Genomic DNA, 232,750 nt, shown 5'->3' on the forward strand with positions numbered 1-232,750 from the left:
TTCTCAATAAGCAGCATAATGCGTTGACAGTAGTTTACTAAAATAATAAAAGAGGAAATTGTCTTCCCCATATCTTTATTCAAGTAAAATATTTCCCTTGGAAGAAAAACTAATTAGAACTTTTTTTTTTTAATGGGTCATTTGGTGGTACAATCAGTGTCCTCAAGCCAGAGTGAGGACGCTGGGGCAGCCAGACCCGCGGAGCGGGCGGAGCCTCGCGGCGCTGCCTGGCCGTGCCCGGGCTCCCGTGCAGCACAGGTCTCGCCCTTCGCGAGGTCCCAGGGTGCGCTCACTGTTCGTTGCTTTGGAAGCCTGTGCTCCCACACTTGTTATGTAATCTTGACATAATTAGCCTTTTTGCTAAATTCTTTGGAAAATGGAAATCTAGTTTCTCACATTAATGGTATTTCCCTATTTCCTCACTATAGAGAGACCCTGATTCCTTAGCATTAACACTCCCATTTATGCTACTTAAAACCATCACCTCATTGTCACGTACGCTCAATTCAGCAGAATCACAAACCTAAACCAGAATAACCATTCTTTCTGAATTCTGCGCTTATCGCTCATTTACCAAGGTCATTTCCAGCCTTGGACTCGCACGGGCTGCAGAGCGCTCGTGTCCGTTCCGTGTCTAACCCCCGGACTGCCCTTGGCCCGGGCGCGCGTTCCCCGCGGGCTCGGCGGGCGGACGCCGCGCCTGCAGGCGGCGCTGTTCGCGCTCTCCCGCGTGCCCTGCGCACGGGCTCAGCCAAGCCCCGCCTCCTGCTCCCGCCCTCGGGAACGGCGTCGCCAGCCGGTTGGTGGAGCGCGCCTTCAATCAGAGGGAAACTCCGTCCTCCTCCCGCCGTCCGAAGCACGGCGTTCTCGCGCCCGCAGCCTCCGCTTGCCCTAGCTGGCCCTGTGCGGAGTGACTGGCTGATCTAGCTGTCAATCACGGATTAGCCCCGTCCCAGCCAGTGGTCCCCCCTCCTGAGCGTGAGGCGCGGGTTGATTGGCGCATCAGGCTGTCGATCAACAGCGCGCTCCACCCCCTCCCGGTCAGGTAGCCCGGAAGATGGCGGCGGCGGCGTCCGCAGGGGCTGGCGGGGTCCTGTGAGGGGAGCGGGGCCGATGCCGCGGGCGGCCGCGCCGCGCAGGCGGGGGGCAGCGGCTGCCGCGGGGGCTCACCGGAGACGCTGAGAACCTCGGGCCCCTCGTTCGGCGCCGAGCCGCGGGCCGGCAGCGGAGGGCATGCAGCAGCGCGGGGGGCTCGGCGGGGCTGCCGGGCGGCGGGGGGGCGGCCCGCTGCCCCTCGGGCCCCTGCGCCCGCTCGGGCTCGTCCTCCTGCTGTCGCTTCTCTCGGGGAGCGGCGGGGCGGCTCCGCTTCCGCGAGCAGGTGCAGGTGAGGCGCGGGCGGGGGCGGCTCCGCGGCGGGGCCTGCGGGGGAAGCGCGGGAGCGGGGCGGCCGCGGCCCGCGGGGCCGGTGGGGCGGGCCCGGGGCGCGCTGGTGGCGGAGCGGGGGGACTGCGGGTGTCGCGGTCCCCGTCCCTCCCCCGTGCTGCCGCAGGGCTCCGCGCCGGAGCGCCGGGAGGGGCTCGGCGGCGGACGGGGCTCCGCGGCTCGGCGGCGGACGGGGCTCCGCGGCTCGGCGGCGGACGGGGCTCCGCGGCTCGGCGGCGGACGGGGCTCCGCGGCTCGGCGGCGGACGGGGCTCCGCGGCTCGGCGGCGGACGGGGCTCCGCGGCTCGGCGGCGGACGGGGCTCCGCGGCTCGGCGCGCTGCGGCTCCCGCCTGCCGGGCACGGCCGGTGCCTGTGGGGGAGCGATAGCCCGCTCTGCGTATCTCGGTTTCCTTCGGTTGAACTGCGTGCTTGTGCTCCCTCCGTGTTTACCCGCATACGTTATTTCTATAGTGGCTTCCGCTCGAACCTGTACAGACCGCGGCGTGATTTTTCGTATTTTGACAGTGAATCACTGGGACTCCCGTTCCTGGGTGGAGGCTCCTCAGGGCACACGGTGCTTCCCCGCTTTCCGGTCAGATTAGTCGGATTCCACCCGCCCCTCTCTCCCAGTCTCTCTAAATAGTCATGTAGTTCACATTTATTTGTCTCTTATGTTAGGTAACGCCAACTTCCTTCTATTTTCTTGCTTGTTTTCCTGTTTATCTTCAAAGCACAAGCTAAAAAATACGTCCTCTCAATTGTATGAGTTACTGATCAGAGGTTTATTAGTACTGATAGTTAACAACCATAAAAAGAGTTCTTTTTGATATTTCGCTGGGGCTTGCAAGCACAACATGGCACTGGGACTGGGTTTTGTTAGGTTTGGTCTGAATGTGTACTGGGATTCAGTTCTGGCCGTGAGGAGCAGAAGTAGACAGTATGTCCAGGAGGAGGAGGAGGTGCACTGAGAGATCTGAAGCGCAGAGATTAGGCAATTTGGCTGCTGTTCCACAGAAAGTATCAAAACTGGGAGCGGAACCCTTGCTGCCTTTATTTTTGGACCTATGCCTCTCTCCCAATTATTTTTGTTCCCAAGAACAATTCTGAATTGTTTAAGAGTTCCTCCCTCTGTCAGCCTTCTCTTAGGTCGTTCTTAGTTTCTGTAAAAGTGCTCTGAAAAAAGAGAAAACTATCAGTTAAATCTGTATTTCCTTTGAGATGAAATGATAATTTTCTCATATATTTGTATTTACTTAAAGTTTTTTGAAATAATATTAACTTGTCATCAAATTGCAAGTAGCACAGCAGAATCACTTCTGTGTAGACGTCTTTTCCACCTTTTCTGTGTCTTACTTTTCCTGAAATGTGGTTAATTTTTCTGTTTACAGGCTGATGTCAGAGTATCTGCATCAAATAGTCTCTTTTAAATCTTTTTTAAATAAAAACTCCTCTTTGCTGCGAGAATGATGCTATATCACACAGTATGTTTGGGATTGGAAGGGACCTCAAAAGCTCATCCAGTGCAATCCCCCCATGGAGCAGGAACGCCCAGGTGAGGTCGCACAGGAACATGTCCAGCAGGGTTTTGAATGTCTCCAGAGAAGGAGACTCCACAACGTCCCTGGGCAGCCTGTTCCAGGCTCTGTCACCCTTACTGAGAAGAAGTTTCTTCCCAAATATACCTTCTCAAATATACCTTACAAAGCTGGGAGATTAAAGCATAACATCCATGACACTGGTAAAAACTGAGTTCTCAGAATGAAAAGTTGATTGGACAAAAATACAAGAGGTAGAATTAAAGTGTTGTGGGTTTTTTTCATTTATTTTTTTAGAGACCGAATCAGGTATGTTAAGTGCAGTACTGCTAGGAGAAGTACCTATGATGTTGTAATACTGGACCAGTACAAAATTAATGAGGTATTGTAATTTTATGTGTTGTCTTGGGTTATAACTTCAGTCCAAAGTATGTATACAGGGGATGTTATCTGAAGTTTAGCAAACTGTGCCAGATCCTGTAATTGGAAACCCAGTGAACTCTGGGAAATGGAACTGCCACTTTCTACTGTATCAGTGCCCAAATAGTAAAAAACTACGTATTTGGATTATTTTATTTACAGATATTTAGAATTTAAACCTTGAAGACCTCAAGAACTTTGGCAGCTTCTACAGTTCACCACAGTGCACAGTTTGATAGGACTTGTAAACTTATGAATAGTTGAATGGGCTTTTTGCAAAATAATTACTAACTGGTTTCAGAATTACTTCAGTGTCCCGCAGTTCTTTACCTAGCAAGAAAGATTGCTTCTTGACCATGGAAAACCAGCTCATTGCCCTGAGCTGGTTACAAGAAAGGTGGGAATCCACAGAGAAAGAGGAAGATGGCTGTAGTTGTTGTAGTGAACTTTGCAGAATGGTTCATGGAATGTACCAATAATAAATTAACTTCTCTTTTGAGGAGGAAGCTGGAAAGCAGGAAGCGTTGGTGGGCAGGTTGCAGCAAGGCTGGACTGGATTCTGAGTTCAGAACGGCTCCGTCTCGTGGGGCTGCTGTGGGAGGATGCCGGGTGGATGGCCGGGGAGCTCCCGGGGCCTTGATCGACATGAACGGTGCTGCTCCTTTTAGACGTGGCTTTGTGGTGCTTGCAGGTGAAGGTGTGCATTGATGATGTGTTCTGTACTCGTCTTGCATTTTCGAGATTGTATTTCTAAACTCATTTAAGGTTTTTTTTTTACTTTCCAACAATAAGGAGAGGAGGTAAAGGAAATAAGGCTTTAACTGTTCCCCTGGTAGGGTTCATAGCAATTATGTAGAAAATAAGAAAAACAAGATGCTGAAGATGCTAGGAGCTAAAAATAGTTTGACCAACTTAGATTTAATTTATTCTGTGAATGGAAAAGGGGGGCACTGCTATGTACTGTGATAGTTCTGAATTCAAGGTTTCACTTTATGCGGGAGGTGGGAGCTGAGGGCAAGTCTACTGGGACGTGGTGCGTAGAATGAAGTGCAGTTATTTTGAGCCTGTGGAGCATTAGTGATTTTCACCTGAATGCACCAGGCTGAGGTGACTTCCACTTTCGGAACTGCGTGGCTGAAGGAGGCCATTGGGAGCCCCTCTTCAGCCAAACGTAGTGCATTATAATCTGTCATGTCTGCTTTACTGTGCTAAAGCTTTGCGTTTACATTCAGACTCTTGTTCTGTTCTTCTGACTTGGATTTCCATGCTTGACCTTAGTTCAGTTGCCTCTCTCAGAAAGCTGAAAATATTAATCAAAGGTGTGTGATGTCAGCCAAAGTATTTCCATCATTTCTGTGCTATATGAAGTTTTTGCAAATACAGAGTAACAGGGACTCAAAAGTCCTCGTTTTCCTGTAAAGCGTGAATGGGTGGTAGCATTTTTAGCAAGCATGGTCACTTTTACGTTGGTGGTGAACTCCATCGTCCATTCGCTGAAGTTGAGGCAGCTGGACTGGTGCCTTTGCGCTTTCTTGGTTTGTGCTGAGGACCTCAGGTCTGGGACTTCTCTCCTGGACCAGTTGAGTGTCGTGGCAGAGAGTCCTTGGAGCTTGGTCATGTACGATCCAGGAAAAGACGCTTATAAATTGGTACATAGTATCTGGAGGCATCCATCTAGAGCATCTAGATGTTCATGCAGCTGTATCTAGCATAGTCAGCTGGCCATAGATGTCAAGTTAAAACACTGAGATTAAGTAATCGCTTCCTTTTATTTGTTAAGGTGAGTTCTGTAGCGTATATATACTCTTGGGGATATTGCTGCTTTTGAGTTGCTTTGGCTTGATGTTTCAGTTGGAGTTCTGTCAGACTGGGGCCCTGTTGTGGTTGTGGCCTGTGGCTTGGAACAATGTAAATAAACGTCTGTGACACTTGCACATAATGAGAAAAGCAATTTTCTAAGCATATGCAAGTTAGGGACTCGGGCCACTTGAAGTTAAGAAAAATCTTGCCTGTAAAGTTGGGATTTTAATTAGTGATTTGTACTTTTCGTGGGAGTGGTCTGTTGTTCCTCGCCCTTTCAAACGTGAAACTTGTTTACTTCGCACTGTATTTCTTTTTCTAAGTTTCCATCCCAGACGCCTAAGAATTGCAGAGCTGGAGCTGCTGGGTCGCCTTTTGCCTTTGGTGCTGTCGGTGGGTCTGTGCCGGCTGGAGGCCGCCGCGGCGCCCTGGCCTGCGGGGACGCTCCGCGCGAGGCTTCGTTCGCCTCCTCTGGCTGTGAAGCGTCTGGGCTTTGCTACAGCCAAACAGCATTATAGGAGGAGGTCATTTTCTGAGGTGGTTTCTCACATCTCGAGTGCTTGGGTGTATTGGATCGTTCCGGAGGTGTCACTGCAGCACAGTAAGGTAGCGCCGAGCAGAGACGTCCAGAGCTGTGGTGCTGTAGCACCAAGTGCAGGTCATTAGTTTGGAAGGGCCCATTAGTTAGTGCTGATTTTGCCCAGGATCCTGTATAAAAAAGGAGCGTGTATTACACGGTGAGATCCAGCCTTCTATTTGAAGAGCACAGAAGGTAAATTTGTACTTTTGGGGGCTGCTGAACCGCTGTCAGGCAAGCAGGAGTGGCGGTGGTTCTCTGGTTTGGTCTCGGTCACGGTCCAGGTGTGGTTGACGGGCGGGATGAAGGGCCCTGCAGCCAGCGTGGTGCCAGCGCTGCACAAGCTGTCGTTCTCTGCTTCACTCCCAGTGCTCCGGTTCTGCCGCAGGACAGCACGTGGCGTACTGGAGTCTTCCGTAGACTTTATTTTGAGTCTGTCTTTGTTCAGTGTGTGTATCTCGTATTGGGAGAGTGATATGGTTCTGGATACAATTTGCAATATCTTCAATGCTTTTATTGCTCTGTATAAACTCTTTGTTTTCATTATACTGGTGTTATGAAAAATCTTGAGCAAAGTCAGTGATAGTAGAAACATTTTGAGACACTTTTACAATGGGAAGTGTCCAAAGTGTGTCAGGATAGCTGTTGCCATCTACATGCATAGTTTAAGCACGACCTGTATATGTCGAGGTGTTGTGCCACATATAGCTCAGGCACGGTGATGGTGAGAAGCAACTTATGTCAGTGAATTGTCTTCTGAGGGGTTTTCAGTATGAAATGCCGGTACAAAGCAACACCTTGTCCAACACTACTAGACTTACAAAATCTTCCTTAGTGGAAAGGAAACATCACGGAAGTGACGTAATAGTGACGTGGCTTTTTTTAGGACTATCTTTGCAACCGGAGACTTTTTTGGTATGAAAGAACTGTAGAAAATGAAACAGTAGACTTTTGATTCCTGACTTTTAAGCTTTCAGCCTGTAGACTAGATCCAGCTCTCCAAAATCAGTCATTCATCCTGGGGTCCATTCTTCTTCCCAGGGATCCTTCAGCTATGAATAGGGATGAGAAATAGAGCTCAATGAGCTCATTTGGCAAAATGCTGCTGCTTGCTTTCTCACATTTCTCAACCTGATCATCCATCAGTTGTAAATGCATCTACTGTAAAACCAGGATTCTAGAAAATCCCATCATATGAAGGTTACATGTATGGATTCCTTTCACATGAACAGAAATAAATTAGTCTCTTCAAAACCAATGTATCTTAATAGGTTGTGTTCCTGCCAAAGGGTGGGGGAAGGAGATACTGATGGTTTGCTTTCCCTACTGCAGGTACTCCCTATGGCTGGAGATACCATGACGTGTAATCTCCTCACGTTTCTTTAACTGGTGTAAAGAACGCGCAGCTCCCGTGGCTCACTGTGGGAGCAATGCTGTAGCGGCTGCGAGCGTGCTGTGCTGGAGCAGGAGCTGCCAAAGCCAGCATCGAGCAGTGCAGGGTGCTCTGCAGGACTGGGCTGTGTGTCTGTGTGTATATATATATGTATATATACACAGGCACACTTAAGAATCAGATCATACCTTTGCAAGATGATAATGCTACCCAGATTTTCCAGAAACACTGCCATGAAGGCATAGGATACATAATTATTTAGCACGTGTATTTTTTACCTTTTCTTAAGATGCCTTTGTGCAAACTTGAGACTCTGACACTGAAACTTCAAACAGATCTCACTCTGTAAACACTTGAAGTACCAGCCTATATTTAGTCCTTATTAAAATTGAGCAGCATGCTGTTGTGTGAGTAATTCTTTGACATTAGTGGGAAGGCTGGTAGCATAATAGGACAGAAATGCAGAACTAACCCCAGCTCCCAGTGTTACTCGCTGCTAACTGTGCAGCCAGCACTCGGGCCAGGACGGGCGCTCAGAGCGGCCGAGGACCGGAGCTGTGTTGTTCCGGGGTGCCGTACGACGTGAGGATCCACGTTGCCCCGGTATTCTCGCCGTAGGATACGGAACCTGTGCCGCCCTGGCATGCCAAGTGGACTCCAGCAGCTGTACAAGCTCATTTGAAGCACACTGCAAATTTAGGGGAGCAGGGGGTGAAACAGTTTGAAAAAGCGTTGGCTTAGATTGCAGGACAGGCTTCTTGCATTCTTCATGAGGACTGAGATTGTTTGCCACGAATTGTTGGCTTACAGAGTTACACATCAGGTTGTGATATGAAGTATCTAATGTTTCTTCTTGACAGAATCGTAACTGACTGCATCAGGACAGTAATGATTTCAGGGTCTCTTGTCCACAAAACACATTAACTACGAAACTGGCTTTTGTCACTTTAGAAACATACGCAGAACACAAGGGGGGTTGAAGGAGTGTGCCAGGGCGGGTTCCTTATTGCTTCATGGGGAAGATCTGCAGGAAATTGCCGCTTGCTGTCCTCATTACCTTTCCCATTGAAGATTAACTGCCTAAAGAAGAAAAGCTGGTGTTTTTTTCACAAGAACTGTCTGTGCACACGTTGACCTTTCATCCTACCCACCTTCCTGGTGAGGGACCTAGGGGATAAGGTAGGGATTGCAATGGGCATGTCGAGTAAAGGGGTGACGTTTCACAGTAACAGAGTAACCTGTATGTGATTTTTGATTTGATTTGATTCTTTTGTGTTGCTGCATGACCTCTGAAACTCTTGTCATCTTACCAGTGTCTTTCTAAGCATTTGGTTTAGGCCATGTAACACAATTCAGATTTAGGCAGGAAATAGTTTTATTGACTGTTAACTACTACTTCTTGTATTCAGAAAGATTAAATAGCGGTGTGCACAAGTAACTTGGCCAGCTGTAGTTTTAAGTACTTGAGACTGTATCTGGTAATTAGGATTTTCCATAGCTGTAAGGAAGAAGGAAAGATAAAAATAAAATTTTGCATACAGATACATTTGTAATATCCATACTGAAGGTTACTTCTCTTAGTTACGCAATCTTTGCATTATCCAGTAGAAAGATAATGATGTCATGAGATTATAGGCTTTTGAAATAACTTTCTGCAATAAATAAAATTATCAATAGCTTATTCTGGATTTTTATTTTTTTCCAACTTTATAAACACTTCTGTTTTCTTCGAATGGAAGTAAGTGTTATACCAAAAATGTGAACCCTGAAGCGTTTGGGAATGAGCTGAGGACCCCATTGAAGCTCCTTCGGAGGGCTGGATGTGTCTGTCCTCAGGGCTGTGCTGGCTGACAGAGCACGTCCAGTCTGCTTGAAGTGCTTCGGGCGTTTGGAAAGTTCGTTTTCATTAAGGTGCTGCTATTATGTTAAGGACGTCAAGTCAACGAAAGTCGTCTGGGGTCTTGGCAGTGTTTTGTCGCCCCGTGCGGGTAGCGGTCGTTCCGATCACAGGGCCGACTGGGGTTTGGAGCGCCCCATCCGAAATTCTCTTTTTGTTTTCCGAAGAGTGTCTGGAGTGCAAACAACACTACTCAAAACTTGTGTTAGTTTTTGTTTGCTTGTGCTGTGTCGTAGCTGAGAGTTGATGGTGATTTGAATGCAGTTGTAATATAGCATTTTAAAGCCTATCGTAATATAGCATTGCACAACTAAATGATGGTACTGCACACTTCTCTGCTGAAACTTATTCTCAAAACTGAGTCTGGTTTCGGCTCAGTTGTTAAATGAAGCATAGCAGGAAAAAATTGAGATGATGGAATGAGGTAACTAATGGAATGTGTTCTTCAGGGCTTTTTTTGTGGAATACAGGAGCTACAGTGCATGTTGTGCTTTACTGTGTCACACGAGTCAGCCATTACCCGACAGATGTGCCTGAAATTGCTTTAGTATTCTCCTGTTACCTGTTGGCTTTCAGAATTTACAGACCTGCTTGTATCTCTGTTGGGTTTGTGCCTATTAGCAGCAAATCTCTGCAGATTTCAGGAGTAAATAAATGCAGGAGAAATGCTTTGTGGAGAAAAGATAATGATCTGAACCTGGCTGGTGAAGAACCGGGTAGGAGTGGAGAACGCTTTCCCACTTAATTGCTAGCACAGGAGAGAATGACAGCATGATGTAGGGAAGTCAGGATGGCTTCTAAAACCATCCTAATAAGGGTGATATTACACTTCTTAATTTGGTTACGTTAGTATCTGCTGAACGCAGAGTAAGCGATGAAGCTTATGAAAGATACTGCAGAAGTGGCAAGGGAGCAGAGTTAGATTTGGTCATTCCTTATTATTTTAAAGGCAGCTCTGTTCTGCCTTGGTGTTGTGAGCTAACGTCTCAGTTCACGATCATATAATTTGCGGGTGTCCAAGAGCCAGTTAAAGTGATTGCTGTCACCCTGGGTTTGTGCTGGAAGCAGTTCCAGCTGTCCGTGCAGAAATGCCATCTAGAGAGCTGCTCTGGAGAGAAAGAGGCTCTTGTGCAGCGGGGCTGTTGTCGCATAGCAACTACTGTGCTCAGAGCTTCACGTCAGATGCTCCCTTCAAGTTCACTGTTCCCTAATCATGCTTAATTTATCTGGGCCTTGCGCTGCCTTTATCGCAGCAGTGAATGTCTTTTGGTGGTGTACTCAGTAATGTCACTCACGTACATTTACTTTTCTTTTTCCCCAAGCTTAGAACTGTATGTATTTAGCCCTATTTCCTGAAGGTTGAGACCTCAATGACATGATTAATCACACTGAGCCAAATTCGAGAGGGTCAGCGTTGAACCGTTGTTGTAGAAGAAAGGCAGAGCTGCGGCCCCTCGCGCGGGCAGGTGGCTTCACGGCCCCGGGGCGCCGAGTGGGGCTGTTGCTGGGCAGGAGCCGCGGATGGAGCTGCGGCCGTGGATGGAGCTGTGGACGCGGGGCCGTGCTGAGCAGCCCTGGATGGAGCTGCGGGGCCGTGCCGAGTGGCCGTGGATGGAGCTGTGGACGCGGGGCCGTGCCGAGCGGCCCTGGATGGAGCTGTGGATGCGGGGCCGTGCCGAGCGGCCCTGGATGGAGCTGTGGACGCGGGGCCGTGCCGAACGGCCCTGGATGGAGCTGTGGACGCGGGGCCGTGCCGAACGGCCCTGGATGGAGCTGTGGACGCGGGGCCGTGCCGAACGGCCCTGGATGGAGCTGTGGATGCGGGGCCGTGCCGAACGGCCCTGGATGGAGCTGTGGATGCGGGGCCGTGCCGAACGGCCCTGGATGGAGCTGTGGACGCGGGGCCGTGCCGAGCGGCCCTGGATGGAGCTGTGGACGCGGGGCCGTGCCGAGCGGCCCTGGATGGAGCCGCGGGCGCGGGGCCGTGCCGAGCGGCCCTGGATGGAGCTGTGGACGCGGGGCCGTGCCGAGCAGCCCTGGATGGAGCTGTGGATGCGGGGCCGTGCCGAGCGGCCGTGGATGGAGCTGTGGACGCGGGGCCGTGCCGAGCGGCCCTGGATGGAGCTGTGGACGCGGGGCCGTGCCGAGCGGCCGTGGATGGAGCTGTGGATGCGGGGCCGTGCCGAGCGGCCGTGGATGGAGCTGTGGATGCGGGGCCGTGCCGAGCGGCCCTGGATGGAGCTGTGGATGCGGGGCCGTGCCGAGCGGCCCTGGATGGAGCTGTGGATGCGGGGCCGTGCCGAGCGGCCCTGGATGGAGCTGTTGATGCGGGGCCGTGCCAAGCGGCCCTGGATGGAGCTGTTGATGCGGGGCCGTGCCGAGCGGCCCTGGATGGAGCCGCGGGGCCGTGCCGAGCGGCCCTGGATGGAGCTGTGGACGCGGGGCCGTGCCGAGCGGCCCTGGATGGAGCCGCGGGGCCGTGCCGAACGGCCCTGGATGGAGCTGTGGATGCGGGGCCGTGCCGAGCGGCCCTGGATGGAGCTGTGGATGCGGGGCCGTGCCGAGCGGCCCTGGATGGAGCCGTGGATGCGGGGCCGTGCCGAGCGGCCCTGGATGGAGCCGTGGATGCGGGGCCGTGCCGAGCGGCCCTGGATGGAGCTGTGGACGCGGGGCCGTGCCGAGCGGCCCTGGATGGAGCTGTGGATGCGGGGCCGTGCCGAGCGGCCGTGGATGGAGCCGCGGGGCCGTGCCGAGCGGCCCTGGATGGAGCCGCGGGGCCGTGCCGAGTGGCCGTGGATGGAGCAGAGGACACCATGGCCGTCTGCTGGTGTCATGGGCACGCTGGGAAACTCGACAGAGAACAAAACCGGTTCTAGTGAGAATTGTTTGGTAGTTATTGCGCTTTGGAGTCAGTGAACTACCTTATGATGGAAGTAGACTTGAAAGACACTTAGGGAGACATGGAGAATTCTGACCTATACAAATTGCTTTGAAATGTGGTTTGCATGAAAAGAACATTTTTCCACTCCTTGAAACATGCTAATACATACTGAAGTGTATGTTCTCGTGTCTATACTTGATCTGAGAATGCCAGCATAATTTGTTGTCATTGCTCCTCAGTGAGCATGTGCGTGTACTCGCCTGTGAACAGGGTTTGACTGCCGATGGGCTGTGCTCAAATGTAGATGTTAGCGCAAAACTTGCTTATCAAGTGGCAGTTTTGAGCGGTGCTGAAGAACCTGCTTCAGCAGCTGTTAATGCAGTGCCTACCTCAGCCAGGGCTTCGCCTTGTTCATCATAGCAGGCGCTTCTAAGGAGTAAAAGTCTGGACAAAACCACCACGGAATCGGTACTCCATACTGGGAGGCTTTGGGAAGAAAAAGACAGACCTTATTTTCCGTGTTGATAATTTAGGATCATCTAGATGCCATTTCAAGATGAAACATTTGCTAGCTCAGAGTTCTTTGTAGAGCATTATGTTGTGTTAATCTTGCAGTAACACATGTAGTAACACAGACACTCTGCTTCTCCTGCTTATTTTAATGTTGTAGTGATATAATCCAGGCCACCTCCTCCTGCTTAAGTAGTTTAGATATACCAGACCAAAGTAGTCTAGACTGTTTGTATTAACTGCAGGAAGCCTTATATCATTGGCGTTTTATATATACTATGTTTTGGATCTGTTCTGCAGGTTCTTTCCTAAACAACAGCTTCTGACTTCTGGATAGATATTAAGGTGTAGTGGGTTGTTACTGTGTGGGGTTACGTTAAACATGATGGGTTTTTAAATGGAGATTATATGCAGAGTAAATTTATTAAGTTCTCTACTTCTAGAATCTGTTGTGTTAAGATTCTTAACTTCTGCATTCATTATGAAATTCTAAGTGATACTCACTCGATATTTTCTAGGTTTAAATGAAAATAAAATTTACACTATATTCTAAGTTAATTAATTTCTTTCTGGTTGCTTTTTTTGGTCAGTATCTTATAATAAAGAACTGTCATTCCTTCATACTTTCACAATTTAAAACTAAAAGGCATTAAACATCTCCTACCTCTTCAGCTCCCAGTCACTTTACTAAGCTCCAGTGAATTAGTCATTGCATGGAAACAGCTGAAAAATGCAGCGAAGGTTATACTGCAGCAGATTTTTAACACTTCGTCAAACACCCGCTCCGATACTTTATCAGTGACTTCTATCACTGAATATGTATTTATGCAAGCTATTAAAATAACTTCACTTATACTAATTTTTAGCCCAATTACAGGTTGCCATCATTTCATACTTCTTTTTGAAAAAATGAATGTAAAATTAAGTGCACATTAAAAAATATCACTTATTAATGGCTGTGTGAGAGACTTCAAAGTTTCTCCAAATAGCAGTGGATTCTGTAACTCTTAGTCAGGAGCTCTTACCTGCGCGACTCATCCCAAGCGCTGTTCTGTAAGTGGTGCAGAAACTTGCCCGTGATAATCGGCATTTTTCTTGTATTAGAGCATCATTTATAACTTTGTTTGTGACATTTTGCTTTTAGAAGTTTAGATGGCTTCCATTTTACTGAACTGTTAATGGTTAGCTGCCTCTTCAAAGGTGAGCTCTGCTTCCCTTTTTCTTTAAACTTCATTACTTTATCCAATTAATTGCTGTCAGTTCACACACTTCTCTTGGCAATTACAAAAGGACTGTGAGGTGACTTAATGACCAGCAGCAATAGAAGGATGTGCTCCCTTATGGGGAAGAGTGGGATTTCCATAAACCACTTAGATTTTAGGTTTGGTAAATGTGCAATTCCATTACGGAAGGAATTCCAACTGAAATAGGTTATCTTTTTGATATGAAATAGCTGAATACATGTGCAGTGGATCTAACGTGTACGATAAATGCAGCTTATGATTGTTAGTCCTCATTATGTCTCATTTTGAGTTCAATAAACCAGCAAACAGGCATAAGACAGCAGGAGCTGGGATGCTCCTGGTTGTATGTGCCGTGAGCACGTGGAACTGGGGGGTCAGAGGGGCCTCCTGGCCGGGCAGCGCCGGTGCCGGTGCCGGTGGCGTCCCCAGCGCCAGGGCGGGAGCCACCCTTCGCAGGCACGCGGGACACCTTGCGCTGGAGCAGCTAGTGCCATTGCAGTAACGGACTGCGGGGGAGTGAGCCCTGGCCAGGCCTTGAGAAGAGGCACTAAGCTTGAAAGTGGTGAAGGAGATGTTGAGAAATGGCTCCAAGTTTCGGTAGAGGCTGGTCAGACAGACCATCCAGAAGATCCGGTGTTTGGGGCAGGGGAGAAGCTGATGAGCAGCGATAGTGCTCATCTCCTGTGGTGAACACGGAGACACTAACACTCACATTGGCCGTGCGGGCATCGGAAAGGAGACAGTGTGCCAGAAACCCAGAGTGAGAGCTTGAGAGCTTCTGTGGTGGGTTGACCCGTGGCAGCTGAGGGGCTTCCCTCGTAAGGACCTGCTCTGGAGTTGGTTTGCCAACAGCAGTCCTTGAAGACACACTAGCGATGTATCCTGTGAATAACGAAGCATGCTGTTGGTACAGTTGGTGCAGTGATCTGCTGTTGCTGACTTTCCCCGGTGCGTCTGTACGCGGGGTGGAGCGTTCGAGGGGCGCGGGGGCCTCGCTGCCGCTGGGTTGGCACGTGTTGTGGTTGTGCGGTGCGCTCACGCGTGTGTGTTCAGTGCACGGCCTGTGGTGCCTTCTCCTTTTCGTGGAGCTGGTGGTGAAGGTGAGGAAGCTGTTTGGAAATTATGTGGAGTGGTTTTGGAAAAAAAGCCTTTAAAATAATAATTTTAATTAGTAAAATCTGGTAACATATGTTTCCTCTTTTTTTTTTTCTTTGTAGTAAAGCAACCTTTTATTATTTGGTTTCAGTTAGAGCTTCAAAGGAATCTCTTACATTTTATCTAAAGCTATATTACCTGTGTGTCTGTTACAGTAATTTAGCTAATGATGCACAAAATGCTTATGTTTGTGGCCCAGGCAATTTTCAGTCTCCATAGTGAGGTTCTTCACCGTCTGAGGGAAGTGAACGTCAGTCAGCCGTTACCCTCCCCGTTTCTCGTGTTGATGGTGGCAAATGGCAACGTGCATGCACGTTATCCAGAAGACTTGCTGTAGATGAATATCAAACGTTGCGTTGAGAGCCCTCTTCAGAGGGCCTTCTCAGAGTTTTGACTGGAGCTAATGAAGCACAGACGTAGTTCAGCAGCACGTCTGTTCTGTTCAGTGTCCTCTTATTTTTGATCATATCTACAGAGTTTAATTCTCAAACTCCATCTTTGAAAGAAGTGCAGATGGGTAATATGTTTTGAAGGAACTTCTTATAATGATAAATATTTATCTAATGCTACCTACGTGTTTGTTTCTAGGAGGAGCTACAGCTGAAGTTTCCTCCTCTTTCGTGGTTCTGTCCCTGTGCGCTCTGGTAGTACTGGTAATACTGCTGGCAAACTGTGTCTCCTGCTGTAAAGACCCTGAGATAGATTTCAAGGTAAGCATCGAAGTCACACCTGTACTACGAGCGGTGTTGTTGGCTGCATTCTCATGTCCAGAACTCTTGCTTGATTCTTCGTCCCAATGCTCCGCACTTGCTGACGCTTCAGCACCACCGTACGTTCTCTCTTCTGAAACAGCCAACAACCGCATTTCTACACGCTGTGAAATCTCGCCGCAACCATTTGCTTTAAGTATTTGGTCCGTGGTGCAGTAAAGATCTTTAATGTCTTTTCAAAATCATTACTAGGTATCAGGATCAGTAATTAAACTATACCCTTGAGACAATTTTGTTGTAAAGAACCTTTTTGTTGTTTTTCTTAGTCTGCTGACGGGGTTTAAGGCACTTTTGTGGCATAAGAATACTGAACATACATACCCACTGTAGCAAAACTCCTGAGGAGAAGTTGTTACCATCAGAGAACAGTTACTTTTGGAACACAAGTTATCTGTGTTCCTAAAACTGAATTTGCTCTCACTGCTGAATATTTGACCTCGGCAGGTCATGGTAATTCATTCAAAGCTGGGGCAGCATTTAAAGTAAAAACCAAACCAGCCAACCAAGCCCCCCCCTTTTTTGTTAAAAGCAATACTTGATATTTTAATCTCTTTAAATCAGTAACAAAGTGAAAGTAAGCAGTAGAAAACTAAATATCTGTCGCTGTCCTTGGAAAAAGCTACGCCTCCTTAACATTGCTCATTCAAACGAAAATCAATGTATTGGAGCTAATTTAAGACAAAGATCAGCTTGTTTACTAAGCTGTGTTTTGCAGGAGTTTGAAGATAACTTTGACGATGAAATCGATTTCACCCCTCCGGCAGAAGACACGCCGTCGGTGCAGTCTCCGGCAGAGGTGTTCACGCTGTCCGTGCCCAGCGTTGCTCTGCCAGCTCCCGCCCAGTTTCCATCTCACGCAGGTGAGATCCCGGTTTTCAGTGAGAAACCAGAAGCAGGCAGTCGCAGTGTCAGAAATGGAGTGTAGCTCATTAGGTTCAACTTGACTGTAACAAGTTAATTGTTACAAACTTACACAAACTGAGTAAATATATTTTGTGGAGTATAGGATAAAATGTGAAATATTACTTCAAAAACGTGAACTTCCAGCAGCATGCCATGTAAGGTAGCTGAAGAGAATCCAAGTCGCTTAAAGAAACCTCTCCAGAGTGCTGTCTTTGTGGCTCTGTGTACATGAGGGCTTTGAAGGACTCTGGGGCGTTAGCGCTCCTGCTCTTCAGTGGTCACCAGCCCTCAGCCGTTAGCCCTAAAGGGAGGCACGAGGCAGTCTGAGCAGCGCTGCTGCTCCAGCTGCATCGCCTCCTTAAGGTCAGTGTAGACGTTTCGTGCTCCAAGTGTGGTGTTGCTAAGACAGCATTAGATTTCCCCGTGCGGAAGGTTTTTTGGAATGTGTTCTTTAAAAGACAGCTTTTGTCAAAGGAAACTTCAGTATCTTAGATATTTCAAGTATGGTTTAGCATAAAGGAGTTCCTATATTATACTACTTCACATATACTTTTTATGTGTATTGCTCGTGTTTCTTAATAATTAGATGTTCAGGGAAGCCTCTAGTGAAGTTTCTGTACCTACAAACTTGAAGAAACTGTCAGTGTGCCTTTGATACAAAAGAGATGTTACTTAGTGTTTTAATAAGTGAGGGGAAATTATCTGGGAATAATTTATGTCAGCTCTTCTTCGTTGCCTTAATTGTTACACCTATACTTTCAGTCACTAGAAGTTATTTTGGCAGAAGCGAGGCAGTGTGCTTGTAAGGTACACTGGCAGAGATGTGGTTGTACTGATACAACGTTGTCCCTGCTTAGGAGCGCGTTGGCGGTATATTGTGCAGCTCCAGCTGTTGTGGTGAAATGGTACTGGTATAGCTGTGGTTTGTGGAACTCAGGCTGCGGTTGGAGCGCTCAGCCAGGCGTGCTGCCGGTACCCGATGGGAGGTGCTTGCGGCTGCTCTCGGGAGCCCTGGCGGCTGGGAAGTGTCCTCCCTCCAGACAGCAGCGGGAAGTGGGGCTGAGGAGTAGAGCGGTTGGACCTTTTACCTTGAAATGGCAACTATATAACTGTAAATGTTAAAATGTACATGCAATGAGTGTTGTCTTGGGTTTTCTACTTTTGTTTCCATAGGAAGCCTTTGTAAGTAGGTTATTTACTTGACCAAACTACAGGATATGATACACTTTCATCTTGGAGCTAGAACTCAGCCTTTTTGCTTTCTTACGAAGTGTGTTAGAAAAAATCAGAAGTTTACATTTTGTGAGGAGAATGAGTGTGTTTTGTAGGGAGCGTATTCTAGTGTGATGTAGAAGCGGGGACTGAGAAAAATGTCACTTGGGTGCTGTTGTCACCGTGTTACCTTCTTACGTGATATGTGCCGAACCAGGTTTGGTGCTTCGTCTGAACGTATGCGCGTAATTGGGAGTAAATATTGCAGGAGCTTGCAGTATTTCCTCAACAGGTAGATAACTTGGGCTGTCTGAGTGGTTTAATATGTATTACGTTTATTTCTTTGTGTGTGGCAGATGGATCAAAGTCTCACGTTGCACGTCAGAGTCTAAACTACATCCAGGAAATAGGCAATGGCTGGTTCGGGAAGGTAAGGAGTTCTCTCTGTGGTGTTCTGCAGTGTGACTGATTCCCAGCAGACGAGGCTGCCGCGGTTCCTTTAAAACAGCGCTCTAAAAAACCCCACATTTAGTAGCATAGGAAAAAACTGAAGTTGAAACGAGATGTTTCATTGTATGTGTTTTTTGGCTAGTCAGTGCTGCTCTAATTTAAGTGTAGTTTCTTACCAGAGCTACTTACTAGGTAGACATTCCGCTTCCATGGATTTGAATTAATACGTTCCTGTTATTACCAATTCTTTCTAGTTAAAAAAAAATAAAATCTTAAGTGGTCTTCACTAGAAAAGACATTTTCTGAAAGTTGATGTGTAGATGGGTTGTCAAGTATGGGCGTTTAATTATCAAAGCTCCGTGCGTTGACGAAAAAGCCAGAAGATCCTTCTGACAGCGTGTTTGTGGCTCCTGCTCTTCTTTGCAGCAGCTCCCTTTCCCCAGGTTGAGGACACAGTGGTTGTCTTTCAGGTTCTGCTTGGAGAGATCTACACAGGCAGCAGCGTCGCAAGGGTCGTAGTGAAGGAGCTGAAGGCAAGCGCAGGTCCCAAGGAGCAAGAACAGTTTTTAAGAAATGGAGAACCATATTAGTAAGTAATGTTTCACAGCGCGGTTAATTATACACTTCATAAGACTGCATACGAATTGTGGACATTTCTTTTGTTCAGTGTTATTGTCTCTACTTGTCCTCCCTTGTAACTGATGTGCTTGTCTTTAGACAATGAGAATACAGTCAATCCAAAGGGAGCAAAGTTGAGTTTGTTTAGAAAAAAAAAGCAGCTCTTTAGCGAAGTGTTCGGTAGTTATTGTTCGTGATGGAAAACACGCTCGGTTCGGTTTAGCAGATTCTCTTCTACAGCTGTTTGGAACAAACTCATCATCTTGCAGACTAACCTTATGCCTAATTACCTGCCTCTGAGAACTGAGGTTTAAGGCCTGTACTTGGCTTTACTGTTAGAAGCAGGGGATCTGGCAACGCTTTGTCTGCTATCAGGCACACCTTAGTTTATTTAAAGTTTCCTTTTTCAAAAATTAAATGTAACATAGTGATAAAACTGTTTTTGTTCAGGTAGTTTGCAAGGAGGCCCATGCATACGAAAAAACGCAGGGTTACTCTAACTTTAGTCCAATAGTACTGTAGAACTGAGAAATCCTCAATCTGACTGGAAATGCCAGTGAACCAGGATTGTTTGGTGTTCTTTTCCTCTCGTGTTATGCTTGGAGGATACTTGCTTTAGGGGATCGAGCCTTTGCATATTGGAAAGGAATTTGGTATGTTAAAGGGAGTATAATTTCTCCCCCCATGTTTTGGGAATAGTGAGAATTCTCTGAAGAGCCAGCTGCCACAAATTGGTGGCTTTTGTGGATGAGTGGGAGAGGGGCACGTTGGAGCTCCCTGGACACATCTCGGTGTGTTTTACCTGAGTGTGCTCACAGGGAGCTTTCTGTTCTTCCTGCTTTCTAATGTCCTAGTTAGATTTGCATCGAGGCTTAAATTGTTGCCAGTAGTCAGAAGAAAAAAGCTCAGGCCTTCTGCTGCATTGGCACAAGCGTTTTTGAAGCAATTTAGGCAAAATAACTGAGCCGGCTGGGAGCTAACCTGGCTAAAACAAGGTTTAGACTTAGCCAGGTCAGCTCCTCAGGGCAGTTTGTGAACCAGTTGCATGCTCTGCTTTTTGGTGCCAGGGTGGCGGGAGGCTGAGTGGGACTTTTTCGTGGCAGCGCTGGATTTGTGGTTTTGAGACCTGAGTTTCAGCTGCTCTCAGTGGTAGCTGCAGCAACACAAAGAGGGTTCAAAGGTGCAAACGGAGTCGGTGGCTTTTGGATACTTGCGCGGTCTGTTCACGCTGCCCCCGCCAGTGCCATGTGCTGAAACTTCTGGTGGGGATTTCACTGTGGTGTTACGCTGCAAATCGCGTATACTGAGATCTTCCTGGATTTAACTGTGTTTTTTCCCTACAGCGTTCTTCAGCACCCGAATGTTCTCCAGTGCATCGGGCAGTGTGTGGAAGCCATTCCTTATCTCCTAGTCTTTGAGTTCTGTGACTTGGTAAGTGCGCTTATACAAAAGGCTGCAGTTGCTTTTCCACCGGTGTAAATTGTATCAGGTGTACTCACTGCCCTTCGCTCATCGAGGGATTTGCTTTGTTTTTGGGAAACTTTCTGAATACGCAGAATTTCAGCAGACAGACAGCAAGTGTCACGTTTTGTTTATAACTCTTTTCGCTGTGTAAGTTCTAGGTGATAGTGGAATGTTCCGAAGAGGAAAATAGCTGTTATGTCTTTGGTGATGGAATTATTAGTCTCTTCTGGTCTGCCTACGTCATGTAACGTGGAGCTTGGAGGGGAAGGGAGGTCAGAGAAGGAAACTTACTATTGCAGCCCAAGTATCACGTGCACATGCTCACGATCACATCCTAAATTCTGTTTGCTGTCTGTGCAGCCTTAGTGTGCTTTTATTACCATTTCTATGAAAATGTTAATTGAGGAAACAGAAGGAATTTCCTTCCTTCTGCCTCCACCCCCTGCAGAGTGCCTAAATTTTACCCATGCTGTACAGCTTTGGGCTGAAATGCGCTGGTGGGCTCTCTTCCAGAATCGGCGGTGAGTGCATTCTCCTAGCTGGGATTTTCAGTATCACCGTATTCTCCTCCGATCCGTTCTGTGGCTGTGCTCTCCTTCCCTCTTCTCCCTTTCCTCCCCCGCCCCGTCCCGCAGCTGCCGTGCGGTGCTCCCCGCGGGCCGGGCGGGGCGCCCGCCGCTCCGTGGCTCAGCGCCGCGGGCGCTCGGCACCGCGGAGCCACGGCCTGTTAGCGGCCGGAAGGACGTTCACAGAGCCTTCCCCAGCCCCCGTGTTCTGGGCACGTCTGGGAGTTTGCGTGAGTGTTGGGAGAACAGGCTGGTGTGTTCGTCTGGAGACCTCGAACCAGGCCCGGTGTACAGAGTCTTCAGAGACTGAAATTTGGATGTGGCGATGGAGCCGTGGTCTGGAAACACTTGAATTGCGTTATTGTAGCATAACACGTTATTAGAAACCAAACCAAGCCGGAACTCAGGTGGCTATCCAAACACTGTCTGCTTGGAAATTTTGTGGTCTAGATATCATTTAAAGCAGAGTTTCCTGAAAAATGGCAAGATGGAAATGAACTGGGAAGTGCATACATATGTTATTAAGAACTAAGTATTTTCAGAAGTAAGATAGTTTGCATTGATGAAATTCGGCAAGATCCCTTTTTGTCAGCTCCACTACTGTAGAATTTGCCTGTAAACTTGGGTGCACAAATACGGTTCTAGTTGCATCCGTTGCCTCAAGCAATTTAAATAGAGTTAACATGAACTGTTGAGTTTTCTTGAAAAACATCAGTTAATCTGTGACCTTAAATAACTGTATTTTTCATTACTGCTCTTTTGCTCAAATTTATTAGCTATGGTAAATTAATGAGGCAAAAGTGCTTCTATATGGAAGAAACGCCTGAACTTCTTAAGTGACTGATCAAAGTGAAATGTTCCGGTTTTGCCAAGAATTAAAAAGTAGGTGCCAAAGGTTATCCAGATAATGGTTTTTATAGTTTTTCATTATGTAGAAATTGAATACTTCTTACAGGTGTCTAAACCTGCTACCCGAGTTGGAAGTTCTTTAAAAGGACCCTTGAAAGAGAATTGCATTTTATAGAGGCTAACAGAGACACATCCACATGTTTAATCAGATTTAATTGCTGTCATGTTGTTAAATACTTGTGCTATTTAATCCAACTTTGAATTTGAAGACAGAGTAACTTTTAGAAATTGCCCTACTTTAAGTATCCAGCAGAAAAAAGTATCCTTGTGTGATGCCTTATGATTAATGCCAGAAATTGTCATGATCCTGCGGAGTCATCTGGAAAGGATTTTACTTAAGGGGATAAAATAGTTTTCACTTTAGCTGGGGGCAATAAGCTTGACAGCCAAAATGATAGTTTTATAAATTCAAATGTATTTAGGTAATTTCTTCAAAATGGAAAATAAATGTCTGTGCTGATTTCTATTCCCAGTGAAGTGATTTTAGAAAATTATATATCACAGTGAGTTAAACATGCCTTCCATACTGAAAGTCTGGCTTGTGTGAAGAGCTCCTGCCCGGTAGAGCTGAGTGTCCGTAGACGCTGCGGCGTTTGCTGCCGCGCGGGCCGGGCGGAGGACAGCGGCCCCTGGGCGTGGGGCGGAGGACAGCGGCCCCTGGGCGTGGGGCGGAGGACAGCGGCCCCTGGGCGCTGAGGGCCCCGGGCGGAGGACAGCGGGAGCTGGGCGTGGGGCGGAGGACAGCGGGAGCTGGGCGTGGGGCGGAGGACAGCGGGAGCTGGGCGCTGAGGGCCCCGGGCGGAGGACAGCGGCCCCTGGGCGTGGGGCGGAGGACAGCGGCCCCTGGGCGTGGGGCGGAGGACAGCGGCCCCTGGGCGTGGGGCGGAGGACAGCGGTCCCTGGGCGTGGGGCGGAGGACAGCGGTCCCTGGGCGTGGGGCGGAGGACAGCGGTCCCTGGGCATGGGGCGGAGGACAGCGGGAGCTGGGGCGGAGGACAGCGGTCCCTAGGCGTGGGGCGGAGGCAGGAGGGCCCCGGGCGCACTGTGTCTGCTGGTGGTGGTGCCGGCGCCAGCGAGGGGCGGGCAGGGACCTGGAGACCGGAGCGACTGACGGCAGGCGTGCGGTGCATTCGCGGTAGAAGATGAGGCTGGGTCGCTTTTCATGGGAGACAGGTTTTCAGTGGAGCATCAGGAGGCCGGTATTCTAGAAGCTGCTTTTTATCGCTGTGCCTGGGCTGGCGGTGGCTTGGATTTTTCAGGCTTTTAATAAGTGATCTCAAAAGCTGGTAGCTTCTCTTGTACTGTTTTTCTGAAACTGGGAAGACTGGGGGCTGCGGATGTGCCTGCAGAACACACCAGGGTCTGCCTGTTGAGCAGAGCGACGGGGCAGCCGCGGCGCTGGGCTGCAGGTCCTGCTGTCTGAGGTGACCGTGTGCTGTGCACGTGGAAGGACGTCAGACGTGCTCCTGTTCTGCTAGCGGTGCTATAATGCTATGTCAAAGCTCTTTACCTGCTGTTATTGGTGCTGGATGTGTATCCACAGAAAGGAATAAACTTGGTTTAATCCCTTGTACTTACGCGATTAAGAATTTGGTGGCTAAGGAAAAAAAGTGACAAATATGTCAACTGTGTAAACATCTTCAGATGACAAGTTCTTTTGGGGTTCATTTGGTGATGTAGCTTTCACTTTGCAAGTCTGGCATATTAAGCAATGAGAAATGTGGCTATTGTGCTGACCAACACAGTCTAGAGCAGGGTGCCCAACTCGCTTCCACGGGGGCCGCGTCAGCCTCGCGGCTGCCGTCAAGGACCAAATGTAGTTTTAGGACTGGATAAATATACCTGCTGCTCCATTACCCAGTGAAACGAGTTGGGCACCCCTGGCGCCCCCCTGCTCTAGAGGGTACCGTGCTTGTCTTCACATTCCTTCGCATTCGTAGCCTGTCACAGCAGGTCTCCCTTTTGCGACTTTTCTTGCTGGGATTCGTAGCCTTTAGGGGCCACTTGACCTTGTCTTGGCTGCCCGGGCAGCCCCGTTGGGTTGCTGGTGCCCGGGCTCCTGGCGCGGGAAGCTCTCGGTGCTGCAGACGGCAGCGCAGATGCCAGAGCTGGCTGGCGTGGCAGCAGCCTTGAGCGCCGGACAGGTTCACTTGTTTTCTTGGCTGTATCAATGGCTTATACGCTTCTGCCACTTCCGTTACTTGAGATGGTTTGGTTGTATATGCAGTCACTCTATTTGCTACCATTTAGCATATTTTGTAATGTAATCCAGGTTGCTCTGTGACCCTTGGTTAGCAGAGCTGGGCAAGGAGCAAGAGGTCAGTTGCACATAAATGATTTAAGGCTTTTAAATCCTTATTTTCCTTTGCCTGTGTTAAAATTGCTTTTAAAATGGTAAATATAAAAAGAAATGCTCAATAAGTTCTTAAACCAACCCCCCACCCCCCCAGTATTGGTTTGCTTAGTACATTGGTGCAGTCTTCTACGAATAGTTAACTGTTCACTGTCAAACATTGTAGAATGATGCCAGGTTAAAAATAGTGGTTGCTGCCTTATTAACTTTAATATATTACTGAGCCATGTGTGGCAGCATTTTGTCAGCACAGCAAATCCTCTGATGGATTGACATAATTAATGAGTAGAGGAAAGCTGTTCACGTGTGGAAGTAGCGTGTGTACTGTGAGGCTGATTTACCTGTCACCTTCATTAAGGAATTCGTCAAGTCCTCGGTGTCTGAGCAGCTGCGAGGGGCCGGGCGGCCGCGCCGGGTGCGCCCGTGGCCGTGCCGGTGCCCGTGGCCGTGCCGGTGCCCGCGCTGGGTGCGCCCGTGGCCGTGCCGGTGCCCGTGGCCGTGCCGGTGCCCGCGCCGGGTGCGCCTGTGGCCGTGCCGGTGCCCGCGCCGGGTGCGCCTGTGGCCGTGCCGGTGCCCGTGGCCGTGCCGGTGCCCGCGCCGGGTGCGCCCGTGGCCGTGCCGGTGCCCGTGCCGGTGCCCGCGCCGGGTGCGCCCGTGGCCGTGCCGGTGCCCGTGCCGGTGCCCGTGGCCGCGCCGGGTGCGCCCGTGCCGGTGCCTGCGCCGGGGACGCTGCTGCAGTGCTTGGGTCGTTCTTCGTTTGGGCTTTTTCTGATCACTGCCGCTTGAAAACATCATTTTAAATAAAAAAAGAATTCTTAATCAAAGAGTTCAACAAATTTATTTAATAGTCATAGTCAATATCAATATGAGGCAAATAGTAGAAATGTCAGTGGTGTGTGGTTTAAAAAAACGGGGGTTTTGCCAGTGGATGGCATCTTCAGAAATCATGTCTGTTGGGTTCAAAGACTCTTTGTGCTTTCAGAACTGTTCAGTGTTTCATAAACTTACACATGCCTAAACAAATTTCTGGTGGCCTAGGTGCTCTATTCCATACGTTGCTTTCAGGCACTCTAGTGCTAGTGACTGCAAGTACTTAAACTGCAGAGCAATGTCGAGGGGCAGGATTTGGGGTTGTCTGAGAACTTAAGAGCAGGAGTGGTGTGGTGGTGTGTGGCTCGGTGGGAAGTGTCCAGCAGACAGAATTTGGTAACCTGCTCACACCTTTAAAACCCTGTGGTCAGGACCTACTGGTTCAGAAAGTCAGGTCTGCTGTTTGCTCGGGGCGTCGCAGGAACCAAATGTGGATTTGTGCAAACAAGAAAACTGCTGGAGAGTATTGTCTGTAGATGCGCCCCCGGCTTCTGGCTCTTACAGAGATGTTACACTATGTTTCAAGGCGCCGGATTTAATACAAGTTGTATTTCCTACAGAAGTGTGTACCTACATCAGTTATTTAGTAAATAAGGGATGCCACATAGCACTGCTGTTCTAATGCATTTAAAAATCAAAAAGTAATTCCTTGGTGCATTTCAGACGTCCCAGGAACTTAATCCACCGGGGACAAACCCGAGTAACCAGTCGCTGTGTTCCGAGTGACAGTTCCGGACCTGGTTGGGGCGTTTGCTGCGCCCGGAGCCGGCCGGGCTGGGCGTCCCGCTGCTCGGGCGCCGCGCTCGGGGCTCCTGGGGGCTCGGCTCACTCTGCTCCGGCGAGGAGGAAGGGGGGTGCACCTTTGTATACAGTGTCTGTACTTATATACCTGGGCCAGTGTGATATTAAAGCTGTAATTGTAAGGCAGAAATATCTCCTGGGAAACATTTTAAAAAATACGATTCTGTTGAATACAAATACATAAATGTTACCTAATTAGTAGCTAAAAACAGGATAAAGAGAATGTAATGAAAGCTTCTACAACATTAAGCAGGGTTGGAAGTTGTGTATGCTTTCCCCGAGGTTGTATAGCTACTTGGAGCATAAGCAGGACATACAAAGCAGATGAAAATAGAATAGCTACTTGTGTGTTCTGTGGAATCTATTTGTGTTTTAAAAAATTAAAATGAAGTTTTACGTCAAGTAATGTCTGCTTTCAAGTAGACTGTCCCATTTTGATTTTATTAAGAGTAACCCAGGTCGGTCCAGCCGGTCACCTGGGCTGTCACCGCACTGCTGGGTTTCAGTGCACCACACAGACCTCTGCTGCTGAACTAACAGAGTTCTGGGTTGGCGTCATCAATTGACCACACTGAGGAGAAGTCAGATGCTTCGGGTGCAGCTCCATGAGGTACAGGAGCGGCGGGCAGGACGCCGGGCGGCGCTCGGCGCCGGGCGCGGGTGCGCGTGGTGCTGTAACGCCTTGTGCAACTCGGTACCAATCACGCTCTGAAATCACTCGCTAATCTTACAGGAAGTCCGTATTTTAAATAAAATGTAGGAGTTCTAGGTTAAAAGTTCAGTTGTGGAAGTAGGGATGGTAAAGCATGAGAAACTTGTTCTTTTCATTTGCTTGGATTCACTGACTTTAGTCCTACTTTTCCTGAACACTTGACATCTTGCAGTTATTTCCCTCTGTTTCGAGGCCGTTCTCTTTTGGTGGTGTCTGGAGCTCTCTGGCCTGGCTGCTGGGGTGGCTGCTGCCCAGCGTTGCCTGGTCCGGCGGAGCCGCCGCCGGCCTCTGGACTCTGGCTGTGCTCCGTGTGGCTGAAGCTCTGGGAGCCCTTTCCCTGGTCCGGCGGAGCCGCCGCCGGCCTCTGGGCTCTGGCTGTGCTCCGTGTGGCTGAAGCTCTGGGAGCCCTTTCCCCGGCCCCCTCCCTCCTCCCGCGTTCCAGCCAGCCGTGCTGCTTTGGAGAACTTGAAGACTCATCTCGTTTAAAAGCAGAAGCTCGTCCAAGTCTGCTTTTTAATGGAAAGTGTTATTGTCTGGGAGTTTCGTTTTATGTGGCTGTCTGATCTGTGATGTTAATTACTCAATGATTTGACCTAAAACCCTTAAAAGGACAATACCATAATCCTTAAATAACTTATTTAAGAATCCTTATGGAGACTGGAAACCTGCAAAGAATCTTTTTATGAAGCACAAATGTGTTTAGTTGGTTCTTCAGTAAATATTTTTCAGATTCAACCAACATACAAGGCTGATAAGTATTTTCAACTTCTTTTACAGGGTGACCTAAAAACTTATATCTGCAATGAGCAAGAACACGTGAAAGGAGATTCTCAAGTAATGCTGCTCCAGAGAATGGCGTGCGAGATTGCTGCTGGCCTTGCTGTAATGCATAAACATAACTTTGTGCATAGGTATGATCTCCAGATCAATCGGTTTTAGTTATGATGCACTGTATAATTCGCGTAGATATCCATTCAAATCCTGGCGTGTTGGGGTTGTGTGTGAACCAGCTGCCACCCAGCGCGGATCCGGTCAGGGGCGCGGGTGCTGGCGCGGGTGCTGGCGCGGGCGGCGCTGCGGCTCCGCCGGGCTGCAGGGGATGGTAGGATGCATCTTGCCTGCTGCGTGGTTTTTAAAGCTGTTCAGAACTCGGTTTGATAATGTTATCTTAGTTACTAAACATGGAAAACCCCCTGGAAATGCTGCCTTTCTAATGCGGTAAGGGAGCAGCTGACTTCAGATGGGGACTCTGCCCCAAGCAGCTGTTCTGTCACTGAACCGTCGTTCGTGTAACGTTGTAGGCCTCGTAATGGAGGTACACAGATTTAGAGGAAATTACAGTGGGAGAAAAGATCGGTTTTGATCGGGGGAAAAAATGTTGGATTTATTTATTTTTTGTTAAAGTTAATGCAGTCGACAGTGAAAGGATGGCCGTGGTAGTAGTAAAAGGCAGGGGAAAAATGTATTCATGAAACTAATTGCTGAGAAACATGCCAAGATTTTTTTTCTTTTGCTTTAAATGCAAAGGTGTTAAGGATCTGGAAGACATCAACCTTAGACTTGGAATGACCAAAATATTAAATAGTACCTGATAGAACCTCGGGTAGAGCTTATCAGTGCACATCCTGCTGCTCAGAGGAAGCAGAGACCTTTCGTTCAGGGAGAAGCCGAACTGTTAAACTAAGTCTGACAGGCGCGAGTGTAAAGCAAGAGCAAAGCCCTGAGAGCCCGAAGCCTGGAGGCGCTGGGGGGCAGAGCTGCTCCGGTAACGGCTGGGACAGTTCCACGTGCCCTGAGTCGAGCCTCCCAAACCGAGCGATCGCTGTGTCCTGCAGTGCAGCAGCAGAGCTCTGTAGTATTAGATTTAACAGTGAGTTTCAGTGAAATACACTTAACCTGGATAAATAATTACTCTGCGCATCTGCAGGATTCTCGTTGTAAATGTTTACTTCTAGCAACACTATCCTGATGCTGTCAGAGTAAGTGATAAAGCTCCAGCATCAGTGATTTTGTTGTTAGTGGTAAATTCAAGCAGCCAAAAATGTATTTTTTTTTCTTCCAGGATATTTATTTTAAAAGCATAAAAGAAGTTGGGAAGCTTTTGAGGGTTACAAATGTGTTTCTGACCTGTATAGTTCAATGATTCTGGAAAGGGAAACATTTTCCCCTCTCTTTGAAGCAGGGAAACTGTGGCTTTCAGGTCCTTTGTACTTCAGAGACTCTTTTTAAAGCCCCACAGAAGCAATGGCAGAATTCTGCCGGGGCACTGGGTTGCCTGGGCCTCCTGTGGAGCGGGGAAGCGAGATACTGGAGCAGTTGGTGCGCGCAGTGACGGTGCTGGGAGAGAGGAGCCTGCGGCCCTCCTGATGCGCCGCCTGCTGATCTGCATCGCGGGGCATTAGTACAGTGAAATAATTGCACACAATTCTGGGTGTAATTGCGATACTCACTGAACACAGTTTGAACTGTTTTTGAAGGGCAGCATCATAGTCCAGGGGCTTTGTATGGAATCTTCAAGTGTGATTGCCTTGTCACTATGTGGAGTTCTCTGGATTGCAGAACACAGATTCTGCTTCATTGTGTGGCTCAAAATTGATTCTCTTTTGCAAACATTTTATTTTAGAACTCTGGTGGCTTTTCAGTTGATAGTTTAAGCTGTGGGCTGAGTGTTGTAGGAGCTGTCACTGCTGTTACCGCTCGTCTTCCTTTGCGTCGAAGGTTTCTTGGTTTGGTCTCATTATCTGTTTGTTTGCTTTTTCAGTGACTTGGCCTTACGGAATTGCTTTCTCACGTCCGATTTGAATGTCAAAGTAGGAGATTATGGTATAGGATTCAGTAGATATAAGGTGAGTTAATCTAGTCATATACCGCTTTTCTTAAAAGATTTGGGGCCTAAAGGTTATAACAAGCATACCCTAAAGTTATAAACTGATACAAGATTGTCCTTTATCTGAATAATGGACTTTCAGAGTGTAACTGGCAAATAACCGTGGCAGGCTCATGTAACAGAACAGATGAGCTTTCAAGAGATGGGTGGAATTTATGCTTGTAGAAGGAAGCTTCTGGTTAAATCTGCCTTTTTTTAGGGCCTATTTACAATAGTCCTACAACATGTACAAATTTGGTTTTCATGTTTTAAGAAAGAAAATTTAAATTGAATTTCTTAATGAAAATGTTCAAAGTACTAAATGTATCAAGAAAGTGAAAAAATCAAGTCATTAATTAAAACTGTTTTGGGAGCAGCAGCCGAGCAGCAGGTGGCATTGGCTCCGCTGCTGGGCAGCGGCTCCGCTCCTGCAGCGTTCTGTGCTGCCTGCGCAAAACGGGCTGCGCTGCAGTGCTCGCTTTTTGCGTAAGGATCACATAAAGCCGTATGAAGGACCGTCACCTTCTGGAAGTCAATCGATGTTTATTCAGGCTTTTTCAGTCATTTTGTGTGTTTAATCATTTAGGAAGACTATATTGAAACAGATGAGAAGAAACTTGTTCCTCTGCGATGGACTGCACCCGAGTTAATCACAAGTTTTCAAGACAGACTGTTAGCAGCAGAGCAAAATAAATACAGTAACATATGGTATGTAGTAGCCTTTAGAATAACTTCAATGAGAGATTCTCGAACATATTTTCAAATGTTACACAATGGAGTAAAAAATATTTACAGTTAAGTTGAATGTAGGCCTGATGCACTGCTCTTCTGTTTCAGAGGGCGTGCAGTAGATGCTAGTGTTGGACTAGCCATGGGGGTTATTCGTCTTGCTTCTCTAAACAGGCGTGTTCTGCTTTCTTAATGTGGGGGGGGGTTCTTCCATAGGTGAATCGTTTGAGGCCTCTTGTATTTTGTTGCCTTCACTGGTGTTGCCTCCTTCATTGCCTTCAAGCAACTTCATTCTGGAGGCTTCTAGTGTTCTATAAAACGAAACGAGTTAACAGGTTCTGAAGTTATCGAGCCAGTAGGAGAGCGATCTTTTCTTCTTGCAAGTCGTGCTTTGCACAGTTGCGACGCGCGCGGCCCCGCCGTGCAGCGGCGCGGGGCTGAGCGCTGCGCTGCCGTTCCGCAGGTCGCTGGGGGTGACGCTGTGGGAGCTGCTGGAGGCGGCGCGGCCCTACGCGGAGCTGTCTGACGGGGCGGTCCTGGCCCGCGTCGTCAGGGACAGGCAGGTTAAACTCCTCAAGCCGCGCCTGGAGCAGCCGTACGCTGACAGATGGTAAGCGTTAAATGCTTTTATTTATTCTTAAAGCTGCTAAATAAGTTTGAAATTGCTGTATGGAATCTGAATTGCTATATGGCAAAGAAAGCCTAGATAAAAAGGAGTTGCTACAGATAGAAATTCCTTCCAGTGATGTTGTTACTCCTTAGCCTGTTAGATATCTGAATTTTATAAATTCCTTTTCAGTGTGAAACCTACTCAAACGTGTTTCTTATTTCCGTAGGTATGAAGTTCTGCAGTTCTGCTGGCTGCCTCCAGAAAAGAGACCGACGGCAGAAGAAGTGCACAGACTTCTAACTTACCTCCGCATGCAAAGCCAAAGGGACTCGGAGATAGATTTTGAACAGCAGTGGAATGCTCTTAAACCAAACACCTCAAACAGAGAAACAAGTAATTCTGCGTTTCCAATCCTGGATCACTTCACAGGAGACAGACTCGGCCAGGAGATGGAGGAAGTCCTTACTGTAACAGAAACAAGCCAGGGTCTCAGCTTCGAGTATATCTGGGAGGCAGCTAAACATGATCATTTTGACGAATGTGGCCACGTGAACCCTGATGAAGCAATGACTTACACGAGTATTTTCTTCCCAGTGGAGGTTTTTGAGAGGTCCCTTTCGGAGCAGGGGCCGGGAGCGCAGGACGGGAGCGGTCAGGAGGCGTCGCTGGCTGTCCCGGGGGTGCTGCCTGTGTTTGACGCGCACAAGCTGTCTGTGGGAAACGACTACTACATCCAGTTAGAGGAAAAAGGAAGCGGCTGCAGCGTGAACTTTGATAACCAGTCAGTTGTACTGACTACCGAAGTTGATCATCACGACGCTGTACAAGAAAAAAGTTCTCATTTCACGGTTCTCAGGGATCTTGATGTTGAAGAATCCAGCACTGATGGGGACTTCTTCCACTACAATACAGATCCTAAAGAGGATTTTCTGCCTGCCGCTGGTAGTCCAGAAAGTCCTTTCCAGAATATCTTTAATGACATTGACAGATCAGAAGAACTGACAAACAGAAAAATACTTGGTTTTGCTGAAGCAAGTGATGTTCCTAAAGACTTTCAACCAGCTGCTGTAAACTCAAACACAGATGCTAGGAAGGCCGCAGACCTTTCTGAGAAGGAGCATTCTAGTCATGCTTCTGAGAATGAGAGAGTTTCTGCGTGTGAAAATCTCTCTAACCAGTCTGACTTGGTAACCTTAGAAGAACTTTCTGATAACTTCTTATTTCTTCAAGAGAAAAACTTGTTAACAGGGTTATTGTCTAACAAAACCAGTGGTGATTTTGGGAAAAAAACAGATGATGTTCTAAAAAGTATATTAGAAACCTCAAACAGAAGTTCTGTGGAGCCCGAGCCTGTGTTCGCTGGAAACGCACAGGTCTTGTCTTTGATCCATGGAAGTCTTGGAAGAATGAAGGATGAGAATTCTAACGCGGTGGCAGTGACTAAAGGCCTGAGCTGGCAGAGCGCCGCGGGGACGCAGGCGTTCCCCCGCCCCTCTGCAGCGCCCGAGTCCTCCGGGGAGCGCGCACGTCTGCCTCGTCCGGAGGACGACGGAGAGCTTGTGAATGTGGAAGTCAACAAGGTCGTGTCCTCTAACGCTGGTCTCCTCTGTCAAGAAGAGCTATCCAATAATGCCCAGAACAATAACGTTGGAAACAATCCGTATTACAGTGTTGCTGTCGAAACAGATGAGTGTGATGCACAGCTGAAGCAGGGAATGCTTGTCAGGCCTGATGAGGAAGCTTTCAGTAGAGAAAAATGTACTGAGCAGGAAGATACAAAAAGAAACTCGCAAGAGAAGTCTCCCATATTAAAAAATGGTGAATGTTTATTGGAGGAAAACCAAGAAATATCAGATAATTTTGAGAACTGTAAGGATGTTCCTGAAGAGGTGACCTTAATTTCTGTTACTGCTTCAGACTGTACCAGTCAGGATAGTCTTCTGGAAGACAGCCCGCCTCCTGCGCAAACCGTGGAACAGGCCCTAGAGACGCCAGATTCCTTGGATTCTTTAGATGTAAATGAGGTTTTAGAATCTTTACAGGCTCAGAGTCCTCAGAAGCTTTTGCCACCTGATAAACCTGCTGACAGCGGCTATGAGACCGAGAACCTGGAGTCTCCAGAGTGGACTTCCCACCTGGCTGCGGAGGACGCCGCTGGCGCGGACGCTGCTCTCTGTGCGGTCGGCGAGAGCAGCCGCAGCGCTTTGCCTTCCCATCCAGTCATCATCGTCTCAGAAGCAGCAGCTTGTTTGGATGCTGTGAACAGCAATTTTGAAATAACCCCGAAGGTTTTTCTAGGTGGAAATCAGAACTCGTATAGAGACTCTGCCTATTTCTCTGATAACGATTCTGAGCCAGATAAAAAACCAGAAGAGACTGTGAATCTGTCAAGAGAGCCTGTGTGTGTTGTCCCTTCAAACAGAGGAGAGGATAATCCTGAGGAGGATTGCAGTTCTGAAGACAGACAGCGAAAGTGTGATGTAAGGAGTCACCAGGAGATCAATAATCCCACTGCAGAACCAGAACTAAATCACAACTCGGAGCTGCAGGAGGTGGGTGTGGGGCTGCGGGGCTGTCCTGGTCAGTGGGCCGAGGCGGCTCTGAATTCCCTGGAAGTGTCAATGGAACATAACCTAAGGGATGAAATAAAAGTATCTGAGACTTCCCATAAAACCGTCTCTTGTGTTGGCACTAACACTTCAGAGCTGCTTTCACACGGAGACTTAAAGGCTGTGCATAACTTACAGAGTCCTCTAGACCTGAGTAACAGTGAGAAGTCCTTCTATCACATCGAGGGACAGAAACTGAAAGAGCCAGATATTGAAGGAAAGTACCTCGGCAAACTCGATGTTTCTGGAATGCTTGATCTAGAAGATGGGGATGATGCGGATGAGGAAGATGAGAACAGCGACTCTGAGGATGACATGAGGACTTTCCATGTGCATAGTCTGAGTTCTGACAGTGAAGATGAGGCTGTTCATCAAGTACCCGAGATACTTAGCGACAAGGATGATGGGAAACATCTGAGAAGCTTGTTGAAACTTCCAAAACCTCTTAATGAAAGGCAACGTGAGCACTGGAAAAATGAGAAAAAGGCTGTGACGTTCTTTGATGATGTGACAGTCTATTTGTTTGATCAGGTATCTTTTATTTTAATTACAAAGTAAAGTTTGTATTGGTTTGGACTTCTGCAACAAGATGTGGTAGAATAGCTTCCTGTTTGTGGTGCACTGTTACAAGGCCTGTGTTCGCAGGCTCAGCCCCTGTTTGGCGTGGGCGTTTCCGGGGCCGGGGCACTGGTGCGTGTCGGCGCTGATCCGGGTGAAGGGCTTTGCTTGGGCAGGGCTGGTGGCCAAGTCCTTTTGGAGCCCTGACGGCATGTGCCGAATGCAACGTGGTGTTTATACGCTGTATGTGATTAGTGTGTGAGACAGCAGCATTATGGACTGGATTTGATTAATTTATTTTACCAGAATGTTGATGTAACTTTACTGAAGCAGTTTCTGTTTAATGAGTTAGAGAACTTTGGGTTTGATTTCAAATGCCTTTACAAAAGAAAAGGGCGGGTGGGGGCGTGCAGAAAACCCAATGTTAGTTGACATTAAGGTAAATTTACCTTAAACCTTTATCAAAGATGAGAACAGTATTTAGATGGTAATGCTGCTTTTTACTAATCCAGTGTGACTGAGGTTCGATGGAACACTGGTCTGCGTATGAATTCAAGGTTACCTTTGTTTCTCTATCTGCTTTATCAATTTGTAACTTGTGTAACGTGATACAGAGGGGATTTCTATTTTAACATTATGGCACCTAAACTAGTATAGTGAGTTTGAAAGAACAGTCGCATTGTCAAGCTTTGGAAGTGTTGCTTATGGTGACGCACATAAATATTGGAGATAAGTGTGCCTTGGAATAGAAAACGGGTGTTATACTTGTGTGTAGGCAGTCTATAGAATAGTGATCCTTTTGTCAGAGGGGAAGGAAAAATAGCTGTGTTTGAACTGCTCTTGGTTGTTGAACCCTTATCATCAGTCCCTGATAAAAGGGCTGCTTCAAACAGTACCGCTCATACGCAGTCTGCCTCTTCATCCTGAAGCGTGATTAAGGAGCAAAAACACCTTAGGAAATGCTGGGAGATGGGATAAGGCTTCATTAAGTACAAAAACCTGCCTGTGTCAGACTGATAAGGAAACTGTTCTCAATTGGAAGATGTTTTAGCTTTGTTCCTAGAAATATGAAACTTCTTCTATTGTAAATAATGTTTAAATAGTCGTTTCCTGCATGGATTTTAGCAGTGATTTGATACCACTTTCTTTAGTAGTAGAAGTTAGTGCATACGGTTCATCTAGAACTCAGAGTTTTGTTGTGTGGTAATAACTCAAGCGTTTACAGACCATGTAACTCCATCCGGTGGGGAGTGTGTCCCGTGATTGCATCCATAGGCACAGGTACGGTGTGTGTGCCAGAGGTAACCGGGTTGGTTGTTTGCCGTAGGAAATGCCGACTAAGGAGCTGGGGCACCGCGCCGCGGACGTGACCGGCGAAGGCTCTCGCAGCGCTCCTGTCCCCGCCTCCAGCTTCAGTTACTTAAACAGATTCACCAACTCGGAAAGCTCCACAGATGAAGAAGGTACTTGAATGCATTTACACACAGCAGGGGCCGAGACTGCTCTCTGCATAGTTCTGAATTGCCATTTAAATGATACAGGATTTGTCATCCCGAGCACGCGCGCGGGCTGGCGCTGAGGCCCCGGCGTGTGGAGTCGCGCTGGGCGAGGTGTTGGCGCCACGAGTATCTTCAGAGTGACAAATCTGGGTGGACCCCAGGGCCAGAGCAGAAAAGCTACACGTTTCATTTTGGGTTAATTCAGTCTTCCAGGGCCTTGCTATTAAAACTCACAGCGTAAAAAGTCACGTAGACTTTACATTTCTGTAATTTGTTGGGTTTTTTTCTTTTTCTCTTCCAAAGGTGGGGGGTTCGAATGGGATGATGACTTCTCTTCTCCAGAGCCGTCCTTCCTGTCGAAGGCAGCTAATAATCTTATCAGCTCTAAACCACCTCTTCAGTCATCGAAGTACTTCTCTCCACCGCCCTCGCGGACGCTGGAGCAGAACTGGTCGCACCCGTCCCCGTACTCCAGGTTCTCCATCTCTCCTGCAAACATGGCAAGCTTCTCTCTTACGCATCTCACAGATTCAGATATGGAACAGGGAGGTAAGTGACTTAGAACTAATAATAATAATTTTTAAACTACAAATTAAAAACTTTATGCAGATATATAAGCAATAAATATGGCAAATATTGTTCTATATTAAATACTTTAGGAATGTATTTTCAGTGCTATCAAACTTGCAGTTGAGTATTCAACAGAACACTTAGGGGAGCAGCTCACGATTTCCCTCTTCAAAAAGACCTAGCACTACATTTCTATAAATGAGATCTGTGCAGTCCGTAGGCACTTGTTTGGCTGCCACACTGTGGCAGTTGAATAACTGTCATTATTGCGCTCTTGTAAGCCGCAATTTTCTTCTCGTTGCACAGGGTGAGGTTACTGGGATCATGAGCTGATTTTCCAGTTCAGTTTCCTTTCGTATTGCCTTCCAGAAAGCACAGTCCCGACGTTCTCTTAAGAACTGCAGCGTGTTTTCTAGAGCCGTGAGCTGACAGTTTCTTTTAGGAGAGTTCATAGCATATTGAGTCCTAGCATTGCTTATTAACAGAAACCTGCTTTGATACATTTTGAGGGTTAAGAAAAGCAAAAATAAGCAAACTTGAATCAGTTCAATATATTTTTAATCTTGATTAAATGTTGCATTATTGAAAATTTTACTGATCACTGAGCCTTGCTAATGGTGAATGTCTATAAAAACATAATCAGTGTTTATTTATAGGGTTGCATTGTTCTCGTGTTGTGCCTATTGATTAGATAATGTTTGCTGCTTGGAAACTTAGAGATAAGAGAGGTGGTGCTGGAGATGCCGCGTCGCCTCAGGCGCCCCGCGGAGTGACATTGAGGTGTGGGCTCCGCAGGTGTCCGTGCGCAGGTGCCAGGTGTTTGCAGTAGGTGGAAGCGCTGGGGACCCATTAACCAGAGCGGGCAGAGCGCCAGGGGCAGGAGGAGCCTTACGAGAAGGGGGTTGTGCAGCAGCATCTCACTGTGCCTTGTGACCTTTCCTCTACCAACAGGAAGCAGTGAAGATGGAGAAAAAGATTAAATTAATTAAAACTTCTCGGACTGCATACATAAAACACACAGATGTTGTGTCTGAAACCTCTCTATCTAAACTCTGGATCCTGCTGGAGTAACACAGGTAATCAAGAAGTACCAAGGGGTGCAAGTAAACACTGAAAGCAATGTTAAATCAGGACATTAATTTGAATGTGTATTTAACTTTGTAATGTATTTTTAAATCAGTGCAATTTTGCTTTTCATTGAAAGATGATTCGCCGCTGTTTTCAAGTACTTGAAGTATTTTTCATATAACTTAAGAAACAAGTAAAGCAATTACACTACAGTCTGGTTTGTGTATGAGATTGTATGATATTCTTTTTATATTTTTCCATGTAGTTCGTTACTTTGAACGTCCACCTGCTGTAGAATTGTGTACAACTGTCCTGTGCAACAGGTGGCTGTGTTGCTGGAACTGTACGGATGATAGTTGATCAGTAGTGAGCCATATTTATTCAAAAAGATATCACTACATATTACTTTGCTTATTACAATTGCACTATGGATTATTCTTCCTTTATTTCCTGATGATGTACAGAATGAAGATCTTAAATCTTTCAAAGAAAATAAGACAAGTTGGATTGGCCCAGGTATCCAGTTCAGTTTGTCCTTTTTGTAGCCTTTGCTATGCACGGTACTTGTAAAATGTACATAACTTCTGAGTGTTACACTAGACTTGCTGAAATCTTCTATTCAGTACCATTTCTATATGATAATGATTATAGATTGATTGTTAGTGTTCATGTTTTATAGGAAACTGGAAAAGAATATATGATATACTCTGGAATTTTTAGATGAAAGAGATAATTCCTCTTAATTCCCGAATATGATCCTACTGACTGCTTAACCTGTAGTAGCATCTGACTATATCATAATTAAGGGCCTTCCAGTTTTTATTACAATTTCTGCCTTGAAGAGAGAAGAGGAAAAACGGGCTGTACAAAACGGTGGAGTTGATGAATCCTGTGTAGGACTGACTCCAGCAGGCTGGTCTGGCACGCTCGGCCCCGCTCTGCGCGTTCGGTGGATGTCGGGGCTCCCTGCTCTGCAGCTGGGGCTGCCCGCAGAGGCCTGTGGTGAACCTACCTCTCGCTGTGTCGTGACCATTAAGAATTAGATCAACGGTTAATGCCCAATTGTGCACCCTTTGTAAGGCCCTGCCTGTTTTGAGATGTCTGCACGGCTCCATGGTGCATCTGGAAATGCACGCTGACCCAAAGGTGCGATGGTACAGTTAGCTCTGTCTGTAGGGAAGAGAACACGACGTGCTTGGCTTTGTCCTTCCCAGTCCACCATGCGTTTAGCTACTTTAATCCTTTAAACCACGTGGGGAAAAATCTTCATTATTGAGAAGCAAAGCCCTGGCCTCTTGGGATGCTTATGCAGCTGCGGGTCTGCGGGAAACGCGGGCAGGAGCAGGCTCCCTGGCTCTAGTGTACTAAAATACAAAATGATTTGTAATTTAGTGGCTATTTGGCGGGGCTTCAGTGTAATAGTGGTCCAAGTGCTCTGTGTTCAGATTCAGTCAGAGAATTTTCATCCTGTCAAGCATGGCAGGACTAGATATTTTCAGATGTGTAAAGTTTGTTCCTGTGCCACTCTAAATGCGTTTGGATTTTTTAACGTATGTTTTAAAATGACAGGAATATGTTAATTGCTTTCTTCCCATTGTTCTTTAGCCGTTAACCAGACTGGTTTATATACCGATCAAAAGGGAATGATTTAGTGATAATGTTATTTGAAGTTGCCAGTGTATCGTTGAGAACTGTTGGTGAGGCACTCGGTTCGTAGTCAGAACCGTTTTCACTGTGAAGTGAGGAACTGGAGTTTCATGGACCTTCTCAGAACGGGGTTGAGGAGGCGGAGCCGCGTAGTTCTGCGCGGGGTTACAGCGGGTGCTGGAGAGGGTCTAAGGAAGCCGGTTTAAAATATGGGCACTTTGTACACAAGCTGTTGCTCAGAAGTTCTGTCATTCCCACGTTAGACTCCCCGATACAGCGAGATCAAGAGATCGCATCTGTCTTCTGTAATTCTCACCATGGTAAGAATCAAACTCCATAATAGTCTGCGAAGGATGTGTGGTGAGAAATTACTGGGTCAGGCCTGGAGTTCAGCCTTAGTTTTGAATCAGTTGATTTAAAATATCGTCCAAGGTCAAAAGCAGAATTTTACAATTTGGTCCTACATCTTGTTTCTTATAATTCTGTAAAATTGGATGTTTATCTTGTACATCAGGAGTTTCCTCTGCTTGATGGAAAGCTAAGATGTTTGTTCTTTACCGGGGTTTAAGGAAAATCCCACATGGGAAGTGAGAGTTTGGTGCTTTGTCCGGGTGGACCCGCTGCTCGGGAGCTGCCGGAGCAGCGTTTCCACACCGGTCGGTGCGTGCGGTACTGAGCGAGGCAGCGTCCTTTTCGGCTGCACGATTAGGAGAAAGGGATATTTAAAGCTGGCTCACCTCACTTCAGCGGTGAATTTTAATTCTAGTAATCCACTAGGCTGGATTGCAATAATATAACGCGTCTTTTGGAAAAAATTCTAGTTAAAAATCTGATTAACTACTAACAATGTTTAAATACCTGCCTAGCAGTCAGTGGCACAATGAAGATGAATCAGTAATTCCAACATGTTACATGATAATTAGGGGATTTGTTACAAATCATTCATTAACCTAGATGTAATTTCTTGCACTAGCTACTGAAGCATGGTTTCTGTTCTAGAAGTACATGTATCTATTTTCAATGGTTTATTATGAGGGCTGGTTGCATTGCAGTTCCTTCTCTAGTAGAGTGCACCCTGCCCATTTGAGTAACGAAGGCGCTGTCTCACCTGGCTGCTGCAGCGGCTCCCAGCCGGGGCAGCCGGTGCCGTTGGGGGCAGCCGGTGCCGTTGGGGGCAGCCGGTGCCGTTGGGGGCAGCCGGTGCTGTTTGGAGCAGCCAGTGCCGTTGGGGGCAGCCGGTGCTGTTTGGAGCAGCCGGTGCTGTTTGGAGCAGCCGTGCTCCCCAGATGAGCCGCAGATGTGGTGCCTGTGTAACTCAGTGCATGGAAGCCGCGTCCTCATGGGAACGGGCGCATTAAACGTTTTTTCATATCCATGTTGATGCACTAACAAAAACCATTTAAGCCTCATTCTTTTTATCAGTATTTTTAGCAGATTTTTGTGTCGTACTCCATGTTTTTCACGAGGAAGCTGGTTGGTAGAGAGACTTCTATGTTTTCCTTCGTTGGTTAAGCACTATGCCCGAGCGTCAGCGTTGTCAGGGGTCAGTGACGCGGCTGCTCCAGCTGGAGCTGGTGACAGGTGGGATCCAAGTCTATTAGCCTTATAAAAATAGCCTTAAATAAGAATGGAGTATACAAAATCACTTCAGCTTTAAGTCATACAGAAATATCCTTGTATGTTAATGATTTTGGTACAAGACTGGAAAAAATCTAGAGGGGAGTCAAACATCATATAAACTTATTGAAAATAAGTATTTGTAATACCAGCAGCCTGTTTTTCAGAAACTTGAATATCTGACTTACGGTTAGTTTTGTTTATGAAATTGTTTGAACTTGCACAGATGTAGGTGTAACTTAACTGATAAATGGTACTGATGTGTGTGTATATATACTGTTTAATTCTATTTGTAAATGAGAAACTATGTAACAAAATCATAGGTATGAGGTTTTCCTATTGTAATTTAATACAGGTATGAGGTTTATGGCAATATATCATAGTTAATGAAATTTCAGGTCAAAATGTCTTTAAATTGTGTACATTTTTAAATTGTAATTTCTACTGTATATTGATTATCATGCATAGTGTGATTCAAGAAACTGCTTGTAATTTAAAAATATTTAATATTAAAAATAAAATACAATTATATATTTATAATCTCTTTGTCTGTCTGCTCGTTCTCAAGCAGATGCAGCAGTGGACAGGTCCATGTAGTTCTGCTAAAGGCGCGTTAGTGTCCCGGGAGCCCAGAGCGCTGTCCCAGCAGGAGCCTGCGCTGGGTACTGTAGTCGCCTTTCGTTTCCTCTGATATCACCTGGTGGGGACGGCAGGTAACGTGTACGTGCAGTCGGTAGAGCAGCAATACTTGAAATACACACAGTGTCATTCTAAAAAACCTGAATATTGCTTTTAGTCTTAGAATTAAGCATCTGTAGGAAGAATGAATGTTTCAGAATTCCTAAGTACCCTTCAGAAGACAGGTTAATTCTGTGTTTTCTCCGTATTCATTGAATTTATTTCTAGAAGATGATTTTATTGTGCGGTGTTTTGTTTTTTAAATCTAAGTGTGTGCACTGGATGGACCTAAGATTGCCGGGCGTGTATTCCCGCGGGACGGAGGCTGCTCAGCCTCGCTCTGCGGGGCACGAGGGGCCCGCTGGGCTTTCCTCTTCACCTGGCGCTGCCAGGGTTGTGGTGCCGCGGGGCCAGCGGGGGGGTTGTGGTGCCGCGGGGCCAGCGGGGGGGTTGTGGTGACACGGGGCTGTGGTGCCAGCGGTGGGGGTTGTGGTACCGCGGTGCCAGCGGTGGGGGCTGTGGTACCGCGGTGCCAGCGGGGGTGGTTGTGGTGACGCGGGGCCGCGGTGCCAGCGGGGGGGCGTTGTGGTGACACGGTGCCAGCGGTGGGGGTTGTGGTGCCGCGGTGCCAGCGGGGGTGGTTGTGGTGACGCGGGGCCGCGGTGCCAGCGGGGGGGGTTGTGGTGACACGGTGCCAGCGGGGGTGGTTGTGGTGACGCGGGGCCGCGGTGCCAGCGGGGGGGGTTGTGGTGACACGGTGCCAGCGGTCGGAGGAGACTGTTGTGGAAGCCCCCGTGTGATATCACAGCTGTTTGAGTCCTGGCAGCCGTTGAGTTCTGGGAATGAGAAACTGATACCCATATGACTTCGTTAGGTAAAATGTAACTGCTGGGCTGAAATGTCACCAAGCTGGTGGTCATTGTTGAGAACAGATGTAAAAGATCCCATGGCACTAAACTGGTCATCTTACATAGAACCTGTTATCAAAGAATTTGAGCTCTTGCCATGTGTATCGTGAGCAGCCTCCTTGCAAGGGCTGGAAGGGTTTGTCCGGGGCTTTTCACAGAGGGGCTGGGACAGACGCGTTCCTCCTGCACTGAGGCCACCCCGGCTGCGGCGGCCAGCGCGGGCCGGGCGCTCCGCCGGTGCCATCGCTGCTCTGGTGCCCGCACCGCCGCACCCGGGCTCCTGCGCCGCGGCACCGCCCGCGCTCCCGTGGGACGAGAGACCGGCCCTGGGCTGCGGGACCGGGGGCCGCGGGTCCCCGCCCGCACGGCGCCGGGCCCGCCCCCAGCGCCACGGACACGTGTCGCGGCGGCGCAGACACCTGCGGGCGCGGGGCCGGCCCTGCGGGGACCGTCCGGGGTGCGGGGACCGTCCGGGGTGCGGGCACGGCGGCAGCGCCGCCCGGGGCTCCCGGCAGCGCCCCCGGCCCGGCGGCTCTTCACGGTCCCGGGCGGGTCCGCTGCGCGCTGACCGCGGCGCCACAGCCCCTCCCGCTGCTCCCGGCGCTCACACGGGGCTCTGCCCGGCGCCCCCTCCACAGCTGGTGGCTGCGGTAAGTCAGAGGAGGGATGGCACTCCTGGTGGGTGGGTGCAAAGGATGGAAAAATTGTTAGGTTTTGGCTGCTCTCTCACTTCGGTTTCTCTTGACCACCCCAGTCTGTTGCTCCTGATCCCCGCTCCATCTCCTCCTTGCACACCCACGGGGGTCCCAGCAGTCTGGTTGTGGCTCCATGAGCCTGTTTCTCAGGGCGCAGCAGTCCGAAAGCAAACCTCTGCCAGCCAAGCACCCTCTCATCTCGCGTCATCCCATTTGCCTTCCCCCAGCCTGCAGCTTTAAAGACTTTGCTCACACAGTTGGCTGAAGCTCCTTTTTCGTGGACTTTTCGTCCAGCTTGCTCTGCTGGCTGCCCCCATGAACCCCTTCTTCACCAAGTCCTGCAGGCTGTTTCTCTTTCAAACAGCAGCAGCTCATTTCCCTGCTGTCCCCAACAGCACTTTTTACGCTGGAGCAGGGAAGCTGACTGGTCTCCCTTGTGCCCACCTTTACTTTTCTGTCCTGCAGTTGTGCCTTTTCTGCTCAGTGAGTTAAACTCAAGAGTCCAAAACAAACCCAGTGCTTGGCTTCAGTCCTGTTTTCTTGTTTAAGACACTTGTGTGTCTCCAGCATTTCTAGGCTGCCACAACACAAGCTATCCGGTGCTGTCTTTCGGCATCCCCAGCCGGTGCTGTCCTAACCAGACTGCTTGGTGAGCCCCTGTCCCTGGGGCACGGTGTCCTCCCCGAGCGGAGCCTGGGGTGGCCCGGGCGCCCTCCCGGGCAGAGCCGGAGTCACCGAGTCACCGAGCAGCTGGAGGCGTCTCTGCAGAGCGGAGAGAGGAAGGCGCTGCAGCGCTCCCGGAGCTGCTCACCTGCTCCGCTGCGGCCCCTGTTCTGTACTGGCACTGCCAACACCTGTGGCTACTTACTTTTTCCATTGGCTCACCAACTCTAACCACTCCTACATCATTGCATCAGCATAAATATATATATATATTTTTAAGACCGAACCTTTCTATGAATAGATGACTGGAAGAAAGTGGAAGGAAGCATTTTGGAAATAAAGCCTCAGTACATTGATCGTTGGTGTCAGAGGCAGGGTTGCTGTGAGGCTGCTGTCAGATGTTGCATTGGCACCGAATCAGGGCTGGGGAAGGGTAAAAATCCAGTGCTGTCTTCTGCCTTGCTGACACGGGAGGAAGATACATGGCTGTCTCTGGATAACCTGGAGAATAACCACAGCCCTCCTGCTGCTGAGCGGGGGCAGAAGCTGCAGTTAAGCGCCACCAGTGATTGTTGTTGGAAGAGGGAAATGCTTTTGTGGTGTGCGGTGGGGAGTAGCCCAAAGCGCAGATGTGCTGTGGAAATGGGTTGCTGAGGTTCTGAGCCCCTGCATGAGTTAGCGTGTTGTGTTTCCCTCTAGTGGACTGCTCATAAATACAGTGAAACCAGCTCCTGCAAAACGCAATTGCCAGGAGTTCAAGGAGGAATTACTTCTTGAGTAAGAGCTTGGGGGTTCTGTCTAATACCCTGCACATAAGCCTGCATATGCACAACGAGATGGTGTATGGATTTAACTCATGTTAACTAAAATGGGGAGAAAACAGAAGGCTGTGAGATCAGAAAAACAGGCAGCGTGTTACCAAACCTAAACGACCATTGTCCTCCTGATATTTTTTGAGTTGTGGCTCACTCTTCCCATAGGAAGACTGGATCAGTTTTGAGACCCCTTTCTGAGGGTAAATCTCTCCAGTTTGAGGCCTGCTGATACGAAGCAGGAGGCGTCTGTGTGTCACCCGCCTCGCCGGAGGGGAGGACGCCGGCAGGTGATTCGCTGTCTTGCTGTCAGTGCCCCCTGCGCTTGGCCGCTGCTCCTCCGTAACCTCTTCCTTCTGCCGAAGGTTCTGCTGTTCTCCAAAGGACTTTTCCTCTGCTCACCTGCACAGATCATCTTGACTAATGACGTTCACGACTTCTAAAAGGAACACCACTAAATTGAGAGGCCATTATGGTTTTCTAGTAGTAAACAAAAATATCAAACCTGCATCAGATCATTTGTTCAGCAGTGAATTGTGCAATGGTTAAAGATATTGCTGTCATGTTTTTACAGCATGTTGGTGCTTAATACCAGTGCATCTGCCAAAACATGAAGACTAAAGCCAAAGGAAAGAAGCAAACGCGTACTGGTGACAAAGACGCGTTTTCTGAGGAGTCAGCACTGAGGAGAAAAGAACTGGTGCAATGTTTGCAGCACAGAGAAAGGAGGAACGGGGGAAGTAAGAGCAGCAGGGTGGCCGCAGCCAGGGCCCAGCGTCCCTGGAGCAACACGGACAGGCGGCTGCGGCGCCTGGAGAGCAACGAGCGGGAGAGGCAGAGGATGCACAAGCTCAACAACGCGTTCCAGGCTTTGCGGGAGGTGATCCCGCACGTGCGAGCTGAGAATAAGCTTTCCAAAATAGAGACTCTCACACTGGCCAAAAACTACATTAAATCCTTGACCTCCATTATACTCAATATGTCCAATGGACACTTTCCAGCAGCAGAAGGGATGGGGGGAGCCTGGGGGTCCAAACTGTACCAGCATTATCCACAGCAGCGTGGGGATGATGAGCCTGAGGAACATCTACAAAAATATTCCGCATAGGTTCATAGCTTCAGCACAAACACCTACAGTTAGTTACTACCGTCATTCTTTTTCCTTCCTGCACAGTAATGTGTGTCAGTGAATGGAGGTTTGAGAGATTGTTTTTGCCTCCAGCTATCCACTGTTTTCTCTTAAAAAGAACAACAGGTAACACTCGTGGCTATAGCTTATACAGCACATTAAAAAATTACCTTAAATTCTAATAATTTTTCAGCTCTTAGTGGTTATATTTGTGTGGTGTGTCAGGACCTGGAAACCCACCCTGTAACACTGCAGTTGATTTGAAGGTGAAGGTTTAGTGACTCGGGAAAGCCACCGTCCCGAAGGGCTGTGGGCTGGGCGGCGAGGCCCCGAGGCTGCTGGAGCGGAGGGTCCCGGCTGTAGCGCTGCCCAGCCGCTCAGTCCATCGCTTCCCATCTGTCCTGCTACGGAGGAAATTAAAATCGGTGAGACGACGTTTGTCTAACTTGGTGACTGAAGAGGCACATATGGGAAATTTGCCACCAAGTGGGAATATTTATTTTGAATATTTTGCATATTTTGCATTATCACTACTGTGATAATTCTGAACCTTACAAAGCACAAAAGCTTTTAAAGTACTTGTAAACACCTACAAAACTTCCGTAGATTGTAAGCTCTCTGGAGTACGGACGCTTTCTGGTCTATGGTTCCGGTGTGTCCAGCCTCAGGGAGCTTTTCTTCAGTGGGTCTCTGGGTGCCATTGTAAATACAAATAATGAATGAGGGACAAATGGCTTATTTTTGGCAAAACTATGATCAAAATGCTGTAGTATAGTCATGTTAGACTACAACCTATCGAATTACAAATTATTTGCTAATGAAGCCTGTAATGTGATCAGGATTCTTTCTGGGTTAGTGCTAGATTCTGGTATTATAAAACATAATAAATGAAGCAGGAGCTCTTCAAAAAAGGAAAATAAGCTCCTCTTTTTTTTTTCCTTTCTTTGTTTCTACTCTCACTGTCAAAAGCTGTATGTCTCTGAACTCCCGTTTCCTCGTACCCTCACACCTGAGGAGCAAGCCGAGGGTGCCCGCGCGGCCCCGGCCCCGCTGCCGGGCCGGTGGCTGCTCTGGCTGTGGACGCAGAGGCGGAACCCGGCACCGGGAGCGTGGTAACCAGGTGTGCCGCGCAGGGCAGAGCGGCGGCCGCGGGCTTCACGGGCCGTGGCCATCGCGGAAACCGCGCTGCGCTGCAGTTTGTCACCAGCTCTTTGTTTTGCTCCAGCGGGGCTGGCGGGGTGACAGTTCCATAAGGCCCCCAGACGGGCTGGTAAGGGATGTGAACTGTTGTTCTTCACCACAGCAAATCCACAGGTGTGATGTAGAACTATGTGATGTTTCATATGTGGTTGCCTTGCTGGAGAAATTATTTGAATCCTGCCTTGATTTTGGATTTTCTGAGTTTTCAAGCTGTTTTCACACTGAATGAGTTGTGGTTAGCCCTCCTAGTGCCCAAGTGTTAAAGTTTTCCCTGGTCTCCTGCAGACTGGACGTGCTGGGTAGCCGTGCTGTATCGTCATTCAACAGAGGCCCTTACTGGAAAAGTCCTTCATGTGTTTGTAAGTTGTCTGCTCACAGTGGGAGCAGCCGGTCAGACTCGGCGTTGCCGCTCCTCGCTGCACGGCCGCTGTTGGGCCCCGGAGCAGCCGGTCAGACTCGGCGTTGCCGCTCCTCGCTCCTCGGCCGCTGTTGGGCCCCGGAGCAGCCGGTCAGACTCGGCGTTGCCGCTGTTGGGCCCCGGAGCAGCCGGTCAGACTCGGCGTTGCCGCTGTTGGGCCCCGGAGCAGCCGGTCAGACTCGGCGTTGCCGCTGTTGGGCCCCGGAGCAGCCGGTCAGACTCGGCGTTGCCGCTGTTGGGCCCCGGAGCAGCCGGTCAGACTCGGCGTGGCCGCTGCTGGGCCCCGGAGCAGCCGGTCAGACTCGGCGTTGCCGCTGTTGGGCCCCGGAGCAGCCGGTCAGACTCGGCGTGGCCGCTGTTGGGCCCCGGAGCAGCCGGTCAGACTCGGCGTTGCCGCTCCTCGCTCCTCGGCCGCTGTTGGGCCCCGGAGCAGCCGGTCAGACTCGGCGTTGCCGCTGTTGGGCCCCGGAGCAGCCGGTCAGACTCGGCGTGGCCGCTGCTGGGCCCCGGAGCAGCCGGTCAGACTCGGCGTGGCCGCTGCTGGGCCCCGGAGCAGCCGGTCAGACTCGGCGTTGCCGCTGTTGGGCCCCGGAGCAGCCGGTCAGACTCGGCGTGGCCGCTGTTGGGCCCCGGAGCAGCCGGTCAGACTCGGCGTTGCCGCTCCTCGCTGCACGGCCGCTGCTGGGCCCCGGAGCAGCCGCTGCCGCGGCAGCCGCGCTGCAGGTGGCGGAGCGGCGCGTGCGGGGCGCGCGGGGCGTCCCCGCGGAGCCGGGGCCGGGTCTGTGTCGGGAGGGCCTGAGCTCGCGGCTGCGGGCAGCTCGCGCACAGGGGCGTGGCCAGAGCCCGCGAGCCGCGGGCGGGCCGGGCTGTGAGGGCGGCGGGGCGGCCGCGGCGCCCCCGTTCTCCAGCGGGGCGAGCAGGTACCCGGGCGGGGCACGGCGGGAGGGGGCGCGTCCGCACCGGCGGGCGCTGCGGTGCGGCCCCGCCCCGCCGCGAGGGTGCGACCCTGGGGCGGCGGCGCTGAGGGGCCGCGGCCGTGAGGCGCTTTGGCGGGCTCGTCCTCTCGCGAGAGCGGCCGTGAGGCGCTTTGGCGGGCTCGTCCTCTCGCGAGAGCGGCCGTGAGGCGCTTTGGCGGGCTCGTCCTCTCGCGAGAGCGGCCGTGGGGCGGCTCCGGGCGGGGCTCGGAGCGTTGGGAGGCGGAGCGGCCGTGGCTGGAGTGACGGGGGGTGAGCCCCGGGGCGGCCGTGGCCGGAGGGACGGGGGGTGAGCCCCGGGGCGGCCGTGGCCGGAGGGACGGGGGGTGAGCCCCGGGGCGGCTGGGCTTCCTGAGCTCGCTTCCAGACTAAATCCTGAGGTCTGCGTTATTGTGGTTCACCATTCACAGCGAATGGTGACTAAGCACTTGTAGATTATGTCTTTTTTTTGGTGGGATTATTTAAAGGTCATTAGTCCACTAGACCAGTGCAGTATAAGGGAGATCTGAGAGCTGCCAGGCACTGAACGGCACCGCTGGGATGTTTTTGTGCGATAGCTGTGTTCAAATTGCTACTTGATTACTTTGGCAGAGGAAGGAAACCAAAGAATTCAGAAAAAAAATGCCATTGATGAAGAACTGCACATCGCTTTAGGAACCAGTTACTGACAGTGCTGTTATAAATACAGACTTGAAATGCTGGTGGCAGTGTATTTCTGACAGGACTCCTGCAAACAAAGCGGTGTTATTTCAGATACTAAGCCCCACATGGCACGTAGTATCTACGTGTACATAGAGCGGCAGAGGTGCCGGCCCCCCTTCCCCGCCGCGGCCGCACCTGGGGAACAGCCACACCTGGGGAACAGCCGCCCCTGGGGAACAGCCGCCCCTGGGGAGCAGCCCCTGGGGAACAGCCGCCCCTGGGGAACAGCCGCCCCTGGGGAACAGCCCCTGGGGAACAGCCGCCCCTGGGGAGCAGCCGCACCTGGGGAACAGCCGCCCCTGGGGAGCAGCCGCACCTGGGGAACAGCCGCCCCTGGGGAACAGCCGCCCCTGGGGAGCAGCCGCACCTGGGGAACAGCCGCCCCTGGGGAGCAGCCGCACCTGGGGAGCAGCCGCCCCTGGGGAGCAGCCACGCGCAGGACGTGTTGTAACGAACAACAACTGCTTTGCTACAAAGTGCTGCTTTATTGGACGTGTCAAAAGGGATAAATTGCTTTTATTTTTCAAAATTGTTTCAATTTAAAGTAACTTATTCCTTATTTTAACTAGCCATAACAATGCCGTTGTATTTTTGAATTACATAATTTTCTAAATAAGAGTTTCAGAAGGCAAATATTTAGTACTCAAACAACTTATAAATTATCTCTTGTTCACTTAAACCCAGCTTTTTACAAGTAACTGAAACTTGGCAATGCAGGGAAAAATGCAAAGGTACATTATAAAGCTTATTGTAGGAAATCTGATTGTTGGACATGTAAACATGGACATGTAATAAAGTTATTTATTTGGGCAAGATACTGTGCAAGTTATGCAAAATCTATTATAGTAATTAATGCAAACGTGTTATTTATGGTACTCCCACAATGTATGTATAAACCAGAAATCTCTAATCACATACTGTAACGATCAACAGGAGTTTTTTAAACAGTAAAGCATCTCCTGAATCCTCATTCACATTTGGAAACAGTGCTTTCCTTGGCATTAAAATACCAAACATATTCTTTAAATACGTGCAAACAGAAGTTTTACTTCTACAGATACAGTACTAAGACGACACCACACTGCACATCATATAAAAATAACTTCATATACAGTCACACACAGCGAGGATAAATGATTGTAAACTGCTGCTAGGGGAAAATGTGGTGCCTTCCTGAAGCCATTTGGAGCAGGCTTTTCAGCGCTTCCCAAGGACTGCATTTTAAATGATCATTTCACATCACAGTCAAATTATGTTAAGACAGGATAAAAAGCTTATTTGGAGCATAAAAAGTGGTTTCCTATTGGAAGGAGGGATGAATCAGTCACTGAAAACAAAGAGCTAAGCTTCATTCCGAACCCACGTTACCATAGGTTGGCGAGCTCCAGTGGTATCAGTAAAGTTGTTTCGCGTTCCTACCACTGTGAAATCAGGATCTTATTTAAAACCTCCTCCTGTCTCTCACACTACGGAAGCAGAACGTGCACGGATCTGGAACACAGCCTGACTCCTCGGGGCGGCTGCGTCCGCGCGCCTCCCTTCTCGTGGTTCCCGGTACGACGCGGACAGAACATGATTTACCACCAGTTGGACTGACAGTTGAGATTGAGACTGTCACTCTCAGTCGAGCTGACCAGGACCATGCTCTGTACATAGACCCGCCCTAACTAGTCGTTCCACGTGTTGATTAAGGTATTACTCACTGTGAGCAAAGACAGCAGAAATCGGCCCTTACTGGTGCCTGCACCCTAAGCTGAGTTCTACAGAATTTAGTCTCACTGACGGGAGCAAGAGTAGTGTGAACAACCTACATGCTCAGACAAACAGGGCTCAGGAGCCGAGTTCTGTGCATGTATAAATGCTTGTACAGTCAGACCCAGCTGTGTTTGCAGTGCAAATCACTGGGACTGTTGGTAATTCATTTAAATTGGTTATGAAATCTTCATCTCTGCTCAAATATGATTCTAAAGAATAGTGGGCAAGGTGCGTGAATCTGAGAGAAATGTAGGGAACTGTCATATTCATTAAAAAAAGAAGGTAGTGATCATCGCAAAGATATTCACATTCGTATGGTTGTGTAGCAGCTGCGGTAAAGGGTCGGAAATTCATTGTGGCCAAAAAGCTTGCCTGCTTTGACAAAACCATTAGCTCTATCAAGTCACATTTTACACATGATGTAGTAGAAGAAACGAGTATTTAAAATACCCCATTGCAAACTCCAGTTCAGTAAAATGTATTAGTAGCACAAAAAGGCCAGGTTTTTCTCTCAAGCCAATAGACATTTAGTTTCTTTTAAAATTATACTGACTACTGCTTGTTTGCAACATGTAGATGGCAACAACTTAACAATTAACAGCATTTCTGTCCAATTCTTGACTTTCACTGACCATCAGAGGGGTTCTAGAGTGTTCTGTTCTCTCCTTACTCGCCTCATCTTCCAGCTCCTTTGGTTCCACCGGGTTTTCCTCAGCAGTGTCGTGCACGGCGACCCTGGATGCTTCGGTTGCATTTCCTCTGACCGTAATGTGCTCCCATCCACCCTGTAAAATATCGATAGAGAAATATAAAAGGAGAAACATCGCTCTACATTTATAACATCTGATGTGGTGCTTTATGTACGCTAGTTTTGTACTCTTTTTTTCGAGAGGAAAGTAATCCTGCTCTGGGCTGAATCAGAAAAAAGGCTCCAACACAACACACTTCTGAGAAGGAGGTATATAGCTGGCAAGCTTGAGGATCATTTTTATTAAAGGGAATTGAGCTCAGTAGGGTCAGGTATACAGAACAGAGCCACTGCAGGTTTCCCATCAACTTAAAATGGGCCAAAACCTTGAAATAGGCTTTCTTAAAACAGCCAGTAATAAAATTAACACGGAGGAACAATCATCTGTAGACTCGGAAGGAATCCATTTTTTTAAAATGGTACTTACTTTACTAATTTTTCCATTACAACTTTTAAATTACCTATTTAAAATTAATACTTATCAAATGCAAATAAATTACGTTCCAGCTATAACTGCATAATGCAGTATATTAACTTAAAAAAGGAACCTAAAGCTGTAGAACAGAGGCCAGTTCCCTGCGGGTATACGTGAGCTCTACAGAGCTGGCCAGCGGGAGCAGGATGGCGCTTTCCTTTCCACGCATGCCCGTGAGCATTTGGATATACGACTTCTGGGCAGTACTGTGTCCCCACACTCACCCCAATACCATAATCCCATGAGAGGCCTTTGGGTTCCAGGGGCTGAACGCCGGTGCGATGGCAGACGGTCCCACAGCTCAGGCTGTGGCTTCCTTGCACTTTGTCAGCGATCACCCAGACCTGCAGAAAGCAGAGGAGCAATCAAACGTGCGCTTTGCGCGGCTCTTCCAGGCAGGAAAGCTCTAAGTCTGTTGGACCGCTTTCAGAAATTCGGCTTCATCTGGCATAGGCCAAAACTGCTCTAATTTAGTCAGAAACACACCCACACAAACAGCTAGGTAACAACATTATAATTAAAACGTTGTCAGACAGTGAGACTCTGCAGGAAAGAGATTTTATAAAATAGTCTTGTTTAAAAAACAAAAAAGGAGAAAATGAAAGAGGATTTTCAGAGTGCAGGGCAGTACGTATCACCGTTCCATCGGCACGGCTTTCGTCGTGCTGTCGGGATTCCAGCATTTAGGCAATCACCTTGTGGAATAAATAAAGGTGAACAAAAATAATTCACCAGAACATTTAATTTAGTTACAAGAGTATGTTAAGCACAATTTTTAATAAAGTAATGAGATACAAGGAAGCTTAATACACACCTGGTCCAGGGGCCCTACAGACATTTTACGGACATTATTTGAAACATGATCCCAAGTAGATCCTTGTGGGTAACTTGGTGTGATTCCTTGCCGGTACCAGAGATTGCCTGTGGAATAAACGGTCCTGGTTACAACTCGGGGTGTTCGCTTTGTAGAGAGTGCCAGTAAACAAGGTAAACCAGCAGTCAGCAATCCTGTGTGCTTTGGAAATGCATTATGGTTTTGACTAGTATGTCACATTGAGGGACAATGAAATCCTCCTTTGAATTCGTATTTCTATAGTTACTCTTTAAAACTTTTCTGGAAAACAGCAAATACTCTGTTTTGTAAAATTTGTTGGGGAAAAATGTTCATATAAGGAACTACGCACTAGAGAAGGAAAGCAAATGAGATTATGGTGTCTGAAGGAGACTGGTGTTAAAGGCTTGTCTCCTTCACTGAGGATGCTTTGTAATTTATTGTGCATGATGATGCTATTCTCGGGTTTTGGAAGGTGTACATTCCAGGGTTTCAGACCAAACCTCCGCAGTTCTCTTTGACACGGATCTGGCTCCTCCTCCCAGAACAGCACAGATGCTGGATTGTGCTGCCCGGGGCACTGTCAGCTTCACAGGAACAGTCTTCAAAAGCAGCAGTTACAAGGGCTGCCTTCTCCATCTCTTTCCATAGGAAATCTCTCTGCTCTTGGAGCAACAGCAGTCAGCTGTCCTAGCAGAAGCTCTAACTTGGCCTCTCCTTTTCAAATCAGTCTGATGTATACAGATTTGTTTTTTGTAGCATTGATAAATAATTTTAAAATCCTTACCATTTTTATCCAACACGAACACAGACGTTCGTCCTACTGAGACTTGTTTTAACTTCTGTTTTTGAGGCGAGGGAATATGGTACCAGCAGTCACCTGGAGGCCAGAAATATTTGAGTAAAACACTGAGAAAACACAATTATGTATGAGAAGCCTTGGAAATGCCTGCAGTTGAAACAGATAGCTGTGCAAGAAAGGTGTGAATGACACTGCACTTCATATATTTTTACTAGCTTGCTTTTAGAAACAAACACTTTAAATCATGCATGTTATTCGTGTCCTGGTTTGCCTCTGCTACACAGATTTGTCTGTTTCAGACATGGCAGTGTAGTAGACCTTACACAATGTATAGATGAAGACTGTACTAAAAAAGTACAAGTACTTACTTACCCGCAGGGTTTTTTGGAGACACTGAACCCCGATAGAAGGCAGAACCATCTCTAGCAATAGCCCACACTTGGTAAAATGCTCCAATGGAGACGGAAATGAAGGGCTGGTCTGTTCCCACGTGCAGCCAGGATGTTCCCTAACAAAACATGGAAGATGAATTGAATTGTAAAGCGGGGGTTAAAGACTCCAAGACAAAATACTGTTGATGACCAAATAGGAGAATCTCTACATAGTGAAAAAATGTGAAGAATAATTCTTACATAACTTTACAACTGAAGAGAAACAAGGTCCCTGATCCTCCACGGTATTTGGATATATAACTCTTTGAAAATAGCCATGTTGGACTGTAACAGGGTAATTTCTGTTGAAGTCACTGGAATTTAGGCACCTCTATGTCTCTGAATAGCTGGGCTAGAGCCTTTTTTTTTTTTTACTAATCCCTTGGTTTTGATTACCTAGAACAATAGTCTCAAAAAATCAAATTGTATGGGACTTCACATTCCAGACACAGTGTTCCAGGTTTTGCTGTTGCACTGCCCTACCGATCTGTGCTATTGCGACTACTTGAACAGGAAGGAAGAGAAAAAGAATTCTTATAAATTTTCACCTTCTTGCAGTTTTTCTCCAAATTCTGCTCAAGTATATTGTTAGATTTATTTTTTCGCTGTTGTAAATATGGCTTAAAATCAGTGCGTATCAATCCTGATTTGGTGCTTCAGCATGTGTCTATTAGTAGGAAAGAAGCGTTCCTATTGAAGTTCCTGCAGCTCTTTGCTCTCCTCTGCGTGCTTTGCTGAACATTCACTCATTGTTTCTGTCTGGTCCATAAAAAGTCAAATCCGCAGGTCAGTCCAGGCCCACTTGTCTTAAATAACCACGTCAGTTCCAGGCTCCGAAAAGTCAACGGTTAAACTCCTGCTGGTATGAGCAGGCATCAGACCGTACTGCAGAGACGTTCTGTTCCTCGGTTCATTTAGATGGGATACACACATCATCAACAACTGAACAAATCTAAAGAGGAGCTAAGCTATCAGTGCAGCCAGTGGAAATACAATGCTTCACGAGATACACGGAGCTGAGAGACGCTGCTGCGAGTGACGGCACAAGCTAAGGCAGACTACGCAAGAGAAGCGCTGCTGTAAGAAATGCGGGCAGCAAAACTGTGTTACAGCTGCTGGACAAGGACCTTCATAGCTGGGACATGCAAGGTGCTTTGAGAGAGGGCACTGCATGATGGTGTGTACGTACTCGTATAACTACATTAAAGACATCAATAGGCAGTAAAAAGAAGCAGGGAGCCTTACAGCTGGGTTGTGCTGTGTCACTCCGAGCCTGCAGAGCACGTCTCCTTTGTCACTGATTGCCCACAGTGCTACTGCTGCTTCATCGGCCGCGTCTGAACTGGGGATCACGGAGATGTCCCGCAGGGTGACAGGAGGCACTTCCAGCCATGGCCCGTTGGTGACTATCTTACATTTTCTGAAGCAGAAAAAACCCAAACCCGTCAGAAATAGGTACTTTCTGAAAGGGAATTTGTTTCCTGGTCCATTGTTGACTTCAGTGCAAACATCTGAAGCCTTTCCATTAAGTAGGTACATACAGCAAGGATTAGTATTTTTAATTTGAAAGAGGCTTATGACAATCAGTCACGTGTTTCATCGGGTTTTGAATTTTGATGTATTACTGATTTCTCAAAGCTGGACGTGTAAAAATGTGACTTGTAAAGCCCAGATGGCCCCAGCAGCTCGTGCTGCCCTGCTCCCTGGCTCTCGAGAACTCACTGCGCAGCGGCTGGGGAACGAATATTTGACCCAGCCGAGAATCCCACTGCAGAGACAATTCCACACCCGGTTCGTTCCTCCCTCTGTCTTGATTAAGGGAATCATTTTACAATTAGTTTTTTGGTGAGGCCTGTTAAAAAGTTACATCAGCAGAGATAAGGCAGCTCTGAACTCAAGAGTTGGAGGTAGGTCATTCTGGGAATTGTTGCAGTTCCCATAGAAAAAAATACACCAAAGTACTGCTGGCTATAAGTAAATTGTGTTAGATTCTATCATCACAACAGTAATTTCTGTGTATGAGGAATGTTCTAAAAAACCTCAGGACATTCCTCCATTTCCCAGTTCTGAAAACTGGATCCACCCTGAGCTGCTCCCTGTTTGTTTTCAGTTCTCAATTGACAGTAAAAACAAGAGGAAACGTTTAAACTTGAGAGTATTCCTCAAGTTGCTCCTTTTGTTTTAAGTCACCATTTTTATTGATTGGATGTCCTTTGTTTTGTTGCATATCCTGGAATAACAGAAGTTTGATGCTTCAGGACTTCAAAGACTTTGGTACAGGGGCCAAATACCAGCTTTGTAGCATCACTAACAAACAGAACAATGCATAAGTTCACAGCAATTTATTAGCATAGCTGTTAGATACTCTAGTATAGAAAGCACAGAAAAGCTGGAAAAACAGTGAACGCACAGACTTTTTCTGCTTAATAGAATATAATATAGTGGCAGTTTGCTGTTTTCCAGGTTTCACCTGAATCTGGTGTCCTGTGACCTCACTGGGGCTGGGATTATCTAGCCTAGCATGCAGTGTGTGCAACTCACATCTTAAAACTATTAATGGCCTGTTACCAGTTGTTACAAGTGACCTAACAGGCCCTAATAAGCCTAGACTCTACCATCCTTAATCATTTATCATACGGAAAATCGGAGACAGAGAATAACTACCTGACTCCTATCTACAGATGCCACAAAATCAAACAGGGATCTACCTGTAAAGGTTTCAAGTTAAAGCCATAATGCTAAAGATCATCAGCTTCTCTATGGGAGATGGGGTATTTATTGCAGGTTTCTTTACTATTGCTTTTGTTGATGGAGTGACCAGACTCTTCCCCTCATAAGTAAAGGAGACTTCTAGGGAACAGTTAGCATTTAAGTTCCAAACTTCTATTCATATGTTAGCTCCTCACCTTGCCCAGCGCCGCCGTCGGACAAAGTCTTTCATTGTCTTGTGACCATGGTAGGACCTACCAAAATAGATTTAAATGGGTCTTCGTGAGGATGTCAGAGCATCTCCAGTGTCAGTGGCAGCCCGAGAGCACCGTCTGTGTGTCTGCCCCAGGCACGGCTGCTGACAAACACGGCACTACAGCTTGCTGAGCGCACCTCCCCGCCCGCCCTCCCGGCAACGCTGTCAGTGCCCCGGAACAAGCAGAAATCAAGGCACACTTGTCCCTGTTAAGCACAGTTAATGTGCAAAACAGCAAACAAGTCCTCATTTCTTCTTAAGTATGGCATTGGCCTGCTAGTATTTTAGGTAGAAGAAGGGATCTCCTTACGCCGGAAAGTCTGCTGCATACTGCCAGCCTTCCCGATCAGTTCCGCCTGAAGCGTTGAAATCAATATACCAGTCGGAAACCTGTTGTCAAAAGGAGACAATAACAAGCACAATCAACACCTAAGGGATAATAAAAATAACCTCTTCCACCATTTCCCTCCACCTTTTTGAGAGCAGTGACTTGCTAGAAACCTTCTAATACTTGCATGCTTCCTACAGCGGTTCCCACGTCTTTTTAATTCAGTTGAAAGGGATCAGAGCAGCCGTCTAAGTCCCACTAAACAAAAAATCCCACCCCGTGCTCAACATTCTTTTGACTATGGAAAGTTATTGCTATTGCATAGATGGGGAAACAGAGGTTAAATATTACAACGCACAAAATAAGAAAATCTGGGTCACTATAGCCCAAGTCTTGTATCCTACTTGCTAAGCCTTGTCTTCTCAGTACAAATACTTTAAAAACAAAACGTACCCAAGCCCATTGTGGAGAGGGAGGCTTGGTGTTGAGCTTTGTGCACTCCTGCAGGCCAGACGCGTCGCTCCACATGTACCTGTCGGTGGGCAGACCTCTGCGGGGCAACGAGAGCGCACGGTCATTCACAGCAGAGAATGTAAAAGGCAAGGGAAGAAAAGCCTATTTGTAGCACCTCCTGCTTTCATATGTCAAACAGTCTGCTCTCATTAATCTCTATATTTAGAAATACCATGTGAGTGATGAGGACAGTGGGGAAGAATCTGTACAATTGCTTCCAATTACACCAAACCTGAGGACTGTGTAAACTCTTCTCTGTGGAATTATACTTCTCACCAATATTTAAACTTGGAAGGTGAATCCTGAGTCTCTCAGGCATAGACACCCATATATGCGAAAGCTTTTTCCATATTTTCAAATATACTATTCAAGGACCCAATGTATTTAGCATACATAATGTGTATGAATAGATAGATCCTACTAAGAATTTTACTATATGGCCTTAATAATGAAAGGTATTGCAAGTGGACACGCTTCCTGCACTCATAAAGCACACATCCGTAATGGTTTGCTACAAATGCATTTTGAAAGGATAATTACAAACCTAAACAATGGAGAAACACTGCTGCTTCCATCTCAGGTTCACAGTAAATGTTGGAGGAGACCCAAGATACTGTAATAATTACTCGGAAAAGCTAGAACAACCCCGTTTCATTTCACAGTAAACAGAGTGAATAACCTGCTGCTGTATCCGGTGACTGGGTTCCACCGCTGGTTCTCATAGATGTAAACACATTTCACATCTGACTGCGTGTAAATGTTATCAGCACTGCTGGCCAGTCCTGTGAGAAATAATTCATTTGGATTATAGTAAAGCTAAACCTTGAAGACATTACGTTTTAAGTTCCAATATCCACAGTAATATTGTTAATTATTCTATTTCTCACTCTGAAGCTTAAAATATATATATAAAACTGCAATACCAGTTCCTTCCTGATGCGTGGCCTGTTCACTGTATAACCCTACGTGTCACTTAGGCTTAGGAAGGACAGCTGAAGCAGCTCGAACACCGACCCTGTCAGGAGGAGATGCGCACGCTGCGGTCATCCATACCTGAAATGAAGCCACCTCCGTATCCACCAGTATAAACCCAAGCTGTGTGATCGTACCCTATGCCCCACACTATGCCTCGGTTATTGCACTCTATCAGGCGAAGATGGCCTCCAACTTGACGCCAAAACCTGCCAGAAAAAGGACATTTTACATTCAGTCTACACCACAACCATGAGGAACGTGTGCTTCCCCTCCTGCAGCTCAGCAGTCGTAAGGACAGGTGGTTTAACACGCTTGTTCAGCCTCTGTCCAATCTGGAAGTGAAGGTGGTTGCCAGCTGAAATAATTTCCCTCTGAACAACTACTGAAAAGTAGATGGAAGGAACCCGTCTGCCTCTACGTGGAGCTTTCAGGCTTTGAAGTATTTTACTTTCCTTTTATTTAATGGCTTGTTTTATATGTATACAAATAATAATCACAGTGATGAGGTTTACTTTTAGTTTAGGCCATCTCCAGCTGCTGAGCCCCACATCTGCTCACAGGGCAGCGGGGATGCTCCCGCCTCCAGCTGCTGAGCCCCACATCTGCTCACGGGGCAGCTGCTGAGCCCCACATCTGCTCACAGGGCAGCTGCTGAGCCCCGCATCTGCTCACAGGGCAGCTGCTGAGCCCCACATCTGCTCACAGGGCAGCTGCTGAGCCCCGCATCTGCTCACAGGGCAGCTGCTGAGCCCCACATCTGCTCACAGGGCAGCTGCTGAGCCCCACATCTGCTCACAGGGCAGCTGCTGAGCCCCGCATCTGCTCACAGGGCAGCTGCTGGATCCTTACATCTGGTCACAGGGCAGCGGGGACGCTCCCGCCTCCAGCTCGGGGCTCGGCTCGCTGACAAACACGTCTCCTTTACAGGTCACCGACCAAATGGCGTGCTGAGAAGGAGGGCCTTGAATCCGTCTGCTTTCACAACACGACATGGTCAGCAGAGACAGCTACAAAACGAGAAGCAGAGAAATAAAAGCTTCCATTTACAGTGAGAACAAAAATCTCCATATAGATGCTTCAGTATTACAGAAAGAAATTCTACCTTTGCATGTTCTTGCAAATCAGCAAAGTGAATTTGCAGCTTTTTCTCAAAAGGCACTGGAATTCAGTGTTTTAGAAATGATTAACACGAGCACTGACACCAGTGTGGTTTGCAGTACCTGATCACTATGATCTTTCAGGTTTTCCATTGGTTCAGTGTGTATGTGCCTGCCTGCCTACACACAAGGCTCTACAACAGTGACAACAGGTGACAGTTCTTCCACCAATGCAGACAAACAGACTAACTGAATTAAACTCTTAACTCATTTGTAGCCTAATCTAAATCCAGAGATAGGAAGGAAAGGAAAAACAATATTGGTTTTCCTGCGTCTAACTGCAGCATCAGAAAGCGTGCAACTCCAGGGGAGATAGGAAGCCTCAGGTGCCCCTAGAGAGGCAGACTTAAATCACTGAATTGTGAATAGATAAGTAGCTTATATACTCTAAATACAATGCTGAGATTTCAGAGACCAGCTTTTATGTCTCATTTCAGATATTGCCAGCTGGAAATGAAAAGTTCACAGAATTACCCAGTCATGCATTTCTTGCTCTGTTGCGGCTGCCAGGCGGATTGGCCATCGCTGCTTCGTCCTCTCGGGTGTATACAGTGCAAAGGAGTGTTTGGCTTCACTCAGAACTTCAACTATAATAGTGACTTCATTCAGGAACACATGGATATACTAAGACAAGAAAAAAAAGGTGACTAAGCCAAGCTCAGATATACCCTCCTCAGAGGCAGCAGTTTGGCCCCTCGGGACTCTGAGTGAGGCATTCTTGCCAAGCACAGCACAGGATCGGTTCTTGGTTCGGAAGGAATGAGGCTCAGCTTCCAGTCCTGCACTGCCTCTGATTCCTCCTGCCCATATGCATTAACCCTATGTATGAAGACCCTGCCCAGCCAAGCTTGGCTCTCTCTTCATAATCAAGAACACGGCACATCCAAAAGAATTGCTATCAGTGCGAAGCTGGCGGTTTAAGCAATGTGGCTGGTTGCTGCCTGGGTATTTCTGACATAGCACTAACACAGCTGCAGCTTAGAAAAGGGTGCAGTTTGCTAGTACCCTGGGCTACATTTGAATTGGTTCCCAAAACTTAGAATAGCATACTATGGTTTGCGTCTTTCCCTTCAAAGGTTTTCCTTTACCAAAGGCAACTCTCTCAAGGGTCTCAAGCAGAACACACCTTTTTCTCCTCGTGATACATGTAGTAGATGAACAGGATGCTGTCACGCATTCCATCGCTCCCGGTGAACTGCTCGAGTGCAACTCGAACATCCATCCACTTGTGAGGCTTCCAGTTCCTCCACCATTGCAAGGTTCCAGTTTTAACCCAAACCGACTGCAATGCAAACACGTGTTTACAGGAGGAAGGACACTGCATGGCTCACGCTGTTTCTCCCAAACAGTATTTTATGTGACCACAAGAAATCTCTGCTGCAGGTCAGTCTGTATCGTATCACTTAATGCTGACACAAAGGGTACCAGAGTGTTCAGGAAGATGAAGACAAAATGAAACCGACAAAACTGGATGGGAAGGCGCTGAAATACCACGTGTACAAGTGTTCACGTTTTACCTCTGCAAGAACGCAGCACACAGATAGTCATTGACTCTAGTGTGCTCCTGTTACAACACAACTTCTGTTTGGACCTTAAAGGCTTTTAACATAATCTTTTTACACTTGATTAAGCCCCTGGACTCCAAGTGTTTTTAATCAAATGAATTCCAGATCTCATTTGGCAATTAGTAATGAAGGGACCAAAAAAGTGAATGAATCTGAAAAGAGCCAAGGAGTCACAATAAAGGGAACATCAAACAAAAGTGCTGCTATCTAAGTGCTGCTATGGACATTCCCATCATTGTTTTATTTATGTAAGTTACATTAATCCCTTAATGGTCACAGAAAGGGAAAGTTCATCTACTTGAGTCACTGTTTCAATTAAGTCTCATCTTGCGGTGGAATAGTTCATACAATATTCCACTGTTACAAACACTTCTCTGTGGAATTGAGGTTTCAGTGTCTCAGATAATGCTGACCAACACTTCGTTTGCTCCTATACAGAACTATCAGTGACTGCTATTGGATAAAGACTGCTGCTCCCCGTTGATAAGATCCTGGTTTCCCACAGGGATCTCAGACAGTGATAATCCAGGGAAGCTGTCACAGACAGACATAGGGACAAGAATATAAAGGTGTTACTGATGCCCAGTATCAATAGATGTGTTTAGCAGACAAGAGGTAAGTGTCCTCACTGCTCACCTGCTCAATAGCCTGTTCGTAGTGCCTGAAATTCTCCAGCTCGCGCTTTGTCCTGTCACTGAGCTGCTGGAAGATCTGCTTTCGCCACGCCGCTGTCTGCGCCGGAGAGACGGACAGGGACAGCGACTGCGCCGAGGACGACAACCCTGCAACACAGCAGAATCACCGAGCCAGTGAGCTTCAGTACCCTTCTGTGAAGGGTAAAACAGACGCTGCTTTGAGCACTCGACTGAGTCAACCCAGTCTAAGACATTTTTTCTCATTATTTTACTTTGGAGTCAATGTATTACAGCCAAACTTTGCAAATGGTGCACAGAAATGGGATCACTAGATGTTTATATAGAATCTTTCAAGGCCAGTACCTTGTAAAATTGGGAGATTTGTCACTGAACTGCAAAATAATTAGGTAATACAATGTATTAAGAGTTACCCTGTTGTTAAATACTGGGATGTCACAGTTCATGGTTTAGGTTTATTCTGAAAATCTGGTTCTATCCCACTGTCTTTCAATAATGCAAATTCTAATGCCACCCCGCTGTCAGCTGGGCTCGCGCTCACAATGGCTCTGGGCAGTTTCTGTATCGTGCGTTTGTCCCAGTGAGCACGGCAGGAGCGAGGCAGTTCTTGTGGCGCCTGCACCCCCAGGAGAGCCCTCCTCCCTGCCCAGCTACTGCGCACTGGTATTATGGGTTTTGCCTGAAGTTGCAGCTTCAGTCCAATTAAAAATGAGATGCAGAACCAACAGGTGATTTTACAAATTCTTACAGAAACTCAGAGAAAAAATCACCTTTACATTTATGTATCTGAATCCCAAAGTGCTGTACAGTTAAATACATCCAACACTGTCCTCAGACATGGAGCGCATTAACAAGCTGCAATAACAGTAAATGGGTTATCAGAAGTTTTTTGCCATTGTTTTGTGAAAGGAGAAAACAAATCAACATTTTTCTTAAAGAGCACTGGGAAGAAGGGTCTGTGGTACCGGGCAGTACCTGGCGGGCCGGTGAACCACTTCAGCGGGCTGTGCAGATCCACCAGGCAGCCTCCCCCGGACACCCAGCCCCACAGCGGGTGCTCGTCGGCTCCGTACTGCTCCTCAGCTCCCGCCGAGAACATGCCGAGGGAACACAGGCTGGAAGTTTCTGCAAAGCTGCTGACGGAGAGCACCGCGTGCTTCTGGGCCTCCTTCAGGTCAATGTTTGTCCACTGCAGTTCTGCAGAAGGATCTGGGTTTGTAGAGGTTTTATGCATTTCGAGATCGTCTTTCTCGTTAGTCAAAGCACCAGTGGCTTCTCCTTGGCCAGAGCCCGGAGGATGCGCGGTCACATCCGCGCGCGGTGCTGCTGCCCGGCTGCTGCTGGCGGCGGCGCCCGTCGGGGCAGCGCTGGCGGGGCGCGCGGCTGCGCCGGGCAGCTCCGTGTCAGACGACGTGTCTGCATCGCCATGATCCACTGTGGTTGGTTGGTTCTGAATATCGTCAGTAAAGAAACAGCCAGCACTGAAGGACAAAGAGATCGTTATCATTCAAAGCATCATAAATTAGTACAGGCCTGAGACCGCAGACATACGGAAATCAGCTGAGACTTTCAGGTTTAGAACAGAAACAGCAGACTTCTTTTCTGAAGGTCAAACTCTGTATCATCCAGAGCAAAGAGTCTAATGCAAATCTGGCAGACCAGTCTACTAAATCTGAACACAGGACGATATTTCATTGATCTTTTCAAACAATCAGTGGTGTTGGCTGCCTACAACTCTTAGGAAAACACTGAAGCCACATCACATTTTCTGGATATGAAATAATGAATAGGTTTTTTAAAAGCCCGTGATTAACTTCCCGATTCCTGCCCTGGCTGGAGAGGCGTCCGCGCAGAGCAGAGCAGAGAGCAGAGCAGAGAGGAGAGCAGAGCAGAGAGCAGAGCAGAGCAGAGAGCAGAGCAGAGAGCAGAGCAGAGCAGAGAGCAGAGCAGAGAGCAGAGCAGAGAGCAGAGCAGAGAGCAGAGAGCAGAGCAGAGCAGAGCAGAGAGTAGAGCAGAGAGCAGAGCAGAGCAGAGCAGAGAGCAGAGCAGAGAGGAGAGCAGAGCAGAGAGCAGAGCAGAGCAGAGAGCAGAGCAGAGAGCAGAGCAGAGAGCAGAGCAGAGCAGAGAGCAGAGCAGAGAGCAGAGCAGAGCAGAGAGCAGAGCAGAGCAGAGAGCAGAGCAGAGCAGAGCAGAGAGCAGAGCAGAGAGCAGAGCAGAGCAGAGCAGAGCAGAGAGCAGAGCAGAGCAGAGCAGAGCAGAGAGCAGAGCAGAGCAGAGAGCAGAGCAGAGAGCAGAGCAGAGAGCAGAGCGGAGCAGAGCAGAGAGCAGAGCAGAGCAGAGAGCAGAGCAGAGAGCAGAGCAGAGCAGAGCAGAGCAGAGAGCAGAGCAGAGAGCAGAGAGCAGAGCAGAGCAGAGCAGAGCAGAGAGCAGAGCAGAGCAGAGCAGAGAGCAGAGCAGAGAGCAGAGCAGAGCAGAGCAGAGCAGAGAGCAGAGCAGAGAGCAGAGCAGAGAGCAGAGCGGAGCAGAGAGCAGAGCAGAGCAGAGAGCAGAGCAGAGCAGAGAGCAGAGCAGAGAGCAGAGCGGAGCAGAGAGCAGAGCAGAGCAGAGAGCAGAGCAGAGCAGAGCAGAGTGAGCAGAGCAGAGCAGAGAGCAGAGCAGAGCAGAGCAGAGTGAGCAGAGCAGAGCAGAGAGCAGAGCAGAGCAGAGAGCAGAGCAGAGAGCAGAGCAGAGCAGAGAGCAGAGCAGAGAGCAGAGAGCAGAGCAGAGAGCAGAGCAGAGCAGAGAGCAGAGCAGAGCAGAGTGAGCAGAGCAGAGCAGAGAGCAGAGCAGAGCAGAGAGCAGAGCAGAGAGCAGAGCAGAGCAGAGAGCAGAGCGGAGCAGAGAGCAGAGCAGAGCAGAGAGCAGAGCAGAGCAGAGCAGAGTGAGCAGAGCAGAGCAGAGAGCAGAGCAGAGCAGAGCAGAGTGAGCAGAGCAGAGCAGAGCGGAGCAGAGCAGAGAGCAGAGCAGAGAGCAGAGCAGAGCAGAGCAGAGAGCAGAGCAGAGAGCAGAGCAGAGCAGAGAGCAGAGCGGAGCAGAGAGCAGAGCAGAGCAGAGAGCAGAGCAGAGCAGAGTGAGCAGAGCAGAGCAGAGAGCAGAGCAGAGCAGAGCAGAGTGAGCAGAGCAGAGCAGAGAGCAGAGCAGAGAGCAGAGAGCAGAGCAGAGAGCAGAGAGCAGAGCAGAGAGCAGAGCAGAGCGGAGCAGAGCAGAGCAGAGCAGAGAGCAGAGCAGAGAGCAGAGCAGAGCAGAGAGCAGAGCAGAGCGGAGCAGAGCAGAGAGCAGAGAGCAGAGCAGAGAGCAGAGCAGAGCAGAGAGCAGAGCAGAGCAGAGAGCAGAGCAGAGCAGAGCAGAGAGCAGAGCAGAGAGCAGAGCAGAGCAGAGAGCAGAGCAGAGCGGAGCAGAGCGCTCCGACTCAATGCGCCACGGGCGCCGCTCTGGCCCAGCCGAGCCAGCGGTCAGCACAGCCCGGCGGAGCCTGTGCGAAGGAAACCTGCCCTGGCACCCCGGAGAGGACCATGCCTGAGGAGCGCTGACACTCCCTCGTGCTGTTTCCCACGTAATAGCTTCTCTTACTAGAGACTAGTTCCAGATAGTGGTAGTACAGCCCACGGAAGCACACTTTACTGCAAGCATGCAGTTCATTCCAAAGTGGCTTCAGTTTCTGTTCCAAGTGCCACAACTGCTGCTTACTGTTGATTTTAATGGCAAAAAAAATGCAAATGCTTTTTGGCATACAAAATGATTAGAGATGCTTTTCCGCCCTGACTGTACCATATCAATGTGAAGGAATATGTCCTAGCACTGACACTCTTGAGCAGGTATTCCCGAGTACCTGAGCAGGCTTGTTGAGCTCCCGGTCTGAGATCTGTCGCTCTCTCGGCCACATACAATTGCCTTCCATGTCTTCCCGCTGAGCTCGCTGGGTGTGACACCTTGGCGAAAATAAATTGCTCTGTCATCGCAGCCAATTCCCCAGACCTAGGGAAGGAAAGGGCTTGGTGAAGGAAATGGCATGAAATGCAGGTAGATACCAGCTACAAAAGAAGGTGGAGCTGTGGAAAATACAGCACCAAAATCTGCTGGACACAGCGTTTTCCTTCTGTGTTCTTCCCTAATGCTGATACTATAGATGCAGTATGAAATTCTGTACCAGCAGGAGAAAGTGTTTGCACCTGAATGTGCCACACAGCACATGTGTGACTGTTCACGTGCTGGGGAAGGACTCAGCCCCACGTTCCTTCCCCACACCTGAAGCACAGGGGCCCGTGTAACTGGAGCACAGGGGCCTCTCGTTCAGCGGTGCACGGTGACCCTGCTCAGTCCCGGCCGCGCGAACGGGCCTGCACGAGGGGACCGTGAACACCCGTGTAACTGGAGCACAGGGGCCTCTCGTTCAGCGGTGCACGGTGACCCCGCTCAGTCCCGGCCGCATGAACGAGCCTGCACGAGGGGACCGTGAACACCCGTGTAACTGGAGCACAGGGGCCTCTCGTTCAGCGGTGCACGGTGACCCCGCTCAGTCCCGGCCGCACGAACAGGCCTGCACGAGGGGACCGTGAACACCCACATAACTGGAGCACAGGGGCCTCTCGTTCAGCGGTGCACGGTGACCCCGCTCAGTCCCGGCCGTGCGAACGGGCCTGCACGAGGGGACCATGAACACCCGCTAACTGGAGCTCAGCTGTCTTACCTGGTTATTTAAGCCTACAGTTACCATCATCATTTCTCCAACCATTTCAATCCAGCTTGTTCCACAAGGATTATGTGAGTTCACTCCTCTTCTAAACCACACCTACAACAGCAAGAGCAAACACTCTACATCTTGCTCCTTCTGCATTAGTGAGCAGACAGCTGGAATTTGCTGTCCTTAGATCAGTCTTAATCTCTCATACTGACTGGCTGCATTGAGTTAAGAAGTCTCTTACCTCCTTAGTTCTCTATCAGGTGAATATGCAACAATTATCTTAACAGTACCCAGACTGTGTCCTTGTGACCAACTACAGCTGGAACAGCCGAGGGCGAGACTTTTTGTTATGACGTTTTGTGACAGTTAATTTGTCTGCCATTGGAAAAAATACCTTCTGTTACATGTCAACTGTAGGCTACTTTTGGCCACTCTGAATGGACTTCTGAATAGTGTTCCCGTGTTCAAACCCGAGAAGCAGGGCAGGTAGGAGTCCCTGCAATGTCCATACTTACTACCCCTTGGAAGCAGGTTCTTATTACATCCTCACCCACCTACCACATCCGTCTGACTCGGGTTTGGAAAATGCATTCCAAGAGCAGAGCAGAAAGTCCTCCTTAATTAAATGCCACTACGTGTATCACAAACCACAGAGTATTCCTGTGACAGCAAGGGGAACTACAGCTCCCCAAACCTTGAGGACGGGGACTCCAAATCACTGGTATTTCCTATGGAAGTTACACGCCTGTTTGAGAAAAGGAGACAGAAAAGGGAAGAAAACCGCAGAACCAGAGCGTGACTCTCTGACCTTCCTGTCCTTTGTAACACACCACACCACATCGACACCCACGGAGACGTGCATGATCCCGTTTTCTGAGCTTGGAGACTCCACGGTACTCCAGGAGACTCCTGCAAGAGGCAAAAGCCAGCAGGCTGTAGGTTAGTTTCTTATTCAACACCACACCAGTCGAAAGGGTTGCCAGCTAAATTCAACAAACTTTACCTTGAGGGTTGTTTCTGTCAATTCCTTCTCTCACAATAGCTTGCCCTTCCCAAAGAGTTGCCCAAAGGAGGTCGTATGGTCCACAGCTGATCTGTACAACTTCACCAGGGGTGGTGATTAAGGACCACATGGAACCTTCTGGATTGTCATGGCAGACGTTTTCTCTGTACCATACCTAGACAAGTTACGAAAACCCCAAACACGTGAAACTTAGAAAAATATCAGTGCAACAATGAAACCATTGAGAAAAGCATAGAGACAATCTGGAAAGAACGGTCCTCCTTTAACAACGGGGCTTTTTTATGCAGTGTATGCGCTCCGACCTTTAAAGGTGGTTTTGAAGACTTTTTCCTTATGTACCAAGGGAGGCGGCTTTTCTACAGACGAGCTTTCATCAGGGAGGCAAATCCAGACTGGGCACAGTAACCTGCTGCTACAAGTGCCGTGTGTATTTCAACACTAAAACCACTCCAGAGTATTTCAGGGCATGTTATATAAACCAAGAATGAACAAATATAGAACACAAAAATGTTACTGTTAGATGGCAGCCCCACCTCGCTTTCGGTGAACAAGGCTTGCCGTGCTGCGGGTCAGACATGCCGTTCCCTGCGCAGCCTGCAGGACGCGCAGCCCGCTGCAGGACGTGCAGCCCCCTGCAGGACGTGCAGCCCGCTGCAGGACACGCAGCCCGCTGCAGGACGCGCAGCCCCCTGCGGGACGTGCAGCCCCCTGCGGGACGTGCAGCTTGCAGGACGTGCAGCCCCCTGCGGGACGTGCAGCCCCCTGCAGGACGTGCAGCCTGCAGGACGTGCAGCCCCCTGCAGGACGCGCAGCCCCCTGCAGGACGCGCAGCCCCCTGCGGGACGTGCAGCCCCCTGCAGGACGTGCAGCCCCCTGCAGGATGCGCAGCCCCCTGCGGGACGTGCAGCCCCCTGCGGGACGTGCAGCCCCCTGCAGGACGTGCAGCCCCCTGCAGGACGCGCAGCCCCCTGCAGATCGCGCAGCCCCCTGCGGGACGTGCAGCCCCCTGCAGGACGTGCAGCCCCCTGCAGGACATGCAGCCCCCTGCAGGACGCGCAGCCCCCTGCAGGACATGCAGCCCCCTGCAGGACGTGCACGTGCTGGGAACATGGCCCAAGCAGGACGGGCAGCAAACAGCACCTGCGGCAGCTGGATGAGTGCTCCAAAACATGGCTGCTCCGTGCTAAATCCTCTTCATTTCTTTATTTGCTATATTTCTTTGGGGACTTTTACTAGGGAAACAACAGCATTTTACAGTGTCAGTCAAGTAAGCCTGTAGAATGGGGATGCTTGTCACTTATTACTGGCAAGCATGAAGCACAGGGAATTTTATTTTAAGCAATTCAAGCAACACTGCTTGCCTCTCCAGGCGGTGCCAAGCGTGACTGAAATCTCGGGCTATCTGTTCAAAGTCGCACATTGCGAGACCATGAGTTAGAAACTGTCTGTAGACAAAGGAACGTCAGATACATGGTGTGAGGATGAAGGGTGGAAAGCAAGAATCAAGTCTTTACAGCACTGGCCACAAGAGGAGAGACCTTATTGCCTAAAAACAACAACAAGAAGATGGATGTATAGTTTCAATAGAAAATAAGTTTAAAGCATTCCAGAGCTGGATTCTACATGGCCAAGTCAGGAAGTTACCACTTTCCGATCAATAAGTCTTAGACCATTTGTAAACTCTCTTGAATCAGACCTGACTCTCCACCACAGGCACAACACTTTGCCATAATCTTTGTCAGGCTTTAAGGACCCTTCTCTTTGTTACCAGTGCCGCAGTCTGCATTCTGGGCATTTTTCAGGTTGTAAGACACCACGCAGCCCAACTTTTTAAGGTTCACCTGTTTACATAGGTTTAAGGCTTCCATAAAACAGCAACCCTATGAGATACCAAGCCTTTCCATTTACAACACAACGAAGCAGCTTTTGCATCCTCTGCCACATGCGCAAACAGCCTTTTTATCAGCATAAGACAACAACAAACCTGCCTTGCTTTAGCAGCATTGAACACTTTTCAGTAGTACTTTACGTTAGAAAACGTAGGGAACATGCACATACCCTTCCTTGTAACGAAACCGCCCAGACTGATAAACGGCCCGGAGGCTCATCGGTGACCTCCCATCCTCCGATGGAGATGTCACTGAAGGGGTCTGGCAGCTGATCCGGGTCATCGTGGGACACGATCTGAAGCGAAGAGGAGGAGGGTTGAGGAGACAAGGCAGTGACCGGGCTGGTGGCCTAACGGGGTTCCTGCAGATCGGCTCAGGTATCGCTTACTGAGGTGGCTGAGCCTGCAGGTTCCTCCTCCCGCCGAAGGCCGCGATGTGCAGAGAGAGGGGAAACAAGTCTGGGTTTCATCCCCTAACTAAAGGAAGTTTTTACTCACAGAACAGTGCATAGAGACATTATTTGAACTGGAAAGCTGGAACATCACAAATTACAATTCTTGTACATTCTCAGAGTGGAACAACAGTTATTCAACACCAGTTATTCATAGAGCTAAAGGACTGAGCTGGTGAGTGATGCTAGACAGGTGCCACCTCGAGAGTGCTTTACCAGACAGCCAGAGGAAGGTAAAAGGTTGGTTTGAAATTTGCAGAGGAGCTGAGCATCTATTTCCAACTGCATTACCATAGATTGGGCACCTTCTTATGGCAGGTTTCTATGAAAATTCCCAGCCTTCCATTGCAAGAATTACAAGTTGGAAGTCAAGGAATCCAGGTTGAGGCTACAGAGTAGTGATACAGAATGTGTTTCCCTGCACTGATAATTTATTAATTCAGAAAATCAGTTTATTTCATATGTAAAAGACATCCAGAACCTTTGCCCAGACGTCCCGTGATTTGTATCTCCTGTATCTGATCCACCTCCTGCGTCTGACACAAGAATTCCATCTCTTCTCCTTTGTGTAGGTGCTGGGGAAGTCTATGGCGTAGGTCCAGCCCTGCAAACAGAGGTTTTCTTGTGTGAAAATCAGGACCAAGGGAAAGCTTGAAATCATAACTTAGAGCAATTCTGCACAAGTCATTACAATACAGTACAAGTTACTGTGCGTGTCTCAACGGATCAGCTAATTCCATGAACGATATATGAATCACGTCCAAATTCCTTAGCGGGATAGACACAGAACAAACAAGACACAGTAAAGCATTTTACTTTCTTCATAGTAAAGATCTTAAATAACAATGGCATCCAGTTGCCAGCGTTTCGTGGCCCAATCAAAAGAAATAAGCCTTCAAACAAGATCCTTCCTTGTGTTGCATTAGAGTCGAGCCATTTCCCAGAAACACGTAGCTATGGGAAGTGAAGTGCCTTTTATTTTCACAGAACAGCTCTTTTGGTGTTGTTCACCTACCCCTTTCTCTGTTGGTTCCCCTCCAATATTTTCATCCACGTACCAGTCAGACTCCCACTCCCAGTGCGCGGAGGGCAGTGTGAAGCTATCGAGCTGCTGGCGCCGGAGCCCGCTCACATCGCTCCACTGCCAGCGGTCACTGGGCAGCAATTGCTCACAAAAGCCGCCAACCGGATTCCAGCGCTGCCAAAATAACAAAACGTTTCATCTGAGATCACACCACCTCACTGGACATCTACAGGGAGCCATAAGTGACGCATTTCCTATTTTCTGCAGCGGAAGAGGAATAAATTCCTGGGGCGAATGAGAAAGTGTTCACACTGTAAGCCCCACCTAAAGTAGTCTTTGGAGGGAGCTTTTTTGAGTACTAGAGAAGGGCTGACTGCAGAGCTGGGCCCAACAGTGGCATCTTCAGCTACGTGAACAGGAACATGTGGTGGTGCGTGTTTCCTGTGGTGGTGTGTGTTTCCTGTGGCAGTGTGTGTTTCCTGGGGTGGTGCGTGTTTCCTGGGGTGGTGTGTGTTTCCTGGGGTGGTGTGTGTTTCCTGGGGTGGTGCGTGTTTCCTGTGGTGGTGTGTGTTTCCTGGGGTGGTGTGTGTTTCCTGGGGTGGTGTGTGTTTCCTGGGGTGGTGCGTGTTTCCTGGGGTGGTGCGTGTTTCCTGTGGTGGTGTGTGTTTCCTGGGGTGGTGTGTGTTTCCTGTGGCAGTGTGTGTTTCCTGGGGTGGTGCGTGTTTCCTGTGGTGGTGCGTGTTTCCTGTGGTGGTGTGTGTTTCCTGGGGCGGTGTGTGTTTCCTGGGGTGGTGCGTGTTTCCTGGGGTGGTGTGTGTTTCCTGTGGTGGTGTGTGTTTCCTGGGGTGGTGTGTGTTTCCTGTGGTGGTGTGTGTTTCCTGGGGCGGTGTGTGTTTCCTGTGGCGGTGTGTGTTTCCTGTGGTGGTGTGTGTTTCCTGTGGCGGTGTGTGTTTCCTGGGGTGGTGTGTGTTTCCTGGGGTGGTGCGTGTTTCCTGGGGTGGTGTGTGTTTCCTGGGGTGGTGTGTGTTTCCTGTGGTGGTGTGTGTTTCCTGTGGTGGTGTGTGTTTCCTGGGGTGGTGCGTGTTTCCTGGGGTGGTGCGTGTTTCCTGGGGTGGTGCGTGTTTCCTGGGGTGGTGCGTGTTTCCTGGGGTGGTGCGTGTTTCCTGGGGTGGTGCGTGTTTCCTGGGGTGGTGTGTGTTTCCTGGGGTGGTGTGTGTTTCCTGTGGTGGTGCGTGTTTCCTGTGGTGGTGTGTGTTTCCTGTGGCGGTGTGTGTTTCCTGTGGCGGTGTGTATTTCCTGGGGCGGTGCGTGTTTCCTGGGGTGGTGTGTGTTTCCTGGGGTGGTGTGTGTTTCCTGGGGTGGTGCGTGTTTCCTGTGGTGGTGCGTGTTTCCTGGGGTGGTGTGTGTTTCCTGTGGCGGTGTGTGTTTCCTGTGGTGGTGTGTGTTTCCTGTGGTGGTGTGTGTTTCCTGTGGTGGTGTGTGTTTCCTGTGGCGATGTGCGGCACCGCCACCCTGCAGCACCGGGATGCAGCTGTACAGACAGACTTGGATCTCAAATCTGCTCCACAAGGAAGGTTATGAGTGTCCTGCCTGCCCCAGGAAAATAACACAGCTTCTGTGCCAAAGCTGTCCAGACAACTGCATCAGTAAATCTTCCCTCAATCTGATACCAGGAGGGGTTTCTGCAGATTTGGCTTCAGTCAGTTACAGAACAGTAACTTGCTGGGGTTCATGCCAGTGCAGCTGCGCTTTGTCTTTTTTCGCCCACACTCTTACCTACTACCAAAACTGCCTAAATGAGTGGTGCACAAGCCTTCTATCACTTCAGTGCAAGATCTTATTCACTTTTACTAGGAATCTGGCTAAATTGCTTTGCACATTATCTGCAAACTGAGTGTGATTTTGTCATTATCTCTTCCAGAATATTTCCTTTTGTGCTTTCTAGTATTTTGTTTTCCATTTTTTCGTAGCCTAGAACAAAGAAAACAAAGTTTTGCATTTTTAAAGAACATGTTTATATAACAAAAGGAACATTCTTTAGTGGCTGGAAAGTTGTGTCAATATTAAATAATGTATAAATACTACTTTAAAGGAGTTATTTTTGAAGTACGTCATGTAGGAATGATCAACTTAACTCTTCCGTGCAAAAACCAGCTGGGAACGTTGTACCTTAACAGAGAGTTTTGCCTTTAGTGGACAAGTCTTTGAAATACTAAAAAAAAAGGCATTTTCGTTAGAATAATATATTTCTGATGAAGTATCTTTGTTGCATGGAAGTGACACTGGACATTCTCTTAAGGGGATTGTGTATTTGTCACTGAGGAAAGGAAGACACCGGGTGAAAAGGGTGGGTGTTCCAGCCTGAACTGGCTTGTGTAGAACAGGCTGAGTACACACCGGTGTGGCTTTTGGCCAGGGCGGTGAAATATAACCTGCCTCTGCGAATTAAACTATTAAAAGAATAACCTGCTGTTAGGCACATGTGTGCTCTTCAGAAACATCACACGAAAATGGAAACAAGGAGACCCAAGCAATCTTCTGTGGGAAAGACCCGCAGAGACAGCCGGTGCGCGGGTGCGCCAGCGCTCTCTCCGACGAACGCGTGCGGCGGGACGGAGGCACCGTCGGGCGCCATACCTGGTTCTCGTAGGTTTCTTCCCGGTACCTGATGGGAACGTCACCCGAGAACACGTAGGTGTATACTTGATGATCACAGGCTATTCCCCAGCAGCACTGTCTGCCAGCAGAGACCCGTTTGAACTCCAGCTGCGTGTCCTTACAGAGCTCCCAGTACTGGCCAACGGTGGACAGGGTGTAAGCGCGCCCAAAGATGTCCACGGCCCACAGCAGGGAGCTGGCCATGGCCATGGCTGAAAGGCAAAAAGGAGGTATTACTGGCAGAAGATCAGCCCTGCTCTGAGCCATCATCAGGCAAATCAAGAATGATCTTTCGAAGCGTCTGTGCCAAGCTGGCAGCCAGATCTGTCAGAGCTCTGCAGCTACAGCTCTCGGATGGCTCTGAAAAGCCACGTGAAGGACCTTTCTACCAGCTCACTGTTGTCCGTCCCGCAAGGGCTGACAGCAGGAACAGGACAGCTCCGGCAGGACAGGCGCCAGCGCTGATCTGAGATGAAGCAGCCCAGCCCGGTTCACAGCAGAAGGTTCACTGTGAAGAGCTGGCAGCGCTGCTGGTGCCCCACGCTCCGCTCATCTCAGCCCACAAAGCCGCGGTGTCTCACGGCACCTCCGTCTCAGCCTCCCCGGCGTGTGCCAACACAGCTGCACAGGTGCAACGGACACTAGCGAAAAGGAGCTTCTCTGCAAGCACACATCTGCTTCTAATCCACGGGCATATTTACCTACTGCTGCCAGGAAACCTCTGTCCGGAGCATTCTGGTGACCGCTTTGGGACCTGGTCTTTATTTAACACACATAGGTGTGATATTGAAGTATACATAGAGTGTGGTTTGACAGCAGAGACCTGGTGATACATTAAAGGTGAGCAAATATATAAATGAAGGCCTGTACATCAAACGACAGTGCAGGCAGGCAGGAAAGTACCTGGAACAGTTCAGAAAAAGGTAGTGAAAGTTCCAAAGATCATGAAGTTAGGAAAAATATAGACAGGACAGAATTAAGATAATCCAGGCAGATGCAACTGTATTAAAATACTGAAGGCAGCCAAGATAAGTGAGAGTTTCTGCATATTCTTTCTTCTGAACTTTTGAGACTGAGTGGAGAATCATGGAAAAATCCCAAATGCATTTGGGATTATAAACTACTTTTAAGCCTTCAGTTTAGGCCCCTTTGCGCTGGTTGTGCTGCGGAAGATGAAGACAAACGTTGCCAGAGGATGCTCAGTGCTTGGAGTTCATGTGCCATTCAGCACAAGTTGCCTGGTGTTCTCAGGGGACTGGGATACAAATCACACCCACACCTGCTAATTCTCCTCATCCCTCCGGTCAGCCAGGTAATTTCTCATAGAATTAAAACTACTTAAATTAAGATGATATGTTAATTAAAATTTTCAGCTGTGTGGCATAACACTGATTGCTACAGAATTCAAGAAAAATATGCCAACTTCTTGCATATTATAGAAGTCCTGAAGTTCCCCAGGAGAGAGCTGTCGTGCCTCTGTCTCCGGGGCGGTGGTGGCCGGATCTCGTGTGGGTGCCCGCGGTGAATCCACCGCCACGGGACTCAACGTGCTCAGAAGAGAAACCGCGCGCGGAGCGGCCTCGCCTGCGGTGCACACGCACACCCGACAGCTGACACCCGCACACCCGACAGCTGACACCCGCACACCCGACAGCTGACACCCGCACACCCGACAGCTGACACCCGCACGGAGACACGCGAGCGCCGCTTCACACCCGCGGGACCTCCCAGCGCTGTACGAACTCGACAAGGCGGAAATAACAGCCGGGAACAGCCCGAGGTGCGGGGAGCGCCCGCTGCTGTTCCACGCGGGCATCAAGGTCGGATCGGCTTAAGAGCCCCGCGGGGCCGGGGCACCCCCGCCCGGGGGCCGGAGCGTCCCTGCCGGGGCACCGGGGCTGCTCGCCGGGGGGCGGCCCCCGGCAGACATGGCGGCGGGCCCGGGCGCCCCCTCCCCCGCGCTCCCCGCACCGAGCAGACGCTGTGCTGCGGGCACAGGGCGGGAGCGGCTCCCGGGAGCGGCGGCGCGACCCCGCGGCCCGAAAACGCCCCGCGGCCCCTGTGCGCCCTCGCCGCGGCGCTGCGCACGGCGCCAGCACCTCCGCACGGCCCCGCGCACTCCTCCCGCCGGCACCGGAGCCGCCGGGATGGGCGGCGCGGGGGCGGGCGCAGGGACACGGCGGGGCTGCCCCGGGCCCAGCGGCGGCCCGATCCCCAGCCGCGCCGCGCTGCCCGCCCCGCTCCCAGCGGCGGCACCGCTCCAGCGGGCGGCTCTGCCCCGCGCGGCCCGGGGCTCGCCCCTCACCTGCCTCCCGCGCCTCCCCGGGCGCCGCTGCCGGCGGATGGAGCCGCCGCGCCCCGCCGGGCGGGCCCGCAGCCGCGGCCGGAGCGGACAGCGCTGCGCCGCCACTGCCGGGGCGGGGCGCGGCGGGCGCGTCACGACGCGCGAGGCAGGGCCGCTCCGCGCCGCGCGGGGGCGCTGCCGGGGGCCGGGGGGGGAGCGGGGTGTGCGGCGGGGACCGCGGTGACGATGGGTGGCTGACTGTGCAGGGAGTTCACACCATAAGTCATTTACAACCAGGACAGCTTCCTTACGCTCATTTCAAGGAGGACCTCACACGTGAAACCAACCGAACGCTCCATAGCAGCAGCAGCATGTAACCTTCTGTGTCGTGTGCCCAGCGGACGGGGGCGCGGGCTCCGCTGCCCCTGCACTGTGCTGTACAGGTTAGGAATAACTGATGCCTTACGAAAACTCCTGCTCTGGGTGCCCGATGCCGAGCCCTGCTTTGTTCAGTTGCCGTTGTTGCCATCAGACTTCTATTCTGTAAGGAGGTCACAAGAGGAAGGTTTTGCAAAAGCAAACAGCTAAAGGTTTTCCTTTTGCCATCAATTTGAACAGTAGATTTGCTGATTAATCCTGGAGCACTGGGTTAACATGAACCTCACTCCCAGTCTGTGGCTGGTGAGGGGGCATCCCCAGCCTTCCCTGAATGAAGCTCTGGAGCCTTGCAGAAGAGAGAGGAAACATGCAGTATCCTTTCCCACTTCTGCCCTTGGGTCCGTGGTTACTGCGTGGCGCAGGAGTCCCCTCCGGTGGACCACGTTTCGCTCAGTTCAGGTTGTCGGTGCTGGCGGGGGGGCTGCCCTGCTCGGCCGGTGGCTGCAGCTGCGTGGCCGGCGTACCGTGGCTCTACCGTGGCTCTACCGTGGCTCTACTGTGGCTCTACCGTGGCTCTACCGTGGCTCTACCGTGGCTCTACCATGGCTCTACCGTGGCTCTCCTGCGAACGCAGCGAGGGGAGGCCCCTGCGACGGGGACGCGTCCCTGACCCGGGCACGGCCAGAGCGCTCCAGAAGTAACTGTGCAGGTTTTTAAATCTCTTGTTATTAAGACTTTGCTCTGTCCAAAGCATAGTCAAGATATTTTAAATCATTTCCATTGTTTTGCAGCCACTGTCCTAACGCAGCTGGAGGTGGTTCATACAGGCAGCTTCCCTACTGTTGGCTATTCCACACTTTCCCAAATCTCACTTATTTAAAAGGGGGATTTTTCCTTGTCACTTGACATTCATTTTAGGGAAGTGCCTTTCCCCTAATGAGGAAGTTCTGCATTGCATTTGTGCTTTTAGTTTTTTCTTTCAAAAACCTCATGTAATATTTATACCACTACAGTTACAGTAAGCAAAATGTTTCCTCAGAGCAGGAGCGGTCTGTGACTGCCACTGCAAACCATGAGCGGTGCCGCCGTGACCCGTGAGCAGTGTCCCTGCAAACCGTGAGGGGTGTCCCTGCGACCCGTGAGCGGTGCCCCTGCAAACCGTGAGGGGTGTCCCTGCAAACCGTGAGCGGTGCCCCTGCAAACCGTGAGGGGTGTCCCTGCGACCCGTGAGCGGTGCCCCTGCAAACCGTGAGGGGTGTCCCTGCAAACCGTGAGCGGTGCCCCTGCAAACCGTGAGGGGTGTCCCTGCGACCCGTGAGCGGTGCCCCTGCAAACCGTGAGGGGTGTCCCTGCGACCCGTGAGCGGTGCCCCTGCAAACCGTGAGGGGTGTCCCTGCAAATCATGAGCAGTGCCCCTGCAAATCATGAGCGGTGCAGCTGCCTGACGAGTCAGGCGCTGCAAACCACAGCGAGCAGACGGACGGCAAGAGGGCAGGGATCATCTCACCATCATGTGACGCTGGCACTGGCTTGGATTTTGGGTTGTGTGCTCTCCATCTCTATCTGTTTCAAGAGTCTGTTTAATTTTGAGGCAAATTGTTTAATCTCTTTTCCTTTTTTAGGTTTTGTTTACCCCCTCCTATGAAACAGGCCAAACCTTCCCTGCCGTGGGGTCGCGCAGTGTTTGCCGTGGGGTCGCGCAGTGTTTGCCGTGGGGTCGCGCAGTGTTTGTTTGCCGTGGGGGCACAGGCCGTGTTGGTACCTGTAGGGAAGGACAAACTTGTGCGTATTTCAAGAACAAAAGATGTGGTGAATCAGACAGCTCATGGGTTGAAGGTGTGGAGGGGAGAGGCCGGAGCTTTACTGGTGATAAAAGACATTTAAGATCCTGAGCTGTCCCGCCATCAAGAACTCGGGTTTCAGAAGCCGCTGCGGCTGGTCAAAGCGCTGTTGAACGTCTTGCTTCATCTGCTGTGCAGGAGAAAGCAGCATCCCTCTTGCTCTTTTTCTGTTTGATTGATTTTGTTTAACTTCAGTATTTCTTCTTCTGGCTTTCCCTCAATCGCTTTTCAAAAACTTTGCCTCTTTTTACGACATTCCCGTTCTGTGTCTGCACCCCCAGAACTCTCGCATTTTCCCATCAACGCTCGAGTGCGGCTCTTCCCAGTGGGATGTGGGTTTGCAGGAGTCACTGCAGAATGCAGAACTATTTCCTGCTGGTTTTGCTGTCTCCTCAGACGGGGGGTTCTGTGTAAATGCAAACGCGCACACAGAATGTGTATATACGCACACGGACACAGTCCCACTCCCTCAACCTTCCCATGTTTCCAGAGCTCAGCTGGGGTCGTTTGGCTACTGTACGACTCGAAGTGGCTCTTGATGTTGTCACAGGTGCAGAATTAACGACTTTCCGCACCCTCTTTTCTGTTCACGTCGCTGGGGCCGAGCACCCCCGGCTGGGACCAGCCCAGCAATGAGCCCGTCCTGGCCTGGCCCAGGCGGCCCGTTTCCAGCGGGGATCGCGTTTTGGGAGAGGAGCACGCGAAGGAGAACGGTGCACGGAACCCACGGGTCCCAGCGAGCACGCTGAACCGGGCAGCGGCTGCGGCACAGGGTGACCGGCAGGCCCGGTGACTGGCGGCGGCGGGCGGCGGCTGCTCTCGTCCCCGCGCCGGGAGCACAGCGCGCGCGGCCCCGCGGGGCCGTGACACCGTGACACCGGGCACCCGCGCGGCGCGCCCGGCTCCCCGGGCCGCGGCCCCTTTAAGGCCGGGGCTCCGCGCGCCTCCCGGCGGGTGGCCCGCGCGGCTGGGAGCGGCGTCACGTGGGGCGCAGTCTTGTGACCGCCGCGAGCGCAGCGGCTGCGGCGCCGCGCGGTGCGGGGCGCTCGGAGCGGCCTCCCCCGCGCCAGGGGTCGCTCCCCGGCCCGGGCCGCACGAGGCGCCGCCGCTGAGCTCCGGCGCCCGCGGGCGGGGCGGAGGGGGCGGCGCCCGCCAAGTTGGGCGCTGAGCGAGGGCGCCGCTCGTCCCCGCGCTCCGGCCGCTCGGCTCCGCGCCCGGCATGGACAACAAGCCGCTGCTGCAGGAGCGGCCCCCCGCCTACAGCCCCGCCGCGCAGGGCGCGGGCTACGACTACGGGCAGAGCAACTACGGCGCCATCCCCCCCCCGCAGCCCGGCTTCCAGCCGCCCCCGCCCTACCCCTACCCGGGCGCCGCGGCCGCCGCAGGTGGGTCTGAGGGCTGGGGGCGAGGGGCGCCGGGGGTGCCGCCGAGCGGGAGCCGCGCTCCGCTGCCCCGGGACGGAGCGGCCCGGACGGGCTGTTGGGCGGCGCGGGGCCGCGGGCCGGCAGCGGGCTCGGGGAGCGGCCGTGGCCTGCGGGGCCGCCCGGCGGGAGCGGGGACACTCGGAGCCCTGTCCGGAGCCCGGCGGGCCCGTGCTCCGGCTCCCGCGCCGCAGCCCAGCGGGGGAGGAGGCTGCGCGGGGGCCGGGGGATGGAAGAGCCGCCTCCCCTTCCCCTCCGTCCCGGCTGCTGTGAGACACCCGGACGGGCACACGCAGACACCCGGACGGGCACACGCAGACACCCGGACGGGCACACGCAGACACCCGGACGGGCACACGCAGACACCCGGACGGGCACACGCAGACACCCGGACTGGCACACGCAGCCACCCGGACGGGCACACGCAGCCATGGCTGTGCCGCGGTGAAACACCCGAACTGGCACACGCAGCCACGGCTGTGCCGCGGGGAAACACCCGGACTGGCACTTAGCGTGCAGTTCTCTGTCCTCTGGTTAACGTTTGTTCTCTGCTGATACACTTCAGTGGTCTTGGAGGGACTTAGGCAGGTGAGTGGGTACAGTCCTGTGTCAGGTGAACTGCAGCCTGTCACAGGGCGTGCTGCCCCCCAGGAAACGCTCTGCAGAGTTGGGGGAACGCTTCAGAAATGGAAAAGAACACACTGAGTAGAGCAGACGCTGACCCCAGTCATCAAGGGTGAATATTGGGACCGCAGATTGATTTCCTGCTAAGAACTTGGAGCTTATTTTCCTACAATACAAATATTGCTGATTATTTTTGGTCTAAGTAGTGAGGTTGGTGGACCTCACAGATCAAGAAAATCTGGGGACTGTGCCTAGGAGAGTTCCAAATGGGCTTTACCTGGGCAGAGTGTACCGTGGGTGTCTGATACACCGCATACATCTAGCCATCCCTTTCTAAAGCTTTTTATTTCCTTGTAATGTTAGTGCGGTAGTTAAGGGCCTGTGTTTCCTAACTACAGCTGTTAACATTGCACATTTACTGGCTAACAACATGGATTTGCTGAAAGGTGTGGGGTTGGATGGGTTTTGTTTTCTGCTATGCAACCTGTTTCCACTTGCATCTCACCACTCCTGTCTCCAGTTATAAACTTAATATGTGGAAGTTAAGGTGGAAACCCAAGGAAGATTTAGCTGTTTCAACTAGTTTGTCTGCTGAGCGGGACGTACCTGATGCGTAACGTCTGGAGGGAGAGCTGCGAACACTCTTTGCTTAAACTGTTTTTTTCCAGGCCCTCAAACAGCATTGAAACAAATTCTCAAAGTTAATTATTAGCTTAGTGTCCTTTATAGATGGTTAAATTGTACTAGATACTTGGGGTTATGAAGTGGCTTTGCTAATAGATTTGCTGAGTAGTATTTTCCAGCTGTGATTTTGATGGAGCTTCTTGAAGTGCTTGGTCAAGACTACATTTCTGGTTTTTATTCTACATTCTGTTTCCATACTTTTAATTGTTATCACTGTTCTTTGTGCCTTACATGCGGTGACTGAGGTTTTTCTCTTATTTTAGGGTATGCTGTTCCTCCACCGACATCACAGCCAAACTATTCGAGCACGTACACCATCATTCAACAGCCCGCCGCCACCACTTCTGTAGTAGTAGTTGGTGGCTGTCCTGCCTGCAGGTAATACAGCTCTCTGGTTGAGAATAAATCAGTCTTAGGTTTTACTTTTTAAATTACAGGTATCCATAGAATTCCTTGGTTTTCAATAGTTTCTCATTGTGTGTGTATTAGAATTGAATTAATTGAAAAACTAGAATTCTGTTAGTGGAGAGCTTTAATTTATGAAGTGTGAGCTTGTCCTAATGGGCTCGCGACAACCGCTGTAATTAATACAGTAGACTTTATATATGAGTTTGTTCTTTATGATGGAGGAGGATCTGTAAGTGGTGTGTGTAATGGAGCAGCTCAGTCACGATGTCAAGGATCAGCTCTCGAGAGGATGACAGGAAGTCCTTCTGGTGTTCGTGCCCTGTGACAGGGAGCAGCGTGACTGTTGTGAAACTGTAATTCCTGAGCACAGTCACTGTGGTCATCGGGGGACCTGTGGAAGGGCCTCGCTGCGGGTGAGCGCCCCGCTCCCAGCACCCGGACCGCGGGGGTATCTTAAGGGTTTAAAAGATGTTTTACTTTAGAAGTCTTTTGACTGCAGAAGAACAGGGACATTAATAGATTTGATTGAAAGTGTTAATCTGATGAAGTGGTGAAAAGCAGAAAAAGTGGTCAGCTATGAGCTGGAGTTGCAACAAAAGAACAGCTTCCCCCTGGGAGATCGGCGGCCACCAGAAAGGGAAGGAGGCCCCGTTTCCCCGGTGCTGTAAGCAGCTGCAGCCCCGCGCTTCTCAGTTCTGGCGCCGGGACATTCGCTGGGGTGAGGGCAGCCGGGTTCCGCGGGGACGCGAGTGCGCCGGCCGGCGCTGCCTCCCCCGCAGAATCATCCCCTGCCGGTAACGTGTGGGACTTGGTCACCCTCGTGGTGTCCCGTGAACAGGTACTTGGGATTCTGCAAGTCTGAGCCGCCGCGCACCCGTTTCAAAAAGTGTGAGAAACGGACTTGCTAGAATAGCTGCAGCGGTACCAGGTTTCAGCGTGATGGACGCGATAGAGGTGGTAGTGGCAGAGGCCTTTGGTTCTGTTGGAATTGGTGCTTGTCTGAGAGTCAGTACCAGCCTTCACAGGTGGAGTCAGATAAGTCTCTTGTGGTGCTGTGTAAAAACAGGTGCCTGCTGAAGTGCCACTAGTTAAGGCTGAAAAACCTGCACCAGCTGGAGCTATTGCTCTAGAACTTGTGTATTTTAACAGTGAGGGAGAGGAACCACCGAGCTCTTGGGAGGAGGCGGTGGATCCTGCCACCTGAGCGGCTACATTAAAGTGCTTTTGCTTCAGCTCCACCAGTGGACAGGAAAGATGTATGAGTAGCCTGGTAAAAGGCAGGCAGAGTGTTTCCGCAGACCTTGCAGCCCTAAACCCAGTAGATCTCAAGACACTTTACTGTGGAAGTGGTCTTTGCGGTAGGTTAAGACTGGCAGACTATTGCTACTATCCCTAAGATTTTTTCCTTTTTCTGGAAGTTATCCTGGGCTGTTCTAGGGGACGCCTTTGACACAGTCATTTGCAAATATAGTATCTAACTTTAGCCAAATTTGGGCAAGTGAGCTTTCTTTTGTGAGGTGTTTGTAAGCGAAGCCGCCAGACTCGCTCTGCCGGGGGTACCAGCGCTGCGCACACTGCGGGCTCTTAGCTAAACGAAACACCCGCCCCAAAGCCCGTTTGCTCTGGGGTCCTCGCGTTTTGCTTTGGGCTGTGAAAACAGAAAGCTGTGTGGGAGCCGTGGCGCGCTGGGTGCTCTGAGGCGCAGGAGCGGCTGCTCCACGCGGAGGGCTCTTGGCGGCCCTCTGGAGGGCTCTGGGTCCCGGGGACAAGGGACTGTGTCTGGTAACGCTGTGCCGTGGTTGTCTTTGCAGCATTGCTGGTTTTTTCCCAGCTGTCTTTAGAAAAAGAGTCAAGTGTGGGTAGAAGGGCAAAAGGAATGTCAGATTGCTTGTCGTTTGAGCAGCGGAGGAGCTGACGGTCTGGTGCTCGAGGAGAAGGGACAGGGAGGGCGCCTGGGAAGCGTGATCCTGGAGACACTCGCAGGAGCCTGCAGGGTCAGGGTTCATGTTCTGCGCAGTTACGGTGGCTGATTCTGTTAGAGCTCATAATCCTCTTTGACTTCTCAGGACCTTAAACATAGTTCCAGTTTACTTCCTTGGCCTAGAAACCTATTTTATGAAGAATGCAACATGCAGCTATACTCTGAATGCAACGCTGAACAAAAGAGTTGTTGAAAGGGCATTGCTAAACATAAAGTTACTAATGATACATAATAACTTCATTAAACTGCTTTATTATATATATATATATAAAGTAACTTCATTAAAGGTAGTTTGCTGTTCTGATTTGATGCTTGATCGTTAGAGAAGTCCATCTGCCTTGGATGTGAGGAAAGAGCCGTGGCTGTAGTGTGACCGACGGCGTGGGCTGGAGCCCTCGAGAGCCCTTTCACCACCACAGATACAAACCAGCCTGTTGCACACGGGCATTTGTGAGTGTTGCTAATTGAAATCGAAACCATTTCCAACTTAAAATATATGCTGTTGAGGAGAAATACGCAGTATTGGCCTGTTATTTGGGTAAGAGACTGTTTCAGTGCAGTCACAAATGATCTAGCTACAGCATAGTAGATCTTCAGGCTTGATTTATGCTATGGAGGAATAAAAAGCACAGTATCTCCAGAACAGCCTCTCGCAAGCAGGTTGTTCTCCTGGTCACGGTGTTTCTCTCTCTGAGGCGTTCCTGCACCCGGGCGGTGACTCCAGTCCCTCGCGCTTAGTTATTCGTTAGTCACATCATCCTAGTGCATCATTGGTTGGTGTTACTTTCTAATTACAGACTTCAGTGTTAACGTGTGTTCTGTCCCTCCCTGCATTATTAAAACATCTTAGGTGGTTGTGATTCTGTTGTCTTAGTGAGAATTCTTCTCCCAGCCCTGATGTATGGAGAATTAAACCGAGTTGCAGAACGTTGTCAGCTTTGTTGTTTGTAGTTGTCACTTAAGGCTCAGCCTAGTTCTGCTTTTGAAATACGTTCTGTTCAAGCACAGACCGAGCATTGCAGCCCCAGCTGCGGGTCCGGCCCTGCCGTTCTTCCAGCTCCGAGAACACGCTCCGGCTGCTCCTCTTGTGCTCGCTTTCAGTTTCTCTTTCTCTGTCTTGCTTTGCGGGGTGGAACAAACTGCCAAGGAACGGTTGCTTGCTTAGTACTGAGCAGAAGAAAGGTCCCTCCGAAAACTGTGAAAACATGACCTGCACCTGATGTTTGCAGAAGCCGGTTCTTTCAAAGTCTGGACAGAGCCCGTTGGGTTTTTGTTTTCCCGTTCAACAAGCACTCGGTTGTTGGGCAGAAGGGGCGGGGGAAGGCCCTTCGCCACTGCGTCGCGGTGGCTTCCTCTGCTGACGGCCCCAGGCACCCGCTGGGGAGCACGGCGGGGGGTTCCCGGTCACAGCACTGAAGCTGCGTCCAGGACTGGTTTGATCAAACTGCGGCTGTTCTCCGGTGACTCGCGGCCTTCTCCCTGCCACACCGGTGCTTTGGTTTGGTTTTGGATGTAGTAGTAAGTTCTCTTGTTTTGGTCGAAATGTTTTCTTCGATGAAGTGCTAATATACTCTGGGAAGATTACACTTAGATGGTAAAGTACTTCAGAATTTCAGTCTTCTGGTTTTATTTCAATCACAAATGCTAGTGTGGTTTGATAGAAGGCTGTTCAGGATACAGGATTTCTATAGTTACTCACAACAACTATATTTAAACTTTGTGCAAATATAATTTCATAATATATGCTGGTTAAATACGCAAGGAATTATTTAGAGAGCATGTCTGATATTCTGAGGAAATCTGCAGCTTTTCAGTTTCTAGCAGCAGGCTGACGTGCTGGAGGTCCTTTCGCAGCTTGTGAGCGAAGCCGACTTTGAGATACCATTTGAGGAGAAGCTGTGACAGAGAGGAGAAGCTGTGACGGTGCGGCAGCTCCCGACGCTGGTTTTTGTCTCCAGGGTGATCGGCCTGTGCCGGGGTTGGTGCCGCTCCCTTGTACCACCGCGTGCAGCTGGTGTGGCTGCGCGCTGCTCCGGCGGTTCCCGCGCAGTTCCCGCACTGCTGCGCTGCGGTTCGGTGGCTGGAGCAGTTAGGGCACGGAACGCAGCAGCGATGCAGAGCGGAAGCTGCGGTGCAGCCGGCCGGAGCAGCTGCCGCGAGCCCCCCATGCGGGCAGCCCCGGCTCTCCCGGCCCCGGCTCTCCCGGCCCCGGCTCTCCCGGCCCCGGCTCTCCCGGCCCCGGCTCTCCCGGCCCCGGCTCTCCCGGCCCCGGCTCTCCCGGCCCCGGCTCTCCCGCCCTGGCTCTCCCGCCGTGCCTTTCCCAGCCGTGCAGCTGGGCACGCGGCCGCTCCGCACAGCTCGAGCTGCGGCCCCGAGGAGGGCAGCGGGAAGCGTGTTAATGGGGTCCCCGCCAGAACAGCGCAGCTCTTGCTGTTTCTGAGGATTTGTGTTCTACTGGTCTGAACTGATTTGTGGACAATAAGCAAAACAGTTTTCTAATGAATGAGACTTCATGTGATTAATAAGATAGAGCAGCAATGTATTCCCTAATGGGGCCAAATAAAAACAAGTCTGGTCCCTAATGCCCGGTCTGTCACTGGGCCTGAGTTGATAGCTTTTTCTTTAATTAGTGTCCCCATTTGTCTTGGTGTCTGTATTCTGGCAATGAGGAGTTCTTTGTAGCAATGAGTTGTTCTGGGTGAGAGGAGGAAACCGGCCGGGTTTGTTGGTAACCAGAGGTGATACCGGTTTGGCTGCGTGTGCAGATGAGCGGGGGAAGCGCTCCCCAGGTCTCAGTTCACCACAGACCGACCTCCCCCAGCCGCGGGAACGGTGGCTGGCAGCGCAGCCTGGTCCGTGAGGCCGGTTGCTGGTGTGAAGCCACGAGGCTCGTCTCGCCGTTAGCGTGTTCCCAGAACTGGAGCTGAAGCGCTGGTGCTGCTGCGTTGGAGAGGCTGGTGGTTCGTAGAGGCCGGGAGGAAGGCCGTGGATGGCCAGCGTCCCTGGCTCTGCAGCCAGCCCTCTGCAGGGGAGCGGGGCTGACGCCAGCGCGGGCTCAGACAAAGCTGCAGGTACCGTGGTGTCTTACTTGAAGGTGACTTTTAAGGGCAGTTTTGTTGACATGCGTGTGTGGCTTGTGTTGAGGAGGGCAGGCTAGTTGCTCTGTATAGGTTTGGGCTCCTTTCTGTGGATACGGATCAACACCGTTCAATATACCTTCAGGCGGAGGCTGGAGGAGCCGGCGTCCCTCTCCATGGAAATCAGCACCGTAAGCACCCCGTGCACACTCAGTATTTGCATTGTCAGCGCTGCTCAGGTGGAACTGAAGCGCGCCTGGCCCTGCTGCTGCCGCTGCTGCGTCAGCTGGGTCAGGCACAGAGAAAGGCTGGCTGTATTTTTATGCTCCAGAGGGGAAGGTGGGGTGTGCAGCTTCCAGTCTCCGTGCTGGCGGCTGCTCTGGCGTTCCCGTTGCGGCGGTGCCGGAGCCGCCAGGCGCAGGAGCGGCGGACGCTGCCGTGGAGGTGCCGCTTTCCCGATGAGCGGAGCGCGCCTGTGTGGCGCAGCTGGGGACACCCCGAAGGGCAGCGCCCATTCTTTTCGGGTCGTGCAGAGCTTGTCGTACAACCGGAGTCGCTCTGCTTAGCGGGATGACCTTCTGAGCTTATTAGTAAGGGATGAAAAACGCTGATAAGCACACACTTAATAGTGCAGTGGAGTGACAAGTCTGAAAATGCAGGCGTTAAACTGTATGATGCTGCGTATGCAGATCGCGCTGTTGGCCCTCTGATCTCGAGCACTTGGCTTAAGATGTTAATGTTCTAAGACTGACTTTCGAGAAGGGGACTGTCCGAAAAGTGATTTCGTTTTAAATACTCATCAGTGGGAATAATTGATGTTACTTTATGGAGTTGGCAGCTGCAATTATAGCTTAAGCCCAAGACACTGCTTGCAGTATAAATAAAGCTTTCCACTTTATTTTTAGATGGGGAGTGGTGCAGTTATAATCAGCTTTTATGTGGTTCATGCTGTAGAACAAAATTTATGTTTGGTTACATCAGTGAATCTACAGTTTGAATGTGGAGTCTCTATTGCTCTGTAGCTCAGGTGAGGTACACAAGCAAAGCTAAAATACTCATTCTCCTTTATAAAAAGTGTTGGGTTTTTTCTCCTTCTAAATTTAGTGGCTGGCTGAGCAGCGGTCGAAGGGCTCGTCCCAAATTAGGCGGTGACGCCGATCACCGGAAGCCGGGGGGAGCGGGGGATGTTATGCTGAGCTTGTAGGAGTAGCCACAAGGCTGCGGAGATCTGAGCTTTGGGACACTTGTGTGCCGGGACTAGGATCTGTGTTTCGATTTGAGCGTTAGTCAGCATCGTTTAACTTCTTACCCCAAAGGAGCTTTATGTGAGGATACGAAACCGTAAAACCACTGCTGGGATCAGCTGTACCCTGACAATTCCTTTATACCGAATATAAAGTTGACTTCTGTCGCAAGAGCTCTGTAAACAGAAATAAAGTCAGTTCACCAAAAGGAGGGACCGATACTGGAAACTTAGGTGGAACATGAAGTTGTGTAAGCAGCGGAATATCAGGAACGCTTTGAAAAGCCACTTATGATGGTTGAGGGGAAGGAGAATGGTTCTTACGTTGAAAGGAGCTGTAGTGTTCTACCCCGCTGCAGTAGGGAGATGGTCTCCGGGTCTGCGTCTGGTCCCTTCGCGCTGTTCACAACAGGCTGGCTGTGACTGCTCGTTGGCCTTGGCGCTGCTTGTAGCAGGTATTCCAGGGTCACTGCGCTCCGTTTGTTGACTTTCGCTGTACCAGGGAAACTTAAGAGGACACGTCTTGTCCAAGTGTTTTGCTAAACTCCAGATTTTGACTATTTAGTATAACTGCTCAAATTTGTTAAGTCTGGATACTCAGGCTTTCCTGTTTGTCTCCATTTTGGGGGTGTTCATGTACAGCACTTCAGGAAGAAGTCGGGGACTGGCGCTGGGATTCTGGCACAGAGCTGCGGGAACAGCATTTCTCATGCCGGGTGGTCATTGATTCGGGACTCAGCCCGGTGATGTCCATAGCACATTTTCCTATAGTTCTAAAGGAACATCAGTTTTTGGAAGCAGAAAGCGGGCATACCTGCCGAGGGTTATTTTAACGGTGATGTGTGTTTGGCCTTTGGACTTTTCTAGCTACCAGGAATGAACTCGTGAACCAGCGTATGACCGTAGTGCTGCACCCCCGAGCTGGGGGACTTAGGGAGTCTGAATGTGAGGGGTGAGCATGGTCCCGTACACGCTCATTTAACCGGCACCTTGCGCAGCCAGTGCTGGCTCGTGACTCCTTCACCCAAAATCTACAGGTGGAACTTTTAAAGTTCCCCTTACCGTGCTCAGTCGGTCAGAGCCCTAAATGCCCAGTGCACCCGCCCCTTTGCACGTTGATGATATTGACCTGTGCTCTCCGGAGGACAGGCCGGCGCACCTGAGCAGGCGCTGGCGCTGCAGGGCCCGGCCGTGGCCGCGGTGTTGGTCTGCAGGACAGGCTGACGCAGACTGTTCGCATCCGCTCTCCGCACTGTTTGCACCTGCCCAGGGAAAGCGTGAGCTGGTGTTTCAGCAAAGCCCCGAACCGGCATTGCGCAACTCGCTGCACGCTCAAATATTGCCCTTAGGAAGAAGCTGAGAAAAAGCACCGAATCATCAGATGGAAACATTCAGAGAGTGTTTTTTTAATTATTATTGTTTTTTCTGAAAGAGCTGTAGTGCACATACACTGTGAGGCCTGGGGTGGAGGGGGCTGAGAGGGTCGCTCCAGGAGCGCTGTGGGAGGCAGGCAGGGCACACGCGTGACCGCCACCTGTTGTAAGAGACCCAAACAGCTGAGAAATGGGCTCTTGGCGTGCAGTAGCCAGCGTAACAACACGGGTACAGTTCCATCTTTGCACTGTACCACCTGGAAGAGTCAGTGAATTATTTTAAAAGCAAGCTTCTTTCCCTTTTTATGAGAGTAAAATTTAGTGACACTGTTTAGTTCTAGAAAACTGCATCCTCACTATGCAGGAAAACTTGACCCCAAGAAGGACTTGCAAGGAATACGGTTTGATACTCGCCTGCAGTCTCTGTCCTGGATGTGTGAGCTCATTCCTGGCTGGTTGCTCGGCAGGGTGTGTTGAGCCCGGCAGCAGGAGCCACAGCGTTCGATCGCTTGGGGACCGCGGTGGCTTTAACGCGACGGCCCGTGTCCCTGCGGCTTTCGGAGCGCGGCGTGGGGCTGTTCCCAGCGCGCAGCGGGTGCTGCCCCTGCGTCCTCAGGGCACCCGACCGACCGCTACGTGGAGCTGGCGACGCTGCCCGGGGCTGCGGTGGCCGCGGGTCGTTCACGTGCCAGTCCTGGAGTACAGGAGGATGGCTGCTGTCTTGGTAGCCTTCTTAGCTACAGTCGGATCATCTGCACGTTTCCTGTTTTCCTTTAAGTGGTGTAACTCAAAATCTTGTCTTTTAATGGGAAAAACAAAACAAGCCGTAAGAAAAACCCAACCCTTTGTGCTTTATCCTGCTTTATAAAAACAGTGTGTGCTTCAGTGGCCGCCAGATCACAGCGTGGTAAGTGCTGGGCAGCGTGGCGCTTGTCGTTGACCGAGCCCGTTCTCCGTTTGCAGGGTCGGCGTGCTGGAGGACACCTTCACCTGCCTCGGCGTTCTGTGCGCCATCGTCTTCTTTCCCATCGGGATTCTGTTCTGTCTCGCGCTGAGGCAGAGAAGATGCCCCAATTGCGGGGCAGCTTTCGGCTAAAGGGATGAACGTGGACGTGCGTATGGAAGCGACAACTGTTAGCCTACTCTTTCTAATGTAAATGTCATGTACAATCATTTTATTTGCTTCAGACCTGTTTTGTAAAGTGTGAAGAAATTTAGTCTCTTGCATGTAATTTAATCTTTTATGAGCATGTGCATTGCAAAACATGAAAACCCAACTTGTTTTCCATGTTTACTGGCACCTGTTGACAACTAAATAAAACTGCTTTTCCTTTTGCAATCCTCAACTCGTGGCTGGATTATTAGGTATGTGACTAATGTGTCTGATAACGTGTGCTCTGAAAGTGGAGTTAATAATCCGAGCTACAAAGAGGGATAAATATTTGGCAGCATCCTTATGAAACTGAAAAGACACGGTTTGGAGCTGTACCTGAAGCACGGGGGTGTTGGAGGAAGGCGGTGGACGTGCCTGTATCTGCTTTAGAGAACGGGCCCGGGTGTGGGTTACACGTCAAGCTGGTGGACGTTGTGCAGGGTCCCCAGCGGATGGAGCCGCAGGACGTGCGATGGGGCTCCGCAGCCATCACATGCTCATGTACTATTTTTTGCTATTAAGTAAGCGAAAGGCATTTCACACGACTTGACCTCACTGCTGCAGGAGGAGACAGGCGCGGCGGGACCGGTGCTCCGGGGCGGTACGTGTACGGCTGTAAGGCACAGTGACCTGGAGCGGGTTCGTCACCGGCAGCGGTCGCGGCACAGACCCCATACGGCAGGTGGGAAACGTCAGAAACCACCCAGTGCTGCTGCAGTGCGAAGGGCCAGGTTTAACACCCCAGATCGGTTTCTGAGATGATTCTTGCTGTAGGAAGAGCCTTTCAGACAACGTCTCCATTGGGATGGGATGGTCTGGGCCTGCGGTAACCAACGCTGCAGCTGCTCGCGCCTGCGGCCGAGAGGGTTCTGCGCTGCGTGAGCACTCAGACGTGCTCAAACGGAGCCGTTGGACTCGCAGCTGCAGCAACGGGGCAACTCCAGCGGCAGCTTTTCACATCAGCACTTCAGAAAAACATGGCACTGTTTTATTATGACTTTTTATAAGACTGTAGTTTGACAACGTGTTTTAAAGAGAATGATCACTGGAGAATGTGTGGACAGTACGTTAGACAAAATAGATTTATGTTGACACTTGAAAATGTATATCTGGACATTAAGCAAAGCATTACAAATTGTCTATTCTTAAGGGATAAATATTTATTTATAACCTCGTGTGTCTGTCTTAACAAAAGGACACATGATCACTTTATACAGGTGATTCTCTATTCTGGAATAAGGCAGCTGTTACATTGTTCTATTTGGAAAAGAAAATCGTCTTATTTAGTAAGTGGCAGGTGCAGGTTTATATTCTAGAACTTACCATTGGTGTCCAAATAACGACTGACAGAGACTCGGAGTTGTGAGCTACTAGTTACACTGGTTTAACTAGCTCCAGACTAGCTCCAGGATCTGCACAATTCCTACTACAAAGAGGCGCACTGTAAAGCCTAAAGCAATTAACTCATTAGAAAGTACAGGTTTTTGAGAAAATCAGAATCCATCCAGTATGATTCTATTGTACAGTAATTAAATTTAAATGTTTTTAGAGCCAGTTTAGATCGTAGTTGTCATTACTGAGAATGGTCCTTATACGGAGGAAGTGCAGGGTACAGACCGGGTATCTTCATCGAATAATGGGCGCTGATCTGTCGTTCGTTACCGTTGGTCTGAGTTTCACAGTTGCAAAAGGGTTTTCTCCGCTGAAAAGCAAAGCAGAGGTCGCTGCAGACAGACCCGACCCCGCTAGAGCGGGCGCTCCCACCCCGCGAGGCTGCGCAACCCCCTGAACTGCAAGCTAAACTGAGCGTTAGTTTTTAGAACCAGCTTACAGGTGAAGACGCACACGAGTTGGGAAGTTAATGCCCGGTTTGATCTTGGCCTTTTTTCCTAAACAGCTCCCAGTCTTGACAGATTTTTGGTTTTAATAGTTTGTGTGTTGCTTCCTGTTACAGTACCGGGGAAACCCCATTTTTCCGAGAAGGGCCTGGGCACCGTGAGCCGCTCGGCGCCGCTCGGGAGGAACTGCACCCGTTTCAGGCACCGCGTTCTACCAGGGCCAGAGACTCAGCCAGGAAAACAGCCTCCCTTCCCCTCACCATCAACACAAAAGCAAATATAAAACCAAACTCAATTCAGTTAGTGTAAAAGCTTTAAAAATATACCTTAGAAAAGGTGGTTTTATAATGCCATTCAGGTCAGGTTTCTGTAAAAGAAAAGAAATATTTGCATGGATTTACAAAACCATGTTACAGGTGATCTTGCTGTCCTGCTAAGGAAAAGGCTGTCGTTCCGCGGGCTGAAACAGTCAGCCATGTAGAATAATGATGGCTGTGTAGTTCGCCTGGACTGTGGACGGGCAGTTATGGAGAGCAGCATTAGCTCAGAGTTACTTAGAAAGTTAAAACTGGTGTTGGCGTGATGCGGCTGGTTTGTTCGTGGTGCCCATCCCGCCCTCCCAGGTTTAGGCTCAGCAGGCACCTGGGGTCCAGCCGGGCAGTTCACGGTTCAAACAACAAATGAAATGTTACTGCAACAACCGGCAGCCATAAGAAAAAGGACAGAACTACTTGCAGCACAAGTATCAACCACACCGGTTTTGTAACACAACTGATCATCTGCCAGTTTCACAGCAAAAATGCCACAACTAGGCTGGGGGCAGATCTCGCAGAACGAGCAGCTGTGTGTAAACCAGCAACCCGCATAATGACATATTGAACGATTAAAAGCCTGAATTGAGGGCAGATGTGTGCTCTGGAAGTTTCTCTATGCAGTACAGGGTCACATATTTCCTGGGATTTTTGCTGGTGGTGGTGAGTAAAGAGCCGTGTTCCTGTGGCGCTGCGGAGCCGCCCAGGGTGGCAGCGTGGCTGTGGCAGCGTGGCTGTGGCTCTGTGGCACCGTGGCACCGTGGCTGTGGCACCGTGGCACCGTGGCTCTGTGGCACCATGGCTCTGTGGCTCCGTGGCTCTGTGGCTCCATGGCACCGTGGCTCTGTGGCTCCATGGCACCGTGGCTCCGTGGCACCGTGGCACCGTGGCTGTGGCTCTGTGGCTCTCATTCTGGCCTCCCAAGAGCATACACTGTTCTAGTCTGTCACCCGAATGATCCACCATTCCCTTGGTTTTCCAGCCCAACCAGAGGGTTTGTCCGCGAGCCGTGATCCCCCGAACAGCTGCAGCAAAGGCCACTGAAGTACAAGTGGCTAAAGCAGCGTATCCCAGGGCCTCATTTAAAGCTCAGCTACGTACATCAAGAAAAGCAAACAGGGCAGAACCTTTGGATTCAAGGTATTGATTACTTACCGGACCTGCGTTTTCCGGTCTGTCGGTTGGTGTTTTAACAGTCGTACCTTTGGCAGACTCCACTCCTTTATCTGTTTGTGAAGAGCCCAGATAGTCTGGCGGTGGGAGGACAACATCTCCTTTTTCCACAAGATTCACAGAACTAACACTGCGGACCGGTGCAGGGCTGCAAGACAGAACCCAAACATCAGCGGCTCAGTTCCGATAATACATCTGTCTCACTTATCCTGAGCCCCAGGAAAGCACAGAAGTGCAGGAGCTGAACACTGACAAAAGGTGGGAAACGCTGACAAAAGGTGTGAAGTCCCATTGCAGTCAGTGGGACTCGGAATTCTGAGGTTGCGGTGAAGCAAGTTCTTGGGTCTGGGTGTAACCACTACAACATGTTAATGTAATCAAGGCATCATACTACAGACTGTTAGAAAGCACATACTATATATATTGCTGAATAACTAAGAACATGAGGAGAACAATAACATTTTTACTAAGTGTTAGAGAAGATTAAGGCATTTCTGCAAGTCCCACCCAAAATATTACCTTGGAACTGGGACAAACGCTTTTTCTCCCACTGGTTCTTGCAGTGGTCTAGTGTATGAAGATGGAAACCATCCTTTTCTGTAATGGGAAAGGGTTTCAAGGTCATATTATGCAAAGTTGGAAAGATCTTTCACAAGACAACAGCGGACAAAACACCAGACTCGGTGAACTGAGATTCACCTTCTAAAGACCCGATTTCTGCTGATACCAAATCAGTTTACAAAACCTCCCTGAGGCAAGTGCGGTGGTTTACCGTACAGACAGAACCCAGGCGCCCAGTCAATGGCAGCCGGCATTTACTGATGTCTGCTAGCGAAATCTGACGAGACCCATTCTCCTTCATGTTCAAATGGGTAATCTATGGATTATCTTACAGTTTGGTGGAGTCGTGCTCCCCGTACAGCCAGCCATCCTTTTCTTCAGCTACGAGGAGCGTGATGATGTCGCCCTGTGCAAAGCTGAGCAACGTCTTGTTACTTCCAGCAGTATGTGGGAAAATTGTCTTTACTTTTTGCCTCTTCATTATATTCAGTCCCGTGGCAACAGAAGCTGAGCGCGGTAAACTGGCATCGTCCGAATTCTCTGTCAAAAAAGAAAAACAAAGCAAAAAAGCAAAATCAGCTACATACACACTAGCAAAATTAACTACAATTAGGAGTCTGACAGGAAGACAGAAGTAGATAAAGGAATACTCGAGTGCAAACTGAGCTCTGAGACTCAGTACTGCTTTGGTTTGCAGGCAGACAGCTCAGCGCCTGCCTGGCTCTCATCGCCGTCCGTGCTAAACGGCACGTGCATCACAGTGAAGTGCAACCAACAGACGTTAAAACTTATGTAAAGCTTCAACTTGCTACCTCTTTCCTCTTTTGGCCTGAAAAATGCTCAACGTTCACAGCTATAAAAAACCTTGGAGAATTTTCCATTCTAAAGAATGCGTATGAACTCCAAGATTTCTCTTTCAAATGTGCATTGCACTCGGCTTCAGCTGAATCGACAGGAGTTGCAGGTACGGGGGGCTTCGCAGAGCCCAGATGTTCACCAGAAGACGACTTAAAGGAGGTCTCAAAATTACACATTGTGTGCCCAGTATAATATATTGTAAACACGTTCTCAAGAAGAAATGCTGGAATTGCTATTATCACATTGCACTGTTCTGCATTTCTTAATGCTGTGATCTAGGGTCAGTTCTTCCCCTTCCTTCCCTACAGCAGAGAAAGTAAAAAAATCAACACTCTAGAAACTTTGAAAACAAATCTTAATAGGAGTTTACCTTTCAGGAAAGAAATACAAGCCTGTGCTCCTTTTGGCCCATGTGCATTCCCCCCTGACTGCCACATGCGCTCAAAGGAAACCAGAGCAGGGCTACAGTGCTGATTTGTTCGTGGGCGCTGGAATGATCACTCACATGTATCTTGTTCAAAATTATAGAATGTGTTCTTCCGATAAGACTGGAAGTCATAAGAGCAGTTAAACTGGGTTAATCGGGGACACACGGTGATTAAAATAGAATTTACCCATCTTGACCTGGATTTTACTGCAAACAAGTCTTCTCTTCTTATAAGGCATATTTCTCCTGCTAGGTAACATGTAAATACTTTGTAAAGATCATTTTCTGCTCCTCTGAGTGTCCTGCATTCACGTCCCGCAGCAGTGAAGAGCTCCGGAGCCAACGCGAGCGCGGTGCCCCGTGCGGCGTCGGCGCCGCGGGGCCACGCTCACCTGCTGCGCCGGGCGGCTGCTCAGACGGCCGGGGCGCCGCGGGGCTGTTGAACATGTCGACCAGCGGGCTGGTGAGCGCCCGGCCGGGGGGCGCCGGGGGCACCTTCGACGCGCTGTCCTGGTGAGGATGAAAGTCATCTCCAATCTAGAGTCACAAGAACAACAGCGTCCCAGTACTGAGGAGACAGTGACAACTTATGTGCAACATTACATTCTAGAAAGCAATCTTAAATATTCCCAAATGGTACGTATTTAGACCCGCCAGAAAGTCCTCACGTTCCCGTGAAACTGCTGGCAGAATAGTCTGTAAGAGGCTGCTGTCCCATGCTAAACGTTCGTTAGTGGGAATGCCATGGTGGCCCTTTTGTTCCACTAATAGCACAGTTACACCTGGATAATCTCCAGATCTTTTAAAAAGTTTATTAATATCATTTAAAAATTTAACTACTAATGGTGACACGACATACAAATACGTAGAATTTAACCTCTACTCTAATATGCTATGAAGAAACGGGGAGGGAAGAAGGAAAAAGAAAGGTAAAAATCCATAGAATTTAACCTGTACTCAAATACACCATTGAGAATCAGGGAGGGAAGGTAAGTAGAAAACATTTTGTTTACATTGAACTACTGAGTATGTATTACTCTCACTTAGAGATGAGGACACAGGACACGGGGTGGTTGGAACAGCAGTCCTGAGGCTGAGCTCTGCACAAAGCCCTGCGCCCTGCACAGCGAGCTGCACAAAGCCCTGCGCCCTGCACAGCGAGCCCTGCGCCCTGCACAGCGAGCTGCACAAAGCCCTGCGCCCTGCACAGCGAGCCCTGCGCCCTGCACAGCGAGCTGCACAAAGCCCTGCGCCCTGCACAGCGAGCCCTGCGCCCTGCACAGCGAGCTGCACAGAGCCCTGCGCCCTGCACAGCGAGCCCTGCGCCCCCTGCACAGCGAGCCCTGCGCCCTGCACAGCGAGCCCTGCGCCCTGCACAGCGAGCTGCACAAAGCCCTGCGCCCTGCACAGCGAGCCCTGCGCCCCTGCACAGCGAGCCGCACAAAGCCCTGCGCCCCTGCACAGCGAGCCCTGCGCCCCCTGCACAGCGAGCCGTGCCCCCAGAGCTGCCCCAGACCGGGTTCTTCAGCAGCAGAGCTGCAGCTTCATGGTTCTGCTCCTACACCCATCCCCAGTACATCCTGGCAGAATGCGCGTCATACACAGCCCCAAATGCTCCGGTACAAAGGAAGCCAGTGGAGCTGCTCTGCTCCCTTTGAGAGAGGGAACCGCTACCCATCAAAGAACAACATACCAGGGAGCTTCTCTCTATCATTGGTGAAGGCTGTGGAGTTCCTGAGACCGGGGTGGACCCGGGCGTCCTTATTTCGTCGATCATCATTCGGACTTTTTCAGGCACTTTGGTGGCGTCGCTGCAGATCTCCTGCCAGCCGGGCAGCTTGGCCTTCAGGAAGTCCGCACACTGCGCCCGAGTTTAAAACGTGCTTGTCAAAGATACGCTTCTTCATAAAATTGCACACATCTACTTGATTATTATTATTATACCAAAATAAGAACACTTTCAAAATGCAAGTTTTTGAAAATATTTTCACAAGTAATACCTCTTCAAAATAAATAGTACAGTTTAGAAAGAGGCTGTCCTCCTTCAGGGTCAGATACCGGGAATACCTGATCAGTCCATACATTTTTTTCTTAATATATTATTTTTACAAAGTCACCATATCCCTTTATTGTTGCTACAATACATTTAAGAAACTATTGCATTGTAAAGTATTTCTCTGAGCTGACCACAACACTTGTCTGGCACTACGTTGCTCCCAAGTGCTCTCCGCACCGCAGGAGACACTGCACGTCTCCCACGCCCCCCGATCTCTGGAGTTCCCTTCTGTCCACGCTGCCGCCACTGACCTGGATGTGGTAGAAGTGCATGTGCTGGGTAAAGCTGCAGTGCTTGTCAACCAGGAAACAGAATCTCCTCTTCTCTTCAAGAAGAGCTTCTCTGCAGCCTTCTGCGATGAACCTCTGAATGTCGCTCTGGCGGGAGCTCACTGTTTCCAAGTACTAACGAAAAGAATCACATACAGTCTCCAAGTTCTATTTGAAACTATACCAGTTACTGAGGGAAACTCCTAAAGCCTTAGAAGAAGTTTTTGGGCAGGTGGGCAGGGCAGCTCTGCTGCCATGTCCTTCTCTCCGTGCACACCCAGCCGTCTCTCCGTGCACACCCAGCGGTCTCTCCGTGCACACCCAGCGGTCTCTCCGTGCACACCCAACCTTCTCTCCGTGCACACCCAACCTTCTCTCCGTGCACACCCAACCTTCTCTCCGTGCACACCCAACCTTCTCTCCGTGCACACCCAGCCTTCTCTCCGTGCACACCCAGCCTTCTCTCCGTGCACACCCAGCCTTCTCTCCGTGCACACCCAGCGGTCTCTCCGTGCACACCCAGCCTTCTCTCCGTGCACACCCAGCCTTCTCTCCGTGCACACCCAGCCTTCTCTCCGTGCACACCCAATGTTCTCTCCGTGCACACCCAGCGGTCTCTCCGTGCACACCCAATGTTCTCTCTGTGCACACCCAGCGTAAGAGATACATGACAACCAGAGTCTGGCTTGCTATGAGGTCTCCTCATTGCCTTGCCATTTCTTGTTTCACCTCAAGATGGCAATGCTGCTTTAAGAGCAATAGGAAAGGTAAGAATAAGTGATAACAGAAGTTGGCATTTGCCTACTTTTGGGAACTTAGAGCAAATGAGTACTGAATTTGCACAGCACGGCTGGCTCCCTGTGCAAACCTCTGCATAAAGGTGTCGTTGCAGAGGTACTTTAAATATGAATATCAAGGAGTGGTCGAGGGTTGAAATGTTGCAGATCCAGAAATGGTGGGAAGCTTCACAAGTTTGAAAACTGCCTCAGATGTGACCTGTAATAGCTGAACAGGTTCTGTTGACCAGTCCTCACACAAAGAAAGAAACACGTAACGTAAGAGACAATGCACTGACCTCCATTTCTTTATGTTCGTACTTCAGTACATTTCGTGCCCCTTGGCTTTTCCTTCGGATTTTTTTCAGCTCAGCCTGGGACTTCTCTAAGGAATCCAGTTTGCTTCTGTGTTCCGTTTGGTACCTCTTTAAAGTTGCCTGCAACGGAAGCATTTAACACATCTCATGGTGCACTCTGCGTGTCACTGACCAAAACGCGCTGCCAGAATCCCTGAGGTATTGCTGACACACCAATCGAGTCAGGAAATCGCCTTCCTCACCTTTAGTTTAGAAATGCTATTCAGTCATGCATCGGGTTTTTTGAGTTTTTTTGCTCAGTTCTAACGTGTTGATTAATTAGCTGTTAGGGAACAATTTCTGAAAAATGTTGTGACTAGGAATAGATCAATAAAATACAGCATTTAGAATTGAATGTACTTACCGTCATGTATTTTACATCCAGGTCTGTTTTCCTCTCCAGTTCAGATATAATGTCTTTATGAAATTTTTTGAACTTCAAAAGCAAATAAATGAAGGGTTATTAAAAAACAGAAAAAGTAATTTTTAATTTCAAAAGGAAAATCAATTTTAAAAAGAAATGGTTTAACTTACACTCTCCTCTAGACTGTCATTGAGTTTCTTGTGTGTTCTTGAAATTTCTACGAGAACTTGGCCTGTTGATATACAAGCATATTGGTGTATTTCATAGAGTTCTGAAGTTAGTTAACAAAGCACAGTAATCAACCAGATTTAACTATATATTTATTAAGTAGAATATACAATTAAGAGGGATACCGCTCATAAGTGATAGAAGAATAATAAATTATATGTTATTGTGCAAAAGGAACATGGAGTGCCAGGCAAAATAAATCCTTCCTTCTCCCCAGAACAGTCACATGGATTTAGTAACAGCCTCTTTTCTTGCCAAGTCAGAGAACAGCATACAGGAGCCAGAGATAGTTCTTACTATCCAAATAGCTGCTATCCGTGTTTAGTCTGGAAATTAAACTTTACTAACTAACTGCACCTTCATAATTAACAAAGTAACCTTTCACATCCATTCACAGCACACCTGCTAAAACAGATCCGATAAACAGGCTGATTAACTTCCACCCAGCTTTACAGCGGCCGCAGCCGGACCCAACGTCAGCGCAGCCGAGGAGCCGCGATTGCTCTGCGCGCTCCGCTCGGCCGGCCCAGCGTGCTGGGCACGGCCCGCTCAGCGGCCCCAGCGCGCTGGGCACAGCCCGCTCAGCGGCCCCAGCGTGCTGGGCACGGCCCGCTCAGCGGCCCCAGCGCTGTGCTGGGCACAGCCCGCTCAGCGGCCCCAGCGCTGCCCTCGGCACGGCCCGCTCAGCGGCCCCAGCGCTGCCCTCGGCACGGCCCGCTCAGCGGCCCCAGCGCTGTGCTGGGCACAGCCCGCTCAGCGGCCCCAGCGCTGCCCTCGGCACGGCCCGCTCAGCGGCCCCAGCGCTGCCCTGGGCACAGCCCGCTCAGCGGCCCCAGCGCTGCCCTGGGCACGGCCCGCTCAGCGGCCCCAGCGCTGCCCTCGGCACGGCCCGCTCCCCACTGCGGCCCTTACACCCGCCTGCTGCGCTTTGCTCCGGGAGGATATAGAGGAAAAACCCTCAGTCCCTTGGGTGTGGCTGTGTGTGCAAACCCACGTCAGCTGTGCCGGCCGGCCCTGCCCTGTGTGCACACAGACACACCACAGCACATCACCTCCCTCTGCGGGAACCGGTGCCACATCACCTCCCTCTGCGGGAACCGGTGCCACATCACCTCCCTCTGCGGGGACGGGTGCCACATCACCTCCCTCTGCGGGAACCGGTGCCACATCATCCCCGCCCCGTCCCTGGCGCTGGCCGTGACGCCGGCCTGTGTGCCAGTCCTGTCTGGGAGGCTGCGACACCCTCCTGAGAGGAGCAGCCAAAAGTGCCAAAAAGTGTCTGGTTTGACCTCACCACATTAGAGCTGTGGGCAGTGACCGTGTCTCAAGCAGAGGACTAAAGCTGCACTGGTGCTGTCCTAAGGCGCGGGCGGGCCTGGCAAAGCCGTGCCCAGTTCTGCGTTCCTGGTGCGATCACCAGCAGGGTCACCGCCTGGGACTGCTCTGTGCGCCCGTCCCCTCTGTTATCTTACACCTGAGCTGTCACACTCATTTTCACCGGGGCCACATCTGCCTCGCGGTTGCCTTCAAAGGGGTGAACGTAAGTTTAGGACTGGATAAATGTAACTACTCCTGCATTACCCAGTCCTAAATTAATTAACTAAATACTGTAAGTGTGGTCTGCATTATTGCTTATGGAAACACGAGGCGGTTGGGGAGGAGCTCGCGTCCCTCCTGCCTCTCCAGCAGTCCCGGTGTCCCGGCCCTCGCTGCGCCCGCGCACAGCGCACCGGAGCCCTGGACGCAGCAACGGAATAGAACGAGAACAGTCAGCCCCGGGACCGGTGAAAAGGAACTCGCGCCCAGAGGGGAGGCGGCACACACAGGGGACGCTGCATTTCTCCCTAGTCCCGAGCACTAAACTTTTTTGGTCGTATTTAAAGTTGCTGGTGACTACAGAAATATAAATACTGAGAGAACTGGGAGGTGCTGCAGTAAGTAGTTGCTCCCAGGCAATAGAAAAGTAAATACAATGTAGTTACATAAACAGCTGAAGTAACAGGCATGAGTTAAGCCAGGTTATTTTAAAGCTGTAGAAGTGAATAAACATTAGCCCACAGTGTTTCTGTTTCACCAAACTCAACTGAAAAGATACAATTTAGACTGTAATAGGCTGTTAACAGTAGAAAAAATTTGTAAACACTTATCTAAAACTTAAAAAGGAAAATGTGTTAAAAGGAGTCAGGAAAAGAAATTCAAGAAATACAGATATTAATAAAACAACAGAGTTTGTTGAGTTAGGGACCCCCGGCACCGACACGGCACCGGGAAACGCTCCGGCTGCTCAGCCAGGGACCCCCGGCACCGACACGGCACCGGGAAACGCTCCGGCTGCTCCGCCAGGGACCCCCGGCACCGACACGGCACCGGGAAACGCTCCGGCTGCTCCGCCAGGGACCCCCGGCACCGACACGGCACCGGGAAACGCTCCGGCTGCTCCGCCAGGGACCCCCGGCACCGACACGGCACCGGGAAACGCTCCGGCTGCTCCGCCAGGGACCCCCGGCACCGACACGGCACCGGGAAACGCTCCGGCTGCTCAACCAGGGACCCCCGGCACCGACACCGCACTGGGAAACGCTCCGGCTGCTCCGCCAGGGACCCCCGGCACCGACACGGCACCGGGATCACAGACACCAAGCCCACATGTAATCATGTCCAAGTGGAATGGAAATTCAACAGCCTCAGTATAATATTTAGATTTTAATTACAACAGTGAATTATAGAATAGCTCTACTGAAGACAATGGGTTACTCTGGATTAATAACAGCATAAGCTAAGGCCAGGCTCTAATGTTCAGTAATTATTCATCTTATAACAAGGTACAGAAAACTATTTAAGATGAAGACAAACATGTATTTCTCACATCGACTAAAAATATTTTCCTGTGTATTAAAGCTGCTCATGATCAGGTTTTGTATTTGAGAGCTCATAATACGCAATAACCAAATATTAACCTTGTCATCCTTTACTGGCAAACCTCAAACCCAACAAACACAAGACCTGACTGTAGTGCAAGATAACAGGCCACTTAGGTCCAGTTTGTGGCAGACAGACCGTAAATGTGAACCGGTTTTAGGCATCACATTATGCAATTAATTAATAATCGCAAACCACCAGTCTGGATGATAAACTGTTAAAATACTTGCCTTTCAAACATACTTCTTCCTGCTTTCCATCCCCCCTCTCTGAAGGTGAAATCTTTGTGACATTCAGTATTCCCACATTTGTTTTAGGAAACCAAAACGCAGTTGCAAGTGTTTATAGACAGACAGCTGCTCTGGTGTTTTGCTGCTACGGGGGAGAGAAGAAATCATCTCCTGCGTGGTTCTGAGACCATCCTGCACAACACGGCTGTAAGATGAAACGGGACCATGAGCAGTAATGCCGAGTTCCGCAGTAAATTGATTTTAGTTTCAAAGAGGTTCAATGCACAGATAGAAAGATATTTTAAACTGAAATCTCAGGAATTTGTGGAATATTTTTAGGCTTAACCAAGGCTATTAGTTGTTTTTATATGTCCTGTGAGAAAATAAGACAGACTAGAATTCCATTAATGGTGTCAGTTTTGTTACCAAAGAGAAAAAGCACCACCCCAACACGCGTGGCAGCTCTTTCTCGGCACACGGCGTCTGTCCCGTCCAGATGTCCGCGCTGCAGCTGGAACCAGCCCGACCACAAACACCCCCCAAGGCCGGGACACAGGGACACAGGGACACAGGGACACAGGGACACAGCCACGCAGCCGCGCGGCCACGCGTCCCCACCTGGGTGCACCGGTCACCCACCTCTTCCGCTCATGCCCAGTGCTCCTCCCCATGGGAGACTGGAAGAACTAGTTAAATCAGAAACAAAAACGGAGCTCAATCAGTAGAGCTCTATCATAGAAACAAATATGAACAGCTACCAACAAATTCACTTAAGAATACTAAATGGCTGTGTTAGAATGAAGACAGTATTCATTGCATCTCCTTATTTGAAATAGGCTTCAATTTTGTTTTATTTAGAGGAGGCCACTCTTGAAAAATTTCAAGTCTCTTAACAGAGAGATTTTCTTAGATGTCTGGGAACGGACAAAGTGCTTAATTATATCTCTCATTTATCTCCTGCTGCCCTGTTTTGCATTCAGGCAGGTCTAGTAACTTCACATCTTGGAGATTAAACCGCCTAATTATAGACGTTAAGCAAGAGAATGAAAGGCTGAGTCAAAGCTACACACGGAGACAATATGGTTCAAGTACATTATTAGATTTCGTTTCTGTCAAGATCTCTTTCCCCAAGTCACCCTTTGCCCACAGGAAGCTGTTTATGGCAAGGGAAAGGCAGAAACAAAGTCCTTGCGAGCCAATAGCCCCTCAAGGTGGTAAACCAGAAAGTTTCAGAGGCAGACAGCATACCCAGTAAAAACGATTGAACAAAGCACCTGTTGAGCCTCAAATGCCTTGTATTTATCATTCTTTCACAAGAGGGATTTATTGCAGAAGGATTTAATTGTGCAACAGATGCTTTAAAGAAGGTAAAAAGCCTTAATGGAATTTAATGTGAAAGAATAAAATCATAAAGAAGGATAAAGTAATGTAAAAATTCCCGAGCTCTAACTGCACTTCGCTTCTAATACAATTTGTCCAGATTGCTTTAAAAAACCCACAAGCTGTAGAATTAAACCAAATACGCTCGTAAATCAACAGGACTAGGTCAAGTCTGCCCTTCCGTACCGCATGAACGGACGCGACACAGGCGGCAAGGAGGAAACGTCTCCGTAGCTCATTTTATGAAATGGCACTGACACGCGACCATTCCACGCCACTTTCTGAAGGTGACGGCGCAAGGTGAAGAATCAAACCAGAACAAAACCCAAAAGAAAGGAGGAGAGACTCCAGAGTGTAACGAGTATTTAGACGCAGCGCCCTGAGGCAGCGCTGCTAGAGAGCTGAGTTCTGCTGTGTTCTTCTGCTGTGTTTGTTCTGCTGTGTTTGTTCTGCTGTGTTCTGCTGTGTTCTGCTGTGTTCTGCACAGCTGTGTTGTGCTGTGTTTGTTCTGCTGTGTTCTGCTGTGTTCTGCAGAGCTGTGTTCTGCTGTGTTCTGCTGTGTTGTGCTGTGTTTGTTCTGCTGTGTTCTGCACAGCTGTGTTCTGCAGAGCTGTGTTCTGCTGTGTTCTGCTACAACAGCAGATTACATAAAATATGTAAATAAAACAAAAATAGAAGCAAAGAGAATTTCTTCTAAATGCCATTCTCAGATCAAATCTGATTTTCAAATACACAGAGCTCTCTCTAAGGCTGTGAACAGCAGAAATGTTTCTGTGATATAACTAGCAAATAAGTCCATTAATGTAAAACAGATTAGGCATGGGGTAAGGAAATGAAAAACCCCTCCAAGACACAATGGCCAAAATCTGGGTTTTCATGTACTAGTCCAGTCAAATAAAATCCAAAAGTGATATTGATGATGAACCACGAGGAATGAAACTGAACATTATGATACTATTGGGCATGTAAAAATATTATTTAAAGTGCTATACAGTTAAGATATATAAAGCTACACAAGGACGTGGAAATGCAGTCCTGCTAACAGCATGTGCTGTCAGTTGTTTACAGGAGGCTCCCACACTAAATAAACAGCAGCGGTTACTCATTTAACACAGAGTCTGACGCTTTCAGCTCCGCTTTAGCTGTGTCAGCACTTTAGATGAAGTTGCTTTAAAAGCACCATTTCTCACCTGAAGTTAGCTCACAATATTTCAAGTAATTATCTGACGCTGATTTAACGCTCAGCTAAGAAGTTTCAATTTCTCCACAGCTCAGGTTTATCACTGTTTTTTCAGAAGTTCCATTACTTCTGAATATTTAGTCTCTTCAGACATTTCCGGTCTCACGGACACGCAGAGGTGAGGTGTCGCAGAGCGGGGCCCGCGGTACGGACACGGGGACCCCGGGACACTGGGACACCGGGACATGGGGACACCGGGACATGGGGACACCGGGACACTGGGACACGGGGACCCCGGGACACTGGGACCCCGGGACATGGGGACCCCAGGACATGGGGACACTGGGACACTGGGACACGGGGACATGGGGACCCCGGGACGCGGGGACACTGGGACATGGGGACCCCGGGACACTGGGACACGGGGACACTGGGACACGGGGACCCCGGGACACGGGGACCTCGGGACATGGGGACCCCAGGACACTGGGACCCCGGGGCTGCATGGGGAGCGGCTGCTGAGCCCCAGCGCGCTGCCTCCCCTCCCGGCCCACGCTCCTCAAGTGCGTCCCTCGTGCAAAAATACCTTCTAGCCCGTGCACCTGGTTTTTATGCACGTGGTTTTTATGCACGTTTGACCCAAGGCAAAGCTGCATCTGCTCCAAGTGAAAAATCAAGCAGGGGAAGCAAAGAAGTAAACGAAACAAAACCGACTACAGTCTCTGTTTTTATCCAGTCAGATAACGTCTCTCCAGCTACTTCAACAGAGTCCTCAGCTGCTTCAATCTGCAGAAACTACTTTCTAGGTACAACATACCTTCTTCTATTGGAAGAAAAGGACCTTTTACCCTTTTACAGCAAATGCTGTACACCAAGTTCTGTGCCTCCCAAAAGGTTTGCTTTATTTTGATATGTACATATTTGTATGTACACATATAGCATATACACCCAGATTCCTATCTACATCTCCCTGGCAGCCTGTTCCGCTGCACAGAGGCAAAGAGCAGCAGGGAGAACCGGAACAGGGAGGAGCGGCCAGCGCAGTGTCACTGCGGTGGCACAGCCGGGGGCAGAGCACGGCCCGTCGCCCCCAGCACCCCCACTGCCCACCGCGTCTGCTGCCCAGCTCAGCATCCAAATCACGCAATCAGCTTCTCTGTCGCCTAAAACCTTGTTGCTGATCACGCGAAAGAAAACAGTGCAAGACTGCATAGTGAAGTACTTCCCAATACATAAGACAGAACTAAAATCATGACTTTTCTTTAAAACTTTGGTATATTTAAGTACTAAAGGACACAGAGAACTTCTCAGCTCTTTATAGCTCAGAAAGCCTATGACTGTTGATTAAAAACTTTAAACAGCATGAAAATATTAGCTCCCATTATATTTTAAAGAGGAATGTGACTTTATTACAGTTTTAGCAAAGCTCAGCCTGCTGGTCTAAGTCTCCTTCCTCTCCCAAGCTGTTTTGATCTCTTAGTCAAAAGAATTCGGAGATTACGATTTTTTAAACCTGCTGTATCATTGAACAGATGTTAATTAACATGAGATATTCATCTTGTTTCAGATGATTGGTAAGCATAGTGACTAGATTTTAATGTTAAAAAAGGAAAGGAAAGCATATGACACATAAATAATGCAGGAAAAGTGGCAAACTTGTTTTTCCACCTGTTACTGCGCTGCTAATATATATGAAGACTGCTGCAGGCTTTTTTTTTTTACTCAACCATATAAACCCACAATATATTAAGGTACGTTTGTCAGAGACTGTCTTTCATACGGCCTTGAACGCCTTATATACAACAGTTTTTCACACTTGAGCTGCAATGGTGCTAAATAAGCCACTTGTAATGCACATAGGTGAGGTGCAAAGAAAAGAGTTGACAACACAGGCACAAGCCTGGACTTGCCTGCGGGAGCCCTGCTGCTTCTAGCAGGGCGGCTCGGAACCATCACACAGCCAGCTGCATTTCGAGCAGGACTGGAACAAACAAATCACACCGAACAGCAGAAACCGGAGCTCTTTATGGGTTTCCAGTACTAGAGAGGATAAATATGTAAGTTATCGTTATAAACGTTACATAGGACTCAACAAAGCGCACGGAATCACTGCAGGTGTTACTGCAGCTCTGGCGCTGCCCCGTCCCCCCGCTCCGCGCTAACACAGCCGCCACGCGCCCGGCCAGGGGCAGGGCACGCGGCGCCGGAGCCGCGCCGAAGGTGAGAGACGTCTCCGCTACACGAGACCCCGCTGAGACGGAATCGTTCCAGTGCAGTCAGAAAACCCTTCAGGATGTCCTTCAAGGGGTTTTGTATTTGCTCAGGCCTTTGAGGCACAGCATGGACATACCACGTAAGCCCACGCTCACTGCAGGTGAGTGACGGTGACAGGTTTCTCTTGCCCTTCTCTCTGGTTGTCTAATAGCACCGTGCCAAGTATTCCCCGCGGTTCATGAACGGTGACTTGCGGGAGCTTTTGCTGGGCCATCGGCAGGGCACGGGCTCACCAACATCTGAGCCGCTGCAGTGATTTATGAATCAGTGAACAGACACAGCTTCCAAAGCTCTGCGAGAGATGGCCAGGCAAACCAGTACATGTGGAGTTAAGTTGTTCATATTTAAGAATCTAAGGCAGAAGTTGGTCTTTCTTCCAGAAGGCTTCTCTTACAGGTTTACGTGTAGAATACTGAACGTCAAAAGCCACAGTATCAGTTCTAGAGGAAAACGTTTGTCAGTATGATTGTTTGGTTTGCTTTCACCTTAAAAATTACCCTGAAAAGCAGAAATACGAATAGCAGGAAGTTTCCGCTAATGCAGTTACTGCTTTCATCAGTAGAAATGTACCTAGAAAGGCTGGCTCATCTCCTTCTAGCTTGCTTAGAGCAGACTGGAGGTCTATACAGCACAAACCCAGAATGTTATTATCAAATTAGAAGATATAAAACCTCACTCCTCAAAAAAACCCCAAAGCCACAACACACAATGACTTTGTATTTCCTTTTCAAGAGAGCTCTCTGCGTACTTTCCTTTTCTAAGTATGAAGCAGCTTCTTCCAATGCAGTTCCATTATAAATACAGTGACAGAGCGTTTTACGGAGCTCCACAGGAAACCTGGCCCGATGCACGACGGCTCCACCGGCAGCCGCTGAGCGGGGCTCCGGGCCCCTCCGGCACACCAGGGGCCCTCCCGGCACACCAGGGGCCCCCCCGGCACACCAGGGGCCTTCCAGCACAGCCCGTCCCGAGAGCACAACCGCCGCGGCGAGAGGAGAGTACAGAGCTCCTCTCTTCAGCCCCCGGGAGCCGGGGCTGGGCCGGGCGCAAGGTGCCATCTTTCTAAGACAAGGGAAACAGGACTCCAGCCCAAGGGCTCAGGTGATGTGCCAAAGGAAGCCCACAACCACAACTCCATCCCTCGCCCTGCCTTTCCTTTGTTTGGCTTTCCCAGCAGTGAGAGACACTCAGTGCCGCATCACAGGAGCCGCTTGGGAAAGTACCCACTCGAGTGGCAATTCTGCTTGTTAATCAGGAAGGAAATAGACAGTTTTGAATGGCAAATACTTGCAAGATAAGTGTTTTAAAAAGACGTTATTTTGTTACATTACGGTCTGATTAGAAATTGTCCATCAAGGAAATATGTTCTTTTGAGCAAAATAAGAATTTTCCAATTCAGTTCCAGACATTTTTCTGTATGTGTTGGCCACAAAGCTCACAGCTTCTGATGTACAAAAATCTCTCCTTTCTGCAAATAGAGATGAGGAGAGAGCAAAAAGTCCACAGGCATTCCCAGGTTTTGAACCAGCAAACGTTTCCTGAAAAGAACACCCACGTTTCCACCTTGTTACACTGCGGGCTGCAGGTGAGCGCACGCTCTGCAGACCCGCAGGTCGGTTTGGACACGGGGGACTGCTAAAAACCAAGCCTAGAACACAGAGCAATCGTTAAGTAAATTACCCATCATGGTCAGACTAGGGTAGAAATTTTCTCTCCTGATTTTCCTATTAACATGCTGAATTTCTGCAGTTTAGCTCCATTGGTCAAGACCATGCAAGGTAATATTTTTCCTGCAGTTTGGCTTTTTATAGTTTGACAACCAGTGCATAACTTACACTTACTGGGTCTTGAGCAATAACCTATAGGGACAGACCCGTAATATAATTGTGGGCGACTGCTATAGATACTGTTGCTACACAGCAAACAAATTCGGACTTTACACGCCCGGTATCATAAATGAGTTGTAGCGACAACTACTGACAGAGAAACATTCAGTGAGTGAGCAGGAAACGACTTCCTAACTCCTTGGAGAAGTGACGACTACAAAGAGAGAGTTTATTGAAGTTAACACACCAGAAATCAATAAGACAAAGCCTCACAAACCTGTATTTTGGGCAAGAGAAAAAAAAATAGCAACACATCATGAAAGTGACTATCTTAGCACTGAGTGGTTCAGTGTCTATGTGAAATTATCCTTAGTGCATTATTGAAATGCACTGACGTGGTACGGTATGCTGGAATTTGAATAGTGTGAAATCTCAGCATTTTAAACGTGCAGTTTCACGTCTCCTACCTTTTGTCCTAGTGGGATTTCCAAAAGGTGCCCAGGAAAGGAAAAGATGCAGATTTCATATTGCAGAATAACCTGAACTACAGAAATGGAGGTTATGTTCCTAAAAGCTCTCGGCCACGACTGAGGGACTGCAAGCTTAGAAACGGAGGGAAATAGAAAGAATGTTGATCTAAATCAACTTATTCTGCATTCATAGTAGAATCATTATGAATAAGAGATATTCTTCTGCTTCCTCAACTTACTCATATTAAGTTATTCTGTACTAAAATAAAGCAGAGAGCTTCAACCAGACTTGAAAGGTACAGATGCTTAGTACAAAAGCTCTGAATCAGCCGGAGTATCAGACTTGGATTGAATTCCCGTTTCCCCTCCTGCTCCCGTCTCACCCGACAGAAGCAGCACTGCTGGCGGTTCAGTTTACTCTGCCCCGCTTCCTCCTGCTCTCTGCGCATTTTACTCTCTACTTCAAACACTTTCTTCCCTATTTCTTCTCCATTTCTATTTCTGCCCTGCCGTGCGCTTGGTGTCCCCTTCACCGTCCCATTGCAGGAAGACCACGTTCTGCGTTTCCTTACGAGAAGCAAAGCCTGACTGTGTTGTTGATAAAATCCTGACGTCACACGTGGCAGTAAATGTGCTCCAGGTCACCCAGCAGGTTTGGGTTTGAACCGTAAAATGACTCAGTGCGATACTCCCGTAAAGACTCTCCATAAATTCTCAATAATATTGTGTTTTAGCCACCTGAGCCTTGTAGTCCTTTCCTAACTAAGCGTAAGAAGTTAATGCAACACAACTGAATTTAGAATAATACATTATTTTTCATCTGCCACTACTAGAGGTGAAGTTGCTACAGGAAAGACCTGAAACCTTCGTTCCTGCCTCATTCCCCTGGTCTAACACCTTATTTTACAGCCAAAAAGTATGTGCTGGCTGATGGGTGACACGCAAAGCGAGAGGAGGAGTGAGTACTTTTAAGATGAGTCAAAAGTAATTAATTGGCAGAGATGCTCTCCCTTCATTTCTGCTGCAGATGGGAGGAGGTTGGGAAAAAACCCGACCCACAGCCCCATGGATTCCCGACCTCTATGAAGCCCACGAGCCAATTGTCCTGGCTGTGGTTAAACTCGCAAGCCATGGAGGGCCTAGTTTAAATATTTACTTTGGATGTTTCCATTTTTTGTTGCTCAGAGGAGAAAAACCCTACATTTTGCGGTTTTCCAAAGACCTAAATAGTGGAAATGCAGACCGCAGTACCTCGGGTTGCGCTCAGGTGCTAAAGCGTTCCAAGCCACTGTAGGACTTTGCCATTGTTCGTTAACCTAATTCATTGTGAAAAGCCAGGATAATGTCTTTAATGTTAAAAATACAATGATCTCCTACTGACCTCTGTGGGAATGTTGCTATTGATTCAAGTTAATACAGGATACAGGAAGAGGCCTTCTGATTTGAAACAAGGGAAAGGTAAAAAGCTACAGAAATGTTCTAAACAGACTTGGATACAGATACCACACACACGTAAAATCACAGAAATGGCTGCTCTCTGCTTCTTCGCCAGTGCCCTCTCGAGCGCTGCTGTACGACGAGCCAGCGAGTCAGCTCCCTCGCCGCTCCAGAACGTTCCAGAGCAGCGGCTCACGGGCACATCACCAAACCGAACCCACGGCCGATCTCCGCTCTGCAAAAACCAGAGCGCGCGGTGCGCGGAGCCGGGTTTGGCGGCTCTGAAGGATCCTAACCACGCTATCCTGCCTTTTCCCACGTTCATGGACTTCTCTTATCCCTAATTACGCTCTCTGTTGGTCAGAATGCTGGAAGAAATCCAGAGTTGCTCTTTTCCCTAAGAAAATGTTTTTCTGCTGTAGGAGTTTAAGTAGAAGATGAACAGGAGCCGTGGCAGAGGCCCGACCCTGAAGAAAGCCACGTTTTCTCAATACGATATCAAGAAAAAGGTTTATAATTGCGGGGAAGAATTAATAGTTACACGAAAATATATTTTCAATCATAATACTGTATTGTCCCCAACAACAGAGAAAACCAGTTATTTCCAGAATTCAGCTCAAGATTACCCAATGACGTTTTCAAACAAGCAGATGATATCCCACACTCATACAAAGTTCAATAAATAGATTATTTCCATGCATTTGACCATTGCAAAAATTGTAATTGTGCATGTGTGGATATTTTTAAAAGGCTCTGCACAGTTATTGCTTTTAACTTGCTCCTACTCCTGTTGTACAGCGTGAAAGCAGCCAGTCCGCGCGCTGCACAGCCCGCACAGCAAACACCGCGCGGCGCTGGGGCTGTTTGCTCGGGCTGTTTGCTGTGCCGCCGCTCCCAGCCTCCCACACGGCACGTGGCGCTCACCGAGGCGCCCTCGGAACCACCACGGCCCGTGTGCAGGTGCCGCCGTCCAGGGAGAGTCCTTCCCTCAGTTCTGCTCCAGCAGAACCATTGAAAACCGTTCACTAAAAACAACCTGCTAGATCAGCTGAGTTAATGTACTGTCGTGAGTCCCAGGAGCAGACGCATGTTACACCACAGAAAGAATCCTACAGTGCCCATAAGCTAAAGTTCAGAGCCAAGACGCTTTATCAAGTTGTTTTTGTCAAAAAGCTTTAAACAAACGTTTCCTCTTTGCAGTACAGGTTCTACTTCTTCACTTTGTAGCCATGTTAGAAACTTTTGTCAGAAATATCACACATACTTGGATGACACCTTCGCTTCTGCAGAGCGAGCACTATCATTTCACTGTTAGCCGAAGGAGAACAAAATGAAGTGCTGATGACAATCTTTTAAAAATTCAGTAATTATTTTCAGGAAAGTACAGAACTTAATTTTACATTAATGTAAATGTTCTACATCTTCGACTCTACATTTTCTCTTTCAAAAGCTCAACTAGAAAAGCAATACAATGCAGAGAACCCTTAGTGAAGTATGTGATCAGAGCTGGTGAAGCAGAGCTAAGCTCTTCACAAGGGAACTCCCCCAGAAGACGGTTCCAGCTAGAGCTGCTGGCACACACGGGACTGCTCACGCCGATGTTCTTACACAAACCATTCAACATTCATCTCTACTAAAAATCAAGCTACACATTTTTCCATATTTATGTATTATGTGAAGTTAAAAAATACGTGCTTTTGAACGCACAGAAATATATTCACAAAAGTTAAAAAAAGATGATTTAGTCAAAGCATTACTTCTTGAGAAAGAATATGCCTTAGAGGTATCTAATCACTTCCAGCCACGCGTTATTTAAGAGTAAACCACTGTTCCCAATCCCCTCCACATCCGTTCTGTGAACTGCCAGCAGGAAAAGAAACGTGGTTTATATTGTGAAGTCATTTTGAAAAATGAGATTTCACTTACCTAATTCTTTAGAAACTGGAGAATCAGCTGATATATCCCCAATCTTCGCAAGGCTATCGTAATACGCTCTTCCAGCCACCACCATGGCTGAGGGGGAGAAAAGCAGTTGTTTAAAATCAAATCAAAGTATTTTCCATTTCCATGTGAGCAACCACATTACAAAAAGTGTGAGAGACTCGGTCCGTAGATTCAGATGGATCCATTCCCATTTTGGCTCATTAAAAGGGTACCAGCGGGTTTAGTACGGATAAGGAAAAGAATCAACCCGGTCCCACAACCCTTTGTCCCTTGAGCTGTTCTGTCCACAGGGTCACTTGGGCAGTGATGTGCGCAGGGGAGCGGGAACGGGCCCAGGAATGGGAAATACTTCCAGGGAAAAAAAGAGAATATTTAATTTACGTAACTTGGTATTTTTCCATTTATATCATTATTCTGATGTGGGTTATCTACACTGTATGTTCAGTTTATTCTGCAGTAGCTCTGTGCCTAAGTGTTTGGGACCCAGCTTCTGCAGGACACTGAAAATCAAGTGAGAGAAGGTACATGTGGTTGGGTGTTTGTGCCTTTTTTGGTTTTTTCACTGAATTAAACACATCCAAAGTTGCACTTGGAAATTAAGTTTATACTCAACCAATATCCAATATGCATATTCAGATGAAAACTAAATATTCTAACATTAGCACTTACCGTTAACAGCTTTTTCATAGTTCTTCCCCAGGTTTATCAAATTCCTCAGTCCTGGATTGAACTGCTCCATCACATTCTAGAGAACAGAAAACAGAGTTTGCGTTACGACCGAGGCAGCTCGGCGGCCGGAAGCGCCTGCCCGCTCACCTGCGCCTGGTGCGTTGATGGGCAGCGCACACCTGGAGAGGCTGTGGGTGGGTGAGAAACGAGACTGGGGAGGAAGGGAAGAGCAAAGGACGGAGGGGAGAAGAAACGGAGCATTTCAGATCAACCAACAGGAAAAACAGGTGAACTATTTCAGTGGGTAAAAAGGGATCTGGCTGTTCGTAACACAAAAGGATGTGCAGTGTGTGATCAAGTTTGCACAGATCCTTCTGTTACAGTAGGTGATGGTGACATAAGAACACAACAAAACCCTTTATCCACTGATTGTTCTATACAGTCAGACAATAACAAGAACTTTCTGACAATGGATCAAGATTTGAGTTCTTTTCCCCCACCCCCACTGGAAAAGAAATAATAATGCTGGGAAAATGAAAAAATGAAATCAATTCACCACATATCTGAACAGGGGAAGAATAAGCACTTTATTCATCTTTCTAAGATTCAGAGAGCATTTAGGAAAACCAGCTGGGTATTCTTGTTGTTGTTTGTTTGGGTTTAGTTTTGCAATTCTGCATTTGATGGTGTGAAGCTGTAGTTCTTTTAGAAAGAAGGTGAAAATTATGACCTTATTTAAATAGAAGGAGGGGAAAAAAATCCAGTGCAGCTGCTCTGACTGTGAAATACAATTACTGGCTGAAATAACCCGAATCTGAAGTGCAGCAGCTCCACGCATGACTGCTCCCGCACCCAGCACATTCTGTAAGCTGATGAGGTGGTAGAACTGCGACCAGTAGTTTCACAGCACAAGAAAACAGTCACACCATTATACAGAAAAGTTTCAGGTGTGTCAAAAGTAGAAAAGAAGTTAAGCCATGAAGTATGAACCCAAATCTGAACTTGTTTGAAGAAGAAGAGAAGTCCTGTCCGCTCCCCAAAGGAAAGGCAGCGCAGGTGGGGGTCCCGCTCGCGGCAGAGCCGCAGCCTCCCCGTGCTGCCCAGAGCCACCCTCCTCCCGCCCCTAAGCAGTGTCCCAGACTTACTGTTATCTTGATACAGGCACCGACAGAAGAGAAATGCTGACACGCGGGTATAGATGCAGCAGTTACTCCCTTTAAGATGTCTCGAACACATGTAGCATAGCTAGCGGTATTCCAAAATACCGCATGTTGCAATTGACTTTTAAACAATGCTACAGAAGTTGGCAAGAGCTCCCTGAGCTGCCCTTGTTTGCTGGTTTCTTGGTTTCTTTGTGTGTACGTAAATAGCTACCTCTGAACAAGTACTCTAGAATTTGCCGTATATGCTTGGTCATTGAATAGTCAAGTAACCACAACGTTCTACCCCTTTCTTTCGTCTCTTCCATCAGTTATACCATTTCAGATAACACCAGCTGCTAAGTCTCAGGAACAATTTGATAAATTTATGTTTAAAAGAAAATATTCACTAATACAAGCCCTATATTTCCTTTAAAGTTTTTGCAGATTCTAGACCTTCTTTTCCCAGAGTCTTCCTAACAAACCTGAGCTGTGACATTACCCTGCGACACTGTACAGTCATGGAAGGAAGATCATGAGAGACCTGAAGCCGCCGTTCTGTCATTCTTACTGTTTTATGACAATATTTTATGACACAACTGACATCTTTCTAGCTACTGTTCACACAGCAGAACTTGCAACCGAAGGCATCCAAACTAGACACGTTCTGTTTACAAGAAACACAAGACACGGGACAAGTGCAATAGAGTCAAGCTTTTGTCTGTTATACTGCTAACAGAACGAAAATATTCACATTTAGTACATATGTGGACCCGAAAGAACAGAACCACCGTCATATTTCTCTTACTTTCAGGCAAGGTCACTCAGACTGAACTTTATTATTATTTTTCAAATAAGGTGCTATACCTGAATTCCAGCCAATTTAAAAAGTGAAGGATTAACTCCAGATTTCACCAGTTTTAACAGTCATATTGAGTAAAAAATGTAGATATTAAATATGCGTATATATATAAAAAACTACTAGGTTCTGACACAGGTATAGTATACACAAGATCAAAACCAGCCAGCAAACAACAATACCCAGCCCCGCTGCCTCCACTGTACAAATTAAATGCAACTGGAAGTGTTTTCTGGTCCCTACTACTCAACTCTTACCCACCAAACACGATCACTGCAAGCAAATTACTTATTGTCCCCGGGCCCTTAATCTGTGTTAACTCACAAACCACATCCAGAAACCATTTGGGCAGGTATGTTTCACAGGAGCCAACAATGCCAAGGGCTATTGTGACGACTCCATGGGATGATTTTCCGGCTCCGGAGCCTGGGAACACCCCTGCCCGGCTCCAGAGCCGCTGCCGAGGAGCCGAGGCCGTGCGGCCGCAAGGCTGCTGTTCCGAGCCTTCAGTCTCTTCCTGTTCCAACTTCTTGCCATTTCTTCCCAGCAGTATTAAATATGATCTCTGTTGGTGTATATGGAATCAGCAAATCATAAGGAAAAAAAGGGGAGAATGAGGGTATTATGCTGGGATATAGAGCCCTGTATGCCGAGGATACGAGGGAGAGGAAAGGTGTACGCGATGCGGAAACCGTGTGTGTGCACGGGCAGCCAGAATCCCAGCGCCACCTTGAATACTGAAAAGGATCTTCTTGAAAGACAGATCCTGTCCCTGCTTACCCTGCTCCTCACAACAAGAACTTCCAGGGTAAAGCCGTTACTGCTGCTTACCCCAACATTCTAATGGTAACATGATACCTATTGGTCAGGAAATACTGATTTTTTTAATGATTCAGGGGCTAAGATTCCAGTTCTTGTGACCTCTTCTAATCCAGATTTCAAACAGAGAACAGCGAGTGCTCCCATGCCAGTTGCTGTCATTGAGGAGGAGCCATGAGGAGCGCCAGTGCCCTCGGCAGCTCCGGCTCCGCAGCCAGAGCCGCAGCTCTCCATTCACCGGGGGCCTCGGCACACACCGGACACAGCGCACGCTGCGCAAACACAGCGGCTCTGCTCAAACAGCGCTGTGGAGCAGCTCCAGCACATTGCATCTGCTCAAACAGCGCTGTGGAGCAGCTCCAGCACATTGCATCTGCTCAAACAGCGCTGTGGAGCAGCTCCAGTACATCACATCTGCTCAAACAGCGCTGTGGAGCAGCTCCAGTACATCGCATCTGCTCAAACAGCGCTGTGGAGCAGCTCCAGTACATCTCATCTGCTCCGCGCGCGTAAAGCTGCTGGGAAACATGGAGGAACAATTTATAGCTCGGTGCCTTCAGCAGCTGGAAGGCGTACAACTAGGGATCTTTTCTCCATCAGCCCAGGCCGCCTCTGGAAGGTTTTCAGTCCTCGCGCTGCCACAGTGGTTGATTGTTAGCAGGAGCGTCTGCACCGTCTCTAGACGTGAACGCCCGAGAAGCAGCAAAAACCTTCGCAATGGAAATTCCCCTTGGAAGGGGCTGGTGTGAGCCAGGGAACGGTGAGCTGATCTCACGGCGCTGAGCGGGCCCGTCTGCTTGCCTGCTAAGGGTTTGTGTTTGACACAAAGACTCTGCTTTTCCCTCTCCCCCGGAACAAGATGATCTAATGAAATAATCCCTAGATTATTCTCCTCTTTTCAACATCAGCAAGAAGCACAGTATGTATTTTTACATTTCTACTGAAGACTAGATTCTCAAAGCAAACAAAAACCTGGCTGTGCTTCTAGTGCTCGTTTTATACAGTTAACCACTGTGGCTGTCCAGGAAGAGACATCCAGAGAACCTTCCGAAAAAGGGAACCGTCACTGGCAGCTCCCGCTTCAGGATCAGGTATAACTAATATTGCCAAGACATTTCAGATCCGTTAAAATGATCAGAATATTTTGTTCATCTTCAGAAGTTATAGGGGAAAAAAAGCCCCTCAGAAATCTATTTTGTAACTATTTATTTTCAGATGATGTCTTACAGTTTTATAGTTTCCCTTATTTGCAGTCTAAAGGAAAGATCGTGAAGATGAGCGGGACTGAACTCCAGCGCGACAGTGCAAGTCATCTCTTAAAGCTGGACTGAGAACTTCCAAAATAAGAGCAGAGACAGACGAACAGAGAATTTCTGACCAAGAGCACCACTAATTGAAAATTGTCAAAAGTCTCAGAAAAATATCGCAATCCTGCTATCTGCCACGCTGTACAGTCGTGGGAATAAACCCTTTTTTAATCCCAATAGACACGACAAAGTAAGAAAACCACTGGGGGATACGCAGTAGTTCACAACACATCATCTGCCTGTGCAGCGAGGAACACGGATCAGCGGCCTAATTGTCAGTCCGGTGTCCTATATTCTGGTGACACACTACCGCTCACCAACAGAGTCATTAACTAGAAAGGAAGAGGAGGCACATGATCAGATACTACAGCTTTCTATTATTTAGGATGAATGGAAATAAAGGGAGACACTTTCCAAATAGGCAACTGGAAACATCTTTTTATACAGAGAATTTTGGAGTTGGCAAAAGTGACATTCCAAGAAAAGGCATAAGAAAAACCTATTTTGGTCATTCGAGTCACTAAATCCTCATGTAATCCGCTCTGAAAGTTGCTGTGTGCCCTTCCGCACACAAACCCAACGGGAGCCACCCCGAGGAGCGGCCCGCGGGGGACCCGGCCCGCGGGGGGACCGGCCCGCGGGGGACCCGGCCTCCGGGGGGACCGGCCCGCGGGGGACCCGGCCTCCGGGGGGACCCGGCCCGCGGGGGACCCGGCCCGCGGGGGGACCGGCCTCCGGGGGGACCCGGCCCGCGGGGGAACCGGCCCGCGGGGGAACCGGCCCGCGGGGGACCCGGCCTCCGGGGGGACCGGCCCGCGGGGGACCCGGCCCGCGGGGGAACCGCCTGCGTTTCCACTCGGGGACAGGGCTCATACCTTCCGCGGTTCCTGACGGTCACACAAACAACGTTAATCTTCAAAACAAATGACAGCCATTGTAAAAGTGCCTTCCTGTAAATGCTCAGCTTTGCTTTTTACTTACAGACACACCTCGCAGAACAATAGCTCAGCAGGTATGAATACAACTGAACAATGCATAGACTCCCTGTAGTTTCAAGTTTACATCCTGCAGGCGCTTTTGCAAGAGCGGGTAACAATGTATTTGGGCAGAAATCTGAAATTATAAAACTAGCACAGAAAAGCAGATCTTGATGTCTAACGTGAACTCATATTACCATCACTATAGCTACTCATAGCTAACCTTTCTATAGCACTAATAATTTAGTTTAAATTCTTATTCCTCAGTTTGGAAGACAGCAAAACTAAGTTTTTGGGAGAAGTCTTTAGTGTTGCTACACTGTATCTGAGAACCCCCTGGAGAGCACTTTGTGCACTACTCATTTCATGTCCTTTAGCGTTTGAAATCCACAGCGCAGTTTTCAGAGGGCTTCATTAAGCCCTCAGGACATCTCGCATTCAGCTATCTCAGTTTTAAGTTATTTTTTCCATTCTGTTAAACCTGTTCTAAAATAACACAAAGCTAAATCAGGACACCAGTGTTCATTCAAAAAGACTAATTCTGATGACTAATTATTATTCAGCTTGATGGAACATTTCTTCTTTAAGAGAAATATTAATACATCATCCATCAGTGTGCTACAAATACAAAGTCTTCAGGGTATGAACACATGGGCCAGGAGACTCTCAGCAGCCATCACTCTAAGTAAGGTCAGAACACATCATTTGCACCCAGACAGCAGTGGGCTTCATACACACGCAAACCCTCAAAAACTCTTTCCCTACATTAGGGGAAATTTCTATTTCAGTGGTGCAAACCAATAGCCTTACTGCAGCATGTGCTGGAACTAGAGCATTTTAATTTGGGTAAACAAGTCTGGTAGTTTAATCTAATTGCAAGTCTTTTTAAAACATGGAAACACAGTAGTTAGGGCTTTAAACTGAATTTATCCAATACATTTCCCCGATAAAACAATGTAGCCTAGCAAAAGAATTCCACATGCCTCTGCAGAGAACGCATGCCCCTCAGGAGAACACAGCACTCCATCGAGCACAGTTTTGTGGCTTTAGTTTGTTTGGTTTTGTTTTGTGGGACTTTGTTCATTTGTTTTTTAAACAGTCTAATCATACACTTCAGTTGATTATCAGAATTTCTGTGCAAGATTTACTTGAATGCAGAGAAATACATCTTCAAAATCCAAGACTACCAATACTGACGAATTACAGCCATCACACTATTATCAAGAGCTCCGGAAACCTCAGACCACAGGAACGATTTGTGAGCCGCCTGCCCAGCCCAGGACCACGCGGACAGACAGGTGGGTCTGTGGCGCTGTGCTTCCCTGCTTCGCCCCCGTGCCCCCGCACCGTGCGGATGCCAAATGGCTTCCCCCTTATACAGCAGATAAAATGCATCTGTACGAGCCGCAGTAACGCACCAAGATGTAACAGTGTTCCTGGCTGACAGTGTGTGTGCGAGGGTGGCAATGTCCCAGGCAGGCAGCGTGTCACACCGCTGCGGGACGTCAATGTCCCGGGCAGGCAGCGTGTCACAGCGCTGCGGGACGTCCCAGGCAGGCAGCGCGTCACACCGCTGCGGGACGTCAATGTCCCGGGCAGGCAGCGTGTCACAGCGCTGCGGGACGTCAATGTCCCGGGCAGGCAGCGTGTCACAGCGCTGCGGGACGTCAATGTCCTGGGCAGGCAGCGTGTCACAGCGCTGCGGGACGTCCCGGGCAGGCAGCGTGTCACAGCGCTGCGGGACGTCCCGGGCAGGGCAGCGTGTCACAGCGCTGCGGGACGTCAATGTCCTGGGCAGGCAGCGTGTCACAGCGCTGCGGGACGTCCCGGGCAGGCAGCATGTCACAGCGCTGCGGGACGTCAATGTCCTGGGCAGGCAGCGTGTCACAGCGCTGCGGGATGTCAATGTCCTGGGCAGGCAGCGTGTCACAGCGCTGCGGGACGTCCCGGGCAGGGCAGCGTGTCACAGCGCTGCGGGACGTCCCAGGCAGGCAGCGTGTCACAGCGCTGCGGGACGTCAATGTCCCCGGCAGGCAGCGTGTCACAGCGCTGCGGGACGTCAATGTCCCGGGCAGGCAGCGTGTCACAGCGCTGCGGGACGTCAATGTCCCGGGCAGGCAGCGTGTCACAGCGCTGCGGGACGTCCCGGGCAGGGCAGCGCGTCACCAGCGAACCCTCAGCAGGGCCCTGGCAAAGGGCGGCTCTGAGCGTAGTCATCGGCTCCCACACCCTTGGGATTCATTTTGCACGTGCCATTCCGATCATGCATTGAAGTGACTCTTCAAGTATTACATAAAGAGTAAATGTCAGCCTTGATGTTTGTGTTTGCACACATGCACATTATTTGTGGATTATGTTGTTTATTTAGTCAGGTTAGCTAAAAAACGTTGAGGTATTTGCTTTCCAATGTTGTTGCCAACAAAAAAGGTGAATAACATAAAAACATGAGGGCATTACGTAGCAACCTGATGACTTCTGTAAGTATATTTTGAAGCTTTGTATAACACGGGTTACTATGTATTTAATAAATCCAATGGATTAGCACTGTAAGAAAGAAAAGCAATGGAAAACAGACCAGCAAGGTATTTCATTTTCTATTATTTTTTTCCAGGTCACTCAAAAATGGATGTTTTTTTGAGAAGCCAAAAGCCTGTGTTTAGTCCCGAGGAACACAGATGCCAGCACTGCACTGCACTGAATTGGTTTCCCCAGACTAAGCCTTTCTTCTCATTGGTAAGGGAAGCACAAACACTGCTCCTGATTTCATCCATCCCAGCGCAGCGCTCCACGCACTGTGCTGCAGGACGGCACACAACAAGAGCAGAGGTTCATGAGCATTCTAAAGCAGAGGAGAGCACGGCACAAAGAGGTGTTCATTTGTTTTAGATGAGGGAGCCGTGATCACAGTCACAGCAAGTGCTGAATACGCAGCCTACTGCTCTCTGCCCTTAAGTATTTCCAAGATTTTAACTTCGATATAGAAATAACTGCTCTAAAGTAGCCCCAGAGTCCACCCTCTATCTGAAGCAGCCTTTATACCTTATCTGGCTAAAGTTTCCATTTGCAATGAGGGCAGGGCAGGAGGTTTCCAGGCCTGTGAGTACCAGCTATGTGATGCAACATACCAGACCTCTCAAAATACCCACAGAGAAGCCGTTTCATCACACCCTCAACATTAACTGTGCAGTACTGTGCTTTTGCTGGTTGTTTCAGCCTTAAGTATCCCTTTGAATTAGTTGAAAAAACAAAAGAGTAAACTTTCCCAGCAAATAAGTACTGAGTAACAGGGAAGGTTTTGTTTATTTAGAGGTCTGTCCTTCCTTTAAAGCCTATTTTATATTATATCCATTAAAACACACAAGAGATTTGCTTCCCTCTCCTCTGTCAAACTGTTGTAGCTACATTCTGGAAGTCCACAGACAGGGCAGGACGTTCCTTTGTTGGCACAGCCCTGAACAGTCAACTGCCCAGGTGTCTCTTCCGCGAGCCTGTATTTACAGGCTGCTCTTCTGGGAAAGAGGCATTCTTGTTTGCTTATGGCCTTGCTGTGAACGTAACTGATACCAAAAAGCACCAGACCGTTGAAGACGACCTGCACCGATTCTAGAGGACAACATTTATAGTCAGGTCATCTCAGTTTTTTTCTGTAGTTCTACATGAATTTGATATCTAAGTCCAAACAAAGTAAACATCAAATACAACGTCAATATACATGGACTACTTGAAGGAGTAAAGTTGACTTAAGTGTGTTAGAGAACAACAAAACTAACAGCAAAATACGCCAGAAAACGCTTTTACAGAGCTTTAAACTATAACATGATCAGAAATATGAAAACATTCGATGGTAAACCAATAAGATTTGGTAAATTGTAAAATAAAACAGCCCCCCAGAAAGCCCTCCTTCGGGCTCAGAGCTGCAAATGCATTGTAGCTTTAAGTTCATTTGCATGATTAAATGCATCTGCAAATTTAAGTGCTTTCCCTCGTTCAACACACTGTACAGAACGAAGATTAGAGACCCAGCACTACTCAACCAAAAGTACCATTCTTAAGGGAATTTTGCCCAACTAGAATTGGTGGTTTTTGAAGGGCTGAGTTTATAGAGGAAAAAAAGGTTCAAAACAATTGGATACTACCCACATGCAAAATATTTTTAATTCTACAAGTAATGAGGCATTTTGGAAAGGTTAAAAGTCTTCTGACCTAAACTGGTGGGAGCTTTGGGGCCGTGCTGGGTGCGCCACACAGACCGACGGCCAGCGCGGGGTGCAGCCACGCAGCTCCACGCAGCGTTGAGCCATTTCCAGGCTCTGGCCCGTGTGAAGAAACGGTTTAAGCAGAGGACCACAAGCACCGAGATCTCCAAACCACCTTATCGTCAAAACACACCGGGGGAATTACGGCTCGCTGGAGAAACGAGCCTGCTAGAGAGGGCGAACGCGTCCCGGAGCCGCCGGTCCCGGAGCCGCCGTCCCGGAGCCGCCGGTCCCGGAGCCGCCGGTCCCGGAGCCGCCGTCCCGGCCGTGCAGCGGCCCGGCGGTGCCGCCGGGGGCTGCGGCGGGGGAGCCGGGCGCCGCTGCTCCACCCGGCCCGCTCGCGTTATTTACACGTCTGTGACACGCTGGGACGGGCGGGATCCCTCACGAGGAAGGGAAAGAGAAGGGGGAAACAAACAAAAAAAGTTCGGTGTGCGCGGCTGCCCTGAGCTCTCGCCCGGCCCCCCCGGCCCCCCCGCGGCCAGCAGCCGCCCCCCCAGCTCCGCCCGGCCGGCGGGCAAGGGCGGCCGCGGGCAGCCCCGGCGCGGCCGCACTCACTTTGTACGTGCTCTCCGTCAGCCTGTTCACCTCCTCGGGGTCCCGGGACATGGTGCCGCGGGGAGGCCGGGGGAACGGCCTCGTCCTCCGCAGAGCGCCTCGGCCCGGCCCGGCCCGCCGCCGCAGCCTCGCCTGCTCCCTGCGCCGCGGAGAAACTGTCAAAAACTTGTGGAACCAGCCGGGGAGCGGGGCCTGCGGGGCCGCGGCTCCTGACGCGGCAGGACTGGCTGGGCGGGACCGCCCCGCTCCTCGCTCACTCACTGCACTTGAGCCGGCACCGCCCGCTCCGGCCGGGGCGCCTCCTCCCGCCCGCCCCCCTCCCCGGCAGCACCGGCCTCTCCTCCCCGGCAGCACCGGCCTCTCCTCCCCGGCAGCACCGGCCTCTCGTCCGAGGCTCCGGTGGCCGTGGCTCCGCGGGGGCCCCGGGGCCGCAGCGCAGCCCGGGCCGTGCGGGGCCCTGTCAGGAGGCAGCTCTGCTGCTGGGTGCCCAGCGAAGTCGGAGGTAAACTCTTCCTCCGAGCAGCTGAGGACTCTGTAAGAATTAACTAATCAATCCTGTCAGAATTAATTAGCATCCCCCAGCGCTGCTAGTGAAGGTCCCTTTCTCCCTTCCACATAAGGGAGAGTGTGGGGTTTCCTCTCAGGCGAGGACAGAAACGGCCTTCTCCTGAATCCTGGCCCAGGGCACCACCTGAGCCTCATGCTATGTGCTTAGGTTTTCTATTTCTTTTAAATACACACCAATAAAACAGCGCCCCAGTGATCTTTCCTCTGCGAAATGCCTCATGAGGCCTCCATGGGCAGGGCGAGGGGGAAGGAAGACCGGGGTGAGCTATAAATTTTTGTGGACCATAAATCGTCTAGAGATTGTGAGGTTAATTTAAAGTATGCTTGTTGGAATATCTTTCTGATAATGTAATACCAGCACTATCTTGAAGGACTTTATGGGAATTTCATAACCTTGGGTATTGGAAACTCAGACACAGTGCTAGGTATTGAGCGCCCCAGGCGTGATCAACATCCTTAGGCATTAGAAATCCTTCTCTTGGGCACTCTCTCTCCGTTTCCCCCACTTTATTGCAGCCATAAAATCATGGCAGGCACGCAACAAAAACTGGACTTGGAACAGAACCCTCCATGTTGGACTCTGGTGTGGGACAAGGTTGTTATCAGGTTTCAAGAGCTGTAAAAATGTTTTCATTCAAGCACATGGAGGTGTTTGTACCTCTAGAACTATAGCTTCTGGGAAAAAAGTGGGCACTTAGGGCGTTATCTTGGATACGGCTGAAGTGCTGGGCAGAGAGGGAGTCCTATGAGACTTCGTACTCCCAGGTAAAGTCTTTGTAGACTTCTGGTATTTATGGTATTCATCACCTTTCCATAATAATCCAGTTTATAACATTATCCTGTAGGTATGGTGAATTATTTTGGGCCCAAGTCTACAATTCATGTTACCACTAAGCAGTGTTTGCTCATACAGTCCTCTCAAATGTGAGGTGGCTGCTTGCCTGAGAGCGGGATGAAGAATCCCACTCTTTACTCCCAAGTCCTTTGTCTGAAGAGATTTTACTGCTTGCATGTGCCAGTGCATGGAAAGGATGTTCCTCCCTGTCAGCCTGGCATTCAAATCTGGGGGAGCAGGTGTCTAAAGGAAGATGGAGAAAAGGATTTTTCCTTTTCCGAGTCCCGCTAAAGGAGCTGGGAGGCCACTGTATGGCAGGGAGTCCACTGTATAGCAGGGAGGGTGTTACTCCCGTTAGGGGCAAAGCGTTTGTCTGGGTTCCTCGGGCCTCTGGAGCTCACCTGGGATTCAGTGCGTTGGTTTCCAACTGGTGTGCGAAGCTCAGTTGTAGTAAATGGCAATGTAAGGATTAATGAAATACACATATCAGAAAGAAACTTTAAGGATAAGTAATGTAGGCAGAATTGTTTAAAAATGGTACAATACTTAACATATTGTGGGGATGCTCAGCATTTCAAAATCTACATTTCTAAAGGTCTTTTTGCTTTGTAAGCAGATGTCAATGTTTTAAAGGTCTGCTGAACTTCATATTCTCTTGCATTCTTCTTGACCTTTGGTGTTAGTTTTTGCACGCTTCATGTATATACAATTTTTAGAGTTTTCATGTAAGCTTTTTAAAGTTTTTAGTGCTGTAGACTATTTAAAATTAGAATGATTGGTAGTATTGCTCTGTTCTAGTTCAGTATCGTGTTTTACCGAGTGACTGGAAAGCTTGAAGCTTGACAGGCAAATCCAGTTCTTAATGTACAAGTATCCAGATATTTGCTATAAATCATCAATTTTCAAATTCACTCAGAAAAAGGTCTGCCTGAGCTTGTAGTACAAGTATCTTGTTCTCTTAGGAATTTTTGATCTTGCATTGTGTTAAGATTAGTGTTATGTTACTGACTTAGCTGGAACTAATCCTGATGTGTGCAAACAACATGAATTAAGAACGCTTCAATGAGATTTCAGTTTTGCAAGTTACTTAAGGATGCTCTTACATTTAAACGTGTGCAGGAGGCCTCTTGTGTTTTGTCTGTTCAGGACAGAATACTTAATAACTTGCAAAACCGAAACCCTAATGAATACACCTTTATGCTCCGTTGCCTACGTACTACTGTAAGCGTTTATAAGAAACATGCTAATATCAGCTATGATGTTTTTATTTATAACTTTGGGGTTTATTGTATTCATCACTAGCGCTGGATTTTGGGCACAGCAGTGTCTGAGTACTCGGGGCTGTGAATCTGGAATGGTTTCTTAGAGACCCTAAGGATTCCCTGCTGACCTTGCTCTGGGAGGAGTTCAGAGCGGGAGAGTGGCTGTGATCCCTGGTCATATGTGCTCTCTGAAACTAAAATTAACCTGATTATGTTCTGCCGCTTACTTTTAACATGTATTGTTCTGATGGCCAGAAAATATGAAGAAGGGAATATTCTTACTTCGGTGGTGAACCCATCCTGTGGTATGTTCGTTGTGTCCATATTTGTACAGCATCTCAAGCAATAATTGTGTCTCAAGAGTAACGCAGGTTGGAGGGGACCCGGCAGGTTAGTAGTTGGCAGATTCACATACGTTTGGTAGCAAAACTGCTGTCGAGGGACTAAATCAAAATGAGTGCTTAAATTTATTCCACACAGAAGGCCAGTTCTCCTTTCTAGCGTTTAAGCTTTGGAACGTGAGTAGCAGCAATAAAAATTTCCCCATGCATTGTCAGCCTTATGGAATTGAAATTGTAATAAGAAAATGAGATCATTGATATCTATTTTGAAAAAGTACATACTCAGAAATATTTTTTGAGTAAAAAGATGCATTTCTTTCAAATCAGTACTATTTTTATGTATGATTGTTTTCTGTAAGTATCATATTTGCATGTCAGCAGCATATTCCAATATTCTTTGGAAACTATTTAAGTATGCTGTAATGACCTGTTCACGTCAGCTCATCATTAGATCTTTAACATATGTTTCAGGTAGCTTAATATGACTGTAACTAATTACATAAGTTGTAGCTAAGCAGCAATCGCGTATGCATGATAGAGCCGTGGCCCGTTCCCTTCCCTGTGGTCATTAGCAGACATTGAACTTGATTAAGGAAAAAAATCTGTACACTGCATGTTATTTAGTGATATCGAACAACATTCAGAGTCAGAGTGAAACTTTCTGAACAGGAAATCAAAGTGACTCTACCTGCTTGTTTTTCTGATTGGTATCTACTTTTTGTTCTTTCTTGACCCTTAGAAGGAATTTTTCAGGTATTTTAATCCCTTCAATCTGACAATCCAAAAGCACAGTAAAACTGACACAAAGTGTCATTCAAAAGATGTATATAAAACTTTTGAAGGCTTACTGAACCCTTTGGTTTGATTCGGCTCTGATTAGTTCAGTGGAGTTACCCCATTTTTAAACTGATGCAAGCAAGCGGAAAATCATTTTGTTCCCTGCTGTTCATTGTCCTGAGCTGGTTTCAGAGCAAATGAGCTGTAACTCAGAACCACAGGTCAATTCAATAAGATACTGAGCACTCTGATCAGGGAAGACACTTAATCAAATGCTTAATATAAACCTGTAATTAATTCACTGTACTTTATGGGGGGAAAATCAAGGAGGTGCAAAATGCTGTTTCTGAACTCTTTTCAGACGAGACTTGGCGTGATGGTTTTGTCTTGCAGGTGAGTGCTTCGGATGTTTGTGTTTTGTGCCTCAGTTGTCTCATGTTGCAAATTGTTTTGGCAATATTATAAGTTGAATTATAATCTGATTTCTCCATTGTGGTTTATTTTTTGAAACGGGAAAGAATGTATGGTATAGAAGAATGCATTTTTTAAAGGTTTTTTTACATTGCCTAGGATTTAGACGAAATTTAGCATTGAAGGGAATCTAATAGGCAGTACTGTTAGCAATGCTAATATTTTTCTGCTGCTAATTGCAATATTTAATTAAAAACTATTATGCCCACATTAGGTCATGCTCACTTGCTGAAGTAGACATGCTGGCTTTAATTCACTGGCTCTGTCCACTAGATGGCAAGCAAGCTATGTGCGATGGAACAGAAGAAACGTCTCATTTTTATGCTCAAGGCTCTCTCCCAGTGTTTTGTAATGTAACGAGATAGATATTAGTGGTAAGCAAATGGAATAGCCTTTATATTGCTCGTACTCAGCCCTGGGTTTATTTTCTCAAGAGTGTAAGTGCTGTTAGGATGTTCGTGTTACTGTAATCTAGATATGCCTTGGGATCTGTAACTTTCTCGTGGAAGTCAGCACCAGTAGGAAGCCAACAGTTGGTGAAACTATTGTTAGAAACTTCTATCCTTTAGGTTCCAGGGTTTTGCCTCACGCCAAAACCACAGTATTTTAAATAACTACCTATTTGTTTTTCTCTCTTTTTGTAATTTGTCAGTTTGAGATGAACTAACAACAGGTGTACTCTGTTCCAGATGGATAAACCGGGGTTGCCTGGGGCCGAGTGCAGAGAACTGCAGCTAAACACAGCATCTGCGCATTGCTGATCTTAGTCACAGCAACAGAGTGCATACTACAGCCAGAGCAAGAGTTATCAACGTTTGTTATGGGGTAGAACATCAAGACTTGGGATGTGGGACGTGGGACGTGCCACTGCTGCTGGGCTGGGAACTAAACGTGCACCAGGTGTCCAGTAGCATTTCTGTGAGTATTTTCCAAGAACTCAAACATAAATGTTGATGCTGTCCTTATCTCTTGCTTTTCACAGCTAGAAAAAAAAAAAAACAGAACAAGTACATAATACTAATAACTTGATTGTACTCGAAAAATGGCAAAAATCCTATGTTGTGAAACATAATTTGGTGCTACTTCCTCCTCCTTTGACTCTTACAATGTCAGGAGATAGCTGTTGTACGTGCCACGTTTTTATTGCCTGCTCCTTGTCTATCAGTTGGTTGTGCTGTGGATAGAGATGGAACTTCTTCGTGAAGCTGTTTTTCATTGGTATCAAGGAACAGACAAACTTTGCAGCTAAAGCATTATATAAAGTTTTATCTCTCTGCCCACATTGCTACTGTTGTAATACTGCTTAGCAACTAGAAGTAAATCAGAAGAAAACCAAAAAACCACTCAAACCCTTTCTTGACAACAGAGATGGGCCAAAGCTGCAAAATTCAGGTGTCAGTTTGGATCTGAAAATTCCAGAAGCTCAGGGACCTGACATTGGTTTTATACTTTTAAGCATGAGAAGCTGCCAGAGTGACTGGGCTCTGCTTTTGGTGTTCTGTAGATTGCATTTACAGACACGAGGATGAGACAAAAGTGTTACAATATGTAGTAATGCATTAAAAAAAAAGACTATTAAGACTTCCCCCTTTTTTTGGTACCAAAGAAGATGAAATATTTTACTGGGCGCTTATTCCAGATCAGTAAATGAAGTCCCCTTCCTCCCCAGCTGACAGAGCAGATGGTTCATCTCTCTCCTCCAGTCTCCGAATCCTTCGAAATCCACACTGTGAGCACCAGGGGCTGCTCTTCCTTTCCAGAAGTTCTGTTCCTCTAGTCCATTTTAATTCTCAATTTTATGGCTAATGCTTCTAGTATTAACCTGTTTTGTTGATTTTTCTGGAAATTTCTAAGGGAAGAGATGGTGCGTAGAGTTAATACTGCCGATGAAAATGTCAACACAAATAGTACTTCTTCAGCACCGCGGTTGGAACGTACGGGGGAGTTTCTGCAGCCTCATTCCTCAGGCGTTATTGCCTAAGCCTTTGGGCGCAGAAGCACTTTGCCGTGAGAGCCGCGCTCTGGGCAGAGCGGCCAGGTCTGTCGGTGTCACCGGGGGCTCTGCGGGCAAGAAGGGGATATTGCGAATCGGAAAGGTGAGATCAGAGCCGAAACAGAGCTGCAATGACAACTTGACAAGGGCTGCAAGGGGAGGGCTGAAATCTGGGTTTACTATGCTTGGCTATGAATTCATAACGGAATAAAACTTATAAAAAGAATAAATGCATCCTTGACAGCCAAGCACCAAAATCTGTACTCACAGGAAACAAAAAGGGCAAAGGTGAGCAGCACTGTAGCAAAGGGACAAGGAGATCTTGAACACCTTCATTAGTACCAACAGTGAAACTAATTACAGGAATAACTGCCGGCAGGGAGGGAAAATTGCATAGTTAATTTCTTTTGATTTTCTTTTGTTGTGGGGAGTTTTCCAAGTCTTCAAGAGAACTATGGCAACTACCTGGCATTGCGTCGGGAGTGACGTCAAAATGACCAAGTCAACTGGTCTGTGTAACTGGGAATTTAAAACCACGCATTGCTTAGCTTGATGGATAACTTCATAGAGAAATGAACATTTTGTTATGGTGATTCACCAGCTAGCAGCTGGATATTTTCCCCAAAATGTTCAGAAATACTCAGCTTGCAAAGTAGAGCCAACAGTTGGTGCTGTTTGGGTAATGTTAATGGGTTAAGGTAAAAGTGTGTCATATTTTGTTAGCGCTCGGTTCTAGACAATGTGGGCGAAAATCACATCTTCTCTTCAGCAGCAGCACAAAGTAGTTGAGAAGGCAGACAAAGTGGTTGGGTAGGAATTCCACTTACAGCGGAGGAATCCCTGGATAGGGGGCAGCTACCGCAGCAGCTTAATGTCGACTTTCCCGCAGTGACCTGCAGCGACCTGCTGAAATTCCTGAGCACAGCAAGAGCTGGGAGTTTGCTGCTGCTGCAGCCGGCTCGGCGGGCGGCGCGTGAACGGGGCAGCGCTGGAGCAGGTTCTGTTCCACGTCACTGCTGCTCTGACCCGCCGTGGGCCCGGGTTTCGCCGCGGGTCTGCGGATGGAGCCCCTGGCTGCCCCCGGCCCGGAGCACCACGAGCAGCTGGGATCGGGGACCCGGCCAACTCCCAGCTCCTTTTCTTCACCAGTTTTCAGTCAGCCTCTTATTCCGTTTCTTTGATTTTTGATTTCTCCTGGCGCACCTGTAAGTACTGTTTTCCGAGATAATAAAGTGAAAATATTCTATAAAATAAACCACATGCACACAAGCTGACAGAATTCTGTTCGCCGTTTTCAGGTCTCTGACGTAATGTCCCTTTTCCTTGCCTTTCTTGCTCATTTTGTGGCTCTTTCCCATCTCAATTCCTCTCTGCAGTTCTTGATTACAGATGTAATATTTCCCATATCAAGTTCAGAGCTATAAAAGTAGTTCATAGTGCAGGAAATATTTGAGAGAGAAGGCTGTTTAGTTGAGTTAGTGAGGCTGTGTGTTGGAGAATAGTGACACATTAATTTATTGCTCTGCAGGGAATTGTTAGTGAAGTTTCTTGTTTACACCCTCACTCTCTACTGATTCATTCTCACCTGTTTTCTGGGATCGTGGTGACTGTGTATGATGTGACCTAAACAGCTCAAACTCATTAGAACATGATTATTGTGAAGCAAGGGGGCCAGCAGGGACATTTGAAATGAGAATGTAACATACATAGGTAGCTCTGGATTTTTATGAAAGGGTGGAAATTTGAGATACATTTTTAAGTTAAGGCAGCTAGGTCTTCAGCATCATTCGTGTCCCTGCTGTACACACGGCGATGTGAAATGAGCCGGGAGCAGCGTCCTTCCCACTGCTTCCTCCTGCTTTTATTGATTTAACTGGGGCTCTTGGGTAACTGATCCTATCCTCATGCTTGAAGATTCCTTTGTATAACTCCCCGTGCATCAGCATGATATTATACCACTTGTTCTCTAGAGAAAATAATTAAGTGAATTACTAACGCATAAAATGCTCAAGTTAAAATGCTTAAATATTCCGTTTGATGCAGTTATATATAGCTTACCGTAATAAGTGCAGTATCCTCTTAGTCAGAATGCCTTGTGCGGTGTCCTCTTAGTCAGAATGCTTTGGCTTTCATCTCCAGTTAGCGGAATATTAATTAACAGTTGATTCCAATTTCGTCAAGGTTACTGTGTTGTTATATTCTCAAAGAAGGCCAGAAGGTGAAAAAGGACTAACCTGTATATGAATCAAAGTAATCCTAGAGGTCGGTGCAATGGTGTGATCGCTGTATAGGCTTTGGGCCGTCACACAGTTTCTGACGTGAGACGGGACCTTCGCCTGCGGACTGACTCGTACCAGAAGTTGCTCCTGGGGGAGGCAAGTTAGCTCAGCATAGATACAGTTATTGCCAAGAAAATGAGAATAATAACCAAATAGAGCCAGTGATGGGGCAGGTAACAGGATTCAGCCTTTGGCTGCAGGAATCAGCGTGCACACGCAGGTCCAGAGGAGCTGCGCCGCACGCTCAGCGGCTGGAGGGGGCACGGGAAGGTCCCGTACCCGGCCAAGAAAACCACCCAATAACTGCCCATCGTGTGTGAGCTGTGACGGCTGGAACAATTTGTTCTTATTCTGATTGCCCCCTTCTTTTTAGAAAGGCTGATTAATTGAAAACAAAGTTTTACTGTCATCAATGATGGGGGGCAGGCTGTCCATGCACGACACTGTCATCAATGACAGGGGGCAGGCTGTCCATACACGATACTGTCATCAATGGTGGGGGGGCAGGCTGTCCATACACGACACTGTCATCAATGATGGGGGGCAGGCTGTCCATACACGATACTGTCATCAATGGTGGGGGGGCAGGCTGTCCATACACGATACTGTCATCAATGGTGGGGGGGCAGGCTGTCCATGCACGATACTGTCATCAATGGTGGGGGGGCAGGCTGTCCATGCACGACACTGTCATCAATTCATTTCAATTGGGCAATATTAGAGAAGATTACTAAGAGCTTCAGGAGAATGTAATAGAACTTGGTAATAAGATGTCAGATTAAATTCAATTTAGATGAGCTCATGGGAATTAAAATATAAATCACTTCAGTGTGTGCAGTTCTAAATTAGTTCTTAAGAAAAATGCATGATATTATACTGGATTATTTGAGAAACAAGGGTTTGATTATGTAAGTAAAGATTATAGTAAAAAGTGCAATTAGGTATTTAAAAATGGTACGGGCTGTATTCTTGCTCTTCTTGATTACTGGCCGTTGGTTATAGTGTTTCTATGAGGTGTTCCGGTGAGTGAGCCACATTCGAGTGGCTTGGTACAAACACACAAATCCCATTCACAACGGAGAGCTTGGCGACCTGACCTCTGCCTTGTAGATTTAAAAGTAAAGGTTCAGATATTAATTTTTGGTCTTTTTTTCCCACCAAAGGGAAAAAATTCAAATCCCAACTGCATTGGAGTTGTGGATTTTCCCAAAGCTCCCAAAGCTTCTGACAGCGGAGCCGAGAAACTCGGGAGGTGTCTCTTTCAGACCCAGACTCGGTTCTTGGCTCCTGAGTGGCCAGAGGAACATCAGACCCTTCGCTCTGTCGACTGCCAGAGCCCAACAGAAAATGCGTCACCCTCCCGGGGCTTCTGCCATCTGCCTATCTGGAGTTCTGCGGGCACGGAGCTCACGGGCCAGGTGGCACAAACAGTCCCGGGATCTGACAGTGCCACCAACACCCTTTCCCTTCCCTTTCCCCTTCCTCTTCCCTTTCCCCTTCCCCTTCCCCTTCCCCTTCCCCTTCCCCTTCCCCTTCCCCTTCCCCTTCCCTCCCTTTCCCTGCAGTGTAGGCAGGGAAGGAATTTCTTTCCTTTCAGTCTGTTTGGTTGGTTTTTAGGTAGCACAGAAATGTAGCTCTATTCATAACCAAAACAATGTCTTGTACCCACGGTGTCTGTATAGTAATTGCAATTTTGGATGTCATATAAAAACATGAGCAATAACTTTGCTATTCATATGTTGATTGTTCTTTGCAAGTTTCTTTTCCCTTAAAAAAACAGCCAAAAATCCCCGCTAGAACATTGCAGGAAAGAGTGAAGTACCCAGTAGCTGGATGGATATTACCACTCTGAGCAAAAGATGCCACGTTCATTTGGGAGCCACCCTGTTTCCAGTGCTGCGAGTCTCTGAGCGCGTCCGAGGTGAAATACGGACGTATTGACAGAACTCTGAACAGTGTCTAACTGAGTTTCAGACTTATGTAGTTAATAAAGGAGCCAATTCTCCTCAGACAGATTTGAATTCTTATTAAATGTGTAAGTGTCATTTTAGGCAGCAGGTTTTACACACCGGGAGCCTCAGGCTAAAGCAGAAAGAACAGGGAACGTGTGTTTGTTTGTAACGGCAGTGCAGAAAGGAAAACTTCTGTTTCTGTTGCCCGGGCTTCAACTAACTTAGGTGTCAGGTAGGGCTTTTTCCCCTCTAATAAGGGCAGATAGGAAACATCACTTGAGGAGAGGGTAGTTCTATTTCTGGCGCTCTCAAGTAGCTAATGTACTTTTAATTAGAAAAGGCATTGAAGTGGGGGAAGCAGCTGCTGTTTCTTAATAAAAAAAGTCTATGACCTGCACAAAGAGCAATAGAAATCCAGCTGAGAATATCCACCAGAATTACCGGGACTAGTTGTGGAAATGGCACGTGCTGTAAGGAATGCAAACACAAGGTGTGAATGAATGAATGAAGCCCTAGAGCAGGACTGCGGAGTCAGCGCAGAAACTTCTGGCTTCTTCCACAGCTTGAAAACTAAGGCCAAGCCATCCGGCTCGAGTATAGCAGAGCGTGGTGGTAGAGCAAGGAACTGAAGCCGATTTATCGGTTCTGACAATATCTTCCATCCCACTTAGAAAACAGCCTTTTGTCAGTGCTTAGAGGCAGTAAAATCATTGGCATACTTGTGATAGAAGTCCATATAGACAGCATTGTCTTATTTCAAAAGCGGAACGGAACCAAATGAAATAACCCAGTAAAACCTGCGTTTCTAGGCAGGATGCTCTGCACAGCCGTACGAGCGTGCTGTGACACTTACTCAGACCCGACGTTTGTCTGACGGGGCTCGGCTGGCGTCACTGAGCAGGCACTCCCAGGGGAGCGGCTCCGTGGCCTCGCCATCGCTCCATCGCTCCCCCCGCAGGGCGGCGCTCCCGAACCCGCACTGCTCCCAACCCGCGCTGCTCCCAACCCGCACTGCTCCCAACCCGCGCTGCTCCCCAACCCGCGCTGCTCCCAACCCGCGCTGCTCCCAACCCGCGCTGCTCCCAACCAGCGCTGCTCCCAACCCGCGCTGCTCCCAACCCGCGCTGCTCCCAACCCGCGCTGCTCCCCAGCCCGCGCTGCTCCCAACCTGCGCTGCTCCCCAACCCGCGCTGCTCCCAGCCCGCGCTGCTCCCCAACCCGCGCTGCTCCCAACCCGCGCTGCTCCCGAACCCGCGCTGCTCCCGAACCCGCGCTGCTCCCGAACCCGCGCTGCTCCCAACCCGCGCTGCTCCCAACCCGCGCTGCTCCCCAACCCGCGCTGCTCCCGAACCCGCGCTGCTCCCAACCCGCGCTGCTCCCAACCCGCGCTGCTCCCCAACCCCCGCTGCTCCCCAACCCGCGCTGCTCCCAACCCGCGCTGCTCCCCAACCCGCGCTGCTCCCAACCCGCGCTGCTCCCAAACCCGCGCTGCTCCCGAACCCGCGCTGCTCCCAACCCGCGCTGCTCCCAACCCGCGCTGCTCCCGAACCCGCGCTGCTCCCAACCCACGCTGCTCCCGAACCCGCGCTGCTCCCAGCCCGCGCTGCTCCCAACCCGTACTGCTCCGCTCCCAACCCGCGCTGCTCCCCAACCCACTCTGCTCCCAACCCGCGCTGCTCCCGAACCCGCGCTGCTCCGAACCCGCGCTGCTCCCGAACCCGCGCTGCTCCCAACCCGCGCTGCTCCCGAACCCGCGCTGCTCCCAACCCGCGCTGCTCCCCACCCGCGCTGCTCCGAACCCGCGCTGCTCCCGAACCCGCGCTGCTCCCAACCCGCGCTGCTCCCCACCCGCGCTGCTCCGAACCCGCGCTGCTCCCAACCCGCGCTGCTCCCCAACCCGCGCTGCTCCCCAACCCGTGCTGCTCCCCACCCGCGCTGCTCCCAACCCGCGCTGCTCCCCAACCCGCGCTGCTCCCCAACCCGCGCTGCTCCCAAACCCGCGCTGCTCCCCAACCCGCGCTGCTCCCAACCCGCGCTGCTCCCCAACCCGCGCTGCTCCCGAACCCGCGCTGCTCCCGAACCCGCGCTGCTCCCAACCCGCGCTGCTCCCCACCCGCGCTGCTCCGAACCCGCGCTGCTCCCGAACCCGCGCTGCTCCCAACCCGCGCTGCTCCCAACCCGCGCTGCTCCCCACCCGCGCTGCTCCGAACCCGCGCTGCTCCCGAACCCGCGCTGCTCCCAAACCCGCGCTGCTCCCCAACCCGCGCTGCTCCCAACCCGCGCTGCTCCCCAACCCGCGCTGCTCCCCAACCCGCGCTGCTCCCGCAGCCCAACGAGAGGCTGAGCTGCTGCTGCCGGGGCCGCCCCGTGGGGCAGGGGGAAGGGCACACGTGGAAACGCGTTTGAACCTGCTCGGCTCTCCTGCTGAGGGCTGGTAGAAGTGACAGCAAATTTCGTATCAAAGAAGCAGGAAATACGTACACGTGACTGTCAGTTCTGTGTAAGGTTGAGTGTTTCTTGGTGCCCAACACAACAGTAACGCTTAAAGCAGCTGCTGCTGTGAATAAACACGTGAGAGTATTTTTCTGGAATGCACAGCTTAACAATTGTTTTGGAACCGTATCGTTGGCATATGGTGCAGCAGTTTCAATGAGACGAGGACAATCATTGTTCCGAGACAGACTTTAGGGACAACAGTAGCAGAAGCAAAACTGATGAAAGGTGCAGAGCCTTATGGAGCGATTCACAGAGAAACTGGATGTGACAACGCCAGTCAGGCTAAAAAATAACAGCCCACAAGTTAAAACAGTGGAACAGCTTTTCCTTGAAGTGTAATGATGAAGACAAACAGACGAATGTAGGAGGAATGAAATAAATCAGTTGTTAACACCCTCTTTGAAAGCACTTTTAAAAGAGAATAAATAACTTTTTAGAAATACTTTAATATTCTCATCATTTATAGAAGAAATTAAAGTATCTCTTCATTCTGCACATATTAAAACATGAAGTGTTGCCCGGTTCTTCAAGCAGTTTCACATCACAAAAAGTGTTGTGTCAGAATGACAGCTGTGGGTTTTGAGAACAGTTATCCTCCAACCCTATTTTTAACAAGTGCCACACGATGACTTAACTGCCATCAGCTATCACGATTTTGGCCTCCGGTCCAAATCCATTTCAGGCAAAGGCCTGGGGAGGGGAGATGGGCTGCGTGTTGAGAGGAGAAACGGAGAAACGGGGCCGCAGAGCGTTCGGAGCTCTGCCCCAGATCCGCCCGGCGCTTCCCGCCCGGGCTGCACACGGCAGCTCCTGCCCCGGCTGCCCCGCACCCGGCACAGACCCTGCCCGCGGCAGCTCCCGCCCCGGCTGCCCCGCACACGGCACAGACCCTGCCCGCGGCAGCTCCTGCCCCGCACCCGGCACAGACCCTGCCCGCGGCAGCTCCTGCCCCGGCTGCCCCGCACCCGGCACAGACCCTGCCCGCGGCAGCTCCCGCCCCGGCTGCCCCGCACACGGCACAGACCCTGCCCGCGGCAGCTCCTGCCCCGCACACGGCACCCGGCACAGACCCTGCCCGCGGCAGCTCCTGCCCCGGCTGCCCCGCACACGGCACAGACCCTGCCCGCGGCAGCTCCTGCCCCGCACACGGCACAGACCCTGCCCGCGGCAGCTCCTGCCCCGCACACGGCACACGGCACAGACCCTGCCCGCGGCAGCTCCTGCCCCGGCTGCCCCGCACACGGCACAGACCCTGCCCGCGGCAGCTCCTGCCCCGCACCCGGCACAGACCCTGCCCGCGGCAGCTCCTGCCCCGCACCCGGCACAGACCCTGCCCGCGGCAGCTCCTGCCCCGGCTGCCCCGCACCCGGCACAGACCCTGCCCGCGGCAGCTCCTGCCCCGCACCCGGCACAGACCCTGCCCGCGGCAGCTCCTGCCCCGGCTGCCCCGCACCCGGCACAGACCCTGCCCGCGGCAGCTCCTGCCCCGCACCCGGCACAGACCCTGCCCGCGGCAGCTCCTGCCCCGCACACGGCACAGACCCTGCCCGTGGAGGGTGCTCAGTAACGTCAGCTCCCAAGGAAACGATCCCGTCGTCTCTGACACATCCTAATGGGATGTTGCTGACCTTCCCCTCCCTGTTTCTTCAAAACCTGCTGTTCTTTTTGCTTCTGATTATGACTTAAAAACCTGATTTCCTGGGTCTTAAGCAATTGCATCAAGCTTGAAGTTTTTTTCAGAAGGTCCGTCTGTCCATTCAGATGCTCTGTGCTTTGTTAAAAGCTACAATAATAGAACTGAAATTAATGATGTAAACTCCACTTTGGAAGGAATGTAAAACCAAGTAACTAGAGTGGCTCGGAGCAGAACCAAGACTTCCCAAAGGTCAGGACGGGCTTATTGGTAAGATCTGGTTCAGCTGTGATTAAGTTCTTCTGGATTTGCATTAATCAAACTATGATGAGGATCTGGTTCAATATGTGCAAATTACCAAGAGGCATATCTCTCTATATAATTCTTTTTTCTTACTGCATTTGGCTGTTTGTTGGCTCAGAGCGGGTTGCAAAGGGAGCTCAGCAGCTGGTGGGGGATTCCCCTGCTAACCTACCCAGGACATGGGCCGGGGCGGCACCGCTTGGCGGGACAGGAGCCCAAAAGCGTCTGGCTGGGCTCGGGTGGCTGGAGGCTGCTGAGTGGCGGGGGGCAGCGTGTAGAGCCCCCAAGCTGCCCGTGATGGGCGCGGGCTGGGGTGGCGGCGGAGGGACGTGCCCCCTCGCCTCTGCCCTACGGGTGCATCTCGGTTCAGCGGAAATCGCCATCAGGGAGCGGCCGTTCTCACCAGAGAAGCCGGGGGTTTAGGTTTGCACTCGGAGGAGCACTGTTTGGTATGCAAACCTTCCCAAGCATCGAGCTCAGAGTATTCTCCAAGGTGCGTTACTGCTGCTTCACGTACATGCTTCTGCAATTCATTAAACTGCTCTCTTGCATGAAAATGTTAGTTCATATAGAAACCTGTAACGTATGTCTGTGAAACAGCACGTATAACCGTGTTGCAGTACATCTCCACTAATCACGTTTCAGTTACTATGCAATCTGCGAATTTAACAAGTGTTATAGAACAAACAATGTCCTTTTAGTACTACTGAAAGAAACCTTGGCTGTTTCAAATTACAAACATTGCTCTTTCATTAGAATATTCCTGCAATTATTTCCAATACCAATAAAGAATTTCTTAGGAGTTCTTCATATTAGTTTTCTAACGGTTAAACTGTCTTACCCATTACATCCTTAAGTCGCAGGATGAATTTAATCTCTCATAACCCGACAGTGGTGACAGTTCCCACCCGAGGCGCCGCCGTGTTCTCGGGGAGCCCTGTGCCAGCGGGACGTTCTCGCTGGTCTGAGCAGGCGGCTCCAGCTGCAGCGGCAGCGTCAGGAGAGGCCTCAGCAGCTGGGTCCGTGATGTGCGTCGTGCCGCGGGATGATATAGGAAAATATATCAAACACAAACTTGACATATTTACAAAAATTTCTTCTCATACCATTTGCATTGTTAAAAATTGTGCCTAAATTTGGATGTGATCAGCCTGTGCTTCTGTTGTTTATGTGAGTGTGAGGTGGTGTGATGGCCCTACCCAGTGTACAATTAACAGAAGAAGAAAGAATTGGATGGTTTGCAATTTGAGTAAATGTGATTTGTAAAAGTTGCATAAAAATGTAATCCCTTTGGCTGCTGCAAATATGTAGAGGAAATCTTGGCCAAGCATCTTAACTACTCGTGGAAGATCACCCTTAGAATAAGGATTAATGTACATGTCAATATTTATTCATAGGTTTTTTCATTTATAGTTTCAGCACATATCCACAGTCAATCTCAGTCAAACATCTGTCTTAATATTAAATGAGAGTGGTTCTGGTTGTGAAGAAAACAGTGTTATGAGATGTGGGGATAGAATAATCACCTCTCTAATACAGTATTATGAAGTCCCCTGCATGGAGAAAGACAGATTTACACTTGCTTTATCTCGTGTGGGTGTAAGAGATAATGGGAGTATAAATCTCCATAGGATAATAAAACGTATAATTTAGAATCTATCTCTTCATGAGATTAATGCCATACAGTTTTTATCTTTTTTCCTTTTTTTTCCAGTTCATGAGATTAACGTTTCCATGGGTTACAGTTTCCTTATCAATCAACCGTCTGCTTTTCCACGTACCGAAGACACTTCCATAACGGGTTTGGGTGCCATGCACAGAATGGTGGCGGTTGGCCCTTGGCCCGGGGACACGGAGCGGTGAGCGGGGCACGAGGCCCGCGGGGCGCTGTGCCCGGGACACGGAGCGGTGAGCGGGGCAGGAGGCGTGCAGGGGCTGTGCCCGGGACACGGAGCGGTGAGCGGGGCAGGAGGCGTGCAGGGGCTGTGCCTGGGACACGGAGCGGTGAGCGGGGCAGGAGGCCCATGCAGGGCGCTGTGCCCGGGACACGGAGCGCTGAGCGGGGCAGGAGGCCCATGCAGGGCGCTGTGCCCGGGACACGGAGCGGTGAGCGGGGCAGGAGGCCCATGCAGGGCGCTGTGCCCGGGACACGGAGCGGTGAGCGGGGCAGGAGGCCCATGCAGGGCGCTGTGCCCGGGACACGGAGCGGTGAGCGGGGCAGGAGGCCCATGCAGGGCGCTGTGCCCGGGACACGGAGCGGTGAGCGGGGCAGGAGGCGTGCAGGGCGCTGTGCCCGGGACACGGAGCGGTGAGCGGGGCAGGAGGCCCATGCAGGGCGCTGTGCCTGGGGACATGGAGCGGTGAGCGGGGCAGGAGGCGTGCAGGGCGCTGTGCCCGGGACACGGAGCGGTGAGCGGGGCAGGAGGCGTGCAGGGGCTGTGCCTGGGGACACGGAGCGGTGAGCGGGGCAGGAGGCCCATGCAGGGCGCTGTGCCCGGGACACGGAGCGGTGAGCGGGGCAGGAGGCGTGCAGGGCGCTGTGCCTGGGGACACGGAAGCGGTGAGCGGGGCAGGAGGTGTGCAGGGCGCTGTGCCCGGGACACGGAGCGCTGAGCGGGGCAGGAGGCGTGCAGGGCGCTGTGCCCGGGACACGGAGCGCTGAGCGGGGCAGGAGGCGTGCAGGGCGCTGTGCCCGGGACACGGAGCGCTGAGCGGGGCAGGAGGCCCATGCAGGGCGCTGTGCCTGGGGACACGGAAGCGCTGAGCGGGGCAGGAGGCGTGCAGGGCGCTGTGCCCGGGGGGCGCGCTCAGGACCCCAGCGGCTGTGGCTGCGGGTGCGGTGGGGCTGCAGGGACGGGCGCCCGCCCCGCCGCGGGGGCTGCTGCGCATCACTGCTGGCAGAGCTGGGTAACAGAACTAGCAAACATGGAGATGCCGCTAGAGACGGCAAATCCCTTCAGCCTCTTCCTACAATGGAAGACGAGAATCCTGTGATCCGCTCTTTAAATGTTACTGCTGCACATCGTACCCTGTGCCCAGGAAAAGGAACAGACTGGCTTTGTGTCATTGTTCCAAATATCTGCTATGATATGAAATATCACCAAAAAGATGCTTCCAAACAACCTTCAGGGTTTGAAAGTGCTTTTTTTCCTAATTCTTTAGTCCACCGCTGCTTTCCAATTGCAAATTGCAGACCTTGGTCTTCCAATCTGTATTTCTTTCTCTTTATGCCATAAATGTGCCAGAAAATAGCTGTGCATCCTTTCATCAATCCAATGCAAAATCTGCAACGTTGTTTTCGTTGGTGATCTTAAAACTGAATAATAGTGACAGTGATACTCAGCTTTTCTGTTGTACTTGACTGGGTCGAAGAATCGCTGTAACAATGAAGCAGGGAAGGTTTAACGGCTGGCATTGTTTCTCCTCCTGCTCTCGCCGTGCCAATAGCCAGGCGTTGTTCCTCGCCGGGAGAGGCTGCGCTGCGCCAAGGCCGGCGCTGTTTGCCGAGACGTGACGCGCGGGCACGCTGCCCTCACCTGCCTCGGGAGGTTTCTGCTCTTACAGGTCTGTCATTTTACTTAGAAAACTGTGGAAGTTTATTTATATAAATGCAAGTGCTGTTGTTCATAGTTGTGTCCAGGTTCAGCATATTACATCATTGATCAAGCCCATTGCAGCTTCGCTTCAGATCAAATGTGCGAAATCGACAAGCCCATGGCTGTCTGCTATGGATTTTTTCTTGATATGCTCCAGGTATCAAAGTCAGAATTGCAGAAGCATTAAAGAACAAACTCCAATTTACAAACGTGTCAATAATGGCAGCAGCAGCATTGTGATTGATGTAATCTATTATGAGATTACACGGGGGAAACTCAGCTCAAATGATTTCTGCAGCACTTGTTACTTATAGATTTTACAAGTAGTAACATTTAGAATAATGAAGAGCTAATATGTTTCTCTACAAAACTACAGATCATAAATTTCAGCTCTTTTCTCAACTTGTGAATTGGTAGCTCATATTAATATACTGACCATTGACAATGTTTAGGTCCTTTGAAGAGTCAGGGATTAGTGTTTCATTTCAACACCGCGAGTTTGTACGTGGCTGTTCAGACCTTTGAGCCCAGCTTACCAAGCCACCTCTTCTGCTCTCTTATTGCTCACCCTTGTCCGTTCTGTGCAGCCTTACTCCTTTTGCAAACATGCACAGCTTTAGTTCTGTATTCGTAGTAAAGGAATACATTACGCGTGGGCTGAGAATCAGGCCTCTAGGTAGCTTTTCACCCTAAATAATTGACCATTACTTATTAAGAAATGTAGTATCAAGAAAGTAATTTCCAAGTTGATATTGCCACAGAACTTCTGAGCGTTCCTGTCTCTCAGAATGAGAAGCTTGTGTGGTACTGAGTTCAAAGCCTGAACATGCTCAGAAATATGTTGTTAAGAGCTGCTGTCATTTGTTAGTGGGAGTGTTTGATGTGACAGGACTTATCTTCCCCCAAACCTGTCGAGTACTATGAAATAGAATTAATCTTTTTAGAGTAAGTAATAATCTTCCATCAGCTATTGCATTATTTTCCTTGAAATCAATATTGAGGTGGATGACTCAAAACAGTAACAGTCACACTATTTACTCTTTTGAAATATTGACAAAACAATGAAATTCTTTTAGTCTTATGGATTTTTCCATGATAGATTTATTCTAAGGGAAGTGTATCTGTTTTCTGAAATTGAATAAACAGGAAAAAACACATCCTGAGCCGTGTCTAGGACGCTGTGTGTCTCCTGATGGCACTCTGCAACAGTAGAGACTTCGTAGAAACGCAGCAAGTCCTGACTATTGACCTGGGCTCTCAGGGCAACGCGAGCTAGTTCTTTCTCTTTCTAATAGATTTGAATACTAGTACATTAATAGATTAATGTTGGAGGTTTGTGTTGCCATAGTCTTAATTGTCAGAGTACCTTTTTATAGGCAATGAAAACAAACTCTGGAGAAGAAGGGGAGGAGACCTGGTGCGATACACCTGCAGTGCAGGGGCAGGATGCTCGTGATACAGCCCAGGACAGATGGGGTTGCAGGCGCACGTTGCCGGCTCATGTCCGGCCTTCCAGCCGCCAGCGTCCCCCGGTGCGTCCCCCAGGGCCGCTCCCACGCCCTCCGTCCCAGCCCGTGTTCGTACGGGGGCTGCCCTGGCCCCCAGGGCCGCTCCCACGCCCTCCGTCCCAGCCCGTGTTCGTACGGGGGCTGCCCTGGCCCCCAGGGCCGCTCCCACGCCCTCCGTCCCAGCCCGTGTTCGTACGGGGGCTGCCCTGCCCCGGACCGGGCGCTTGGCCTGCTGAACCTCCTGCGGCTCACGCGGCCCCACTCCTGCGGCTTGTGCAGGTCCCTGTGGGTGGGTCCCGGCCCTCAGGCCTGTCGACCGCACCACCCAGCTCGGCGTCACCCGCCAGCTTGCTGAGGGTGCCCTCGGTCCCACTGCCTGTGTGTTGATGAGGATGTTAAACGGACCCCCGAGACACAGCGCTTGTCACCAGTGTCACCGTGCCAGGCTCAGTGCAGCTGCATGGGACCCGCGATGGACCGATCGGTGAGCTCTGCTCAGCACTCCCGAGCGGGTACAGAGGAACCTTTAAATTACAGTCACAGCCCGCGACACTTTTGTTTTCCGAGTTTTCTGATCTCCAGACCATGATTAAAATACATGTATGAAAATACACACCTGTATCTTACAACGGAGACTTAGCAGCTCTGTGTTATCCTGGCCACAGGATGCCTTGAACACACCCTGGGGTTAGAGCCCTCAGCAAACGAGATGTTAGTGCTTCTGGGGATGGGTAACTGGAGCTGTGCAGAGAGGAGCTCAGCGTTCGGGAGCCCTGGGGTGGAAAGGGGTGCTGGGAAGCAGCTGGGGCAAGGCTGGCTCTGTTGTAGTTTGAGATGCAGATGCAGCAATTGTTCGAAATAGAATACAAAATTTGTACAGAAGTTGGTGTACTCCAGTACTGTCTTAAGGGTCAAAGGGGAGTTTGCATTTTTACAATGTGAAATAAGGTGAAGATTAACCAGGTGAGATGACGAGTGCTTTTCCACGATTATCTTCACGAAGAGAGAGCTGCACTGTTCTCAGCAATGTGTTGAAACATTCTTTTCTGTGCATGTGAGTACAGCCGTGATTGTAGTGCAGGTATTTATTGGTGTGGCTGACAGAAGTGTGACATAAATCAGGCAGATTTTAAAACGACGAGGTGGTGTTCTGCGGTTTGGTGGCTGTTTTACTGTTGGCCTGTGCCGGCTGGTGCCCCGGACAGTCGCTGGCCCTGTGTCCGCAGGCAAATCCACAGCGTTTTGTGGGAATAATCCACGCTCGGTGTGTTGGACCAGCAGTTCAATGGGCAGAAGTGAAAGGCTCTATGGTGGCTCCTCTGCTGTAGAATGCGATACATTATTCATGACCCCAGCCTACCCTGGCAGGCTGAAATGTATTTCTAGCATTTAACCTCAGATATGCATCCAAATCCAGAAATTACAGTGTGACGTAACATCCACCAGCTTAGCGCAAGCGTTCCTTACCGCCCTCTCACGTCGCGGTCCGGCTGCAGAGGACAACGGGAGCGGCGCCCGAGCGCCACGGCGCTGGAGACGTGCTGGGGAGAAGGAAGGGGCTGGGGCGCTGTCTCGCTAGTCCATCTCATTCCAGACGGCAAACGTGTTGGTAGATGTGAATGAAGAGCCTCCGGAGTATAAATAATAAATGCTTCTTCCAGCCCTACAGAACACGTTATGTTTTTGAAATTGTGCCAGGTGTTTGGGTTTTTTCTGCTCTTTCCTTTGAAATGGATGACGTTGTTACATGGCTGCGCAGTCTGTGTGTGCTTCTGTGAACGTCACTGTCTGTGCTCGTAACTATTGATTTTATACAATTACTAGCATAAAAACTCATATGCTGCAAATTAAACACAAACCAATGAAATGGACATTCGGGGAATTCTTAGTGATTTGTGGTATTTTTTCTGAGCTCAGTGCAGATGTTTAGGAGTTTCTCAATTCTTGACAAGTAATAGATTATTTCACTCAAAATGTCTAAGTTATCAATATATTTGTGTGTTTTCTTACTAGGCTGATGTATTTGAATTTAAATTACCTGAATTATAATTATTACATTAAATCCGCACTAATGACAATAGCAAGTGAGACTGAAATGCATCTGTTCATTCCCCCCACCCCTCAACATTTCTAACCATACAAGAAGCAGATGTGTTCTGCACTGCCTTCCGCTCTCCAGGAGGCCGTACCCACTCCGGTTTGGCTTTCTTCGGGTATAGGGTGCATGTCAGTGTATCTTAAGCACAAGACAGAAGTATAAATTAGCTCTGAAAATCACAGAAGGAATCTTTGTGAGGTTCCAGGTATGTACTATTTCTGCTGGAAGGCTCCTACACCAACCAGATTAGTCTTTATTGTTTCTCAGCATCCTGTAGAGATACAGTTCCAAACAGAGCCTATAAATCCAATGGTAAGTTTCTGTGCTGAACCGCTGTTTGTCCTTTGGATGAAGTGGAAAGCGGTGAGAGACACGCGCTGTGTGCTGGAGCAGATTTCCTGGCAGTCACGGAGTCACCAAGCCATAGCGAGCTCCAGCCTTTGCCGGCTTTTCCCTGTTTAAGGCGAATAAAGCTATTGCTAAACCACTGTGTGCAGTTTCTTTACTGAATTGTCTGTTCTTTAACACAGGGATAGAATTCCAGTCGCAGACAGCCGCTTCATCTCCTGAATGCGTGGTCATATAATAGGACTCCATATTAAAAAGTATTTGCAGATCGAAATTTGATAACGGTACCTAAAAGGTTATTGTCCCACAGAAGTAAATGGGGTTTTGAGCCATCACTGGAACTGTGGATTAAGGCAAAAGCGGAGGAAGTTTTTCAGAGAAGGCAAAGCTTCAGTGCTGAAGGAAGAATCTTGACTGTCAGAAGCATTTGACGTACAACTGTGTGGTGAATTCAGAGCTGAGATTTGACTTCTGATTTAATTGGATTTCCTTTAAAAGAAAGGGCTTCCTGCTCTCTTTTAGGCACAGGAGGGTCTCCGGGAGGCTGCGGGATGAGGCGCTCAGCTGCGGGAGTGCTGTGTCGGCTGCTCCCTGGCCACGTATTGCCTCGGGCTGTTGGTCCTCGGCTCACCGAGGCACCGCAGCTCTCACAGTTTCTAGTGCTGCTTTTGCGGGCAGGTGTATTTGATCTCTTTGTGCAGCGCAGTGTTCTGGGCCTGTTCCGTCGTCACGAGTTAAATCCTCTTCAGGCTCCTCCAGAACCTGCGGGAGCGCTGCCCCAGCAGACCCGTTGGGCTCTGGCCGCGGCGCCCCCGGCGCACATCCCGGCGCCCCCGGTTCGCTGCCCGCCGGGCGCGTCTGCGCGGCGGAGCCTCCCCAGGCAGCCTGGGCCGAGCCGGCGGCGCTGGGACCGCGCGGCAGCGGGGCTGGACCCGCACCGCCCGTAGCCACAGACGATAAACCAGTAGCCACCGAATCTGTGCACTCATTTAGGGTTTGGCTCAACAATAGCAGCAAACGGAAGCAGATGCTAATCAGCTCCGGCACTGCTGGTGCGGAGGGTAATGAATGAACGTTGGCGGCTCTGTTCTGAGAAGCCACGCTGAGCCAGCAGCAGCGCTTGGCCAGCCTGGTTTGACTTTATTACAAGTGTCAGGTGCTCGTGTCTAGACTGGTGCTTTGGCAGCTAATTGATCTCCAGCATTTGATATGCTAATTATTTCTTTCATAATATGCTAATATGTGTATGGTGAAAAAAACACCTTTTGTTTTTTAAATCCTACACGGAATCTCAGAGGCACATTTGGGAAGGGAAAGTGAGAACTGTAGATCTAGATTGAAACGGGTACAACATCGAAGTGACTGGGTGCTTCTGGTCGCTGAGCTCGCAGGGGCTGCGTGACGTGGTCAGTGTCACGGTGACCGCACGGGGTGTGTGACGGGCCGGCCTGCACAGCACCAACAGCTGCTGCAGGAGATGGTGTGGATCAGAGGACACCGCGCTGCTCAGCGCGCCGTATAGACCGTGGCAGCATTCTGCTGCTGCTGCAGGAGATGGTGTGGATCAGAGGACACCGCGCTGCTCAGCGCGCCGTATAGACCGTGGCAGCATTCTGCTGCTGCTGCACGGATGTTCTTTTTTCTGAGTCAGTAATCTGGACATCGCAGTTTCGATGGCATTTCCTGCGGTCAGGGAATGGAAAGCTGAGAGCAGGGACGCAGAGCGGGGTCAGCCCCACGCTCCGCAGCGTCCCCTCTGCAGTCACACATTGCTTCCTGACTTTGGTGAACTGCTACCATTGGACCATTTGAAAGCAGATGTTACTTGACTGTTTCCCGAGATGTGCTTGTATGCCTGATAGCTTATTCCCTGTTTCTTTGTCCTTTCCCTTTTTGGATTTTCTTCACACTCTGGGTACTTTTAAAATACAGTCTGGCGTATATCAGTCATTGGCTTTCTATAGTTCCCTGTGGAATTATTCTATACATTGGTCTTTGAAAGGCACCATCAAGGAGAGTTTTCGTGTGTATTTTCTTTTGTCTACCTCCACTCAGATGAAAAATATTTTTGTTAATTAGCTAAAACTGTGAATGTATTTGAAAGCTGTCAAAGTACAAGGAGTGAGCAGCCTTCCTGGGGCGAGGGGGACGGCACAGCGTAACGCGGGACGGCGGCGGAGCGGGACCCAGGCGGCCGGGGCGGGTCAGCCCTGCTGGGCCACCCAGCGCTTTCATTTCTTCAAATGTTTTTAAAGGAAAGCTGCTAGATTTTCTTCTGTACAGGCACTTCTTGCATTGACTAACAGGCTACCCCAGAGCCATTAGGTGGATAGTAATTCGATTGCTAATATGTTCTTAAAGTTTTCAATAATAGGAAAATGTCTGACCTGCCTTTGGCTTTGGTCCCCGGTGGTAAATAAGATGCCCTGGCAGCAGATCAGATGGACACCTATCAGGTGCTATAAGAGCAGATTCTGTAAGTGGTACTGGGAGCAGATCCCGTCTGCTGTAACAGGCTTATCTGTGTGCTCTAAGCCTTAATCACCCTCTTTGACTTGAGAGGCTTTGATTCTATCCACGGGGGTATAAGAAATGGATTATTTAGCTCTGCAGACCAAACCAACCCAAATGAAACCATCCATCCATTTTACAGAGGAGAGCTGGGAGCTGATTGCTGAAAACGAAGTCAATGGAGCAACGCTTGCTGACGGCCAAGGCACCGAGAATGCTTCCTTGTGTCGAGAGTCGTTATGTACAGCCAAATTAATCCAAAATCCTGCAAATACTGTGGAATCACAATAGTGTTCTAGGCAAAGAGGGTTATACTTTTATACTGAAATGCAGTGTTTTATCTCTAGTTTCACTGGACTTCAGAACAGATAAAAAGCTGATGACAAAGCAGAATTTCCCATCCTGACACAAGTGTAAATGAGAAAAGGATCGGGCCTCCCATAAAGGACAAACGTTCCTTCTCATTCTAGCTTGCTTTTCACGTATTCCATTTTCTTCACTTCTAAACTGATTTTTGGAAGCACCAAGTGTCTGATATCCTGAATCTCCTCTCAGGCTGGGCTTCTCAAGGGAATCATTCCAGTTGCAATTGAAGGATAAAATGTATTTTTGTATCAAAGCAGAACTCCTTGGTGGATCTTATTTGTGGCCCTTTAGTTCTGGTTCAGGAAACGGTTTCCTGGATGCACTTGAACCCTACAGCAACGGGGCTGAGAACTAACGCTTGGATACATCCTGGCTCGTTTGTCTGTTGGCCCAAAGAACGACACCTGGTTGAGCCCTGTGGTTACACCGTGACTGCTCCCTCGAGGCAGCGCTGATGGGGCTACAACCGCTGCCATCTGTGTGCACAGTGTATGACAGGTGCCACAGGGAATCATGTCTTCATATGCTTACAGGTGACTCCAACAGGGCACACAGAGGTAAGGTTATTGATACAGCTTTAACAAGGGACATGCTCAGACTGGTTAGATCATTGGAATACAGCTTTAATAAAGGGAATAATTAAAACCTGTGAATGGTTTAAACCATGAAGTGTAGTGGCTTCACTACAAAGAAATTGGACATGCTTCAGAAATCCCCCATGCAGCCGAGTAGATTTAAACAGACGTGTTTTGTGGCTGACTGAATGCTGAGTTGAATTCATTTTAGCCTCTTGTGTTTCTGGACAACAGGATTTATAACTGGGAACATTCACCAGAAAATCCCAGCACAACCTTTGTGTGCACAACAATCGTCTCCATAAGAGGTAGCATCCACATGGAAGATTTGATGCTACAAATTTCATCTCATCAACAACAACAGAAAACTTATCTTGGAAGAATTAAGTCAGAGGAACCAAATTTATGATGCTAAAAACTTGGCAGCAAATTCTGAAGATGACTCAGAAACAAGTCAGCGGGGATGAGGAGCGTCGAGTGATGCTGCGTGGGACCAGTGAGCGCCAGGAAGAAAGAAATCACGGCTAGAGCAGGAATTCCACGTAGACTTGTGTATAGAAGAGTTAATGAATTTACATAAATATAAAGAGGTTTCCATTGAATGTAGAAAATTGTCCTCCAGAAAGCTAATGTGCTAAATATACACCTCCTTAATATGATATATATTGGGTTTCACATATAAACATGCCCTTTACAAATGATACCAGGTATCTCGTGCAGCCACCCCATTACGCCCCGTTGCGAGGTGCTGCTTCCAAAGGGTTGGTTGGGCAGGCAGGACGCACACATTGGCAGCTGCATCAATGGTACTCGGTGGATTAATTAGAAGCTGCCGCTGCAGCGCGTTGGGCTCTCTGACAGTTCAGAAACGCACCCGGGACACATCGCTGTGGATCCTGGGAAACGCATCGTGCCAAAATCATTTTCTCATGTGTGATTTTTTTAAATAGTACTTGAATATTTAAACCTCTCTCAACAAATGCTTCCGGATACTCCAGGCCAGCCTCAGACTAACCAGGGGCTCTTTCTCTCGCTCAGTTGATCCTGGAGCTGCCCCGCTGTTCTCAGGATGTGTTGAAGTTCACCGCACGTCTGTGGAGAGATGCATACAATGTACTGGGGTATTTCTGGAAGACTGGAGTGCCTCTGAGTAGCACTGGCTAAATAAACCGTATTGTGAAACGTTGTGTCTCGCTGAAAGACCCGAGCTCTGGTTTTGGCTGGGTTGGCCGTGGGCTGGGCAGCTCTGTGTGCGCGTGGCACTCACACAGGGACTCCCACTCTGTTACTGCGTCCGTTTGAACACGGTTCTCAGATGGACACTCCTCCCATCTGTACGTGGTTCCTCAGGACACCACTATCCCGTTCGGCGGTGCTCGTGATTTTGGATAAAACTGAACATTAAAACATCTGGGATAATGAAAACTGTGACTCAGGAGAATACTGTTGAGGTGAGAGCACACGCCTCTTAAGACTCTGAATTTTAAGCTGTGATGTTTGTGCAACATTACTAAATATCTCATAAACTTTGCGCAACCTCCTTAGCCGCCCCAAAGAACCGTGCTGTAGGTAAAGAGCCTTGAAGATGGCAGTTGCTTTTGAAGTGGTTCTTACTGCAATAATCTACTCGTCAAATCTGGAGCCCTCTGGTTGCTGCTTGGCAATCCTTTCTGCATCAGAGTGACTATTGAGATGAAGCTGTTTATCCAGCAGCCCCGGTGCTGCAGTCAGCAGGGACACACTCACACCGTCCTCGCCTCTGCTGCAACCGGGGCAACTGTGGAGCAAATGAAGGTCCATGATGAACCTCATTCGCAAGAGCGCCCGCCCTTTGCCTTTCTCCAGAGCAGCACTTACCTCGGTTCTCATTCTCATCTGCTTTATCTTTGTAGACCCGAAGCATCAAGAGCTTGTATCAAATTTACCTAGGAGAAAAAGGAAAAGCAGTTACCGATAACTAACTCTACAACGGAGCGACCTTTCTGACTGGGCAGAAGTATTACAACCTCTAACAAGAGGTTTCTGTTCATGAGAAGAGAAGATGTTTGGTTTTCCCAGCAATTAGTTTCATCACTGTTGCATTATCTCTCATGTTCTGGTTTGGAAAACGGAGGGAGCGGTCTGGTGCTGGGCTCGGTGCGGGTGTCACAAAGCACAGCTCTGAACTGCAGCACCACAGCAGGGCACTCAGACACTTGTTGACTTTATTTTTAGAATATTCCCCTTAGGGGCTTTCGTTCATAAACAGTATTTTATGTAAGTATGGTAGGATGACACTAAAAATGATACATGGATGCAAATTAGTAAATATTATCGCAGCCTGATGTTTGTGGCACTTATGAAAAGGTTAAAAATACTCTTGCAGAAAAATAAATATTTGCCCTATTTTTCGTATATTAGGGAAGAGATTCCAGCATCTCCTCCCGGTTTCGAGGATCTCACTGGTCTCTTCACGGCGTGGTGATGGCGCACCGAGCCAGGCCCGGCTCCGGCTCCAGCTCCGGCTCCAGTTCCGGCTCCGGCTCCAGCTCCGGCTCTGGCTTCGGCTCCGGCTCAGCCAGCCGGCACCTCTGCTCCGGCTCAGCGCCGACTGTGCCACACGGGCCAGGCCTTGAACCCGCGCTCCTGGATCTCCAGCATCTCCTTGACAGCCCTGACGCTGAACCCTTTAGCACATCAAACACGGAAAAGAAACTCCTCGACTTACTGCCTGTGGTAGCCCAGTGGCTCTGTGTTGATCCAGACTAAACCAGCGTCATACGGCAGCTCGCTGGATAACTTCCAGTCGTCCTTTTCGGAAGGCGTTGGTTGCAGGCATTTCATGAGCAGGAAGAAGCTGAGGTGATGCTCTTAGTCTCATCCTTACAATTTGAACAGCCTTTGAAATCACATTGTACTTCCATAATCACAGTTAAAAATCAGTTTGGTGTATGGTTAATGATTCACAGAGTTAGTGCTAAATAAATAGATGACTAAGGCTTGTAGCGTTGTACGAGCAGATCGATTGGATTTTGACGTACGCACATCTAATTATTTTGAAGATTTGGCTGTAAGTGCTCTATGTTATCTTTGTTCATCATTACTATTACCGTTTTGGAAAGGTTTCTGAGAGCATAGATTTTGATGCTTTAATCCTCGGTTGTTTTTAATAATTTCGTTGAGAAGGGGTTTATCTTCCTAAGAAGTGCTGTGAGAGTGAGCTGCAGTTAAATCTGTGAAGTGTGAAAATCATCTGTGGGAGCAGATGCACAACATGCCGCCTGTTCCTGTCCCTTTGGCCTCCAGTGCTGTTTTTCCGGCTGGGGGGGGCACTGGCGGTTGGCTGAGTCCCAGTCAGACGCGGGCGGTGGGATCTCTCCTGCCCCACAGTCTGGCGATCAGGGTTTTCACACTATTCACACCGTTAGACCTCTGCTCAGACTGCGGCACGGCGAGGACGCGAACGTGCTCGTTCGGAGGCCAGGGTGTGCTTCACGGCCTGAAGATGAGGGATTTATGAGCAAAGTATTTTCCATTTTATTTTAAAATGAAATCTATGTCACTTGGGACTGCAGATTTTTGACCTGCATTATAGAATGAAAACATTGAAGCAGGATTTGTTTCACAAATGAATTACCTTAGTGCCATTCACTTCATAATACTTCAAATATCACTAACCGCTTAAAGGCAAAGCATTGAAAATGTGTACATTGCATCACTGCTGTTCCGGTGCATGTTTTCTAATGAGCATCCCCCGGTCTGCAAGGAAAGAGGTTTAGTCTGTGCCACCATCCCGGTGCCGTTCTGTGTGACACCGGACAGAGCCATGAAATACGAAAGTACCAGTGAATTCGGATCTCAGGTAATGAAAGCAGAGATGGGGTGATGCAGCTACAATACTGAGTATTTGTATTTGCTGTTAGTGGAGAGTTAGCTGGGTGCTATGAACACATAGAGAATGGACAATCAGAGATCTTGTCATCTTCAATGATGAAATGATAGCAGGTTAAATCCAAATGGAACTGGGCCAGTGGCAGGAAGGGGAAGGTAAATCTGCTAGGAGCATTAAAATCAAGTAAGTTTATTTAGATCTGCCCCTCTGGAGAGATGATTGCAGCCTGGCCAAATAGAGTTAGTAAAGTGTCAAGTAAATGCATTTTCGACCATTATAATCTAAACAGATTTGAGCGGTTGACTTCGCACACACAAGTACCTCTCAGTGCAAATAACCCCAGCAGGGCCAGGGACGGGACACCCTGCTCGGGTCAGTGCTGGAGCTGCTGTGGAGGGCAGGAAAGCCAAATGACCTACAATCTAATTGCTGGTGTAAATCAACTAATCTCCAGCTTCACCATCCCATCTGCAGCCTGGCCCCAGGTGCTCTGTCTGAAACACACTTGGCACAGAACCCTCAGCTAGAATTACGTAACCCTTTATTTTGTCATTTTCTTGTGTTAATCCTATTCCATCTGTGCACATTTGAGTTTTCTGCAAAAACTGTCTCCACAATGACTTTCTTTTCTTGGCCTCCCAGAACTCCACGGAGCCTCTCCATGGATCGTCCCTTTGTCACACTCATTACAACCTGAGATGAAACCTATTGAGGCGACTTCACATCATCTCAGAACACCGGGTGCTTTGGCATTTCACATGTCGGATGGGTCAGGACACAATAGCGGTTCTAATTGTCAGCCACAGAAAGAGGCACAAAATGTGAGAGGAGGAGGGAAATCCCTGTAGAACTCAAGGCTATCACTGCACTTCTAACAGAATTGAAAAGCTCCCTCACCCACACGAAGGATGAGCTGGTTCTGCAGCGTGTGCTCTGCTGCGTGTGCTCTGCAGCGTGTGCTCCACTGCGTGTGCTCTGCGGTGTGTGCTCTGCTGCGTGTGCTCTGCGGTGTGTGCTCTGCTGTGTGTGCTCTGCTGCGTGTGCTCCGCTGCGTGTGCTGCGCTGTGTGTGCTCTTCTATGTGTGCTCTGCTGCGTGTGCTCCGCTGTGTGTGCTCTGCGGTGTGTGCTCCGCTGCGTGTGCTCTGCTGCGTGTGCTCTGCAGCGTGTGCTCCGCTGTGTGTGCTCTGCTGTGTGTGCTCCGCTGCGTGTGCTCTGCTGTGTGTGCTCTGCTGCGTGTGCTCCGCTGTGTGTGCTCCCCTGCGTGTGCTCTGCTGCGTGTGCTCCGCTGTGTGTGCTCCGCTGTGTGTGCTCTGCTGTGTGTGCTCCGCTGCGTGTGCTCTGCTGCGTGTGCTCTGCCGCGTGTGCTCTGCGGTGTGTACTCCGCTGTGTGTGCTCTGCTGCGTGTGCTCTGCTGCGTGTGCTCTGCAGCGTGTGCTCTGCGGTGTGTGCTCCGCTGTGTGTGCACTGCTGTGTGTGCTCTGCTGCGTGTGCTCCGCTGTGTGTGCTCTTCTATGTGTGCTCTGCTGCGTGTGCTCTGCGGTGTGTGCTCTGCTGCGTGTGCTCTGCTGCGTGTGCTCCGCGGTGTGTGCTCCGCTGCGTGTGCTGCGCTGTGTGTGCTCTGCTGCGTGTGCTCCGCGGTGTGTGCTCCGCTGTGTGTGCTCTGCTGCGTGTGCTCTGCAGCGTGTGCTCTGCTGCGTGTGCTCCGCGGTGTGTACTCCGCTGTGTGTGCTCTGCTGTGTGTGCTCCGCTGTGTGTGCTCTGCAGCGTGTGCTCCGCTGTGTGTGCTCTGCTGCGTGTGCTCTGCAGCGTGTGCTCTGCAGCGTGTGCTCCGCTGTGTGTGCTCTTCTATGTGTGCTCTGCTGTGTGTGCTCTGCAGCGTGTGCTCTGCTGCGTGTGCTCTGCTGCGTGTGCTCCGCGGTGTGTGCTCCGCTGCGTGTGCTCTGCAGCGTGTGCTCTGCTGTGTGTGCTGCGCTGTGTGTGCTCCGCTGCGTGTGCTCTGCTGCGTGTGCTCTGCTGTGTGTGCTCTGCAGCGTGTGCTCTGCAGCGTGTGCTCCGCTGTGTGTGCTCTTCTATGTGTGCTCTGCTGTGTGTGCTCTTCTATGTGTGCTCCGCTGTGTGTGCTCTTCTATGTGTGCTCTGCTGTGTGTGCTCTGCTGCGTGTGCTCTGCGGCCTGTGCTCTGCTGCGTGTGCTCCGCTGCGTGTGCTCCGCTGCGTGTGCTCTGCTGCGTGTGCTCCGCTGTGTGTGCTCTTCTATGTGTGCTCTGCTGTGTGTGCTCCGCTGCGTGTGCTCTGCTGCGTGTGCTCTGCCGCGTGTGCTCTGCGGTGTGTACTCCGCTGTGTGTGCTCTGCTGCGTGTGCTCTGCTGCGTGTGCTCTGCAGCGTGTGCTCTGCGGTGTGTGCTCCGCTGTGTGTGCACTGCTGTGTGTGCTCCGCTGCGTGTGCTCTGCTGCGTGTGCTCTGCTGCGTGTGCTCTGCTGCGTGTGCTCTGCGGTGTGTACTCCGCTGTGTGTGCTCTGCTGCGTGTGCTCTGCTGCGTGTGCTCTGCAGCGTGTGCTCCGCTGCGTGTGCTCTGCTGCGTGTGCTCTGCTGCGTGTGCTCCGCTGCGTGTGCTCCGCTGCGTGTGCTCTGCGGTGTGTGCTCTGCTGCGTGTGCTCCGCTGCGTGTGCTCTGCAGCGTGTGCTCCGCTGCGTGTGCTCTGCAGCGTGTGCTCTGCTGCGTGTGCTCCGCTGCGTGTGCTCCGCTGCGTGTGCTCTGCTGCGTGTGCTCTGCTGCGTGTGCTCCGCTGCGTGTGCTCCGCTGCGTGTGCTCTGCTGCGTGTGCTCCGCTGCGTGTGCTCTGCTGCGTGTGCTCTGCTGCGTGTGCTCCGCTGTGTGTGCTCTGCTGCGTGTGCTCCGCTGCGTGTGCTCTGCGGTGTGTGCTCCGCTGCGTGTGCTCTGCTGCGTGTGCTCTGCAGCGTGTGCTCTGCAGCGTGTGCTCCGCTGTGTGTGCTCCGCTGCGTGTGCTCTGCGGCCTGTGCTCTGCTGGACGGGCGTGACTTTTGTCCTGGAGTTCTAATCTCTCGTGTATTCTTTCCTTCCTCTGTCACAAGGCCGGTACATTACATCTCGTGTTCTTCCGGAGTTCCGCAGCGGATCTGCCCGACACAGCTTCCGCAGGAGCACCTCTGCGGTTCGGTCTGCCTGCCTTCTGCTGGAAGGAAGGTCATCCTAATTAACAATTCTCAGAAACGTAATGCATCATTTAGATGATCTCGAGAAATCCTGAATTTATTCAGATCAATGGGAAAAATCCAGTTGACTTAAAAGGGAATACATTTTTCATTTATGATTTTCTTAGAGCAGCCTAGGATATGGAAAGAAGAAGGGAGAACGTCTCTTAATGACGGGTTCCTTCTGAGATTCTGTCTGTAGTTGGTTTTGTTGCTGGTGATCAGTTCAATCGTTCTGCCAGACTTGTTACCGTACAAGTGGAATTGGTCTTTTTTGACAAAGTGACACATTCTTAAGGAACTGTGCAATTTTTTTAAGCTTATGGCAGTTTTAAATGGCAGCCCAAGTAGCATTTTCTTAGAAGCAAAGAAATAATTTGGGTTAAATGGACTAATATAGCCTAGCTAGGATAAACGCTACTCTGACACAAATCATGAGCACCAGGGAAAAATGTCCCATTGTGATGCACAGACATACGGGAATAGACAATGTGAGACAGACCAGAGGGGAAAGGGAACAATGTGCTCATTTTATAAACAGAGAAGGGATGCGCAGAGAGATTAAAGGTGTTTCGAGCGTCCCTGGGGCCAGGCTGTACGATTCAGGTCCTCACTGACAGAGCTGCACGGTTGACACTTGTGGAAATTTCACTAGGCAGTTAAATGCTTAACTTCATTACAATAAGACCCGAATTTCTAGATCATCTATAAAAGGTTCTAAACCCGGATCCCCGGATTCCCCCCCCTCAAACGGGCGGCGCGGCCGCGTCGCTCCCCGGGGCGGCTTCGGCTGATGTGGCTTCCAAACGGGACACCGGGGAGGGGTCGGACAAACAAACCGGACCTCACGAAACAGATTTAACCGTGACTGCGGTGCACACTCCTGCACACCCGCCAGCTCGTTCCGAAACACAGTGATTCACGGGTTGGCTGAAAAAAGATGAAAGTATTTTCAATTACATATTCTTTTTTCGGTATATTTATTCATTATTATTAAAAAGTCACGTATTTCATTGTAATAGCTACTCCCGCCGTGGTAAAACGTCTTTAATTTGCATATGCAAACTTTCTAAAAATCTGAAGTTCTACCCAAATGTTTTCAAGTCCTCAGAGCAGCCTCTGCTGATGCACGAGGAAACTGTTCCTCTGCTTTTCCAGTAAAGGTGACTGTTTTCATTGCATTTCTGCAAGAAGTTTGCAAGAACTGTTCAGCTGATATTTGTACGTCACTTGGAGAAACATGCAAGCCTTCATGAATTTAAAGCAATTGTGAGTAGCATCAAAAATACTGGATACTGTGAGCAATAGAGCTAAATCCACAGTGGTCTTAAGGTCCAACAATAGTCTTACAGTACTTTACGAAAATTTCTGAAGCTCCTTCTTAAAATGCCCCTGTGCCTTTCCCCTCCATCATGGATCTGGATACTGACGTGTAACTTGAACGGTCTCTCACTTTTGTAGCAGCGTTATGTTTTAGGTCGGATGGGTGTTAACAGTTGGCCCGGGCCGAGGGTGTCCCAGGCTGCACGGGCAGGAGCGCGGCCGGCGGGTGCTGGGAAGCAACGAGCCCCTTTGCTCGGCGCTGGCTGCATAACATCCAGATACCGGCGCCAGTTTTGACCCCCCCAGTGCAAGAAAGACACGACGAGCTGGAGCAAATTCAGCAGAGGAGATCATGGAGATGGAGCCCGGCTCAGCAGCGTGGTGCAAGCAACAGGGGACAACGGGTGCAAGTGGAAGCAGGAGAGGTTCAGCCTGGACACAGCGAGCAGCTTTTTCCCCGTGGGGACGCTGGACCAGAGGTTCGACACGTGAAGGCTGCCAGGACCCGGCTGGAGCAGACCGGAGCTGCATCCCCCCGTTCCCGGCGCTGCTGCGAGTCCCGGGCTGCACAGGGGCCGCACCGGGACCCTCCGGGGCTGCATCCCGCCCGTTCCCGGCGCTGCTGCGAGTCCCGGGCTGCACCGGGACTGCACCGGAACCCTCCGGGGCTGCACCGGGACCCTCCGGGGCTGCATCCCCCCGTTCCCGGCGCTGCTGCGAGTCCCGGGCTGCACCGGGACTGCACCGGGACCCTCCGGGGCTGCACCGGGACCCTCCGGGGCCGTATCCCGCCGGTCCCGCCCGGCCGGTCCTCGCGCGGCGTCAGCGCGGGCTGCAGCCAACCAGCGCGCGCCGCCCCCCCGCCCCGCGCCCGCGCTGCCTATAAATGCGCGTGCCGGCGCGAGCGCGGGAGCGCCGCGAGGAGCGTGACGGGACCGGCCGGGGGGCGCGGGACCGGGAGCGGCTCCTGTCAGCGCCCGCCGGCCCCGCTGTGTCTGCCCGGCAGCCGGGATGCTGCCTGCGGTCGCCGGGCTCCTGCTCGCCGTAGCCGCGGGAGTGCGGGGGGCGGCGGCGGGGGAGCAGGAGAGCCCGCCCGGGAGCCGCTTCGTGTGCACCTCGCTGCCGCTGGACGCCGCCGGCTCGGGCTGCCCGCTGCCCCCGGTGCCCATGCAGGGCGGCGCGCTGCCCCCCGAGGAGGAGCTGAAAGCCACGGTGCTGCAGCTGCGGGAGACCGTCCTGCAGCAGAAGGAGACCATCGGCAGCCAGCGGGAGGCCATCCGGGAGCTCACCGGCAAGCTGAGCCGCTGCGAGGGCGCCGACGGCAAGGCTGCCACCGGCACCTGGAAGAAGGAGCTGGGCAAGGGCAAGGACACCATGGGCGACCTGCCGCGGGACCCGGCGCAGGTCATCGACCAGCTGAGCCGCACCATGCAGACCCTGAAGGACCGGCTGGAGAGCCTGGAGGTAGGGCCGGGCGCGGCGAGCCTGCCCGCGGGGCGGCCGGGGCGGCGCGGCGGGGCGGCCGGGGCGGCGCGGCGGGGCGGCCGGGGCGGCCGGGGCGGCGCGGCGGGGCGGCCGGGGCAGCGCGGCGGGGCGGCCGGGGCGGCGCGGCGGGGCGGCCGGGGCGGCGCGGCGGGGCGGCCGGGGCGGCGCGGCGGGGCGGCCGGGGCAGCGCGGCCGCTGCGCTCAGCCCTGTGGAAATACACGCAACTGGCCAAGCCCTGGCAGTGAGTTCCTTGGTTGGCTTGTCTGGTTTTCCCCATTGTCTGCTCGCTTCAATGGCAAAAAACCTGAAGGGCTCCTCTGTAAGTGTGTTCTCCCACTGCACGGAGGGAGATTATGGTTTTCCTTCTGGTCACCAGCTTAGTTTCTGTATTAATACATCTAAATCTCTCTTTCCGGGCATGTGTCATCATGGGGTTTGAGGTATAAAGCTGACGTCTCGGGCAGTAAGACCTTGCCATATGGAGCCGAGCAGAGCAATGGTAATGAGGAGATTGTGTGGTGCAGATTGTGAAGTTAAGATGATGTATTTAGAGCTGACATAGAATAAAAAGAACCTGTTTCTGTGTGCCTGTGAATAGAAAGCGGGTTGGGTCCTGCCCACCGGTAAGTGATTTCCACGCACCGCTGGACAGTGTCCACTGCTGAGTGTCATGCGTGGACGTATTCAGAGCATCGCCACGGGAGTCCCGCTGGGCGCTGTGCTCAGCTTTCCACGCTCTGAGCCACTGCGGGCCCTCCGCTGTCCTGCTGCCCTCCCGTGAGGGTGGCGAGCGGCTGCCGGAAGGCTTTTCTGTGAGGTCTGAATGCTCTGGGCTGCTTTTCAAGTGCCCTTTTGAGTGATCTGGTAGTCCAACATCCTTTTACTATGTTTTCTTCTTTTTGAGGCATTTTTTAAAATGCTGTAGAAGGGAAGCTACTACAATAATATGGCAACTGGAACCATCGGTTTCTTGGTATCCTTAAAGATACCAATGTTAGTTAAGAAAGCATGCGTGGTTTTTTGCAGTTTGAATAAAAATACTTTCACCTGGTAATAATTACCATCGATCTAAAGAGCATCTGACTTCCCTACTCTGCAAATCAAAACTGAGGAAACTTTGGTAAATTGGGTAAACTTGCTTTGAAAGTAGCTTAATTTTTTATTAAAAAAATAAGTTTCTGTTTACTTAAGTTAGCAATGTCACTTGCAGTAAGTAAAGAAGAATTAACTGGTGTGCCACATGTACCTGTGCTGATGAAAGTGCATCAGGCCTGGCTTCCTACATTGATTTTCTTGAGCTCGACTGTATGAAGATTACATATGAAATGCTGGAAGCCTCTAACAAAAGTGCCCTTTTGTTTCAGGGCCTGTTTAGCTACAGTGCTGATAAAAGCACTGAACATGACGAGTGCTAAAAAGCAATGCCTCTTCTGTGCTTGCTGGAGAAATCGGTGATCGTGCTTTCATCCCTTTGAATCGGAAGCATATCCACATTTCACAGTTTCTCTTTTAGAAATTACATATTTTTTTATTCTCATTTCCCTAAAGCACCAACTCCGGGCCAACGTGTCGTACGCAGCACTGCCCAGTGACCTTCGAGAGATGCTTCAGCGGAGGCTCGGGGACCTGGAGCGCCAACTCCTGAGCAAAGTGGCCGAGCTCGAGGATGAAAAGTCTTTGCTTCATAATGAGACGTCAGCCCATCGGCAAAAGACAGAGACAGCCCTGAATGCGTTGCTGGAAAGAGTGTCTGAACTGGAAAAAGGTAATGTGCACAGAGCCTGGGCGCTACTCCAGGCTGATTGATTTAGTTTACTCCTTCCTTACAGTGCAGCACTCCGGATGTGGGCCTGAGGGAAAGACAGCTAAGGTGCTGGGTGAAATAGCAGGTGACAGTGCAAATACTTGAGACCCTTTTTCCTTTTGTCACAGGATTCCTGCTTGCCAGGCCTTCACAATGGCTTTGGCTTCTGCTCCCTGTCTCTTAATTTGGCATATGTGGGTGGTTAGGATGGAGCTCAGTGTTTGTGGGATGGAAAGATATGTAAGGAGACGAGTCAAAGTGGGAGGAAGTATGACATTGGTGTCGGGCGGATACCCAGATGTACACACTCAGGTAGAGCTGCCTTTCTTTATTGGGAGTGAAAATCAGATGGGCTAAACTTAATTAGCATAACTGCCGTTGATGTAGTGAATGGCATTTCATGCCAGAACCGTTTCCTCCTTTGGAAATATTGCTGGTGATCTTTCCTTTTGTTGCTGGTTATGACTTCGGGTGACTGCAGATACTTGAATTGTGTCCTGTCCCCAGTGTGTCGCCTTCAGAGTTTACAGCAGAGTACACATGGTGCCACTGGGGGACACACTCTTAATCCTAGTCATTTATTCAGATACTTAGATTAATTATTACTGAGCTCTCTGTGCTTGGGTAGGGTCTGTTTATTTGACTTAGCTCATGGAAATGAGCTAAAGAACAGAACTGTCTTTCTGTATTGACTATAGACACCCACAGAGTGGACTCTGTGGGATTAGAGTACCAGTAAGTATCACTTTAAATTATTTTCCAAGGTGAATAGGGTTTCTGCTTAAAAGAAATTTAATGGACATGCTTTAAAAACGGTGCAAACATGCATCTCATGAATTTTAAAATGTAGTCTACTGGATCCATTTGTGTAATATTGTACCTATTCTTTTCATTTAGAAAGTGTGAAGGAGGGGAAAAAGGAAGAGATCTACGGGTTCTATCATTTGGTATTTCCTGAGAGCCAAGATAAAACCTAAATTGCGCTTAAAATTCTGGAGGATTTGTGGTCTCTTGATGTCTTATGTGGCAGTATTGCCAGTCCTGTCTCTGAAAGGCGTGACTCATACCAGCAAGTCATCAGAAAGAGAAAGGGAGTGGTGGGAGCTCAAGTATGTGTAATTTATTGAGGTTAAAAATAGTGTTTCCACCTCTGTTTTTTATGTGGGGAGAGAGGACTGTCTTACAAGTCTCCAAGGAGCTGAAGAGTTTGGGCCAGGAACCAAGACACAGGCTTTCTTTTCGTTGTGTAATTTGTTCTCCCTCTTACTAGCTGTTCTGTGCCTCTGTCAAATCAAAGTGGGGGTAATGAAGAGCTGAGAACGTAATGATTTTGTAGATTAAATGCAAACAATATTTAAGTGACCTGACCTCTTTTCAAAATAGTATTTCTATTGTGCTTTTATTTTAAATGGCATATTGTTTAGCATCTCTTCCTGACAACTAGCCAGTGTCATAAGCTCTTTGTTGTCCTGAGACTAAATGGCCTTATAAGGTGACCCTGTGAACTTTGTAATGTTCTAATCTGGAGTTGTGGCAGCTGTCTGTAGTCACCGCTGGGGTAGAGTTTGCAGTCTGTACAACTGTTGCGATTCCCGAAGTCTTCTGGTGGCTCCTTCACTGGTCGTCTCCATCGCCAGCAGTAGATAGTGCATTAGAAAGCAGGACTGGGTGGACGAATGATCCTGCAATTGGTAGTGCTTGGACTCGAGTGTGATTCCTGCCTTTGCTGCAGACACAAGAGCTCCCTTGCTATGTCTAAATCTATTTTCTCCATCTCTTAAAGGGAATAACCATATATCTTGCCCATCTTGTCCAAGAATAATTCAGATTCTTTAGGAAAAGTCTTGTCTTATCCCATGCACGTGCTCATTGCCCAGAACAGGAGGATCTTTTTACCATTTGGAGTTGTGGATGTTTTCAAGTCATGACAACAAACTGAAAAATATTAAAAAATGAATATTGTATGTTGTTCTCCAATTCACTATTGGTTCTGTAAGTTCTTTCACAAAATGACTAATGCTCCTGATGGAGCATGTTTCTTTTTCTTTCTTAATATGAGACTGGTTGTACCAGCCTAGTGGAGGAGCTCAACATCAGCCCTAGGACCCTGGGATTTCTTTTTGCTTGGAGTTCGGAATATTTCAGGTGTTGGTCTGTAAGTTTCAAGACGGGTCCAAGCATCAGACAGGCTGCTTCTTTTGCCACCCCCTTGTTCTGTGAAAAGTGAGAGTCAAAACACTTCAGTTGCTTCTAAGAATGGCAACTGAGAGAATGCCAACGGTTTGCAAATTACATATGACAATTGTGGCAACTTTCTGTGACTACAGCTCTTCATTTGGACTGGAGCGTGGAGCTTGGCAAGGGGATAGAATTTGTTGCAGGAATGCGAGTAAAGGAAACGAGTGGGACTCAGAAGAACAGGTTGCTGAAAGGTTGAGGGGAATGCTGTACAACAGAACTGTGGGGTTTTATTTTGTGGCACAATGTGGAATTTCTCTTATCTTAATATTTAATTATAGAATTTTACTATAAGCAACTACAGAAGTATACACAAACTAATACAGAGTGTTGCAACTTCGTGAAGTTTTGGTCTTAAGAGTTCTCAATTTCACAAGCATCTCTGTGGACTATCTCACTAGTTTTTGTCACATCTTTTAGAAAAATCTAAAGAATAATTCCTGCTGTTAGGAAAAACACCTGATGTTTTTGTACTTTGAATTGCAGTTTTCGTCAGGTCACTTTGAACTTCGGCGTTACGTTTTTGTTCAGACCTCCTCCCGATGTGTCTACCAGACGGAAATGAGTTCCTCTGAGTTTAACTCTGCTTTCTGGAACGCGTCAGCTTTTTCTTGTTTCAAAATGAGAGAATCAGCCTCTTCCTCAGGCTGCTGTCTGTAACCCGGGGACGCTGCTGCTCGCTCCCTGTGTGGCAGCAAGAGGAGAAGAAATAGGTTTCTGAAGCACTGTGATGCTTTAATAATGAGCATACCAGAGAATGCATGTCTGGTACCAGTAAATACCTTCCACAACGTTTTGAGTGGTTGGGAATAGGCAGGCCTTCCGCCATGGAATCAGCAAGGAGGAGCAAAAATGTGTAACAGCCTCTCATGAGTTGTTTGCCATCTATTCTTCTGCTCTAAATGAGCAGGAAAAATAGGCTAAATAATGAGCATGATGTGTATAAAATACAGTTGTATTTTTCTGTGCTGCACAAACCACATTCGCTAATACTACAATGTATTTTTGTATATCTCTCTAACGTGATTAAAGTTCCAAAGATTCTCAATATCAGTTATATTGCTTCTTAACCTGAATTATGAATGCATGGTTTTGCTTAAAGCTAAAGGTTTTCCTTCCCCGATGTAATTCTAGGCAACAGTGCGTTTAAGTCCCCTGACGAGTTCAAAGTCTCCCTTCCCCTTCGCACAAACTACTTGTACGGGAAGATGAAGAAGACGCTGCCGGAGCTCTACGCGTTCACCGTGTGCTTGTGGCTGAGGTCCGGCGCCTCTCCCGGCGTCGGCACGCCCTTCTCCTACGCCGTCCCCGGGCAGGCGAACGAAATTGTCCTCATAGAATGGGGGAATAATCCAATTGAACTGCTAATTAATGATAAGGTGAGAATCGACTAACTTCTTTATTTATATGGTCAGAATAGGCCTAAACCTTTGGCCCCTCTCTAGTGACTCCTTCATTCCCTATGAGAGAAGCTGGTTCTGGGCCTTTGAGCTGGTAGCGTCTGCTTGTCTGTTGGTGTCTGTGTGTTTGCTCTAAGTTCATAAAAGTCCTCAAAACAAAGTCCATGGGTGCATATATTTGTGTTGAGAAAAAGCAGCATGACATCTAGATGTGCAGACGCTTAGGGATGTCCTCGGAATTCACAAGCGGATCTTGGCCTCTGTTTCTTCAGTTTATGAAACAGATGCAATATTTGAAGGCACACTATTGCAAAGCCTAAGATCTAAGACAGTTGCAGTACTTCTGTCTTTCTAGTCCTAGAAGTTCAGATATGTTAAAGTGAATTTTGCACAAGATGGAGAGCAAAAGGCATGTAATTGTGGCTGGTTTTATGTTCAGTGACTGTACCTCAGTTTAGGTACAGATTTTTCAGACTTTATGTACAAAAAAGCAACAATTAATGGTTTCCAACAAGCCTCGGGATGAGGCTTGAGGAAAACAAGACCCGTTGAAGCTGGCATTAAAACAGATTCGGTTAGGTTTCCTAGTAACTCTGCTCTCTGAGGGATCAGGCGTTTACAGATCTGCACCACGACTCGAGGGATTCAGTCGGGTGGCTCGTTAAGGACTTCTAACACCCCTGTATCTTCCCAAACCAATAAAGCCGAAAAGCTGATTATTTTTAATGGCTGATGAAAGAGAAGGAAACTTGAATCTGCTGATCCTTAGCAAGAAGTTTTTCTCTTCAATGTTATGTCAGTACTACTAATGTTCTTTGAGGCTTTCCTTTCTCCCACATCACAGCTGCTCCATAGACCACTGTGTGTCTTCATGTTGAGTAAGTTTTCAGATCAAATTCCTAAAGGACCATAGCTCCTTCTTATTTGGAACCCTACGTAACAGTTCCCACAAGCTTTACTGGAAGCAGGCAGATCCTTTTGTCAGAGCTGTTACTGCAAATGGTGCAGCAAACCCCAGGTTTTCACTGGGTGAAAAGTTATTAATAGGTCTAAGCACTGAAATTTAAACCAGAAATGCCACATATGAATGTGCAGGATCAGTGGATTGATAACAGCTTGGACTGTGGTACTTGTGTCATTTGATTCTAGATGGAACAAAGGCTCGCATATAGAATAAGAAGCATGGCTGTCCTGAATACAGGAGAGCTGGGACAAAGTAGAAAGATGTTCAGAGGCAGAAGTTCCCCACTTTTGGCTCCCGAGGATAGAGTAGATTCTGTCCCTTGTTAAATGTTGTGCTTGACCTGGTAGACTTGGTTTGGAACATGCATTATTCTTTGGTTTTGTAGGTTGCCCAGCTCCCTCTCTTCATTAGTGATGGAAAATGGCATCACATCTGTATAACCTGGACCACCAGAGATGGGATGTGGGAGGCTTTTCAGGATGGAGAGAAGCTGGGCACTGGGGAGAATCTTGCTCCTTGGCACCCAATTAAACCTGGAGGTGTCTTGATCCTGGGTCAGGAACAGGTGAGTGAACGACAGTGTGTTCCAGGGTTTAAAAATATACATCAAAACTCGCCAAACAGCAGCTGTAAGAAAAGAATTTCTCTTTGTTAAACACTTAGTCCTGTTGTATACACAGTATCAGAAAGACTAAATCAAAGCAACAAATACTTAATGCGATCACACATTGGTATATTTTGTTTCATTTATTGAATATTCATGATGCAACTATTACTATTTCCACTCTTAATGCTCCAGTGTGCAACTTTGTCAGTGAACTGAATAATGCCTTATATTAAAACCTTTGAACTAGATTGCTGGTGACTAGCGATGTGACCACTGAAGTTACAGACAAGGACAGAAGTAGCCAGTGCTGACAGTGGACCAAACAGAATTGCTTTGATTTTTTTTTTGTTTAAATTCAATCCAAGCCGACTGTCCCCCGTAGCAGCTTACTGGTTTGTCCCTTCCCTTTGTCTTTGTCCCAAGAACAGTAAGAATGTCAGTCCTTGGGCCCTGGAGCAGACTAAGGAAGGTGTGTGTATGGGGTGAGGGGACCAACAGCTGTGGGCACTAGAGTGCTTGTGGGCATGTCTGGTTCTTATGGAGAGCTCCCCCCGACCCAGTTCTGCAGCTCTCAGGTATGTCACACAGTTTTAGAATAGTGGAGCCTGTCCCTCGTTCAGAATTTGTCTATTTAAAGATGAGTCTGAAGTCAAAGGGGCAAACTCTAAATCAGACATTTTGTTTCTCATTAAATATGTAGGTAAATAACGCTCTTAATGCAGATGTTGATAACGTTTGAGTATTAGTATTGCCAACAGGAAGCATTTGTGAGCTTAAGTCCTTTTTGAATATTGGAAAAATAACAGACAAACAACCAAGCCCCAAACAAACAAAAGCCCAAAAGATTTTTAACTGTCTTCTGCTAGTTAACATCTTACTGAGCTATTGCCTACAAATTGTGGCTCTTCATTTTTTTCTCTACCTGTTCTTTGCATGATTATACATATGCTTGAATAATCTTGTAATGAGAAGCAGGACATAGCCTTTCTCCAGGATTTCCAGGTTCACAATGGGGCAAGGCAATGAAAAAACAGTTTTATCCTGATACTGATTTCAGTAGACACTTACCTGTGACGTTAATGACAGAATGGTGAATTCAGAATGCTGATACGCTCTGCACAGCACATGCTTCAGCTCGTTATTAAGTGGCTGGCAGCTTTTCTGTAACTCTCTCGTGCCATTTGCCTCTACTCCGTTTGGTTCTATCCTCTGCTATCAGTTTCATGTGAGTGTGATCGCACAAAATGTGTGTTTTCTGTCCTTGAGTAGTGGATGGAGCAAACAAACCCTTTTAGGCTTATGCAGTAGCAGTTTGAGTTAGTCATTTGGTACAACTGGCAGCAGCCTGTGTATTTACACCCAAAGATCTCATAGGCCCTGCAGACAACTGGTCAAGGGCTGCAGTTACGGTTTAATCTATAGCTATAAAACTTTCAGCATAATCTTGCGCATCTGTGCAGTTCTTGCTGCAGTTGTCTTGTGACAGGCTTGCAAAGTGGCTCTTAAATTAGCCTCAATATTTGCAGCTGACTTCCTTCTCTGCTGCGTGGGGGAAGGGTTAGTTGTGTCTAACCTTTGTGTGATGGTATCAAGTCACCACTGTTTGCTTTGACTTGTTTTGGCACATTTCAGATTGGAGCTTTTACTGCTCCATGGAACATTCTGTCCAAAGTGGCCCTTGTAGGAACTTGCAGTTGTTTGGCTGTGACCTGGCTCTGCGCTTCCTTCTGGCAATGTGGCTGGGGGGCCTGCGGGTTGGAGGAAAATGCTGAACTAACCTTCTCGTCTAATCTAACTCTTGTGTGCCTAAAGGACACAGTAGGAGGAAGATTTGATGCAACTCAAGCCTTCGTTGGGGAGATGAGCCAGTTCAATATATGGGACAGGGTCTTAAAAGCTGAAGACATCATGAATATTGCTAACTGCTCTATCAACATGCCTGGCAACATCATACCCTGGGTCGATAACAACGTTGATGTGTTTGGAGGTGCTACTAAATGGCCTGTGGAGACATGTGAAGAGCGTCTGCTAGACTTATAGCTGCAGTCATTTCCGATTCAAGTGCCCCCTTTAGTAGGACAATCTTCTGTGCAATCTAAAGCACTTATTTTTCTCTCTGCCCCTCCCCATCATAACTCCTCAAAAGAATAACAAATGGAGTAAGCTGCCTCGGTGCAAAGATCGCTGCTCGTCTGGGGCGCTGCGCCTGACAAGGGAAGCAGCACATCTTGGCTGGAGCAGCCCCTTCTGTCTCGTGGCCTCATCCAGAAATAAGCCGTGGCCTGCAGCAGCCTTTGGCTGGGCCTGAGTTTAGGATGCCGGTTCTTTCGGGGAGGGAAGCAGCTGTGCACATGTTAGCTGCAGTGCTTTTGACAATGCGCAGTGCTGACACAGCGCTGAGATTAACAGCTGAGTGAATCCTTCCTTCCGGCCTATTGTCCCCCCCTTTGCATTGAAGCCATTCTTGTTTAGCCCTTTTTAAAAAATTACTTAATCCTTACACTACAGTGGTTCTGGTGCAACTATGGGTAGAGCAGAACGGCCACTGTCTGAGTGCAAGGATCTTGGTGTTTAATTTGCAGGTTAGCAATCCTTGTTTTCTGATGCGGAGGCGATGTCTTTGAGACATGTTGCTCTGGTTCAGTTAGCAGGGGCTGTGCAGTCAGCACGCGGGTGGTCAGGCGAGGCTGCCCCAGCCTGTCTTTCGCCAGCCAGCATCCAGCAGAGGGGAGCGGGTGAAGATTGCACTTGTATTTTCTGTAGGCTGAATGTACTGAATTCATAGTGACCTGGCTTGTAAACTTTTCTCTATTGTTTCTCTTGCTTTAGTCAATGTCTTTATTTTTTTAAATATACAAGCTGTGATTAAGTGAATTTCCAGTTTGTTTTGCTTTGAAAGGCCTTTTTATGAGCAAGTGCCAAAGTTCAGTTTCTGCTTGTTGAGAATCGCTATATATTTTTCCAACATAAGTCTTCTGCGCTGTTTTCTATGTTATGATGATGGTCCTGTGTAATATGACAATGTGCTGGTTTTTGATCCCTGTTGACTGTCTTTTCTGTAAGCACCAGGCTGACTACTATATTTTTCTAATTTTCTCTCAATATTTTGCAACCAGTGTTGCTGTTTCCTTGGCGTTGCTGTGAATACTTGGTTTGTGACTCGCAGGTAGCAAATGCACTGTACTGTCAAAGAGTCGATACTTTTGTTATTTAAAAGAAAAAGGATTTAAAGGGGGGGAGGGAGAATTTATAAAGCTAAATATCATATTTTATTTTTCATATGTTTGAATTGTAAGAATAATATGGTGACAGTCCCATTTGTAGGATAAAGTTACATATTTCCATTGGTATGTAGTATGCTGTCCTTACAAGAAAATTCTTATAATGAACTTTTAATTAAAATGCACTGTAAAATGAGTCTTTTAATTCTTTTATAGTCATGCAAGACACTGAATGTTCTCTTTCATAGCTACGATGAGTTCAGCTTCCATCTCTTTAGACTGATAGTCCTGTAAGAAGCTACTTCTATTTCCTGAATGTCTTACGTTACAATCTCCAGCCAGAAGAGGCTTCGGGGTGTGCGTCATCTTAACTGGGGAGAGGGTCTCCGTTTGGGTGTGACGGGGGTCTGGCGCTCTGGCTGTGCTCAGCTGTCTCCAACCATTGTGGAGAAAACACCAAAACAAACCCAAACCCGTCCATACCCAAAGAATCTGCCCTAAGACCAGGGAGAGTGCAAAATTCTCATCTCACAGGAGCCAGAAACCAGCGGAGGCACCGGCCCTCCACTCAACCCACCTTTCTTTCTCAGCTTTATTCACAATAAGCTGAAGGAGCTGAGGTCTGGAGTTACTGGTCTGAGCTCTGCCCTTTCCGCAAATAGCTGTTGCAGATTTGTCTGGTTTTGAAGGGCACAATGGTGACATGGTCTCGGGCCCCTCCCTGGCAGCCTGCGTGTGGCTGCGCTCTGTGTTTGACACACCGGTTCCATGTTTGGATTCCGTTGTTGGCTGAGGGAAGCAGAGAGTCTTTACGCTTCAGTTTGCCGTCTTGATCTTTATTTAGTTATTTAAACACACTCTGAACCTTAGGTCTGTCTTTACTTTAACAATAAACAGCTGAGCAGGAAGCCCCTGCCTGGGGAGGGCTTGGGGGCTGTGGTTGCTCCGTTAGTGCTCAGTGGGAACAGCTGCTCCGGGGCTGCGGTTCGGCTGGTGCTGGGCAGGAGCGGTGTAACACAACTTCTCTTCAGCCTGCACATCAGCACGAGAAGTTGGCGTTTTTCTGAGGTACGTCGAGGTGCTCAGCTGAGAGGGTGTTTGGGGACGTTCATCCTGTTGCAGCCTGACCTGGTGCTGGGCTGGCTCTTTCCTTCCGAAGACACAGCCTGGCCCTCTGTTTCAGGTTGGGTGGGTTCTGTCGGTTACACAACTGGGATGGAGGGGTTTGGTGAGGGGTTTGGGTTTTTTAGACACTGACTCTTCAGTAAAACTCAAAGCTAAGGAGTATATATTCCATTGAAAAGTTCGTGTTTTAATATTTTTTTTAAACTATGCATATTTTTTCTTCTTTCTTTGGTGCAATATTACCTTTTTCACTAAAAAGAAAAAATGCCTATTGATTTTTTTGTACCTTTATCTTGCAATGAAAAGCTACGGCTGTTGTTCTGCTGCTCCACGTTCTGGGAGTAACATATTTTATGTGCATGCATAAGCAGATGGCAAAACAGGAGTAAATATTACCATATTCCAGCATCCATACAGTTTACGGAGTGTGGAAGTGACAAGACAACCTTCAGCTCCCAAACTGCTCTGAATACACAGAAGTAATAACTTATGGCAAACTGACTGACAGCTGCAGCACTTGGAAGGTGCGGTGATGCGGGTTTCCAGAAAACCCATTTCTGTCTAAAGCAGAGGGAGCCGCGCTCGGGGGGGCAGCGGGCGGCCCCTCGGGAGCCGCGCTCGGGGGGCAGCGGCCACGCCAGCGGGCGGCCCCTCGGGAGCCGCGCTCGGGGGGCAGCGGCCATGCCAGCGGGCGGCCCTTCGGGAGCCGCGCTCGGGGGGCACCGGCCGTGCCAGCGGGGCGGCCCCTCGGGAGCCGCGCTCGGGGGGGCAGCGGCCATGCCGGGGGGGCAGCGGCCATGCCGGCGGGCGGCCCCTCGGGAGCCGCGCTCGGGGGGCAGCGGCCATGCCGGGGGGGCAGCGGCCATGCCGGCGGGCGGCCCCTCGGGAGCCGCGCTCGGGTGCGTCTGCAGGTGTGAACGCTGCTCAGTTCGTTTGTCGCGCTGCTCTGCGTGTCCTTCATGCGTGTAGTGGCTGTTGAGCAGCAAAGGCTCTAGTATTTGGTATGTTTAAATCCAAATTACATTTCTTCAAAGAGACTGAGGTTGTTCTGACTAACTGGCTGCCCATTGGAAAATGCAGGTCATACCACATGCTTGGTATTTGCTTGAAGGGTTCAGTCGCACACTTGCTGTCAAACAGCAAGGGAAGGATCCCTCCGGGCCCCCTGGTGAACAGGGAACACCTCCCTGCTGCCGGTGAATTCCTGTGGGGTGGCGCTTGCTCATTGAACTGTTGGTGTAGGTCTCGGAAAAGCCAAGGCAGACCACAGACGTTCCTGCTGGTAAAAGCTCCACCATCATCTTTACACACACCGATTCTGTTTTGCTCCGGAGAGCTGGTTTCCCTCAGGCCTTTCCTAAAAATGGAATGCCAACCAGTAGCGAAGCTGGTGCCTTGTATTAGGTGTTAGAAGCTGGCACTTTCTCAATCAGGATAACTGTTGTAAAAAAGTGTTTATATAACTACAGATTACATTTATTTCTTGTTTGCTGACGGCACCTATCTGTGTGTATGAGGATTCTTCACCCAGCTGGTTTCAGTTTCCCGTGTTGCGCGGGAAGCTCAGCCGCCCCCGTGTCGTCCCGGAGGGGCTCGGCCTTTCCCGGGGCGCAGGGACGGTGAGAACGGCCCGGCTGAGGCTGCTGGCGCGGGTCACGTTCCTCTGACCCGGCACAGCACAGAGCCGTGAAACAGAGACCTGCTGATGGAGAGAGCCGGTGCCATCACAGTCACTGCAGCAATGGACGGTCTCTATGGGGAGCCAGGGCTTCTGGGGCTTTGAATGTACTGCGGGCTTTTTCCCAGAGATCTTTCACCAAAACGTCTTCTCCCCCCCGCCCAAAGAAAAAGCTGGATCTTGATAATGTTTGTGGTTTAAGCTGTGAGGCTTAAATAATACATGAGTTTTACAGAGCTAAAAGTCTTCTGGAAATAATTGAATTAATTGCACCCCTGGCTATAGCCGTTTCTAAAAGGCTGCACTTAGAAAAGTGTAAATTTGCACAAGGAGTTCAAAGGTCCGTTTCTCTCTCCACAGGAGGGCTGGGCGATGTTTTGGTACAGCTTCAAATACAGGAATCTCCCTGGCGGCTTGATGCCACTGAGAAAAATGGTTTCACGTGTTAAAGATGCTTTGGGGTTCCGGCTGCGGTGGCCCCGCACACGTTTGTCCGTGTGGTTTGCTGCCAGCCGTGCTGTTCTCAGGTGCCCCACATGTGAAGAACGCCCAGCATCAGTCTCTGTTACACACCTGTTCCCTCGCTGCTGGTGCTGGGTCACGGGAGCGCGGCCACCTTGTGAAGGGCGGCTGGTGCTGGGTCACGGGAGCGCGGTCACCTTGTGAAGGGCGGCTTGTGCTGGGTCACGGGAGCGTGGTCACCTTGTGAAGGGCGGCTGGTGCTGGGTCACAGGAGCGCGGTCACCTTGCTGCAGGTGGCTGGTGCTGGGTCACGGGAGTGCAGTCACCTTGTGAAGGGCGGCTGGTGCTGGGTCACAGGAGTGTGGTCACCTTGTGAAGGGCGGCTTGTGCTGGGTCACGGGAGCGCGGTCACCTTGCTGCAGGTGGCTTGTGCTGGGTCACAGGAGCGCGGTCACCTTGCTGCAGGTGGCTTGTGCTGGGTCACAGGAGCGTGGTCACCTTGCAAAGGGTGGTCTCAGGCATGTGTGGCACAGCCTGCGCTTTCCCTCTGTTCTACAAGGCGTTTGCAAGAGGTTTGCCCTGGTTTTTAGATCACTATCTGTTCCCACCAGCAGTTCTGGAGTGCTTATTAAGTATTCTGAAAGGGAACGGAATGACTATTTCTTAGGAGGGTTTAGGTGGTTTTTAGACACTAGACACTCTTTTATTTTTTATCTTTAAAACGCTTCAGCCATCTCATGAGTAACTTAAAGTCCTTATGCTACTGCAACAGAGTTGGTCACCAAGGCTTATCTCCAACAACAGGTTGCTCTCCTGACCTCACTGGATAAAAGGAAACCCATTTAAAAGGCAACCTCCTGCATTAAAGAGTGTGCTAAACCTTTGGGTAGCAGCACTAGGTAAGCAGGTGGTTTGTAGCACTCCTGTGTTGTTTCTGTGCCGCCGTGGCGCGGCCCCGGCGCGGCTGGTTTCTGCCGCAGGAGGTTCGGTTCCTCCCGTGCAGGGCAGGGAGCCGGCGGCCGCGTCCCCGGTGCGGAGCTGGGAGCTTGTTCTGTGCTGCCTGCTCCTGCCTCTGCAACCGCAACAGCGGCTGGAGAAACGATCTGCGCTGACTCTTAATTTCGTGTGAGGTTCCCCTGCGGGAGATGGTTTGTGTCTGACAAAACAGGCCAGACCTTAATTTGCTTTCCAGGGATGGTGCAGCCTGCAGGAATGTGCCATGTTTCAGGCTAGGGCTTCTCTTTGTACCTTTTCTGCTTTCTTTATGGCAAATTATAAATGGTTGATAAACACCTATAATAAAACACAGACATGCATTGACAAATCATCCTTTTTTCCATTAAAGAAAGCTGTTACTGACTGTGCAGAGAGTACCTATCCTCCTAAGAGATCAAATTATTTATGGCAGTGCATTAATTAGCTTTTTCAAGGCTTCTAAGGTCTTGGATATACTTTCAGCTCCAGGGATAATTGCAGTATGTAAATGCTTCTCTGCATCAAGTATGATTTAATGTAACTGGAAAAGCCTGTCAATGTGTGCTTTGGACGTCTGTCCTGTCTGGGGTTCTTGTCAAGTGGAAAATTAGTACCAACCAGGCTTTTGTAAGGGAGTGATCAGAACATGACGGTTGGGTACCCACGGTGGCCACAGACACCTGCGCGATTCAGGGCGCTTCCCGAGCGGGTTTCACGGCAGTTTCACGGTGTGTATCGGTGCTGTCGGTCGGTTCTGCGCTGGCGGTGCCGCTGCCCCAGCGGCGCTCGGTGTGCTCTCAGCAAACAGGGCTCTGGCTCTGCCCTCGCGCTCGGCAGCAGCGCGGGCGCCTTCTCTAGTGGCTGTTCTCCGTTTACCAAGGCGCTTCCTGCGTTCCACCTCTCCAATCTGTGTGTGTCTGTTCACAAGTATTTGGCATTGTTCAAATACGCTGCTATGGTTACTCAGGCATCACTGACTGCACAGGTCAGCTTGGAAGAGCTTTGAACAAAGTATTTGGGACAGAATGCAGCTCTCGCTTGTTAATTTAAGACCTGGCGCATAAGTTTGAACAAGTTACGTGGAGGATAATGTCTGTCGCTTTTCCCTATGCTTGGGATTTGGAAAAAACGTAAGAAAAACATCACCTTGATGTGAGTTCACGCAATGACAGCAGCTCCTGCTGAAAATAGAAGTCAGGCTATTTGTTCTGGGAATTGCCTGCAGGCTGGAGAGCTTTGTGCGCGCAAGTGAAGCAGGATGTACGAACCAGAGCATCCTGACGAGGAGTCCAGGCTTCCTGCGCCGGCTCAGCGCCCATCGGCCCGAGCTGCGATGGTGCTGCTGGCGCATCGCACCGCAGCGCGGCACCTGCAGCGCGGCACAGCCGTAGTGCCCTCAGGAGCGGAAGGGCCGCTGGGCGTTTGTTAGACCTGTTTGCCATCTGACGGTTCCAGGGTGAGATGTCAGCAGCTCTCGGGAGACCGGGGCTGGATTAGAGTGAGCAAGGTACAAGGTGCTGCAGGGCTGGCCTGCTGGGGCTGTAGCCCTGACCTTAATCGCCTGATCCTGAGCAAATCTGTGAGCTGAGTTGGCACATGGGCTTGCTTAGGTCCCGGAAATTCAGTGAGATCTGTTCTGTACGGCACCACGGGCAGAGTTTGGAAAAGGGCGCTGGCAGGGTGCTCTGGAGCCGTCCGAACCGAGCGCCGAGCTGAAACAGGTGCTGTAGAAACCCGGCTCAGACTTGCCAGTGGTTCTGGTGTGCGTCGGGGCAAGAAAAACTCCTCGGCTATTTTTGTGTTTAGTGGTATTGAGGAATGACTCTTCACTACTAAAACACAGCTGGGCACAGCGGGTGTGCGGTGCCATTGGGAAAGGCAGGGAGCTGACCGCACGGGGGGCTGGTCAGGAGTGCGCCGGAGCTTTGGAACCGTCCGTCAGCTTTAGGGGGCTCTGGATGCAGTGCCCTTGTCCGCTGGAGTCTGTGCGAGATGCAGCATGCGCATCCCAGTCTTTGTAGCTTCCAGTAAGGGCTCGGTGGTGTGGGGAAGAGCTCCCAGAAAACGCTTCTGCAGCACTCCCTTCCCCTTCCCCCCAGCGGAAAAGGCTGTTAGAGACACTTGCACATAAACTGTGTGTCTTGAAGAGCTGACAGATGCTACTTGATTCTGAACCGTGGTTATGGTGCTTCCTCAGCATCCCTCTGATACCTCTGCATCTTCTTGCATTAGCGGTGCTGTTGCAATAGTGCATGGCACAAATCTAGTTACGCGAGCTCTTTGTTGTTTGACTGTATTCTCAGCAGTGTGTCAGACATTATTAAAACATTTCTGAATGCTTTTTGGCTTTGAAAAATACAAATTCAAACCAAAAGCCCATAAATCTTGGTTTAATCAAATTATATGTCTAAGAACAGTCCACATGGATATTGTATAACAAGGAGGGTGAATTCCAAATAGGACTTTGAAAATCCATCTGGAGCAGAAAATCAAGACTGGTGGGAGATTCTGAAGAGCCTCGCTTTCTTCCTAGGAAAATCACGGTGATATGCTGCATTATCAAGGCCTAAGCGACAACCGCAGGTTGATTTAATGAAGAGCTATGCTAAGGTACGTTGTGTTTGCTAACGCATAGTGGATCTCAGATGGCAGTGCTCCTGGCTCACTGCAGCTCTGTTGGTCTCCCTGGCTGAAACCTGCCTGTTGACAGCGTTGTCACCTGAAAGCATTAGAACAGAATGAAATTACATTCTGGGCCTTGCCCAAGCGGGAATTGCTGTGGTATTTTAAACCTCCAGGAGGATGGAAGTGTAACAGAGCAATATGACCACAGTAAGATTTATTAGTGCTGCTTTCATTTGGCTTTGGGACACGTCTGTCTGTAAAGTTCCCGTTGATGTCCCATCTGGGTTTATGTAGAAATTGACGGTAGGGCAAAGCTCTCTGATCATATCAGCTCGTATTTGCATCACTTTGTGTTCTGGATGTGCTGTGAAGGGCTGGAAGCACCACTTGTTAAGCTCTAATTAGTGGGCAGGCAGAGGAGAGCGCAAGGTCAATTTAGCGCTCCTGTAATTGAAATGATTTTCTGAATTGGGAGGCTGGGGGAAGGAAATCAAAGTGCATGCCTCCGAGTTCGGCTGTTTCTGAAACAGTCCCTCAGGAGAGAAAAAATACTTGAATAGAGCCATTAAGTTCTACTCTGCTCTATATTTTTCTGTCATAATTGTTGCGGAGCTCAGACTTCAATGTGCACAATTTGGTTTGATGTCTGTTTTCCTCTAAAACACATAGAGGATGGGAGAAAGGAAACTTCATTGTGACTGTGAATTACTTCCATTAGAGCAAGTGGGTGAGGTTTCTCCGTCTCGGCGTGACAGTTCCCCAAAGGCCAGAGCTGTCCGACCAAAGGTTTTGTGCCCCGAAGACTTTGTTACCCCGGCACTTCCTGCGGGTACGATATCACGATAGCGGTCCCTGGTTTTGCTTTCTCCTCCCCTCCTTGGTTGTGCCAGCTGTGTCATCGTAGTCGTTAACCGCAGAAGGTGGTAGGAACTTGAACGAGGAGAAAGCTACATACAGAATAACGGTGGGAAGGGGGAAGTCAGTAAGAGTCCACCCTGAAACGGGTTTTTGGTGCAGGCCACAAGAGTGAGCTCCCGAATACTCGGGCATCCTCCGGAGAGCTGCGGGCTGCGGGCTCTGCGCCGCCGTCCATGCCCCCTCACGGCTGACGGGACAGACGCCTCGAAAGCTGAACTCAGTTCTTACCTTCAATCGGGCTCCACCCGCCATTCAGATCGCCTGCTGCTCCTTCAGCTGTCAGCTGAGTTAGTTTGCATTATTGCCCATCATGTCTGGACTTACACAAGCTGTTTATGTGTATCCTGGGTCCCTGATGCAGACAGACTGTTACTACAGGTCTGAATCAACATTGCGGTACAGTCACCGGCAGCCCTGGTCTCCTTGTGCGCACCAGCTTGTTCTCTGGATGAAGCCCTAACGAGTGAAGGCTCGTTCTGCAGTGGCGATGGCTGAACGCAGCTGCAGCTGGTTGATTAAACTGACCAAAGAGAAACTCTCGTGTGTCGCTCAGCACGCGCCGCCCCACGAAACAAGGGGATTAGATATGGTGAATTTCTAGTAATGAAAGCAGGCGATCAGGTTCATCATAAAATCAGCTTAAAAGAGCTTTCTAGATCCCAGAGAACTAAAATAACTTGACCTACCTTGGTCTCGTAATCTTTAAATGCTGCTCAACATCTGCTCATCAGCACTTGGCAATAGTATTTATCATGAAATTTTTAATAGCAGATACTCACTTGTGTTGAAATTAATAATGCAGACGGGTGCACTGAGGAGGAAAGAACGCCGTTACCCCAGGGTCAGAAATGAAAGTGTTTGACTTCAGCTAAAAAAGGCTTAGAAGAAAACAGCAGCTACAAAAATCTCAGCGGGGTCACCATCCTGGCCCGAGCGTGAAGCGCATGGGAGCAGGAGAGCCAGTTCTGAAGGGACCTGTGTTAGTAACGTAGTCATCGCAGAAACCTCCTCCGCGGGTGCAAAGAGGGGTGGGCTGAAGGCGCCTTCAGCATCGGAGCTGTTGGTGGGAAAGTCTCTCCCTGCGAATGGCACTGTGAGTGTGTTCGTACCCTCGGTGGTTCGGAGGCAGCGGCTGTCGGGTGGAGGAAGGGTCTGAGGGGCTGCGTTCCCTGCTGCGCACGGGCTGCTCCTGGAAACCGCAGCACAGGAATCGCAGAACTCCTTATTCGCAACAGTTACCAAAGAAAAGGAAATTACGATTCTCAGCTTGAAACATCTTCCAGGTAGCGAGATCTGTAGCCACACAGGTCCCCCTGTTCCTCGGCTGAGCCTGTAGTGTGCTCTGTAACCAGAATCCCTGGAAAGCCGTCGGCAGGCACTGAACCCGCATTTCCCTTTGTGTTCCGGCCAGTTCTCTCAGGGTAAAACAGGAGGCCTTTTTCCTAATCTGATTATCTTCTGGCTCCAGGTTTCACTCGCTGGTCCCTGTCGTGCTGATCTCTCGGGCACCTTCCTTCACCGCCAGTGGGCTGTGCCCAGCTTCCTTCTGCCTGTTGCATAAACAGCTGGGAGCAATTTTGTGTACTTCTTGCAGCCCTTCGCACTTTGGTGGTGTTTTTCTGTTCTATCTTGAGTCTTTCATCAACATCAGCTCTGAAGCAGAAATTGGTTATTGCCAGTGCCCTGTGGAGAAGGCAAATAACATCTCTGCTCCCAGCCGCTGCTCTTGGATTCATGTATTCAGGGATGATATTAGATAGCTTTGCCACTGGGAATGCCTGACAAATTGCTTGTGCTTTGTGTTGTCCGAACCCTTTGCTCAGTCTGCTTTCCAGGATGCAGCTTCTCATGCTGAGTGCTGGTTGCTCCTAGACATGGAGCTTTGTGTCTTGGCTCTATTAAAGCCTATTTTGTTGGAAAGAGCCCAATCTATTAAGCCATCCAGGCCACTCTCTTGGCCTCTTTCCATCTTTATTTACTAATGTGCTGTTCTTTGTGTAGTCTGTAAGTTCACTGCTAGTAGAATATCTATTTATTTCCATATCAGAAATGACAGTTGTGAGTATGCGAGGCTTGGTGTGAATCCATGTGGACCATAGAGTCATTTGCTGATACTTCCCTGTAGACATCTACTTTTGGAGATGTGTTGCTTCCCCCACCCTGAATTCATTTAACATGCACTTTAATTGAAACTACAAAGTGGTACAATAAATATGTTAAAATTGATGCCCCGGGAGTCTTCAGGTGCCTGATTTGTGTGTGTGGTCCTTCCTCCCAGCACGTCCCCAGAGCTGATAGTACCTGGTCACTTTTCCTCTCTCTCTTTCTCCTGCTCCCACCCAACACCCCTTTATTTAGGGACTGGAATAGAAAGATTACTTTGCCTCTCCAGAAAACAGCCCCAGCTTAATTCAGGGAAGCACTTCAGCATGTCCTTACCTGTAGAGCTGACTGGAGACTGGTATCTTGTTATGTTAAATGCATCATTTCTCAGGTGGATTTGTTTTTTGTTGTGTTTTTTTTTCCCCTTCTTGAAGGACCAGCTCGGATTTCTTGTTCTGCAAAACACCATTTCTGTGTGCAGTAACTATTCTGCAGGGTGTCTCCACCAAGGAGGACAGCGCGTGGTTTTCTGCCGCATTTCCCACCTCCTCAGTCTGTGCTATCTGGCTGTGTTTAAGTGCTATTGTGTACACTTACTTAAAAAATAACCTTTCAGGGGTCAATAATAGTAATGTTCACTGCTAAATATGAGTATGTTTTCCTTACAGATACACTTATTTGTTAAGTCTCAGATTTTCTACGGGTGTCATTCGTGGGGTGGGGAAGGTGAGTGGCCCGTATTCCCATGCTGGTGTAAGCTGGGGGACGCTGGTGTGCAAACCAGCCCCCGCGGGCCGGCCTCCCCCCGGCCAGGACCTGTCCCTCGCGCCGCCCCACGTGCGCTCATCCCACCTTTGACAGGAGAGACTTGACAAGTCAATTATTTTAACAGCTGGGCTGTCTTCATTTATGTGCTCAGAGAAGTATTATTTTGTTCTCCTTGATAAAAGTTAATGTTTCTTGCTTTGCTTTATCTCCGTGCACAGCATGTCTTGTTGTTACATTGAAGTTGCTATAAGCTCTAAATCAATAATCCCGTTAAGAAGAGAAAAGGGGTCTAGTAGCAATAAGTAAAATTGCAGAGTTAATCAGATAATCTTTATCCGAGTTGTAGTCTCTGTTTCCTGAAGGTGTTCTGGCTCTACAGAATCAATAGGGGCACAGTGAAGCGGGTTTATTTCCTGGTGTCTGGCACGGAGCGGGCGGGATGCTCGGAGGGAGCCGAGGGACGCTGCTGCCCGTGAGCACCGTGGCCGTGGAACAGGAACCTTTGCTGCCGTGGAAAACAACAGAAAGTAGCGTATATTTTGGACACTCGAGTGTCTGGGGAGGCACAGATCCAAGAATTTCTCTCTTCTTGTTCCATCCTCACCAAGTTCACAACCAAAACATCTAAAATAACACTGCGTTCTAAATATAGCAGTTTGAGTTGATAACTAGTTGTTTTACAGTGTAAAAGCACCTGGGTTTACAGATTCTTCAGAACATGCTCCTAAGATTTCTACTAAATATGGTAGAACAAACTCATATCCGAATAACTGGTTTTTATACGTTCCCAAAATGTGATCCGAAAAGCAATGCTACTAAAGCGAGACACAGTTTGTAAATATTACCGTATAATAACTATACAAACAAATATACAGGGTGCTTCAAAGAGATGGACCCAGTTTCAAAGCAGTACTGATTTCAAATTGAGTCCGTCTTTTTGAAACATCTCATTTTACACTATATGAAAGATATACATTTATTGTGTATGTGTGCTTGTGTATATATGCACATGCTTTTATCATCCCTTTGGTGCTTGTAGCTGACTTGGGACTTTGGTCGGATAAAGCACGAAGTTCCTGAAGTTCTGCTGAACCGCTATGGTTAACATGAGCTTTCCGAAGCTGTGAACAGCCGTTGCTGTCGTACCAGGGCTCCCGGGCACACCAATAAAGTAGTCTCTTGAGTTTCAGTATGGCCAAGTTGTAATCACTTAACCCTATTGTTGCTTAAAATTATAATATATTTTTCAAAATATTTAGGTTATTCCTTAGCACATGAGAGGCTGAATATATTTAGATAATAATATATACAGGATAGAAAACAGCAATGGAAGATGAGCCAGGCTGTAAATGCATAAGAAATTGCTGGGCAGTTGTGGTCATTATCGTGAAGTTGGTGCCATTTCGTGGGAGGATAAACGGCCTGTTCTGGACATTAGGAACGTTGTGGCTTTGTTCGGCTGTTGTTGTTAGGGGTTTTTTAGATGTATTCCTCACTTTTTTATTTCCTGGGGAAAATAACTTTTATGTGTATACAAACATGGTGTGTGTGTATCCTTGTCTTGCAGGAACACATTTATACATACATATACATGTATGTGCGCACATATGTAAAGTTGTTTGTGCATACACCAATATGCGTGTGCTTCCCCACAGCCGTGGGCAGAGGAGCGACCGAGCCTGCGCTGCAGCGTGTACTGCAGCGTGTACTGCAGCGTGTACTGCAGCGTGTACTGCAGCGTGTACTGCAGCGTGTACTGCAGCGTGTACTGCAGCCCCGGCGGTGCGAGCGCGGCCCCGAGCGCCCCGAGCTCGGCAGGGTCTGGCGCAGCCTCTGGCCGTGTCCTGGACGGGATGCGTGCGTCCGTGCACGTGGAACACGTCATGTGCGCTGCGTGAGGTCTTTCCCTCATTTTAGACATACGGCTGGAGTCTGTGCACTCAGCACTATGCAATCAGCACCGTGACAGGCAGGATGAATAATGTGTACTCCTGAGGAAAAAACACTGACGGGGGTAAGAATCAAACTGACTCTTTGGCTGGATCATATATTTCCTGAAGCTCTTTGAGGCAGTCGGGTGGCTGGAACAGAACTAGAAAGGTGTCCAAGTGTTGTATTTTAGCAAAGCACTTAATGTGGATCTTGCCCCCAGTCACTTCAGGCACATGGACGTATGGAGTGAAAGGTGGGTTAATCTTGTGTGGCATAAATTAGTAAGAGCTGTGCAAAAGGACTTTTCAAAGACTTGCTTGCTAAATAAATTACTGGCCATGTTTTATTTAAAGTACTCTGGCTGCCGGCAGAGAACACAGCAAACAAGCGCGCTTGGGGCTAAAGGAACAGCTCGGGCTTTCCTTCTGGCCCTCCCGGGACTCCTCGCGCTTGTTCAGCTTCACTGTGTGTCGCAGGCGACCGGGCAGAATCACGCGTACACGCATGGTTCACATGCGCGCATGGCCTCGTGTGATCGAGCGCTTTATCTGCTTCTAGTGCACAACTGCTTTTGGTGAACACAGCCGGGCCGTCCCACTGACCCCCGCCTGCCTGCTTGGACCCTGCGCAGGGAAGCCTGGGCTTGCGTTAGCGATACCGGGCTGTGCCTGGCGCTGCGCTTCACCCAGACCCCGCGCGGCGCTGGGGCCGTTCCTGCGCTGCGGGAGGGCGGGCGGGCGCTGAGCTCAGAGCGGCGCGGCTGCCTGTGGCCGAGTCGCGTTTCCAGCAGGACAGATGTTCGCCTTCTGTTCTCCCGAACGTCTGCTCGCATGCTCTGTTTTGGGCAGCTGTGAACGCTGCTTTAAGGGCAAGACTGAGGTTACAGCGGGTTATCAGCCTTGTGCCGTGAGATGCCATTATGGTTTTTACGGCTGCTGCTGGTTTAAGATTAATGCAGGAAATGTGTGGAGAAGATGTTTCTACCTCGAGGGGGTCTGGACTTCCCTGGGAAAGTTGCCCATGGCAGGACAGCCTGTAGCACCCCCTGTCGCCTGGTGACACAAACCTCCTTGGGCGATGGCCTGAGCGAGGCGGGTGCCTTGTCATGGAGAGAGCCTGGACGTCCAGGTTTGTTCGGTCATGGGTTGTTTTTTCCTCAGCTACTCTCACGTGCCACCTGAACACCTCCCGCCATCAGTGCTGGAAGAGCCTGTGATTTTTCCAGTAGGCTGTGTAGATTAGGTCTCTCACGCTTTTACCTTTTATCTTGAGCACAACGTCGATCAGCTCATGTCCCAGCTACTCTCTGAACACCAAAGAAAAGGGCTTGTTGAAACGCGGGAAGGCAGGGGATGGGGTGCAGGAATTTTTCGGAGCTGGGCAGTTGCTTCACCAAGGTCAATTTCAGTCTGTCCTCTTAGTGACAAGAGAACCCAAGTGCAGAGTATATTGGTGGGGGCCATTTCCCTGTGAAACCGAGTCCTTTGGTTGAAAACACTTCTGAGCTCGTTTCCTCAAATTTAGGCTCCACCAACTGGGGTGTGATTGGAAACTGGGATACTCAACGTAGTCATTTGCCAGGAACACAGGTGAAATGTGCATTCTTCTAAATGCGGGGTCGGTACGGGGCCCAGTGTGTGATGGGGACTCTCAGGGGAAAGCTGAGGATGAGTGTCATCAGGAGGTTGTGTATTTAGGCTTGGGGTGCTCTAGGTGAGGCACCGGACCCGCTATTCCAGCTCCTCTGCAGCAGTGACACAGATTGCACCATTTTGCTTGCAGACCGTCAGCTGGCAGTTGCATTATAACTGTGGATTATCGCTGTGACCTGGTTGAAACCAGCTTCCAAAAGCTGGTGATCTGAAGGCAGAAAGCCAGATGCAAACCTCTGGTGCCTGCGAGTCCCCGACACCAGGCGCTTGGGAGCTTCGGGTCCCCTCAGCCGCGTTACTGACCGGCCAGGTGCTGCCGCGTATTCTTACCTATAAAACTGTGCCAAGATAAGTTGTATATATCATAGCTACACTGCTATAGGATATGTATCATGTGTATTCATCTCCCATTTATGTGTATGGGTTTTGTTTAAGGGAAGATCTTCAAAGTCTGAATTGTTCTTATCTTAAACCTACTCAAAACATTAAAAAATTAAAAAGTGACAGTGGACTTTGATACATTAGGGGAAAATATAGCTTTGGACCCCAATTTTCAGTCACAGACAATGGAAGTTGATTTGCAACGACTATTAAAGCACAGGTTATCAAGCTTCAGAAAGGGCTCTATGGCTTTAAGGGCTTGCAGAAAGTATCCCCTTGTGCTTTTTCCAAAATGCTGTTACAGATTTCTCTGCTCCCCTCGATGCTGGCGATTTCAGTGGGAATTATGATGGATAACTGAAATAAGATCATTCTGTGCTCAGTGAAAGCTTTACTACATTGATTCCTCTTTTGCTGTGCTGCTGTTTGTCAAAACCAGATGATGTACAAAATTCAGGTGTCTCTGGGAATTCAACCTGTTGCTTCCATTAAACTTCAGCTACTGCTTACAACGTGAAAAGCTTAAGTACTTAAGTTATTACTTAAGTAATTTATCGTTACTATAATGGCTGATCATTAATGGGCTCGGCAGAAAATGGCACAGCATTAAAATTAAATACCTATGTCTAACTCTAATGACGCTTATTACTTCTATAGTATAATGCTATGTTGTTATAGCAATACTTGGTGCTCATATCACTTTTTATTGTGGGATCTGAACTGTTAAACAATATTGTTCATGCTTCATAACAGCACAGTGAGTGCTGTCGTACTGGCTTAATAGGCAGGTGAGCTGGAACAGAGTCAAGAAGAGGTTTGCACAGGGATGTAAAGTACTCAGCCTTGCCAAGCACCGTCTGTATGCAGGACCTGAAGCACATGCTTAATTCTAGGCCTGTTCAGTCACTTAGATATTCTGCCAAGTCTGGACCTATGTAACCGAAATTCCCAGTCAATTTAATTAACTTTCAGATGATCCTTCCTAAAATTCACTAGAAGTCAGTGGGATTTGCATAGCTGCTGCTGGTTTGGCCGCAGGCAGCGGTTTGCTGGATGGGGCATGATGAGTGCACAGATGAGGGCATGTCCTTGAGGACGGCTCGTGGCGCACTGAGCGGGGTACCTGGCGACTACCGTTGGCATCGTGTCGTTTTAGACAGTGGCTTTCGTGAGCTTCACACCCGCCTGCTAACAGGGAAATAGCTATTTTTGGACTACCTGCTGCAGCAAGTCTGTCTCTGGAGCTCCAGCCTCGGAAACGAAGCAAATGTTACCTCTAGGCTGTTGTTAATGAAGAATCCTTCCATCCGTGTTTACACTGGCAGTGTGCACTGTCCTTTGGTTGGCAGCTTTGGAATGCTCTTCATTCATTTTACTGTGAGAGCTCTAAGTGCATAGCAGCCAAGACAGTAGGGAAGAAGGTTAATCAGAAAAGTGTTGTTAATTTATTTACCTGCCTTCCTGGAGTGCTGGTCTACTGGTTTTGGGTTTTTTTAAATACCTGTCATCTATACAAAATAAATAATTCATTGTGCAAGTATCACATTTCTGGGAATGCTAGCATGAATATCGCTAAATATGCATTTAATTTAAGCTTGATTAGGCAACTGATTTTGCTCTAACACAGTCATAATTAAAATGTAGTCTCATGAGGCTGAAGCCATGGCGGGTGCGGGGAGCCCCACGTGCTGACCGGGCCGGCTCCGCTCCAGCTGGGGGTGCGTGGGCAGCGCCGGAGCTGGGGCCGGCGCTTGCGAGGCTGGCGGGGGAGCGGTTGGTCACCATGGCCTGAGATATTGCAGGGTAAACGAGGTGTCCCCTCCCGTCCTGTCCGCTGTCTGTCCCCTCCTGTCCTGTCCGCTGTCTGTCCCCTCCCGTCCTGTCCGCTGTCTGTCCCCTCCTGTCTGTCCTGCCCGGTGTCCCCTCCCGTCCCGTGCGTCGCCTCGCTGCCCTGCTGGGAGCTCCCGCTGCCCGCTCAGACCGGGCTGAGAAGCAGGTGACATGAACCTCGGGATGGAGAAATCTGGTGGGAGCTCCAGAGGGATCCTCTGCCGGGGTTTCGGCGGGAGCGGGGCTGTGGATCTCGGTATCAGACCCATCACTGTTACACATCAGGTGCTGTTGGGAGCAGACCGACGGAAAGCAATTTTCTAACAATTTCTCAGGCAGAGTCCTGGATCAGTGGCGAGGTTCTCTGGTGTTCAGGGGTGCTCTTGCTCTGGACCTCAGCTTACCTATGGAAAACTGCCAGTGGTATTATTTTTTATGTGAAGCTAAAGTGAAGGTTATGTCCTGCAACCCATCCTCGCTTGAGACAGGAGATATGCCCTGGAAATGCAGATAACGTTGCAAAGCTGGGTCACTGAGCCCCTTTTGTGGCTGGTTGAAAGGTGAGAGCCGCGAGCAGAGACGGCGGTGGGTGGAACCACGCGTGCTCCTGCTCCGGCAGAGCCCTGGAGGCTCTGGCACCCAGGGCTGGCAAAGGGGCGACAGGCGTCTTGTGCTGCGTGACACAGCTGATTGGCCTCAATGCTTTCAAGCTTGTGTTTGGGGTTTTGTTTGCTTATTCTTCTCTTTTCTTTTGTTCCTCTCCTCTTCCCTCTCTAATCACCACAGCCACCTGCTGACTGCAGTTTGTCTGGGCAGCTCCGAGCTGTGGCGAACATGTCTGACCAAGCTGAAATCTTGATCTGAGCAACTCTCCTCCAGGCGTTCTCATTCCAACAAAGCCCATGTTCAGCTGCTTTAATTCCAAGGAGGGCCAGTCCACTGCTCGGTCGTTTCTTTGGAGGCCCGGTTGCCTTCAGCACACACAGAGTTTCGACAGATCCCTAATTCTCTCCCTCTCTGGGGATGGGGTGGGAAATTCAGGGTGAGAATAAGCAACAAATCCCCGGTGCTGCCCGTGAGCAGCCCCAGCACCTGCAGGGTCTCCTTGTGTTTGCGGTTTCGCCGAGTGACACCCCGTTCTTTTGGCGTCTCGTCCAAGCGGGAGCGGTTGCTCACTCCGAGCCCTGCTGTGGCTGGCACAGCTGGTGACGGGACGTCGTCCCTTCGCGCTGCAGCCCAGCCCGGCCCGGCCGTGGCAGCACGGAGGTGTTGCTGGCTCTGGTGTGGCCCGAGCGGGGCGCTGGTGTCTGGAACAGCCCTGCGGAGCCCAGGGGCTCTGGAGCCGCAGACCGCGTCTGGCCCTACCGAGGCAGGCTTTGGGAAACTGGGCTGCTTTCTCCTCGTTCTGGTTGGTGATTTTTCCTCCTTTGTTCCATGGTCTGAAACATTATTCTCTGAGTGCTGGTATATTTAATAGAAGGTTTGGCATGCCAGTTTATTGTGAGGCTTTTGTGTGTGCATATACAAACAGCAGATGAAATGATGAAAGGTATATTTGCAATTTGAGTTTATAAGCAAAGTGGGTTGGTTTTCTCTACCAGTGGCTAATTTGCTTCTGCACAATCACTGCTACATCTTATACAATTTGGAAATGATCTTTTAAAGCAAAGATACTTGTCTTTGCTTATTGTAGCACATTATATCATGTATTATAATATCATTCTGTTCAACAACGCTCTGTTCTGTTGTGCAAACAACACACACAAAAAAGGAGGTGGAAGAGGAATAAATAAGCAGACGCACCAGCAGCAATTTCCCTTTGCTCAAACCTGAATTGCTCTCAGGGAAGCTGACACATTTGTATTCTGCCACTGCCGCTATGACCAAAGAGATCCCCTGCTCCCAGAGCTCCAGTTTATCACATCTCGCTGTATAGTGCTTTGAAGAAAAAGTGTTTCTCAAACAAAAAAGCGGTGGTTGTGGGAACAAATGGCCGAGGCCTCTGTTGGGGCTGTCTGACAGCAGCTCCACAGAGGGGTGCAGCTCCACAGAGGGGTGCAGCTCCACAGAGGGGTGCAGCTCTACAATGGGGGGCAGCTCCACAGAGGGGTGCAGCTCTACAATGGGGGGCAGCTCCACAGAGGGGTGCAGCTCCACAGAGGGGTGCAGCTCTACAATGGGGGGCAGCTCTACAATGGGGGGCAGCTCTACAATGGGGGGCAGCCCTGCCCGGTGCCGGTGCCCGCGGGCAGGTGCAGCCTCTCCTTCACGCTCTCCTGCCACCCACGTCCACGCCGGCACAGGCCCGAGGCTTTGAGTGGGCTGTGTTCTGATTCACACCGCTGCAAGCACATGACAAACGGTGTTGCGCTTGGAGCAGGTGAGAGCGCTGGTCGTGGTGTGTGCAGCTCGGAGACGCTGCCCTGGTCGTCCTCCCACAGCCGTGTGCAGCTGGACGCAGGAGGAAGGGAAGGGCAGGAGGAAGGGCGGGAGGAAGGGCAGGAGGAAGGGAAGGGCAGGAGGAAGGGCAGGAGGAAGAGCAGGAGGAAGGGAAGGGCAGGAGGAAGGGCAGGAGGAAGGGCAGGGCAGGAGGAAGGGCAGGAGGAAGAGCAGGAGGAAGGGCAGGGCAGGAGGAAGGGCAGGAGGAAGGGCAGGGCAGGAGGAAGGGCAGGAGGAAGGGCAGGGCAGGAGGAAGGGCAGGAGGAAGGGCAGGGCAGGAGGAAGAGCAGGAGGAAGGGCGGGAGGAAAGGAAGGGCAGGAGGAAGGGAAGGGCAGGAGGAAGAGCAGGAGGAAGGGAAGGGCAGGAGGAAGGGCGGGAGGAAAGGAAGGGCAGGAGGAAGGGCAGGAGGAAGGGAAGGGCAGGAGGAAGGGAAGGGCAGGAGGAAGAGCAGGAGGAAGGGCAGGGCAGGAGGAAGAGCAGGAGGAAGGGAAGGGCAGGAGGAAGGGAAGGGCAGGAGGAAGAGCAGGAGGAAGGGAAGGGCAGGAGGAAGGGCGGGAGGAAGGGAAGGGCAGGAGGAAGGGCAGGAGGAAGGGTAGGGGGAAGGGCGGGAGGAAGGGCAGGAGGAAGGGCAGGGCAGGAGGAAGGGTAGGAGGAAGAGCAGGAGGAAGGGCAGGAGGAAGGGAAGGGCAGGAGGAAGGGCAGGGTCTTTCTGCAGTGTGACTCTGCAGCCCCTGCAGACACGTCTTGTACTTCTCCCTAGTGCAGAACTCGCCCGCTGATGCTGACCTGGGTGTCTGTAGCTGTGCCCTGTGATCTGATACTGTACATTTGGGCATAAGAACGCCACTTCTCCACTATCCAGCATTAAAAAATCATACCTTGCTTTAAACTTGGGTTAACCTCCGTTCCCCAAGTCATCTTGTGTTTCAGCCTTATTATGAATTATTTAAACAGAAGGCAGCTTGAACTGTAATGTGGGCAAATGCTTTTTATGTTAAAGGAAGAGATGCCAGTCACACATCCTCTAGAATTCACAGAGATATTGATGTACATTGCTACGTTTTTTTCTCTGCAAAGGTGGCGTAATTGTGAATCAGCATTGTGATGTATCTGGTTCCAAGGACCTCACGTGATGTGCTCTGAAAACAGGACACTCCAGATTCATGCTTCGAGTCTTTTCTAAGCAATTCTCCTGCCCCCAGTTTTTCTTTTAAACTCAGTTGTTATCAACCAGCTCCTTGGCACTGCAGAAACGCTCCCCAGGCCCGCCCCAAATAATGTGCCGCAGCTGTGTGCCAGCGTCGGGGTTTAGATCAGGGCTCCGGTGTCCTCGTTTCCTGCTCTTGCTAATTACCACAGCTCCCCGGTGTTGTGTGCATGCTGGGACACATTTGTGCAGGGCTGGATGAACAATACGAATTCAAGAAGCCTGGCAAAACCTAAGCTATTCCCTGAATTTCATTGCAAAATGGCAAAAAAGAGGTGAGGGGTTTGGTGATGTCAGGAATCGTGGAAGCACCGCGGCCGCCTGGTGCTGAGCACACGCGGTCTGGGCTCCAGGGCTGCGGTGCAGCCAGCTCTCTCTGTGGTGGCAGAGGAAGATGAAACACTACAGAGATATTCCCAGAGAGGAAACAGATGTCATACAACATTTAAATAGATTATTTCAGGAGGAGCGCTGCAGAAGCCCTTACAACTCTCACAAGTGCGAACCTGCTGATTTTTTTCTTCTTTTAAAGGCTGGTAGGACCGACAGCATGCTTGAAATATACAGCTCTGTTGTCTTGGTAGCTTAATTCTATTGTTCAGCTTTTGCCTGAATGGACCAGCTCATAATAAAAGCAATACAGGGAAGCAGGTCCATACCTACAAAATGAATGTTTAAAAAAGCTTTGTACTCCACAAAGCAAGAGCTTTTGAAATAGAGAACTGGTTGAAATGAAAGTTTTAAAGACTGCATAGGGATCCGTGGCAATACAGGAAACAAGTGGCAAGGAAACTTCTCATGGAGTGGAACCGAAATACTGATAACTGGGAGATGGGAGGGGAATACAAGAAATGAACAGAAAACCCAGAAATGGTCATTTCTGTCCCAGAAAGCTACATGCACTATGGAACGAGGGCAGTTTTCCACTCTTAAGTCAGGAGTGATTTACATTTGACATGTTTGTATCAAAAGGTAGATCAGCATCTCCCAATGACTGGAAAAATATAATAACTAAAGGGACCCAGTGATCCTGAAACACACGCGTTTGTATTAGGAAACACAGCTCTGGCGGCAGGAGGAAGGGCGGGAGCTGGCTGTGCCCCCCGTGCCGCCCACGCTGCTCACACCGGGCCCGTGCGGCTCTGTCCTGTCACCCCGAACGGCCCTGGGGCAGCTCTGCTGCTCCCACACTCTCTGGCTGCACTGGTCCCGCTTCAGGGTCCTGCCCGTGGCGGGACCTTCCCGGTCCATGGGACCTCTGCGGGGAGCCCTGACACCGTACTGAACCCGTCCCGCCTCTGTGCGTCACCGTCCTCCCGCGGTGCTGCCCGTGTTCGTCCCCCAGCGCTGCTGGGAGGGAACACACACCGCGGGACGCGGCCGAGCAAACTGCTGCTCAGGCTGGTTCTTGAAGAAGAGTCCAGCTGGACACCAGCTTCATTTGGAGCAGTTCTGCTGGATCTACTGTGGACTTGGAGCTGGAACCCGGGCGCCCAGAAGTTGTCTGTAAAGAATCCGCAGTGGCTCTCGGAAGCAAGAAGTGCATCTTCTCTGGGAACTTGAGCGTGGCTCTGTTGTCATCAATGGGGAAAATTTCCTGTTGATGGAGGGACCTGGGCGCGGTGGCCCCACGAGAGGACAGGGAGTGCTTGCATCCTTGTGCTGGTCAGACTGAAAATACATCACTTATTGTAAAGCTGATAAAATGTTGAGAGTTTTCTTGTACTTACAGCCTCAGCTGAGCAGATTAAACATTACATAATGTGCCTCTCAGGGGCACTACATGATTAATGAATGCTTACAAAGTGCTTTGTTAAATCTGACATGGTACTGATGTCTCTCTTGTAAGAAGAGCTGAGGAGGTGTTAGCAGGAATTGTCTTCCCTGAAAAGGCATCCTCTACGTCGTCTTTTTTTTTTCCTAAAGTAATCTACTGAATGGAATGAAAACCCTGCGAATGATAAGCACGATAAAGCAAAACACCAGATTTCTCCTCCTCTGTGTGTTGGAAGAGGGATTTACAGCGGCCCAGGAAACGGCCGTAAAGCCACACAGAATTTAGAAAAGGCAACGTGGAGGCCAGTAATCTAATGGACAACTTTCCTGTGCAACAAGCTCAAAGAAGGAACATAACCTGAAGCTGAAAGTAGACTTTCTTGAAGGGCGGACTGCGTGAGAGCTGAGCTTTGATGTGTTTGTATTTTGCATTGGCACATGAAACAGCAGATTGAGCTTAGTTCTCTGGAGGATTTAAAAACTGACCCTGTCCACGTGGATTTTCAGATCTTACCACTTTCTTCCAAGGAGATCCTGTTACTGCTCTGACTTTTCCAGCTGCTTTGTTTTTTGATTATGTTACAGATTTTTTTATTTTAAAAGGTATTTTTTCTTTCCTTCTTAAAAAGAGGAAAGGGAAAAAAAGAAGTTGATGTATTTGGGAAAGTGAGGGATTTAAAATGATGGCATTTTTCTTTGCTTGATAAGTTTACCCTGAGAGAGTGAAATTCCAGCCTGGCGATGTTTGCATCCTTATCCCCTGAGACAGTGGGACACGCGGTCTGAGGATGGCGCTGGCCCCGGCTGGCCCTGCTGGCCCCGGTTGGCCCCGGCTGGCCCTGCTGGCCCCGGTTGGCCCCGGCTGGCCCTGCTGGCCCAGGCTGGCCCTGCTGGCCCCGCTGGCCCAGCTGGCCCTGTCCGCCTTGCCCCATCGCTCCCCTCCTCTGGCCCCAGACGTGTTAATGTCCGACCGGGACCAAAATCTGAACCAAGTTAAATTTTACCACCAGCCTTCCAACGCCAAACCCGACCTGCTGTGCGGAGTTTGGACAGGAGGTCGAGTCATTCATTGCTGTCACACATATCGTGTCCTGAAAACTAACCGAGTGACTTACTACTCTGAGTTTCTTCTTAGAGAAGACACGGAACATTGGCTTATGGTAAAGCTATGACTGGTGCAAGTTCGTTCCTGAAGAATCAATGGATGGGAACAAAAGGGCTGGCTGATGGCAATTGATCTTCCGCTACCAGTCTGCCAGGAGAGTCCAGAATGCGCAAACGCAGGTCCAGTTTCCTCTAGACATGTCAATAAAGGAAACTGCATATGTGATCATAGGCCTGGAGAATCCGAGAATGCTTACGTGCTTAAAAGGAGAAGAAAAACTGGTAATAATGGCAAAAATCTTCACTGGGCCATGTTTCTGTCTGTAGTATATGAAGTGCTCTTCTGAGTTTGGAGTTGTTTGCAAGTTCCAGACCATATGACTTCTTTATGATTTATGTGCTGGGTTTCTACAGTGCTACATGTTTCTTGCGTGTTGAGGAAGCAGGCTTGTGTAGCTGCTTTTGTTTGGTTAAGTAGCCAGAACTGCACCAAAGCAGCACTTGATCTGTCCCAGCTCGTTTTCTGCCCGTTGGGACGCACGCGGGCCAGCTCGACCTCCCTCCCGTGCGGCCCCGGGGGGAGCAGCAGCAGCAACGCGCCCAAACCTGGAACGGTCTCTGTTTTGTATTCCCGCGTGTCCCAGCCTGGACGGGGCTGCTGTGGCAGGCACGCTGGCAATCGGGAGGGGTCGTCAAAGGCGAGGGGGTCTGTGGTTGGATTTAAGATCGTACAGACAAAGCACTCGTTTGGGTGACCTGCGGTGGTTACGCAGCGCGGTGACCTGCGGTGGTTACGCAGCGCGGTGACCTGCGGTGGTTACGCAGCGCTGTGCGCTGCGAGCAGGGCCCGGCTGCAGCCCGGCCCGGCCCGTGTGCGGCTCGGGGGGTGCGTCAGAAGTGATGTAGTGTAGCAGTTCAACGTTGTTATTTTACTGATACTGCTGAAAAATAGATGCAAGGATTCCTAGGATGAGGATGCAAAGGCTTCCCTGCGGGGGAAGAGAGTCTCAAAGGACTTTCTCTGACATTGATGTGAGCAAGTTGGACACTTGGGATTTATGGCAACCTCCTGACAAGGAGCTGATGCCCTGGGGAGGTGGGCTAAAAATTGCCAGCACACTCTTTGTTAGAGAAAACTGGCGTGTGAGTCACTGCAGATTAAATCCAGGGGAACAGCGTTTGTTTTCAGACAGCAACACATCACTGCCCATCAAACAGGTTTAGTGTTCACCCTATTGTGAGATTGTCTTTGCTCGTGGATTTGAGGACATCCTGTTCACTACCGCTCAGTCACAGGCGTGTGCTGGTACCATGATCACAAAAGCCTGGTTGGAAAAGCTGGTGGCTGTGTCTATTGATGGTCATGTTACAACACGATTATAAAAATAAATATAGAAGTCATTGTTGTGAAGTGTTAAACACTCGTCAGTGCTAAGCTGTTCTTGTTTGTTCCTTCAAGAAATGTCATTGGTGGGGAAAACTGGTGTTTAGAAGTGTATAATATTTAGCTTTTTCTGTGGAGTGGTCTGTCTGCACTGCTGTATTAGATTTATCACCACATACAGGTATTCAGTTCAGAGTGCTATGGCAAGTTGTTCCTTCCTATTTGTGTGATTCCTCTTGATTTAAATTTAGGTGGTTTCCTACTGATAAAATTTCTCATCCACTAATAGTGGAGAGATTCTAAAACTTTAGGCTGAACAAGCCAGAGATGCCTAAACCTGGGGTAAAACTCTTGGAACAATATGTTGTCTTGTGATGCCAATAAGGAAAGGGAGAAAGAGAAGAGCTGCTTTCACCTGACAACTGGTAAAGACTCGTTTTGTTTGTTTTTAAGAGGAGAATGGTGCTGTCCTCAAAGGCACTGCCCCTTTTTAGGAGACAGGGCTTACAGGGTACGACAACCTTCTTTTGTGCTTCTTCCTACCGTTTTTGTGAATGGAAATGAACAGAAACCGCTGCTGAGCAGCTTGCGCGGTCCTTGGGAGTGCTGCTGGTCTGAATGCTGAACGTTAGCGCGACCCAGGGCTTCAGTCACCTCCACAGCAGGAGTTCAGGACAAAGAGCTGCAGCTTACTGCTGTGAACGAGAAGAAAGAAAAGGAGCAGTGACTTTGAAGTTGCTGGGTTTGTTTAAGAAGCAAACTAATGCTACTTCAAGAGAACGCTGGGTTTCTCCCTTTTTAAAGGAAACAACATCAGCATGTCTTGCCTCCCTGTTTGTGCTTCCATTTGGCTGTGCTTTCCACGTGAAGCCATGCTGCAGCCTTTCCTGAGCCCCTCGGCAGCGCTGGCCCGGCGCTGGGCAGCAGGATGGATCCTCAGCCCCTGGCACAGACACAGACCTCCGAGCAGATCAAGGCTGCAGGATTCATGAAGCCCTGGGCAGCGCTCGTTTCCTTTGAGCTCTGCCACACGGGGAGATATTACTGAGCAACAAGGGAAGGGATTTTCATTACCAGGCTACAAGGAGCCTTACATGTATGTTCAAGAAGAAAAGCCCTAAAGGCAGGCACTCCGAAAGGCAGTCACCTACTGCAGAGGTGCTCTTTTGGGTACTCGTTCCCCCCATGCACACAAGTTCTGAACGCTCCCCCCTCCAATGTATGGTATTTAGGTCTGACTTCAGTACGGTGGAGACAAAGTCGAGGCCATAGGCCAAAACTCCCATCTGGCCACTTGGCCCTTGCTGGGCTGCAGCGCGGAGCTGGCGAGCCTGGTCCGTGGGGCTGGTCCGTGGGGCTGGTCCGTGGGGCTGATCCACGGGGCTGGTCCGTGGGGCTGGTCTGTGAGGCTGATCCGTGGGGCTGATCCATGGGGCTGGTCCGTGGGGCTGATCCATGGGGCTGGTCCGTGGGGCTGGTCCACGGGGCTGGTCCGTGGGGCTGGTCCGTGGGGCTGATCCACGAGGCTGGTCCATGAGGCTGATCCATGGGGCCAATCCGTGGGGCCGATCCATGGGGCTGATCCACGGGGCTCTGCGGGCTGGGTGTTCCGTGGAGCGGAGCAGCCCCTGCTCTCGCTGGCGTAGCCGCGGTCTGTCTGCTGGGCGCTGCAGACAGGGCGCTGCAGATGGGGCCGCGCGGGGCCTGGCTCCTGCGGCCAACCTGCTTTAATAGGGTCTGGCTGTGCAGCGGCCACCACAAGCAGAAAGTAAGGGGAGAGGAATTGTTGCTGCAAAGTTAAATTGTACCCGTGAAAGCCTGAAGATTTGAGTGAGATTTTGCAGGTGACAGCCATTGCTCAGTACGTATCCCCGCTTCTGGGGGCTTGAAACAAATGCTCCCATCCTCCACAAAATCTTTATATAGATAGAGATGCTCCCTGCTATGCAGCTGGAAGTTATTCCTTCAGCAGAGCACTGAGAGGGGCGAAGAACAAAAGGTGTTAAATTCGGAGTGAATTCTTGGCATCCTGACTTGACCCACGTCTGTGGGCTGAGGGAGGTGGTGCCGCCCCCCGAGCTCTGGACCTGCCTGGTGCGTTATGAGTGTATTTTCTGAAGCATTAAACCCAGTCAATATGTGAGAATCTCGCCTTTCACTTGGCAGGAGAGTGGAGAGGAGAGGAGGTGGGAGAGAAAGGCGTGCTTTTAGACCAGATAAAAATAACAATCAGAAAGTGAATAAAAAAATTATCGCAAACTTTATATTTTTAAAACGACGTGACTTTTAAAGCCAGCCACCTGCCTTCGGCGTGGGGCTGACTCACGGGGCTGATCCACGTACTACACACTGAGCCGAGTACTACACGCTGGCAGCGCCCAGCGCCGCCTCCCCGGGCGCCAGCCCCGCTCATGGAGCCGCCTCCCCGCTCATGGAGCCGCCTCCCCGGGCGCCATCCCGCTCATGGAGCCGCTTCCCCGGGCGCCATCCCGCTCATGGAGCCGCTTCCCCGGGCGCCATCCCGCTCATGGAGCCGCCTCCCCGCTCATGGAGCCGCCTCCCCGCTCATGGAGCCGCTTCCCCGGGCGCCATCCCCGCTCATGGAGCCGCTTCCCCGGGCGCCATCCCGCTCATGGAGCCGCCTCCCGCCGCCGGGCGCTGGAGCGGAGCCGCGTGACTCAGCCTGACTCACCGCGCTGGGCTGGGCAGGCGCTGGCTCGGGGCAGCGCTCAGCGCCGCCGGCCCGGCCCGCAGGAAGCGGGGATCTGCAGCACATACGGTGCAGTGTTGAACGCAGTGCCGCTGGTGGCTCGGGAAAAGAGTGAGCCTGGGCGGTTTGCTGTCTTACAGGTGAACTAGAAATTACATGGAAATGCTTTGATTCCTTTCGTGTCACGTAGGCTGATTTCAGCATGTAAATGAACTCTAACCCCTAAGTGCTTCAGAGCTCCAGGTGTTTGGGAAGCACATATCAACGTGGTCTAGACAAGGAGGAAAGCGTGAAGAGTAATGGGAGTGCAGGGGCTTGAGATTTTTGTTGGTACTTGCATTGCTTTTATAAAGTATTTGTCAGTCATGTTTGCAGAGTAGGAATTCTAATGATTCATTGGCATTGCTATTGTTTATTGCTTTGATATGCAATCTATTTTATTTATTGGTTTGGAATTCAGCCCAGCGGTGGATTACTGTTTTATCCGTGTCCGGTTTAAAATATTTGATTTAAGCTTTCAGTGTGCAAATTAATCTTGATGTATTTGTAAATGGAGAAGCTGTGCAGGTTTCTATTTATATGATATTAAAGATAAGGGACAAGAAGCAATGAAGATGGAACCAAATATTTATGGTTGGGAAAAAGAGAAACAGCAACATCTAAAATCATATTCTACATGAACCAAACTAGAGAAAAAAGGGCTGTAAGGACATAAAAGTAGTTGTCTTTGCCTGGCTCTGGGAGATATTTATAGATGTAGCAGAGTTTAAACTGAAATTCATAGTCATGGGCTTCATGAGAACACGGGTGGGAAGGTCTGTGGTCTGCACTGTGTCGCAGATGTTCGTACATGGAGCGGTATTGCCCAGTCTGGGGTCTGCACTGGGGCGGTGGGAGCAGTGTGACGGGAGCATGGCAGAGAAGGTGCTGCCTGCGGAGACCCGAGAGCAGCACCCTGGGCCGGCCGTGGGGCTGGGGACCCGAGAGCAGCACCCTGAGCCGGCCGTGGGGCTGGGAACCCGAGAGCAGCACCCTGAGCCTGCCGTGGGGCTGGGGACCCCGAGAGCAGCACCCTGGGCCGGCCGTGGGGCTGGGGACCCGAGAGCAGCACCCTGAGCCGGCCGTGGGGCTGGGAACCCGAGAGCAGCACCCTGGGCCGGCCGTGGGGCTGGGGACCCGAGAGCAGCACCCTGGGCCGGCCGTGGGGCTGGGGACCCGAGAGCAGCACCCTGGGCCGGCCATGGGGCTGGGGACCCCGAGAGCAGCACCCTGAGCCTGCCATGGGGCTGGGGACCCGAGAGCAGCACCCTGGGCCGGCCGTGGGGCTGGGGACCCCGAGAGCAGCACCCTGAGCCTGCCATGGGGCTGGGGACCCCGAGAGCAGCACTCTGGGCCGGCCGTGGGGCTGGGGACCCGAGAGCAGCACCCTGGGCCGGCCGTGGGGCTGGGGACCCGAGAGCAGCACCCTGAGCCTGCCGTGGGGCTGGGACAGGCTGGGGACCCCGAGAGCAGCACCCTGGGCCGGCCGTGGGGCTGGGACAGGCTGGGGGCACAGCTGGGGGCTGGGGACACAGCTGGGGACACGCTGCACCTGGGACAAGCTGCCCTGAGCAGGCGTGGTACCCGCACCCGGCATTGCTGGAGCATCATTGCTATAGCATCCGGGTTTGTGTTGGCCCCAAAGAAATGGAGCTGCTGCTCGGAGCATCTGCTGTGCTTAGTCCTGCGCTTCCAGGCAAAAATGAGTTGCTGGGCTTCAAGGGCATCCCAGCTGGCTGTAAAACTCCTAGGTAAGCCTGGCCAAGTCGCTGGGTTTTATTTCAGTGAAATTTCACAATTCGGTTTTATGTGTGTGTCTGAAATGGGGTTGAAAGCCACAGACTCGAATGACATTTTGTGGAGGAAATGGCACAGCTTTGAATTTGCAGAGCATTGCAGGGACGCTGTCCAGAGCAAACTGGGGCCCCGGCCGCGGGAGCTCAGCGGCTGCGGCTCGTGCCCATCCTGCTCCAGCACCGAGAGCAGAGAGCAGAGGAGACCCCAGGCAAAGGTGAGGGCACCTCCCTGCACGAACGTCCTGCGCCTTGATTGGAATAGCCCAACTGGTACCATTCCTTGGGGAAATCTCTGTCACAGTCCATGAAACTGTTGTCAAACAGGTTTATTCCCCACGTGATTTCGGGAGCAGAAGACAGTGGAGGGACACAGAGAGAACATTAACTCTCAAAGAGATCCTGACCTTTTAGTGCTTTAAAAGCCATTCGAAAACAAGCTGTTATCCAAATACTATATCATATGATTGCTTAATTGTTAGAAAGCATGAGTTGAGGACCAAAATGTATTCGTTTGGCAACTGAACAGGAGACACGGTCTGGGGAACCAGGTGGTGAGGGGAGTGGTGCTGTGAGGTCCGGCCGGACTCCAGCGTCGGGGCGCTGCTCGCGCTCCCAGGGGACAGACCTGCCCGTCTGCGCTCTGCTCCTTGTGCCCCTCGTTGTCACGCTATGGGGTGTTTTACTGGAGCAGGCAACTCAGAAAATACTCAAAAGGAAAATATATTGTTGAAGATCAAGATAAAGTTTTAAGGGCTTGGAGAATTTCCCGATGGCTTTTGCACTGATGCAGTCTGAGCTCTGGCAGGAGATCTGGGCTGTTTTTCCTCCTGCTCTGGCAGCAGGGCGGTGAGGAGGTGAACTGACTGGCTTGCACAGAGTGATTGCGGTCTCCAGGATGAAATGCTTCTCTTGGGTGTCATGTAACAGGTCAATAACAAACAGGCTGTTGCTTCTCCGATGAGGCAGTTTTGAAGCCGGGCTCCCCTGCAGTCCCGCTCCCGTGAGCCCCGTCTGGACACTCAGGAAACAGGAGGCAGGGAGGCCTGGCGAGGTCTCCCCCGGGACGGCGGGTGGTTCCTGGCCCCAACACGCCCGCCAGGTGATTGAGCGGAGCCAGAGGCAGCTTCGACAGTTGGCAGGAAAAATCCGAGGGGTTTTTTGTTTTACTGCAACTTTAAAATATTATTATGATTCTTTCTAACGCTGTCCCCGTGCCCGGCGCAGGCAGCGGGGCCGGCAGCGCGTGCTGCCGCAGGGCTGCTCCCCCCCGAACCTCAGCCCTGGGGCTGGTGTGCCCCTGCGGGCTCTGCTGGCTCCGTGTGGCCCGTGAAACCCGCGCTGCGCTGTCAGAGATCCGCAACAACTCAAGCTGAGTTTGGTAGAATTAATTTGGATTGGTTCCAAGATAGCAGGCAGAAGAATTTTGTCTAAAATAGCATCGTTTTTACCACCTATGGCACAGCTTATTGGATGCAGTGCTTAATACGGAGCTGAGTAGGAAAGGGTTTTCCTATCGCAAAAGCTCCTCGTGATTTCTACCCCTCTCCCAATACCCTTCTTGGATTAGACCTTGAAGGGCTCTGGTGGGAGCTCGGAGGCAGAGGCGGGGGGAGACGCTGCGGGCCGGCGCACGCGGGCGCTGGAGCCCTGGCGCCCGGCCCACGGCTGTGCTTTGCCGTACTCCAGCTCCCATTTGTTATCTCAGGGCTGGTTGCTCAGACTGCACAACCTCACTTGGAATTACTGACTCATCCGGGATGGAATAAATATTTCCTAATGAAGATTTACAAAAACTGCAATCAGTCCTACTGAAAAAATTCAGCAATTTGACAAGTTTGACAGAGGCAAAAAGCCTCATCAGAAACTTTTCGCCATCTGTGGTTTGTTATCCCTATATAAAATGTATATTAGCTACTTGCCTACTTCTGCTGGTTTGGGATTTATAAAGAAAAGTGCTGCCAACACCGTGCCCCTTTATGAGCGGAGGTTGATTATCTGCAATAGCAGGTTGATCCAGGATTTTAGGTACCTCTAGTGCTACTTTCAGTTGCAATTTATGACTGACATTTTCCTGTTTGGTTAATACAGGAATGGAGATATAAAGTACCAACTTAAATATTTATGTAGGTAGCATATCTTCTTGAATTTTCATAGTGGTTGGGAAACGCTGTTTAAAGAGCAATACATTGCAATTCAGTGGGAATGACTATGTGAAAGCTGTCAATGTTGTGAACAAAATCTGTGGATGCCATAAAGTGGTAGAATTACTCATTCGCCAAATCTGTGCTTCGGGAGGGAGCAAAATGTGCCAGTTAATGATACCTCAATAGTGACAAAGAATTGGTCTAGAAAATTGGCAGATCAGTTGAGAATATCTGGTTATTGGTATTAGCGTTTAATTCCAGCTCAAAGGCCAGAACTTCTGCGTGCAAGCTGAGTCAAAAGCACACAGCAACTACTTGTCTTGCCGTCATGTATAATGTGGAGATCTTATGATGCTCAACTCTCCTCATTCGCCAAATCTGACAATTACAATTACAAATGTCTTTGAAAAGATCTTGTTTCCCCCCCACGGACGGACGGCTGCCCGGTAATCTGCATGCACAGATCCCATTGCACACCGGTGATCTGCAGGCACAGATCCCATTGCGCACCGGTGATCTGCAGGCACAGATCCCATTGCACACCGGTGATCTGCATGCACAGATCCCATTGCACACCGGTGATCTGCAGGCACAGATCCCATTGCACACCGGTGATCTGCATGCACAGATCCCATTGCACACCGGTGATCTGCAGGCACAGATCCCATTGCACACCGGTGATCTGCATGCACAGATCCCATTGCACACCGGTGATCTGCAGGCACAGATCCCATTGCACACCGGTGATCTGCGTGCACAGATCCCATTGCACACCGGTGATCTGCAGGCACAGATCCCATTGCACACCGGTGATCTGCGTGCACAGATCCCATTGCACACCGGTGATCTGCGTGCACAGATCCCATTTCACACCGGTGATCTGCGTGCACAGATCCCATTGCACACCGGTGATCTGCATGCACAGATCCCATTGCACACCGGTGATCTGCGTGCACAGATCCCATTGCACACCGGTGATCTGCAGGCACAGATCCCATTGCACACCGGTGATCTGCGTGCACAGATCCCATTGCACACCGGTGATCTGCATGCACAGATCCCATTGCACACCGGTGATCTGCGTGCACAGATCCCATTGCACACCGGTGATCTGCGTGCACAGATCCCATTGCACACCGGTGATCTGCGTGCACAGATCCCATTGCACACCGGTGATCTGCATGCACAGATCCCATTGCACACCGGTGATCTGCATGCACAGATCCCATTGCACACCGGTGATCTGCATGCACAGATCCCATTGCACACCAGTGATCTGCATGCACAGATCCCATTGCACACCGGTGATCTGCGTGCACAGATCCCATTGCACACCGGTGATCTGCGTGCACAGATCCCATTGCACACCGGTGATCTACGTGCACAGATCCCATTGCACACCGGTGATCTGCATGCACAGATCCCATTGCGCGCGAGCTCCGCAGACACAACGTGTTTCTGCAAAGATTTGGACCTGCAGCACAGTGGGAGTTGAAAGAACTGATTTGTATCTCTGGTCTCTTTTGCCCCACTCACCACAAAAATAGCTGGCAAAAAAAGGGGAATACAGTTTAATAAAGTCTTGTGACAAAGAGAAGAACAAAATTAATCTAGAAAATTATCTGCCTACTGTAGCTTTTATTGACACTTAATTTTTTCAAAGACATTGAATTAATACATACTGATTGTATAATATTAAAGTTTAAGAATATATTAAAATTTAATGAAAATGTCTTAAATAGCAAGCTGAAGAGTCAATGCTATCTAATATTTTTGTATCTGAGGCTTCTACAGCTGAAATCTCTGCAAGTGTCTTTCTCTTGTCTTCAATGGATATCAGAGCAGGCTTTTAAAGGAGCAGGCCTGTTTACTAAAGGTCAGGCACAGTTGTAATGAAAATTCCCTTCATCAAGATGCGTTTGTGTTGTGAGAACAGCTCACTGCTTCAGAATGGATTTTCCTCTTTCCCTTCTCCCTCCTGGAAAACCCCAAAACCCCTGAGCAGAAGGACGGTGACGTTTCTCATGGCACGGTGACGTTTCTCAGGGCACGGTGATGTTTCTCAGGGCACGGTGACACTTCTCATGGCATGGTGACGTTTCTCATGGCATGGTGACGTTTCTCATGGCATGGTGACGTTTCTCAGGGCACGGTGACGTTTCTCATGGCATGGTGACATTTCTCAGGGCACGGTGACGTTTCTCATGGCACGGTGACGTTTCTCAGGGCACGGTGACGTTTCTCAGAGCACCCCGAGGTCAGTTCAGAATGCGAGAGCCCTGAGGGCTCGCTCAGCTGGATGAGGGGGCTGCTCCTGCAGAGTGCGACGTACACAGAGGTCTGTGGGCATTAACAGCCGTTTGAAATAATCCATCACAGCTGGTATTTATGGTTTTGATAGTAAAATGAACCTGGTGCTGAAGAACCTCGTAGAGAACAGCTTAGTGGTGGATGGTCTGCTTTGGGGGGTTGAGCAGACGGGCCTTGACTCTCCTGGTGTCTGTAGGATCATGTGATTATTGTCGTTTTTCTTCAGAAATGGGTTTGCTTCATTTTTAGAAATACTTTTTTTTTTTTTTCTCTTGGAAAAAATGTTGTTATTGTGTTTTGATTAAAATAAATAAATACAATATTAAAAAACCTGAGCTCACAGACAATTGTCAGAGCCTTTCGGAATTCAGGGAGCATCTGGACAGTGCTCTTAGTCATATGGTTCAGTTTTAGGCAGTGCTGGAGGAGCACAGGGGGCTGGACTCAACGGTCCTTATGTGTCCCTTCCAACTCAAGACATTGTTTGACTCCAGCTCCCAAAACACTTCAGCAAAAGCTCGAAGTGCCTCAAAGGACGGCTGCTTGGGCTTCTTCTTTTCTTTAACTGCTTTTTCTACGGCCCTGCCCCAGCGCTCGCGTCCCCTTGCGGCTCTGTCCGGCTGGCGGAGATGGGATGGACTGCGGGACACATGGTCAGAGGAAGGAAGTGGCGTTTAGGGTAGAACTGAGTACAGCTACTAAATGTAGTAATTGTATTAATATTTCTAAATTAATTGACACAAAATAGTTGTGTAGCCACTGTAGATGAAACAGATTTCGTGTCAGATTTGGAACACACAAGCAGCTGCTCCTTTTCCTTCTGGGGTGTATTGTGCACAGCAGCAGTGAGAGCTGGTGATCAGTGAGCAGAGCGGAAAGCAAAGCCCAGCCGGTGTCCCCGGTGTCCCCGGTGTCCCCTCCTGCCGTGCTGAGCCGCCAGCATCGGCGCACAGGGGCTCCTGCCCCAGGGAATACGTGTGCAAGGTGAGGATGCACAGGTCTCACAGGCAAAAAGAGACGTGTGTCTCCTTCCTCACGTGTGCACATAGCCCGTGTGCGCATAGCCCGTGTGTGCGTAGCCCATGTGTGTGCAACCCGTGTGTGTGCATAGCCCATGTGTGCGCAGCCCATGTGTGCGCAGCCCATGTGTGTGCAGCCCGTGTGTGTGCAGCCCGTGTGTGCGCAGCCCATGTGTGCGCAGCCCGTGTGTGTGCAGCCCGTGTGTGTGCAGCCCGTGTGTGCGCAGCCCATGTGTGCGCAGCCCGTGTGTGCGCAGCCCGTGCGTGTGCAGCCCGTGTGTGTGCAGCCCGTGTGTGTGCAGCCCGTGTGTGCGCAGCCCATGTGTGTGCAGCCCGTGTGTGTGCAGCCCATGTGTGTGCAGCCCGTGTGTGTGCAGCCCGTGTGCACATAGCCCGTGTGTGTGCAGCCCGTGTGTGTGCAGCCCGTGTGTGTGCAGCCCGTGTGTGCGCAGCCCGTGTGTGCGCAGCCCGTGTGTGCGCAGCCCGTGTGTGTGCAACCCCTGTGTGTGCAGCCCGTGTGTGCGCAGCCCGTGTGTGTGCAACCCCTGTGTGTGCAGCCCGTGTGTGCGCAGCCCATGTGTGTGCAGCCCGTGTGTGCGCAGCCCATCTGTGTGCAGCCCGTGTGTGCGCAGCCCGTGTGCGCATAGCCCGTGTGTGCAGCCCGTGTGTGCGCAGCCCGTGCGTGCGCAGCCCGTGCGTGTGCACCCTGAAGGCGTGAAGCCCATGTGTGTGCACTTTATAGTCCCAGGCGTGGCCATCTGCTAATATAGTCAAGTAGACACAATAAACAAGGTTTATATCTTTTTCGGTTCTGTTACTTCAGGTTCTATTTTTGGTGCAGTAGGAGCCAGCACAGCTGAGCTGAAAGTCTCTCAGAACATGCCGCGCATTTTACAGCGAACGCGACCGAAGGAAAGTCGCTGAAGGGCTGGAATTAAAGGCAGCACATAGCAGGGAGTTTGAAATTGCCGTTGCCCTGCTTTTAGCCAGGGGTAGTTTAGAAGCTCTTTTTTCTGTGAGACACTCAAGACACTTTTATTCTCTGATTATATAGTCTGCACAGTGCAAGTTTGTGTGTGTGAACTGCTCTGAGATATGAATGGTTGATACCACCAAATCTTTTACCAATATGGGCATGGAAAGCTTCTAATTGCAGTCTGGAGGAGGGTGTGTCATGTTCAGTTTGTCTTCTGACACATCTTAGACTCACATCTGCGTTAAATACATAAATAAAGCACACTAGGAATTTCGTGTAGAGATAAAACTTCAGCTGACCAGAGGTTGCGGGTTTTCTGCTCGGTGTCGGTGTCACTGGCTGAACGGGAGCTCGAGGCTGGGACGGCCCCGGAGCGCGCGGCGCCCGCCGCTCCTGCGGAACCGCGCTGGGAGCTCCGCGTTCGGATGCGAGTCGCCCCAGGCCCGAGGTGCTTCTCGCTCTCTGGAGCTCGCAGTGGAACGAGCTGGGGGGCAGCCCGGCGGGGGCCGGGGCCGTGGGACGCGGCTCCGTCCTGAGCCCGGGGCCGCCGTGGCCGCGTGGGCTGGAAAAAGCCAGAGCCGCCACACGCGTGTCCCCGCAGCCCCGAGGGGACGAGGGACCCGGCGGCGCGGGGATGTCCCCAGCGGCTGGGGGATGTCCCCAAGCGGCTGGGGGATGTCCCCAAGCGGCTCGGGGATGTCCCCAGCGGCTGGGGGATGTCCCCACGCGGCTGGGGGATGTCCCCAAGCGGCTCGGGGATGTCCCCACGCGGCTGGGGGATGTCCCCAAGCGGCTCGGGGATGTCCCCACGCGGCTGGGGGATGTCCCCACGCGGCTGGGGGATGTCCCCAAGCGGCTCGGGGATGTCCCCACGCGGCTGGGGGATGTCCCCTCGCTGCCTCCCGCGGCACCTGGCACACCAAGGGTGCTGCGAGCCGGGGAGTGGCTGCTGATTTGTTTTTCTAGTTATGTATTTATTTTAGCCTTTTAACCTGCCAGAAGGCTTCTGGTTACTTGTTTGAAACTCTCTGGCAAGATCTGATTGAGCTTGGCTTTTGGCACTTCTCTTATGCATCTCTACCTCCTGTAAGGCATCATTATCTTGGGTTGATTCTCTCTTTCCCATTCACTGTGTGCACTAAGCTGCTCCTGAAATGCTTTTTCTTTTAAAATGTGATTATTCAGCAGGGAATTCGGAAGTGCTCTCTAAGAACTCCATGGTAGCTGGGCCAAGAATAAAGCCTAAGTGCTTAAGCTGAAATTTCTAGATTGTCTGGGGAAAAACTTGTGGAAGATGAAGAAAAATCCACCTGCTGAGTGCTGTAACTTGAGAATGCAATTTTCATCTCTCCTTGTCTTTGCCCGGAACTGTCACCATTCAAAATCTTTGCTATGTTGATGAGTCTCAGATATATCAGCCCTTTTACAGGGCTCCTTCAGCTCCTTTTGTTGTTCATGTGGCTGGGTAGCACCACTCAGAGAGCCATTCTTAGGCTGGCAAGCCGCACAGAAGATGCTGTTCTTGAGGTACACTTCAGCAGTAATGGCAGGTTTGGGTTGGTGGTTTGGTTGGCTGTTTGTTTGGCTGGTGTTCAGAAGAGTTCTGACTGACTTGCTCACGGCCTCTCGCACGAGCTGCTTCGGCTGGACGTTTGGCAGCTCCTGCAGCCGCGAGGCGAAGCCGCTGAGCGGGATCGCGCCTCTCCTCTGCTCGCTGCGAACCCAGGAGCCGTGGGGCCGCGGCTCCCGGCTCACACCGCGCTGGCACTGAGAACGTGGCCAGGTTAGTGGTGCGTGGCCGGCTTCCCCTGCCAGTTTCCTCATTAGCTGTGCTTTATGCCAAGCCTTTGCCTATCTTAATCCTCTGACAGTATTTTGAGAATTCTCGGATAACCGAAACAGATGAGTTGATGCTTCTGGGGGGAACACGGTGACGGAGGATGGGGGAAAGGCTGGGGCACTAACTGCCTTCTTTGCCCCAGTTGTTAATAGTGAAGCCAGTTGTGTTCCAGGTACACAGCCCCCTGGCCTGGCAGACAGGGAGGGGAGCAGAACGGAGCCCAAATAAGCCAGTAATAAGTAATTCAATAAGAGCATTAGGTACTAGCTCTGTGGGTGGATGGATCTTCTTGGAATTACATAGAACAATTTGGCATCGCTAACATTAATAGCATAGCAGGTGATTTTGCAATTAAAAAAATGTGTAATAATTGGTCTATTTGTTCTTTTTAACTGATGCGTTTTACAGCAAGTGTCATAAATACTTGCAATTTGTAACATATGTTCAGGAGAAAATATCTGGTAATAGAAACTGTTCCGTTATCACATGCTTCAGATATTTTTAATATCCCCATGCAAGGTAAGTGCATTTTCTGAAGTCACAGCATAAATGAACGATCATGGTGAACCCCAAAATATCAGGAGTGCACTCAGGTGATGCAGTAGCCCCCTCCAACATTAGCACATAATTCCTTCAGATACCACCATGTATAGAAGCAGCAATTGGAAAAGCAAATGTGTGATTGTGGCATTGGCAGAACGACACTGTGATGGCAACCTGTGAGTCACCCGGCAGTGGTTGCGCTTCCTTCCCCGCCCGTCCTCTGCCTCCTGTTTCCTTTGAAAGCAGCCCGAAGCACCCTTAGGTGCAAACAGTTACTGCTTTGTGCTGCTCCTGCGCATCCCCAGCTCTTCGTGCTGCCGAGCTCTTCCCGCCCAGGCCTCAGCCTTGGCTGCCCGGGACATCTGCATCCCTTCTGTCTGCCCGAAACATCCCTCCTGGCTGCCCGAAACATCCCTCCCGGCTGCCCGAAACATCCGCATCCCTTCTGTCTGCCTGAAACATCCCTACTGACTGCCCGAAACATCCCTACTGACTGCCCGAAACATCCGCATCCCTCCTGGCTGCCCGAAACATCCCTCCTGGCTGCCCGAAACATCCGCATCCCTCCTGGCTGCCCGAAACATCCCTCCTGGCTGCCCGAAACATCTCTCCTGGCTGCCCGAAACATCCCTCCTGGCTGCCCGAAACATCCGCATCCCTCCTGGCTGCCCGAAACATCCGCATCCCTCCCGGCTGCCCGAAACATCCACATCCCTTCTGTCTGCCTGAAATGACTCTCAGCCCTGAAATCCCCCTGCGCGTTTTCCCCCTGCTCAGAGCCATGTCCTCACATCCTCTGGTTTTGTCTCATTTTTTGGATCTTCCTGGGGGAGTTCTTTGCCTTTTTCTGTCTGTGGTTTTTTTCACTTTGTTTTGCATTAGTAATACAGGAAGGGGTCAGGGGGAGAGGGGAAGGAAGCTTCAATTCTGCTGCAGTTTTTCCAAATCAGTTCATTATCATTAATCTTCCAATGTTATTTCCCTCCCTTAAAGCTTCTTGGTTCATTACTACCACGAAAAGAAGAGGAACCCTTTGTTCAGTCAGAAGGGAATTTGTGTCTGTCAAGGCTGCAGCTTTTTGCTCCACATTCCATATCTAATTTTGCAGAAAAATATTGTCAGCAAATTGCTGGAGGTATTGCAGTGAAAGCCAGGGCTTGTGTTACCAGCAGACATTCACACTGTTATGTAAATCTTTGCAGAGCTGTAGTATCAAAAATATAAATAAATGGACTGAGCAGAAAATGTACCTGAAATGAGGATGCGATTGGCACAAGGAAGAGCTGGCTACTGACATCGTAAAACAATTAGCTGTCTGCTTAAGTGACACTTCCATTTCATTATACACAGGGAACTTATCTTTATTCATCAATTACTGGAAAAGAACTCTGAGCAGAGGAGCAGTGCTCTCCCCATATGTGCAGTCTGTGCTTGCAAAGCCAAAGCTCCCAGCGGTTCGAAATGGAAATGTGTTTATTGGCGGGCTTAGCAGCTCTGCTCTGCCGGCGCGTGTGGGCTTTGGTGTCCCACATCTGGGCCGCCCAGCACCGGTGTGCGCGGCAGCTCCTGGCCCGGCGCGCGGCTCTGGTGGTGCCGCGGTGCGGGCACACTGAACCGCGTTTGGCAGGGTCATGGTGCGGGCACACTGAACCGCGTTTGGTGGGACATGGTGCGGGCACACTGAACCGCGTTTGGCAGGGTCATGGTGCGGGCACACTGAACCGCGTTTGGTGGGACATGGTGCGGGCACACTGAACCGCGTTTGGCAGGGTCATGGTGCGGGCACACTGAACCGCGTTTGGTGGGACATGGTGCGGGCACACTGAACCGCGTTTGGCGGGACATGGTGCGGGCACACTGAACCGCGTTTGGCAGGGTCATGGTGCGGGCACACTGAACCGCGTTTGGCGGTGCCGCGGTGCGGGCACACTGAACCGCGTTTGGCGGTGCCGTGGTGCGGGCACACTGAACCGCGTTTGGCGGGACACGGTGCGGGCACACTGAACCGCGTTTGGCGGGACACGGTGCGGGCACACTGAACCGCGTTTGGCGGGACATGGTGCGGGCACACTGAACCGCGTTTGGCGGGACATGGTGCGGGCACACTGAACCGCGTTTGGCAGGGCCGTGGTGCGGGCACACTGAACCGCGTTTGGCGGGACATGGTGCGGGCACACTGAACCGCGTTTGGCGGGACATGGTGCGGGCACACTGAACCGCGTTTGGCAGGGTCATGGTGCGGGCACACTGAACCGCGTTTGGCGGGGCCGCGGTGCGGGCACACTGAGCCGCGTTTGGCGGGACATGGTGCGGGCACACTGAACCGCGTTTGGCGGGACATGGTGCGGGCACACTGAACCGCGTTTGGCGGGACATGGTGCGGGCACACTGAACCGCGTTTGGCGGTGCCACGGTGCGGGCACACTGAACCGCGTTTGGTGGGACATGGTGCGGGCACACTGAACCGCATTTGGTGGGACATGGTGCGGGCACACTGAACCGCGTTTGGCGGGACATGGTGCGGGCACACTGAACCGCGTTTGGCAGGGTCATGGTGCGGGCACACTGAACCGCGTTTGGCGGTGCCGCGGTGCGGGCACACTGAACCGCGTTTGGCGGTGCCGTGGTGCGGGCACACTGAACCGCGTTTGGCGGGACACGGTGCGGGCACACTGAACCGCGTTTGGCGGGACACGGTGCGGGCACACTGAACCGCGTTTGGCGGGACATGGTGCGGGCACACTGAACCGCGTTTGGCGGGACATGGTGCGGGCACACTGAACCGCGTTTGGCAGGGCCGTGGTGCGGGCACACTGAACCGCGTTTGGCGGGACATGGTGCGGGCACACTGAACCGCGTTTGGCGGGACATGGTGCGGGCACACTGAACCGCGTTTGGCGGGACACGGTGCGGGCACACTGAACCGCGTTTGGCAGTGCCGTGGTGCGGGCACACTGAACCGCGTTTGGCGGGACATGGTGCGGGCACACTGAACCGCGTTTGGTGGGACATGGTGTGGGCACACTGAACCGCGTTTGGTGGGACATGGTGCGGGCACACTGAACCGCGTTTGGTGGGACATGGTGCGGGCACACTGAACCGCGTTTGGTGGGACATGGTGTGGGCACACTGAACCGCGTTTGGCGGTGCCACGGTGCGGGCACACTGAACCGCGTTTGGTGGGACATGGTGCGGGCACACTGAACCGCGTTTGGTGGGACATGGTGCGGGCACACTGAACCGCGTTTGGTGGGACATGGTGTGGGCACACTGAACCGCGTTTGGCGGTGCCACGGTGCGGGCACACTGAACCGCGTTTGGTGGGACATGGTGCGGGCACACTGAACCGCGTTTGGTGGGACATGGTGCGGGCACACTGAACCGCGTTTGGCGGGACATGGTGCGGGCACACTGAACCGCGTTTGGTGGGACATGGTGCGGGCACACTGAACCGCGTTTGGTGGGACATGGTGCGGGCACACTGAACCGCGTTTGGCGGTGCCGCGGTGCGGGCACACTGAACCGCGTTTGGCGGTGCTGAGGCCCAGCTGCGCACAAATATCTGGAGGCCAATCAGTGCAAAGGATTATTGTTGGTTGCACAGAGATAAATACCGCCACTCCAAAGCCTGCGTTTCTCCAGCTTCTGGGGGATAATCCTGTGAGCGTAACTCTGTTCCAAGTGTTGCTACATTTATCATAATTGGCGTTATATTTAGAAACTGGGTTGTCATGTTCTAGCAGTTTGAACTGTTTGTCTTCAAGTCCTTTGGAATATTGCACAGATCCCTGGAAAGACCTGGATCTAGAAAAATGAATAAAAATCCACAAATATCCACCCAAGCTCAAAAAAAAAAGAGTTTCTGAGCTGCACTTGGGTTCTTCTCCCGTTATTTCTTACTGGATGGGGCCCAAAGAGCCCAGTGTCCCGAGGACTTCACAAATCCAGCTCGCTCAGCACAGCCCACGCGCTCCCGCCCGCCTCCCCCAGACAGATGGCTGTGTTTTTGCCTATCACTATATAAGGTTAGAGTAGGGCAGAAACGCTTCCCCCTCCTGCTCAACGGGATAAGTGTGATAGGTTTTCTAAATTAAAATAAAAACAAGTTAGGCTCAGGAGCGTGACTAATGCGATGTAACCCAAGTGACTTGTAAGATACGCCAGTGGAGCAGCCGCTTCGTTGAGTTCAGCACGTGGTGCTGCTGCTGTGCCCGCGTTTCTGCCCCCGGGGGTCGGCACGGCTGGCAGCTCCCGCCAGAGGTCGCGTGTCTCAGTGTGTGTGACGTGACGCTGGAAGGTGAGACCGGTCATCACAACTCACCTTGAAATCAGTGCGGAGTTTTCAGGACACGTCGCTGTTGCCTGGGGTCTCAGTCTCTTCTGCAGTAGCGAAATTCTTCCCATGGCTGCCAGGGCCTCGTCCGCCACGCTGGGTGCCAAGGGTGGCGTTTACAGTACAGCTTTTGTGTTGTTTGTCTTTACAGGTATTTCTTTGCTCTAGTCTTCTAGTAAGAAATCTTATATGCTTCGGAAAGGCTCTCTGTAAAGTTTGGCCCTACTGCCATTTAAATCCTTTTGCTGCTAGGAGTTAAAACGACAGTTGCAGCAACACCACCACGTAATTAGCAGAGCAGCGTTCTATGTAGCTGCGGCAGCTGCCGGCAGAGGCGGCGCGTGGGCAGGTGGGACGCTGGGCACGCGTGGGCCCGGGCCGCGGGAGGCGCCGTCTGCTGCGCTCTGAACACGCTGGGTGTTCCCTGTGCAGGGACAGGGTGACACGGCTGAACGAGGTGTCACGCAGACCTGCGTCCAGGCCCTGCTGCTTTCCCGCTGCCCCTTGCTGCCTTGATTTGGGAGTTGGCATCGCCCTTGTGAAGCTGCCCACTGTGTGGTGTTTAGTCGAACGGTGTCAGTGGTCTGATGTGTCCAAGCAATGTGCTTGTAAAGAATACCTGGAACACTGGGGACCTAGAGAAATAGAAATGATGGGACGTGATTGAGCTGACCATCAGAGCAAGCGCTGCCGCTGCCACCCGGGGCTGAGCAGCACCGTTCTCTGCACGTTTCATGAGCTGGCTCTGCTGCTTCACCACTATTTCAAACACTCAGTTGTCTACAGTCACTGGGCAGGCTTATTTTTGCAAGCTTTTGGGAACCAGACGGGTGAAGATGGACACTTACGATTGAGAGGATTTAGGGCTGGGTTTGAAGACGTGCATTCTGCACCAGAGTTCCTGTGGAAGCTGCAGAGGGTCACTTGATCTTTCTGTGCTTTGATTCACCTTTGCAGAAAATAGATAACAGTCCTTTATCTTGTCTATATAGATCAGAGACAATGAGGCATGGACTTATGTGTGTAAATACTTGGCAATGCAGATTTCTGAGTTGTGATTTGGACCTCTTGTTCCTACTGTCCCACGGATAATTAGCAGGATGGCAATTTCTCTTGCACAGCTATGAGATGCCAAACAGTTTTCACAAGACAATATTTTGGGGTTCAGTTCTATTTTTTGCGTGCTAGTCATTAAGCATGAAAATGTTTGCTGCTCAGTGCTTGTCCTACTGGAATCTTGAGCATGTCCTATTTGTGGGGGCTGGGTGGGAGGGACGGAAGAGGCATTTAAAACTTTTATACTTAATGGATCACATATAAGTCTCACAGGTTTTACTCCAGACTCATGAATGGTTTTCATAAATGTGCCTAACAAGTGTTGGTCTGTAATGCCTCAGGGTAAATAATGCTCATTCTTGCATGCTCTTGACAGTTCTGCAAGAATTCTGTCTAAAAGAAATCACCAAGGGATAAGTTATGATTTTAGCATATATAATGATGTTTCTAGGAATGAGAGTGTTAGAAACCAGATAACTAAGTTAAGAGGAATTTCTTTTAAGATTAAAGCACTTGTGAATGCAAGTTCCCAGACGTCTTTCTAACTAACCTTACAAAAATATAATATGACCTGAATCTACTCATATTGAGCTCACAGGGCAAAGCAAAGAGGGTTGAAAGGAAAGATCTGGTTCCCTTCCCTGTTGCTGATAATACAGACGCAATTAGGAAAGCATGGGAGCAGATACTTGGGGGAGAGCTGGAGTGTTTTCAGCCAGGTCTAAGGGAGTGAATTGGAGCAGCTCTGGCCCTTGCTCAGCCCACGCTGGTGCCGACGCAGACTCGCGTTCGGCTTGGAGGGTTTGCGTTAGATCTGTGGGTAAGTTCTGGTTCCTTTGAAGTCGGTGGCGGAGCTTCCATTAACCTGTGCCCGGACTGCACTTAGTGTGCGGGAGGAGTGTTCCCAGCGTCAGACACGTGATCACGGCCTGATAAATAGCAAGAAAATGGATGCTGTTCATTTAGGAGTATCCAGCACTGCCAATTAGTAGGAAGTTTGAACACAGAAAAAAGCTAATCTAATTATGTGAAAATCCTTGCTGTCTAATCAAATAAAAGTGATTTCTGCATGTCTTCCTACAAATGAAAGACATCCGTATTCAGAAACACGCCTGAATTTATTTTAATATGTATTGAAAATACTTTTTGTCTCAAACTGCCTGGTAACCGTTCTAGTCTGCTTTCATCAGCCGCAAGGCTTGGTTTGCCTCGCAGTTCAGCTGTTTCTCTTCTCCTGGTACGGTTTCGGAGGCAACCTGTTCATATTTGTAAGGTGTTATAATGAAACATGAAGTTTTCTTCTTTCCGTGTTTCTGAGTCATTTTACGTGCAAACCTGTGAAAAAGAAAAAAGTGTCTGAGACCTTGAGGGCAGATAAAATTGGTCTTCGACAGTTCGGGAAGAGCAATTGCATTGGTCTGGAAGAACATAGTTAGTGCCAGAATCTGCAAGTACAGACTGAAAGACCCGAGCGCATGCGGCCCAAAGAGGCCACGGTGAAGTGATGAGAAAGGCCTCTGAGTTACCGTTTTCCTTCTGAGGGGAAAAGCAAATATTGAGAGCCAGTAGAACAATAGAAAATGGATCAAGGGCTCTGAAATATGACACAGTGAAGAGATAAACTTTCTAAAAGGGGTCTAGAGGGTGGCTGAATTATGGGCATATATGCTATATTATACTATAGGGAAACTGAAGTATAAGTGTTCCAAATTTATTTTAAACTGCATCCAGTTCACTTTTTTAATGGAGAAAATGCTATTTCTTTTAAGAAGTTGGATTAAAACAGACAAAACCAAACACGCACACACACACAAAACCAACAAGAAAACCCCAAAGAAAAGCAGCCAGGTCTCAGAGACCAGCGGTTTCTGCTGGGAAGAGAAAATGCCGGTGGCGGGGTTTGCCGAGCCCCGTTTAACCTGTGTGCGGGGGGAGCCGGGGGCGCGGGCTCCGGAGCGGGCTCGCACGCCGGGCTCACACGCTGGGCTCGCACGCCGGGCTCACACGCCGGGCTCGCACGCCGGGCTCGCACGCCAGGCTCCCCGGTGCCGCGCTCTGCGGGTCACGTTCCCTGCGGTCGGGAGCAGCACTGAGCTTGTCAGGGACCGAGGGTCCTCAGCACCCCAGAGACGTGTCGGGGTGTATGGGGTGAGTCCATGGAGCAGGAGCGGCTGCACGGCGAGCCCCCGGGACAGCCGTCCGGCTTCCGTTGTCCCCAGTGACCGCGTTTGGGAAACCTGCATCAAAACCAGTGACTTCGTGTGACATCACAGGTTTGGAAACATTCACACACCTGACCTTGAACCGGCGTGGTTTTTAGAGACAGCGAACGTCATCTCCCTGTTTGAACTGGAGCCTTCGCACCAAGAGAGCTCCCGGTGACTCTTCCCCATGCGTCCAATAAACTCACAAATGAAGGCATAAATGTAGGTCTTGAGAGAGGCCCAACAACTAAAATAAGACAGCCAATTAATCTGGAAGCACGTTTGCCGGTTAATGAAGTGTTCCTGAGCTCTTGAGTGCCGACAAGGAGTCTGTGTTGGGAAGTGTTTCTTGCTCCAAGGTATCCATTTGTAACAAAAGCCCTGAATGGCAGCATCTGCTAAAGAGCTTCTTAGTGAACCCTCTCAGTTCAATTACATGTTGTTCACAGTACGTTTTCTTGACTGGGCTACAACAAGTATATCTGGGCTGTATTTCCCAGGGATGCTTATGTGCTGTCAGGTAAAATGACATTAAGAAATGCTGGAGAAAAGGAAATTACTTTTGCTTTATGCATTTGTTCTTCACAAATCCATGCTGGCTGTTCCTCATCTTCACATCGCCCTCTGGTTTCCTGCAGGTTATTTATTTCAGTATTTCTCTGCATGTTGAACGACACCGCAGCCCCTGGCCCCCGTGCTGAGATCCTCTCCTGTCTTGTCTTCTGCTCAAACCTGCGCACCCAGTTCCCTCAGTGCTCCTCTGATTATTTTTTTCCTGACCGACAGACACAAAAACCTCAAATTTAGCCAAGTATTCTTCGATCTCTCTGATTTTTGTCATAGTTCATGCTCCCATCTCTCTGAGCAGCATCAGTTTTGCTATCTGTCTGATCACAATTAACCTTTTTAGTGAGGACTGGGGCAGAACAGGGAGCACACGCTTTGGTCTGCTCAGCATCGTTATTGAGATGTTCTTTCCTCCCGAGCAGCACTCTGACTCTGTTTGACCTTCCCTTCCTGCTGACATCGCCTGTTTTCTGTTTCATCTGTGTCTCGTTAGCTGCGCCTTTGTCTTTTTCCCCTCTCTCTTCACACGCCGCAGCAATTCTTGGACCCTCTTAGAAATCAGATGAGTAAATTGTATGTTTTCTGATGCCTCTTGGAAGAACTCGGTCTTTGCAGAGCTCTGCAATTACTCCAGCCTGCACCTGCAGCCGCAGTCGACTGCGAGATCTTACGCGTTAGCATTGAGAAGGAGCAATAATCAGAAGATCAGGTAGTACTTGATTAGTCTTTTGTGGAATATTTACTGTAGTGTTTAGGGTGCCGTAACAATAACTTGCTAGGCCACTACAGGACATACTCTTTCCTGCATTTCTAAACAGATTTTGTCATTTAAGAGAGATACCTCTTATATCTGGATATATTTTAGGCTTAACTAAAAGAAATGTTCTAGCTAGTAGACTGGGAGACTTTAAAAACTATTGATTTTTTGGGGCGGAGTCCAATACTTATCCTTTCCTTAGTGATGTGCTTGTAAAAGCTTCTTCACATGTTGTCTGTCACCATACTTTCGGTTTTATAATATGCATTGCAAAGCCACAAAGCTACTAACACAACAGAAAAAATGGTAATGTATACATATAAGCCTTAAAAATTCATTCCCTAGATGTGATGGTGGCTCAGCGGGGGCTCAGGGAGCCCTCGGGTACCTGGTGTGACCTGCGGCTCCAGGGACCGGCGTGTCACGGAGCGTCCCCGAGCAGCCGTCACCTCACCGTCCTGCCAAACCACAGGCGCTGGGAGGGTGAACCCCGATTTCCGCTGCCGACAACAGCCGCGTGCTGTCAGCCGTCCGGCTTCTCTCCTGGTGACACCATCTGCATTATGTGATCATTGTCAACTGTAGAACCACGTGCCGTGTAACTATGAATAGCAGAAAGCCTCCACACCCGCATGGCTGATAAAAATTAAAGGTAGTACTATTTCTGTGTTGAGCTGCTGTGTGGTCAGAGGTTTGGGTTTTTAAAAATGATTTATGTGTTTTTAAAGCTGAATGCACCATATATGTGGCCATTGAAAGTGGTATTAGGAGTTAGTGCTCAAATTCTACTGAAACTCATCTGGTACTCCTTTGTAATAATGAAAATTTCTTCTTCCTTAGAAGAAATATTAATGGGGTTATCAAGAAATGATGTTTACCTGCTTCTGACCTAGGTTTCAAAGATGTTACTCTCCTCTCCCTGCCCAGCCCTGGACTCCAAACACCGGAACGCACCCCGCATTGATTTTCTAATCTATGTCTGTTCTTCAGATGGAAGGTTTGCAGTAAAGTTATTAGTTATTAGTAGATAAAATGCTGGTGTTAGTTTAAATGCAGCTTCCTTCGACAGTGCGCTTTCAGCTTCTCCGCGGTGCTCTGGCACCATGTATTTTCACATTTAAATCTTCTGCGGGCTTTGTAAATGTAGAAGTGTTACTTACAGATGGGACTGATGTGAAGTTCAGCCTTGCTCTATTATCATTACACGAGGACCAAAATAACTCCTATTTTTTTCCTGTAAGTGCGTGGTTGGTCTTTGTAAATACTGAAGACTGAATTGTGCTGTTTGAACAGGAAGGGTGAGTAACCACTTTAAAGTTGCTCTATTGGCATGGGCCGAGATTCGAGGTCCGTGAGTGTGTAACTGCTGCTGGGACTGGGGAGCAGGACACGTCAGTCGCCCTGTCAGCCCTGGGGCTGCACGACCCTCCCCGCAGCCTCTCGGGGTCCCAAGACGAGAAGCAGGAACTAAGGGGTAGGTTTTGGAAAAGCCCAGCGAGACCTGCTGGTGTCCGTGTGGGTAAAAGCCTGAACTGCAGTGGTGTGTGAACAGTTGCTTTTGGCAAGAGCCGGTGATCTTTGCTGAAATGTGAGCATGGGGCGTTGCATGACTGCCTGTAACTCTGCAAACACGCGCACGGGTCCGTGGGGACGGCTCCCCCAGCACCTGCGCAGCTTGGGCTCAGGGACTTGACCCCTGCCGAAAAAACCCAAACCCAACCAAACAAAAAGGGATCTAGGGCCAAATCCAGCAGAAATAATCACCTCCATGAAAGTGAGAGCCCTCGGGTAGCCCTTTGACGGCTGTTGAAAGGAAGATGGCTTTGGGTAGTATTAATAAAAGCCATAGTGCTCTTTCCCCCCTCCTGGCGCCACCCGCTGCTGACATTTAGTGCCCAGAGCGGGCCCTGTGCCAGGGGAATATCAGTCCTGTCGCCGAGGCGAGCGACGCCGGCGCTGGGCCACGGGCTGCCAGGGCGAGCGACGCCGGCGCTGGGCCACGGGCTGCCAGGGCGAGCGACGCCGGCGCGGGGCCACGGGCTGCCAGGGCGCCGGGCGGAGGAGCCGTCCTGCCAGCTGGTGAAGAACAGCTAACAGGGGACGCGGAGTGACGGCAAGAGGCTTCTGAGACCAGGGGTGGGACGAGTGACAAAGAAAGGGCTCGTGTTGAAAGGCGCAGAGCCCGACGCGCGCGGCCCCGCGTGGCACGGCGGCTCTTTCATGGCTCCGGCGCATCCCCCGCTCGGTCGGGGTTTCTGTGGCTGGGATCGGGCCCCTCTCCACTCAGCACTGTGCGCTGATTTTAATAGGCAAGATGAAACAGGAGACAGCTCAGTATGGGTTGTAGACTGAGTCATGGTTATTGAATTTGTCCAAGGTACAAAGGTGCTGTTTGCAGCAAAATGAAATAACTGATGAAAAAAAGATCCGCAAAGAACAAAGGGACTGGAGAGTAATATTTGTCACACTCTTCTGGTGTTTCTGAAAGATTTATAAGGGAGGAAAAAAGAGTAAGAAACATGCTGCAAACTTGAAACAGTCAATTGCCTGAAAATAAAAAAGTTTAAAGGAAGTGAGCGTTGCTTTACTCAACTTCACAAAAACTTGGGGGGGAATAGGTACGCGGAACTGAGGAAAAAACCCTCAAGTACCAAATAAACAAAAAAAGGAAAGATGAGGGAGCCTTCACATCCCACGTGAGGAAACCCTATAGGTGAACTCGCCCTCTTTACCCGGGTGAGCGCAGGTTCAGTCTCTGCTGTGAAGAGGCCGGGTAGCGCTGGGCTGGAGCTGCTCCTGCCCCGCTGCTGGCGTTGGCCTCTGAACCTTCTCACCGCTTGATTTGCAAAGAAACGGGTTTGCCTAAGTACTTAAACGTCTGAGGTTTGATCTGTCTTTAGCTTGTATCAATAGGAATAATTTTCTTTGTCTGTCAAAGGCATCTGTGGTGATGAATCAGTGGTAGGTGATTATTTGCTATAATAGGGGGAAATTGGTAGATATGTAAGTGCTTCCATGGAAAGATTGTTGTGATGGGTTGAGGATGTAGCTGCAGCAGGACTTGTAGGAATGTAGAAATGTCTTGTAGGAAGTACTCTGTAAATTATAGTTACTTTATATGAATACGCCAGAGTTCTGTGCACAGCCTGCCCTTAATTTGGCCCTTACATAGGTTATTTAATCTTTTATGAAGCATTTGCGTCAAAAGAAAATGACAATATTGAAAGAAATTGGGACAGAAATTAAATGAGAGGTACTTATAGATGAACCCTTTGCCCCCTCTTCTCTAAATGGATATCTAATCAACCTCTGCTGACCTTTACCTTTCCGTTTCTCAGCTGCGGTGGCTGTTCCAGAAGGAGCAGTGCAGAGTCCCGGGCAGCCGTGTGCCCTCGCTCTGCGCCCGTGGGCACGTGGAGCGCCGCTGTGTGCCCTGCTGCTCTGCGCCCATGGGCACGTGGAGCGCCGCTGTGTGCCCTGCTGCTCTGCGCCCATGGGCACGTGGAGCGCCGCTGTGCGCCCTGCTGCTCCGGGCAGGCGTGCGCCCTCGCTCTGCACCCATGGGCACGTGGAGCGCCGCTGTGTGCCCTGCTGCTCCGGGCAGGCGTGCGCCCTCGCTCTGCGCCCATGGGCACGTGGAGCGCCGCTGTGCGCCCTGCTGCTCTGCGCCCATGGGCACGTGGAGCGCCGCTGTGTGCCCTGCTGCTCTGCGCCCATGGGCACGTGGAGCGCCGCTGTGCGCCCTGCTGCTCCGGGCAGGCGTGCGCCTCGCTCTGCACCCATGGGCACGTGGAGCGCCGCTGTGTGCCCTGCTGCACCCGGGCAGGCGTGCGCCTCGCTCTGCGCCCATGGGCACGTGGAGCACCGCTGTGTGCCCTGCTGCTCCGGGCAGGCGTGCGCCTCGCTCTGCGCCCATGGGCACGTGGAGCACCGCTGTCCCTCGCTGGGACGCGAGGGTGCCCTGCTGCTCCCTGTTGCCAAAGCTACGGAATCAGATGCCCTGGTTGTGAATGAAAGAGAACGGTCTCCACTTTTCTCATCATTCAGAAGGGGTTTGGTTCACAGCCCAGGTCCCACAGCTGGATCTCAATCTGATTAGTTCTTGCTGACTCCTCTCAGTTTTGATCTCAAAGTCACCCCCAGCAGACGGGTCACCAGGGGTGGGTTTTCTCCTTGTCTGAGGGCTCTGTGAACACTCGAACCAAAGGAGGGTCCCTGGTGATGGAGAAGCTCTTAGAGGGAGATATGGTGCTAACTGTTAGGAATTGCCCTCAGCTGTGCTGAAACTGCATTTAACTTGACAGACCTGTGACCGTTTGGAAATTCATTCATTTGACTTGATGCTCCATTACACATCTGCATTTCTGTGCTTCCCCTGGGGGGAAAGTCTTTCTGAGTCTTTGCGGTTCAGCACAGTCCAGCACTTGCATTCAGACACATCTGCACCAAAGCAGTTTCAGGCCTTCCTGATGTTGTTTTGGTGCAAGTTGTATATATATATTTATTTTCTGAGAAAAGGTTTAATGTTCAGATTCTACTAATGTAATTTTTCCTGATGTAAGTGAAAAGCTAACCACTCATTTTGCAAAACAGCCGTCAGTATCTTGGACTGCATTGGAGTAGTAGGAGAATCAAGCTGGTTCTGTTATAGCACTGGGCTTTGTCGGTAAATCAGCCGTAACTGTGTTTCTGTCTGGTCTCTTAGTTTTATTCCAATATTATGGATCTGAAATTCTCTGTTCTTACTCCAGGGAAGCAAATGACAATTCTACTACCCCATAACTTTTAGTTAAGTCTTTTCTTACTGAGCTATCACACTGTTGCTCCCTGGTTAAATGTGGTTAGGGAGACATTTGCTGTCTGCATTTCTCAAGCTGTCATTGCTTAATGCAAATTAAGGCTTGAAAAATGAAAGAAATATAGCTCTGCTGTTTTCCATAATTCTCATTTTTTGGTGCTAACCCCTGTAAGAACAGCAAAGTCGGGGCACGGTTTCTGTCCCTGTCGTACCGTGTCGTCCTCCCCACCGCGTCGCCCTCCCGGTGTCAGCAGAGGAGCTGAACGTCAGTTACCAGTTGTGTTTATATGCAGGATCTGGGTTACTACAGATATTTGGAAACAGTTTTTGCCAGACAAAAAAAGGGAAAAGTCGACATGTTTCCTTCTGATATTTCAGAATGCTGGGTTTATTTCCTCTGGGTAGACCAGTGGTGAGAGGTGCAGGGAGTCAGCTGTAAAACAATTGTCTCCAATGAAATGTGTGTGAGCGCTGTGGAACAGCTGAAATAAATACAAATGTATGTAACGGGAGATGAAACATCTGTTTCTCTATCTTGAGTTTGCTCTGGCTGGTCAGCAAATGATGTTTTTATGCAGGTATTATAAAGGGAATATGTCTATTGCCATTCAGAGGTTTAATTTGCTTTGGTGGTTCGAGCCATAGTTGTATAATTAGTTCTCGGGATGAATGAAGTTTCTAAGCAACTTGCGTATGAACAGCTTCAGTCATAGATTTATAAGTTAACGTTTCTCTCCAGAGCCCTGTGCTTTTCTTCCCAATAATTAAACATCCCAGGTTCAGTCAGATTTCACGCTGCATCTTGGATGATGAGAATCTACAAATACGTTCTGCTGATGAGAACATGCTAAGCATCCTCATTGTAAATAAGTTGTACCTTCGAGCCTCAAACTCTGACCTCGAGTTCTTTGTTGGATCCCGTTTGAAGATGTGCTACGTGACATCCCCCCGTAAACTGCAGCCGACACGCAATTCTTTCTCTTTGCCTATGAACAGTGCCTTTCTAGCAGAAATTTCTTACAAAATTAAGATTTCATTATTCTTGCAAAATGTAATGTGATACATTAGTTTGCATAATAGGAAGTATTATCACACTGTAAATAATTGAAGAAACCATAAACTACAGTTGACACTCTAAATGAAGCAAGTACATTTTCTGATGCTTTTTTGGGTGAGTTTCCTGGCTGGATTTTGCAAATGAGCAAGTAATTTGTGATGGTTATCTGAGCATTATGTGAATTAGAGAAGGGCCATTGTAATGAGATTTTTTTTTTAACCAATTAGCAAATGAGAACGATCGCATCATTTACTTAGAATTACTCAGAAAAAAAAAAAAAAAAGGCATAATTTTATTTGTACGGTATTTTTGTAACACTGCAATGCTTTCATCCCCCTGATGAAAGAACTTGCACCGGGGCGAGGAGAAGAGGAATGGTGGGACCCACAGCGTGTTCTGTCTGCTGGGCAGACAGGCTCCTGCTCCCAGGGGTTCTGATCCGGTGCCGCATGGTCCACGCAGGGTCTGCGGGGCAGGGGATTCATTCTGCTTTCTGCGGTGCCGTCTGGTGCCTTCACCGCCAGATCATGCTTCTGCATGTCTTTGCATACATCACACTACAGTAGTTTTAATTTCCATTTTAACAGAAGGTGGAACTTCTTTTTTTCGTTTCTTTTTCATTTGTTAGTAACTGAAGTGTAATAGAAATGAAATTTCATGGGATTTTCAACCCTGTCTAAGGACATCTCGCGTTCTGTTCTATTTTTTCTGTGAAGAGTGTTTTGATAAGAGCAAACCCTTGTTTTCCTTTGCTGTCACCTCATAATGTCAAAGGAAAAAGAGATTTGGCTGCTGCATATTCATGAATTACTACGGGAGCCTGGCTGAGTGCTTGGCAGAGGGTCGCGTAACAGCCGAGGTGCTGATTGCTTGGCTGGTGCAAGAGTAACACGGACACTGCGGCAGTTCACCGGTCTGGAGCCATCGGCACCCACAATAACTGGTTTCTATCGCTTCGGAGCGGAGGGGTCAGTCATTTCCTGCTCTCAGATTGCCGCGCACCAGAGCGCCAGGTGATAATGTGGAACCTCCGGGTGCTGGGGGGATGCTCATCTCTGACGTGAAGGATGTGGCCGCACTGAGGGACAGCGGAGCTCTCGGGCTGCTGATCTCTGACGTGAAGGATGTGGCCGCACTGAGGGACAGCGGAGCTCTCTGTGCTGCTGATCTCTGACGTGAAGGATGTGGCCGCGTTGGAGGGACAGCGGAGCTCTCTGTGCTGCTGATCTCTGACGTGAAGGATGTGGCCGCACTGAGGGACAGCGGAGCTCTCTGTGCTGCTGATCTCTGACGTGAAGGATGTGGCCGTGTTGGAGGGACAGCGGAGCTCTCTGTGCTGCTGATCTCTGACGTGAAGGATGTGGCCGTGTTGGAGGGACAGCGGAGCTCTCTGTGCTGCTGATCTGTGACGTGAAGGATGTGGCCGCGTTGGAGGGACAGCGGAGCTTCTGTGCTGCTGATCTCTGACGTGAAGGATGTGGCCGCACTGAGGGACAGCGGAGCTCTCTGTGCTGCTGATCTGTGACGTGAAGGATGTGGCCGCGTTGGAGGGACAGCGGAGCTCTCTGTGCTGCTGATCTCTGACGTGAAGGATGTGGCCGCGTTGGAGGGACAGCGGAGCTCTCGGAGCAGCAGTGTGTCCGTCTGCCCGCACGGCCCGTGGCTCCCAAACTCATGCGCCGGCTCCTCTGCAGAGGAGTCTGAGCTTGTTTCCTGAGACCATCTTGCACGTTTTTAATGTGATGTTTTGGGGGGTTGTACAGTTTGTGGTTTGGTTTTGGTTTGTTTGTCTGTTTTTACAGTTTAGCTTTCCTTGTGCATAATAGAAGTAATACTTTTCTTTTTCCAGTGTTCTTTGAAATGCTTACCAAGAGTTCTAAGCGGGTTTGGTGGTGGAAGTTTGCTGGGTCCATCAGTCGTGGTAACAGCCGTACGTCTCGATGAGGTTTGGGAGGGAAGAACAGGAGGCTTGAAAACAGCTCTTTGTATGACACATAGAGCATCTGGCAGAAAATTCTAGTACTTCTCTGCTCTGATAAATACTTACAAATAGATCTATCTTCTAGTTAACCAACTCTGCGTCACTTCTTGCTCTGTGTATAGGTAGCATCTGGCTTAAATAAGAGGAGGAAATAAAAGGAACAAATTAACCACAAAGTAGTAATGATGTCCTCCCATTTTCCTGAATGGAGGTTTTTTGAGCTTCAGTAGGAAGCTTGAATTGAGCAGCAAGTGTTTCAAACACTTCTTTCTGAAATACGAGGTTTTAAAATCTGAGCAATACAGGAACATTCTGAAGAAAGGAAAATGGTTTCAGTTCTGTTTCTGATCCCCAAATTACTGCTGTGATTGTTCTCGTTCTTAGAAGGAAAAACACCCTCAATAACATTGGTAGGATGTGCGTGTCCCCTGGTACCGCTGCGCAACCAGGAGGTTTCACATTACATTAATTTGCATGGTTTGCAAATGTTTCTGAAGTAGCACGTTGATTAGATTTCCCATTACTGAGTAACTGGTTCATTGCAGGGCTCTTCAGAAATGTGTTACTGAAAAGAATACCTTAAATTAGTTGTTTATGCAGATGAAGGAAACTATCGAGAGAATATGGACACAGTCTAAACGTTAACTGGGGATACATGGGTGGGAATTTGTGTATGAGAACGAGCCTTCTCCAGGCTTTCTGCTTTAAAAGAGGCTGATGCTGCTCGTGTCGCATTGAGCACAGCGGAGGACTCTTCCTCCCGCTCAGCAGGGGCAGCTACCGGAGCTGGAAGCGGCTTTGTAGGCTGGCATGAACTCATTTCCGTGGTTCTGTGCGTGATAATATTTTAATTAGGCAATTCATTGTCGTAGTAACTAGGTTTTCAATTAACCGTTTCTTAAGAGCTTTCTCACTTTTTCTCATTACATTAATTTCTTAGTGAAGGAATGACTCTCAACAGACAGGAATTCATTCACCTGAATTTTTAGGTGCTAAACTTCTGTAGAAAATCCAGAAATCAATATGCAGTGGATGAAATATTCATGGGCACTTTGTTCCTTATGCGAGTTATCTGTGCTTAGGAAAGTGGGTGATGCAGTGTGGTGTGTGACATTCCTGGTTGATCTTGCTCTGTAGAGAGTGAAATATGGAACATTTCTTAAAACTGAAAATACTGAGATGTCTATTCTTTACATCATCAAGTAACTTGCCAGGTCAAACCTGGAAGACCCAAATATGTTGCTGGTCAGTGGAATCAGACCTGATGCGGAAGCAGTCAGAAAGTTTACCCAAAGATGAATTCATCATGTTTTAGTAATATTTCATAGATGTTCCATAGGCATTAATAAGTTACTAAAAGATGCTCCAGGTGTTACTACATGTCATGTATGTACTCAAGTGTTTGGAGCATCTATGGACGTGGAGGACTGTAGGTGAACACAACTGCCCAGACTCTGCAGTGACTGTTCCATCACAAACCCATCAAGCCCTGGATGTGTTATACACTAGTTAAGCAGAATCTTAACTGCCTCTTTTTCTATTCTAGTTTTGTCAGAGTATTTCCATTGTTTCTGCTTTCAGATGTATGTGGCAGCTTAATTACTGTTTTGAAACCAAGGAACATTTCAGAGGAGATGAATTAAACCCGAGTGTTCTTATCCCAATGGTTTTAGCATTCTGCCTTTCAGTAAGGAGGGGGCTGCCCCCTGATGGGAGAAATCTCATCAAGCGATTCGGCAGCAGTTGACTATGGTTCAGTTCTTCACAACAGGAAAACACTCTGGAGATACCCAGATAGTGATTAGTTCACGGTTTTCCAGAGAGAAAGGGTCTAACTCTCACTGTCCAGAACTAGAATCTAATTAATTCCTTATTTTTTTTCATTTTAAACTGCGGTTCTAGTTGTTTTTCTGAAAGATATGCGAGATGGTTTATCATTTTCATGGGCTGTAGTGGGGACGGTGGGGGACGCAGGGGCCTCGTGACAGGAGACTGAACTAGAGCTGCCTGGGAACCTTCCGGTGGAGCGGCTTCTCCTCTGGAAAACGCGGCTTGAGGGCTGGGCTGGGGATGAACCAGAACCCCTGGATGTTGAACCAGGAATTCTGGTGAGGAAAAAACAGAATGAATATGGATTGGACTTTTGTTATTTTGATTTCATGCATTTTATCCCAATTAATATTTTAAATAATATAATAGAATATGTACTTTGAACCTTTATCAACAGTAATGTTATTTTATAAAGTTCTGACACTCTAAAAATATTTCTATTTGGTAACATTGATTTTAATCTGAATTCTCATTCTGCAGGTAAATCAAAACGTTGACTTTATATTTCAATTCAAAATAAAAACCGATTTTGAAATGGCAGCTTTTCCTGCGGAAAGCAAATCCGCCTTTCGAAACAGATGTACATGCGTCTTATTATAGTTTCAATATCACAAAGACTTTCAGTGCAATTGACACTAATTGGAGGGGACAGGTGGCGGTGGCGCCGGGGAGGAAACCTCTCCAGGATGGTGCAGAGCTGACACAGGATACGCAGAGCTCAAGCTGCCTGGAAAATGCGTGAATACCAGTTATGTAAGAAATTGATTAGTTAAAACTGAAAAATATTAGAAGAAAGTGCAATATGATGTAAAGTAACAGGAATAAGAAAGATACTTTCTCTTCCGTGTCCTCAAGAGGAATCCCTAGAAGGGGACTCTGAACGCCAGGGTGTGCTGGAGCCTGGCTGGGGTGGGACAGGCCCAGGGACCCCAGGGACCGCAGGGACCGCAGGGACCCAGCGGGAACGGCTGCTCCGGCGCCCACGGCCCCGGGTTCACTCAGCTCTCGCTCTGCAGCGGATGAGGACGAGGGCTCCGGCAGGATGGTGCAGGGGCGCACCGGAGTTACTTGTCACAGCTACAGATCACCCGCAACGCCGAAACAACAGTATTGCTGACTTATCTAGCGGTTGCACTGATATAACGCTTCCTTTTTACGCACGGTAAATGAGAAGTTGCTAGGAAGAAGAGAATTGTACAATAGGCTTTCCAGAGCAGAGCTGGCAGACTGCGGTTCCCGCAGGGGAACGTCTCCCAGCGGCCGCTTCCTGCTGCACACGGAAGAGGATGATCCATCCCTGACTCACCGAATGGTTCTCACTTTATCATAGCAAGTGATCAAAAGAAAAAGAAAGAGAAAAAATACAATTTCCATGGCCTTATAAATGCGATAGGAGACTGTGATTAAAAATAAGGAGCTTAGCATGTGAAGGTAGGAGCGCGGCAGCAGGAGCAGCGGGTTAGATGTTATTGCTGTTACTGGAATGGAGCACAGGGGTGACCACACTTTACAAGAGCTTGATTGCTTCACTCTGGTAAAAATGAATCACATTTCTCTCTCTCAGCTCTTCATTTTCCCTCTCAAAAGACTGAAAGGAGAAAAAAGATGATAAAAAGCTCCAACATGAAAAAAGGTCCAACTATACACGTCAGTGCTGTATAGAGATGCATGATTCACCAAATCCATCTCTGGGTTTTTAAGTTGGCTTTTTGTTTGAACTAGAAACATGTCAGGCTTTGTAGGGATTTCAGGTTTGGGCCTATGCTAACACTTGCTTTTATCAGTAAAATGTTCTGTGGTGGTATAGAGGGGACTCCTGCTGGACGTGCTTCCCTTGGCTGGTTTGACGGGAAACAGAAATCTGTGTGAAGTCTCCATTTCTGTGCTCTGAGAATTATTTCCATGAGGGTCTATACTGGCCTCTTAAATGCACCCAGAGGTGCCTTTCAGCAGCCGATGCCATCCTTTGCGGCGCTGGAGGAGAACTCTGCAGTTCTCCAGCTCCGAACCAATGTAGCGACTGTCCAGTCTCTGTTAAGCACCTGTAACTTCTGTTGCTGTTACAGCGTTGGGAGCTGGAGGCAGCAGAACCCTCCGGCTACACAGCACTCAACGGGCTTCGCGCCGGGGTGCAGGGACTGAAATTCGTTACTGAGGAAGCCATATCAGAAAAGTTCTTGCAGATGTACAAAGGACAAGGCATCAGCCTGCAAGCAGCACAGAAAAGCTGAGTTTATGGTCCTGTAATATGTGCATATAAACTGCAGATCTCATTGCTCCTCCTTGCAAAATCGTTGTACTACTCAGCGTTCAGCGTGCCCAGCACAGCTTGCCATGCTAAGCCCAGCTGCTGCGATGGGAACGCTGCATGCTGCGCTGCCCGGCAGCTGACGGCCCTGAGGCACTTTCCAGTGCAAATGTTAATTAAGCTTTGCAGCAGCTTTGTAAGGTGGGTACACACTATGACCAGACTCAGCTGGGGCGCAGGCTGCTCTCCCGGGAACCTGCTGGTGCGCAGCGCGGTGTCTGGGGCTGGATTTGCACGTGGGAAGCCAGCCTTCCATTGCTGGGTGGCCTTTTGTGCCAGCAATTGGCACCTACATCACAGCTGGGACCTCTGTTCATACTACAGCAGGAAACCTAACTACGGTAATAGAAATGCTCTGTAGACTGGAATAGCACGATGGTCTGTCTGCCAGGACTTCTTTTGGATTTCCCCCCAAATGAGACTGGAATCGGCTTTTGATATGCGGAACAGCTCCTCTTGTTCCCCCTCAACACGAAGCTTTCACCCGTTCCAGCAGCGCGACCTTGTCCTCGGCTGCGGCGAACCCGCGCTGTGGGCTGGGCCCCTGACAGGCTCGAGCGCAGCCGCACGCCCCGCGCGCTGGAGTGGGCCTGCGCTTCATTCACACGCTGCCGAGCCGTCAGCAGTCTGTGCAGCTTGTCCGCCCTTCGTGTGCTCCCTTCAATGCTCTTGGTTTCCTAGCAGGAGGAAAAAATGCTCCTGGGCTTGTAGCTGAAGCCCTTTGCTGTCACATCTGGCTGCCGGAGCCTGTCCTCCCCAGGGTGACCACGCTGACAGTCCACCTCCGAGCCACAGCCTGACGTCCAAGCTGTGTGCCGGGCGTTATGTAGAGCCAGCCGGGTCGTACGGGTAAACACCGCGGGGTCTCTTTGCGGAGGGACGGAGGGAGGAGGAGGCGGACGAGGCACCCGGTGCCCTACTTAGCGAACGCCCAGAACCCGGCGCTCTGCGCTGTCAGGCACTGCGTGCTGCAAAACTGATTGCATAACGATGTGGCATGTTGGGGCCAGAAATTGCCCAGTTCAATGTTAACACTGTGCAAACATTCCCCAACTGACTGAATCTGAGCAGATCCAAAAGTTGCCAGAAGCACTTCAGTGCTTTCCCGTTCTGCCAAAGCTGAAATGGCAACTCCGGCTCCGTCAGCGTCTCCCTGGGACTCATTAGCTCAGCGCCAGCCGCAGGGGACGCAGGGGACAGTGTCGCATGTGCGGCTGGTGGCAACCTTCACGCAGGAACAGAACTGGGAACCAAAACTGCGGCGGAGGGGAAGGATCATGCTTAATAATATGCAAATCGATGTAGCATCTCACAAAGATTTGATTTGTGTTTCGAGGCAGCTGCTAAAAATGTTGTTTTAACTCCTCTTGGGAGCGTAAATGTATCTCGTAGACACAGGCTGGAGAGAGGGTGATTACATTTGCTAATAACTTTAATTTTACGAGGCAGAGTATTTGAAAGCTGCCGTGCCTTTCATCCTTGGACCGAGTTTGTTGGGGAGATGGCCATGTAAGGGTAATTGTATCAGTGTTAATACAGCAGAATCCTGCCAACTCATGCAAAAAACGCGCTAAGAAATGCCCTGCAGATTTGTCAGGACGTGAGAAAGTTTTGCTATAAATAACGAAATGTGAAATGTAATTTTCAAAGCACAAACGACACGCTTTCTCCTTGCTTGTTACTGTTCCGTCGCAGGCACTCGGTGCTGCTGCCTGGGCTCCATTCGCGCCGCTGGGCTGCGTGTGTTCCTCAACAAATCCAGCGCTCACGGGCTCACCTGGGGAGCTCAGTCATCCGACTCTGCTCCAGCGCCCCTGTGCAGTCGCTCCCTAACTGCCTGTAAACGTTTGTTCCTGGATCTTTAACATCCTCTTTGGTTGCTCAGGGGTTGGAAGACGTTTAATTTTCCTGCTGCCCTTTTCACATATGGAACAGAAATACGTATTGGACAGCGTTACCTCTTCTGTGTAATCACTGCAAGCTTTGCCAGCTGTATGGCGGCTGTGCTGCTGGAGTTCTTATGCTGTTTAAACTCTTTGTCCTCAGCCAGGCCTGCAATGGCTTTTCCTCTGTCCTCTTCACTTTCCTAATAAATATTTCATCTTTTCTAATTCTGTTTACAGTAATTCCTATTGATTTCCTCCTTTTCAGTCATTTCGTATTGGCTTTTTGTTCCTAATTGCCTCCTTCACTTTGCACTGAATGAGAATGTGCTTTTAGCCAAACTTGTTCTTCTTCTTAATTGTGGTAATGTGGCTCTTGGCCATTTCATGGGTTTTTGGCCAAAACCTCACAATTCTCAGCGTGTCTACTTTTTCTTTTCAATCAGTTTTTGGACATTTTATGTTCTTGAGGTTTTGGGCAACAGTCCTTTTGAAGCCTCGGATATAAAATTACATGTCACATTTACTCTTCTTTCAGTTCTGTCCTCATTTTATAATATGTTTTAAATTATGTTTTGCATGGTATGATGTTAAACTGCAATGTCTGGATCAGCAACAGTCTTACCAATATATTTGAGCGGCACTTGGAAAGTCGTGTCCTGTATCTTTGTGGTTCAGAGTCTCTGCAGAGACTGTTTTCTGTTCTGTCAGTTTCTCAATTAACACAATGTAAACTCTAAGCAATTTTTTCTCAGTTTGTTGCTTCCATTTCAGCCTTAAAGTTCTCATGTTCTTCAAGCTGTGTCTGTGGCTCTTTTCTACATAAATTAATTGGCAGAATAAACAGATTCCTCCTCCTACAAACCTTGCTTGCACCCTTAGATTCCAGCAGCTACACTGTTGGAAAATGGGGTTTGATTGGAATGCTTTTTTAGAAGTCTCTGCTAAACAAGGTCTCCCAATATCAGGAAGACACTTCTGTGATGGTGGTTTCCTATGTGGAAGGGGCCGTCCGCAGGACAAACCGCGTGTCTGCGGTGCTGAGCTGGAGCCCTGTGCTGGGAGCTGCCGAGAGCTGGTGCAAAACCAGCACGTGCTCCTGGATCCGCACCCAAAGTTGCTCTGAAATCATTTGCTCCTGCCGTGGCAGCAATTTTGGGTAGTATTTGGCAGCTCAGGCTGCCAGGACGATCTTGTTCTCGTTGCATGGGTGTGCAGCAAGCTATGCACCAGGCTCTAAAGCTAAAAATTCCCTGTTTTGCAAGAACGTGGCAGTTTGAGTTTGCGTTCCTCATCTGTCCCTTATTGAGTCACTTTGCCTTGTCATGGCTGTGAATCACTCCTACTTAATTGATGGAAGCATCTTCCATGCAGCTGATGTCAGGCCTGGCGCCGGGGCCTGGTGGGGGATCCTGGCTCCGGGAGGCTGCCCGGGAACGTTCTTCAAGCGGCAGCAATCTGCACAGGGACATTAGTGCCTCCATACTGCACCTGGCCGTGCGCCGTATGGGTGCTTTGGTGGCTGAGCGTGGTCAGACTTGACACCAAGAAGTATCTCTCTTGAGCATCTTCTCTGGGATTTGAGAGGACACCATCATTTTTCACGGCAGAGGACATCTGGTAGGTCCCAAGATATAAGCAAGGTCATTGTGCTGCGTTGCATGAGATATGAACCTATGCACAAGAGATCCTGAAGCACAGTCGCTGACCGTGGGGCTGACAACAGCCAGCTCAGGCTTACAGAGCATTCACAACGCGGTTTTCAATGCCTGAGAGAGCTCCCACTGCCACAGGAAACCTCCTGGGTCCCTGGCTAAGGTCTGCTGCCACCGAGCTGCTCTTCTCCCTTTCCCTGCTGTGGACCCACAGTCGGAAAGACAGAATCTGGCCCTCCTTGGCTGTGCTCATATTGTCTTCTGCTTGGCATTTGTCCAACGTCTCTTCCTGCTTTCTTCCCTCTCCCAAAGACGCGTGTCCCTAGATATCTAAACACGTCCTACTGAGAGCGCTCGGCGAGCATGGAGCAGATTGACTGCGAGCCCTTCTGACGCTGAATTCAGCTGACAGTCAGCTGTGGTGCCAGCAGCTATTCCTGGTTTGGATCCTCTTCCTTCAGTCTGATGTCGACAAGGTCAAGTTTAGAAACATGTAACAAATGTTACTTTCTCATTAACAGACAGCCTGTTGGGTGGCAGCTCCTGTTTTGTATATGCCAGTTGCCATTTTAATCAGCTCTCTCTGCTGCAAGCTCCGTGTTAGAGTAGCCGGTGATGCCAGAGTGGTGAACGGCATTAGAACCAGTAGGTCTCTCCACACATGTTGTTTGGCTTTTCTTATTTTTTTATAGCAATTAGTTTTTTAATCCCATTTTCCAAGTGACCCTGATTGTTCTTTGCTCATTGAGGAGGAAGCGATGAGGTGGCAGAGCAGGGGGCATCAGCGGGGGGTGGATGGGTGGATGGATGGATGGATGGATGGGTGGATGGATGGATGGGTGGGTGGATGGATGGATGGATGGGTGGGTGGGTGGCTGGGTGGCTGGATGGGTGGAGAGCATCATTAACAGGTTGCAGCTGGTCCACAGAGCCGTGCTGTTATAGGGAAACTTCTCCCACATGGAGGAGAGCTGGTTCCAGATCCCGTAATTCCGGTTTTCCTGTACTGCACCTTCAGCATCCTCCACTAATCTCTGTTGGCCGAGGCCCGTTGAAGTTTGCTATGGACTCGAACTCGCCCAAGTATCTTAAAGTTGGGTATTGTGCACAGTGAGGAAAACGCACTCCCTGCTGTGTTGGTTTTGAATAACAGGCGGGAGAAAGCCCTGCTTTGTCATGACTCGAATGACGGCTCTTCTCATCTAATTATCACTGTAATCTCTAACCTAGTGCTTCAGGCA

General features: G+C 49.8%; 6 protein-coding genes across 12 annotated transcripts; 4 read left to right on the plus strand and 2 right to left on the minus strand.

Moving 5' to 3' along the window:
• Positions 1-897: 897 nt before the first annotated feature.
• Positions 898-40,776, plus strand: LMTK2 (lemur tyrosine kinase 2). 3 transcript variants are annotated; one of them, XM_082064353.1, is made up of 14 exons: positions 898-1,384; positions 15,424-15,545; positions 16,321-16,483; positions 18,077-18,150; positions 18,641-18,759; positions 20,132-20,219; positions 27,241-27,374; positions 29,225-29,309; positions 29,916-30,037; positions 30,522-30,668; positions 30,895-33,808; positions 35,163-35,298; positions 35,638-35,883; positions 36,856-40,776. In XM_082064353.1, exons 1-14 carry the CDS (start codon positions 1,234-1,236, stop codon positions 36,882-36,884), a joined length of 4,530 nt encoding a protein of 1,509 aa, XP_081920479.1. In that variant the 5' UTR covers positions 898-1,233; the 3' UTR covers positions 36,885-40,776. The 3 variants fall into 3 exon arrangements, with proteins under 3 accessions (XP_081920479.1, XP_081920480.1, XP_081920481.1); XM_082064354.1 differs by having other exon boundaries at positions 16,321-16,465; XM_082064355.1 differs by lacking the exon at positions 30,522-30,668.
• A 47-nt stretch (positions 40,777-40,823) lies between these two features.
• Positions 40,824-46,851, plus strand: BHLHA15 (basic helix-loop-helix family member a15). 2 transcript variants are annotated; one of them, XM_082064358.1, is made up of 2 exons: positions 40,824-40,949; positions 44,567-46,851. In XM_082064358.1, exon 2 carries the CDS (start codon positions 44,603-44,605, stop codon positions 45,098-45,100), a length of 498 nt encoding a protein of 165 aa, XP_081920484.1. In that variant the 5' UTR covers positions 40,824-40,949; positions 44,567-44,602; the 3' UTR covers positions 45,101-46,851. The 2 variants fall into 2 exon arrangements, with proteins under 2 accessions (XP_081920484.1, XP_081920483.1); XM_082064357.1 differs by lacking the exon at positions 40,824-40,949 and adding an exon at positions 42,321-42,472.
• Positions 46,852-48,543: 1,692 nt separating this feature from the next.
• On the minus strand, positions 48,544-75,789 carry TECPR1 (tectonin beta-propeller repeat containing 1). 4 transcript variants are annotated; one of them, XR_014185337.1, is made up of 26 exons: positions 75,686-75,789; positions 73,360-73,592; positions 70,714-70,896; positions 70,180-70,302; positions 69,417-69,542; positions 67,338-67,512; positions 67,143-67,243; positions 66,341-66,442; positions 65,483-65,628; positions 62,590-63,095; positions 61,598-61,743; positions 60,523-60,678; positions 59,871-60,020; positions 59,089-59,246; positions 58,318-58,445; positions 57,944-58,046; positions 57,205-57,301; positions 56,734-56,813; positions 56,365-56,421; positions 54,704-54,878; positions 53,400-53,535; positions 53,013-53,105; positions 52,208-52,314; positions 51,618-51,737; positions 48,698-50,955; positions 48,544-48,584 (listed from the first exon to the last, which is right to left on the minus strand). XR_014185337.1 is itself a non-coding variant. In XM_082064831.1 (25 exons), exons 2-25 carry the CDS (start codon positions 73,588-73,590, stop codon positions 50,758-50,760), a joined length of 3,597 nt encoding a protein of 1,198 aa, XP_081920957.1. In that variant the 5' UTR covers positions 73,591-73,592; positions 75,686-75,789; the 3' UTR covers positions 48,668-50,757. The 4 variants fall into 4 exon arrangements, 1 of the variants encoding a protein (XP_081920957.1); XR_014185338.1 differs by having other exon boundaries at positions 48,556-48,601; XM_082064831.1 differs by lacking the exon at positions 48,544-48,584 and having other exon boundaries at positions 48,668-50,955.
• Positions 75,790-78,866: 3,077 nt separating this feature from the next.
• On the plus strand, positions 78,867-90,040 carry BRI3 (brain protein I3). The gene is made up of 3 exons (XM_082064188.1): positions 78,867-79,268; positions 80,876-80,990; positions 89,658-90,040. Exons 1-3 carry the CDS (start codon positions 79,103-79,105, stop codon positions 89,788-89,790), a joined length of 414 nt encoding a protein of 137 aa, XP_081920314.1. The 5' UTR covers positions 78,867-79,102; the 3' UTR covers positions 89,791-90,040.
• Positions 90,041-90,813: 773 nt separating this feature from the next.
• Positions 90,814-123,523, minus strand: BAIAP2L1 (BAR/IMD domain containing adaptor protein 2 like 1). Its single transcript, XM_082064060.1, has 14 exons — positions 123,309-123,523; positions 113,394-113,469; positions 112,707-112,793; positions 99,007-99,068; positions 98,837-98,908; positions 98,416-98,553; positions 97,323-97,475; positions 96,709-96,876; positions 95,408-95,552; positions 94,063-94,270; positions 93,689-93,766; positions 93,152-93,317; positions 92,012-92,052; positions 90,814-91,549 (listed from the first exon to the last, which is right to left on the minus strand). Exons 1-14 carry the CDS (start codon positions 123,357-123,359, stop codon positions 91,474-91,476), a joined length of 1,521 nt encoding a protein of 506 aa, XP_081920186.1. The 5' UTR covers positions 123,360-123,523; the 3' UTR covers positions 90,814-91,473.
• Positions 123,524-158,559: 35,036 nt separating this feature from the next.
• NPTX2 (neuronal pentraxin 2) lies at positions 158,560-169,523 on the plus strand. Its single transcript, XM_082064601.1, has 5 exons — positions 158,560-159,087; positions 160,658-160,874; positions 164,286-164,530; positions 165,901-166,080; positions 167,935-169,523. The coding sequence occupies exons 1-5, from the start codon at positions 158,635-158,637 to the stop codon at positions 168,160-168,162; spliced, it is 1,323 nt and encodes a 440-aa protein (XP_081920727.1). The 5' UTR covers positions 158,560-158,634; the 3' UTR covers positions 168,163-169,523.
• Positions 169,524-232,750: the final 63,227 nt, after the last annotated feature.

This window comes from Streptopelia decaocto, assembly GCF_964273445.1.
Source record: "Streptopelia decaocto genome assembly, chromosome: 13".
Taxonomy (NCBI): Eukaryota; Metazoa; Chordata; class Aves; order Columbiformes; family Columbidae; genus Streptopelia; species Streptopelia decaocto.

Bases quoted from the DNA above. Each gene is read 5' to 3' on its own strand.
- LMTK2 (XM_082064353.1), top strand. From the start codon at position 1,234: ATGCAGCAGCGCGGGGGGCTCGGCGGGGCTGCCGGGCGGCGGGGGGGC. The intron at 29,310-29,915 runs GTGAGTTAATCT...TTAATCATTTAG, and splicing joins TAGGATTCAGTAGATATAAG to GAAGACTATATTGAAACAGA. The intron at 35,299-35,637 runs GTACTTGAATGC...TCTCTTCCAAAG, and splicing joins AAGCTCCACAGATGAAGAAG to GTGGGGGGTTCGAATGGGAT.
- BHLHA15 (XM_082064358.1), top strand. From the start codon at position 44,603: ATGAAGACTAAAGCCAAAGGAAAGAAGCAAACGCGTACTGGTGACAAA.
- TECPR1 (XM_082064831.1), bottom strand. From the start codon at position 73,590: ATGGCCATGGCCAGCTCCCTGCTGTGGGCCGTGGACATCTTTGGGCGC. The intron at 56,422-56,733 runs GTAAGGAGATCC...CTATTTTGGTAG, and splicing joins TATGCAGCAGACTTTCCGGC to GTCCTACCATGGTCACAAGA. The intron at 51,738-52,207 runs GTGTGTATTAAG...TGCTTTCTGCAG, and splicing joins CTGTAGGGCCCCTGGACCAG to GTCTGGGTGATCGCTGACAA.
- BRI3 (XM_082064188.1), top strand. From the start codon at position 79,103: ATGGACAACAAGCCGCTGCTGCAGGAGCGGCCCCCCGCCTACAGCCCC. The intron at 79,269-80,875 runs GTGGGTCTGAGG...CTCTTATTTTAG, and splicing joins GGGCGCCGCGGCCGCCGCAG to GGTATGCTGTTCCTCCACCG. The intron at 80,991-89,657 runs GTAATACAGCTC...CTCCGTTTGCAG, and splicing joins GGTGGCTGTCCTGCCTGCAG to GGTCGGCGTGCTGGAGGACA.
- BAIAP2L1 (XM_082064060.1), bottom strand. From the start codon at position 123,359: ATGTCCCGGGACCCCGAGGAGGTGAACAGGCTGACGGAGAGCACGTAC. The intron at 98,909-99,006 runs GTAAGTTAAACC...TTGCTTTTGAAG, and splicing joins ATGACAGTCTAGAGGAGAGT to TTCAAAAAATTTCATAAAGA. The intron at 97,476-98,415 runs GTCAGTGCATTG...TCTTTTCGTTAG, and splicing joins ACGAACATAAAGAAATGGAG to TACTTGGAAACAGTGAGCTC.
- NPTX2 (XM_082064601.1), top strand. From the start codon at position 158,635: ATGCTGCCTGCGGTCGCCGGGCTCCTGCTCGCCGTAGCCGCGGGAGTG. The intron at 160,875-164,285 runs GTAATGTGCACA...ATGTAATTCTAG, and splicing joins AGTGTCTGAACTGGAAAAAG to GCAACAGTGCGTTTAAGTCC. The intron at 166,081-167,934 runs GTGAGTGAACGA...GTGTGCCTAAAG, and splicing joins TGATCCTGGGTCAGGAACAG to GACACAGTAGGAGGAAGATT.